This window comes from Strix uralensis, chromosome 3 (genome assembly GCF_047716275.1).
Source record: "Strix uralensis isolate ZFMK-TIS-50842 chromosome 3, bStrUra1, whole genome shotgun sequence".
Taxonomy (NCBI): Eukaryota; Metazoa; Chordata; class Aves; order Strigiformes; family Strigidae; genus Strix; species Strix uralensis.
Window position 1 is genome coordinate 51,246,161 of NC_133974.1, and position 288,358 is coordinate 51,534,518.

The 288,358-nt window shown below is 44.0% G+C and overlaps 5 protein-coding genes across 9 annotated transcripts; 1 reads left to right on the plus strand and 4 right to left on the minus strand.

The window, feature by feature from the left end:
* Positions 1–5,768: 5,768 nt before the first annotated feature.
* SCML4 (Scm polycomb group protein like 4) lies at positions 5,769–78,376 on the minus strand. 3 transcript variants are annotated; one of them, XM_074864742.1, is made up of 10 exons: positions 78,215–78,376; positions 77,851–78,116; positions 77,394–77,561; positions 51,922–52,133; positions 43,946–44,075; positions 41,203–41,403; positions 38,095–38,289; positions 19,827–20,093; positions 11,055–11,200; positions 5,769–5,980 (listed from the first exon to the last, which is right to left on the minus strand). In XM_074864742.1, exons 4-10 carry the CDS (start codon positions 52,120–52,122, stop codon positions 5,855–5,857), a joined length of 1,266 nt encoding a protein of 421 aa, XP_074720843.1. In that variant the 5' UTR covers positions 52,123–52,133; positions 77,394–77,561; positions 77,851–78,116; positions 78,215–78,376; the 3' UTR covers positions 5,769–5,854. The 3 variants fall into 3 exon arrangements, with proteins under 3 accessions (XP_074720843.1, XP_074720844.1, XP_074720845.1); XM_074864743.1 differs by lacking the exon at positions 77,851–78,116; XM_074864744.1 differs by lacking the exons at positions 77,394–77,561; positions 77,851–78,116; positions 78,215–78,376 and adding an exon at positions 58,324–58,372.
* Positions 78,377–93,899: 15,523 nt separating this feature from the next.
* On the minus strand, positions 93,900–158,997 carry SEC63 (SEC63 homolog, protein translocation regulator). 2 transcript variants are annotated; one of them, XM_074862230.1, is made up of 21 exons: positions 158,671–158,995; positions 140,669–140,768; positions 139,729–139,843; positions 135,931–136,043; positions 129,858–129,919; positions 126,253–126,311; positions 125,471–125,521; positions 122,854–122,962; positions 120,219–120,313; positions 116,987–117,119; positions 115,763–115,855; positions 109,113–109,267; positions 107,220–107,367; positions 105,369–105,451; positions 103,607–103,666; positions 103,222–103,380; positions 102,327–102,485; positions 101,274–101,375; positions 96,510–96,608; positions 95,552–95,656; positions 93,900–95,035 (listed from the first exon to the last, which is right to left on the minus strand). In XM_074862230.1, exons 1-21 carry the CDS (start codon positions 158,792–158,794, stop codon positions 94,892–94,894), a joined length of 2,268 nt encoding a protein of 755 aa, XP_074718331.1. In that variant the 5' UTR covers positions 158,795–158,995; the 3' UTR covers positions 93,900–94,891. The 2 variants fall into 2 exon arrangements, 1 of the variants encoding a protein (XP_074718331.1); XR_012628104.1 differs by lacking the exon at positions 93,900–95,035 and adding an exon at positions 96,219–96,402 and having other exon boundaries at positions 158,671–158,997.
* A 27,790-nt stretch (positions 158,998–186,787) lies between these two features.
* Positions 186,788–197,485, minus strand: OSTM1 (osteoclastogenesis associated transmembrane protein 1). Its single transcript, XM_074862232.1, has 6 exons — positions 197,147–197,485; positions 193,850–193,964; positions 192,278–192,375; positions 190,785–190,949; positions 189,834–189,999; positions 186,788–189,526 (listed from the first exon to the last, which is right to left on the minus strand). The coding sequence occupies exons 1-6, from the start codon at positions 197,474–197,476 to the stop codon at positions 189,471–189,473; spliced, it is 930 nt and encodes a 309-aa protein (XP_074718333.1). The 5' UTR covers positions 197,477–197,485; the 3' UTR covers positions 186,788–189,470.
* A 6,625-nt stretch (positions 197,486–204,110) lies between these two features.
* Positions 204,111–265,883, plus strand: NR2E1 (nuclear receptor subfamily 2 group E member 1). Its single transcript, XM_074864585.1, has 12 exons — positions 204,111–204,272; positions 205,288–205,637; positions 246,950–247,190; positions 247,463–247,565; positions 252,250–252,446; positions 253,274–253,361; positions 253,645–253,880; positions 255,186–255,332; positions 260,059–260,155; positions 260,542–260,691; positions 260,961–261,066; positions 263,722–265,883. Exons 1-12 carry the CDS (start codon positions 204,111–204,113, stop codon positions 263,882–263,884), a joined length of 2,040 nt encoding a protein of 679 aa, XP_074720686.1. The 3' UTR covers positions 263,885–265,883.
* Positions 265,884–268,118: 2,235 nt separating this feature from the next.
* SNX3 (sorting nexin 3) lies at positions 268,119–287,408 on the minus strand. Of its 2 annotated transcripts, XM_074862233.1 has the most exons (5): positions 287,109–287,408; positions 272,753–272,848; positions 272,261–272,385; positions 271,826–271,910; positions 268,119–268,800 (listed from the first exon to the last, which is right to left on the minus strand). In XM_074862233.1, the coding sequence occupies exons 1-5, from the start codon at positions 287,268–287,270 to the stop codon at positions 268,741–268,743; spliced, it is 528 nt and encodes a 175-aa protein (XP_074718334.1). In that variant the 5' UTR covers positions 287,271–287,408; the 3' UTR covers positions 268,119–268,740. The 2 variants fall into 2 exon arrangements, with proteins under 2 accessions (XP_074718334.1, XP_074718335.1); XM_074862234.1 differs by lacking the exon at positions 271,826–271,910.
* Positions 287,409–288,358: the final 950 nt, after the last annotated feature.

Below are 288,358 nucleotides of genomic sequence, written 5' to 3' on the forward strand. Positions count from 1 at the left end.
AGAGCTCTCTACCAGGAAGTTAGCAGCTCTCCTGGGAGCAGGGGAGAGGGGGCTGGCCAGTGGTGGCTGTCTTCGCTCTTTATATGGGACGATGAAATAGCTTTTTAGACTCTAGTTGCTGTGGGACAAGGCTGAAGCTTGACCTGGTTTATGAGCCAAGCCTGGGTCTTATGAATTCAATAGAAAAAATTACGCGGACCTCAGTGGGACCTGGGTTTGGTCTAATATGCTTTATTTAGCGTCTTGAGTGAGGGAAACATTTTTCTTTAGATTACAGTTGAAAGATTCTTGGGTTTCAGCTTAAGTCTTATGGTGGCAGTGTATTGCACACTCCTATTTCTTTCTTTTTCTTTAATAAATCACATTTCTCCTGCACTTAGCCTCTGACCAAAACCTGTCTACTTGAACTGCAATAAACCTGGCCAGTCAGTGACGTCTCTGCTGAAAGCAATCCCCACCAACCACACCATGCATGTACTGGCTGACCACCGGGCTACCACATCCCCACCACCCCTCTAGCTCTAGGCACCTGGTGGGGAGCGGAGACTCTGGGAGCAAAGGGAGACAAAGACTGTAAATTCATGTTTGCATAGCTGTACTTCTGAAGCATGGGGATTTGCTGGAGCTGGGGCCAGAATGAGCAAGTTGTGCTAGAGTCTATCAGATTTGTGAAGTACAGATGTGATAATACCACTGCAACCACAAAAGAATTTACAACAGGAAGTGCTGCAGCTGTTGCTTATTAGCATTAGTACAAATTACACAAAGCAAATTGTTAGCAGACATGTTTCCATAATATTTAACTCATGGCAGTGAATAAAAGTGATTCTTTTTCAAGGAAAATTTTAGATTTCCAAGGGAATCAGTTTCCAATTGTCCATGAAGGGAGCATGGATTAGAGAGCGGCACCCAACTATGGCAAGGCATCCGAGGCAATGTCTACAGCAACTTGCCTGCTTTCTCTGTTGAAAGTGTGTGAATTTGGGACCATATTTCTTGGTGAGAGAAGGAAAATCTGTATGGCTCCATATGACCCAATTGCCAGCAACAGGGAGCAATGGTGTGTGGACTCCATCCTGGAGCTGCCACAGTAAGGTTCTGTGCACAGAAGTGCTTGGAAAGGGAGGGAGACTTTTGATGACCTGCCATTTCTCTGAATTTTTTGCCCCCCAAAAGTGCTTATTATGACTTATTTCCCTAGCAACCCCAAGCCTGTTGATGTGAAAGCAGCCTGTGCCAGCAGAGCAATCCCCTAACACAAGCTCAAGAGGGTGGATGTAGAGACAAAATCCACACAGCAACAGACTGAGCGTGCAGACTGAAATGCTGGGGTGCAGCCTGTGAACAACTGACAGCAAAATCCCCCAGACCGAAACGCTGGGCATGACACCTCTCTCCAGCCAACCTGTTTCAAACCAAGGTAGCGGGTGGTTTTAGTCCTGCCATGCCTGCCACTCTGCTGGGCCAGCAATCAGCAGGCAGCCCATTTGGGCACCGCCTCTGCCTCCCTCCTTGCCGCATGGGGAAGAGCCAAGCAACCAGCCCTCAGGAAGGAGGCTGCAGTTCTAAGAGGGGGAGTGCCCAAGAAGCATTTTATTTTAATTAATAAAAAGGGGACATTTAATTCTTGCCTCCCTCCCCAGTGCCAAGGCAGGACCAGTTGCATTCTGGTGGATGTCTGACCCCAGAGATGCTCCTCCATGGGATGAGCTGGGGGGACACCAAGGGGTTCCTGGAGGGGCCTGAGGTCTTCCCCTCCTGATGTCTTTCTCCAAATAGAAGCCATTCAAAGGAAAAGAGAGAGAGAGAGGGGAGGAAGAAAAAAAATAAGGCACTAGCTAATTAACTGAAGGTTTGGAGGTATGTTCTGGGGAGGTAAGAGCTGATAAACTCCTCCTTGAGCTTGCTCAGCCCCCAGACAGTGCAGCCAGGAAGGGGAAGGTGCTGCATGCTGTGGGTGGGAAGGGGCCATGGGGTGGCTGTGCCAGGGCGAGAGAAAAGGCCATCTGTGGCTTCAGAGTCACAGCCAGGCTTCAGAGCTGCTCCCTCTCCAAAAAAACCTGTACCCCTGCTCCTGCTCTGTCCTTTCATCCTGCCTTGCCCAAGTGGCATTGGTTGAACCGGAGGATCGTTTGTGCTCCTGCCACTAATGCAAAAGAGGCATCTTTTCACACCAGAACTTCATTAGCCATTTTCTTACTGTCTTGCTGATTATTGCTGGTTTTGCTAATAATGTTCTACTTAATCTCTCACAGTCATCCTTTCCTTAAGAAGGAAAAAAGTGTAACTCATGAAGACTGCTGACAACATATAGAAATACAGTGATCGGTTTAAGGGCTAGAGTGATGCTTTACATGCCAGTCCTAAGGGTGCCTGCCTGCATTAATCACATTGAGCGAAGCTGCTAATACTGCAAAGGCCGCCGCGCTCCTCAGCCTGCCAAGCAAGACAGTGGGCTCAGAGAGGTGGAGGCATTCCCACAGGCATTCCTTGAAACTCAGTTATGTCTGGCCGAGGAAGGAGGCATTTGTCAGTGCGAGAGAAGAGGCCGTGACAGCAGGTGGGTGGGAAGGCAGCATGGCTGACCTGTGTCGCAGCAGAGGCTGAGCTGGTAGGCCATGCTAGATGCAAGAAGCCTGGGACCACTGGCTCTGTGCTTCTAATGCCTGGCACTTGAGCAAGGGAAGAACTCTCCCCAAATCCTTAGACTTTGCCTGCTTGCTTTTTTTGTGAATATTCACAAAGTATTGAAATTGCTTGAAGCAACCAAGGTGCCTTTTGATCCATCTATGAATGCTTAGAAGTAGAAAAGAGGCTTTGAAGGGTATGCACATCCACCCACCTGTTGGGAACAGTTCAAAAATGGAACTGGGTTGGCTGCAGTCTGAACCCAGAGCTGCAAACAGAATAGCAAGAAAAGTGTTTTGTACAAGCAATGTCTAAAGCAGCAGCTAATGGAGAAGTGGCTGACATGCATGTTCTGGCTCTTTAGTGCTTGTTCTGAGGAAATGGCCTTGCACCCTTGGCACAGCAGATCTGCTTAACTACCCTCACCGACAAGACTTGAAAGAGAAAAATTAGTTATAACTGTAATATTACTGCAGTAATGTTTGCCTCCTAATTGCCTTTCAGTGAAAAAAAAACCATGCAGTGAGGAACTGTTGTTATAAGTATTACTTACATGTAAAATGAATCCACTAACTGCCTCCCCTGTGAAAAACAGAATGTTAAATATCATGGCCTGGACAGTCCTGTTGTACCTACAAGTGTCATATCAAATGAGATAGCACCACCGACTGTATACATCAGATACATACATGAAAACTATTTCAGCATATTAAATGTGGAAGCATCATTGCCACTAAGGAGTCTATAAATACTGTGTTGGTATTAACAACCTCTGAGCTGTAATGTCTGGAGTAGGGCAGGTGGAGGGAAAGGGTGGGACACAGAGCTGAATGGGAAGGATTCTTGCTCAGGAAAGTCTGTAATTGTAGGGGTTTTTTCCCACTCTCAGAACAAAATGTGAAGTTACAGATTCTCCAGGAAAATACAATAAAATGCAAAAATCTTCTTGGAACAAAAATGTTCCATTTCCAAAATGTCAAAATTGTGTTTTGACATTACAAAAAGCTGTAGTTTCAGTTAAATAGAATTTTACATTAGAAAGTGACATGCTTCCATGAAGAGTTTTGATTTTGACAAAGTGGGATTTTCCAGCATTGAAGCCATCTGATAAATTCTAACCAGCTCTGACTGCTGATATACTGCAGCCAGGTGAGTTTCTAAGTGAAGGAATTAAAATCACCTTTTGAAAAAAAGCAGTTTTTTTGAGGACTCTCTGAAGGTGACATTACTAATATAGCAAGATTTTTACATATTTTGGGGATCTTTGTGGGGAAAAGATTAATTAGATTCATTTTTTTTAAAGATGTAAGAGTGAAAAATGAACTATACAGGTTTCATGTTGATGTGAAGTCATCTCTGCATCAACCAGACAGCTGGCTGAACAGCTTTCCATTCTCTACACCATGGACACAAAGTGATGCGGGTGGGTGTTACCTTCCAAGCACCTGCACGTTTAGGGTTCAGTATATTACATCACTGGATAGTATACGACTTTTCATTTAACACACTTGTTCGGCTATTCCTATTAAAGTTGTTTCAGCATTCAGACAGGATTTGCTGAAAGCTGGTCAGTCCTGTAAAGATCCATTCCTGGAAACATATGCAGACAACTCTTTTAATCTGGGGGAGTAGTCCCCAAGAATTTAGTGAAAATCTTGTAGGATATGGTTTCTCATATTGTCAAGGATTTTCAGGATTAGGTCTTGAACCAGCATCTTTTTGTAGGAGTTCTAGTCTAGCAACATGCATCAAGTTGAATTTTATTCCATGAGGTATTTTTGGTAATATTCTGTTCTGCATAAACAGGGTCGGACAGTATGACGTCTTGCATATTATTAGGACCCCGTTTCTCAATTCAGTTGAGGCTAGCTCTAAAATAACCTGCATGACTTACAAACATTTGCTACCACTCCTTGTCACGCACTAAGAGTTTAAACTGTATAAATGTGTCCCTTCATCATCCCTTTGTGAGGAGAGCCTGAGACCTGTCCTCTCCTGCCTGGCTACGTAGAATATCAATGAGCACCTTTTGTATTTGTGTAAGAGGCAGAAGAGCATTATTTTTAATCCACTTGAGATGGAGAGCCCGGCACATCTCCTACGTGCTGAAAGCCAGAGCATAATCAGGAACCGACACTACAGCGTCCAGCCTGAACCTGACCGTCACTGCAAAGTGCAGAGATATGCCCTGCATTGTCAGCTCCACCTGGGGAAAGCTCCCGCCCTGCTCCTTTGCTTTTTAAAAACTCAAACAAAGCCAAAACCAGAAATTCTGCTTTTTCTTAGAGTGCCACTAACTGTACGCCAGACAGAAATGGCTCATGGAAGGGAGCCGACAGCTGAGCATGCCAGACACCGTGGGAGCCATCCACCCCCTCTTCGGCGTAACGGGAAACATCCTGTCAGAAACACTCTCTGCATTTGGGCTTTGCTTGAATTAATTATCTGTAAACGGTGACGGGCTTATCCTGCTGGGAGCCTGCGATTCCTTGTCGGTGTTTATAGATGTGCTCGATAGGAGAGTCGTGATGGTCAAAGCTCATCAGACAGAAAGCACCATGGCATCAGAGCTCCAGCCTCAAATATATTAGGGCTGCTCCCTCTAGTGGGAAAAAGTACTTTAGCTGCAAAAAAAACCCTTTCCCCCCCTATTTTCTTTTTTTAAAAAAACTTCCTTTTTTCTTTTTTTTTCCTTTTTTTTTTTTTTTTTTTAAACTAAAGAATTCAAGTTTTCCAGATAGTGCAAGACATGAGACATCAGACAACAGGTGGCCAAACGCTGCATTTTTCCAGCCCTTGAGCGTCGTTGGTGGAGCTGGAGCCCAGCCGACGCAGGTCAGCGGTTACTCCTCCGAGGCAGACCCGTGGCAAGTGAGGAGCTCTTGATTAGTCTTCCAGCAGTCCTCAGCATATAGCCTAGCTGTGTTTGGTTTTGATTTCCCACTTCTGATTACAAAAATAGGACTTACTATAATCATAATAATATTAATGATACAAAATAATTATTGTAATTATATACTTTTTGGCAAATCATTAACACAAAGCAGCCCAAAAGAGCCCATTGGATTAAAAAAAGGTGACGATGCAGAAATGTTAAAAAAGACAAAGTCTTTGTTAAAAAAGAAGGAAAAACAATCTGCAAATGAATGCATTTCTGTAAGGCAACATATTACCTTTAGTTTTCCGTCTAGATTTAGGTCAGGTTCTGTTGTTGTTCAATAAATTGTTAGAACTTGGATTGCTTGAGCTTATCAATGTGGTAACACAGTTTCAGCGCAGGTCCCAGTTTCAGCCCCAGGTATTTCATGATCATGTCACTTTTCAGCAGCAACAAAGCATTGCCATCAATCTCCTGATTTCAAAAGAGAGAAAGAGAATAAAAATGTATTAACCCCCTTCCAGTGCTGCGTCCTGACACATTAAACAAGGTGAATCAGAAATAGCATGTCTGTTAGAGTAGAGCTAGCTGAAATGTCATGCATTTTGAAATTTCATTTAAGAAATTGAAATCTGCAGTTTGATAGAAGGAAACTCTAAAGGAGGGGTTAATCAAATAGTACGTCTTATTCTTCAAGGCATTATAAGGTTTGTCTAGGTTTTCAATTATTTTGCAATTAAAACATGAGGATTATTTTAAAAATCAGAGTTACTCTAAGCTCAATTCTGAGAAAAGCTATTCAGCCTTGAAAGAAAGGAGTGAGTGATAGAGTGAGGAGAGGGATGTGGCCTCATGAACTGCTAATAGTGCACCTCTGAATCTCAGTTTCAGCTTTATCCCTGGTTATCTTCATGTTTCACATATCTCTACTACACTTATATCCAGTGATATATATCTCTCTGTTTCTTTTTCTTAAATTGAAGATAATAGTAACTTACTTCATTGCATTTATTAATAAAATTTGTTCAAATTTAATTTAACCCTCATTTAAGTGGAGGAAATTGTCACCAACTTCAGTTGTTTATCCCAGACCCATTGGCTTGAAAACCTTTGGAAATTACAGAGTTCTGTACTGAGCACAGAGTAGCTTGTGTGCACAGAGAAACAGACTCTGTTTTACTATGGACTGTAAAACACAGAAGATTTCAGCTGTCCTTCCTTGGATCCTGAGCTTGTCTGTTTTTTCCTGACTATTCTATTGCAACTGCTAAAAAAATACTACCCCTCCCCACAGTCTCCACCACACTTACACAATCAGAGCTAAAACACAACTAGTGCTATGGGTGTATGCATACTTACACACGTGCACTAATGCTGTATATATTGTATTCTATGATTTTGATGGTCAGGTCTTTCCTCTGTGATCCATTACCTACTAATTAAGCAATACTATGGATCCTAATTTGCCCTGATCATTATTATTCCATTCAGTAGGTGATTTAGCTGATGAGCAGTTAAGGTCACTTTCTGATTAACTCAATCAATTAATGCTCTTCATTTTGCAACCCCCACTCTATCCATAATAGAAACTCTCTTCACCCTCCCCCCCTCCTTCCCATTATTTTAAGGAAGCTAAGGGAAAGTAAGAATAAGTATTAAATTAATATTTGCATAAGAAAGAAAAACAAACTCCTGGAACTGTGATGCCATAGGGTAAAAACACTGTCAAGGGTTTGGTGCGGAGGCAGCTGTTTCTAAATGTTGAGCTCAGCATTTTATTATTCCTTTATTATTACTGCGTAGGGGTCAAAATTAAACTCCATGACAAGAGTATGCCAGAGGGAGCATTCATATCCAATTAAATATCCCATATTAGCCATGTCCCTGTGCAGATTGTTGGCTTGACTTCTCTACAGTACTACTGTGTCAGCCCTTTTAAAAAATAATTTTAAAAAGAAGGATTCTGCAGCATGGTCCCCAAGTCTGCAATAGTCCCACCAGAAGATCTTGATCCAGATCTGGAGCTGGTAAAATTCAGTGCTATCAACACAATTTGCTTGTTTCACATGAGTTGAGATCTGGCCCACTGCAAGTTAGAATATTGCAGGAGAACATTGCCGTGTTCCTCCAAGGGAATGGGAGCAGCAAATGTATGAGCTGCAAGGTCATGATACAGGGGGTATAAATATACAGCTTTCACCTGCAGGAATGAAGGTGATTTCACCTGCAAGAACGAATGTGTTTGTGCTGGCTTCTTGCAGCACTTTTTCTGAGGATACTGTCCAAAAAGCAGAGTAGCCCCTAAACAAACCGTGTGCCATGCAAACAGGAATTGCACCTGGTGGTGGATGTCCTCCAGGATGAGGCTTTTAATGAGAAAGATGAAAGTCCCTATCTTCGTAGGTGTTTAAGCACCTAGTTCTGAGTAAAATCAACGACTTCAGGACCTATATCCTACTTGGGATATAAATATATATCGCTTCTTTTGTATTCTGCAATCTCATGAACAGACACCAACGCTGGTAAGGCCACCACCTGTGACAGGAGTGCAGTGAGTGGCAGGTCAGTGGTCAGTGTTCAAATACTCGAGATGAAGGTCTAGAGAAAGATGCATGGTGTCTAGCACTGGCAGAGACAGGTTGCTATTTGAATAAATTGGATTAATTACATTAAACTCAAAGGTTTTTGTCTCCTTTATACATGCATTTGCCAATCACTGGCCGTAAGTAAACTCTCAGACCATAACATTGCTTTGATCCCTCCCAGCTTGAGTCTTCTACCTGCTAATTCCCCATGTAACTCTTTCCCCTCCTCCGTTTACCTTCCCCCAGTCTTTCTACCAAGTCTTTCTACCAAGTCTTTCTTGCTGAGAGAGCCCTGCATGGAGCTCTCATGCAGTTCCACTATGAGGTCCCTGCCAGGCTGACAGCTCCTTTGCATGAGGCCAAAAGATCTATCAGCTACGGGCTCAGCTCTCCTTGGCACACAGCCCTGGTGAGAGAGCAGGGAACAGCAGAGGGAAGGAAGCAGGCAGTTTCACGGTCTTTGGTGGACATTCTCAGGAGCTGCCTCTGACAAAGCTCCTTGGGTGTCTTGGCAAGAGGAAAAGCTTCTGCTCCTGGTGGGAAGAGCAGAGACAGAGCCAGGTCATCCTGCAACACCTATTGCAGTAGTGGAGGGTGTGGGATGCACCTCCTTACTGCACGCTGGGACAGCCAGCTGCAGGGGCTGTGGTCAACATCTAAATGGCTTAGTATAGCAGTGAGAACGAGCACTGCCTGCATGCAGGGTACCTCCCCCAGCCTCCTCTGCCTGGTGGTCCCACCACCCTCTCCCTCCCAGTGTCATAGCTCAGATGAGCTGATTGCCAGTGCAACGATTTCAGGTGATAGCTGGGCCTTGTCAATGACAGTAAGTGCTTCTAAGTAAATTATGCACCTGCTTCATAGAAAGATTGAACATAGAGGAAGATACGGCTAAGGTTAATGGACTAATCACTTGTCTCTCACCCTTGGGGTCTCCATGCTAATCCAGATGAGATTTGAAGGCTGAAAAATTGCAGGGACATACATAACTCGAAGGCGTAATTGAATTGAGTTGTGTGGTAATCTTACCCAGGTTCTCACACCTATGGCATATGTTACAAGGAAACCAATGACAAGTAGAGCCCATGGGTTCTGGGTGTTCAACAAAGGATGACAGGAACAGTCTTTAGGGGCAATTTAACCTGATCTCTTGGTCACAGAGCAGCTGGCCCATGACTGCCTGGAGCGTGTCATTGCCCTGTTGCTAGATAAAAGCACGTTGTGCCATCCTTCGCTATAAGTAGAAACTAGACAAAAATGGTGCTTTTGCAATGTCCATATTTACAAGATGAACTTTAAATGTTGCTTTTCCTTGGGATGTACCTGTATACCTCAGGCCATGGCAATTCTCTCCCTTGCATGAAGAGTTTTCTCTTGATGCACAGCCCCTTCTGATAGTCTCAAAAACTCATCTTAAAGCAAGTTCTTTTAAATCTGAAGGTGACTTGTTTATCTGCCTGGTTACCTACATGGCCAACAGGTTTTCATTATCAGTTTATAAGGCATATCTGACTTCTTTGCAGAAGGCAGGGAAAGTAGGCTGGTACCTGACCTGTAATTGCAGATTTGGTCCTAAAACCACTGTGTCTGCTCTGTTGTTCTCATCCCACTGACCTGTTTGCAAAAAGGCAGATGGCCTCAGTACCTGCTTAGGGTGAGCAGACACCAAGGCCTGTGTTCTTCATTTTCATCTGCTCCTCAGCCACCTCCTCTCCTCAGTATCTGGAAACTCTGCATCCAGGGTGTAGCTGGAAGTGCATCAGTTTTCTCCCTCAGCTCTTGTCCACAGCCCCGCATTCCCACTCATCCCTGCTGTCACATGGGCAAGGAGTGGGACCTGGTGATCAAAAGCCCTTTCTCTTGCTTTGCAACCTGAGGTGCTGTTCAGGAGTCAGAGCTGGGGAGTTCTTCTTGTTTAGATCTAGGTCCAGGCACTTATATCCAAAGCTATGACCTCCAGCTGAACTCAGGCAAGTCATGTTTAGGGTAAAATCCATTTTCATAGCCAGGCTGAAATGATCAAGGAGAGATGGAGGAGGAGGAGGAGGCTGAAGATGCTGTTAGATGCATTGATGCCAACTCCATATATAGCAGCAGAATAAGAAACTCCAGATCAGATGTGTGTTTACAGTCTTACCCTTTACTAATTAAAGATAATATAATTTTCACTACTGGAGATTGCCTAGCAAAAGCAACTATCATATTCTCCAGTGAGTCAGCAGGTCTTAAATTTGGTTATGTAGCTACATAATACTGAGGGGAAAAAGATTAAAAGTTTAGCTGTTTTGGGTTTCTACTGCTAAATATCTAGAGGCACATAAAAAATGCTCTTCAGAGAAGAATCATAGGTATCCTGGGAAGAAATTGTCATTGAGACGAGGCTTTTTTGTGCCAATCTGACAATGAAAAATGAGCACCAGATCCTCAGTGCTTTCTCTTAGGCTTGGCATAGAAACAATTTACACTGGTGTAGTGGGGAGCAAATAGTGAGCATTTTCTAAAGACATTGTTAGAGTCTCCCCATTGAAGGATGAATAGAATAGAGTAGAGTAGAATAGAATAGAATAGAATAGAAATTTCAGTTGGAAGGGAGCTACAATGATCATCTAGTCCAACTACCTGACCACTTCAGGGCTGACCAAAAGTTAAAGCATGTTATTAAAGCCATTACCCAAATGCCTCTTAAACACTGACGGGAGTGGGGCATTGACCACCTCTCGAGGAAGTCTGTTCCAGTGTTTGACCACCTTCTTGAGTAATAAGTGAACATTCTTCAGCCCAAACCCCCCAGCGGTGCTGAACTCCTTGCAGGGCCTTGTGTTCAACCTGGCTGAGCACAAACACTGCCTAGAGCAGCCAAAGGCATCTGAGGCGGGTGCATGATGTGTACTGGCTGTCTCTTGGGACTGACCATGCACTTGGCTTGAATTACCCAGGAGTGGTAAGGGCAGCCTTCTACATACATGTTTTCTGAAGAGCTCCACGTGGGGACCTAAAGCGTGAGGGTCTGCATCCTTCACAAACCAAACCACGTCATCCACCGTCCAGGTCAAAGGATTCTTGCTTGATGGCCGAGCCGCATCTTGTTGTTCTGGTGAAGGACTTGAGGCTATTGGTACAAAAAAGCCCACAACAGCGCATTACAATGGCACACAGAGGTTTCCTTCGTTTGTGAGTGTGCAGGGCTATGGCAGCCTCACTGCGACACTGGACGTTGGATCTGTATGTGCAAGTATCAGCCTGAGATGGTGGGGTGGGGAGAGAAGGGGACTTGGAGCAGTTTCCGATCTGACTGCTTATCGGGAGACTTGATCCCAGCTGGTGAATTGCGTTAAAAAACATGAAACCCTCAGGTTCCTGCTGGGGAAGTAAAAATGTGCCAGCTGCCAGGCTCTTAAACCGAGCTGCCCCTGCTGTCTGATCTGCAAGCAGCGGGGATCTTGGCTCAAGAAGACACCACCCTCCCACCTGGAGAGAAGATGCTTCAGCACTAAACAAAGGAGTTTGCCATTGAATGCGAAGGCTAGAGGATAAAATCAGGATTTAGCAAACAGCACTTTTTTCTTTGTGTTCAGATATTCAGACTTATCTTAGAGCTTAAAGGAAGGTTTCTAGTCCATATCCTCCTAATCTTAGGCTCTCACGAAGCTGATGATCCCCAATGAATGCCTATTTGGAAAGCTACTAAAACATGCGAAGATGAACATTGCACATGTGACTTTTTAATGGTATAAACCCTGGATGATTTAAGGTCACTTTGGCTTGCTGTAGCTTTAAATCAAGTGAATAAAGGCACATTGGAATGAAAGTGCATTTATGTTTTTATTCTTAGTCTCTGCAGAATTATAAATCTCAGCCTCCATGTGAATATAATTTGCATCCCCACTTACGCTGCTTCACTATTACAAGAACTATGTTATGCTAGGTTACAGGAAGCTGTTTAAATTTGTTTATATCCACACCAAGCAAACTTTGCATTAGCAAGCAGCAGCACACAGGTGTATAAAATGTTAGCTTGCCCAGACCTGCCCATCTCTTTCTGTTAAGACCCAATTTTTAATGAGAGAGATGCAAATGGTAAGCAAGCAGACACTGCAGAAGACAAAAAAAAAAAAGAAACAGAAGAGGGCAAGTAGAGGGAGACCACAGACACCTAAACTGGGTCCTGGACAAGCCCCAGGTAGCCAAGAGGGCAATCAGAGCTGCTGAGGAGAGAAGGGCTGAGCTCTCCAGAGAAATACTGAGCTTATAGAGACAGGTGAAATGTAAGAGAATTCCCGTGTATAACTCAAAACACGATCCTACTGCGTGTTGAGTAAATGTAGTGTGCTGGGTTTGTGGCTTATGTAGATTGTCATTCCATTGACTTCAATAGAGCTGTGCTGATCAATATTAGATGAGGCTTTGCTCACATATGTCCAATAACACCTTTATGTGTATATTGGTGCTTTTTTCTCTTGCCGCCATGCCCATCTTATGGTATAATGTATTGAGGTATATTTTGCAGTTACAAAGGATGAACTCCAGAAAGCAGCAGAGCTATGAATGTGCAAATCTGGTCAATGGGCTTCATAATGGGATGTGATGTAAATATCATGATAATTACACTCTCATTTGCTAGGTCACTGTTCTGGATAAAAAGGACAAGGAATAGCCGCAGGTCCTCTTAATTAGACAGTGAGGATTGGTGTTCGTGCGGACTCAGGCGACCCTGGGCTCCGCTCACAGAATAAATGCAATACACAATGGTACAGACACCATCTGGAGCCTTTGGCATGAAACGATGAAGACAAAGAGTGCAAAATGAGCAGGGTAATGTTGGACAAACCCTGGATCATCAGTATCATCCAGTAACTTTGTCAGTGACAAGTGAAAGAACTAAGACTTGTCTTGGAGCCAGAGGGGTATTTCTCCCCTACCTGATCTGCTGATGGTCTGGATGCCAGCTGATGTGTGGAGTTATCGGGCACCTCGGCACCTCAAACAAAAGGTCAGGGAGAAAAACAGGCTTTCACACACCGGCCAGAAAATAGAGGGGGGAGAGAAAGGTTTGGCCGTGCCTAAAGGATTGCAGAAGTTTCTATGCTACCATCATAACATAGTTGGGGGAGATGTTGTGCCACTACTGAGGATCACATTTTTTTCCCTTAAATTTGTGTGAATGCAAGGAAAGCCCAGGGGCCTCAGCCTGGGATTCACACCGGGCACAGAGAGAGCAGCCTCTGGCCCAGTGACTCCTGCCTGCAACCCGCTGCTTCCAGAAATGCCAGGAAAGGGCAAAGGGGAACAGAGAGCCCTGAGAGCGGTTGGGAGCCTTCACAGGTATTGGAAATATCTGTAATGAAAGGAAAGTGGAAGAAAAGGTTGAAATGACAAGGGAATTCTATTCACTCCTTCGCAATCTAGCAATCAATAGCATAAATCTGATTTTCTAAAGACAAATGTATAAATGACCTTTCTAAAGAGACTGCACGGCTAGAACTCTTCCAGGCCCTAGCAGGTGCAGATAACCCTTTCAAATCCCTACCTGAGGTATAATACAATAATATAAAAACAAGAATTATGTGTAGATACTAACTCTTCAAAGATTGTTTTGTCTTTATTTACCTGCCTAGAATCAAGTCCTGGATTCTCTGCTGCTTTTTCATTAATTAAGATGTGTTATTTTACTTGTGTGCAAGGGGCTACCTTTAAATATTGTTAGCAAAACTAGGATACCACCACCTCGCAGACAAACAACTGGAACACAGTTAGTAGCTGGTGAGTCTGGTAACAATCTAGTTTTCCATGTCTTTTTAAATGTACTTTGTTGTTTAATTTACTCTGGCTTTTTAACATCACAGTTTATACATTTAAGTGTAATCTCTTTATTTATGAAAGAAAATAAATCATTTCATGTCGACACAAAGGCATGGGTTTTGTTTCAATAGCATCACTTTGCTGAAACATTATAGTAAGCACAAAAGTGTTTGATGGCAGAAGGGCAAGTACTATACATTTTTTCTTATCTGAAGGTATTCACACTTAACCTAAGAATTAGATAAATGAGGAAGTCTCGTGTCTCCCGGGTATCCTATGCCATCCTGTCATCAGAATTAATCAAGATGATAATGAATACTCAGATTACAAAGAGATGGGAGTGCTCGCGACCAATAATTATTTTTAGAGATCGTAATCTAGGTCAAATCCAATTTCCTGTTTTTGACAGGTGGCAAAAATTTGTCAAATTAATGGAATGGGATATGGAAATTTAGGTAATCAGAGGGAAGCACTTCCCCCTCCTGCCTGAAGCAGTGTTGGGGAAGGAGAGTGAAGAGGTTCTTCTGCAGGGAAAAGTCTCGGGGCATCCCAGTCGAGACCATTGCCTGTGCAGAAACAGCTAGAGATACCGGGTCAGTGGCCAAAGCCTGACAAAGATAATGGAAAGACATGGTCTGGCCTGGTCTGAGCTCTCACCCCATGCAATCTTTTCTCTGTCCCCCTGCCTCTGGCCTTGAGACCTTACTGAGAAGGAGGATGGAGAAAGCCAACACCCAAATGGCTGCAGAGGCATGACAAGGAAATCCGATGCTAAAATGGAGTTAAACCTGCAAAAGAAGGAAAGATAAATAACAGACTCCCTAAATATGTTCTTGGCAAACAAACAGAGTCCAGAGGGAGTACGGTCATTGATAGATAAGAGTGGAAAGTGAATGACAGATGAACTTTAATATTGCTGCAGGCCTAAATGATTTCTTTGCCTTAGGGGAAGGGGATGGGAATGAAATTTTAAAAGGTTCTCTCTTGATTGCACTGGAGCAGATAATAAGGAGCAGCAAATCTACTGAAACCAAGCAGAAGTAGCAGACCCTCAAAGACACAGAGAAATAAGAATTATTTTTTTTTAAAAAAAACCACCTCCCACTATAAACAAGGACATGAGGAAGGCTTTGTAGAAGACACTTTTCTGAAAGTCTAGGGCACACCAAGCAGGAGAAGAGGAGAGGCATCAGAAAAGCATGTGTGCGGGAGAACACAATTACAGGATATTTATGGGTGAGGAGGGGTTTGATGAGCCACAATCAGCAGAGCTCTGGAAAGAAGATTAGGCTTAGCACATCAATGTGTACTGGCAAGCACTTGCAGGAGATGCTGTGCACCACCCAGCTGGTGGTCTCAGCCCCGTGGCACAGCAGAGCAGGGCAGAGTCCCTGTCCCACCAGCGTGGCGGCTGCTCCCGCTCCCGGCACAGCATGCACTGCCTGGGCATGCACCATCGCAGGTGCTCCTCCGCCCACTGCAAGAGCAGCCCAGCATCCAGTTGCATGAGATGTGGCCCTGGGCTGGCATTAAATATTTTTTTCTTTCTTTCTTTGCCTCTCTTTTGCATGGGAAAAAGAAAAAAAAAAGGCAGCTCACTGAAAGCATCAAAACTTTCAGGCTGTTAATGTCCTCAAAAATTAACAGGCAGGCTGTGTTTGCCGAAGAAGTGGTACCCAGCACTGAGCCCCGCAATGCCATCAGCAGCTCTGCTGCCACTGCCTTGGGGAGGTGCTGGATCTGGCCCCCGCGTGGTGCTTGCAGCATTATTCTGGAAAAAGAGAAACTTCAAACCCTGCGCCCCCAAATGTTTTCAGGAAATAAATGTATTAGTAAGCAGGATTGCCTCTTTAACAAAAGCCCTCAGGTGATAATAATTAACTGCTAATATTGGATAATAAAATCTACATAAAAATAATAAGCTACAGGACAAGGTTAAGGTTATTATATTGTGGTTGAACATGCAATTCTTCATATTTGGAATAAAGGCTTTGTTTGTTATGTAAGCAGGCTTGGAAAGGTTTATGATGTCCTTGACTATTCCTTCCCTGATTTAAGAGGTTCAATTTGGCAAATGATGACAGGAAAGTACATGTTTATCTGTTAGCAGCTCCAACTGGCTTTCTGAAATTAGATTTTTTTTTGTTTATTTGTTTGGAATTTTTTAGCATAATCATGGAGAATTAGGCATCAAGCTTCCAATCGCATTAATGAGAGCTTTGAGGTTTAATCTCATCCATTCCGCTTGAAAGACATGTTCTGCTATGCACGGAGATATGTTTTATGGTTATGGTTTTTTCCATGATATTTGCCCACCATGACAAATAAGGCAAGCTATTTTTCAAAACTATCCATAAATAAAGAGGATTGGTTTGAGGTTTCAGAGAGAAATTATTCCTCTTTTTAATGAGTCCTGCCCATCCCTGCCTTGTAAGTATGCAAACTGAGGAGGATAAGAACAGAAACTGGCATGCACCACTTACTCATCTTTGCTCACTTATGATTCAGCAGCATATAAATTATCCCTAGAAAGAAGAAAAAACCACGCAGAAGCATCATAGTGAAAGTGCAGATTCAAAAGACCTTTGCAAGAGAGATTTTGCAAAGACAGTAATCAAACTCCAGTGTGACTGCACTAAGGCAATTGCAGAAAGATGTGTATTTTAAAAGACTGGGATTGCCAGTAAAAGTGGAAACAGCATGGTGTGTGAAAGTATGGTAGCTGCGAAGAAATACAGTCCCTAATTTTAAGGAGGAGCAGGCAGTGCTTTGTAGGACTCTATGGTGGGAATTCCAGTGTTACAGAGCTGACGCTGCCACAGAGTAGGAGACGAAGCCGGTCTGTGACTGGAAACAGCAGTTTCTTTAATGGTAGAATTGATATTGTAATGAATCTGTGGGCACCTTGACTTCATGGATGCCACTATGTTGCACATCACAGCCACCGAAAACTGCCTGGCTGTGTTTGAGAGCAAACACCTCTCCATTGCCTCAGAGGACCCAGCTCCTGTCATGGACTGTGGGAGACTCTCTGCTGAAGGCTCCGGAAAGCAGCTGAGTGGATCAGAATAAATATGATGGATGGTGGTGGCAAAAACATGCACTAGCCATTTGTGCTGATGTAGTCGTGCATATTGGTAGAGGACAGGGAAATGCTATTCCTCCTGTTGGAGACCTTGACAGCAAACCCATCTCCATTTGCACCTTTATGGCAAACCCTAATCTACAATGGATGATAATGGGACTAATAAATTGTTAATAATTATAAATCATCAATATCAACAAATTAATAACTGTTTTCATGATGTTCACTGCATAACTGTCAGTTTTAGGGAGCCTTTACTGTTGAGCTGGCCAAATATTCCAGAGGTCCCAGATGAGCTAGTCTTTGCAAGTGTCAAATGCATGACACATAGAACATGCTAAGTGGTTTTGGGATGAGTCCTGTTACCCCAAAGTGTCATATGTAGCAGCTTAAAGTCACCTGTAACTGCTTCAAAGACAACCAAGTATCACAGGTGCCAGTCCAAAAGCAATCTCTTCCGCTTTGCTCCTCAAAGTGGTTTAATATGTTTCAAGCTAGACAAATATAGGAATCTGCAAAGCCTATTGCATGACCACTGCATGACTTTTCTAAGACAGGGAAACAGTGGCATTCACAGTCAGAAACAAGAAAGGAAAGTAATTCAGATAAGCAAGCCTAAGGACCTCTGATTTTACACTTCAGTCCCTTGAATATAGATTCAAACCCCTGATACCAAGGCTTTTCTCCACACAAACAAATTTTTAAGCACAGGAACTCTACCACGGTATTTTGTGGATGCTGAAAATGCACAAAGTATTCAATAAGCCATTGGGTGATTCCAGGAAGAAAAATCTATGAAGGCTTACTAAATATGAATCCACCATTTCTGGTTCAGGAAACCCTTCAGCCACAAATTTCTGAAGGTGGAGAGGGTAGTGGGGAGGCACCACCATCTCTGCACTGATCTCTTTCCTGGGGGTGTGCTGCTGTCTCATGCTGGAGACAGGTTGCGCTAGGCAGACCTTTGCTCTGAACTGCTCTGACCCCTATACAAAGAGATAATGACTGATCCCAAGCAGAATGATAAAGATTTTCAAAGCAAGCAACAACATTGTTAAATCTTGGCTTCTCACAGCTGCCAACTAAAAAGCTTGACGAAAGGGTCCCAGTTCTGCTAGGAGGCTCTAGGGAAGCAGTGGGAGAGAGGAAAATGATTCCTGTGCACAGTAAGCCTCTTGTCCTCCCAGCACCTGATTATGTCAACCCGAGAGGCACTGAACAAGATCTGAAAGAAAGGGCTTTTCATTTCCTTTTCTTTGTAACTGAGGCCCCCAGTTCTTAGTGACAACCTTTTACAAGTTGTTTGCAGTAGTACATTTCTATACTATCCACTTTGCTTTGAGTAAAGTTAACTCTGTAAGTAAAGAAAAAATAGTGATGAGAACTGAACACATATGTGTGGTCTGTATAATAGAGTAACACAAGGGTAAACTAGGTAAACAAGTGTGTGAAAATAATAGCAAAAAGTGAGTGATGGTTTTGGGTAGGTACTGAACACTATAGAAAGCAAACTTAGATAAAGAAATACAAGTATAAATACTGGTAATACATATTTGGGAAGAATAATATTCTAAAATATTAAATAGTGAAATGACAAGAAATAATACAGGCATTGGGGAGGTGAGGGATGTGAAGGAATTATGCAAAGATCTGCAGCTACAAGAAGGAGGTCCTGGGGTGGCTACTGAGCAAGAATATGCAGAATCACTTGCAGCTTCCAGGAGAAATGCAGGGGCAGAAAGACAGTGTAAAGAGCTAACGGTAGACAAAGGGGCTAGGGGAACCAGCAAGACTTCTGCAAATATATCAAGATTTTTTAAAAAATAATAGTAGAATGACAGTAGATTCCATTAATAAATGAGGAAGGGAAAGAAATTAATGGCTTAAAAATGGCTGAGACACTCAACTCCTTTGTTAGATCTATCTTCAAGATGAAAAATGCATAAATGAAGTTTGAATAATTAGTAAAGGGTGAAGACACCGTTGGAATCACTACTGATAAAGACCTCTTAATGGAGAACTTGGAAAATGCAAACAAAGACAAAGTTAACGGAAGTTCAGGGAATTATCTAACCCTTTTGATGAACCCAGGTCATTTCTAGAGAAAAAAAAGTGTCATGGCTAATAGGGAATATAGCTAATGGGCAGAGTGACCGACCCAGCAAACATAAATCCTAGCAGGGTAACTGGACAAAATTACAAAGAGAGAGAAGAAGAAGCATTATTGAAAGCAATGATTCCCATGGCATCCCTTGAATTTGCAGATAAACTTCTTGTCACTTCGCTTCCTGAAGGATAAAAGAGGCTTGAGCAGCAAGCTGGATGATTTCTAAAAATATATGTTTTGCTGGGCAACCTTTTTCAAGTAAAATTGGTCTTTGTTCATAATTAAAGGGGCAGGATGGATCACACAACTAGAAAGCAAAACCTTTTGCTAACATGCTTTGGATTTGCTCTGCATCATATCTTGTACATAGCTGGTGTCGCACAAATAACAGGTACCTGCCTGTAGGCAGTATCAATCTTTGGGAGGAATGCCTTATATATTAATATTTATATGTGTAAGTCGATAATAGCAGTTGTGATTGCTACACAATTATACATAATACATATGTTTACATAATTAATAACAGCATTAGAAAACATTCACCTTTTTACTTAATGATTAACAGATTGATTTTGTGTTTACATAGGTTATTATTTCTCCTTCTAAATGGAAGAGTGAGTGGTCTGGATGGATGTGAACCTAGACCCACCTCACTAATTTTCCTGGGAATTTGGGAGTGAGGTAAGACTCCAGCATGGCACCAGCATAGCAACACACATTGCTAAATGGAAGATGTTATATTACCACTTCTGTTTCCTTCAAGATAGGTCCCGTTCCTCGTTGGGCTGGAATTCTGTTGCCGCAGAGCAGTAGACGAGGACCCCCCTGAAGACATCGGTGCAGGACGATGGCTACAGGAGGAAGAGGAGCCTCCAGCAGGACGTCCGTCTGCAGGACTCTGCCGCGTGGCATACATGGAGCCCATGCAACCAAAGGCAGAATCTGCAGGATCCATGCTGTATCGCTTCATGTTCACAGGATCAGCCAGGTAGTCCTCAGGTATGACCGTTTCTGCTCAGGAAGCCAAGACACAAAAGAAACATCAGTAAAACATAACCATTTTTAATTTAGCCCTTGAAAAAAATTATATATATATTTTCGCTAAAATTCCCTTTTTTTGGCAAAAAGTTTAACCCCATTTTCAACTTTCTGTACAGACAACTGGCTCCAGGAGGGATCCTTGCTGGGAATTAATAAATAATGAAGGGAAGCACAACCACTCAGAAGTCTGCAGAGTCACAGCAGGGAAACTATGGCTTGATGTGACTCATCCACATCAGCTTACAGCAATATTCTTCATAAAGTCCTGGGCCATTGACTGGTGGGTCCCATTTGTCTCATGGCGTTCCCCATATACCACCAAGACTGGAGGATTGTGCAGCTATTGTTTGCTCTGTCTTTCATTGAAAAATGTGAAAGTTGAAGAAGGCAGAGGAGGACAACAGGACAGAAGTTTGTTGGGTTCATAACACCTGGGAGCCAGTAGAAGGAAGTGAAGGTAATAAACCAAAGCGTTCTGGCTGCAATTACCAAAATTAATCAGAAAATATCCTCAGCTGCAGACATCCATCAGGCCTGGTATCCAGCAAGGAGAAGAGGTTTGATGGCTGACAAGCACACCCATGGTTTATCACAGGCAGAGATGTGTGAGTGAGTCACCCAGACCTGGCTCAGGTTCAGACACATGTGCCAGCATCACGGATGACTGCAAACCATTGCTCTGGTTCCTCTCCTCTGCGTTGTACTTTGCACACCGTGTAGGAGATAAATACCTTGCTTTTCAGACTTTTCCCATTAAACCAAATTTTGCACTTACAGACCTATTTTAGATACTTATATTCCACTTTGCTTGGGGGTCTAATGCACGAGGCAGGTCTAGCCCCATATTTTGCAGTACACAGACTTTTTTGCCAGTTCCCCTCAGACCTAGGTCCAGGTCCACCTTGCTTCACTGTCTGGACTGCAACCTCCGTGTCTGTGTCATTGTCCTCCTCCAGCCAGTCCCAGTCTCCTCCCAACAGGTCTTAATAGCCCAGCTCCTTCCTACTTGCCTTTTTTGTCTTCACAAAACATAGTCAAAGCTCTTCCTCCTCCTCATTCCCACTGCTGTGCTTCCTGCAAAACCAGCAGTCCCTTTACCCAGCCCCAGGATCCTCTTCTCCACCACCATGACCACCACCACTAGGATACAAGCAGAGCCCCTGGAAACATCTCTGACAACCAAACCTTCACATAACCCCTACAAATACTGGCAACCCGTGCTTCAGAGATTCCCACTCTCACTGTGTGAAACTAGGTGTTCACATCTGGCACGCAGGGAGACCCTAGATTAGGAAAGTGCCTCCCATTGCCCCATGATGTTTCTTTGAGCTGTTGAAAATGCCACTTTCCTCATCATGCGTAGTCTCCTCCACAGACATCTGAGCAGGGTGAAATTACCCCCGTGGTGTTGGACATCTCCTTCCCTGCCTGAGCAACACTCTCCCCCTGATGTGTTGTGTAGTCTTACTGAGTAACAGGGAGAATTTATGCTGTAAGTTATGCTACAAGACTCAAATCCCATTGCTAATAGATGTTGAGGCTGTATATAATAGTTTTCCTTTTAATTTACATTTTTACTCTTTTCCTTTGAAAAAAAAACAACCTTGGCAGCTGTGTACAGTAGTTGATGTTAAACAAACATGATTTAGTTTGACAACTCAAATACTCAAGAGTTGTGTCATGCCAGCTTCCTGGTTCGTGTGTCAAGCCACAGCACAGATTTTTGTTACATGATTGACTGGCTTTTCATTTGCTTGCTGCTGTCTTTTAAAACTTTGTCCCATTCTGGGCCGAGGCTGGACTCACCATAAGGCAAACATCAGCTCTGAAGGACAGTTGTAAATGTGAAGTTTCTTTGCTTTTGGGCCCTTGCTTTTGCAACTGCAAGTAATGTTCCTTTAGCAAGGCTTTTTTTCCTTTAGATAATTTGGATTCTTAGAGCATGCATTCAGGTATCCTGCTGTTTTCTGCCAGGGATTTCTGCGCTTGATTCTCACGCAAATACAGATAGGGTGTAATTCAATTGAATTCAACAGAGTTCAGCTAATGTAACACTAGCATAAGAGAAATGGGAATCAGGCACTCTGAACCTTTCTCCCTAACCTTCAACAGATGCCAAAATTGTATAGCAATTGAGCTAAATACCTTGCTTTTCAGACTCCTCCCAATAAACCAAAGAAAATCCAATCAAGCCTCCTCATTCAAAGGAATTTAATTACTGTGTAGAACACTTGCAATAAAAGCCTCTTATGCATAAAGAAGACAGCTCTTTCTGCAGCATCCTGCCTGCACTGCATGGAATAATTATGCCTCTTGTGAATCATTACCTCTTTATTCCAGGAAAAGAACTCTCTTTTAATATGATTACAATGTGAAGAAGACACAGACTATCAAAACAACAAACAGCACATTAAAAGAGCCCTGCTAAATAAACAGCATACAACTTTTATTACTATGGATATAAATGACTCCAAAATTTGTGATCAGACATCAGGGATTTTTTGACTAATGTCAGACTCTCGCAGTAGTCTTTGTGAAATAAGACATGTGTGGCTGAAATCTCCCCGTGGAAGGACACCCATGAGTTGTATACGAGACTATGTCGAGGAGCCAGACACTGTCAGTTCTGTTCCTGACCCTGCCTAAGACTCTTTTCTTGATCTAGATCAATTTATTCCATATGTCTCTACTTTGGGCTCCAAAATGGGAGTAATGATGTCTATTGCCACAGACCAAGCAAGAGCCTTCATTCATTACTGTTTGAAACATGCCCCGGTGACAGGTGCTCTGGGAATTTTAAAAGTCATATTCATGTCTTCATTGGACAGGGGAGAGCAGGGATCATCTCAAGCAACCAGGTTTCTAAGCAGCTTTTCAGAGCTCCTGATCTTCAAGTTGACATGAGCAGTCAGTAGATTACAAGAGCAACTCATCAGAGTCACCTCCTCCTGACCAAAAGAAACTCATGATGAAATGCAGGTCACAGTTAGATTAGGAAAAAGAAGACTGTGCATTCAAGTATGTGTGGTTACAGGTTTTAAATTACACAGTTTTAAAAAGGACTGATCAGCTTCTGTGCTCCCTGCTGACTGCAGGCTGCTTTGTAAAACTTCAGGAGCTGATGCATGTTGAGCACCATGTCTCTGTGAGCCCATGCCCTACAACAAGCTACCCACCCTCAGGAGAGATCCACATGTGGGAAGAAAGAGGCAGGCAGGCACAGGGGACTTTCAGAGAGATCCATTATGCCCCTGAGGGGTGACACAGTCCCCAGTGACACTTTAGGGCAGGAGAAGACATCTGCAGGAGAAGACATCATGATCCCTCTCCCAGCAGCAGAGAAGGAGGTGAAGGTGATGGGGGACTGTATGGGTTCATCCAGGATCAGTCACACCTGATCAACCTGATTGCCTTCTATCATGAAACAACTGGATTTGTGTCTCCCACAATATTCTTGCAACTAAGTTAGAACATTATGGTTGGGATGTGTGAGAAACTAGTTGGATGATCAGGCTTAGCGGGTGACAGTTAATGGCGGCCAGTAAAAAGTGTAATACTGCAGGGGTCTAACCTGGCATCCAGATTTAGTCTCTGCTATACAAGACAGATACTGACAAATGCATGAGTTCATCAGAGGGCCATAAAGATACCTGGCGCTTGGAGCACTTGCCCTGAGAGGAGGGGCTGGGGGACAGGGCTTGTTCAGGTTGGGGGAGAGGCAGCTTGGGGGTAGGAACCTACCAGCAGCCCCACAGAACCCACGGGGAGGTCACCAAGAAGATGGAGCCAGGCTATTCACAGTGGTGCACAGCAGGAGCACAAGAGACAACAGGCAAAAATTGAAACGAAATCTTCAGACTGGGTGCAAGGAGAAACCTTTTCCTCTTGAGGACAGCAGGGCAGTGGCAGAAGTTGCCTGGAGAGACTGTGCAGGCTCTGGCACTGGAGATTTTCCAGACCCAACTGGACAAAGCCTGGTGTGACCACATAGCTGACCCTGCTTTGGGTAAGGGGTTGGACCAGAGACTTCCTGGGGTCCCTTCCCACATGAATTGTCCTCTGATACTATGACTGATGTCTTCTTCACTCCAAAAAGCAGACATAGAGGGTGGGAAAGGACTGTGGCAAAGGCTCGTGTGAGGGGTCCAGGGCCCCTTACAGCGGCACAAGAGGCAGTGGGAGGGACAGGATCCACTGTACAAAAATTACAAATGACTGTGGAAGCTCTTTGTGGTCATATTTCTTCAGCTCCTTGTTAGTTTGCACCACAGAGAAGCTGCATGGGTTGGGGCACCACCAATGCATGAAAATATCTGCATTTTGTAACCTCCCAGAAGGCCTTGTAAAGTGTACAGCTTTCACAGCTCCTAATCCCACTTTGGCCAATTAGGGAAAAACATGTTTTCTAAGATGATAGAAGAAAATATAACTCTCTATTGAGGTTTAAAATGCAACAGTTTCATAAATCTGTAGCTTAGCCCTTCTGTATTCTGTCACACTTCTGTATTTTATTTTCTAGGTAGTCAGCAGAAGGGCACACACTAGTGAGAAATTAGTACACAATGTTTTAAAGCAGGATTTATGAGAAAGCTGCTTCGAGCCTTTCCTTTGAGCACAGTAGTCTCTGTTACAACTCTTCACCACCCTGAGATGCTCAGGTAATTTTGGCATAGTTTTCCTTTCCGTGAATGGTCTACACGCATCTGGATTGAAAAGCCCAAGGCTGTTACATCCAGCACACGTTTAAATGCAGCAAAAGAGAGGAGAAAAAAAAAAAAAAACCAAACCAACAAACAACTGCTTTCCCAATTTAAAAATGCACATTTCTTTAACTGAGTTTCTTTAAAGTAGTAACCTGTATGGTTCCTAGCCAAATTCCTGAAGATGCATCAGCTGAGAGTTAAAACAGCATGAGAATCTGCATCTCACATCCGAGCTGTGCTGCAGAGCTCTGGAGTGACCTTGGTCAGGGTCTCAGTCATCTCTGGACCCCAGTTCTCCATTAGGATGAAGAAAAATACTTGTCTCACCTCTGTAACATACTAAAACCTTTGCCTCAGCTGTATCTGTATGCCACTACAGCATGCCACATGGATGCACACTGCATGTGTGAATGCAGAACACCTACAGTGGACCTTTGGTAATGTCTGGGAATAGAGACACTCCAGAAAGACAAAAAAATTATGCCTCCCATTGTGCATTAGGAAAGCAAATGAAAATCAATTTCAAGTCAAGCAGGAAATGAAGAGTGTATACCCAGGAAACATGATCCTTAGCTGACGTTTTCCTGAGCAGATCTAATCTCTCACTTTTTTTCTTTACCTTAAAAATAATCAAACAAACTTATTCTGCTAAAATCTCTCCTATAGGTAAAAGCTCTTTTTGCACTCCAGAGACACTCTCTAGTCTGCCTTCTCTCCTCTCCTCCCAGGCCAAGCACGTCTTGTGCTGCTTTCCTCACCTGCTGCTGCTCCCACATCACTTCTTGTGTTATATCCCTCTCTCCCTTTACCTGTCTCAGGCTTCTTTGCCTTATATCCCCTACCTGCTCCTCCCTCTGTTCTTCCACATCATGTCTTCCTACTGCTTCTTTCATCATATTCCCACCATCTTGACCTCACTCTAATGCTGCTTTCCCACATCAGCAGCATCACCCTTTTCCCATTTTGTCAGCTCTTTTCCTATCTCCCTTTTCTATTTTCCCTTCTCCTGCACTGCTGACCTACGTAGCCATTTCTTCCGCAGGCTGTTCCCCTTCTATCCATATCACACTTTCATTCATTCAGCTTTCCCTTCCCTGATACCTCATGCTTTTCTCTGGGTTTCTCCCCAGATTGCTGCTTGGACAGCACAACCTGAGGTCAAGGCAGTGAACAGGGACTAGGGTCCCCATTCCCTGCACAGCCATGGAATGGCTGCATCCGGGCAAAGGTTGCACAGGGTACCGATGAAAACGAGCATCCCCACCTCTGAGCACACCAGACACTGATCCCCAAACCAGGGAGGTCCTCTTTTACACACCAGTAGCTTCCCGGGACAACTGCCCCTCCTTCTGGGCCAATACTTTCATGTCATTTCATAACCTTTTACTCCATCACCTGTGATGCTCGATCCCCATTAACTTCTTTTCCTCACAGTCAATATAGATTTCTTTCTTTCTCTTTCTTTCTTTCTTTCTGTCTGTCTTTCTGTCTTTCTGTCTTTCTTTTTCTCCTCCCTCATTCTTCCTTTTTTGTGTTGTCTCCTATTCCTCATATTGTTTAGTGATGGGCTTTTCCCTCTGACCCTTCCCTGTACCTTTTTAAGTGCTACCATATATTTTCTATAATGGGTTGACCAGATGTGAACTCCATATTTTAAGCAGCATGATATCATAGCTTCCTCAGACCTCTCCTTTCCTCCAGCCAGGACCAGCCCTTTCTCATCTCCCAGTCATTTTGAGAGGAGCCAGCCACACTGTCAAAATCATATTGAGAGAGTCCTTGTATGGTTTATCTTTGCCTGTATTTTATAGTTGCTGAGCTTGGCTCCAGCTCCTCGCACAAGGATGGCATTTGCCCTGACTGTGAGACAGTGAGGGCGAGTGAGAAGAGACAGTCCTAAGCAGCTGTGGAGGTTAGAAACCCTGCATCTCAGCCTTCATGGAAGGAAAAATAAAAGTGAGGAACAAAAAAAGCAAACGCAAAAATGCAGAAGGGAATACTTCAGGTGAGTTTAGCTATCAGATCACTTTAGTATAAGCCAGAGAGTGAGAGAGCAGAGAGATCTAAACAGTATTTAAGAGTGTGAAAGATGCCTTGGTTCTGAATGGCTATCTTCTGTTTTAACATCAGCTCTTAAAAGATTAAAAATAACTTTTTTCTGTGTCTGCCAAACAGCCTCACACATTTCTGTCCAGTCAGAAATGGACCATGGACCTTATCTTCCTTGTAGCTTGAGACTGCATGCATCCGTCTAAAGATAAGAGTTTCCTATGATGGATTAAGATTTACCAGCTCTGCCTGCTGTGATTTACTCTGGGATTACAGCACCAAACCATTCCTTTTAGCTCCATCCCCTGTCCAGACATGGAGCACAATGAAAATATGATGTTACCCATTAGCAGGTATTTCTACACCATGTCAACACCACTCTGTGGTGCGTGCATCTGCACCCCGCACGACTGGGCAAGGACTAGACCTTTTCCACACCAGACTATGGCTGCCACAGTTTTGCCAGACAAGGAAAACATTACAGGGAGCAACACCTGGTTCGTGGCAGCAGAGCCGAGCTGCTCGCAGCTCGCCAAGACAGAGTGGCATGGAGACATGTCCCTGAGGAGCCACAGCATCCGTGAGGCTGCTGCAGAGAGGCAGCGAGTGAGCAGGCAGCCCAGGGCATCGACTGACAGTGGTTCAGGGCTGTCATGCCTGTGTTTTTCAGATAACTTTTGCATTTGGGTTATAGGAATACACAGTTGCATCCACAGAGGAGAAAAAGCAGGGGTACTAGTCAGTCAGAACAGGAAAATGTAAATAAGCCTCATCCAGTTGTGAATGTAGGTATTATGAACACTGAAACTATGGTCACACTGTGGAGATAAAACCTGAAGTGAATTCTCCAGGGTTTAGTCTGAGACTTTACTGCACCATGTATCATCTCGCTGTGTCCTAGCTACAAAAAATTATTTTGCAGTAACTGAAATGCCGAATCCCCTGAGGAGAAGCTGCCAGTCAGTTAGCATCAAGAATCTAAATTTCTTAGAGAATTTTCCAAATCCAGTGTTGTCCTGATTACAAGGACTTCAGCATAGGCATTTTTTTTTTCATTATTTAAACGATTTCCCTTGAGTGTTTGCAGCCCAGACAACAGCCACATTGTGTTTAATGCAGTAGAACCAAGGAATGAAACCAGCTGGGAACAGATCAACACAGTTTTATTGTCCAAACTGAGTAAAAAGGTAGAGTAAATTCACAAGCTAGCTGCTGACAAATATATTAGATTGAATAATAAAAGGTGCTCGTGTGTATAAATAACGCATGGAGGATTTTTTTTAAAGTGCTTGGGGATGATTGAGTAAATGTCTTGTGTTGCAATGGAGAGGTTTTAGTCCTATCTTACAGCGTAGCCAAATTGTTTGGGCACTGCATACCCACAAGTGAAGGCAAAGGGATTTCAGTGACATAGGGATCTGGCCTTTACAAAAAGTCTTCCTTTGGTCTCTTCCTCCTGATTTCAGACCTACTCCTCCATTCTCTTCTCCCTTGCCTTTATGTTACACCAAAGTGTACATCATGAAAAGGAGACTTATTGGGCTTGTATAGTTTTGTGTCTTAGCACAGCAATAGTTCTGCACTAACAGAGGGAGATGGGTGAAGCTGTGATCAACCTTTTCTGTCTACAGCTTCTAGCAGTATCTAGAAGGGCTTTCCTGTCCACGTATTTTATAATGTACTCTGTATGCTTATAAATCAGTGTTGATAAAGGTTACAAAAACCTGTATATAGAATAGGCTAGATGAAAATGACCGTGTTATTTCAAAATTTCAAGGTGTTATACACTGGGATTCTCAGCAGCTGAAGTACTTAGTGCATTTCTGTTCTGCTACCACCACGATGAATCTCCCTGAATTATATTGCTTAGTAGTGGCTTAAAATATTTAATAGCAATTTTTTGTTTAAAAACAAATAATTTGAGACACAAGAAGTGAGATGTCTGGAGAAAAGTGCAGTAACTGCAAAATAAGCTGCATTTGCCCGTTAATAACTAATAATCTTATCCAGAAATCGGGTAGAGTACATATAAATCATGAGCCTGTGAACGTGTTAATACATAGACATAAGATCTTTTATAAAGTCTTTGTTTCATTTCTTCTTGTCCAGTGCTGCAGCTCAGCTGGACTTTCTGATATTTCTTCTGGGGTTTCTTTTGCCATATAAATACAAAACAGCTGGTCCCTCAAGCCTTAATTCCCCTTCCCAAATCCTTTCTTTTCCTGCCTTCTCCAGTGCTGCTTCTGACATCCCTGGCCGATCTCAGTCCCAGAGATAGGAACTCATCAATTCCCCTTTCCTCAGGTCTTTTTATCCCCTCCTCTCCCCATGATCCCACAGAGCCAGTTTCCCTTCACACCTGTATGCTGCACTGTACTGTGCCACCAGGAAGCTGGGCTTGCCCCGGAACCTCATCCCAGGACTCACCCCCCGGCCTCACATCTTCCTTAACTTTGGCTTCTCTGATGAAGTCTAGCAAGCCACTGCCGCCTTTTTGTTTAAATCAGTTCTGTAACCTTACCTCTTCCATGAAGAAACTCACCATAAAGTAACTGATTCCCCAAACCTCCATTTGCAGCTTATTTTCAGTGAGAGTTGGGGGCATATTTCTCTTGCCCAGCTGCTGGTGGTGCAGATCCTTACCTTTCTCATTGTTGCCCGTGGCCAGCACCATCCCAGCACAAACACCACACTGCACATCACCACCAACAGTTCGCTTCTGTTACTCTCTTAATTGCTTTAATCTCCTGCTCTGCACTCATTTTGCCAACAGATGAATGTTCTTCAGGCAGATGCTGTGCGTTACTACTTTCTGAAAGGCACTTTGATATACTCTCTATAATTACCACAAACAAATACATCCTAAGGATCTGGGGAGCCCTGTTGATTAAACAAGGGCCAAGACTTTTCAGGAAAAAAATTGAAGTTTTATTTCCATGGAACTGGAAATGCCATTGTGTGTGTGTTTCCATTTATTTTGTAGTGAACTGGAAAATGATAGAGAGAAACAGAAGGTAGATAAAGACAGATAAAGGAGGGAGACCCTTTTAATCTTTTAATCTAGAAGGCTAAAAAAGAGATCAACATGGGGGGAGGAGAAAAACTGAAGAATATCCAAGTAAAAATCAGTAACATCCCCTGAAAAAAATTCTGAATCTGCTTTGAAACCTGTTAAATGGAAATAGTTCAAACACAAGACTCCCTTTTGCCTCCTTTCAGCTGGCTCTTCTGCCTCCCATGGAGGCGCAAGCTCAGGCCCTGCCGTAGGTGCCATGTACCAGGCAGTCCCAGAAGAAAGGGCCCTCTCATCTGGGTTCACAAAACAAGAGCAAGTGTTCATCTCTCTTCCGAAACATTTCTTCTTTTGCCTTTTACTTAGTAAGTGCTGGCTTTGCTAACTCTCACAGCCCCCTCCACTGCCCTCACCAATCTTTCTATTATCCTGACTGGGACAGCACTTGCTATTACACTGAACTGGGACTATTACCCTGACTGGGACAACCCAACAACAAGGAGCTACGCATCTAATTGCCCACAGTTTTCATGGGCTATCAGAGCATACACTGACACATTGCATGCGGCTCCCCAGTGATGCTATCTAATGTGGCTTGAACTGGCACAAGGTAAGGAACTTGGGGATCACGTATTTTCTGCCCTCACATCTATGAAAAATCTGGTGGGTCATGTTGGCTAATGCACATGGCACTTGGATGGATGTAGGTTTTTCATCATCAGGTCTGGCCTGTGGCCTGCTGATCTGACTGCTTGAAATATGGGTATATTGGATCACAGGTATTTGTATCAATATTTTAAAAATGTAGGAATGGACATTCCTGTTTCAACTTCAAACTATTTAAAATCAAAGCCTGGACTCCTAACTTCAGACATCTCCTAAAGGAATCATATAGCTCTGTGGAAAAGTCTTAACCAGATAAAGCAAAGTTAAAACTGAAGCTAAAACAGAGTTACAATCACATGATTTACCTGACCAGGGCACTAAAAGAGTCCATGCTTCCTCCATGTGACTGCACATGTAAAGCTTGAATTAAATGCTTATACCCTGGGGTATTTTTTTCTGTAGTGGATATGATCTCATCCATCACGCTTCATTCATTTATGCCCATCATTTTATTCACTTTCCTTATGCATACCCTTTGATATGGAAAAATAAAGCATCTTTTTTCCCTTCTTTAAACTCCATTTCATAGCTTAGCTCTCTCTTCTAACCTCCATGGCTGCAGTCCAGGCAATCTCCAGCCCTGCCAGTGACTGTGCCATGGGTCTGAGCACATCTTGGGCTGAAGGACAGAAGGGCCTTTGGGTTTTGTCTCATCCACCACTGGGAGCAGAATGCCTAGCCTCTTGGGGTGTAGTTTTTCAAAAGGGATGGATTTTCTTGCACCCCCTCAAGACCATGGAGGTAAAACAGCCCAGCAGAAGGTGTAAAGGAGGATTTCCCTTGGGCTGACTGCTGGAGGAATATCTACTTATAACTTCATTGCTTAGCATCCACAAGGAGATACAATTTCATAAACTTAAAGGAACAGAAAGGGTCTCTTTCTTCATCTGGGAGTTAGCAAACAGTAATCACACCACTTAGAGGTCAGAGGGTCAATTTATCCAATTCTGCCAATTCTATAGAATCCAGGCAAATTATATCACAGGTGACTTTCATCTTTTTTTTTTTTTTTTTTTCTGCCAGGATTTGGCCCTTAGTATACATTTCGTTAGTTTCTTCTGGTCTAGGTTTAAAGGGCCTGAGTGCTAAAGCCTCTACTACCACCCTCATGAAACCTCTGCACAGGAGCATTACCTGACTGTCTCTTCTTTCACCTTTCTGTTTTTACTTCCTACCTCTTGTATCGTCCTAAACTGTTCCTGTCCCTTCCCAGGTTTCTGAATGACAACATGCAACTCCAGCTGCAGTTGCCTCCCTTTCTGCTCTGCCACAGAGTTACCACCCTGGGCACTTCATTTCAGGAAGCCAGTCCTGGGGATGGTGCTCCAGCTGCAGACAGGACCTCAGTGTGGGAGTCCTCGGTGGGACGCCCTGCCCTGGGGCTGGCTGGGTCGGGTCTGGAGGAGGAGGAGGCACTCAGACTGATGATGGATACACAGACTCACGCATGCATGAAGGGAAGGAAGGAAAGGAAGGAAGGAAAGGAAGGAAGGAAGGAAGGAAGGAAGGAAGGAAGGAAGGAAGGAAGGAAGGAAGGAAGGAAGGAAGGAAGGAAGGAAGGAAGGAAGGAAGGAAGGAAGGAAGGAAGGAAGGAAGGAAGGAAGGAAGGAAGGAAGGGAGGGAGGAAGGGAGGAAGGGAGGAAGGGAGGAAGGAAGGAAGGAAGGAAGGAAGGAAGGAAGGAAGGAAGGAAGGAAGGAAGGAAGGAAGGAAGGAAGGAAGGAAGGAAGGAAGGAAGGAAGGAAGGAAGGGAGGAAGGGAGGAAGGGAGGGAGGGAGGGAGGAAGGGAGGGAGGGAGGGAGGGAGGAAGGGAGGAAGGAAGGAAGGAAGGAAGGAAGGAAGGAAGGAAGGAAGGAAGGAAGGAAGGAAGGAAGGAAGGAAGGGAGGAAGGAAGGAAGGAAGGAAGGAAGGAAGGAAGGAAGGAAGGAAGGAAGGAAGGAAGGAAGGAAGGAAGGAATGCCTGCAGCCATCCCACACTTTCTCTGCTCTACTTCAGGCTCTGCCATCAATTCAAATGCCCCAAAGACCAGACAAACTTTTTATATTAGACTTTGCTGTGGTTGGATGGCTTGTGCAGTTCCTCTGCTCCCTCTTTAAGAGTGACCTTAATATTTTATTTATTGTTTAAAGGATAATGTTCATGGTAGAGGAATATATGAGGCAATAAATGGCCTTTGCAGGTAATTAAATGCTAAAGAGAGCTGAGGCTATTGATAGCTGTAAAAGCCATTTATTCTGAGTGTGCTTAGAAGCCAGGAGCACTGTTCCTCACAGCATGCAACAAGACAAGATTAAACAAGCCACAGTACTAGAAAGGAGAAAGACAACATTTTTCTTGCCCTCTCAGGGCTTGAAATTTCTGAGCTGCTGTTTATTTGGTGCTTGGAACAGAAAATATTGATTGTAATAATATGTGGTTTTCTATCCTGTTATTCTTTTTTTTCCTAGCTGTTTTAGAAGGGTTTTGCACATGTGGCAAGAATTATTGCCCTCCTTGGACAGATGCTCAAATAAAGGCACAGCAGGGAAGGTTGACTTGCCCACACAATCAATGGGAAAGTCTCTGGCAAAATCCAGCTCCCAGCCTAGTGTCTTGCATACTAGTCACACTCTCATAGTGCATTGCTATAGCACTTCTCATACCAGCTTTTCAAGTGCTTGTAGATAGGAAGAGCTCACCTTCCTATATATAGAAGCACTGATGTAGCATAGGGGTATCTCTACATACTACTGTGCTTCTGCTCCATATGGGGCCCTACCTCAAGTCACTGCCATGAGAAGAGGTGCTGTTCTCCTGTGGACAGTGGTAGGGGACACCATATGGAATCTATGCATACAAATTTGACTTGGCTGTGAGGAGAGGAATAAGGCTGGGGACCTTATTCACAGACCTTCCTGTCTTCCCCCTGATGAGGACAAGGATACAGGGTAGCCGCAGGAGTCCTTGCATAAAGATTTGCTGCAGCTACGTGCAGCTGTGCTCTGCATGGAGCACAGCAATTGTCTAATAACCAAACCCCAAGGTTCAGGATAGAAAGAGCAAGGAAAGGATTGACTGAAAGGGGAAAGAAGATGCTTATCAAGTTTGATGCTTCCCACATAAGAGAAACTACTTCAATTTCTGTGCCCACCATCAAGTTGGGAAGAAGTTTTATAGAAAACATGCTTTCCTCTGAAAAATAACAGTTTAACATTGCATAGGTGCATGTCAACACTATGTAGGTGTTCCAGAAATGTCCCTTTCCCATGTTCACATCCAAGCCTACTTTAACTCAGCATGGGAGGACTAATGGAAGTTGAACACAGAAGGTGTGGAGGGAGACACTTCACAGGATCTCTGTTGGCTTCCCATCCTTGTAGCTTCTGGCACACTTCACAGTATTTTCTGCAGAATTCACCCAGATCTTGTCATCATTTTAGTTCAAACTGCACTACCACTTTCATGGAAAATTCTGGGGTACGGGTTCAAAGATGCTTTGAAGCCAGGTGCTGTGGGGGCAGGTAACATCTCAGGATTCGTTGTGATGCAGACCTGAAGCCAGGCACTTCCTGGATGAAGTGCTGGAAGTCATCCCACAGCTGCTCCACGGAAATTGCTCTCATCATCCAGAAAGTCCCCTCACAGCTGAGAAAAAGCCATGGGGTATATCCCCAAATGTGCCAAGACAAGGCAGTGAAGCCACTGATATTGGGGGAGGGCTGGAGAGGGACCCTTGCTCCATGTGCGGGGCCACTGTATGCTGGTGAGAGGTGTTGGCAGGACAGGCAAAGCGCAGGGGCTCAGGTGCAGGGAGGGTAATGCATAGCCATCAGGGGTCATTGCAGAGGCCGGTGCTGTGTACAGCCCAGTGAGTGCATACTTAGACATGTAAAACATCGTTGTAAGTGATATATGTATATATCAACAAATCCCACCTGGCCTGTACCATTAGCATCTGGCAGTTTGCTGTGAGCACAGGTGAATAATGGCTTAGGGGCATGTGCTTCGGGGCAAGGTTAAAAGGTGACTCCTGTATGGTGTAAGTGGATTAATATGACTGGACACGATGCCGGCTTCTTCTCTCACTTCTGCCAGTGTAAATCAAGAGTAACTGCGCCGAAGTCAATACATGCATTAAATTCATTGATGCACAAGGGCTGAAAAGCACATGATTTTAAAAGAAAGAACATCTCGATTACAAGCTGGAGAACAGAAACAGTGAAAAATGTGGCTGCTTTGCATGGCTACCTGTGGTGCTTTATTATGGCCCTGCTCTTTCCATGCGAGCTCTATCTCACCAGGCACCCTCGCAGACTCATCTGTGAGAAGAGCTCCTACTGTCCTCCTTATTATTGCCACTACAGGGAAACCCCGTCTCTGTTCTGTGTAGCGGAGGTCCCCCCTGTGCTGACCTTACTGCAGAGAAATTGTGGCTTCTGGGGAGATGGAAGGGGATTTAGGTAATGCAGCATTAAACATAGACTCAGTGGCTCAAGCCCCAGTGCCTAAAACTGGAGTTATTCCACTAGTGCCAACAGAGCTGTTGAATACAGCCTGACATGATGAACAGGAACATTATGTATCTGCCTGACTCCAGCTGAGTGCAGCATGAAGGGTGTGAGGCCATCACTCCAGTTCCTCTGCCACACAGCCACAGACAGACAGCTCCTGAGCTGGGCATGACTTGCCCTGGCGAAGAGGCAGCTTTTCCCCTGTCCAAAATTCCCCATTTCAAGGGCTTTATGTGGCTTCATGTGTGTTCCGGTGCCAAGCAGTAATCTTGTAGGTGGGTTTTCCAAACAACTACCTGGCTGCACTGAAACCAGTCCCATCTCTCCAGCCTGCATCCTGGAGACAGTGGGTTAACTGGTGAGGCTGATGAGCTTCCCCCCAGCCACCCCCAGACACATGGACAGGCTTTGGCAGAGCAACCTGGGTTCACCAAATCTGGTACAGCAGGTCAGTGGTCAGCAGAGTGCTGAAAGTGTCCTCAAATACTGTCTCACCACATTTCTGTTCATCTTTGGTGGAAGGAGCCTCCCCTTTTGGGGCTGCCAGCTCAGAGACCCACCTGAGCACCCAGCTGCTCTGGAAATGGCACTGCTCATCTCAACCTCCCTTACTGCAAGACCAGGTGGCTCCTCCATCACCTCTCCCACATCCCCACTTTGACAGGGAAGCACCCAAATCTCTGCAGGTCATGCTGACGCAGGCTATGGCTCTCTGCCTAGCAGGTCAGTGGCTATCAGATCCCAGGGTTAGCAAGCTGGACCCTGATGCAGGAGTTTTAACTCTGTGTATAACTGCTGCCCTCAGCTATTTCACAGCTCGCATTCTCCACTGTACCACAGCACTGCTGGTGATGGAGATATAAAAGCCCCAAGAGCCACTGTGTCTTCCCCCATCACACTCCCAGGCAGAGGGGAGGAGAGCCCAGGCCAGTACTAGCCCTGACTAGCCCAGGCTGCCCAGCCCATGCTGCCTCCAGGAGGGGCAATTAATAGCTGGCCCTAAGCAGTAGGAGAGCCAGGGAAGAGAAGCCTTCCCTACATCCACATCTCCTGCCTGGTCTGGGGCAAAAATAGTATGTTGCCCTTTCCACAGTGGCTGGTCAGAGCCAGTGGGAATGGTGTCAGGGACATCTACATTGAAATTATGTAGGGAAGGAGATGCTCAGAGTGTAACAGCCACTGTAAAAACTCTTGTTGTGGAGTTGCCTTCTATCACACACAGCCTTGCTGTGCAAAAGTAAATGCAAATGTACGTGCAAATTAAAATGCAAATTAAAATGCAAATGCCAGGCCTCCTGGGCTGCACTCAGTGCTACAGAAATCCCTTGACCTCTCAGAAACATTCAGGTTGCTGCAAATGTCCTAGTCCAAATGAAAAAAAATATTGCTTTTCAATCTGGGTTCCTGCCTTTCCTACCCTATGTCTAAGAGTGGCAGCAGGATTTCTTTGCACAAAAAGGCAATTTCTGCACTGTGTACACAACCCACTCCCAGCTTTGGTGTGAAAAGCACATACTCAGGGTCTTCCTGGCAAACCAGCAATTCATGGATCATAATTGTGGACACTAAAACACCTTTCTCAGCTGCCAGCATGTATCTGCCATTAAACTGGATGCATGAGAGGCAGCGTGCTCCCCAAACACCCAAGTGTTGTTAATAAAAGAGAAGGAAAGTAATTTAAGTCAGGAGGAAGCCTGCAGGTGCAACAGAGATTTGGGGCCATAACTTTGCATCTTTCTTTTTTTCTAAACTAACTTTTGCAATGTCCATAGTAGGGCCCCAGGGCAGCTTTCCAGCCACTTACTGCAGATTGAGGCTGCAGGCATGTCCCAGCTCCATGGGGGCTGCAGGGGGCCAGCACCCCATCCCAATACACTGGAGGGTGGGCAGGAAGGAAGCTCAGGCATGCCACCCACCTGGGAGCCTTGTGCTGCTTGGGGCAGGTGCCTCTCCAGACCACCACCATCCTCAGGTTCATCTGCCCCACGTCACAGCCCCCCCAGGCTTCACCCCATGCAGTCAGGCACTAAGGCAGGGACCTTGCTGGTGCCCACAGGCATTTTAAGCTAGGACAAGTGTTCCTGCAAGCAGCAAAGCAAACCCCTTAGCAGTCACAACTCTCATTTAGGTTTATGCTCATGCGTGGAGGTGACAGATCGGGATCCAGGCTGATTGCGCTACAGCTAATAACGTTAACTTAGATTTATGCTAACGGCACTGACCCCAAACTGCATTGCTGTGAGCAGCTCTCTCCCCTCACCCAGTAAGAGGTCCCCTTGAGTGAAGGCAGACCATGCTGCTTTGCAGGTGATCCTTAAAATGAGCGGCGTCCAAGCCAGGAAGAACACAGGTAATGAAGTGCTGGGGCAGTGCCAGGTCAGAGCATACCCGTTACGGCAGTGATTTCCTATTCATGCCGCAGTGACACTAAAGTGTGGGCTGGGGTCCATGCGCTCACCCGGCCTCCCACCTCTCGTTGCAGCCAGTGAGCCAAGGCAGTGCACGAGCAGAGGGGTCTGGGGAGCTGGGACAGACAACGCTCTGCAGTGGGTCTGCAAGCAGAGGAGGCTTAGTAGTCAGTGGGGATCCCTCAGTGTCTAATATGGAGGTTGAGTTGGATAGAGAGAGAAATTCCTCCTCTACCTTCCTGCCTGCCTGAAACTCGAAGGAACGTAGTCCCTTTGAGGCTTCTACTCCGGGACCAGGTATGCTTGTGGAAGCCAGAAGTTATGAGACAGAATTGACAGAAACAAGGACAATGGGATCATACGAGCCTTGTTTCCTTAGGAAAAGAGATAAAAGAAACAAAGAGATATAAAATAATAAAAAAATTATCCCTATCGCTGCTGGGGCTCCTCAACACAGTGGTTCTCACCCAAAAACCTCCTCTATAGCCACTGGGAAAAATACTGCAAATGAGCCCACTGCCTCCCTCTGGAAAGGTCCTACAGAGATCTGCAGTTTGTTAGCATATACGATACAGGACCAAAAAGAGACAGTCATTTCTTCAGCCCTATTAAATCTTGAACCCAAGCTGATCAAGCAGCCTACCTGCCTCCATCCGTCTGTTTTCATACACTTCTGGGCTTTCTGACACGGCGTTGTACTGCTGGAAAGGCTGGTTGCTGAAGAGATTGTCACACAAGAGACTGCGACAGAGCTTCTTCAGGAAGCGCAGGACATACCCAATGCTGTTCACTACCAGCAGGTTCAGGAGATGCTGCTTCCCCTCAAAAGAAGCTGAAACTGGAAAACAAGCAGGAGCAATTCAATACTTGGGGATGCATGGCAGGGGGGAAAATGAGAGCAGGGGAGAAGATTTCGCACAAGTATTTGTATGTCTTAAAATATTTTACATAATTACCTCACCAGAAGTACAAAACAAACTGGAGGAACTTAAAGAGCTGAGTTTGTGTGACCCAGATCACCTTCCCCCTGGAGTGCCAAAAGATGCCAGCTGGCATGGCCAGCAGTGCAAGGATTTCTAATATATGCATCCAACTGAAAACTGTATTGTATGATTTGAAGGAGGCAATTATGATACCCTGGTCTAAGAAGGGGAAAGAAAGTGATCTGCCAGTGATGGGCTATTAGGCTGACTCCAGCAATACCCAAAGTTTTAAAAGATAATGGGGAGACAAGAATTAAAGACATGTCTGTGAATGAATAAAAGGTACCAGGGTTGTACTGAAGGAGAGCTACAAGCTTCATCATAGATCTTTATTTACTGATTTAATTGCATTTATAAGCAAGGGAAGGTTGGCAGTCGTGATCTATCTGGAATTCAGTAAAATATGAGAAATCTTTCATTAAACTGGAAATGATTGCCTATGAAGGGTGGGTCAGGAGACAACAACAGGCTCTGCTGACTGGAGACCCCACGCACTGCAGAGGAACCAGCAGTGGTCCATGCTGGCATTACCAGTGCAGAAGAGGACTGGGAGATTGCACAGAAAGGGTTGGCTGGTCTTGAGATCTGCAATAATAAAAAAGGGTGGAAGAAATACTAGAAAGTACATAGTAATCCATAATTTTTTTGAGGAGGCTCAACATGACCTGATGGGAGGAGAAATGATAGGACAGACTCACTAGATGCCCATGAGCCACTAAGGTGACACAGCAATGAAAAAGTCAGATATATTTCAAGGAGGTATTGAACAAATCATTTCCAGGAGAGGCAAGGGAGTGTCAATTCCACTGTATAAAGTCCTGGTGAAATCTGAGCTGCACTGATGGGCACCATTCAGGTCATGCAGGCTCAAGAAGGATGAATTCACACTTGAAGAGGTGCACAGGCAGGCGACAGCAATGCTCAGGGAGCAGAAACTTTCCCTGTAGCACTGCAGCCATCACCATCTCTGCTACATGGGGCTGTGGGAAGACACTTGCACTTCTTCCACTAATCCAGTAATCTTCCTCACAATGCAGAGAGGGACTGAAAGAAACTGTGTATTTCAGCCTAGCAGGATGAGGACTGCTCTCTAGAAATACACCTAAGATTGAACTCAAGAGTGAGAGCAGAGCAAGTAAAATTCCTGGACAAAGCTGTCAGGGAATATGTTTAGCCAGGGATCAAAAAGGGCATAAGGCCAAGCCATGAGGGAGGTGGAGGGGTCACAACAGACCCACCAGGATCAATTGTAACAGGTCACATTCAGGTGTCAACAGGTTTGCAGGGAGGACTACATGATATGGCTGCCTGAACTCTACCGCCTGGAAGGCTTTTTCCAGTCCTACAGCCTCCAGTCACTACTAACAAGTATAAATTGCAATGGTAGGCTTATAATCTTTGGGACAACTTCAGAGATTTCCTGCTGGCCTGAGCTGCTGTAATGGATCATGCTCCACAGCCAGTTGAACATCTGTGAGACAAGCCATGGGAAGATTGGAAAGCACATGACAAAATTTGTCTGTGCTGCTGCTGGGCTGGGAGTCAGCTGCAATGTCTGAGCCACACCATGACTAGCAGGGCATTCACCCCTCCTCAATGATTAGAAGAGGCATGAAGTTGGAGCAATGTTGACCAGGTGCTTTTAGCTCAGGTACCTGAAGCTGAGCCAGCTCAAAGGAACTGAGACTGAGGGGTTTGGCAGTCTTGGTGCACAACATGACTCTCCTGCTTGTAAAGAAAATCATATATGCAGTACAGAACCAGGCAAAAATGAAGCTTTGCACTAAAATGCTTCAGTTTTGTGTTTCTGTGAACAAATCTGGATCATTCTTAGAGTAGTTTTTATGGGAAGGCACACCTATGGTTAGAGAGAACCAGAGGAGAGGGAGAAAGCAGGATTTATATGCTGCACAGAGGGCCAGAGCCTGGGCTCCTACACAGGAGAGTTCCAATGGCACAGCTGAGCTGCCATGGTCCCTGCTAAACTGACTGGACTTGAGGTCCTTGGCTTCGTGGTCATGCCTGACTCATCCGTGGCAACTCATTGGAGAGTGTTGTTCCCATATTTCCATAATTGTTTCGTTCTCACTGCATCCCCATGTACTAAAACAATGTTATGACATAAAACTCTTGCTGTTCATGTTCAGTCTGAGAGCCGGGCCAGGGGTTTCAGCATGGGACACGGGAGACTCATCAGGACACAGCAAGAAGTGTCACTGCAGGAAGATGAGGAGCCCCTGGGAAGTTCTCTCTGATCTCTGATTCTCTCTGATATATTTGTATAGACCTGCTGTATGGGGAATTGCCGTGGGACTTTTGCAGTTCCTAAGCTGAGAGCAGATTTGGCTCATGAACTGCAGGTGGAGGACACACCAGCAGCTGAACTCTGTGCGAGTTTTCCTTCAGAGCAACACATGGCAGCAACATGTGTCATGAAGCAGGCTTGTGGTGCTGCTCATCCTTGTACAACTGCATGAAAAACTCAGCTCACAGGCCTGTTCTCAGCACTGTTTCAAAGAGCAGTGAGTGCAGCACTCTGGAGCTAGGCCTTTTCCTCCTCTGAATCACCGCTGCAATACTCTTTTACCAATATCTGACACCAAGGCAATTCCTGCAGCAGCTCATTTTACAAAGGCGTAAGTCATGTTCAAAGGTGGTTGCCAGCCCACTGATGTGAACAGGACAGCTAGGACAGTCGGGACTGGGGATCAGGTTAGGATTTCAAGCACTTCCCCGTTGGCCACAAACCCTTTACAGAAATGCTTTACCTGACACCATCTCGCCTCCGTAGCCCTGCTTGATGAGTGAGAAGACTGCCTTTTGCTGGAGCGCGCAGTCAATGCAGGCCTGAACAGCCTGCTGCAGGGCTGCCGACGGTCTCTCCGGCCCAAAGTGCTCTGGGAGCTGCTGCACTTTTTTTCTGTCAAGGTACGGCCCCAGATTTGCTTGTTTGTTGACGTAAATGCAGACTGTAGACACAAAATCCCAAGAAGGTTATTACAAAATGGCCCTGAGAGCATCCTAGCAAATGCTAGCTTTATACATTTCTATTTACGTCACAAGCTCTTCTATTCACCAGTGAATTGCTGCTATTTGAGATGGCACAGCCAGTCTTCCTTGCACTGATCACCCATTGCCTAAGTGAAGCGAGCTGAGTTTAGGCCTTGCTCAGTGTCACAGGTGAGGATAAGCTACATGAAACTAAAGAAGCTCCTGTGTGTGCCTAGGGTCTGCTGTCTTGCAGACTACCTTGTCTGTGAAGCTGGAGACCAGAAAAAATGCCCAGGGATTGCAGGACAGTGACTAGCAGGGGTGACCTTACAGCAATGGGTAAACTCCAGTCTGAGGTGTGTTTTGTGTTTGGATTTTTTCTCTATGTGTTTTTAGACTGGTTCATTGAGAGGCCCTCTGAGAAGCACTGCTCTGAGATGAGTTTTGGGAGTCTTTGATTCCTTCCTGCTTCTGACCTTAATGCAGCTGTGATTTCTGGAGGGTTATGCTGCACTGAGCTGCACACTGCAATGGCAAAGACTCTGGTCTTTGGGAGCTTTCTGACCCTCCATGTCCAACCCAGCATCACCTCAAGGGAAACTGTACATCACGAGTAGTGCTAAATCCCCATTTGGGACCACAGCCATGTGACTGTGCCACAAAGGGAGTCTGTGAGGGGTGCCCCAGCCTCTCTGCAGCCAAGCCCTGCATGCCTCCTCTCATATGCCATTGCCTGCGAAGGCAGTTTTTCTACATGCCATCAGGCCTGCCGGCAATAGCCAAAAAAATCAGTGTTCTCCTCTCGCTAGCATAAACTTATTTTAAGCTTGGCTGAGACTAACTGCGTCTTGGAGGAAGTGGAGATAACGCTGTGGTAACTAAGGGTGACTAAGACACAGCCTAAAGTCAGGCTAAAGTGAGACATATTATAATAGCTGGCTGAGTGTGCTCAAGCTGTCATCTTTCAGACAATATAACATTATCCTCTGACAGAAATCAGATATGTGACAAAAAAAACATCAAGCAGAGTGGAGGACATGATGACAGCTGTGTAAAGTTGGAAATAATTTACAGTTATCACTGTAATGAAAATCTAGTGCGACTGTCACAGTGCACTCTGCTACCCCATCCCTCACTGAACAGCAGAAGGGGCTCAAGCAGTTTATCCTGGGTAAACAGGAGGATAATAGAGATCATACTTATCATTACATAGCACTTTACACCTTCCAAGTGCCAAACAAACAAAGGGATAATGCACTGAAAGACAGCAGCAGCATGCATGAATTGCAGGGGGCTGTCAGGGTGCATCTTTCCTGACGTGCCACCATGCCAAACCTTGCCAAATCTGCAGGATGTGGCTTCTGCCGTGACAACCCACCGGTTTTATCCAGGGCTCAGCTGCAGGAGGGACTCTGCAGCCTGCAGGCAGCGTGCTGTCTCCTTCACTGGGGAGCAGGGGGCCCTATGGATCTTTTCAGTGCAGATAGGGAGGTAAAAGTTGGCTTAAGCCTGCCTCCACCTCCTGCAAACCCTGCTCTGGTGAGAGCCTACACACACCATTGGGAAGGTGCTGGGAGAAAAGGTGCCGGTGGCACGGGGACAGGCAGGTGGAGGGGCGGGGTGTCACACCTGCAGAGCCTGAAATGGCCCACAGACCTCTGCCTCTGTGGCCACCCCAGTGACGTAGTGGGGCTGGTGGACTGTGCCTCTCTGTCCCCCTCCGAAAGCAGCACTGGGAACACCTCTCAGGGCAGTGCTATGAAACACCATTTGGCTGATGCTTGCCAAGCGCTTTGCAGTCTTCGCATGTGAAGGGATAAATGAGAATAAAATATATTATTGTCACCATCATCACTACATTTAGTATCATTCTGCTACCAGAGCAGATGGAAAACTTCTCCTCTGTGCATCCCAGCTAAGAAATAATGGGATTTATGTGTTGTGTTTAGATTCTAATGTTATCTAATCCATTTCTCTGCTGAAATCTCAGGGTAAATCAACTGTCTTGTTGATTTTCTTCTCATTTACATCAGTTTAAAAACATTGACCTATGTTACTTCTGGTAATATAAGCAAAAAAAGAATAAGGCTGTGTTTTCCCTCACTAGTCAAAAATGACCAGGTCTGCTGCTGTGATAAGGCATTGGGGTTTATGTGCTGGTAACCCTGACTACAGACAGACCATGGCTTCTCTGTCCTTCTCCCCACAGCTGGAACAGATGCTTCATGTTCACACCGGGGTTTAGTCTGGTCATTGCAACACATTTGATGGGGTGAGTGTTGGGTATAAAATGGTAGCATTCATGGGATGTTGATGGCTGCATTTCAAAAGGAATGGATCTGACATCTTCACTAAACTTGACACATGGCAGTCAAAATATAGTCTTGCAGGACATCTCTGTTCTTTGTCACTGGTCTCCAGTCTAATCTACAAACACCCCCATTTTCATGAGCTCTGCCTATTCTGGAAAGCACAGCATCCTGCTCATCCCCTGGCCAAGGAGCACGTGAGGCTGGGTACCTGTGAGAGCCTGTGGGGTGGCCGAGTTGGGTATCATAGCCGCATCCTGAGGGATTGAACTAATATCCGGCTCTGGTGTGCTTCTCGGTGGAGAGATTGCTAAGGGAGTCATCAGTACGCGAGACTTCAGCTGCAAAAAATAACCAGTTGGGTAATGAAAGTATACACAAGATATTCCAATTTTATTCCATGTACGTCATGCCCCATGAACTCCCACTCATTAGCAATCTGCTATTGCATCACTTTCTCCAGGCCAGGAGCATCCGTTCTGCTCCCGGGAGGATACTGGAGCCTGAAGCCTGACTGATTTGCCGCAGACAGCAACGCCTTAAGTTACAGGATGCAAATATTATGCCACCCACCGGATAGTTATTTACACCTGAGCAAATTGGGTCTAACACTCTAACAAATCAGCGCAATGGCATTTTACGACCCATTTCATGTGGGTGTAAACAATTCTCCACAACTTGGAAACATGGGGTCTTTAACTACATCATAATTTAGGGTCAAATTCTGCTCTTGGTTACAGGGGTGTAAATCTTGTGTAAATCCAGTGGCACCAAGAGGCTACTTCGGGCAGACACCCATGTAAATAAGATCAGACCGTGGTTCATAGTGTGTTATTGCCAGGTAGTAAATACAAACGGCTGCACTGTTGCACCCAGTAATCTTCATTGACCTGCAAAGCAGCTTGGAGAAGTGAAACACGATGGGAATTTACGGTGCAATATCACTATGTCTTTACGCTTCCAGTACCTGGCAGCATCTCACCAGTCAAGCAATGATCAGGCCCTCATAATTATAAAGAGCTGACATGATTGATGTGACCTGAAGGTACCACTCTTGCTTTTCCTTTTGCTACGAAGGGAAGCAGGGTGAAAGCAGAGAGCCAAGCACACAGCTGGATGGTTTATATATTTACATATATATATATATGGTCTTCTGGCAGGTGATCTTTCTGTTGTTGTTTTTCAATGGCCAAATATAAAAATGCTATAAGTGACAAGTGTAAGAATGAAAAGAAATATTTAGCCCTGCTAAATTTGCAGAGTATCACTTCTCTCAAAGCTTACGCCTAAGCTGGCAATAATGTACAAAGTTCATTTGAGGTAGAAATGAAGCCAGACCACTACCTACAAACCAAACCTTGAGCAAGTCCTGGTGGAGAGAAGTAATTTTGGATATTCATGTTGTCCATGATTATGATTACAACTGTCTAAGATAATGATCACTGTTTCAGTGTAATGGTAAAAACAGAAAGCTGCAGAACAGAGAGGGAAGACTTTGGACTTAGTGCCATTCAAGTGAGGTTTTAATTATTAAATCTTTAGGAGTTTGTATCTTTCCTCAGTTACAGGCTCATCCCAACGAGGGCTTCACTAAAAGAGAATTCAGGGTCTCTCTCGCTTTCAGTAGCATGGTAGCCTGTACTGGGATGGTACCTATCAAAATTAACAAAAAGGCCATCTTTGTGGAGATGGGTGTAATTTTTGTCTGCCTGACCTCCACCAAGCACTTCCTGAACTTGCTCCTAGAGTTTTCCTCAGAGCAGACTCTGTGGAAAGATGGTCACAATAAGCCTAAATGGAAATAAAAGCTGGCTCCTCATCCAGGCACCATCCCCTGTAGGACACTGTTCCATGCCTGGGGCAGAGGCTGTATCCCACCTGCTTCAGAAGTGCCAGGCACCACCTCCATCCACATGGTGCCACTGCATCCCTCCCCTGGGGCGGGTTAAATCCCTTTGGATTTAGTCTGAACGAGGGAGAAAACATTCAATAAGTGAATCTAAGACAAACTATGGATTTGACCTCCTGCTGTATGGCAGCCATAGGGTACTAGGGACCCTGAGCTGGCCCCTGCCTAGTGTCAGTCCTCACCTGCCTGTGTTGTCCTGTTTTTGTAGGGTTGTCTTGCCTTCAGATTGGGATCAGTAAAGGCCAGCAGCAAAGTGCTGTTGGTTTGTTTTCCAAGCAATTAAAATAAACCAGAGGAAAACAGGGATTCAAAAATCAACATCCCCATCCAGTTTGGGGTTTATCCCATGTGAAATGGCAAGAAGCAACATGATTTGTTATTTTCTGTAGCAACATGTCGATGACTCGCTTTTCTACAGTGAAGTGTGCTGGCACTGTGAAACTTTGGGTAGCCCCTGTGGTAGGCTTCTGAGCTTGCTTTTGATCACACGCATATATATATATATAAAAAAATATGTATACATATAAATATATGTATAAATGCATATATACATATGCGTGTTTGTGCATAGTATATATACAGAAATAAAAGTATATACATTTATAGAGATGTACATACATACTTGTATATATATTTACATATACATATATATACACTCACACATGCACACATCTACATAGATACTATTTTGGAGACAGCACACCTAATAACTTCTGTTTAACTTGCATGTTGGCTCCTTAATGTCCTTATTGGCTCACAGCCCTGTGTCCCCAAACACGGGCATACAAGTCCCCTCTCCAGCCCTTGAGCCTCACGCACCATCTGAGTGTGCACCAGCGCCATCAACCTGGTGGAGGTGGGCTAGTACCCAGTAGACCTTTTTCTCTGCCTGTTCCTTGGCTCTTGAAGGCCCAGGAAGGCTTATGTTCAAGAGTAAATAAACAGAGGGCAAGACTTATGTAAATTCTCTAGTTTGGAAACCCCTTCTTGACAGTTTGTTGTTTTAGCGAACAGTTTACTGCAAACTTAATTGCAACAGTATGTGCTCTACAGCCTCTGGATACAGATAAATGCCATTTTATTAGGGGCAGCAGAGAATGTGCCTTCATTAGATCCAAATAAAACAATGCCTGATTACAAGAGACAGTACACTAGCAAACACGGCTTAAATACCTCCTGGCCACTGAAACCCTGAGTAGTCCCTGAATATCACTAAGTGTAAATCTCAAACTATTTCATTTAAAGATGTCTTTTCTTGGACTGATTCTTCTCTATGAAAAAGCCAACCCAACCAACCAGCTGACTGACTGAGAGCTTGGCAGTAGAGAGCACATATGCATGAAAGTGAAGAAAAGCAGTGAAGAAGAGAGAAAGAGAGAGAGAAAAGGAGACAGAGAAAATCTGTCAGAGCACTTTGGGAGATCCTTGTGGTAAGGCATTCAAATCAGCTTTTGAATATCAAGTGTCATAAGTTTTAATATGCACAGCATGAGATATAAAAGGCAATGGTTGCTTTAAAGCAAGATGTACAACCAACCCCTTCACTCTTATGGACCTTCTACCATGGAAAAGAGCTCAGAGAAAGCTGATCAGGGATTTAGGGTAGGAAATAAGTGTGTCTACTTCACCAAAGTCACAGTGCATTAGACACAGAGAGAGCATGGGCTTTTGTGTCAGCTGCAGGCTTGCCTGAGTATGCAGTGGCTGAAGATGAGGAGGACCCTGTTGAGTCCTGGAGCTTCTGTTAGGATCTACACACCCCTTCAGAGTAGTCAGGATTCATCTAGCTGGTATTTCTGTCATCCCACACCAAAAAAAGTGGAAGAGGGGGAAGAACATTTCCCAGATAGCTATTTGTTTTCTTCTGAACAACTTCTCTGCCAGCTTGTATAATAAAATACACTGGAAAGAAACAGGATGAACCACAATGCAAACTTTCCCTATACTTTTTTTAAACCCCTTAGATCACAGGTCCTCATCTTTATGGATCCTAGTTCCCCTGTACTGGTTGTTCCTTGCCTTGACAAAACATTTGCTAGAAAAGTCTGATGTTCACCCCATCCCTGTGGGTCTGTGTTCTTCCAACCAGAAAGGCAGAGGCACCTCCTGGCCATGGGACCTTTTGCTGCTGGAGAGAAAATCACCTCCAGCCCCTGCAGATGTGCACACGGATGTGCACCAAGGTGAGTGCCTGGGTCAGCCAGGTCCTGCTGTGTGGGCTTCCAATGACTGGGCAGAAAGGTGCCATTAAACCTGCACCAGGGAGGCACAGAGCTTCTGAGTATGTATTTTGGTGTCCTTGGCTATACCTCACAGTTTCTGTGCATTAGGCTGCGGGTGAGGAGGCTCATCATGAGACAAGTCAGGGTTCAGCTCAGTTGCCAGAGCAGAGAGGGGTCAGCTCTGTGCTGGTAAAGGCAAAACACACTCCCACCTTTACTTCTTGTGTCATGCAATAACTTTCTTCCACACAGCAAATGATGCAGGGGAGTCTGCACTCAGCCTTCTACATCCCCTAAGTGTTTTGCAGTGAATGAGGCAGGTAACCTTAAGAGGAGCATATGCAACCTTGAAATCCAAAGCTATATCACAGGACTGGTGAATAATCAGGGCATTTTAAGGTTGTCTGTGCAATCTCAGTCCCAGTGTGTCCAAATCCTGACTGCTTATTTGTCATCATTAATAGTGACTTCTATGGCAGCGGGGGAACCCTATGCACTGTAATGGAAATTGTCACTCTACACACCATCCTGTGCAAGGGTGACTCTCGCTGCCCACTCCACCTGGCAAGAGCTTGCAAAGTCCTGGCCAAGTGCTCTCCCTGGGCTGTGGCCACCTCCCCAGGCAGAAGCTGCTGCGGCAGCACAAAGGGACAAACTACCCTTGGGCTGCTCAGATGGGGTCATCGCTTTGTTGCCCTCTTGGGAGGGGTGTGGTGGTCTTTGCTGCAGCACTGCCCCATGCACGTGTTGCTCCGATGTCTTCTAACACCGCAAATCCCCTCACGATGCTAACAAAGCCTTCTCTCATACAGGCTTTCTAGGCAGCTATTTGGGGCTGCCTCTCACTTACAGCCAGAGAATTAAAACAGATCCATCTACTAACCTCCCCGCTGGCTGCCAGAATAGGCTTTTTCCTAGAGATTTAGACAGTCAGGAAGAATATTGTGTTTAGGGAAAATGTAATATTTTATGGCAAATAGCTCCACATCAGGTACAAAACAGTTTTTGGAAAAACAGCTGATGAAATTTTATAACCAAAGCTGTGAAAAAATAAACAGGATAGCGAGGAAAAGGACTTTGCTTGGTGGTGAAGCGTGATGAAATGTCATCTTAGGAAGACACAGATATTTGCTTTAATATCAATGAAAACAGGCAATGGGTCATCTGGCTATAAAGAGCATGTGATTAAAAATGTCTGTTATTCACATCTCGGTCAAAATAAATTTAAATCTAGGCTGTAAATTCCTAGTTTGCTAAAAATTCAGAAGTATTTTTCCATCTGTTCTGTAATAATTCAGCTATCTGGTTGCTATAAAGAATTTGGTCGTCTGCCATTTGGGCAGGGAGTCATTTTTTAAAATGTGTTTAAGTCTCATGGTATCTGAAAGTCATACAATTAGCAAGCTAATTAAATCAAGCTAGAGTTCCCCATCAAAAAAATGCAATCTTTGACTCACGCTGGGGAAGTATTTTTGATGGAAAGGGGTTCACTTCAGCTGAGCACACAGCGTACAAAGGCGCCTCACAGAAAACATCACTTCAGTGTACAAATCCTATAGCGCAAATAAACAGCACCAGGCCAGATGCCACGGATGCTACAGCTCACAAGTGTCAGCTCCAGAAACTTAAGCCATCAGTTATAAAGGGATGCCTTTTTACTTGCTGTCACTCACGAAGAAATAACATCATCCCAGATTCACTGCCAAAGGAGGGACGGCATCGTCTCCCCGCGAAGTCCCTGGGGACAGGGAGGAGGCATGTGTGGTACCCAGCCAGGGGAAAAGCTTCCCCTTGGAAGAAGAAGGGACAATAGCAGTCAAATGCTCAGTCACCTAGGTCTGAAGTGCAATGTTAATGCAGTATTTTAGGAAATCTAAGTCTCCCTTTTCGCTTCTCCCACTTACAAATATGTGGTGGTTGGTGAAAGGCTTTTTCACAGATGGATGGGTGCATTTTGGGTGGAACAGAACATACTCCCCAGCATTATTTTTTTTATCAAATTAAAAATTAAATGTAAATGCAGGAGTAAGAAATGGTGGTCATAAGACAAGTAGGGGCAGAAGGGACAGGGCCTGCTGAAACTCTGCATACAAGGTCATTGTGGTATTTGGGAAATCACTTAATCATTTCAGGGACTCAATTTAACCATATCTCCAAAGTATTAACCCAGATTTGAATGGTTTTGATCAAAAGAGCCTACAAGTGACCCAGATTTACTGATAGTAATTTAAATTTTTACTTGTAATAAATAAATATAATAAATAATAAACTTGCAATAACAAGTACCTCAAGTAAAACAATTCAGATGTTTCTGTCCCAGAATTTTAACCTAATACTGAAGTGAAAAATAGTAAGTATTTCCATATCCCATATTTTACAAAATACTAGAGTATTTGCCCCACTCTTAGCTTGGACATGCAGTTCTATTTTGGCCTACCACTATAAAATTCTGAGGTATTCCCAAGAGGGACACCTGAGCCTGCTGTCAGGTTGGCTCTGCTTGGCCGCTGCTGTTATATCATTCACGTTACCAAAGTTAAGGCTTTTCAGAAGAAATGGGAAACTGTGGCTGGAAGTGTTTGTTAGCCATGCAAGGTCTGTTTTCAGCACACACTAAAACACTTCAGAATGTGCCCCCATAGCAGAGAGGGGTATGGATGAAGTAGGGAGAGCATGAAGAAACAGGGGAGAAGGCAGAAGATGAGAAAAAAGCATTAAGGGCTGGGGTACTGATGTCTTCTGCAGTAGGTGTTGCACAGGGGGTTGCAGACGAGTAGGGGATTCTGGAAATGGGATGCAGAGAGGTGGTGAGGAGGGCTTGCCTGGAAGAGAGAGGAGGAAGGATGGAGGTAGGAGGGTGGGAGAAAGAAGGTCTGGCAGAGGGTGAAAAGGAGAGAAGGGCAACAATAAGGGTAGCCTGCTCTAGATAAAGCCCAAACCCAAGTTCCTGTGCCTGAGGCTCAGCCAGCAGCACTGCGCGTGGGGCCTTGCTGCTTCCCTGTGAACCAGGAGACACCCAGGGCAACACCCGGGGCCAAGACCTTCTCCAGGGAAGGCTGGGGCAGGCCCTGTGCCTGCACCACTTCTGTTACTCGCTTTTCTGTTTTGACATCAGGAACTTAAGCAGCTATTATTTTCTAACAGTGAGCAATTTGCCCTCCTTGTGTGACAGACTGCGTGTCTGTACCTGTTCCCATTAAAAACAAGGAACAGGCACAGCAAAAATGTACGGTGCCCCTAGCTGGCTGCGGACAGAGATGGAGAGAATTACAGAGCAATCTACTGACAACAAGACCCCTCACTACAGTGTAGCTCACTTTCACTCTCCAGAATAAAGTCCCCTCCCCTCAGCTTCGTGGTCCTGTTCTTGCCTGGCCTGAAGCATACCAGTGGCCCCACTCCTGCCGGTGCTGAGCCCACCAGGCGGTGGGGAGTGGTGTATGGTGGGAGAGCCCCAGCCTGCCGGCAGCATGTAAAGGGCTTAAGGCGCTCGGGGTTTCTTTCTTTAGCCCTGCCTCCCCACCAGGACCACACTGAGACTTGGGCATGATTTTCCCCCAAAGTGAGCAAGAAAAATAACCAAAACTACCTTCCCCTCAGTAAGTGAAATGTCATTACTTTCTAAAATGTTCCTTTTTTTTCCTTTCAAAACTAGCTTTTTTTTTTCTCCTTTTACTCCCACTCCTCCGTATTCCTTTCCTTTTTCTTTGATTTTGTTTCATTTCTAATCACTGTTAGTGAGAGAGAAGAAAAAAGTGACAAATGAGAGAGAAACACTTCCCACAAGGTGCACAGCCATCTCACACAACATTGTGGGAGGCAAGTTATTTTCAAACAACTCAAACTAAAATAACTGTAAACTTTACAAAAAATAGATTCCCTCTATTTTTCACCAGCTCGGATAGAAGAGAAACAGTCTTCTCTTACTTTTTTTGCATTGCTCTGCCCCACGCTTGCACAAATTTGCTTCTGTTCCTGTTATTTCACCTGAAATTCTAGGAGAAAATGTATTAAACACCAGGAGGTGGAGAAGGAGTGTGAAAATCACATATCTACCTTGTACCCAGGTTTTCTCCCTCTCTTCTTTGGGATCTTCACGACTGGCAAAGCGCCAGCCGGTGCCGAGTAGAGGTTGTGAACAGCCATTTTGATGGGTGCCGGCTGGAGCGGGGGCCGCCCTCGCTTCCTCCCCGCCATTCTGGGGGACTGCATCTCCCCAGGGGCCAGGCTGGTGGGCAGGCACGGCAGGTGGCTCATCTGCCCCGGGGCTGCCGATCAACCAAAAGGGAAAGAAAAAAAAGAAAAAAAAAGCACTTTTTATTTATTTTTCATTTTAGGTTTTTCATCTGAAGGCAGTTTTCTTATGCTGTCATTTTCCCTGTTACTGTCGACCATAAAGAAGCAAGAAGTATGCCACAGGTGTGCACTCCTTGGTGGGATTCACCTGACCACAGCTTGCTCATCTTCTCCAAAGTGGGACAAAACCCCTGTCATGCCCGTTTCTCTCCACTGATGGTGAATACAGTACAGAGAGCTGGCTGAGGTGACAAGGCCTCTATTGCAGATGTCTAATAGGTGGATCCCACAACACGGTGAATCCACCTTAACCCTACATTCTGCAGATAAGTGTGATGAAGGCATGAGCTCAGACCCATCAGTCAATGCCTGCTTTCAGAGGGGATTTGGAGTAGATGACCTCCTGAGGTCCCTGCTGACCTGGTGTTCTTCCTGAATTCTGTGGTTCTGCAAATCCTCTCTCCCTCACCTTGGAAGTGCTACCAATTCCACAGCAGACTTCCTTCCACTTCATACACAGCACTCATTAGTGGGGAGGCTGAACTGAACCGTGAGGCTGCCGACACAAGGTAGCCACGTTAGAGCAGAATTGCCAAACGTTTACTCTCTGCAATTTTATAGCATCTGTTACCATGCATGTTAGTAGTGGGCTTTTGGACGTACTCCATCAAAAGCTGTTATTTCACTGCAACTCCATGCAGCTGATGAAGTTGAGCAGGGGTAATGGACTGAAATCTGGTCCATTTTCCTCTGTCCATGTTTTAATAAAGAAAACAAATATACAACCATACACAGAGTACCAAGGGAATATGCAGCATTCTTCACAGCTTCTGGCAAGGGTCATGTGCTAACAAAGGTCAATAAAAAAACCACTGCAGAAATACATTTTCAAATGTTGGTTTGTCCAGGCATATGCTTTCCTGTGCGTGGGCAGAATACTAGTCCCATACATTGCTAGACATAAGGGTCTAAGCAATTCTCATGCTTTTATGATAAACCTTGCGATGGCTGACGTTTTCAATTTCATGCTCCCTCAAGCCAGTGATAATGGAAGACTCCTTGCTATCCGTTTTTATAGAGCAGATTCATAGTCCTCTCAGCTACAGAGAAAAGACTAAAGATGTGGTCCAAGAGCATCCTCTAAGCTCAAAAAACTTCAAGTAAAGGTTTGTTTATTACCACAAACAACTACAAATTTTTACAAAATCTACAAACTATAAAATCTACAAATTTCTCACTACACTTCAAATCTCACACTTTCAGAACCCAGTGTGATCAGACTGATCAGAGCTGACATTGCTGGGAATGAAATCGGAGTTGCTCACCCACAGAGTGGGAAGGGTACCACTTGATAGGGGCCTCTGGTGACAAGTGTCTGCAGCTGGCGACTTCTCTGCTTCCAAGGCAAGTATGTTTTGTCTAGTTAAGACTTTGTAAGCATGACTGGCTAACAAGCAACTCACTTCTTATCCAGTCAGTAGTTTACACAGTCTGCTGTAGAATAAGAAGAATAGAGAGCTCCCAGCCCTGCCTTCCAGAAAATGCATTTATTTGCAATATATTAAAAATTGGGATTTTTAAATAACAGTAGGGCTATCTGCTCAGTTCAGACTAATCCATTATATATGACAGGACTTATAGACTGACTATAAAATTTACAGTCTTCAACATCAACTGTCTAAAACTCTCATGAAAACACTGAATGTCTAACATAAGATCAAAGCAAACCTGCAGTGCCTAATTTACTGTATTGACCAGGGCCACTGTGCTTACACTCTCCAGGCATGCTCAGCCAGCTTGGGAACCACCTGAAATCCTGCCATGGGGCTCTGATTTTTACCAAATACAAGTCTCGTGTGACTGCAGAGAGTATACTTTCAGGGTTTAAAGCATCAGGCTTGCCACAGCAGGAGTCAAATGGAAAGCCTCTGTCTATCCTAAGCACCACTGCTTTCCTTCTGTCTTCAAGGTCAGTGTGCACTGTCCTCCCCATAGTGCTTTCTGAGGGACACCCTTGGTGTCTCTTCCACCTCCCAGAACAAAATGTTCCTGGGACTTTACGTTACAGGCTGGGTACAGGCAGGGAGTTCAGCAGAGAAGGGAAATGCAAGGATTACACTGGATTTGGCACAAAACCCCACTATGAAACCCCAGTGCTTCAGGCTTTGCATTTTGGTCTGCTTTAATCAAAGCCTGGCAACACAAAATTTCGTGGAGGAGCTTGGCAGAGGCCAAGGAAGTCAAGCCCAGTCCAGGTTTGCTCCTGCCTGGGAAAGAGCAGTGGTTCCTATAGTGGGGGACCACTGGTGGCCATGAGGCTGTGAAACAGAGGTTATGTACCTGCACTGAACACCACACTGCATTGCTTTTGTCATATTCTCCTTTGATGGTAAAGGTAGCTGGTGGCACCTCAGAAACTCCAAGAGTTAACAGCTCCCAAAGTGCTGACCTAGAGTACTTCTTTGACTGAAACGTTGCTTTCTTTTGCAACTGGTGAAGTATTAAACACATGATGGGCAGGAAACACACTAAATATTAGCAATCACAATTTTTTTATCCTCTCTGCTCTCAACACTTGGGACATTTTGCTTTGGCAAAACCTCTTAAAACTCCTTGCCACACGTGCTGACACACAAGACCCAACTGGACTGTGCACAAAATGATCTCAATGTAACATATTTGAATTGATACAGCAAAGACAAGAAGTCTACTGCAGTATACAAGCTGTTGTTATTACACTTAATTACAAGCACAACTGTGACTTGATTCTCCTTTCTTGTATGCTAAGGGAAATGGAGAGCACCTTTGGTGACATTTACTGTGTTACGCTGTTGCAGATCCTGGAAGGCAAGTGTGCTCCCCAGCAGTGGAGGAAGACAGCAGACAAGAAAATTTGCCTCTGTCTGATGGTGTGGGGTGACAGCACGACCTTCTCTTACAGCCAGGAAAAAGCTCTTGGGCAGGCTGGAAAAACATGCAGTCAAATTGCAGGTTTGCCAGAGAGGCAAGAGGGACGCAGGGCATGTCTGACTGCCTCCTGACAAAGTCAGGGTGTTACCTCGGAAGGACTTTCCTGGGGCACCTCCAACTGCTGCCATGGCCTGTGCTTGACCCATGGCTCAGCCACTGGAAAGCTTGGTGGTTTCAAGGCAAGTTAAGAGAACTTGATGCAATTTAAGGGCAGATTCAAGGAAGCAAATTACAGGCTACTAACAAAGGCACCGCCTCAGTTCAGGAAATGACTGTAGTACAAATAGCCTGGAAGAGTATTTTGGGAGGGAAATTAGTATACATTTGCCCTGTCCTTGTACTTTTCCTAAGGCGCTAGCTTTGGACAGCCGAGGATGGTGCAGCTTCAGTCTGACCTGGGTCTATCACTTTCCTACTCTTAGTTTAAAAATAACAGCAGGAAACTGCTTTACATTTATGGGTTCTCATCACTTAATGCAGGGCAAGCCACAGGATAACCTTCCCTTACTTGTCTCACAAACATTGCCATCTGAAAATTTAATTTCCAGCCCTGCCTTCCACATTGCCCCATCAGATCCCAGAGAGGAGGCAGCAGGGAAACATCTCTCCTCACCCCAATGCCTGGGTGAGTGCTGCAGGAAAGGTGAAGTCTTGTCTCCTCTGGGGAGCAGAAGTTCTGCCATGACTTCAGAGGATCCTAAGGAGCACCCGGTGGACAGCAGACTGGCCCCGTGGAAATCCAGGCGTGGAGAGAAAAACATGCCCTTTAGGATGTTCCTAACAGTCCATGCTTTGCACTGTGCTTGCCCTGCATCATGTGTTGGTGTATGTGCTCTATGATTAGCAACTATAGCTGATAGTGGAGGGAGCTACAGTGCATTTCCTCCCAAGATGAGTATTTTTGATGGACTGCAAAGATCCATTCTTAATAAAAGTAAATGCCTGCAATAAATGCAGCTTTTAACCTGCGCTCCAGTAACTGCAAGGGCTGAAGGTAAAAATATCACATTAAATTTTATATCAGTAATTCCAGAGGATGATCATTTAAACTTGGTTTACACCAGGTCTCACACAAACCCGTGCCTGGACTGGCACGGGGATGATGCCTAGGGAAGGAATAAGCTATTCATGCCTCAAGCCAAAGGAAGGTGCAAAAGTGCAGCTGAAGGAGAATCCCTTCACTCCCAGTACAGCCACTGGTCCCAGCTGCAGAAGGACTCTGACCCAGGAGTCCCTGCCAGCTCTTGCAGCCCTGCCTCCAACTCTTGACTGCTGCAGAGCTTCATATCTGCTAGATCTACATACTCAACAGCCAAATGTGGAAAAGATATAAACTTCTTGTAATCTTGCCTGTCTTTCTTTCAGCTGTTGTTCAGGAAAGCACACTCTGCAGGGGAATATCATGTTATTAAATGGGAGTGAAGGGATACTTTTCAGGCAGTAACAGGACCATTTTCCCCTCCTTCTCTGTGCACTGCAGGGTAGCCCTTTGACTGTGACCTCTTTGAGATGATGGCCTGCGGAGTAGATGAGCAAGATGAGAAGCATTGCGTGATCTGGAAGCAAAGTTTTATACCTGTGTGCTCCTCTTGGGTAGTATTCAGGGATGTGAGGTGTTACACATCTCTTCATCATGAATACCAAAGCAACACTGCATACTACATGAAAGGCAAGTGTTTAGTGAAGCAGACAGTAGGAATTTTTGCTAATAAAAGCATTGAACCAATATTCTCTGCATTTCTGGATGTGATTGTTTAATTGCATGGAGAGCACCCATCTCACCATTGCTTAAAGAAAGGTTAGTATAATTTTTCAGCCATAGCATGAAGTTCTTCTGCAAAGCCCTTCTCTTTTCTTGCCTATTGCCTTAGGGATTGAAGTGAGAAGAAGCTTCATCTCTGAGGGACTTTCTTGCCCATTTTGACCCCAGGAAGAGAATTTCTACATAAAACCCTTGGACTGTCCAGCCAATGGGATCTGAGTAGAAAGGTCCATTTTCCCAATCAGTAAAGAAACAAACAACAGAAATATCTGTGCTGGCTGTGGGAACCAAGAATGGGATTCACCTCACCTAATTTCAAACCCCAGTTTGTCCGTCACCTCAGTATAGGTGCCTCCAGTCATTTCAGATGTGATCTCCCTTACACCTCGTGTCACATCTGCTAAAATGTCTTGGGCACCTCAGGTCATCTCAAGTGGCATTAGATGACTGTTTTAGGCAAACAGACTTAGCTATAGGCAATATTCAATAACAGATTAAGACACCTAAATGCCTACAGCTAGAGCCTTATACAGAGGTGTCTCTGTGTGTGCTGGGTGTGTGACCTTCTATGGGATCAGTGGAGATCTAGCCAATACGGTTGAAGGTGTGCAGTCATTCAGCTGACAAGATATAGATGTAGTTTGTGGTGGGCTCAGTGGATCTAGGGTCCACTGACCAGGTGTAATTTGATGGTCATGGGAACTTTGTCACTTCCTTGTAGACACCTGTATTTAGGTGTCTTAATCCAGAACTAATCTCATTTCTAAAAGTTGGGTTTGACTTGTCTATTTTGTAACCAACATAAGGGTGGGGTTAATCATGTCCTATGTATATATGTTTCTTCTGTTTATAAAATGAGCCAAGGATAACAAGCTCATATCTAGATATCTACAATGCCCAGGTGAATCCCACCATTGGTTACTCATGCTTACCCTCAGTGGCCAGTTCTGTCTTATCCTGTCTTCTGGATATTTCTGGCTAATAGTGGAAATGCATTGCCGAAGAACGCATTGTATTTTTGGAAGTGGAAATTCAAGCTTCACAAGTAAGAAAGATTTGAGATTCCTGGGCTTGTTCCAGCCTCCCTTGAGGTCTCAAGTGAGGAACTTCCTACCCTTTCAGTGTTGCTTCTCCCACATGTCCTACAGCATCCCCTCCAGGAGCCAGGAAGACAACCATACATGCAAAGCAACTCGCTCAGGACAAGGCCAGCTGATGGTAGGCTCCAGGCTCCTCAAGCTCCCCATACCCTAACCACTGCCACATGTTGATTCTCAAGGAAAAGTGGGCAAAATGTTTCAGTGCCTCTCATTTGGACAAAATAATGTGTTACCCCTCTTAGTTCCTAGAGTAGTTGAATTTTGCCAGCTATCCCATGTTTTAAACGTTCTCACAAGCAGTTTAGAAAAGGCCGGAGAAAATACAAATACCTTTTCTTCTGCTTGGAGACACTCCCAAGGAGATTGATCCTTAAGTATGCAAGAGAGGTATTTGTGAGTTTTCACACATGAAGCAGTGTTACAGCAAAGCCTGTAAGGAGATACAAGGAGGAGTGAATGTGGTTTTTTTGTTCTGGGCTGTAAAAACATGGATTTCTAATGAGCTGTAATCTTCTGTTAGAGCTGGTAGCCATATATCATTATCTCCCTGCAGCACAGCAGAGATTTAACTCTCCTTGATAGAACTGAAAGTAGTAGCAGTATCCAAAACAACATATACCAGCATCAGTCACTGCGTAGACTCTGTCTACCTTGCCTTGGAGCCATTGTGTCAGCCAGAGAGACTTGGGAGATGGCAGCACCAGTGAGGGCGAGATGGGCAAATTTTCCTTCAGTGACATTGTTCTCTGCCTGAGACATGCATGTCAAAAAGGTGGTAGATTTTTGTAGTCTACTTTCCTGCAGAATAAGAGTTCATGTATTCACAAACTCATGCTCTCCTTCACTCCTCATATGACTTTCGGGCTTGTTCACTTATTTCAAACAAACCTGATGGGGCACAAAAGCAAGGGGTGCAAAAGTTTGCAGGTGTAGTGGAAATGTGTAAAAGACAGAGATGTGAGACCCCAGTTGTGCCCCCACATTTTTGGCCACCTGTTTTATGAGACAGTGAGAGCAGAAGACAGAATATAAAAGCTTCTATGCTGGGAAAAGCTCTTATCAGACCTGACACCCTCTCAGACACCAGAATCAGGCAGTTACAAGGCACAAATCTATAGAAAACCAAACATCTTTCTTTCCTCTGCTCAGGAAACTACCTAGGGCTGTTCTTTTAATTGCTCCATGTTTGAGTTTGTCCTCTGCTTCATGGATACTGAAAGAGGTGCAGCAGCCAGTCTGGACATGGCTGGCACACTGCTGCTCAGCTATTTGCATCTCGGGAAAGCGTATTTCTCTTTGCAGCTAGTTTCAGCCCCTTTTACCTGCATGTCTCCAGCTGCAAAATGCACTGAATGTTACATTACAATACCAGTTGCATGGCTCTTTATTAAATAATTTGCCAGAGGATCCAAATCATACTGAATTCAAACAAGAAAACATCTATTTACTCTCGCAAACATGTCCCAGTACAGCAGAAACCCAGCAAGCGTTTCTGCCATGGGTGCTCAGCTGGCTGCTTCAGGCTCACCAGTGGCAGAGCCCCTTCAGAAGGGGCCCTGCAGCAGGCTTGCTCTTCAGCTGCTGAGAGCAGGTCCTGCAGATCTGTGATTGGTATTTTCACAGTCATTGCGTTGGCGTGATAAAGGACCAGGCATCATGCAAGCAGCATCCAGTGCCGTACCCTGCCCTCTTTTCCCTTTCACCATCTGGGTGCCTTAATGAAGGGGCAGAGAGCTGGTAGGAAATAGCACAGTATTCTTCAAAATCCAGACAAAGAGTATTGATGGTGTCTGCTCCTTTCCTTATTTCTAAGAGCAAAAGAAAGGAAAAATGGTTCCCGGTGTCATCTCACAGCCTGATTTTTTTTTTTTTTTAAGTTAAATTCAGCAGCAGTGACAGTGCTGTCCTTGAGGAGGTGTTCTTTTGAAGGATAGCACCCTGGTGACAGCAGGTAGAGAAGTAGCTGCGTGCCCCTTCTCACTCAGGGTTGCTTAATGAGCCAGAAGAACTTGAAAACCCTGGCGAGAATGGGACCCCCAGGAGCAGCTGAGGCCAGCCTCGCCTCCTGATCTTACCTTTCTTCATTTGGCCTGACATTTTTGTTGCAGACAAGTAGCCTGTGGCGGGGAGTTGAGGAAATGAAACGTTACGGAGAGCGAGCGAGTGCAGGCAGAGCACCAAAAGAAAGATGTGAAAAATGGATGCGATGGGGCCATGTGAGTGGCAAGGGTCGCTCTGCTGAGGTGGTCAAGCCAAATGCGCACAAAAAAGGGAGAAAATAAAGGCAATTCCTTCCTTCTCTCTCTCTCATATGTGGAGCTAATAGCACCACTTCTGATATTGCAGAGAAACAAGAAGAAAAACAGTGCATGGACTCAGTCTCCCACCTCGATGAGCTGCAGGAGAGGGTGGAGTTCCTCTTGCAGGTCTTTGCCTCAGACTGTGGTTTCCCATTTGCAAGACAAAGTCCCAGCAAAACAACTTGAGTCCCTCCCCTCACTACCCTGAAACCTCCTGCTTCAGCATCTGGGTGTGCATAGGTGACATTTTGGTTTGCTAAAAAGAGCATCTTAACATCCCCTGTCCTGAAGTCCTGAGGATGGTAAAATGTAGTGGACTGCTGGTGAAGCCGTCCAGGAGATGTGCAAAACTCCCTCTGCAAGCTCAGAGAGGCAGGATGGAGAGCTGAGGCTGGGGGTTGAGTATTACAAGTTTGGTATTTATTATATAAGTAGTTACTCCTGCAGCCTTGCAGTCTTTTTTTGCCAAGCCTTCCTATCAGCCTACCTCCACTTCATCTCCTCACCTTCCCCACCACATCTGAGAGTCCTCCCCTTGGCACTGACAAGCTTCCAGAGGAGGTAGATCCTCTCCCCCATTGCCTCCACAGGCCATTACACTCCTGCTCAGGAGGCAGATGGGGAGCTGCATCCCGCACCAGCATCTCTTTGGGTGTAGGGAGGTGTAATGGAGGGCTGCTACCTTTCCAGACTGCAGTCAGCTGAAGATACGTCCCACAAGACCTCCACTCGCTTCCCCGCTGACCTGCCTCTGGCCATCTGCAGTCCAGGACCAAATGACTTTTCCAGCTACCAGGAGGACTGTAATGTAGAGCACATTGCTCTTTTCTCCCTGAACTACCGGACATGATTTCCAACACCAAGATTCCTCAGCTCTAGTTTCCCCAGCTCAAACCCCGAATGCTGGAGATGCAAAGATGTCCAGGATGTCTGTCATTAATTAATTAGATGACACCGGAAAAAATCTTTCCCTAAATACATGAATGTTTGTAGCACTGATAGGGCTCCAGCCCGTAAAACTCAGGCTGTGATTCTGAACCAGCAATTAAATTTAAATTGTGCTTTGTATTGTAGCAGGTCCCGTTTCACATATTCAGCCAAGCGATTGCTAGTTGAGACGCCCTTGTTTCTGATTACACACTTTGTCAGTGTAATTTACAGGTTGCTTTCCAGAAGTCCCCTCCTGCCATTAGCTTTGTTACCAGGGAACTTGTGCGGTTAACAAGCTAACCCTCCTTGAACTACAGACGCACAAAGCAGTATCTTATTTATCTACAACCTTCAGACCAGCGAAGAAAGCACTAACTTCTCTTTTGAATGCAGTTACTTTCTTTCTCATCTTCTGCGTCTTGCACAGAAACCAGATGCTTTCATCACCCATAAGCCACAGATCCTTCCTGCTCTCTGTTAAATTTTCAGGGGCAAAGATTTGGAACAAATGAATGTGAAATGAGCAACATTTATATTATGGCCATTTTAGTTCTCCAGCTGAGTCTGTAATTGGCTAATACTCGTATTTTTTCCCTCTCACTTGTCTGGCAGTACTCTGGCCTTTTCTTTTATAACTGCTTGCCTTTTCCCTCCTGCGCCCCCATCCCCACCCCCACCCCATTTTCTATAGTTTTTACATTTATGGGACATCTTCAACCAGTGTTTTCCATAAATGGATAAACCTCACAAATCTGCTAGCTCACTTCAAAGAAGGATGCCCCATCCCTGGAAACATTCATGGTCAAGTTGGACAGGGCTTTGAGCAACCTGATCTAGTTGAAGATGTCCCTGCTCACTGCAGGGTAGTTGGATTAGATGACCTTTAAAGGTACCTTCCAACCCAAACTATTCTATGATTCTAAGGATCCAAATATCTAGATAATTCCCTGAACTGCTTCCAGTGTTTTCTTGAACCAGCGATGTATTGCCCTTCCTGCAGGAAAAAAAAGAGTTTGACATTTATATGTAGCAGGAAGAAGGAGCAGGTACCTAACTCAGAGAAGGTCAATGTATTCAAGTCAGATGGTGGGAGATGGGCAGGGAGAAGAGGCAATTATCCCACACTTCTCATTTTTCTAGATCCTATGTGCCCTCTCACCACACAGAATCACTCTGGGATGCATTTGGGACAGGAGAAGTTGAGAAGGGATTTTGTACACATTTCTATAGAGGTGATGGACGAGAGCAAATAGAAATAGCGGAGACAGTCTCATCAATGTGACACAAACAAGCAGATGTGCAAGGGTTTGGGATGCTTATCCCACTTGCATGCTGCAATGAGAGCTGGCTGGGAAGTTTTGGAAAACACAATGTATAAAAATTCCTTTTTAAGGTGAACACTTTGCACTAAAGAGCAAGGCGCAACAAAACTTTTGTTGGAAAGCAGCAAAAGAGGTTGCATCAGGGTGAAAGAGCTGGAAAGCAGCAAAAGAGGCAAACTTACCCCAGCCCCATTCACCCCCTGCCTAGGCACTCCCCAGCACATGGGAGCATGAAACTCTGGTCCCTGTAACACTCAGGACCAAACAGGATTCTCTCTAACTACCGCTATACTACTAAATAGAAGAGGAGCAGGACTAATGTCCATCTCCAGGGCTCAGGGGCACAGCATAGCTTGCATCCACATAGCTAAGGTTGGCCTGAGCTGCAGATTTGTCTTGGGATAGTTGGACGGAGCAGCCCTGATGAGAGCCATGGAGGATGCTAATATCAAGCAGAGCAGAGAAGGTTGAGAGCTGTCCCTCTTTTCTATTTGTAAAACGAGGTTCTCGGTTATGATGAGATAGCCCCTTGATGTCAGACTGTTACCCAGTGTGAGGTCCTAGCCTCTCATTGTCTTCTGTCATGGCTCTCCCATGTTGTGTGTGTTCATCACAGGACAACTCCATCCTGACCTCACGCGTTGGATATGAGGGCACTGGTTCGGTGATTTTCTGCCCTGCACATTGAAATGGCTGTGATTTAAACCCAGTGTGGGATGAGAAAGAACTTTCCACCCCCAAAACGCTGGCAGGACAGCAATCTGCTTGACCCCAGCCCCAGCCTTTCCCAATGCCTGCTGCACCGGGGCCAACCTGGGCAGCACGACCTGGGCTGATCCCTGAAACCATCTGGAGTTAGCAGAAAGAGTCACTAGCACAGAAACTGGAGTCAAGTTGAAAAAACCCCTGTCTTCCCCAGATCCAGTGGACCTCCACTGGTTTAATAAGAAATACGTGCAAACTTTATAATGGAAAAGAGAAAATTGTCGTGATAAGCAGCTTGTGGTGGTCTGGAAACATTTTGCTGGCATTTATTGCCTCCTGTGCTACTCTAGGCATTTTGTTATGGCTTACATACTATCATCCTCAATTACTTTGCCAAGTAAATACATTTTTAACACAGAGACAGCCTCTGTCCTGGTTATAGCCACCATCATTCCCTATCTTTCTTGAGCCCACAATATGGAATAAAACTTCTGTGCTTCCTTCCTTGCCAAATTATGTCTACTGCATGAAATCACCAGGGCTAATGTGCCCGTTTTGGAAAAAGAGGTGGGACACTCCCTTTTCCCATTAAAATGTGCTCTCCAGGCAGTTTGAGCACCAAAGAAGCAGTCCACTACTTCTTCTATCCCACACAAATCATATCCCAGCAGTGTGCTGGTGACCCCCGGGGGGCTTGGCAACTGTGTCCGGTCCCCCTTCTCCTGCATCACCCCATGCTATGCCTCCCTTTCTGTCACCAGTAATAGCCAGCCACTGACTCTGGGATGATTTCTCTCCAACACCAACACACTTGAACTGGATCGTGCATACCAGCTGATACGCCTACCACAGATATCTGTCCCAGGAAATAAATGAACCCCCTAAATCTGAGGAAGTGATATTACAAATGTCAATAGGGAAATATCTTTTCTTAGACAGAGGGCAGGAATTTCACACATTTCTCACATAAAGTTATCCTTATTCCTTAGGGACCTGCTGCACTTTTATATTACATTTTGAGAAATAATACTTATAAAAGATTCATCCTTTTCTGGCATATAGAGTAGCTCTTATGTTTCTGTCTTTAGAGACTTAAGGGACCACAGCTTCTGCAAATGCTCAAAGCTTTCACTTCCATGCATGAGAGATATGTTTATATTCAAACCACATTTTAACATTATAATTGGACAGCATAAATAAAAGGATATTCATTTAATCATTAAGTTCAGGAACAAGAAAAACATGTACATCACTTGCTAGAGCCTGTCATGTTACCCAGGACTGCCTGGGAACTAGACAGTCACCCCACTGCTACTCCTTCCCGCTCCAGAAGAAAAACTCTGGTGCCTACATGACCACTGGATAGGCTGACAGAGGTTGTTGATGGTGTTTCAGGCCATCAGCTGTGATTTTGCCCTGGCACACCCCTCTTTGGGAAGGTGAGCTCTGGCTGCTCACAGGCTTGCTGTCTGCCTGGACACTGGATCTGTCTTCGGGGGAGGCTGCAGGTGGCTCTCAACATGCAGAGTGGACACATCTGGAATAAAAACATGCTGGGAAACTGTAGAATATCCCAGACCTAAGACTGAACGATGGGAACACCATGTGGCAAGTTAGCAAGGTTTGACTCACTGTGACTAGGGAGCAAAACTTTGCTAACTGGTGCTGGTTACTAAAGCATGCAGCAGCCAAGAGTAAAGTTTGCCCCCATTTGATTATATCTGTAATTCATTTTCTAAATAAACATAACCTTCACTTTTCAGAGCTGTTTTGATCCATTTCCCCCTCCAACGAACCACCGTTTCCTGTTTTCTAGATGATTTTTAAATTGTGTTTGGCAACAACCCTGTTTTCATCACCTGGAAACTCAATATCCAGCTGGCTTGTGTGTCATCGTCTGCATACCTTGGGCTATATATTTTGCAAAATTGTATTGATTAAATGTCTGCTTTCACTGTTCTTTAAAAAAACACACCCCAGATAAAAGGTCCCATTGAATGAATTTTCAGTTGGTTTGTGTTTGCAGGTGCCTGTCAGTAGAAGGCACACTTCCAAACCAGCTCTGAGGGCAACTAACAGAAGGCTTTCAGGCATGTTATAGAAACTAATCACAGAGTTTGGCCCCCCATGTAATTCCAACACTAATTGGGAGAGCAACACGGAACACTAGAAGAAGGCATATACATTCTTGCAGTCCAGCTTAAATCTCCAAAACAACACTCTCTGGGACCAGAGAAGAGCTCGTATTGTGTACCCATCCCCTGCACATGGTGATTTTTTTCCCCACAACGCATTGAATTGTTCACTGGTTCTCAAGATGTCATTATTTTCATATTTTCTGTATCTGTATCACGAAATTGGCAAGAGATTTCTAGCAGAGAATGGCAACATCTTCCACTCCTGGCTACATTTCTCTTAACTAATTGGGACAACAATTTGAGTAGCAAAGACAACTCATCACAGCTCTATGGAAATACCTGAGGCTGCCAAGGAAGAAATGTCTCCATGCACAGACTGGGGGGCACACAGCAGCCTGAGCCTGACAACAGCCATCCTCTGTGTCATATTCTGATTTAGCACAGAGGTTTTCAGGCTTGGTGGCAGTGGCAGCTCCAGGAGCCACTTGTGTCTGAGGACTGTCCCAGTACATGAATCACTAGAGAAGCAACACACAGTCATGACTGGTGGCACCCACTTTCCCTCGGGAAGGGAGACCTCCACCACCTCCTGAGCACAGTGGGTGCTCAGTGAGAAGTGCTCAGGGTGCCTGCGTGAGCCCTGGTCAGGAGGGTGGTCTGCTCTGCTCCCCCATCCCCCAAATCTCCTGAACCTAGAAGCCTTCATAAGCACCTCCAGGTCCCAGGCATGTCTCTCCCCTGCGGAATCATTTCAAAATTGTTCAATAAAGTGTTTCAGCTTTTAATCCCTTTCTTCTGCCAGTGAGAAAGCACAAGTGATTATGAGACAGATAAAATATCTGCAGGTCACAGTTCACTCTGCCTGCTCCTGCATAGGGGATGGGGATATCGGACAGAGGTAAGTCATCTTTTTTTTCGTTTTTGTGTCTGACCACATCACTCAGGAACACATTATAAGCTCTTTGGGGCAATATGGTGTTTGAGACAATTAGTATATATCGCTTCATTAAATCTCTGTGAAACTGCAAAGGAAAGAAAATGTCAGGTTGAAATGCTCCTTGTAACTCTCTTGGAAATCCAAGGCAGTCTCTAAATACCAGTGCATCAGGTGTGCTTCAGATGCCCACAGTAGAACAGGCAAAGTGCCACACTGCAAACTCCTCCCTCTGCAACTTAAAGCCCAAAGTCAGATTTACTTTCTTGTATTGTAATTCATACGGGATCCAACACCACCAATGTCATCGTTATGCCCAAAATTCTTTGTCTGAAGCCATTTTCTCCACTCAGAGTTTATCCTATTTTTCCCCTCAAGCTTTCTTAGCTCCTTTATCATCTCTGAGAAGAGATGATTTTAACATACTTCATTCAGAGAGATCTTCCACGCTTGCAAGGAGCCTGCGAGAGCCTTTGGCATGGTGCCATCCACACCACATGATGAATGGAGCCTCCTGAGTACCTGGAGGGATTTCAGACTTTATTTATTTCATTTTCCTTCTGCTTTCCTCTAATTTTGTGTTCCCTTATGGAGCACGCTCTTCTGGCCTTCCCAGCACATCATTTCTCGCCTGATGCTTTAATACCCCTGTGTTGACCAGCCTGAGCTGCCCTCTCTAGCAATCACCAGGCAGCAGGGCCATAGTGTCAAGCTTTTCACTGTCCCAGAATTAGCATAAGAAACTGGCACATTGGCTGTGGCTGTAGACAAATGTGACCTTTTCAGAGGCTGACTTTATTTATATATTCTATTGCCATTTATTTCTCTGTCACAAAAAAAAATCATAAAAAAGTAGCGCACTGTCTCCCAGACTTACTAACAGTAATCATTAAAATATCTCTGACTAGCAACACTTCTTAATCAAACAGTAATTAAGGCTGCAGTCGCAGCCTGGGACACAGGCTGAGCATACGGCAAGACCATCATTTCCATTCCAGTTCCTCTGCACTTTCACTTAGGTGTTAAAGTGCCAGACACGCATGCCCCCACAGATATACATGTATCCACGTGCTGGCACTGATGGTAGAAATAACTCAGGGGCAAGCGCAGTCCTGTTCACCGTTGGACCTATAGATCATGTGTTTCTATAATCTCACACGATGGTTGGGAAAACCAGCTCATGTGATGTCCTAAAGCACACAGCTGGGCATGCACAGCAATTTTTGCCTGCTCTGGCAAGCTGTCCCCCTCTTTGTCCCTGGGGACCATTTTCCTTGGCACATCCTCTCGCGGGGCTCACTGTCAGCTGCACTTGCCAATCCATGCCCCGAGTCCCCAAGGGCACTTGAGAGGGGCTGGAGCCTCATGTCTTTCCCCTCCCAGTTCCCTGCTTGCTCTGAAGCTTTCACCCAGGCAGGACGCTGGGCTCCTGTGTGCTCATCACCCTCTCCCATATGTCCCGATGCATGAGACCTCTGCTCTGCAGAGCTAGACATTAATGAGTTTGGGAGAACTCCCCAGCTTTCAAATTAATTAGAATTAATCACCCACCAGAAGCGTCTATCAGTCCTGCTATCCCCATTTTGCAGAGACAGATGTTCCTGCGTGCCTCCCTCCAGACTGCACATCCCGACCACCCTTTGTTTTCTTCTCAGCATGAGGCAGCCTCCTGCCCACCCAGGTAAATAAAAACCTGCATCATAGAAACAAAGAATCATAGAATCCTTTAGGTTGGAAAAGACCTTTAAGATCATCAAGTCCAACCATTAACCTAACACTGCCAAGTCCACCACTGAACATCAGCCCTTCCCTGGACAGACCCTGTTGCTTCACATGATCTGAGCTGACGGAAAGTCAAAAGCCTTAGCACAAGGTTAATGGTAGCTCACCTGAGCAGATCTTTCTTTTCAGCAGTGACAAGTAATTGAGTTTCTTTGCCAGCTCAGCACCAGTCCCTGTTGTCGACAGAGACTGCCACTGCTAAGTGTGTAAAAATAATGGGTAAGGATAAAAGATCAATCATAATTTTTGCAATATTGTCTCCCAGCTTAACAACCTCATTTAATTAGAAATCATAGATAGCAACCATGGCAGGTAAATTTAATATAAATTCTGAAACACCTGAGATTGCAGGAATTTTACCATCTCTAATATTCTTGTTAATAAAAATGTCTCTGAAGTTGAAGGTTTCTCCCAGGAGTCTCCCCCCATACCACACAGCTCAAAACCAACCAACCCAGAGGACCTGCACGGGCCACTGGCACATCTTTGTGTCTGCTGCAGGGTCCCATGCCATGCATGAGCTCCTGAGTGCTTGTGTAGCAAACACACAAACCTGTGACCATGCAGGAATGGGGTGAGATGTCACTACTCACTCAGCTGAGCTATGTGGAGAAAATGTCCTGGCACATAAGCACCTTGTGGCAGCAAATCTGCATTTTTGCTGGTGTAGGTTTTCTCAGCTGGATCTGGGATGAGGGATGATTTTGCTGCCCAGCACTGAGTCCAGGATGAGGGGTGTTGGGTACCCTGCCAGGCTGGCAAGGACATGAGACTGCCTAATGTAATGCTGGGTAATGAGCCCACCTCCAGCATCAGATGGGGATTTGGAGCGATAGCTGTGACTGCATGGAAAGCAGGCTGAAATACTAACACTGTGATCAGTCCCATTAGCTTAATCACTTGCTTTTTTGTTTCAGAGCAAATTTACCTTCATCTAGTCAGCTGTAAAAAACAGAAGAGCTATGTTTTCTGTTTTTACTTTAGCATCACCCAGAAAGCCCATGTTCTGGGGGAAAAGGGTATTTGCACAGGCTTAACTTCAGTGGCCTAATACAACTACAGCAATCACATGAGGAAAAAACACATTAATGTGTGTCCAATAAACATAGTCAAGAAAAAAGCAACAAGTGATAAATATCCCTGGACTATTAGACCTGCAAGGTGCCTCCTGAGCAGCAGGACAGCAGTGCCATGTGCACCCATACGAGGGTCAAGATGACCCCAGAGCTTGTCCTTTGACCATGAGGTTTTGTTGTTCTCCTGCCTGGCTTCTGTCTCCTCTGGCCAATAGGAAAAAGAAGATGCTCAGCACTGGAGAGGGGGTTGTGGCTGAGGGGGAGGGCCGGCAAGGAGGATAGAATGGCCAGAAACCCAAGAACATCTTTTTCAGCTCACTGCTTTCCTGCAGCCAAGACAGACAAGGGGACAGCAACTGCAGCTGAAGTTTGGTCACCCAGTCCCAGTTCCGGTCCCAGCCCTCACTGGCAAGCCAAGAGTGGGGCTTCCCATCCTGGCCCTGGGGCAATACATGCACCCATGTTAATGGAGCAGAGGTCCACAGGAGGCAAGCTGGGCCCAGGGAGCTGTAGAAAGGGCAAGTTCAGATTAAAACATGCTTCTGAGGCGCAGCACAGCTCCACCTCACTGAGACTTGGAGGTTTTCTGTATCAGCACCATGGGCTCCCTCTAACATTCACTGTGAAACTCCATCAAAGCCACCATCCTTCATTTTGGTGTTGCTGGGAAGCCAGAGAGAAGCCCCAGTTCCCAGCCCAAAATCAGACACACAATTGCAAATAAGTAAATCAAATAGCTGCTCTGCTCAACTCAGCCACCCTGGGGAGCAGGCAGGGCTGAGTGGCAGGTTGGTAACAAAAAGGCTCTTGCCCCAAGCAGGCTGAAGGCACCCAGCTTCAGCCTTCACCATGGACCCTTCCTGCCCTGGTTGTGGAAAAGGTTTTAAGCTGAGCTGAAGGCGCAACAGGACTTGCACCCCTCAGACACACCATTGCCTTTCACCCAGACGGGAAAGACAAAAAATAGACATGCAGAGGGAGAGCAAATCTGGTTTCTCCCCAGAGCACATCTTGCCCATGTCTGCAGCCTCCATAGCAAGGCAGGGCCAGTCCAGCAGCTCCCAGGGGCTCCAGGCAGCCGGCAGCAAAGATCCCAGTGTTGCAGGGGGTACATCCTTTTTTTGGGAAGGGACATATAATACACCACATGCATGGGTAGAGCCCAGCCACTTTGCTCACTGACCCACACAAATGTGGCCTCCTAGGCAAGAGAGTAAACAGCAGGAGATCCAAGCCTGACAAAACCAGAAGGGTCACTGCAACTCCTCCTGAAAGGCAGCAGTATTGGTATGCGCAGCAGGGAGGGTGGGAAACCAGGAATTCCTTACCCAGCCCCACTGGGAGCTCATGAGGGACAGAGAAACCCATCTTCTCCCACCTCTTGCATCCCACCCAGCAGAGTTGCCACCGCTCCCACATGGGACACTGGTTCAGCAAAGACTCAACCCTGTAAAACTTTTCTCCTCCATGTCCCACAGAAGCCTGAGGAACCACAGCCACCTCCAAGTGTGTGCCAGCTCAGATGTGACACGACACCCTACAGAGGCAGCACCCTCCCTTCCCACATTTTAAGGAAAAACGGATTGAGTATCAACACCAGAGCGGTGTTTTAGACTGCTAAGCATCCTCTTGAATGACTAAACGGCAGTGAGTAATCTGTATTTACATACATTATGGTCTATTCCCCCATTGTAAGGCGATTTGTATAGATAACTTCCATTAATGATAAAGGGAGTCATTCACATAATTCCTCGGCACATTAATGGCCATCTAGTCTCCTCTGTGTAGTATTTCGTGTTGCTGCATTTAGCGAGCGCAATATAAACGTGGCCGACTTAATATGCAAATAAATTCAAGTATTTACTGAGCCATAAGAGACAGTTACTAGGCACATCTCTCATTCATCGTTTATGGGGAAATAGATGGAGGCTGCCAGATGAAATCGGGAGATAAATGCTATAAACATTTTTTAAGGCAGCAGGGGAAAGGGTACTGAGTCTTCTCACATACATAAATAATGGTCATAAACAGTTTCTTGAAGACATCCTCTCTTCTATTTATTTTTACTCTGTGTGTGTCTTTAGTACACATCCGCACTGAAGCTCTATTTGTTGCACTGCTGGTGGCACTGGAGTCCCTCCCATCCCCTGGGGACAGAGCAGAGCCCTGCAGCATCCCCAGTCACTCGCTTACCACCTCCTTGGCAGCTGCCCAAGCTGCAGGAAGGGAACATGCTCACCTTAAAAAGATGGGCCACCCCCTCCAGCTCCCTCTTTTCCTGACAGCAAAATGTGAATCCTTTAGCAGCACCTGGTGCAGAAAAGGGTTGGGAAACCTTTCGTGCCATTTCTTTTCATGGATATTCTCTTGAGAAGCTGAACTGGGCGTTTGTAAAACAAGAGCCCTCACCAGGTCTGTTTTTTCTGAGGCAGAGGAAAGACATCTATGGACAAACAGATCTTAAAAATGCATCAGATATGGTGTTACTGAAGTCCTCCTTCAGTTCCCCGTGTAAGATTTTTAGATGTCATGCCAAATGGATGTGTCCTCTACAAGACTTTTCTTTCTAGTCGTAATAAATTAACACTGATTCACTTTCTTATTCTTTCAGATGGAAAACAAGGAAAAATTCTCTATCTCTATTACACAGTTCAATAGGATGGTTCCTGTGCACATACATACTCATGGAAAAATGTAGATACATATATTAAAAGGCCTTATCTACCATTAGATTCCCCAGCACTCTGGTGGGCTGCATCCCTATGGGATGCTGTGGGGCTTTTCCATAGGAGTGACCAACAAACCCCAGAGTTCTTTCCAGCATCCCCGTGTCAGCTCTGGGCTGGTGCATCTGTCCAAGCTTGCGGGCGCAGCAGCGAGGGTGTGCAGGCATCAAACTGCACAGCCGGGTGCAAGCCAAGCCAAAGTGTCCAGCACCACCACCATGCTTGCCTGGCTGCCTGGCAGGACAGCCCACAACGGCCAGTCATGGCGGCAGCTCAGCCCCAAACAAAAATAATAGCAGAGACGAAAAATACCAAGCAATCTCTGTCCTTAATAGGGAAGCCCCTCTTGTAACATTGCCCTTTGGGTTTGTCCTCAGCTAAGACCCCAGAGCTCCCCTTTCCCCTGTTCTGTGACTACCTCTCCTTTCCAAATCTCTTTTGTCTGAGTACTGTCTCTGGCCAGGTTTGAAGGTCCCTCCCGAATCTTTGCTCTCTCCTCTGACACACATTTCTCTCCCCACAGTGTCCACAGGTGCAGATGGCTGTATACATTTTGGAAATCAGATCATTTTACACACCGACTCTATAAAACAGAGCCCCCACCCCAAACCTGCTTGTGCCCATCCCGGCATTGCTGTGCCCCTCTGCTGCACCGCCAGGAGAGTCTTCACCATCCCTTGCAGGGTACAATGCTGGCCTCACAGTTCAGGTGTGGCTGCTCTGCCCCAAATCCAGGCTGTGTTGGGGGCCAGGGAGCAGTGGGAGGCACTTGGGGAGCAGGAGGGTACGTGAGAGACTGATTTTGTGGCAAGGCAACAGGACACCCAGCAAACAGGACCAGTGGTGGTCCCACACTCGCACCTTTCCCCTCTCCTGCCTTGATAGACTTTCAGTGTTTGAGTGACACTTTCCCTCTGACCGTGAGTTTATGGAGTGCCTAAACATACACTGGGGCATCTCAGGGTGACAATGACTATAATTCTCAATAAATCTCCCTGTGTCACAAGACAAGGTCTTGGGTTAAAAACTTACCTGCCTGTGGTGTCCTCCCTGGCAGGCAGGCAGGAAGAAATCATTGGGGACCAATGCTGCTCAGAGGCTTTCAGGTTACCAAGAATTTCTCCTGCATTACGGGGACATGACAGCTTCTTCCTGCTAGTGGGAGGAGGCTAATGCACATCGCCTCCAAGAGCCCCTCACACGAACAGCTGCCGGCCAGCCAGACTGCTCAGCTTGGACATATCTCAGGGCGGCATCTTCCTCTGGGAAGCTGTTTTGGGAGGACTTCCCTTGTAGGAAATGCTCATTGCAGCCCTCAAGTAGTCTTGTCGGCTCTGGGGAAACTGGCTCTCGGGAGTCCGCCTTGCAAGGCTTGGGGTGTGGGGATAGCATGTCCTCACCTGCCATTAAATCTAAATCAGTTTTGAAAGCAAAAGCACTCACAGTTAGCTTCTGTATTGAAACCTCAGGTGCATGACACCTTCAGGAAGATGGGATGAAAGAAGAAAGCATCTCATGCCTCCCCTGCACCTCCCACCAAGTAAAACACGCCACATTTTGTGGTACCTCCTTCACACCATTGACACACAAGCGGAAGCATGGAGAGATGGAAGCAATCATCATACCTAAAAAAAGATATTTACAAAACAGAGAGGTAGAGCAGCTCTCGGAGTCCAGTCCCTCAGCAAAAGGCACATGCACACACACTGCTCATGTCCAAGGAGCACATCAAAGAGAAATATAACTGATATTTTACAAATTACTTTTACTGCTTGAGATCACAGAGGAAGTTGTGAGTAAGATGTTGTGAGGAATTGTCTATTGCTGCATGTGTTGCAGTATTAACCCTTTGCAGCTCTCCCTGGGAAAGCAAGGCTTGCACAGGTGCTGGCAGAGCTCCAACAGCTGAACTGCCACTGCTCCCCAACACCCTGTGCCAAGGGGGGGAGCTGGTGTATGGAGCTGGGCACCACTTTGGGTGCAGCCCCAGTTCCAGATGTGGAGAAACACATGTCTCCACTGGCATGCATTTGGGGTAGGGTTAATGGAAGAGTGCAACCTTGGGCTTTCCCCTGCCATGAGCCAAGTGCAGTCCCCTTCTCTCCTGCCCTCAGCTGCAGAAGCGCTTCGTGGGCACCCAGGGTCCATGTGTGCCACGATAGCAGATCCACTGCGAGGAGTATGGTAACCAAAGCACCAAAAGCAATTTAGGACTCAACCCTAAACACTCAAATTCAGTCACACCTCTTGTAAATCAAGAAAATGCTGGGGAATACTCTTGGGAGTCCCACACATATAAAAATTTGAAGCAACAAGAGCAACAGCTGGCAAAAGCTGCAAAAGCTTTTGTTGGTCTGACATGTCTAATGCCAAGCACGCCAGCATCTGCGCACGTGCCAGGTAAGAGAAGCAGGAAACCAGAGACATATTCCTGGCCCTGCTGCCAATGGGGGATGGAAAGGAAATCCCATCCTTTGCATCCCACCCCTGAACTGAACAGAGCAACAAATTTAAACAAGTGGAGAGCAAAAGGCTGTCATTTATAGCACCATTTCTACCATACGATGAGAATCACCTTTAATGATGGGGTCAGGATAAACTGCAGGGCAACAGCAAAGTGTTCAGTTCAAGAGGAATTATTCATCCTTCAGTGGAACATAATTACACATCCAGACTCTCTCTGGGCAACTCTTTATTCGGGCCAAATTTACACTAGTTCCTAAAGGGAGCAGTCAATCTTAATGAACAACTTACAGTTTCATCATCTTTATAAGGCTTTATTAAAAAAAAGAATATCAGAAGTTTAGATCTTTAATTAGTAAATTTTAACTCCACCTTCACTGCACTGCACATCACCCTTTCTTTTGTCTATTCCTTCATTCTCATCAATAGGAAAACTTGGTACAAAGATGTTGCTTAGATTATAAATTATTTTCAATTTTATTAGTCAATAGCAAATTTAGCCAGTACCTTTAAAGCACCCATATATCATGATTCTGTTTGGCAGAGCAGTATGTAATCCCCTGACACACGATTTTGAATTAGGTATTTTTTAATATACAGCAAAATAAAGAGAAAATTTTTATTCCTTTGCACAGGAAACCAATTCCTCATGAGGTAACTTGTTATGACAAAATTAATACACATAATTTTTCCCATTAAGGTGAGCCTGGAATATTTTTCTTTGCATAAGTAAACCAATTATTGTTCATTCTCACTGCAGGGAGCCTGGCAGTGACCGTCACCTGTTAAATGCTGTAGCTGCTCTTAATGGTCAGCTGGAGAACTCAGATGGGAGTGTTTTATGTAAATAAAACTGACTCCTCCTTTGCACCATTTTAAAGCTGTAGGGAGAGAAGTAGGGCAGGATTTTAGGGAATTGGGGTATTCGTTCTCATCGTTATATTTTTCTTTTAAAAAACACCATGATGTCACTGAGTATACTTCATGAAAGTGAACCAAAATCCCCTGAAGATAACAGGGCTTTGCTAACTTCAGTGTTATCAAATATAAACATTTTTGCCTCATTCAATTTTTAACAGAAATCATTGCTGTCTTACTCTCACCAACTATTTGCTGAGGGTCTTCTTTACCCAATCTGTGCTTTTATACCTTGTATTTATTTGCTAGGCTTGCGTGGGTTCCCTGCCACTTGCAGGAGGACACTGTGCCTCAGTCTCTGGTTTGAAGTACTCCGGATGTTCTAAAACTAATGCTAGGGATATTGGCTAGATTTAGTGATGTGATTTCAGTCTGCTGTAGGAAAGGAGCCCCTGGATACCTCTGGTCAGAGCCCAGCGAGAAGTGGTGATGCTGGGGAATAGGTTAAATCATCCCCTTTTCTACTGGTGGCGTTTGGGTCAGCTCCCACCAGAGCTGGGTGCTGGGGCAGCCTGCGAGGGTGCCAAAAGGTCCCGGCATGGCCAGGGTCAAGGAGGATGGACATGTCCCCACTGAGGGCAGCCCACATCCCAGCAACAAGCCCCTTGCTCAGCTGTCTCGTCCCAGTGGGACTGGGGGAGGGAGCGGGCAGGAGCCCAGCTGGCAGGGCTTGCCTGTCTCCTGTTCCCAGGCTCTGAATGGCCAAGCATCCCACACCCCGCTTCCTCGCTTCACCCTATAACCTGTGCCCTCTCTCACTTTTTACCTTTGCTTAATGTTACCTTAAATTTGAGGGAGGGAAGGTGTCAGGGAGACATCTGTGTAAGGTCACATCTCAGCCTCCAGAAGCTTGGAGTTTCACCCACATACCATGATGGGGTGCTCTATGCTGTTTCCCTCTTAAACTTTTTTTTTTTTTAAATATGTATCAAAACCACAAATTCTTGTGTCAAGTACAGAGCTAAGGGAATGGCTGAGGGAAAAGCATACTACTGCAATTTCTTCTTTCTAGGCACCGTAGCCACCATCAAGCACCTGTACAGTCATGTGTTCCCAGCAGGTGAGAAACCTCAGGGCAAGGTGCTGGTTGCCCAAGAAGGAAAATTGCCTCTTTCTACCCACTCTTTTCCACAAAATATAGGAAAGTACTGATTAAACATTTCCAATATACAAAATGCAATATACAATATGCAAAATAACAGAAATATCAGAGATACTATGCTACATCAGCAAAGCATTTATCAAGGTATACCCTCTGTGGAGTTTCTGACCTGATTCAGCACATGTACTTTTTCTGTTGGTAGATTTTTTTTCTGTTCCTCTTCCACACTCCATCATTAAAAAGCTCGTGCCCCTGCCAGCCTTTCTAATCTGAAGAACACGTGCATCGGCTAAATAACTTTAATGATGGGGCAGAGAGGCTCTGCCTTATTGGGAAAATTAGTGTGACATATGAATTAAAAGAAAAAGTCACCTGCAGCTGGAGAGGACTGGGAGACACCTCATCTAAATAAGATCACAAAACCTGAACTTGGAAATCTCCAAGCCATATCCTTAGCTGGTGTCAGATGAGGCTGGAGCCAAGGAAGTTTCGCTGATTTACACCCCCAGCTGACTGAGCCCAGTGTGCTTAGTTGGATCTGGGACTGGCAGCACAGTGTGGTGGAGGATGCTGTAAGTACTCCTGTAGCACAAAGACACTTTTTAGACTCCAGCCCTGCTCCCACAAATAACAACATCCCCATGCTTTCCAAGTATTTGGTATTTAACCCCCCTTTACATGCTTTCCATTGTGCCTTTTTTCAATCTGAAAAGCCCTTGGTTTATCCTTGAGCAAAGTGTCTTCAGAAGCCTCTTGAAATAAACCCAAGATTAAACAGAAATCCCCCACCAAGCAGAGAATTCAAACAACTCTCCTTCTGCAGCTCACCAGATTAACTTTGCACTCCTGCCACAACCCTTGCATGCACCAAAACCAAAAGCAACTTCTTTCCGCCAAACTGCTGCCAGCAGATGAACCCGGGGCAAAGAAACCCAACGCCCACAGCCATTCACCAGCTGTGGAAAGGGAAACAGTGCCTGGATCTCAAAGGCTGAGTTACTCACTGAACCACGCCGGGCTTCACCCTCTGGCAGTGAGTGGTGGGCTGCGGGCTGGGGCTGGTGTGGCGGCAGAGCCTCGGGGAGCTAGGCAGGGACCGGCAGGGCTAGACAGGTGCCCGCATGCATTTCATCCCCATGCTCAGTCCTCTCGCAAAGTTACCTTTAAAAGACCTAGAAAGACAAACATAAACAACTCTGCTAAAGTATGCTCCTCAGCATCTCTCATAACCTAGGTGCCTGTTAGCCTCGAAGGAAAAACCCAGCGTATAAACAGTATCGCTCCCTTAGGTTTTCATTTAAGGATAAAAATTCAACTTAGCATCTGGTTTGAAGATACGAGATTATAATTAAACTCATTGCTCTATGAACTATACTAAACCTCAAAATCTGTGATATAAATACTGCCTGCAATACCGTATATTGCAAAATAAGTTGCTTTTAAAATGGAAGAGGCATTTACCTGGCAGCAAAAAAACCACGCTTAGATTCAGGTTTGGAAAAGCCCGAAGCCGCTCTGCATGCCGAGTGCTCTGTAGTCAGAAGTCTTCATCAACTAGTGCACGGCGCGCACACACACACACACACACACGCACACACACACACAGGCTCCCTCCGCCACACAGCACAAGTCGTCGGCACACGCTGATCTGCTGCCCCTCTCCTCACACAAACTGCTTCCAGGGCTAAGTAAGAGTGTGCTTTGGTGAAGAGTCTCCAACTGAGGAGCTGTAAAGTTATCATACAGACAAGCAGAATGAGAACTGCTCCAACAAGGCTCAATGACAAACATCAGGCAGAGAAGAAGAAGCATGCTTTCCCCTTACCTATTGCTTAGGTTATAACACTGAGCAGTGTCTTTAGAGAGCCCAGGCATTGGGACCCAAAGGGCAGAGGACTTTCAGCACAGTCACACAGACCCCAGCAAAAGCCATCTTCTCCCTGTCTCTTAGCACAGTGTAAGTCTCCAGCAGCTCAGCTCTCCAGCTGCAAACATCTCATTAGACTAATGCATTCAGCACAGGCAGAAAACTCGATTTACCATAGCTACAGCAATGAATTTCCATTACGATGACAGCTTCAACCACATCATGTCCGGAAAAGCAGCCAACCACTGCCTTTTAAAGAACACACACATTTTTACACGCAGAAAACGAGGCCTGTGCATCGGGTTTCCTTTCTCTTCGCAGCTACACTGAGAAAAAAAATTGTCATTTCTTTTTATTTCAGAAACTCTGCAAGCTGAAAGGTAAAGGCATTTGGGCTCTTATTCCCCACCCCCACCCCTCCAATAGCAGTATCTTTTGCAATACCATGCATTGGGCTGCGATGAGCAGAAGGGGTGTTTGCAACATTTCTGGTTTCACTACCCCTCCTCTGTTGCCATGGAAACCGGACTGTAGCATCAGCCCTTTGTCCCACTCCTGCAGCAGCCCGGCCCGATGCTGAGCTTACGTGATGCCACAGACGGGAAGGACCAGTCACTTCAGTTTGGATAATTTACGTGGAAATCAGGGGAGTAGCGCTTGGGATCTTTTTGCCGGCAACACTAGGTGTGCTTTTACAGCATTGCTCAAGCACACGCACACACACTTGTACACAAACACACAGAGTTGGCTGTGTAGATAATTCTGCAGGTATGCCCAGGCAATGATATCCATAATATGTAGAAGTATCAGTTATCGCAGCCATGCCATGGCATTTTGGCAGGATGCAGGTGTGGCTTTTCACTACATTTCCAGTCACTCCTCACAGAAGGCACCAGGTCTTCCCTTATTATAGCACAGCAATAGCAGCCCTTACCAACAAAAAAGAAAATATCTGTAATGCATATAATAAATAACCATCATAATAATCCTGCTATGCTCCATTGACTGTGCTAGATCAAATTATCCCAGCAAAGGGGTTTGTCACAGTTGTTTGAGAGTGTTGCACAGCTCCCCACTGCCCACTTCACATGCTCACATATATTGTTACTTGGTATTTATCGCAAGCCAAAATGTGCTCCTCACCTCTCTTTCTTTCCAGTCCTGTGAATGCCTCATCAGACGGGCTTGCATCCGCAGTCGCTGGTTTCGTGGTTCTTGCACACCGGTTTTGTGCTAGCCTGGTTTTACAGGGTTTAGGGGAGTTACTTTCAACTTGTCACCACAGAAGATGAGATGAGCATTAAGCCTGTTATATTTACTGAGGAAGAAGAGGAAAAGCAAGAAACCTCAGATCCCGGATCATTCGTACCAGTAAGAGCTGGGGCTTTGCCGGTGCCCTTCCCTGGCAGCGGGAAGGAGGGCAAGCACCTGCCCACCAGCAACTGTGAGCAAGGTGAGATGCTTGAGCTCACACCACCGGTCTTTTGCAAGAAGAATATGGGCAGGAGGATGGCTGGGGTGTTTATTTCTTTCTTAAAATCATGGCTAGAGAAAAAATTTGTACCTTCAAAGAAAATAAAAATAAAGTTTGGTAGATCCAGGAGAAAGAAGACTTTTTTTTTTTTTTTGCTTGCATTGCTATAAACTTGACAGACATAGTAGATGTGAAAAAATGTATTATCAGCACAGAATTGGAAAAACTGTTTTCAATCTTCTTCTACTGGTATATGAAACCCGTGGCACTCACAAACACACTGGGTAAGGAAGCACCCAAGCACTCTTCAGCCCAGCCTTCATCCTGGCAAAGATCTGTAATTCCCCTTTTTCCATCTTTTCTTTTTTTTGTTTTTTTGACAAAAATCAAGGTCAGTGGGCCAGCACTTATGGATTCCCATACCAGAGTGAAATGGAGGGAACTGGAGCACAATGCAAATTCCTGTTTATGTTCCATAATAGCATAGATAGGGAAAAGTATTAGTGATTAAGAAAAATCATGACAGAATCTTTTAAAAAGCCTGTCTTCTCTTTTAAGCTGTTTGAAATTTTGAGCATGAGGCTTAGCCATCCCTGTCATCTCACATTGCCTGAGCAGATGCGTTGCTGTGGTGGCTTGTCAGACCCAGTGCTGTTGGTTGTGTCATACCACGTTTCTGATGTAATGGGTTGGCACAACAGCACAGCACTGAGGCATCAGCTGCAACTTCTTTCAAAAAAATATGATATTAATACAATGCAGCACAATAGCAAAGTGCTGGGGAGGGAATTGGAAATTTTTCTTTTTGTCGCTGTTATTAATGCCATGCATAATTGTGAAGGTCTCAAACCAGCCAAATCCCCACTGCTTTCAGGGCAAGTTTTGTTCAGTTAAGGATTGTAGAGTTCTTTGGACTATGCTCTTCGCAGGGCTTGTCTGACAGCCTTGAATTTAAAATTTAATTTAAAGAGTCTTGAGTTTTGGTTTAACACATACAGCTGGTCTGTAGGGCAGCTTAACTTATGACCAAAAGCAAGGGTGGATGAGATAGTGTTGGAGGAATGGTTCAAAGCGTTTACATCTGCTATTAAGACAAATGCAGGGCTCATTTCCCGATCTTGGGCACGCCAGGATGGGGGTGAGGGGCAAAGGGAGATGAGCCAGAGGTGGGGCCAAGGGGAAGGTTTTGCCCAGGGCAGTTCAGGGGAAGGGTCTCTTTGCATGTTCATGGCATGCTCGCAAAAGCACCGGGGCCCACATGAGCAGCCATAGTCACCTGTTGGTGGCTTTAACCCAAAGCTGGCCCTTCCAGCATGAGGCTTGCCCACACCACTCTCCCACATGCAGAAAGATGTGCCTGACTACAGGGCAAGGGGGGAGAGGGAGGAGGTGGAGAACTTTAAATCACTGCCTGGGTAAATCTGTCCACCAAACAATATAAACATGGTTGAGGGATTGTAATCACTTGCTTCTTTTCCTAATAGAAATGAAAAAAAGTGATACAGTGGGGAAAAAGAAAGAAAATGCCTTGTTTACCTGAGGCTCTGGTTGTCAGCTAGCCTCAAAAATGCTCAGACACTTTCCTCTGTAGCATAGGGTTTGCAAATGAAGACAATACTGCAAAGAAATATTAAGGATCTCTGCACAGAGAGTCAGGCAATAGCAGAGCAAGGAGCATGACTGAAGTCTCCTGCCTCCTGTTGCTGCTTATCCAACTGTTTCAACCACGAGTCACCATCAGTCTCCAAAATTATTTTTTTAAAACACAAATCTTTTCAACTGTGTCCTCCATGCCCCTCCGCACCCTTTTCATCAGTGTCATGGTGTTTGTCTTTCACCTATTTTCTACTGATTATTTTTCAACCCTTTCCTCCACTGCTTGTCCTCACAGTCTCCTCTGAGCAGGAACAGATCCCAGATGCAGGAGTGAAGCTTTTGGGGCAGGCAATGACAAGGCAAGGGGTGCAGGACCAGGGCTTTAATGACCAGCTGGGAGGCAGCCTGATGCGCAGGGTTTGGACATGGGTTTTTCAGTGCTGGACTAGCCCCTAGCTCGCCTGGTCTCTTGGGTGCAAGGGTTTTGCTTGCCTGCTTCCAGACTAGCTGGGTATTTTTCTGTGCCACATACATAAATTTTACCCTTGGTCACCTAAAGTCACATCTGAAACACCAACAGCCACACCAAAGCCCTGCCCCGCTGTCTGCTGTGGGCTCCTCTTTTGCTAGAGACATCAGTTGGGGTCGCAGAAGCCCATCGCTATCCATGTGGCAATGGAGACCAGGTAGGACAACAGCCCTGATCCCCACAGTAATCTCTGTCCCCCCCATAGATGCCCTGAAACACCCTCAAAGAGGGAGTGACCCACCAGCTCTTGCTGAACTGCCCAGGCCATTTGATGGCTTGGGCTCTCCCAGAGAGGGATGAGCATCCCGGAGGGTTTCCACCCACACAGGAGTGTACCAGATCCTGAGCTCATGCCATCGTCCCTCCCCAGCCGCTGACTCCTGGCACGCCCAGCCCTGCAGCCTCACGTCAGGCAGGATGGCAACACAGCACTCCACTGCTCTTCATCCACCACCAGCATTAATAAACTGCCACAGATTGTCATTTTATTTCAAGCATTACCCTATAATTTAAATAATTCAATTCTTTAAACAATTACATTCAATTACCTTCAGATTTCCATGAAATCAGAAAGCATTCAGGGTAAGTGAGAAAGGAAATTAAATATCCCAAAACAGCCTAAGCGTGTGCAGCCCTACTTGCTATTTGGGCAGAAGATGTGCAGGGCTGGGGGGGATTAGAGCACTTCTTTCTGCCACCAGCAAATGCCTAGCTGTGGGGGTGACCTTCACCCCCTCAGTCACTGCTGCACAAAAGGCAGCAGTGGGTCTTTCAGGGCAGCTGCCTGCCTGGGTTATGCCCTGCATGCAAGTTTTTCCTTCATCTTTATTAGGCATTTCAGTTTAACAAGATTTTTACCTATAAATCTTTCCAGATGCTGAATCAATCTTGTGACACCTGCCCTGACCCTCTTCAACCCCCCCATGCTTGCATAGATACAGTTGGTTAAATTATGATGGGGTCCAGTTTAAGGGAATGAATTTAAACAATTACCTCAATTACAAGAGTGCTATCATCTTTCAAGAAACTGGGTCTCCAGGGAGGACAGCTGCTGAGAAGTCATTTAGACGTGTGAACCTTTGAAAACAGTGGTGAGAGGGGCTGTGACTCCAGCCCTGGCTGCCACTGCTCCCTGCTCGCACCCCAGCTCCTTCCCGCTTGCCCGGCCGAGGAGATGAGGTTGAATGGCAGCACCTGGGCAGGTTAAGAAATCCCCAGGCTGGCAGGACCCCACACTGCCTGCCAGTCACCCCCTGCACAGCCCAGCCCTGAAGGTCACCTTTCGTTTAGGCACGTTGTTAAATTCTAGTAAAGCTGCAGAGACTTACTGGTGTGCACCAGCAATTTGCTCAGGAGGCTGAGCTGAAAATTAAGCCCATGCCTGAGGCAAAGGGAAACTCCCAAATCAAAGCCTGGCAGCAGCCTGGATGGGCAAGGGGTGGCAGGGCAGGGTTCTGATCCCACTCAGACCCTCTCCCCAGCCCAGCCTGCACCCACCAGCCACCCCACAGGCCCCTTTGCCCCTGGGACAGGCTCTGGACCAGCTCTGCCTCCTCTATCCCACAGCACAGCAGCCCCTGCAAGGTCACCCAGCCACCTACCTCCCCACCCCAACTCACTGCTCGCTTGAGGACATGATTATTTCCCAAATCACTAAACATCAGGAGCAGCTTTGTAATTTGCTTGGTTCTTTATTACATTTATTGATTTTAAAATATTTTAACGGCTCATTTATTGCTGTGTTAAAGAGCTCAGAAAGGCAATAAAGTCACGCAGCATCCTTAGTGATAAAAGAAATAATCCTTTGAGCTGCAGAAATCGTGCCTTCTCCCTTCCCTTCTGAGATTCTTTCAAGCAAAACACCAAGAGCAACTGCACCCAAAACGCCAAGTGCCTGGGCAAAGTTCCACACACCCAAAGCAGGCAGGTAGAATAAGGTGTAATAAGCCCTAGCCAAAACTCTGGAGCACCAAAGTAACCTGCTACAGCTAAGAAAGAAACCTTCTTTGTCCCCTAGGTTAAGGTGCTTGACACACATGGTCATTTTTTATACTTTTGTTTATACAGCTGAGGTGACTGCCCATGGACCAACTCTGTCTGTCCAGCATCAGCAGTGATGCTAAAACAGTGATGCGCCTCCAGGTCCAGCACAAGGAGGTGGGGTGTAATGCACTAACTTGCTTATCTGCAAACATTTTCTAATGAGGCTCCCTTGAGACCCAGCGTACAGCAATCTGCTGGAACAGAGCTGAAGCGGCCAGGCTGCCGGCCTTCTGCACCTGGCGCACTGCTCCAGACACGTGGTGCTGCCCTGGTGCAGCATCTGCATCCCTTGAGTCTGGTGCTGGCACAGGGAAAAGCTGTGGGGTGCAGGAGAAAGAGACCCGCTCTCTGCTCCAGCCCCTGGCCCCGCTTCCAGCTGTGTGCATGTCACCCTGCGGGATAACAGCCTCACTGTTCAGCACCTGGGTGCAGCTGGAGGCTTCACCTGTGCTGTCAGCAACGCTGTAAACCCTCCTGTGAAGGGGGAGAAGTGGCAGAGGGACGGCCCCACAGGGACATGATGGCAGCTTTGGGCCTCTGCGATGGCAAACTTTGCTGTACAGCTGACAGGGTTTCTGCTGACTCCCAAATTGGTGTCTCTGGAGACTTTTCCCAGGAGAACAGACACACTGCTACGGCATGGCACAGCCCTGCGTCTTCGTTCAGCACTAACTCAGCAGATGCTGAGCAGAGGGGCTTGCTCTAGGAATGCTGAGATGGATAGCAATTACAGCATCTCATTCCACGGAAAGATGAAGGAAGATGAAGGATTAGTTTTTTGCATGACTTTCTGCTGCTAATTGCATGAGAAGTGCCTGACAAGGGTAAGGCATTGAAAGGCTGAATTAGAAACTCTCTGCTGAGTACACACCAGAACTGTTATTTGTGAAGCAACACACTGAAACATTAGCTTTTCTTGTAAGAACCGCAATAATACAGACAGAGAGTTTTCATGCAGCTGGTGTATTTTCCCCCACCGCAGATACTGCAACTGCCACCAGGCATAACCAGCCCTGTGTTCCTCTCGGGCCAGACAGGGCAGACCCAGGAGTGACCTTGCAGCAGACACAGCCTATTTCCCTCCCATGTCCAGAGCACAGGGCATGGCACAAAGCGTACTTCCATCTGACAAATAAAGGGAATCTATTTTAACAAATATAATATCATAGTACAATAATAAATTCAATTAATAGCTCAATGAGATTATAACAGAAGCAGCGATCTAAACATTTCCTATTTTGAGCATCTTTCTCAAATAACTTGGCTCAAATAACTTTCTGCAGTAGAGATAACTGGTTGTGGGCAGTAATTAAAGAAAAAATCTTCCAGGTGAGGGCTTTTGTCCTTGGATTATCTGCTGCTTTTACAGTCCTTTCCATCCCAGAGCTTCCCCAGGCACTTAACCAATTGAACACCTACAGCCCAGCAGCAGCAGGCAGCTCCCCACTGGGCAGCAGGAGACCTGGGCCAGCAAACCCCATTCCTGTGCGAGGTACCACTGGATTTTGTTAACTGGCCCCCATTCAGCACGCGGGTGGTGCAGATGCCTGTGCTCCGCTTCCCAGCCTGTCTGTACCTGCCTTACAGACACAAAGCCTGAGCTGCTGGGCTTGTTGCATGGATGCAATTAAAAGAGAAACAATGGCAAGCTGTTGTGGGCAGACGGGGGTATCAAACAGGGCTCTTCTCACTCCCCAGCAGCTGCCACAGTGTATGCCATGTCCTTGTGTGGGCCCTTTCCCCTTGGACCAGGGCAGGATCGCACCCTCTGCAGCTTCCCTCGCTCCTCCCTCAGGCTTGGAAAACTGCTCTGGCACTAGGATAGCAGATGTTTTTCCCACCCCAAAAAATACAACGCTCTTGAGAGCATGTTAGCACAGAAACCCTGGAGGAAGCAGTGCTGAAGATGCTAGAAAGAGTGGTGATAATGGTTGATGCATGTCACACCAGAGAAAGATGAAGGCCAAGAAACCCATTACTAGCCAAGGGTTCCGTCCCAAAAATCTGGTCTCTGAACATTAATGACAACAGCAGGGAGGAAACTACGCTTCCACCGCAGGTCCTCCCCAGCAGCCGCTGCACGGCCCTGTCACACGGAAAGCATCTCTTCCCCAGACTGAACGCTTGCTCGCACACCAGAAACAAGGGGAAGATGAGGTGCGATGGTGCCATCTCCTGACTCCTGTGAGAGGAGCACTGCATCTCACTAGCTGAGGCAGGCTCGGCTGCCACCCTCAAGCAAAACTCGTCAGAGAGAAAGCTGTTTTCTTTTAATTAATTGCATATAATAAAATTTTATATAAACGTCCAAGTCCAGTAGATTTGATTTTTCTCCATAGCTAAAAGAGCAGTAAAGATATATGTCTCTGTATAAGCTATGTTTGCATACCCCTTTTCCTTAATTTAATAAAAAAAATAAAATCTGTCACTATCCAAATTCCCTGTAATTATCTCCTTTTTCTCTTGGCAAGTCCTATTTTTAGTCAATACGCATGCATAGTCATACTATAGCATAACTATTTTTTAAAATACATCTGCCAGCATAGTTTATAGATTTTAATTAGCCGAGGAGTTGGATAGCCATCAGCAGTCAGGAGCTGTATGTTGTTTGCATACAAACTCAGTCAAGAAACTTCCCCACGCAACATCTGCTTGTACAACAGAGGAGGGGCAGACCCTCCCTGGCAGCCAAACCCTGGTACAGTTTAGAGCCTGTTGAACAGTAATTGTGATCCAAGGACTCAAATGCCACAGCTCTTCACTTGGAGGAGAGAAGGGGGGCCTGGGTAGAAGAAGGTATTCCAGTGATGAGTGTGGATTTAGGGACATAAATGCAGCGCTCCACTTCCCAAAAACCTGACAGATGAGCACATGGGACAGGCATCCCTCATCTGCCAGTACATCAAAATGCTATGTCCAACACTGGTTGCAAAGGCCAGTTCCTGCCCAGAGTACATTATGCATATCCCCAAGCTGGAGGCAATATAGAGACTCCTCTCCATAAACACATCAGAGGTCAGTGATGTCTGCAAGAGACGCAGGGAGCCCCAGCATGCTGCCGAGGGGTGTGATGTGCGTGAGTAGAGCTGGAGAGCAGGGCTGTCCTACTGCCGACGTGAAATGCAGCTGTGCAGCTGTGGTGCCTACGCACACGTTTGCCTTGCTAACAAAACTGACACCAGCTATATTTCTTGGCCATACATCATTTTTCTTTTAAAAAAACCCAACTAGCAGAGATCAGAAATATATCAAAGTTTCATCATTCAGTTAACTTCTGAGGATGATCTGTATCTGGATTTTATTTTACAGGGGAGTGGAGGAAGTACTTTAGTGTAGTTTAGCCCCAAAGCACCCCAAACTCATCTGAAATCCAGAATCCCAGGACAGGCTCTGTTGTCCTTCATCCACATGTAACTCAGCAGAGACTTGTTGGATCCTGTCACAGGCAAGCAATAAGTTGAACTAGCAAAGGAGGTTTAAACTTTGCAAGTGGCCTCTGCTGTATGCCAGAGATGGGACAAATTTTCTTTCCAGCTGTGGAATAGCTGCTAACAGAAAAAAGGAAAAAAAAAACCCAGATCCAAAACGTACTTCCCAGTCATTATCTGAGCTAGTTGATGAATTGCTCACATGCTAAACTTCAGAAATCATATTGTGGTTATAATAAAACTAATCTAATTTTAGTGGTGATATTTTTTAAATAAAAGGCTTTATTTTAGAGTTTTCCTTATATTTTTCCTCCTCTGCTCTTTCGACACTTTCATCGTTTTTGAGGCTGGCATGATGAGCATACCAAAAAGCCTTGCCTGTGTCTAACAGGCTGAATTATTTTATTATTGCCTAGCCTACAACCTCACATCTACAGAGACCTGGATTACAAAGGCTGGTGTCAGCCTGCGCATTGCTGTCGTCGTAATATTTAATACTGAGCACTTACATAAAGATTCAAAGCAGCGTGGCGATTAATTGCTGTCACTCCTGTGAGTCTCCCTAGCTCACATTTGACCGAGAGGGCCATGCTTCCCTTTTAAGAGACACCGGGGTTTGAACAATAACGCTCTATTTTTTGTCTTAATTGGCTTTTAGCAGTGAGTGTGGAAGGTGCTGCGCTGGGCAGGGCTGGCTGGGCAGTGTGCGGGCAGCTCACGCTGACCTGCGGCTGCTGCCTGGCACTGACGTCCCGGTGACATCTCGTAGGCACCACTCAAGGCATCTCCATCAATGGCCTTCTGGAGGAAAAGGTTAGAGGCATGCCAGGCAGGGATAGCTTCGGCGTTGATGTTGCAAGGAGGCAATGGACTGAACAAACTATGTTGCTTTCATACTGATTGTCTGTCTTTTAAGCTTTCTGCTACAACTGAGCTCACAATGAAGATGATCTCCCTGGCCTCGCCACCCATCCCTCTCTTCCCTTTAATGCTCATCTTGTCTCATTGCTTCCATTGTTCAATGCAGCACCCTGTCTGTTGCTGTGTGCCTGGCAGAGCCAGCTCTGGTGTCACCCCAGGGGGGACACTGTCAGTGTGCAAGGAGCAGCAGCATCCAACCATCCGTCACCAACACCCTCGTTCCAAACAAGACAGTCCTTCAGGTCATCATCCTGACTTCCACAGCTACCAGGCAGAAACACCAACAAGAGTGTTCACTTGTCTAAAACAGCCCAACCCCCCTCACTGGGACCAAGGGGCAGAGGGTCTCGGGGAGCAATGGGGTGAGGAATAAGCAGGTGACACAGGCCACCAGCCCCAGCTGCCCTGCCTGATCGTCTCTGAGTCTTGTAAGGTTGCTGAGAGATAGGCCAGGCAGTTTTAAGGCAGTTTTTGCCAAGAAATGAAGAACCTGTGTATAGAAGTCTCCATATTTTAAATCACCAGTAACTTTTAGCGTACATACTATATATTAAATATGAATTTGAATGTAAAATGTAATGGGGCAGCTTTTAATCATCTGAATGAACTATTCAGCCCCGATCGCAATGAAGGAGGGAAAAAAAAAAAAGGGATCAAATACACCTAACAAATCTACATCAGGAGGGAACCATAAAAAGATACAACCGAGATAAAACCTTATGTGAGGAAGTTAACTGAGAAGAGTAAATCCTCATAACTTTAGGAAGAAGTACCTGTACGCAGCAGTCCCTTCTGCCACATGATCTTTAAGAGAAGCTAATGATGTAAACGAGGTTGCACAAACTGCGTCGCAATGGGAAGCTGCCACCCATGCCTTGTACATTGGACCAAAAGAGCAACAGGCTCTCCTGCATCTAAGTTGGTTTGGAGGAACCTGCACAGCTGGGTGACGTGGGTGCATGGACAGCTGGGTAATAAATGAAGCAAGAACTATCACATTTCATCTGTTCATTTCAAGCAACCAAAGTGATTGTCACCTGGGCCTCCAAATCTTGTCACCCTGTCGTGGACACTGTCTATTTCACAGCCATTATAACCTAATCTCAGCTAATGTGATTTACACATAGTAATTAATGGAGCTTCAGCTGTAAGGAAATTGGTCATTCAATTTGAGTTTAATTTACAGCACACGCATACATTAGAAAGCACAAATTCCATAGCTGTGATCTGGGCATGGAGAAAGGATTGTGTACTGGGAAGGAAAAAATAAAACACCCAATAAACAATATGCTGCTGGCCTTCCACACCTCACACTCCTGAAGTTTCTCCTTGATAGGAGGATGGCACACAAATAAATCCAGGCATCTCAGTACAGATGCTTGGAGATAGGAAGGTAAAGTCCCCGCTGCCACTGCTATCCAATTTCCCAGCTGCAGGAAACACAAGCCTGGTGTGCTAGTGTGCATGGTCTCATTCTGATCCCTGCATATGTTTGGGGTGTGTATCCATCGGAGAGAGCAGGGTGGGTTCATGGGCTATGATGGTACAGGCTACACCAGCTACAAAAGATGCTGTGTCTGTGGCATACACGTGAACAACTCCAGCAATGGAAAACCATGCCTAAAAGCCAGGACAAGCTTTCACAGCAAGAACAGCATTTCATTTTCAGCCACCATAAGTTAAAGATGGCCTCATACAAGCCTAGACTTTGGAGAATCTAATAACCATGCCCAAGCAAAGCCAAAAGCAACGCCTGGGTGATCCTCACTGGCCCGTGTGGGACCAGGAATGCCCCAGTGGCGCTGGCACTCTCCCAGCTCGGGGACTAACCTGCAGGAGATACCCACAAGATGTTCAGCTTTTCTAGGGTTTCTCCCCAGAACGCCTCCAGCTTTGTGCCATGAAGCATCTAGCTATGTTGCTTGCATAAAAAGGAAAGCACTCACACCTTATTTTAAAATAGAGGTGGACTAATTAAAAACAATTGCTCAAGGTGGTCCATGCAGTCTTTTTTGTGCCATTAAATTCCACACCTGCAACATAACTGTAACATCTTTCCTGTTTAATTATTAGAGCATATACCTGTGGAAGGCTAACACACAGTGAAAGGTTGAAAGCGCTTTCTGGTTCAGCACACATTTGAAATTAAATTCTAGATAGAGTGTATGCAATTTGGTGTAAAAATATTATCATTAGCTTTACAATCTATTGTGCTAGATTTAATAATAGGTTTCATTGCTGATAACAGTTCTATTATTTAACTGAATGATAAATATAAGCAATTTTATCAGAAAATTATTTCTACCAGCTAAATAACGTCTGTGTGGCTCAAACTGCATCTTCAAACAAAACATTGACATGAAAGAAATAAAGTGCAGGCCATGAACATTACCCAGATGTACAGCATGTACAAATTTGCTATCCCATCTAGAGTTCAATACTGAACACAAGTCACCCAAAGTTCTCTCTTCTATCTGTTCCCCAACTTGCTAAGGGGCCAGCATATCACAGCCAACAAAGCACCTACTTACCTTACTGAATAGAAACGAGTTTAAGCACACACTTAACCTCTAATCCAGCACTTGGGTGCTCTGTCAAGTCTTCAACAAACCCTAAAAAAAAAAAAGAGACCATCATGGCCCTGCACTGATTTTAAAGACAGTACTTGCAGGGGCATTTTTAAATGTGTCTCTGCACAGAATGTAAAATTCGAGTGACCACGGCACACTGTAGATGCCCACAAGGCACCCCAGGCACCCCGTAAATCAGCTTTTCGAGGTATTGGTATCCTCACAGTAGAACCACCTAACATATCTCACTTAGCAGAGCTTAAAATACAGCTGAATTGGAGATACCTTCACGATGTCCACCTTACACAAATACTTTTCCAAAAACCGATGCATAGCAATATTTAAGGTTCAAAATGGACTCACAGACAACCCAATTCCTTCTACACAAAGAAGCTCTGCCTTTCTTTGTCAGTTTTTTTTTAAAATAGTTAAATAATAATTTAAATAATAAATAATCCCAATCTTAAAATAGGTTTCATTCAGCAGTTTTTAAATTAAGAGTCAGCAAGGAGTTTAGGGAAAAAAAAGAACAGATAAAGAGATATAAAGATAGGGGGAATACATATGTAACAGTAGAGCTTCTTCAAAAGAAAAAAAATAGACAAAAGAAACCCCCACCTACGCCTTTCCCCTCCAGAAAGGGGAAAAACAAAACCAAACCTACAGCTCAAACTACACTAGGTATCCCCGGGAAGAACCCCAGGATTTCCTGAAGAAATCCATGCCCCTGCCTCCCTCTGCTGGAGCTCGGCCTGGAACTACAGCTGCTCGTTTGAAAAAGCACCTTCTCTTCCTCTATAGCTTAAGGGTTTTCCCACTCACAAGACAAGACAGTTTAGAGAGGGTTTATCAGTTTTTTGCAAAAATGTAACTTCCAGGTCACCCAGCATCATACTAGAAAAGAAGTGACATTTCCTTTAATATTAATCAACCATTTTGGGGCAGGGGGGCAGAAGGTTAAATCATTTTATACAAACAAACAAACAAATCCTGTTTTTATAATTTCTTCCTTTCACCTACATATATCTACTTCAAATTCATCCCGTATTTCACCAAGCAGTGTTTATCCAGCCTAAATCTAATTCATGGTGCTTCCCTCTACTAATTGCGAGTTACAGCTCCCCGCATCCATACACAAGCTGGGCCAGTTGCGCTGCATCACCCTCCTGCCTATTCTAGCAAAGTCCAGTTTTTTCCCCTTGGAAGCAGCTTCTGCAAACCCTGAAGGTATTTGCAGCATCTCTGCTTAGATGGACAGCCCAGCTGTGTACATGCCTACTCTGATCTAGGACAAGAGGCTATGAAAAGGAGTGTGACAACAGAAGGGCAGAAATTAATCTATTCACACTGAAACACTACTAGGTGTTTCCAAATTATGCTTAGGCCACTATTGCGCAGGGGGTGCAGCAAAGCAGATTTTATTTCTAGAACTTCTTTACTCTTCAGTTCCTAGTCCAGAGTTTCAGAATAGTTCAGTGTAAAATTGGCTGAATTCATTCCTAAATCCTATCAAAAAGGCATATACAAGAGTGAGCACAAAATGCTGCTTCTTCCTGTAAAGTTTTATGAAAGACTTGCCAGGATGGATGAGACAATCCATCTTTAAATGACAATTCAAATTCTTATTAAAAAATGGTTATTAACGGACACACCACACAACAGACCAACCAACAATTTGATAATGTAGTAACACTCATGAGAGTTGTGTATCTGCAGTTGGTATTTTTAACTGTGTGAATCTCCTTGACCACATATTTGCATGTGTCTTGGAAGGTGTTGTAAAACGATGCACAACTATATAACTGATATTTTTTAGGAGAGAAAATATCAACATGCCTTCTCACATCATGAAGATTTCCAGTACCACTGCAGTTCTTTTTCTTACATCTTCTATAAAGTTACCTTGACTATAGAGGAGACCCACATTTGAAGAAGTATTAGATTTAGCCTCTGTGAGCTCAATAGAATTATCCTTGGTTTGCAGACTTTCAGCGTAATCCCAGCTGTCAGCTTCAATCTTTGAGGAAATACTTCAGGGCCATAATTCATTCTTTTTTTTTGAAATCACTTCAACACATTCACATCTTGCAAGTATATACCTTGACTTTTAGTAGTAAAATTCAGGAATCAGTAGTCAGAGTACTCCCCCCCCACCCCACACTCCTATTATTAATTATATCTCCTAACTATAATCACTTCCCAACTTTTAACACCACAGAAGTTCACTATGAATTGTTCTGGTAGAACCATGCAAGTTTAGCACTCATTTTGCCTACTTGATAATGAGAAGTCTCGTGACTCTTCTCAAGCATTTCTCTCATGAGTGCAGTATTTGGCTTGAAAGCCTATGGAATGCAACTAGTGCTTTGTTATTGTTATTTCTCTACTGTATCTTGCAAATAAAAACTGGAGTTAAAAGGCATTAAGTGTACAAGTTATTTAATTTAAACCTAGTCTTCATTCTCGAGTTTGAATACCTGACACTGCTTATGCTTTACAAGAGTTTTTCCTGCATGATATGCACTTCAGAAGTACTTTGAAAGATACCATAATCTCACTTAGAACATTTTCAAATTTTATTTGCAACTACTGCAATTACAAAGAATATAACAATGTAAATTTGCATTTAAAGTGACAACCCTTTCTAATAAACAAACACGGTCACAAATTAGTTTGCACCTATTCTGGCTTTGGGCAATTTTCATAGGATGGAAATTTTCCTGCATGACAGCTTGTCATGTCTTACCGCATTGCATTTTCATAGTTCAATATATAGGAACAGAAATACATCTGTTCCTACTTGCAGAACACTCATAGGTATTTCTGAAATACAGAAATACAACTTTTAATTAATGACTTCCATTTGTTCTGTTGAGAGGAAGAAAAAGAAGAATCTATCTGTGGCTTTTGTCAAGTCATACAACACACTAACAGCCCTGATTCTTTCCTCCCTGAATTTATTCTCTAATTATGACTTCTTTGGTTTTTTTAAAACAGGAGTTGGGATAGAATCACTGGCTTGTTTACAGCTCTGCAGGAGACTGAGGTAAAATAAAAAAATCAGACAAAGAGATACACACTATTACAAATGCAAACAGCCATCAAATTGTCCAGTTTATTGATGGGAATCCAAAATTGATACAAAACATGCCTTCTTTGCATGTTGTATTTTACCCTTAAAATGTTTCCAACAGTGTCAGGTAGGTTCAGAGTTAAGAATATGCTTCAGCTTTCAGCATGTACCTTTTATAAAGGTATTACACAAAAGCCACCAACTTCCGTAACACGTGGTCCCAAAATTGCTTTCAGACATTTTGTTTATCAAAAGACTCAGATCTTCTGCTGATCTGATGAAATTAAAGGCTTAAAAATGTTTTAAGCCATTAATAAGTATCCTATGGCAGGGTCAAGAAAGTTTATGATTTCCATTATAATCTTGGGCATAAAAAGGCAACAATCCTAGAAAAGCAGCCCTCCAGAATATATGGAATGTGGTAATGGGTATGATGCCAATTTATAATGATCAAGTTAAGTAAAACAGACTTTTAAAGCTATGAATGATGTGAGCAGTATCACAGCAAAATATTTAATGAGTACCACAGAACCAATCAAGTTTGAAATTTGAGCAGATGTTGTTTCAATCAACAGATTTGTAATGTCAAATATACCAAAATGTTTTCTAAAATAAATTCCTAATGCAGAAAAATTGATTTAAAGTTTGCTCCTAACTAATAGTACCTCTTATTTAAATTTGACCCTAAACTGATCAGACAATACATAGCCCACACTTTTGGACATTTATAATAAAAAAGCTTTTATTTTCAATTGAAACAAATGCACCATCCTGCACTTGAAGGCTATAATGAGCCATAAGCATATTCCAAGGTGTATCAATGGCAACAGATTTGTTTCACCTCCACTGAGAAGTTACATAATGCACTCTTAATTGGTAAAGAAAAATTAAACTCAGCCTTCTCAAAGCTTCTGTATTGTTTTTCTTGGTTATTGTACAGTTCCACAGTCAGACCAAGAGTTTGCAGTGTGTGCAGATATTGTAGTCAATCATAGTATTGTTTAATCATCATCTTCCTCTTCTTCTTCCTCCTCCTCAAAACTGTCTTCAAAGCCCTCGCTGTCTTCCTGGTCCTCATCACCTTCTATTGCTGTATCCCACTGTGGATGATTTTCTGGCACTGGTTTTGCTTCATGAACTTCCAGCTGTAATTTGATAAAGAAAGAAAAGACAAGGGAAAAAGGATTACAAGCAGTACACACTAATTGGTTTAACACCTCCCCCTCCACCACCACCCCCACACACCACACCCCACCCCACCCCCCCCAAAAAAAAAAAAAAAACCACACAAAACAAAACAAAACCAACAACTGCTTCCAGAAATAAGGCACATCAGATTTTTCTCATTAACTGGACTAAGGGTAGGGAAATGACATGGTGTAAAGTCAGAGACAACCATACTGCAGAAACCGAATAAATGTGAGAAAACGTGTATTAAAATATGCAGGCACTGGAAAGCATCACAAACTTTAGTCTCGTTTAATTCATCATAAAATTGCCACTACTGGCATCAGGCAGAAACCGCTTGTAAATCCCTCCTTGCCACTGTTTGAAAATTAGGACAGCTTGAATTATTAAAGATAACAGGACTCTGGGGTGTTTGATAGCCCTATGAAATAGCTTTCAATATAATACAAATATGTAAGAAAATTAATCATCACCTTCAATGGTTTAATCTGGTCCAATCCCATATATGAATCCGATCTTAAATAAACTGTGTACTGATAGTTTCCAGGCTTGCCTGGTGCTGGGAACTTCAGCTCTACCTACAAAACAGAATCCATGCCATAAGTTCTTAGTGCTTTCAAGTGGCACATTAGAACAAGTACCCGAGTACTCTAATAAGCAATAAATACTACTACAGAATAACATTTTTTCTTAAAAAGTTTGTTTCTTACAAGTGACACTTCTTTGAAAATCTCTACATAACAAAATACCCGCAGAAAAGAGACAGAATACCCAAGCACAATACCTTCTAAGAAAGCTGAATAATCGAGTCGCATTTTTTTTCTGAATTGGACCAAGTAATTCTACCTTAAGTACACAATTTCAGCGTTGTATGCTCCCTAAATCTCAAACCCCAAACAGGTTTAAATACTTAGTCTGCTGAAACTATTAGCTTCACGCTACAGCTATTTGAAATTGAACATAAAATCTAGTTTGAAAGAACAAAATACATCAAATCTCCATTTTTCAGAAAAGTAAAGAACACATCCAAAGGTTATAGTCTGAGAAAGGTTCATATGAACCGAGGCTAATTAATTTGTCATAGCCTCTGCTTTACAGGAAAAGAACACTTAGTACTTCTCACACATTTGAATAACTTGCTTTAAGAATGATCATTGTGTATGAATACTGGTTTTCATCAGCTTTTGATATCAGGAAAAAAAAAAAACATTCTGCAAAGAAACTTGAAAGTCTTCATAAATTATCTTTTCTTTCTCCATTATCCATTTTCACAGTTAAAAGGCTCTTCTCTACTTTTATCAGGAGAGTAAAATTTGTCTTCCATCTTAAGAGATAAGTATGAAAAAATTAAAATTAAATTTATTTGCATACCAGAAGACACTTCAGTACATTTTTGTAATATCCCAAAAGAAAATTCTTCAAATACTTTACCTCTTCTTTATCTTTTAGTGTACAAACGTGATATGGCATACATATTAGCATCTGCTCCTTCCGATCTGCAATATATAGCCACCACCATTCTTGTTTTTCCTTTCATAAAACAAACAACAAAAAAACCAACATCATCACCACAGGATTATCGAAGTCGTATAAAATGATGCCCCTACACTTTATAACAAGTAATTATGGTTTGCTGGTCCTTATAATACAGAAAGAAAGGAGGTGGTTTACGTTTGGTGGGGGTTTTTTGGGGTTTTTTTTAAACTCTTGGATGTGTATGAATAAAATATATAGTATATACTGCACACTGCAAGTAAACAGGTTCTCATAAGTAACTGCTGGTCTCCAAAGCCTTCATTCCATATATTCAGCCTAAGCTACCATGTGAGACATGGAATCATTCTGAAGAATTGTGTCCACTGATGATTAACAAGCAACTTCATGCAATATAGTACTACCTTAGGTCCTTCAACAGAAATCCAGCCTGGATAAAAAGGTCAGCATATAAAGCAAGGCATGCCAAAAGACTGATAAAGTACTTGCCCCAGTAAACAATCTTTTTTAAGAAAGTATCCTTTGCCCCACTACTTCTCTCCCACTCCAAAAAGTGGGAATGTGCTGAAAGTTGGAATTTGGACATACCAAGATTTCACTACAAGGAAGTATGAACTGCAGGCAATATTGATATTTGTAAAGGACACCCAACAACTGCTGCTACCACACACAGCTTTCAAAATAACTACAGGTCTCAAAGGTCTTGCCACTGCAGGCACTAAAGCAGAGCTCCCAAACTAAATGAAATTAAAGGAGTGCAGTGCTTCATAAAAGACAGCAACACTGCACAAAAAACACAGTTTAACCCTCAATTGGAGTCAGATTTTTAAGACTGTGGTGCATCTTATGACAGCTACAAGTCAAGCTCCAAACCAGGAGGCCAATTTTTATGTATTTCCACCAACAACCAGGTAGTTGCTTCAGTGCCATATGAAAGTGGTTCTTTTGTTTTGTTTCATTTTTTAACAGCATTAGGAGGACTGAATGAAAAGATACAGTGGACTTTAGCACCACCACAGAGCCCCTTCCAAATTCCACAGGTGGAAAGCAAATGCTGATAATATGTAGAATTTGAAGATTTTCTGTCTCTACTGAAAGAGTCAGAAGTTCAGGAGTTTTGGTGCGTGGTTTGTGTTTTTTTATTATTTTTAAAACATTTCAGAAGCAATGTTTGGCAATCTGAAATTTAAATAATGCAGGTTGAAAAATTACAGAAGCTAAATTAACCCCTTTTCTCTTTTGAAATGCCTAATTGTTATGCTAGTAATAATTATCACCATCTCACTAAAATATTCAACTAGCAAACTACAGATTTACAACAAGACACTCACACCAGCAACCAAACACCCTGATTAGCACTGTTGAGTCCCAGAGCAGAGGAATGTAAAATTAACTCAATATGCTAATGGCCATTTTACAGTGTATAAAAGTAAAAGCAACTGCATCACAGTAAAGCAACAGTATTCCTTCATGTATTTAGAACACCAGGCACTGAGAACACGACAAAAACCTATTCAATACACTATTTAAGACCAGACTTTGTAGAACTATAAGAAGTCCTTTCTAAAACTATTCCAAGTGACTTTCTTTATGAAAAACCATCCCATGTGATTACAAGGCATAAGTTATTTTATCTGCAAGTTTCAACAATAAATATATTGTCAATCTGCTTGACAGCTGTAGCAAAGAAGAATCTTATGTAGTCTAAGTGTTTATTTCCTAGCCAAGGAGCCTCTAGGAATAGAAGGATAAACAGTATAAATAGTACAGATGAACAAGAACTACAGAAGCTAGATTCTTTACAGAAATGGCTACTTGCCATTTTGGGCCTATAAGGACTCTGACCACAGAAAAAAGGGATCTGTGTTTGTATCAATATGTTATTTTTGATGTTAGCAAAATACTGTGCTGACTTACTCTACACTGTGTATGTTTCCATCACTCAATGGCAAGGAATTTTTTTTTTTTTTTAGACCAAAGATCAAAACTATCAAGTGGATTTTCACAAAAACTGGTAAAAATAACAGCCAAGCGGAGAAAGAAATACCAGAACAAATAACATTCATTGATCTAATGCTCAAAGGAATCTATAAAAGTAAACTCTTTGGAAGTAAAGCTCCTGACCCCGAAGTGCCACTGCTTTTTTTTTATAGAAAGGACAACTGTGCAGGAGTGTCATTTTCCCCTCTCTTATTGGGTGGAATTTAAAGTTTATGCCTGTGAGAATCTGGCAAGCTAACAGGCAAGCGGGCAAAATGCCCTTTAACAGATGGGTGCAAGCTTTGGCATGCCAGGGAACCAGTATGTTCATGAAATTGGAACACCAGGGCCAGTTTCTACCTAAAAATGTCAAAACTACAATCTGTGCAGTTTCTGGATCCATGGATGCAGGAGCAGAAGATAATTATTTAGGAACCTGCATAGATTAAAGATGCATCTCTGGCAGAGTAATCAACTGCCCAAAAACTTAGATGAGACAGTGTTAAGGCTACCTACTGAGAACAAGTATATTAGTCTCAGCTACACTCAAACATCCATAAATTCTGGAAATACAGAGATTAACACAACTACAGCATTTTATCCTTCACTCTGCATCTCTGCACTGGCCATGACCACAATACACCTAAATCACAGATGAAAACACCACCCAGAGAGTACGATGGATTTTGTTCTTCAGAAGTTGGAGCCTGTTCAGATAGAGTTGATTTACAACTGCAGCTACAGCACCAAGTACAGCTGCATTCAACTTTCAGGAAATCAGTGAAGAGAGGTTGGAAAATTTACAACTGCAGTACCATGACAGAATACATGTGTATCTTTTCAAGTTCAAGCATTCAGCTCAGCCCTAGATTATTTCTTTTTAGCACAGTACTGTATTTAGGTTTTATCATAAAAACCCATCAGCAGCTTAAGCAGCTCTGTACAGACTAAGTATAAGCAAAGTCTCTGAAGGAACCTTCAGCACAGTAAAAAAAGAACAAATAGTTAGCGCCCCTGTGGCACTGGGCATAGCACATACTCACTGTTTGAGCTTAGACTGATGACCAAAGCCAGCTGCCTTTGCAGCAAGACGGTATTAAGACTCTGCTGCATATTTGACATGATCTAAGGCAGCTGGAAGAGCAGAATGCCAGTACACCTTTTTCTATTACACTGGTGTACTGCTGGAAGCTGTAATGAGAGATGGGAGGGTACCTAACAGTGTCAGGAAAACACAACAAGATCAGCCATTGCAAAACTAGATGTCATGAGGCCACAAAATTCTCAGCTCAGGCCTTCAGGAAAACAATTTCTTTGGTTTACTTGTGTATCTTGTCTGGGTCCTTAGCAACAGGTCTTGCTTCCCACACTTTGCTTTCTAATGATGGCAGAATTAGGTAAAAACAGCAGGAACAGTATGATGACAAGCACGGGAACAACAGAGTATATTTTGCACACACTCTAAAGGCATAGACATAACAGGGCATAGACATAAAGAGCCTTGGGAACTGAAAAGAGATAGCAAATATACAGTGTCTTCCTTTTTTCTCATGTTTTCCTGTTGTTCCTTGTCTCAGTTGTCTCCTTTAAACCACAAGAGGAAGCATAAGCCTTGCATCCCACCTCCCTGTTATTGGAGATAGCACGACAAGAGAGAAGAGATCCTTGATTAGTTCCCTCATCAGACAGCAGGGAAGCAAAGGAAACCCTCTGAACCACTGGCCTGGGAAGAAAGTGTGGCCAAATATTCCTTCCTCCTGGTTCCAATGTGGTTGCCTCCCACAGACCCAACTTACTTGCTCAGAACACAACACACACACACACTTTGAGAAATCCCATCTTTTTCAAGGTTTCACTGCTGTAACAGGTTTTCAGACACCTGTTGAGTGGTTAGCTGTTTGTGTAACAACTGATATACTGGAACATACTTTCAACACCAAAGGCTGCTGTAGAGACACCTCAGCCTATCTACTATACCGAGCCACCATTCAAATACATCCCTTTCTCTGATACCCATCCACAGCTGATCTTCTATTTTTGAGCTCTATAGGAAAAACTGTTCCACAATTGGCTTCCGCCACTTCCAGACTACACTGTGGTAGAAAGACAACTTTGCCAACCCTCTCCATCTTCCACAGCTGCACACTGTGTTGCCACTACACTGTTGCATTGAGACTTGAAGTCAAGCAGCAAGCCAAAACAATCAGCTGATCCAAATGACCCCCAAACTCTCCTGTCATTACTGTTAACACAAGAGGGATCAGGACCTCCCCTGCTCACAGGCACTTGCAGTTAGATAAAAAGCAAGTAATATTCTACCCTTAAGTCTAATTTAGAGCCACTGATGTGCTTTCACATTCGGTAGCAAAAAAAAAAACCCAACAAGAAAAGGACTATAAATTAGATCCCTATATAGCTGAAAGGTTTCATTCGGAATCTATATGTAGCAGATCAGCAGAAAAAAACTTCAGCATTATTGCCATCAAAAAGGAACCTTAAATTCTATACAGTTTCCAAGTCAGAATAATACATTAAAAGTTTTTAGGAAAGTATCTGAAGGAGTTTAAGAGGATTTTATAAATTAAGACTTTTTTAAATGAACATTAACAATTTTTTAATGTATTAGACTTTTTTATAAACCCAGTAAAAATACAAATAAGCAATTAATTTGAATTATATTAATTCTCATGTTTCACAACTGTAATGTTTTCTATTACTGACCTCAGGAAAAAAAAGACTGTAAACAGGATGTGTTATCTTTGACTTCGTTTCAAGAAGGGCTCGTTCCTTTCTCTGTATACTTTGCTGTAATTCTTGCCACTCCTGCCAAAGAGAAGTTTAAAGAGGTAAAGAGTTACTGTACATTAGCCATCTTTTGCAATTAAAAAAAAGCGCTGTTTTAGCCCATGGAAATGATACATATGACAAGTTCTTGTGCTACACTACACATTATAGAAGGGAAAGGCAGTAGAGATTAAGTTATACAATATGATTAAAAGCAAAAAAAAAAAATCAAGCAACAGTAAAACTAAAGAGACCATTCATGTAAATATTAAAAAAAACACAAAAAACCCAACACAGATCTGTGGGGCTTGCACACATTCTTCAAAATTCCCTTCTACAGCACTGCCTATAAACACTCACTAACTGAGCTGTAAGAGTCCTGATTACAAGCTTGATGATTCATTTCCCATCAGAAGCTTATTCTCACCCTGTAAAGGACTTCCAGCTGACACTCTCAAGTCTTCCACTATAAGACCTGTGGTGCAGAAATCTACCACCACAAGGCCTCATTCTCAATTACAATTACAGTTTCAAGCAACTAACTTAATAATTAAGTTACTAGAGTTTAGTAAGCATGTGTACAAGTTCATTCAACTACTGCATGCTTATAGTATGCATTATGCAGTATGCAACAGCTGCTGCATGTAAAGAACAAAGTTCAAAGGAGAGACTTTGTCTCACAAAATCTGCAGCAGCTAGTAATCAAATTCAGCTGAAAGAAACATTACAATCTTTCCCTGAAGTTAAGCTGTTTTTCTCATGTCATTTTTGAGTTTTCTGTCTATGCTGCAAAGATCCTTCACTGCTCTCTCTGAAACAGACTTGCAGTGACAAAGATCTTATGCTGGAACTAGGACTGAAAACCCCTGGAGAACTGATATTACTCCTTCATCCTAGTGTTGCCTAGCCTGAGGGGATGCTAGAAGATTAAAATGCATTTTCTCTCAACCCCAGAGGCAACGTTACCCTTCAAGAAAGAGTAAGGCTTACAGCTTCATCATCTTTGTTTTGCTTCTCATCTTGTTCTCTGTCAGAGTCTCTGTCACTTCCATCATCTTTTTCACTCTGAGAGTCCCTGTTTGTTTCTTCTTCTTCAGATTCACTTCCTTTATCAGAGATGTCCTCCTCTTCTTCCTTCGCAACTACTTCCTAATGGGAAAGAAAAAAAAACACACCCAAAAACTTCTAACTTAGTTTGTCTGCATTATTCTAGTATGCAGCATCCACAGCACCTGCCTTAAGGTCATAGCCCTTATTTCCTATTTTGATCTACACTCTTCTTGTGTCACACAGTATACCTACAGTGAAGATGAATCCTTTTCACCTCATGTGCTAAGAGGAGCAAGGAAGCAATTTTCCTTCTCCGTATGACACCCATAACATCAATAGGAGAAAACAGTATTTGATTCTGGGGTCACATTTCAAAAAGTCATAAGAAAATTAGAGGAAATATAAAAAAGTACCTACAACATAGCCCATGAGGTGGAGAAAACACCATGCAGTGGGAGCATAAAGGTAGTAAAGCTACTTAATTTACCAGAAGAAAGACTCATTTCAGTTTTTTTTCCTTTAAAGGAAAAGTAGAAGGTACAGAACAATTCACCTCCCAGAAGGCAACATAACAAGAACTAATAAGAAGGGACTATGAAGCCAGACTTCTAAAGCAGTTTGGGCACAACTTTCAGCAGGCCACTGTGGAAACGTTACTATGGTGGTTCCCTGATTATTTTACCAGTAATTTTTAAATGTAAAGAAAAAACCCTGTTTCAGGAGATAGGTTTTACAAAAGCATAGAATGAATGCAACAGACAGATACAAAAACCCCATCAGATTAGGAGTGATAAGCTGAACAAAATACTAAAATATCAATGAATCTATGAGCTACCCCATTAGCTTGTTTTTGCTTCTGCTGTTTTGGTGGCTGCAATGAAGGTGGCACAGGTTTTTTTTTCAGTGGCTTCTTTTTCTTTGATTTTGAAGCTTTCTTGGTTCCTTTATTCTTTTGCTGCCATCCTTTGCTCTTAACTTTGTTGACATCTCCTTGCTGTAAGAAAGCAGTATTTAAAAATATTTATTCTGTTCATTAAATTTCAGGCATTCACTGTACATTAAGTGTTTTCAGCAGAGACCCAAAGTTAGAAAGCATAGCTCAAAAGACACTTCAGTAGGCATTTCTGAAAAAAAATGCTTGAGAAGCACACAATTAGCAACTCAAGATCTGAAAGAAAGTTCTCTTTAGCTAACAAGAGGAACAGTCATTCTTCACTTACCCCATCTTCTGTTGGTTGCTCTTCTGCTGCACATATAGACTGTTCCTTTTCAAACACTTCCTGGTTAGAGAAAGATATGAAAACTATTAACGCCTCTCTGTACCGAAAGAGCAAATCATTATTTTATATTTGAACTTAAACTAAATCACCTTAATCAGGTCTGAAGGTTTTACTCATTATGGCAAATTCTTTTATCAGTGACAAACATGACAGGGGATTAACAGATCAAAATTAAACACAATTTCAAACATTTGGTCTAGTATTTTTCCATCACTAGCATTATAAAGAAATTTAGTAACAACATGTCATCTTGTTCCAAAGAATCCACTTCTTTTATAAAGCATAGAAATCCTGTACCACAAAAGCAAGCAGTAGTAAAATACAAATTCTGCTCCAGTTGCCAGAGCATTAAAAACTTCAACAGCTGCACTGCTACTCAGGGACACAGGACAACAAATCAAACCAGAAATATGAAACGTTAAGACAAAACACAATGTTAGTATTATGTAGACTAGAACATCTCTATGCAGATGGGATTTTTTCATGCATTTCTTTCTTCAAAACATACTGTAAGCCATTTAAAAATCAGTCATAAGGAGCTGTCTTTATATAAAGATGGCAAATACGAGATACTGCCACAAAAAAGGCATCATATAAAAGGCCAGCTCTAGTTTTTAGGTCATGTATTTCAATGCCAGACTGCCTAGTGGAGTTCACACAGAAAACATCTTAAATGAATTTTCTATATGCTGTCAGATGTTTTAATTTCCAAGTACAGTTCAATATACTCACAATTTTCAGTTTGCTTCATTTTTAAGATCCAGCATAGTGATACAGTGCTTTTACTTTCTACCTACTACAGCCTCAGCTATTGAGATGATGCATTCTGAAATTCCATAGCATGAACACACAGTACTTATATATACAGACTGGTTTCTGCTGAACTGCTACATATACAGACTGCTTTCTGCTGAACTGGCCTCAATGGCTACTCTGATCCTCAGCTGTAGTACTCATGCTTGTATGCCTTGCCTTAGAGGCATAACTCAGACGTTCTGTTTACATAGACAATTACCTGAATAATACAGATGCAAAAGTTAACACCGTAGACTTTCTCAGGTTTAGTTTGTTTAGTTTCTGTACCTTAAGTTTTTTGTTCAAAGAAAGTCACTACTGGTTTTCAAGCTAAAAAACAAGCACAAGTCAGAAGTTTAACTACTAGGGTATAGTATTATTTTGGTTATGCCACATTGCTACCCATTCAGCAGTCCATTTTCTTCATGTGCCACTGGTCTACTTCCTTTATATTAAGTTATGTATATTCTGCATTCTGTTGGACTGAGTTTCTTTCATAAAAGCATCTAAAACACCCAAGAGATTTGTAACATTATGAGCCCACATAAAGTGAAATCAAACACTGTCCCAAGGACTTGAGTGAATACTTTATTCTAGTTCAAGAACTAAGTTTCTGAATGTGTCTTTTCCTGACGTACAAACCTCAGGGCAGTATCGCTTGCCATATTCTTTTACTGTTCCCTAGACAACTGTAATGGGTCAGACTGAACTTTGGTTTGATTCCAGGAAAACTTTCTCATTCAGAAACAAAAACATAAGGGAGGATTAAGAGCACAAGTTCTCAATTTCAAATCTTAATTTTACAGATATATTTACAATATACTATGTTAGCTTGCAAAGAAGAAATGCCTGTTTATTAGCACATACTTGCAGTTACCCTGAAAGAACAAGTATTCTTAATACTTACTGCCATGGTCTGTCTTGTTAGTGTAACCAGAACAGTGACAAGAGAACCTACTGTAATATTGTTGCTGTCTTCGTCATCCAAAACTAGTGTAAAAAGAAAAGCAACACATTTATTAAACTTCTTTAAAGCCTTTGTTTCCATTAAACATTGTTTCTCCTATGTCTAAATATAAGCATACAATTCCAGAATTTTTAACAAAAAATAATTTCAAAATTTTATTAAATAAGTCTCTTACAACCTCAAATATACTTTCACGATCAGGGCTGGTAATTCAGCAAACTATAAAACAGCAACATTGAGTTTGAAATTTTAATTGCATGAAAGTTAGAAAATTCAAAGTTATAACTGCTGTGGGAACCATAACTCTGTAATATTGTGCATTATATATTAAAGAATAAAACTTCAGAAACATGAAATACCACACATGACCAAAGGGACCCTGTTATATTTGTTCTGGGAATCATAACTTTGATTTTCCTGACTTTCATATGATTAACAACTGAATTTCAATGCCACATTAACAATCATGCATTTAATTCTTTTTTTTTAAGTAGAAGGCAAAGGAAAATAAAAGAACAGCAATGATTATTTTAACTAAAACATCAAACATAAAACCCATAGGAAAGCCACTGAGGAGTTTATATCTCCAATCTATGAACTGGCAAATGTCCCAGGTTGGGGAGGAATAGAGTTATCCCAGAGTAGAAAGTTTATGGTTTCTCCCACCACCCCCCAAAAAAACAGTTTTACTATTTTACTATTCACTAGTTTTACATATATATAATGGTAATACTGAGCTAAACAGAAAAGCATATGCATTGTTTAATCCTCCATACCACACCGGAGTACAGTTGTGTGACAAATGAAACTACAGGCAGAAAAAGGTTGCTTGCCAAAATACAGGAAGATACTCCAAGACTGAATCTTAAACAGATTAACAGGACTGTGTACAATCCTGTGCTACAAGTCTTTTGTTTGTTTCTTTTTAAAAAAATGCATAAACAACATTTAGAAATACCAAGATTAACAGACATTTGCTTCCTTAACAGGTACCATTAAATATTTGCTTCTCTCAGAGGACTATGCATAGCCAAATTACAAATTAGGCTACCCAAACAGAACACACCACATTCTGAATTTGATCACTGTAACCACAGTAACTAACAATATAAATTAGAAACAAGTATTAGAATAACCTTTCAAATATCTCACATTTACTAGCACAGATTTTTCTACAAAGGAAAGGAGACCACAGAACCAATTCACTTTCCACTGACAGGCTGCCTAACAGGAACTGCTTAACAATATACCTAATCTTCAGAGAGGAAGAGCATTATACATTCATTGAAACAGTACACACAAAAGGTAGCTAAGCATAGCATGGACAAATTCTGCCAGATATAAAAACTATACAAGGATTATCACAAAGGAACCCATGAATATTTAGTCATCAGGGTCTCCAATTCAAAATCTCACAAAGGACTCTCCATGCTGAAGTAAGTCAAACATAAATTCTGGAATAAGCACAACTTTTTAAGATAGCTAATAAAAGTGGTATTTCACCAGAATTCCACATTGCTCATGAAATATTAAATCAACAGATGAAATATCAGATAAATTCTTGTAGGAGAAACTACTGCTGGCTTGGGAATCTGTGAAATGTTTCAATGTACTTTATCTCCTCAGACTATAAATCTCACGTACAAGAGCCCGCCACTCAAAAAAGTATGTAATTTCCAGGCCACATAAATAACAGAGTCATTTTTCAGCGTCCTCCAAAATCTTACTGCCAACAGACTATCAAAATGTCAGAAGAGTGACATATACAGAACAAAAGGACCTCCCACTCACCCTGTGGTTTTATATCCATAGTGACATGCGGAAAGCTGCCAAGGACAGCCATAACTTCATCATATTTCTTATCTTCTAGGAAGTGCAGTAAATTGCGACGATCAGAACCTTTCAAACTCACCAAATCCTGAATACTTTTGATTTTATACTGAATTTAAAAAAAATTAAAAAATTAAGTCACATGGTAGCAGTCCACAAATTCTTGATAATAGAATAGATACACACCATTTGATTTGTTCTTTTTCAAAAAAAGCATACTTTAGGAAACTAGCAAGTATATGTTTTGAGAAACAATAAAACAAAGATGTTGCATTCAAACCTACTAAATAGTACTGCTTTGACCATTGGTGTGTTCCCTAGTATGTCACCACTGGATACATTTCTTATAAAACTATTATTTCATCCACCTTTTTCAGAAAGCTGAGCCAAGAAATCTTACTAATCGAGTTCTTTACTTAGATAAGAGTACTTCCGTGCTTTGACATTTATATTAGCAGGAACAATTAAGTACAAGTTACTTTTTTTTTTCCATACTGAACTGCAAACAAATCTAAAACCACTCCTTTTAAGATTTGCAGAGCAGAGCTAAAAGGATAAAACACACACACAGATTTGTCTGAATACCCGATTACCTCACTATTATAAATGTACATATTTTATTAAAACCAGTTTCATGTATCCAGGTAGAGCCATCATACCTCCAATCTAGGGGACTGTATTTTTCAAGTGCTCAATGCATAGGAATCCTGTACAAACAAGCCTGATAAACTGGTCTCTTCCCTCTTTCGGAAGAGGGACAGGCGGGACTATGACATAGCCAAATTCTTGATTTTTGTACTCAGTTACACTGCACATGTCAAAAAATACATCTAAAACTGTGTACTTTTTTGTAGCTCCCTGTAGTTTAGGCCTGGATTAAGAAAAGGAAGTGTTTGATGATACCTGTAAGAGAATGATTCTTTTACTTCATCCAAAGGAAAAGACTATTTGACTATTTGATAAACAAGCATCTTCAAAGGGGATTAAAAAAAATGCAGTACTTAAGAATTCTTTATCTTCAAACTAACACAGAAGCATTTAAACACCCCCTAAAGCTGTAGTTAAAGCTAAACAAAACTTCCACTAAATAAACAGGATATTTTTAAGATTGATCTAAATTAACCATTGTAATAAGACTATCAGAAAAGTCAACAGCTTCTACTGGAAGATAACTGCTTGTTTCTAACCAGGCATTCCCAGAAGATATACTACAGTCAAACAAGCAAGCAGGTTTGAATACAGAGACTACAGAGACAGCGAGTGAAACAGAGTGAAGAAACGTATGCAGGTATTCAGAAAAGACTATTCTTTTTTGTCCTTAAACTCTACAAACACCAACACTTATCCAACTACAACTACATACCAAGAGCTTTTACATAAGGGATCACAAAACCTGAAATACCTCCCACAGTAATCGATTTTTGTTTCCTTTTATCAACTCCTCTATGCTACCTTCCAAATATATTTTCTATCAAACTAGATTGATAGAAAGTCAAATAAGCCAAAAAAAAGTCCCAGCAGGATATTCCAGCCACATTCTGAAAATATATTAAATAGGAGAGAATACTCTGTAATAAGCAAGAAATTGTTTCTTCCATATGTGAGGTCAACGTAGACTGATCTTTTATACTCTTTTACACTTACCAGATCTCTGATCTTAATTCCCACCTCCTAACTGAGATGGACTTTAAAGAAACAAAAAGCACACAGATCATCTAGGAAGTATTGTACTGAATTCCAGATATTTTTATTCAATTAGTTAATTCATAACCTTGCCTCCTTGTAGGCAAATAGGTGAAAGCAGTAACAGAAAGTGTTTTAAGAAGTTACCAAGTACCATTTGTAGTTTTATACCTTTTTATGATTGGAGACTCGCCTAAGATTGTCCTCTTCGATGTGAGGCAGCTGCAAAAGGGGAGACTTGAACTGCTGAAGTCCCTGGACAGTCATCTGGGAAAGCTTCATGCAATTTTCCAAAGATCCCAAAGATGGAGCACGGAACTCCCTTTCTTGGGGAGAATGTAACAGATGACATAATCTTTAATTTCTTTCCTTCTTACACTTTTACAATGCATACTTGTATTACAGACTACAGAAAACCTTGTTTTCAGCCAACCAAGCAAAAGAAAGAGGCATCTTAAAATATTCAGCATAATTAACCAAGCAGCCTTTTTACTCTCACTGCAGTCACATAGCTCAGCAGACATTTTCTTCCCTCTGTTCAGGCTACCACAGCTGAACACTAAGAAAGGGAAAGACTTCCATCTAACACTGTCTCAGGGAATAACAGCACAACGTATCTTTGCAATTATTACAGACAAAAACTCCACCATTTAAGTTTTTTTAAAAAGCAACATCAAAACCAACTTGTTTAAATTTGTATATTTTATGTGTCTGTGTATAACGTGTTTACTTTGTAAGAGTATCATTAAATATAGTTTATCATTAAACATTAATCTTTTACAACACATTATTTATAAGATTTTCACCTTCAGAGATGAACATAAAGATAGCCTATTACATCCAAGAAAAAACTGTAGGCATAACTGAAGCTAAGCAGAGTATGTATATTATGTTAGAAGGCAGTAAGAATAGCTCTAAAAATATCAAAGGCATGGCTTTTGTAAGTAAACCTAAAGGTTAAAAGGGGTGTCTAGGCAAACACCTATTTGACTTTTTTTTTTAGAAATTACCTATAATTTCTTTAATATTTTAAAGTACAAAAAGGTATACATTCTACATAATTAAAACAATTATAAGATAGACAAGGAGACAGTCTTAACCACAACAGAGCAATTTTTTTTAAAAAAAAAGAAATAGTTATTTAATACTCTTCATCACGTCTGCAAAGAATGAAAAAGCAAAGCAGACAGGTTTCCACATATTGCGGTTTAACTTTGTTAGACAACCATCCATTCATAAATAAGACTTCTGAAAACTGTGTTTAGAAAACTCATTTCAGAAATCCCCTGCAGCTCAAGTGTTGCTGCAAGTCCAGAATTGGCAATGTTTGGGTCGTTCTATATATACTTTACCGTGAAACAGAAAAATAAGTTAGAATCTCTTCAGAGAGCCAAGAGGAATTTAAGCTGCTCAAATCTTTTTCTAAACTCACATGTGGCATATGAAAGAACGGAAGGCAATTTTAAAGATGTGTTACAGAAGGCACCTGTAATTTATGCTGCCTGTCATTTTATTTAAGAATCAGTATATGTATTTTCCTAGACTTTAAAACCTTCTGAGAAACAATCAACCTTTGATTACCTTAACTGTTACAGGTATATTCTACATATAAACATAAAAATAAGTGTGAATACAAATATCTCTGTGTGTATATACACAAATACATATGTATACAAATGCATGTATTTGGTGTGGACACATTCAGCTGGTATTGGTATATTTGGGACACTACAACAGGGGCACAGAGGCATCTTCCAGACTGATTAGACAGATGGCCAGAAGGAATATGCCCACTCTGCTAGGGCTCTGACCAAGTTTATCACACTATCAAGGCAGTTACAGATCTGGATAAAAGCAGCTTTACTTACACCTGTCTGAGAAGGCAGAAAGGCTGTAACCTGCACCCGACCAAAAGGGTACTAAAGCCAATATTGCTGATGTTTATTTTAAGTGTCAATGGCCACATATTTTGATAAAAAGCAAGTTTAATTTAATTTTAAAACCTTTTACAGAGGAAATATGAAAAGGTAATAAATCTGACCCAAAAAAACCCAAATTTGGTGTCTTCAGTATGTTTTCTCCTTTCTTTATGCCATTACCTTGCTGCAAATTTATAAGCAGCTACTACGGCATGTTAAATGCACATGAAAGATCACTGTCACCTCTGCTCCACCTGCCCCTTCCCTTCAAATGGCCTGTTTCTTCACTAATTACATCAAGCTATAAACATAATCTACTATTAAATCAAATTACATGGCAGGACTTTTTTTTTAGGCCAGTATATTAATAAATACTGTGAAGATTATACACAATGCAAAGAGAAAAACACAACATGAATGGAACTATACAGCTAGATATACTGATAAGTAACAAAGATGTAACTTCTACCTTTCAAAAAAATAAAAAGAATGGAAAGACTAAATCTCCCAACTAAGTAGCATAAAATTTACTTTTCATCTTACCCATCTCCCACCTCCCCTTTCAATTTTTCTGGCTGCTGCTAAAGAAAGTCAAAGAATTTTTTAAATTAAAAAAAACCACACCGCAAACCAAGTTAATAAAAGAATCCTAAATATTCTCTGACAAACCGGCTTTTGCAGGAAATTCACCTAGAGTTTCAAGACCATGGGGTACTAGTCAGAATAGAAATTCTTCTCTTCCTTAAAGCATTGACTCATCAACCATATGACAGTAGAAAAGTATTTTAACAAAGTCAGAGAATATTATTTTGGTTTCCTGACAATAACACAGGACTTTCTATTCCCCAAGAGTAGATTTGAGAAGAGGCAGTAAAGTTTTCAACACCACCCAACTGCCCTCGCCATAAAATGAATGTCATTACTGCACATATTTTGACAGCTTCTGCTTGTCAAAGTGCACAAGACAAGACGACCTTTAATCTAAGGTCATAAAGTCATTCAAAACATATGACATTAAAGTAGTCAATCACACATTTAAATGCAAATCATTGTTGCTTGTGAAGGAATGGTATACACCTGGGTCAAACCACAACTTCTACATTACACTGCAGCTTCCAACCTGAATTAAGAAATGCCCTTTGACTGGACAGCTGAACTGATGCCTAACCTTTCTGCAGACAGTTACAAGAGCACATTCCATGTTTTTGGCAGCAAGCATTCCTACTTGGCAGGGCAGCTATCTACTTATGATACTTAAGGATGATGTCAAAGAAGCTATCAAGATAGTTTAGACCCGCTGATTACCAGCTACCAGTTAATAGTCACAAAATAATGTATTCAAGCAAGGGATGCCACAGAGCAAAGCGTATTTTCAAAAAGCTGCTTGTAAAAAGAAAGTCTCCTTCCACAGACTATGTGGAAATCAGGCAAGAGAATAAATCTTCAAGAGAATATTTTATCCAAAGATAGCTCACAATTGCCACATTTTCCACCAGGCTGGAAAAAGCTTAGCAGTAACTAAAAACTGACTGGATCAAAATTAATAGTATCAATTTTGCTTTTATGAAAGCAAATTAAAACTGTTCCTTGCAAATAACAAATCCAAGCAGTAACAAATCTAAACTCATCTGCAAAGAATGATAGCTCTGTTAAAAATTAAGAAGCAACCACGATTAAACGATTTTTATGCCAAACCTACGCGCATTCCTTCACAACATCCTGTTTCTAATGGGGCTTGATAAGAAAGACAGTGTCCATGGCTTCTATGGCGATACATAAGCAGCCGGAGGTACCACTTTCTGCTGTCTGGGAAGGCAGGATGCTTGTCCCTGCAAAGGCTCAGACAGCAGAACTTCATAAATCTCATTCTGTGATGTGCTGTCCTTAGTGTTTCTCAGTCTTTCCTGCATCTCCTTCAAGGACAGCTGATACTGGACCAATACTTGAATGCTATATGGGCATTTTTTAAATTAAATAGGAAAACAAAGTGCCAAGATTCTGAAGATTCATCTACAAAGTATGCATAAATGGTTACAGATATTTTTAAGCTAATAATAATTTGTGATATTTGAAAGATATAAATGAGTGCAGTGCAAAATGAGACTCCTCATCCCACCATCAATTTAGGTTTCACAAAATAAGATTCGTCACCAAAATACTTCTTTAGATAATATTAACACATGCCATCATCACTGTGTTTTCACAGATCAGGACTGCTGAACATCTATGGCTAATCATAGCATGTGGTAATTTTATGTACCATGCCAAGGCTGATTTGAGCAAAAATTACAACTATCCCCAGAAACATCTGTAGTTAAGTTTTAAGCTACTTAAAATTATGTTATGATGGCAAATACTCAAACAAAACAGTCTCAAAAATGTCAGTATCTTACTTCAATTTTACACATGTCAAAAAAACCCCAAACAAAAAACAATGACACCTTTTCAGTTTCCAGTTGTTTCCCAACAATAATCAGTAGGGGGGCAAAACTGTCTCTATATATACGGTCATCAAAAATAGGGCAAATTTTGAAGTTGCTAAATGATAAATAGCAAAAATGGTGATTTTCCTTCAGATCAAAGACCAAAATTCTGAAATGGTTTACTTTCAACTCCTCAAACTCATTATTGTTGGCTTGATGGGCAGCTGTTCAGTATTACCTTCCCTTTAATGCGTGTGCTGAGAGCACTGGCATGGAAGTGAGAGGAAATGTTTGGTACAAATTTCTGAATACTGATATTTTAAAACTTTGGAAATAATTTTGAGAAAACCTGCTAAAGAAATACCAAACAAATCCTGAACTATACCTGTGATACACTTCTACTTTATGAGTTTTTCTAAATCTATGAAGTAACTTCTATCATACATCATGACAACTATAATTTCTCATCCACCTTCACAGACTCATTGAGGTTGGCAGGGATCATGAAAACATCCAGAAATTGTTAGTAGCAGAGGTTATTTAGGTTTGGTTTTTTAATAACCATCACTTCCATTTCACATGCAAATGCAAAATTAGTTAACACTATTGTCTTCCAAAATACTGTTTGTTTTTTTAATTTAAGCTAAAACCTAAATTTTCTGAAACTTCAAAAGCAGTTTAAGTACACTGCAACTTTAAGTAATCATCTTACTGTCAAATTTAAAAAGGTATCTCCATGTACATACAGAATTAGAGGAGAATACAGCTACTTGGAGGTCATTCAAGTTGTAAACTATATCATGTACTTTAAGTATCTTATTTCAGCTTTCACAAGAAGAGCTATAGGTGCTTTTCATTTTTCAAAGAATTTCAGTTCTGTTGCATAAAAAAAGCTTCTGGCTGTATGATTTTGGTTTCATTTTGCACAAGTGAAAACAAGAATTTGCTAGTTGACTAATATATACATAGGTCATCTTAAAGGACATCTTCTAGAGGTCTGAAGTATTTTTATAAAAAAACCTGTGCAGACTAAAAAAATAGACACACCTATATTTGGCATATGCAAGGGCTTATAAACAAGTAAAAAGATGTCTTCACTCAAGCACTTTTCATAATTAGCCATAATATGTGGACTTGGTCCTGCTGAGCCATCAAAACTTCAAAACAAACAAACAAAAAAAAACAAAACAAAAAGAAACAACCCCCCCGCAACACTTCCTAAACTGCTACCTATCTAGTTATGAAATAAATTATTAAACTATTAAAAAGTTTCACAGCATTAGTTTCCTCATCTTAAATCTATACTGGAGATATCTTTGCAATTTAATTACAGTGCTAGTCTGGAGAACATTCACAAAAACTCATCCAGTATCTATCCACAGCTGAGCTCTTAATATGGTACTCATTAATAAATATAATCTAATGTTAGGTGAAGATTACTTCTACAATGAAAAATATGACTACTGTTTCTTTTCAGATTTTAAGTTTTCTTCCCAGCAGTCTTGCAGACTAGTAAAGACAGGGTTTAAAAGAGAAATAGAAGCATACTTAACCAATACACCTTTCTAAAATAGGACATGTAAGCCAGCACGCAACAGCTTTATCTGGTCACATCCCCTTTCTCGTACTTTATTTGGTTATGGAGCACAGTTTCAAGCACCACTTGCAATAGTGCTGGGAAAGCATTCCCTCAAACCACTCCTGTTAGTAGGCTACCACTGCTTGTTAAAGGAGTTTTGGTCTAGTCAAAATGAACCAATGAGTATTATTTGACTGCAAGTAAAATGGTCCCCAGTTTGGCATAAAAAAAAAAATTGCCTTGCCCATTGCCTATATTTGTTGCAATATTTGGTTCTTTACACTGCAAGCAGCCATCTTTGGTGTAATTGCCTTTTTACAGTAAAAATAAAAAAGCTTAAATATTGCATTTCAATTAAATTGTAATTTCTATAGCAATTATGGTAAAGCACCTGCCACTACAAATTCAGGAAAAAACCCCTACATAACAGGCTCAACAGCATAGGAACCAAAACACAGAGAAATACAAGCAACACAAACAAAGAAATGGCAGCAAAGAAATGAGTCAAAACACAAATTACACTCCTAACAGAAGAGGAAGAACTGTGAAAGAGCAAATTAAAAGACAGATATCAATGTGTCTTATATTAAGTGCTTTGCTACCAGAAATGGACCAGAACTTTAAGAAACGATTTTCAATTGCCTTTAAGGAGAAACTTTTATTTGCAAAAATTAAAAGGTGAACACAGACACTCAAGATTTCAGAGTAGGGCTTGGTGGAAGCTGCAGCATTTCAATCTTCAAAACTGAGAGCTCTCTCATTACAGTGAAAAGAGCAAAAGCACGTTTAGGCATTTCTAAATATCACAGGTTAAGTTTCCCACAAGAACCAAAGACTTTATGAAATATTGCAATGAAGAATCATATTTATTAGTTTTAATTATACAGTTTCTTTTCTTACCTTCTCGGCTTCGAGCCATTATTATTAGTTGGCAGATCACATTAATCATTTCTTGAAGTAGCGCAGGACTCTTTTTCAGGATAAACTGCTGATCTGCAAGATATAACTGGCTGTAATTATGCTGCTAGAAAAAAAAAGGGACAGTTTACATGAACTGGACATTTAATGGTGCAGTCTTCATTTCTATTCATTCTTGTATTATTAAAAATACCTCTTTATTCACATTGACACATCCATTCCCTAATAAAACAGGAAAAAGCAAACAGTAAGAGGGAACACAAATTTTGTGTACCAGACAAACAGCTTCCACACCAAATGAAGAGGTACTTCCTAGATCCATCTAAAAAAAGCAACAGGATGGCACAGACTATTTACCAGTCTTATTAAAATAGCATCAATTTTCCAGGTAATAACAGGTTAAAAGAAGGATTTTTAATTTTAAGTGAAACCCCAATTTTGGGAAAAACATTATTTGTAAAGTACTAACTACTTTTGAATACAGATCTGTAAAGTTATAAGTACAAACAGTAACTAAGTGGCAAGGAAGAGGAGTTATTTTTAGTGGCTATTTAAAACTGGTAATTTTTGTTTTGAAACAAACTCAAAAATTTGAACCAGAGCATCTTCATTGTTTGCTTAGCTGGTTCATTTTTTTTTTCATTTGTATTAAAATATAGAACATCTCAAGTTTGCTGGTCAGCCTAAGAAACCATGAGCTTCAAGGCTGCAACTTAAGAACTGCATTTAGAAACATTTCAGTTTGTATATTTACAAGTATGAAAAATTGCAAAACACAATTTTAAAGTTCTAATCTTGTCACCCTTGCTTTACATAGTGGGGGGCAAAAAAACTCCAAAAATAACCATCAATGGAAATGTTAGAGAGAAAAATATTACGCTATCTTGGATTTCTTTACTCTGAAAAGCAAATACACTTCACATGTTTAACTTTATATTCTACAACAAAGAAAAAAATTGATGCAAGTCACATTTGCAGCCAAAGAGCATTGAAAACTAGGATATTAGTATTACAGGGCTATCAAGAGAATGAGAAAATGATAAGTAAATGTTTTAGTTTTTCAACTTTAATGACTCTCTAAGTACACTGCTACTGAGCAGAGATCCATGCAACTCTTTAATGGACAAAAAGTATGTTTATAAGTAGTGTAGCATGCGATATGATGCTCTGTTTCCAACAATACCCAATTAGGGGAGAAGCCATTACCTTCTTCAAGGACCTCAGGAACTTTCATCCTGGCAAGATGAGTCAACAGCAGAACTCTGGCTTTCAGGCTGTAAGGGCAGGTGAGCGGAGGCTCATTCTTCTTCAAATTTATGCCACCAATTTCTCTGATTAGCTAAAATAAAATAGTTAAATTCAAATATCTATTTCGGTGCTAAAGAAAAACAAATACAGAAGCAGAACAGTTTACAAGGAAAAAAGTTACATTCACAAAAGCAAGCTTTTAAGTAACATTTCCCTGTAAAGTTCTGTTCAGATGAACATTAGCCATTTTTATTCATAACCCAGCTCCAAGAATTCAAAAAGTATCTTTAAATGCCTTGTTTCAATGTGGGGGTGAGCGGGGAAAGTAAAGATTTGCACACAAGAAATTTGCCTTGAATAGCATTAGTAAATTTGTATTGATAGATAAATATTAAAAATCTGATTTATGTCCAAGGTTTACTACAATCAAACATATTTCTAAGGTATTTATATTAAGCTCAATATGCACTAACAGCAGCATTATCCTGAGACCTTTCAGCCATCCAAGACCTAGCCAACTTCCTCAGAAATCATCTAAAGTATCACAAGAAGGAGGGTTATAAGCCTGAACTCCCTGGTAGGCTGAAGATTAAATATTACTTATAAAAAGCACCAACTTGAAAAAAGTGTGGTATTCTTTATTCAGAATCACAGAATCATCTAGGTTGGAAAAGACCTTGAAAATCATCTAGTCTAATCATTAATCTAACACTGACCATTCTCAACTATACCATATCCCTAAGAGCTATGTCAACCCGCCTCTTAAACACCTCCAGGGATGGGGACTCCACCACTGCCCTGGGCAGCCCATTCCAACACCTAACAACCCGTTCTGTAAAGAAATGCTTCCTAATATCCAGTCTAAACCTTCCCTGGCGCAGCTTGAGACCATTCCCTCTTGTTCTATCGCTTGTTACTTGGTTAAAGAGACTCATCCCCAGCTCTCTGCAACCTCTTTTCAAATAATTGTAGAGGGCGATGAGGTCTCCCCCTCAGCCTCCTCTTCTCTAGACTAAACAATCCCAGTTCCCTCAGCTGCTCCTCATAAGACATATTCAGGATGACCCATCTTGATCCTGACTAGACCAAGATGCACAATTCAAACAGGTGTCTCTCACCTGAATTTGCTGAAGACCCTGGAGGGAGAGGCTGCAAAGCTGAGTAACAGAAGCTCATAGTTTCTAAGAATCAATACATGGCCCTTTTTAGGTCAACAAGTCACCCGAGGAGCGACTGAGGTTCCGAAATCTCCAGACACAAAGGGAAGTTAGGCTATCAACAGTCAGGCTGCACTGACCTTTGACCAGCCTTTCCCTACACTTTAAAAAAAAGATTTTCTAGCAAGAAGTTCCTTATAAACACATCCTGGTATAACACCAGACCAAGACAACTAAAACTTTGATAAGAGAACTTTTAGAAAAAGTATCAATTCTTTTTATGATAAAACAGTGAAAAATGGGAACAATTATCATGGCTCAAAAAGCAGGAGACACTAACAAAAATTATTAGCAATATCCTGCTGTACCAATGCTTTTGAGACTTATACTGCCATATACTAAGAAAAAAACACAGATGACACTGATGACTGCAGCTTTAGAAATGGAACAAAATCCAGTAGTATGAAATGCAAGGTCATGCACTTGCATACTAACAAGAACTGCAGCTCGAAGATGGGAGCTTGTTAGCTGGAAAACGGGAATACAAGACATGAGAAATCCAGAAAACAGCAATCCCACACTAGTTGTATTAAACCATATGAAACAGCTGTGGAAAACAGTATGCTGAAAGTTATTCCCTGCAGAAATACAGGAATAGCAGTGCCATCAACTAAGTCACTGCTAAGAATTGACATGGAATACTGTGCACAATTCTGAGCAGACAAAAAAAGTAATGTAAAATTTAGAAATACATCAACTGGGGAGAGTACCCTATTCAACACGTAGGATGAGGGGATTAAAAGACAGCAGCTTTTCTAGTTTAGCAAGATGAAGACAAAAAGAGAACAAATGGGCTGTTGCTTCTGTCTATAAATGCATTAAGGATACATGCAGCAAGAATCATTTAGACTCAAGAATAATGATGGCAAAAAACATGGATGTAAGTTGGTCACAAACAAGACTCCTAACCCACTAGAACAGCAAGTTCTGGAACAGCTTCTCAGTAGGATAACGGTTACAGGAGGCTTGACTGCTTTTTAAATAAAGAAGCCAATGTAAACATGAAGGGATTGCACAATGCCAATGCTTGCAACAGCACCAGAGAAGAACTGATGATCAAGGTGATCTTTCCGTGATGTGGTCTCAAGCACAATGCCTGCTGAAAAACATCACCTAACCACAGTTCCAGCTCCTTCACTTCAAAGTCCACAAGTTAATAAAGAATTTGTAAAAGAGACAAAGACAATTAAGTAAAGGGGTATCTCAGTCCATTTTCTTTATATTTTAGGACATGGAAAGTGTGTTTATAACTTGAAAATTCAATTGTGTGCATACAAAGTTCAAATCTGTGAGATTATCCCCCCTCGTTTTGCAAACTCAAAACATTTTCATTGGAGCATTTTGTATACTGTGTTTTAAACTTCTTAAAACCAAAGTGTTAGTTTCTGATAAATAAGACTTCCTAAAACTCTGCTAGCAATAATTATTAGCCACAGTATGCATTATGGCATTTCTGTTGGGAAGACTAAGTGGAAATGAAAATAAAGGCAACCAGAGGGGAACTGACATTCACGGAGGAATCTTTATAATATTTAAAGAGATTATTAATTCAGACATCAGATAATTTTATTTCTGTATTAACATATTTAACCAGATCTCTGTTAATTATTTTAAAGAGCTTTATTCTGTGGCAAACACCTCCTTATATCAATACTCAAAATTTATAAGGACTGACACTCCAATTCCCTATTCAGTTCACTCCCCTTCCCAAAAACCCAACCAAGCCAGTAGGCTATATACTAAACTGATTCCATTTAAGCTAAGTATTATCACCAATTAAGGTTACCTTTTCTTTTGAAAAAAATTAAATCAAGTCTAGCTTCTAATTTCTATTTCTGAAGAGAGACAGTTGCATCTCAACAAAAGTAATGCCTTGAGAACTTGAATTCTATCAGCTGGTCACCTAGAAGCACCATTGACCTCTTTTCTCGAAGGGGTCAGTTATTTATAAAACAACTCTTGATATAACTAACCTGTGGTATCTGAATGTTGTCTGCTGGTCTGCTCGTAGCATCTTTATTGTACTGAGGATCAAATTCAGATGCCCCTGCTAAAACCATGATAAGCCCTGCAAAGACAATTGGAGGCAGACAGACAAAATGTCAACAACATCTTATTCCACTGAGTGATTTCTTCAGAACCCTCAGCCATAAAACTTATTCCCACTCTTCTCCCAACAACCATGAATATCCATGTTCTCTATTTAGTGGATCAGTTACTACTGCCACAGGGCAAAGGAGGCAAGAACCAATGCCTGGCCCGAAATAGATCACTCAGTGCTCCATTTTGCATGGCATCAAGTCCAGCATCAGACTCAGTGTCTTCACAGAAACATAGTTAGGCTTCTTTAGGACTGGCAGACATCACTCCACAGCAGTTTGACTACTTCTGCATGCTCACAAAAACATTCCTCTCAGCAATTCATGTGCCTGCAGTGGCACCACAATGTGTGTACTGGTGGGGGAGGCAGGAAGGATAAAATTTCAACTCAATTTTCTATTCAATCAGCATTGAAAATTCACCCCAAAAACATTCTTTTAATTATCAGAAAAGCAGCTCAGTAAATACCCCTGCAAACAAATCCCATGAAGATGATGGGCTGCTCTTTTCCTAATGTGATTAAGAAAATCCATACTACCTCAAAATATCCTGTTGTGTAGTTAAGAAGAGAGGTACACATCACAGTATTTCAGCCCCATTATGAGCTTTCTGCTCATGAACATAACAGACCCCTCAGCCACAGACAATAAAAGAAAGCTCACCCCATCATTTGCTCCAGTTAAAAATAACTTTCAGCAATAGTTACTCAAGCTTCATTCTTAAGTTTTGAGCAAGTTCTCTTCTGAGCAAGTCAAAGTTATTTTTGCCTACTTGCAGTGCTCAATGAACTCCACCTACTAACAATTAGTCAAGTTCCCTGAGCATCAATTTTCATTTCCGTTCTTAATTATCTATTTACTTCCTGAGCAGAGGATATCAGTTTCAGACAACTATAAATACTTCCCTATTATTTAAGGCCAACAACTGTGGATCTTCAGGAAAGGAAGTTTAAAAAACCTCATTTGTTCTGAAGCCTAAAAACACATCTAAAACAAGGCAAGTCATGCAGATTTGTCTCACCATTTCCCTAGCCCAGTTTGATTACATTTGCCCAGGTTTAAGCCTTGCGTTTTGGCACTGGTACCTCACCACTGTGGAATTCACAACCAGGCAAAAACCATACATGATCACTGTCTGGTTTGTTTAAGCCACCTCAGCTGCACCTCATTTTTCATTCACATTGCACAACATACCTCATTGGAAAAAAATTATCTGCCTCTGACCCCAGGACGGCCTGTGTTAAGTCCTTAAATAAGGCCACTTAAACTTAGGGTTAACTTTTTAACCAATCTGTAGGAGAAGAGACAAAGCAAGTCTCAAAGCTATGGTTCCGAGCAAGGTTCAATGTGAAATCATCTACTGTTGACAAGAAGTTTGGAGAAAGAAGAGACCAGGTTTGCAGTGGTCTCCCTGAACTTCTAAAGAAGTCGTACCTACGCTCCCATTCCTCCTTTCTCACCTACCTCTTGAGAAAGGGGAAAAAGCATATGAGAATGACAACATAGAAAGCACAAACTGGTCTGAATCAATCCCGCACACATAAATCCATGTGTGTTGTGACTAGAAAGTGAATGTATTTCCATACTCTTATCTCCTCGACCTCTTGGATTATCTGCAAAGGATTTCTGTTCAGTAGGAAAGGGATGTATCGAGAGCAGATACTTCCAGCAATCTTCCAGCAAATCTAAATCTGAACAGTGCAGTTCAAAGGAGGAAGAGAATATAATTATGAATCTTTTTCAGAGGTTTTTTTTTTTTTTCCATTTATTCTGCTTTTCAATCACTCTGAGCATGCAATCTAGTAAAATCCAGTCTAGAATTCTTCAGGCCCATACCAGCCTCTAAACTGAAAAACCCAATTCTGCACCAAGATAATGCATCTACAGATTTCCCCAGAAAAAAGGGGGTTTAAAAGTAAGCACTAGAAAATAAGTACATTAAAATATAAACTAGTAACAAAGTAACATCAAATTGATAGGGAGCAAAATTTTTAAACAGAAATCTAGCTATAACATAACTATACATAAGTTATAGCTATAACAAATTTAGCAAATTTAGCTCTAACATAACAGAAGTAAGAATAGAGAACCAGAAATACTATTTCATTCTTCAGTGATATAAAAATTTTATAACAGCCCCTAGAAAATTCCCAAAGCCTACTTTGTTACACTAACAGAAGAAAACACACAGATAGAGGCTGTGCTCCTAGTGGCCACAGGGTAACTCAGGACTAGAGGCAGGTCAGCATGTTTTTCCCAACATGCAATATATATTTTTTTTAATGTATAGACAGACAAATTTAGATCTGTATAACACCCTCTCCCAAATACTTAAATCTTCTTACAGAGTACTCTCCACCTGCAACAAAATGTAGTTTTTAAAAACACTCTAAAGGAACAGAAATGTTATTTTAACCTAACAAAGGCTTATAAAGCAGAAGCGTTTTAACATCAGTAGATTGACATTTCCAGATGAACACATTAACATTTCAAGATGCCTTTTACTTACGTTTCATGTCCATGTTCCGTGTTTTATAGACAAAATATGTATATATTTGAGTTGTCCGAATGAGAATCTGATCTCCGCTGTATCGTATTGATCGGTACCACCAGGAACCCTGAGACATTTAACAAGAACAAACTGACATCAGCTATGATGAAGCACCGCAAGAGCTATGCTGGATCACCTCATGACTGTTCACAACCAAGTAACTCAGCGCAACTGATTTTACCTATTGTTGAAGTCAACCGAATTTCAGAAAGGAGAGGGAAACAAAAAATATTTGCTGACAAATTTTAAAAGCACACCAATATATTCATCTGAGACAATCTGATGCTAAAAGTTTTTAAATGATCTCTAGTCTAGAGAATTCCCCCCAACACAAGCACATATACACTGCTTCATCCACTAAACAGTAAATCTACTGGATTTACCACTTCCTATATACATGGTTACTCCTTACTGTGCAACACAGCATTCAAATCAAATTCAGTTTAGGCAAACCAAGAACAAAATAAGAGATTTCCTTCATTATAAATTATCTTCTGCAAATTTTCTTAAGTCACCTAATCAGAAACCGCTTTTCAGAAGGGGAACCTGGAGATGATCCAGCACCCTTGCTGCAAATTTTCAGAATTAAGTCATATGCCTTAAGGTTGACAGAAAAAGTTTTCAAAACCTTCAGAAACACTCCACTAATTCCCTCATTAGCATTACACCAGTGACTTCAAATTATGAAACTCACTGTACAGTGATTGTACTGTATAACATATTTTAAGAAAAATGGTGTGCTGGGTTATAAACTGCAGTCTGTTCATTAAATTCCTCCTTGTAAGCAAAGTTCACTAACATGAGATAAAAGCCATCCAAGATAATCTCAATTTATTGGAAAGTTTATCACAAATGAAAAGTAACAAGCAGTAAAGTAGTAAGTGATGCTTACTACTATTAATTTCATGGGCAACAGTGTAAATTCCCCTACTACAGCAAGAACTCTGCAATTTACTTAATTATTTGGGAAATGCTCTAGGACTGGCTCCCCAAAACTATTTTTTTAAAACAAATCAGGTTTGATTCTTCCATGAATAGATGAACCCTGACACAAAACAGTACACAACTTTTTTTCAAGTTTTTCTGCAGAAAAATTTAGAATGTAATCCCATAGCTATCAAATTTTTGTCTAAGTATAGGTACTGGAAGAAAAATATTACTATAGCCAGTCCAAATCTACATGAGAGAGGCCGCCCTAACTGCTTTTGCAGATACAGCTTGTCTCTCTTGCCTCATGTACAGAACATTTAGGTCAGTGGAGGTATGTATCAATATTTTCCTTTTTTGTTGATCTGGATTCAAAGGGTGGAACCAACCTTTATTTTGGATGCCTATCTCAGATATAGGCTGACTACACTGTAGTTAACTTCAGCTTCTTTATTGATTCATAAAAGAGAAACAGACCCATTAAAGGCATGAATCATCTTGTATGTCTACTTTAGAATGAAATGATAAAATAACTTGCTCCATAAAAATTACTATTCCTCTTCACCGACTATAAAAGAAATTTACAGTGACAAGTCTGAGTGCAGAAGTCTACCGCTGGTATAGGGGCAAGAAGAGGCAGATTGGGTTTTTTCTCTGCTCAGGACATTTCTTCCTAACAACAGAAAGGATGTTTACTTTCACTTGAGCTATGATAAACCTGGTATAAATCACTAAAAGTACATGTATACAAAAAAGCATCAACAGACACCAACTAAAACCTAAAAGGAAAGACGGGAAAAATATGTAGATACTGTTCCCTGGATTTTAGACTTCTTATTCAAAAACTTGAAATCGCCACATCTAATTTTCTACACTAAATCTTCAATTATGCAGAAAGACTCTCAAAGAGAAGGGATAATGCTTGGCTAGCCTCTGCACACAGATGCAAGCAGTTGCCAAGACCCCAGGAGACCTTCTCAAATGAAATTCTTCTTCCCAAGAGCATGAAGGTTTCTGGGTGTCAATTTTCTGAGTCTTTCTTCATGCCATACCCCAAATGCACAATCACTGGATAAGGGACATTCTTCAAAAGCAATACTGTAGCGCAAACCTGAGCCCTGAAATACCACTCACCTAGCAACTGATTCCTCACACAAAGAAATCTCAAGGGCAGGCATCTCATGGTGTACAGAAGATCAATAAAAATTGAAGTTATGAAAATAAAGGCAGCCAGGAGAAACCAAACCAACAACCTGTTCCACACACAGTAATCGTTCTAGTACCATCACCTACAGACATCTCAGTCTTGGCTCTACAGTAACACCACTAAATATACTCTTGAGTTCAACACATCGTATTGATTTTCATGTGATGAACGACAGAAGCTACAAGACAAATTACATAACTTAGTCTAAGTCTTGTGATATCTAATATTTTCCCTATGGCCCTCTCTCTATCATGGTACTGCATTTTTTTTGAAACCCTGCAGCAGCTACACTTTTTTCCATAATAAAAGAAAACACCCACATTAAAAAAACTCACTTGCTTACTCTCTCCATGAAAGGCAAGAGTGAGCAACTCTATGTCCAAGACAGCTTTGTTTACAGCTTGGTTACAGAGGTTAGAATATTAATTAGATAATACTTACCACAACAACTGGAAGAATAACCATAAATGCTAATCCATATACAAGCAAAACCTAGAGAAAAATTATGAAACGTACAGCATTAAATACTTCAGTTACTTAATACCACTCTTGTTTAATCTTTATTCTAAAATACAGCCAAGTAGTATTACCACAAGCCTACTACAAATTAATGTAAGCTTATTGCATAATATCTGTCATTATTTCTGAACAACTTACAAGTAATATAATCAGTTGGGTAGGGTTTAAATAAGGAGTATCAGTTTAGTGTAAGTAATCTTTTAAACCATCCACGCATTGTCTCAGGTGGGTTTCTTTAATAATTAAAGAGTTGGCAGATAAACTGTGATGCAGTGGACAGAGATGATTACATTAAAAGAAATCAAGAGGGTAAGCCAAATACCTTGTAGCAACAAATGCAACAAAGAACATTTAGACACTGTACAATTACAGCATCACTAGCAAACCAAACGGAACCACAGAAATCCAGCAAACTATGTGTTCTATGTGTCTCCTTGCAAGAGCAAACACACACTTTGTCGCAGGGGTAACCACAGTACAACCTCATTATCACTGCAATGAGATCCTTCCAAACTTATTAATACTTTACTCTCAAAGGTTAGATTTAAGCTACTCTAACACTTTTGACTCCTGAAGTTTGCTTCAAGATGTGCATTTGGACCAAAGTATTATTAACTATGTGTTTTGACTAAAATGCAGTATTAAGCACAAACGTTTTAAGGTGAACACTTGAAAGTTCATCTTAAAATCTTGAGCTGACTCACCAAAATTGAATTTTTCTGATCCACAATCCAAGCTGGCAAAGCTATACCAAAGCTTGTAGCTGTGGGATGAAAGAAAAGAAATTCACTATAAAATATTAAAGAATCATTTTAAAGTCACATTAAGTCTAACAAACAAAAAAAACCCCAAAAACACCAACCCACAAAAAATCCTCATGTTTATCACTTCAATAAGCAAAATTCTAAAAAATTTAGCAAAACCAAAAAACAAATTAGAAATACACTCAAGTATGCAATAAAATAACAAGGCTTAAATGCAACATCTGAAATACCAAAGATTTTAGCTTAACATATTGCAGTGAAATAGACACACAAGATTTATTAATATACAAAAAGAGAGAAAGATTTCACAGATGGAGAGATTTATAAGCTTTGCCTTGCAGAGTTTTCAGCAGTTTAAATACATATAGTTCAGTGAATACATGAACTGCAAGAAAACTGTTTGAGCAAATGAATTCTATGGGAAAAGTTTTATTAGTTTGTAATGTTAGGAAAAGTGTTCTAAGCTGTAAATTGTAAAAACAAAACCCTCTGCCAGTTCAAATTTCTATGTGATTGGTAAGAAACAGAAAGGAACACTTTACAATTCAAAAGGAGTTAGGCTGCAGAAAATAGAAGACACAATTCTCTAACAGTAACATCTACAATACACAGACTGGAATTCAGAATAGCATAAAATAGCTTGTCTTCGGATGTTTTAGTGGTAATAAATTGAACTTCGCAAACACTACCTATCCCAACACTAAAAGTACTAGGAAACCAAGAAAAAAGCGACTTTACAAATTTCTAGAGCCTGCTTGAAAAAAACCAAAAACACACAAAAAACATTGTTTCCTCAGTACTAGCAGGTATCAATGAGGAGTACTGCCTTAAATAAGGCCACACTAGGATCCCCTAAGTACTTACAATACTATTCTGATACTGTCTCCAACAGACTGTGACAGCCATCAATTCAGACAACCAGCTGTTATGCACAAGCCTAATGTGACTCCTATGTAGTTAAGTTCAAAACTACTATTTGTTGAAACTCAAATTGAACATCTGACCACACTTCAAGTTTAGGAGTTCAACATAATAACACCCAGTGAATTTACCACATTAAGTTATAGTAAATGCCCTGCTATGGAGAAGGGTCTGGAGACACTTCCCTATATGTTAATAGTTACAGATTTTAAAAGAATCTACTAAAAATGTGATGCGTCTTTTACTGGTGGTATCAATTTCAGTTTCCCACAATATTTTTGACCTTTAGGATTGTAGCTTCAAATTGTTCCAGAACAGAAGTAGTTCAGTACAAAGCTCTTTCTCCTCTGGTATGAGAGTCTCCTTGTCCTCATCCATGCTTGGTGAGCTGAAGCACTAGCAAATACCAAGGGAAAATAGTCTATTGAAACTGCCTTACATTATTAAAAGCATATCTTTTTACTCTCCAGGTCCCTCACCTGCTTTTAAAAACACTTCAAATGATTTTGCACATTCAGTAATTTACTTTTAGTGAAGGACCAAGTCATGCCAGAGACAGGAAAACCTTGTCTCCCTGCCTCTAACCTCCATGATGCTTCAACTGGACAGAGAGGAATACTGCTTGCTGTTCCTTTGTGCTGGGCACAGAGAGCAGGATGTACCTCATCTAACTTGGTTAGACATGTCTAATACCAGATGTGCTTCATCTCATTTCAGAATATACCTCTGTAAGGGACTGTCTCCATTCTTTACACAGAACAAAAAATTAGAGTAAATAGCCTGGATACAAATTTTTACACTACAGGTGTATAAATGAAGAGAAGATTAATTTCACTAAATTAGAAAGCTCCTCAGACTTCAATGTGGAATAAGGTTACAGACTATAGGATGGAAGAGGGAAAGTTTCGGGCTTCTTCCCACCCTTCAGATAAAGCAACAATGAGAGAACTAGAAGCAAAGCAAGGAACTCCAATTCCACCATAGTCTGAGTTAGGGTTTCAGAAGAGCAGGAAGCTTTGCATTTACAGTACTAACTGCTTGCCCTACCAAAGAATCATTTCATTTTGCCCTTCGGGAATCCAGAGTCCCTTAAGTTTGTGAAAGTGGTCTCTGAGCCAACTGCACAAGGATCTCCATGCCTTTAAATTCTCAGCTTTTGGCTGAACTTTCTTTTTAAGTCACAGCTTCAGGTCTGTTCAAGGACACTGACATACAGCCTAACTTGAAATCCTATGCCTTGGCAACACTACATTAGTAGCTTGTGGATGCAAAAAACAGTTTAGCATCAGCAAAGGTCCTAGGAAAGCTATTTGTACATATATCAGACTAAGATTTACAGTACCATTTTGCTGATATTGTGACAGCATTTCTGAAGCAAGATGTTATTTGTACTTTGCAGCAAGAGGGACAGAGTCCTCCTACTTGCCCAGCTAGGAAACCAAGAGAAGCTAGGAGCTGAAAGAAATTTGCTACGCTATAAAAGACAGTGGTTAAAGAGACTGAACCTTAGTCTATCAGAAATGCCTTTGTCAGACTATGATTCAGTTGGCACAGATGGTTTTTTTTGAATGGAGAGGGAAGATTGTTTCTTTGAAAGACTGGTTTGGGGGCTGGGTGGGTTTTTTTTTTCCCCTTTTAAATTAATTTCCCGTATTGGATGGATATAATTCAGAGGAAGAATTTCCAGCACAGACTTCCCTCACATCATCCTGTAACTTCATAACCAAGTTAAAAATTCCATTTATTACTTCCAAGCTAGCCTTAACTAATTCCATGTAGATATGTAGTATAACTTAGTCCCTCAAACTGCAGGGCATCAACAAGCAGAGATCTAGGGAGGCCTGTCCTAACAGAGGGCAGGTTTCCTTTTTGCTTGTAATGAATATCAGAAGCAACTACAAATATACAATATGCTTCCCCACAAATGGTCACAAAGATGTTTTACAAGCAAGTCATGCAACTGCAAATGGCGGGGGTGGGGGTGGGGAATCTATTAACTTTCAGTCTTTATTTTGGATCACCTACTGTAAAACTTTAATACACCATCATCAGGAGTATTTTCATGTAGTTACCTGCTCAGGAACAATCTACCAGCACAAGGATAATCACCAGGACTCCACAAGATGAAGGTGGCATAGAGCTACACTCAAACAGTACTGCTTCCAGCAAATGTAAGGCAGATGTATATACAGTATTTATTTAAATATATACATACCCTCATGTACATACCTTCGAAGTGAGTGTATTTCATTATGGCTAGTTGTTAATTTTTCGATATACATTTATAGTACCTTTCTGATGATTATTCTATTTTTTGTTTGTATCTCCTTTTAATATTGGCAAGTCTCCCTAGATACTTACTGAAGCTGACTAATTAAAAAAATACCCTTCTCTTTTTGCCCTAATAAGAACTTTGAGAAATACAAAAGCAAACTCTCTCCTGCCCTTCACTCCCACCACCACCCCAAAGCCAGTTTCACAAAGAATTATTGGATGCATTGCTTCAAATCATACAAAAAAGTTATTTTATATATACATATTAAGACCTGAGTGCTTCCCAAATAATCAGATATTACATAGCTCAATGTACAGAAATCCCAGGACTTGTCATTTATAATTGTTACCTTGTGGTCCATCTGGATTACCAAATTCTTCCCAATTTTTTCGTGATTCTTCATCAGTTAGGCTAGTTTCAAGAAGAGATATTAAGTTAATACAGAAGTAAAGAAATTTAAATCATCAACATACACAAACTTTAAAATGTGGCATTTATACTATCCTTCAGAGATGATCTGGCAAGCTAAACACCTTCTGCTATTGTTTGTATGAAATCTGATATGAAACAATACTGCTGTATTCCTTCATGATAGACAGGCAAATTCTTTTAGCACTCTAACAGCAAAAGAAATCAGACGCAGAATGTGCACCCTCTTATGAGAGATGGAACAATCACATCTCCCTTTCATGAGAGTGACTGCCTACCCATCAGCAAAGAGCACTTTTCAATGCCAGGTTACAGTACAGCAAATTTTGAAAGACAGAAAAGGTTGAAAACATTATCTTTTTTTTGGAAGGAAGGTGAATACGCAAGATGAGTTGATACAGAAGTTATCCATATGGGTTTTCAATTCTTTTGTTCAAGACTTTTAGCCTTTGATGGCATGTGGTTGGTTGGTTGTTTTTTTCTTCTTGGAACTCCCCAGTTTCATATTTAAGAGAGAAATAAATCATGACACAATCTCCTAAATCTTACAGTTTCTCTGCCTGTTCTGTAATGACAGTTTCACGACAATAATATACCACCTCAAACAGAATCTCTGTAACTAGAAAAAAAGAATACTGCTTTAGGAAACAGACCACCAGGCATTCACTATACAGATTTTGTCGCACAAAAGAAACTCTGTGAATGAGTCAGACATCTCCTGATCATTTTTAAGTCACAGAGTGGTTTGGGTTGGAAAGGACCTTAAAGATCATCTAGTTCCAACCCCCCTGCCATAGGCCAGAACACCTTCCACTCAAGGTTGCTCAAAGCCCCGTCCAACCTGGTCTTGAACATTTCCAAGGAGAGGGCATCCACAACTTCTCTGGGCAACCTGTTCCAGTGTCTCACCACCCTCACAGTAAAGAATTTCTTCCTAACATCTAATCTGAATCTACCTACATGTACCCTTTTTCAGTTTAAAGCCATTACCCCTCATCCTACCACTACACTCCTTGAGAAAACGTACCTCCCCACCTTTCCTGTAGGCTCCCTTGAAGTACTGGAAGGCCACTATAAGGTCTCCCCGGAACCTCCTCTTCTCCAGGCTGAACAACCCCAACTCTCTCAGCCTGTCCTCACAGAGGGGGTGCTCCAGCCCCCCTGATCATCCTTGTGGCCCTCCTCTGGACTCACTCTAACAGGTCCATGTCCTTCTTATGATGGGGGCCCCAGAGCTAGACAGAGAACTCCTGGTGGGGTCTCATAAGAGTGGAGTAGAGGGGGAAAATCACCTCCCTCAAACTGCTGGCTATGCTTCTCTTGATGCAGCTCAGGATACAGTTGGCTTTCTGGGCTGCGAGTGCACATTGCTGGCTCGTAGTCAGTCTTCCATCCACTAATACCCCCAAGTCCTTCTCCTCAGGGCTGCTCTCAATCCACTCACCGCCCAGCCTCTATCTGTGCATGGGACTGCCCTGACCTGTGTGCAGGACCTTGCACTTGGCCTTGTTGAACTTCATGAGGTTTGCATGGGCCCACCTCTCCAGATCCCTCTGGATGGCATTCCTTTCCTCCAGTGTGTCAATTGCACCACACAGCTTGGTGTTGTTGGCAAACTTGCTGAGGGTGCACTCAATCCCACTGTCCATGTCACCAACAAAGATGTTAAACAGCTCCAGTCCCAACACTGACCCCTGAGGAATGCCACTCATCACTGCTCTCCACTTGGACATCGAGATGTTAACTGCAACTCTTTGAGTGCAACCATCCACCAATTCTTTATCCACCCAGTGGTCCATCTGTCAAATCCATGTTTCTCCAATTCGGAGACAAGGATGTCATGCAGGACAGTGTCAAATGCTTTGCACAAGTCCAGGTAGATGACATCAGTTGCTCTTCCCTTATCCACCAACGCCCTTAACTCCATCATAGAAAACCACCAAATTCATCAGGCACAATTTGTCCCTAGTGAAGCCATGCTGGCTGTCACCAATCACCTACTTATTTTCCATGTTTCCGGAAAGATCCACTTCATGATCTTGCCAGGCACAGAGGTAAGACTGACTCGCCTGTAGTTCCTTAAATCTTTTTTCGCTTAAAAATGGGGGTTATGCTTCCCCTTTTCCAGTCAGCACGAACTTCGCCAGACTGCCACAGCTTCTCAGATATGATGGACAGTGGCTTAGCCACTTCATCTGACAGTTCCCGCAGATGCATCTTATCAGGTCCCATGGACTTGTGCTCCCTCAGGTTCCTTAGATGGTCTTGAACCTGATCTTATCCTACAGTTCTTCATTCTCCCAGTCCCCACCTTTGTCTGCTGCATCTTGGGCAGTGTGGCTGGAGCCCTTGCTGGTGAAGACTGAGGCAAAACAGTTGTTGAGTACCTCAGCCTCCCCATAAGGTCTCCCGTTTCCTTACGGAGGGGGCCCACATGTTCCCTATTCCTCCTTTTATCACCAGCATACCTATAGAAGCTTTTCTTGTTGCCCTTGATGTCCCTGGCCAGATTTAATTCTATCAGGGCTTTGGCCTTCCTAAGCTGATCCCTGGTTGCTCAGTTTCTATGTATTCATCTCAGGCTACCTGTCCTTGTTTCCACCCTCTGTAGGCTTCCTTTTTGTGTTTGAGCTTGTCCAGGAGTTCCCTGTTCATCCATGCAGGACTCCTGGTGTTTTTACATCACTTCCTCTTTGTCAGGACGCATCACTCCTGAGCTTGGAGGAGGTGATCCTTGAATATTAACCAGCTTTCTTGGGACCCTCTTCCCTCCAGGGCTTTATCCCATGCTACTCTGCCAAGCGGATCCCTGAAGAGGCCCAAGTCTGCTCTCCTGAAGTCCAGGGTAGTGAGCTTGCTGTGTGCCCTCTTTGCTGCCCTAAGGATCTCAAACTCCACCATTTCATGGTTACTGCAGCCAAGGCTGCCCTTGAGCACCACACTCCCCACCAGCCCATCCTTGTTGGTGAGAACAAGGTCTAGCATAGCACCTCTCCTCATTGGCTCCTCTATCACTTGTAGAAGGAAGTTATCATCAACACCTTCCAGAACCTCATGGATTGCTTATGCCCTACTGTGTTGTCCCTCCAACAGATATCAGTATGGTTAAGTCCTGCCTGAGGACCAGGTCTTGTGAACGTGAGGCTGCTCCTATCTGTCTATAGAGGGACTCATCCACTCGGTCTTCCAGGTTGGGTGGCCTGTAGCAGACCCCCACTATAACATCTCCTGTCCCTGCCTTCCCTTTAATCCCAAACCATAAGCTCTCAGTCAGCTACCCATCCACCCCCAGGCAGAGCTCCATGCACTCTAGTTGGTCACTGACAGAGGGCAACACCCCCTCCTCATCTCCCCTGCCTGTCCTTCCTAAAGAGCCTGTATCCTTCCATTCCAACACTCCAGTCATAGGAGTCATCCCACCATGTCTCTGTGATACCAAGAAGATCGTAGCCCTGCAGGCATGCACACGTCTCTAGCAACTCTTGTTTATTCCCCATGCTGCATGTGTTTGCATAGAGGCATTAAAGGCCCCTGATGAACTTGACTTACTGGCTGGAATTCCTTTGTGCTGCTCTTCAGGTGCTCTCCTGCTGACCTGTGATCCCTCTCCAGGCTCTGGACATCTATTACTGGCACTGGCATCAGGCTGGTAGGAGTGGAATGGATTGAGTCTCTTCCTCCATCAACTTTAGTTTAAAGCCCTCTTCACCAGCTTGACAAGCCTATGACCAAAGATGCTCTCCCCCTTCTCTGAAAGATGGATTCCATCAGCTCCCAGTAGATCAGGTTTCTCAAAACAATTCCCATGGTATAAGTAGCTGAACTGGCACTAGTCCTGTAAGCAACTGTTGATCTGCCAGATTCAACAGGCCCTTTCAAACCCCTTCCCTTTGGCCAGGACGATTGATGTATAAACCACCTGTGCTCCAGAGTCCCATACCACCACTCCCAGGCCTCTGTAACCCTTCTTGATACTCCTCAGACTGCTCCTGGCTGTATCGTTGGTGCACACATGAAACAACAGCAGCAGATAATAGTCAGCAGACTGTCTCTCAGCAACATCCCTGATATGAGTCCCCACTAAGCAGCACACCTCTCAAGAGTGCATCAAGTCAGCAGATGGGTGCCGCCCTACCCCTCAGAAGTCTCATATTTGTTAACAAGCAGACTCACTGAATGGATGGCTTTTATATTCTTCCAAGACAGCATAGCTAAGGAACTTCACCATCATTTACTTCAGGATATGCCTCTGCCACAGACCTTGCACTAGCATTTGGAGTATCAAACTGTATCATCAAGCATTTGAGTGCTAGCTTGCAAGTGAAGAAGTGAGAGGTTTCAGGAGTTCAGAAAGCAATACTAAAATGTCTTAATGAAGAGACTTCCACAGTGATACAGTGATGCAAGTTTAAGCATAAAGTACAATTTCAAAACTGCTCAAGTGAGCATGGAGATGGTTCTCCTTCTCACCTCACCCCAAACAGGACTCTCAGCCAGTAAGGTCAACCACAGAGGCAATTGACTTAAAAGCAGAAATCACCAACTTGCTAGGTTCTCTGATGATGTAACTGACCCAAATAAATCCCAACAACGGAAGAAGGCTCAGAGGGGATGGGCAAGGGCCATGTGCTATGAGGCTCAGACTGACCACAGTGACTCAGCCCAGCTGCTGCAAAGAAGCTGACTCTGTCTTTGCTTTAGATAAACACCTATCAACAGTTGAGCAGATCAACTGGTGGTGTAAGCAGCTTACCCTCAAGTGCATTAAAAAAGTATGAATGTCTCAAGTTTGCGAGACCAGCATGGGGGAAGTGGATACCTGGCTCAGCCCAACACACAGTATAAGAACTAGACAACTAACAAAAGAATTTGGAAGAGCACAATGGGCCTGAGCCGGCTCAACACACGCATGCCTTTCCAGCGCCTGGGGACATCCAGCGCCATGACAGTGAGTGTATTAGAGACCAGTAATGGGAATCACATCAGTATTAGTGATTGAACTGTGTATTGAAATTCCTGTATTTTTCTAAGTCTAACTTACATTTGTATTGTGTTTTTAGTATATTTTGTATCCTTCCACTAAATCAGAAATCATGTGTAACATCAGCTGTTTTCAGATAAGCAAATTTTATATTAAACATTACATCCTCCACACGTGGAATATCTTAAAGAACCTAGTCAGAAAGTACCAGACTCTGAAAGATGATCATTTAGAGTAGAAAAGAATATAAAGCTGTATTAACATTCTGTGTACGCACAGCATTACAAAACCCAAACCCCCATCTTGATTATGGGAAAATTCAATAAAAAGGGATTTCCTTTATACCGAATCGTAGTATTAGACATCATCTCTCAGATCAAAGAAGGTAATTATAAGCAGAGGTAAGGCCAAAAAATACTCTGAAGGAAAGAGGATTCAAGGATTCAGCTTTTAAGAACTACATAGATAATATGAAACAGTCACCAAGTAAAGAGTCAGGACTGCAAGGCAAGCGCAAATGAAAAGGGACATTGGGGAGCCAAGAGAAAACTGAGTCAGAACCAGACTGAAATATCTTTGTCACTAGATGGGAACAGAGTTAAAATACTGTCTCTTTGGCTTTATCACCAGGTGAAACAAATAGTGTATTTATTTTCTAAGCAACGCTTCAGAATTGCCGTGACAGGGTTGGCTGGTTAAAAACCACAACATCCATTTTGTTCTTTGTCACCTTTAAGATTTAATATGTATCATACTGGAAACACTTTTCCTAGCTGATATGGAAGTTTAATACAAAGACCTAACACCTTAAAGTATTCTGAAAGCTGCTAAACAATTAGATTATACTTCCTAACTTGCACAGAGCAAATATACACTGAACCAAGACATGTTTTGACTTTCATTACATATCCAAACACAGTTTCCTGGCTGATTAGGTCATCCCTATTACCTTAAAGGTTTCCCTCCCCATAATATCAAGTTCCCATTTTTTATAGGCAAAAAAGAAACTTACGCTGCATAAGCCTTAGCAATCCTCATGAACATAACTTCATCTCCTCCTTTATCTGGATGGTATTTTAGCGATAGTGCACGGTACTGTTTCTTAATTTCCGATATACTTGCTCCCTTAGAAAGAAAAGTTTTGAGTTTATTAATAAATACCTTAAATCAGATCCAATCTTCTATATATATTCTAAAGTACACTGTGCAATATTTCTCTGAACCATTCACTGAAGTAAAGAATTATGTTCTAATATATAATCATGACATTACATATGTATTTCTATACATATGGAAACATGATTATATTATTTTTCTAATAACATTTTTATAACCATTATATTTTTAAATCAAGTTAGAAGTCATAGTCTAACAAAAAGACATTCAGATGACTCGGTATTGCTTTTTTGTGGATTACTTTGTTAATCCATCCATAGAAAAGAAAAAGTAAGGCCTTCTTATCTTACAAATCTTATCTTTTCCTAAACATATTCATGAATACGAAGAATTCTCACTTGCAGTAGTCTTCTATTTAAGCAAGAGTTCATACATCAAGTATGATGGTTCACTTGCAGCTTGTAGGCAGAAATAAATCTGTCAGTCAATGGGAACAGTGAATTTGCCCTGCTGCTTAAGAATGCCTTTGACTAGAATCATTCTACCCATAAATTATTTCAAACTTCTTGAACAAAGGGAATACATTACCACTATCTGAGAAAGAGATCCATTTTTATTCTACTATAGCATGTCATGAAATGCCACCAACCCCCTGTGCATTAACTTTCAGGTTGGACTGTGAACTTCGCTACCCAAGAAAACCCACAAAACTTTATAGTAAGTGCAAATAAAGTTTTTCTAGTAAGCTATCTGCTAAGTTTCACAGAACCATTACCACAGGACTTTTCATCATTTTGTGATAGAGAGGTCTAGCATGCTGACTTGTTAAAGTCAGTTGTGTAAGTCAGAAGTTATATAAGTCAGTATAGCAAGCACACAAGAAGTTATTTAAAGATTATGGTACTGTTTCAACAAATTTAAACCAGAAATTGAACTACCCTGAGGCCTCATTTGCTGTTACTTTATCTCTCTTTATACAATGTGTCTATCATTTTCCAACACTATTTTTCAACAGCATGCCTGCCTCATTTAATGCACAGGATGAATTTACTCCATAATAAATTAGACTTCAATTAAAAACAGCCATTTCAAGACTAGATGAAGAATGCCAGATGAGTGGCAGAAGCTGGAAAGGGGGTGGGGAGAAAGGAAAAAAAAATCAGGTTGCTGGAGAAGAGATGGGTTTTCATAGCTCACATGAATGCTGCCCATAAAAAAAATACTAGTTTTTTCTCTCTGCCATAAAGGGTGCATGCAATCCCTGACAAGCTGATGACAAACTTTCTATCTATCATTAATTGCTTGCTCCTCATTTTCAAAAGTTAGGCTACAGAGGTTAGGTCTGACTTACAGAAATGCTTAGTAGCCTAGTGTGTGGCGTCACTTAGCACTAATTGGAACACAAAGCTTCCTTACATTAAGTACTTACAAAAAAAAAAAATTAAGGTCCTGACTGTCTGTCTGAAAGAATCCAAAATTATAATCAGTTTTGAGCTTCATCTTTATGCATTGGATTCCACCTCTAAAATGGCAGTAAGACTACTTATTCAATAAATCAGTAATAATATCCGAGTGCCTTATGCATTAGTGAATTCAAGTCATGTGCTTCAAAAGGAGCTATTCTACATTCAAAACAAAGTGCTGATATTATATATAAAATAAGGTGCATGTACATTATCTGAACTTTGTCCATATTATGGTTCTCCTCTGGAGAAAAAAGCCTCTTGTTATAAATTGATACAATAACGTAAGATGATAAAATAATCTCTGTCACAGTGTGAACGCAAAGAAGCAAATGAATTGTTGTGTACTAAAATTTTCAAGTGCTTGCATCTGTGATTTTTTTTTTTTAAGTTTTGAGGTTTGGGGTTTTTTTTTAACAGCAACAACAGTTCTATTATCTAAGAACGCATCAACATCTGCACCACTTCAACATCAGCAGGGCTGGCAACAATTCTAAAGGTTCCATTTGAATGGTAACAGAAGAAAGCTGTTAACTTTCATGTAGTCTGAACTAGAAGTTTTTCAAGGGAATTTAACACACAATCCAATAGCACAGAAATACCAAACAAACTCTGGAATCTTGGACTCTATTTTGAACCCTACTTCAGTGGATCTACCTTCACACCCATCTTTAACTGCCTTGTAACATCTCTGCTTTAATTCAGCTTGTCCTTATGACAGTATGTTTCATCCCTATATCAGTACTTGGAGCATTTCAGTATTGGTTTCTTTGCCTGGATAAGCTGCACACATCTATACACCCCTTTTTCAGGGTTGTTACTTGTAGAAATTTGCCAAAGATGACAGAAGAAAATCCTTTGATGACCTAATCCCTAAGCCTGATTTGTTTAACCAGATTTGTTTAGCTCAGATATATGAACATTTAAACTGCCCAGTTCCAACAGATACCATTCAATAGTAAAACTTCATCTTGTTCCTGTGCAACAGTGAGAGAATGCAAGTCAGCAATCAGTCATTCACAGAAGAACTAAGCAGAGGTTGAATTTAAATTACTTGTCTCTGCACATGACAGGCAGGTCTTTTTCTACCTGTCTAGCCAGAAACAGGCCAAAGTCTACTTATCTGCTATAATGGCTTTCTTAGCATAGAAAAGCAGTACCAGTGATGCCTACCCTTATGCTGACAAGCCACATCACTAATGGCAAGAAATGTATTTGTTAACATTCACATACATTTTAAGCTCTCCTACACTAACAATATATCTCAAGTTTAATCAAAACAGGTATATTCAAAGTTCTTCCATGTTCTTGTGCTGAGCTGTATCCACAGCGCACATCCTTAGACTGGAGAGTAAAACATACCTCAGACTTCAGAACTGAAAGGATGACACTGCTGTTATTCAAAAGAGGAGCTTTGTATCAGGAAATAATTAACGTAAGCAGAGAGTCTACTTGAGGTATTGTGGTTAAGATGAAGAAGAGAGTTTGACAAGACTAAATAAGAGTTTGAGATGTCCAGAAGGTCCGTTTGTCTCCTTGGGATATATAACGTTTTATATCCATTTTGAATCAGATCTTCAATATAAATAAAGCACTACATCTGTTTTCTAGATGAACACTACAACTTTTTCCCAGTTTAATAAACCAATTGGCTGGTATCACTATTTAGAATTTGTTGTTTGCCTTCACAGACACAACTGCGATCCAAGGTAACCTTTACTACATCAAAATATGCATCACCCACACCCTTTAGTGAAACCTTTCATTTACAAGAGAAATATTGCTGTACCAGAACTGTAAATCAAATGAATCCACATTCTTGTTTATACAGTTTATTCAGCAGCATCCTTAAAAATGGCTATTGAGAAGATTTTCACAGGACATACAAAGCAGGATTACTTTTTTGTTTTCCTGTACCGAGCAAGGAAAACATCATCAGAGTAAGAATCAAAATAGATTAAAAAGCCACATCTCACTGTACTAAGAAAATTGTTAGAATTTTGAAGGAGTTAGATATAAACATTATAAATTAGTACAGATATAGGCAGAGAATATCTAATGACTGACTTTACAATATACAGCAGCAACTTTCAGATGCCAAAAAAGAAAACCACTAAATATATTCACTAAAGTTAACTTATTTGTTTAAAAAACCAAGCCTTAAATTTGACATCTAGACATAGAATATACAGTTATAGTAATACAGACTAGTGAAAGATGCCATTACTTACAGGATCCAAATGTAAAACCTCATAAGGGTTATATTCTTGATACTCTCGGTCTGTTTTGGAAACTTTGTAGGCAAGAAACAAAAATAATGCCCAGCCAGCAAGGAGGACTATTTTCCTGTTTGGAAGAAAGAATTTTTTTAATCCACTAGCTCTAGCATAATTCTACAAATAACATAAGATATTAATATTATTATTAATATCAATATTAAAATAGCGATAAACATTAAAGCCATTTGAAGCAGGTATGAGTATTTCAGTTATAACACCACCTTTGACACAGATGAGACAGCTGTTCTGACTTCTAATTAATTTCTTTTTTTTAACCATCAACAAAGACTCTCTCCACTCTTTAACTGTCTGTCCTCAGCACGTATATAACAGTATTTCCTATTTTTAAAGGATGACTTTAACCTGATCCTAGACAAAGTCCATGTTAATAAAACCCAAAAAGCTGGAACAGATGCATAACAGACAACAAAATATTTTGAGGGTGGGAGTAATAAACAAAAGAACTGAAGGATATAAAACCATCAACTTCGAACATACAAATTATTGTTGTGTATTTGAATATGTATGTGTAAACATTAAATATTTAAATCAAAAGACATCACTAGCACCACTGATTTCAGAGAGGGAGGATTATTTTTTTGGAACAAATAAATGCATTGTTTACTTATTTATTAGTGCTGAGGTTCCCCAGTTTCATTTAGCAGATATCTTATAAAGGACAAACAGGGTCCATCTTGATTTCAAGCCCTACTAGATAATAATGATTAACTATTAATTATTCAAATATAGCATATTGCAAATGTCTCTTCTGTGACACAAAAGCCATTATTACATAACAAATTCTAGACACTTTGATTACAAAAAAATATTTTTTAATAAAAATAAAAATGTAGGAATTGCTTTAATGGAAAGTCATGCAAATGAAACATACTTTACTGTAGGAATTATGTTTTGTTGTGGTTTTAACAGTCGCAAACGATACCACAAGCATCTTCCATATACATTTCTTATATTCTTTAGTCGAATTTGCTCTATAAAAATAAAAAGAAAGATTGTGATTAATCAATCTGACAAAAAACGTAATGACAAACATGCTCATTTCATCCTGAAGTAGGTTGTACAAGGTCAGCTGGAGGACTAACAAAACATCCAGGAACATTGGAGAAAAGAATGCTTTTTACCCATTTATGTGACACTGCACATACATAAACATAAGAATCCATTCTATTTTCCACATGCCACATAGTAACCATCACTTGTGAACTCAGCCTTTGCCTGGCTAATGTGCACCTGTAAATTTTACTTCTGCCATTTTATACTCAAACTCCAAGTCGTCTCCCATTTCAGTATGTCATCTACTGCATGCAGGAAAAACAAACAAACCCCCAAAAAACTAATCCACATACAAACCAGTGTTTGTATACAACTAAAGAGTGCAGCTAGAGCAACAGTTAATTCCTCAACTCAAAACATGATGCATTTTCCTCCTCTTTGTGACATCTGCCTTTTATAAGTTGCCTTCATTTAGGATTTTCCTGTTGAAGGGGAAAAGGAAGGAAGACTAAGTTCATAGTTATTTGTAAGCCATGTAGCTCAGTAGTGTGGACCCCTGGCCAGACAGTATACGCATTAACAACAAACTAGCCAACAAGATTTCGTCCCAAGTCCTTTCAGGACAGGATGGGGCTGGAAAGAAATTGCATTTATACTGTCAACGTCATCACAACAAGGCACAGAAGCTCTCAGAGTTTTAGTTGTACTTCAGAGTTAATCAAGACCAACTTATCCTTGGTCAAAGACGACTTTTATGCTAAGAAAAGTATGGTGGAAAGCAAATAGCTTGTACAGAATTTCTGTATGCGCTGAAATGATGTATTATAAAGTGACTTCAATCCTGTTTATCTTTTAAGTAACTTGCCTATCCATACACCACGCAGTCTGACCCGCAACACTTCTGAAGTGAGGTCACTGTAATTACCTTTCCTGCAAAAGAATAAGGCCACTTGGCCCTTTTCAGACTAACAGAGAAAGAATTAAGACGAAAAAAGTTATCCTGTCTCAACACTTTTAGATGCTGCTCATGAACAAAGTGACTAAACTTGCCAATTTAAAAAGAAGTTTGTGATTTATCTAATTGCAGGAATTATCTTAACTTTTATCCAAAGCACATGTCAATGACATCCTAAAAAGTCTTAAATCTCAACTTTGCACTTCTAACAAGGCGATGCCCTCATCTTAACTAAAATAGCAGTTACAATACATGGAAACAATTTGCTTTAGCAAATTTCCAAAAGGTGATTGTGGAAGACAGTGACAACCTCTGTCTGAAGATATTGGGAGGTAGGGTATGGCACTCAGTGATCTACTTGAATTCCTAGGCAAGCATGCAATTCAGATGAAACATCTAGACCTTCAATTTGCAGTCATCAAACCATCTGAGTCCAGAGAAACATGACCATAAATGTCAATATTGTGCGCCAGATCAACCACGAGTTCAGATTTAACCCAGATCAGACGTGAGCACAGGACGGTATTTTAAATTCTGTCTGATTTGGCAGAAATAGAGTGGGAACACAGATGACACATGGCCACCCACAAACTAGCGGACATACATTAAAGCTTGCAGAGACAATGTATCAGAACCAGAAAAAGTATATTGGCTTATTCTGAAGTACTCAATTCTATAAAGTATATCTTCCCCAAAACTCACCAAACAGCTTGATAGGATTCCTTGAGAAGATTGAATTAGTGTCCCCCCAAAGAGGGAGAGATGGAGATAAGGGAGGACAGTTCCCTTGCATCTGATCCAACTCTTGCAGGGTTTCAAAATAAGTTTCCAAGCTTGTCTCACAATTTTGTGCAACAGAAACTACACAAGTATTTTGCTGTTCTCCTGATCGGCAAAGAGTGTTCATATACTTAAACCAGGCACTAAACAAGCTGACCCAGATCAGCTACCTGATCCAATCTGTATTACACCCCACAGACACCTCTGCAGCACAACCAAGGGGCAGTGCTGTTTGGTAACAACTGTCTTAACTGATACGCTGCTTGCAGAAATACGTAAACTAACATGAAAATGGATTACCAGTGCTCTTGGAGAAACAGAAGGTGACTAAGAGAACTTTGTTGACTTAAGCCTGTAAAACTAAGACTAACAGGATATGACTCCTTTTAGTGTTCTTGCTAGGATGTTTTTAACAAGTTGCTCTGCCTTGTCTTCAAACATCTGTGCCACCCTGTGACACGATGCCCCAGTTCTCAGACCTGCCTACTGTCCAGCCCCACAAGTACCAGACGACCCTCTCCTTTCCCCCCTCTGCATCCTCCCTGCAAGAACAGACTATACCCTTCACTTTACCACACCAAAAAGCTTCCCAAAGGCCCTTAGGGGAAGGCAGTGTGGAGAAAAGAAAAACAGTTGTGCAAGGTAAACTAAAGAGTTGTCAGTTTTTATTTGACCTTATGCCCATAAGGGAAAATGAGGCTAGAAACTAAAGGTGGTTTATAATAACCAGAGAACTGCAGTTTTGGAACAGACCTCCAGTAACAGCTGCAGGAGTCACATTGTGACCAGACAACAAAGGAAAAAAAAACAAAACAAACCAAAAACGACGAGGCAAGTGGTGCAAGCAAAAATTAAGCGCTTTGGATAGGTAAACAGCACACACCTAAATCAGTTAAAGAGTCCCTGACAATGATGTCCTGGAACAGCTATGCTGCACAGGGGGACATCTTCAGACAAATACCAAATTAAGACATCATGCTAAGCAGCCATCACTTTTTTTTTAACACACACATCTGAACTACTCTGGATCAAATCTAATTATAGTTGATTAAGCCATACCAAAGCAAAAGCACCTCATTAATTTATTTCTGATCTTGGGATGGTTAATTTGATTAACAACCCCAAAAGGAAACAAGGCACTAAAGATGAATGATTGTTTATAGTTATCTGTCTGGAACATAAAGAGAGAATCAAATCCTTCCCAAATTGAGGCTAAAGTCCAGACTATTCAAATTATTCAGAGCTATCCTGAGGCACTTCCTCTGTCACATGTTATCATTAACGCATATTAACTTGTGGAATTCAAAAACAGGCAGCTACTTGGGAGAAAGAAGGAGTACAAACAGCATCACTCCCACTTTAGGCAGAAAGCCACTGACAAAATATCACCCTGAGTAAGAAAGATTTATTCCTGCTGTATCCAGGAAAAACAGGCTTCCTGTTTATTTACAGACAATGTATGTGATTGCACCAAAGAAAATACTTATCTTGTTAGAAAGAAATTGGTCTCGGGGCGGGGGAAGGGCTAGCAACAGCCAGAATACCAGATAATTACTGTGCTTAACAAAAGCAGCAATGTATTCCTAATGAGCAAGTTGTGGATAAATCAAGTCCTTTTTTGCTTTGCCTTCCTCTCCCAAGGAGCTTCCTTTCACACAAGTGGATTTGCCATGCCACAGAACTGGCACACTGTCCCTGCAATACCCTGCAGACCCCAGAGCACACATACATTACATGCCTCTCAGGGTAAAGCTTTCCAGTGCAATAGGAATTGTACTTCCGTTTGGTTTTTAGCTCTGGAATCCTTGCTCTATCAGGGAAAGAGGTTCAGAGTCTGAAAATGCATTTAAGAGTTTCTCTGTTTCTTCTCACTCCAGATCATGGTTCCCCATTAAAGCATAAGAGAACTTCAGACACCATCCTTTGATATGGGATTACATGGAGACAAGGGAGGGGGGAAATGCTTTTCCTCTAGTCAAAACGACTTCTCGTTTGATAGGTAAAACCCTCAACAATAGTGAATCTCTCCTATGATTTTTAAAATAGGTATTAAACAGCCTTGAAAAGTAAAGGCGTAATGCATCCATGGGCTTTTGAATTAATCTCACTAAATAATCCATGCATCAAGGTATTGTTAAAGCACCCCTCAGATGAGGATGTAGACTGCCAGTTCATTTCTGTAAATTATCTGGGAAAGCATCCCATGCTTCCTCCATTTCCCCCTGAATTGTTCTGGATGCATCCAAAGTTCCTGAGATTCACAAGCAATCTTTCATCAATACAACTTCTTTACTTTCAGAGGGCTCTCATAAGTGCCTATTATAATATCTTAATAAATGTATGTGAATATCCAGCCAAAACTGCATCTTAATACACTCTTCAAGTTCTCAAGAAATAAAACAATTACTGGTACAAAAGGAAACCTGAGTGCCACCTCTTTCAATTATTTGCAAAGAGCTGGTCAGGTCCTCCAGTGATACTAGTAGGTATTTTAATACACCATTGTCTAGAGCTTTTAGACAAATGAAAACAAAATCAAGACCCTAGCACAGATAGGCTATTAATAACTAAATGAGGGAAAAAAGTTCATCTGCACACTAATCTGCTTACTCCTTTTGGATGAAAATAAAGTAATTAACAAGTATTTCAGACTTTTACTTCCTTAAAAGTAGCTGTTCATTTGGCTACATACCTTAACTAGAGAACTAGAGAATGACTACAGATCACTGATTCATCTGTAAGTTTCAGATACAATCAACTTTATTTTGAATCCAAAGAGGTATGCAACATCAAAATGACAAGCTCAAAGCAATTATTAAAAAAATGAGAAAACAAAAAGACCATCTTTGACCTTTACTTCATTTATTTGGTGACTAAAGGGTTGGTTTTTTTACATTATGCCACTTGAATATCCAGGTCTTTAGAAAGAGTGATTTTAGGGTCACTATGCCAGAAGTGTCTGCTTTGTCTGACTGGGTAACCCAGACCACACAGTTCTTGGGTATTACAGAACAGCTGAACATTTGAGGTTGGAAGAGACCTCTGGAGATCATCTAATCCAACCCTGCTGCTCAGAGGAGCATCAACAAAGCAAGTTGCTCAGGGCTCTGGCTGTAGGACTCTGAATATCTTCACGGACGGAGACCCCAGTCTCTCTGAGCAACCTGTTCTAGCATTTGATGACCCTCACAGGGCAAAAAACTTTTCTCACATCTGTCTCAACATCTGTTCATTCACCCACCACACAATGGGTGAGGAACATAGGGCACACAAACACAGAAGGAAGCTGATCACAGGTTGGATTTGCTTTTCCACACACTACATACAACCTGTGGCCTACAGCTCAGCCATGCCCAAATTAAGTTTGGTTTCCATGTTCACCCATACCTTACTTACTGGTGCACACACACTGCCTGCCTTTCTGCATTTCTCCCCTGTCCCCGCATCATAAGAACACAAAGTCTTTGGCTTCTCATATAAACACTGTCTTCAAAAACCAAGGCCTTTATAAAATGCAGCAACTGCATATTGTTTTACCACACTCTGATCACCATCTCAGCAGTACTACTGATGACTAGTGGAGCAGACATGCTTCTATCAGCGCATGAGGAACACAGGATGCTGGCAATATGGGCACTGCCAGGCAGCTCAGGAACACAAGCATTTCTGTTGCCAGAAGTATCTGAGACACACACGCTGGCACGACTTCACAAAACATGTTAAAAACAGTACCACAGAAAGAATCAACCACTTCTGTGGGCTATGAGAAGGGCACCAGATAACTGGGCTATGCCAAGACATCAAAAGAAAAATCTGGGATACCAGTCACTTTGGGGTGAACACCATAAAGCAATACAAATACGACGGCACTGCATGAGTTTTGTTTCATTTTTAGTAACCTGTGTGGGGTAACCTAACCTAGCTGTTACTTCAGAAATTACTTCTGCCGTACTCCTTTGTGACAGCGAAGCAGACGCAGTCTTCACTGTTCTACTACTGAAAGTGCTTGAGAAGTCTTATATATTTGTTTCTGAAGAAACAGGAGAATCCATTTTATCCCTAGGAATGCTTGACAAATGATCCCTACCTAGACCTAACCTTTTTGTTTCAAGGTTCTAGAGGCTCCAGCAAGTGCTCCAAAAGAAAACCTGAGGGAGATGATTCTCCTTTTTTTATATCCTCCTGAGGAAAGAGACAAGATGACACATTTATTGGAGATGGACAATTCTGAAAGAGGGGGAAGGGAAAGAGGTACACCTGGAATTATATAGAAAAGTTTTAATCACCAGAATCTTGCTTCAGCTGCAAGACACGCAGGGCAGGGGCAGTTTTAGGAAAAAATACCACAAAATAAGACTATTGGCATCAGTACTCGTATCTAAAGCATATAAAAGTTTAAAAATATCATAGAGCCAATTTTTAGGACAACGAAAAATTAACAAAAACCCTCATTTCCAGAATAAATGGAAGCCACTGGTTTTCCATCATTCTACTTCAAACAGTAGGAAAGAACAGAATTAAGTCCTAGCCTCCTGTGTCCTTTCTGCCTTCAGACTGCTAAGAAAAGCAAAGGCAGCAAGTCTAAAGTACAGCTCCAGTGGACTCTGTCAGAAAAAGAAATATGAGGAGGTGCATATGAAACATTCTGCCCACCAGATGTGAACAATTCACCCAAAGGAGAATGCTGCTTGGTTTCAAAAGAAAAGGACTTTTTTCAGCAAGGAACACAGTGACAGTTCTGCAGCCTAGGAAATGCCAAGATCACTTTAAAGACAGACTTTCACAAAACTTCTGTGCAGCACGTCATCCTCTCTCTACCCCTGTCTTGGAAATGTGTTCCTGTGAATGCATCAAGAGATGCAAGTAATACACATAGCACGCAAGTCTTGAGTAAAGGTTATGACTCAAGGGTACCGTGTCTCTAAGCAGTTAAATCTGTTCTGCTAAAACAGGCTCAGCTGAAACACTGCTTTTGAGAGTTCTGATTTTGCTGGATTTTATTGAGTTCTACAGTTTTAATCTTCTAAATTGTGTATTAAATAGGTTCCTGTTTCCTTTCAACAGCTATGTGTATGTGTACACATATGCAATGTATACACATACATATGCAAAAGCTGACTTTTTCCTACTTCAACAATACAGAAATTAAGCAATTTTATAGACAATTTATTTACTGAGGTCTTGAACCGGAGCTCTCTGAACAAATTTACTTTTTTAAAGACAGAACCATTTCTCGGATAACAGGTGATGAACACAAGTATGAAAACACTACCTTATTGACTTACTGCACCATTTTTGCTGAACTCTATTGACGTTTTCCTTGATAATTCTTGTAAAGTAGATTCCATATGGATATAGTATGGTATCCAGGAATAATTTAAAAATCACAGGATAGGAAAAACCCTACACTTACTTCTAGAAGCAGCCACTGACAAACACTGATAATGATGTTTTAAAGCAGTAATCCATCTTCCCCAGCAACTAAGAGGCAGGATTCAAACTCACAGAAACTCAAAGTCAGCATCTCCTCTGAAGTACTAAATCATTTCAAACCTTGTTATAATAGGATTGACTTCTAGTATAAAACCCCAAATTATGAGGCATGAAGCAAACAGAATTGATTTAAAAGCATTCTAAAATGCAGCTGCTTAAATCCAAAAGCCTTCACGTGACCACTACTGTTTAGTTAAGACTACTTTAAAAAACAAAAACAAAAACACTGAAAAGCATGTTTCAGGACTTTGAGCTGACCATATCAGTAAAGAACTAAATGATCTGAATAGATGCTTTCTAATTTTAATGTCTATTATTATAAGAATTGCCCTCATTACCCCAAGTTTATCCATAAAGATGTCATGTCCAAGTCAGTCTCTTGCTAAAATGTTTATAGCTGAATAATCTGACCCTAGTTGTTTTCAAATAGATGTTTTTTTAATATTTCCATGAATATTTACTAGATAGAAAACATCAGGTGTTTTGAGTAACATGTTGTTGTTAACTATTAAAACTCCAAGCATTTCATAAACTACAGAAAGTCCTGTGAAAGACCTTAATAGCAAGGATCTCCTTTCCTAGAGCATGTTTTGCAGCAACTAGATTAAGCAGAAAAGGACAAAAAGTAACCTAACTTTTCATTTACACACTGTTCCACACATTTGCTGACCAAAAGACAGCTTTTGTTTCTAATGACTTTAATAAATAGTAACACAAGATGATTCAACATCTTGGAAGTTAATTTCTTTTCAGAGTTTACTTACTTGGACCTTCTGTTTACAGTCAGCCTTGCTGGTCTCAGGGCACAGTTTCACATTACATTAGTCCTAATCAAGTCCTTCTTCCTATTAGTATACAGTCTCATTTGTGCTGACAAAACTTTCAGTGGGACTAACTATACTAACTTTCAAGCTACATCACCTAAATTATCAACTTTATAGTAGGGCTGGACCTACGAGTACATCAACAAAACTGCAATGGAATCTGAATAGAAAACTGGCCATTTTAACATGGAATGACACCCACATGAGTCAAGGCTAACAATTTTAACCATAGAACGGTTTGGGTTGGAAGGGACCTTAAAGATCACCTAGTTCCAACTCCCCTGCCATGGGCAGGGACACCTTCCACTAGACCAGGTTGCTCAAAGCCTCATCCAACCTGGGCTTGAACACTTCCAGGGAGGGGACATCCACCACTTCTCTGGGAAACCTGTTCCATGTCTCATCACCCTCATCATAAGAAATTTCTTCCTTATATCTAATCTAAATCTTACCTCTTTCAGTTTAAAACCATTACCCCTCTCCTATCCCTACACTCCCTGATAAAGAGTCTCTCCCCATCTTTCCTGTAGGCCCCCCTGAAGTACTGGAAGGCTGCTATAAGGTCTCCCTGGAGCCTTCTCTTTTCCAGGCTGAACAACCCCAGCTCTCTCAGCCTGTCTTCCAGCCCCCTGGTCATCCTCATGGCCCTCCTCTTGACCCACTTGAGAACGGACGTTTACATGAAATCAGTAACAGCGCTGGGCTCCAAGACTTACACATCCTTGATTATTAGCTTTATTTTATCAATTTGGTGTGGGGAGGAAACCAGAACACATTCAGTCCAAAACAAATGTATACAACAGTCACTTAGCATACCACCAATCACTAAAAATGCCTGTATTCAGTATTGTTCTGATGCACACCTTGAAGAAACTATAATAAAGGACAGAATTAGTGGACACAGGGGTAAGTGCCATACATTCATTTATCATCAGTGGGGCTTTTGTAAAGGGAAATTGAACTTTACAAACTTGAGTCCTCTAAAGGAAGTAAATGTATGGAAGAAGAGGTCCTACTGATAGTCTGTGGTTTTCAAAAGGCTTTTGAAAGGTTCCCCTTAAAAGTCTTTCATGACAACCATTTAACTATTGCAAAAATAAATGTGACTAGAAGACAGAGTGAATGGCCAATTCTCACAGCAGAAGGAAATCACCAGGAGTTCTGCAGGAATCGCTGCTGGAACTATGATACTCACATTTCACCAAGTAGCAACCTGGGTAAAGGGGTGACCAGTAAAATAAAGCTTCTGGACAGTATTAACTTATTCTGGGTAGCAAGTGCTTCCTGAAGAATTGTAAAGATCAAGTAAGTGGACTACAGAATGGCACAAGGAATTCAGGGTATGAAAATGTAAAGACCAATAGGGGCTATTCTAATTTTATATATGTAAGGATGACCTTGGGGCTGACCATTACTTCTCAGGAATGTGATCTCTGTGGTGTGAGAAACTGTTCCACAAAAACCTCAGCTGAATGCATATTCGTTTAAAAAGCAAACCAGATGTTTAAAGCATTCCTGTGAGGAAAGGAAGAGAACATTATTCCACCACATAAGCTTAAGGTATGTACAACCTTGAGTATGATGCACAGTCCTAGTCCCCACCTTTCAAAGAGGGCAACTAGAAAACATTCAATTAAGGTGAACAAGGGCCAAACATATGAGAAGATTTATGTCCGAAATATAAGCTGCACATCTTTCATCTAGGAGAGAGAAAAGTGCAAGGAGAGGTAACAGAAGGCTGTAAAAAACCTAAGTGACAGCCAGGATTGAATGTTTACTGCCTCTTTCAGTAGAGCAAATAAGGATTGTCAAATAAAATCAGAAGCAGATGCAAAACAAAGGCAATTATTTGCAGTGTGGGCAGCAGAGCGGGTGAACTCCTTGCCATAGGATGGTATGAACGCTATGCTGAAAGAGTAATTGAACTGAAAACCACTGGAAACTGGGAGAGTATGCAAAGGAAGCACCATTTATGCTTGTCCTGTTATTCCCTAAGGTATACACTTTTGTAATATCATGTAAAGACGACATTTGACCTGACACAGCTTTTGTTTCTGAAAAAAAAACCCAATGGTATTTCAAACTTTATTGGTAAGCTTTTGTAGAAGTCACAATGCTAGCAAATATCCTAGTTTCAAACAGTTCAACAAGCCAAACAAGGAAAAGGCATCTTTTGAATCTAAAATGCATCACCTCCAGCAGACGTATATTTAGAATGCTTATAAGTAATTTTCTGTACAAGGGAAATATTAAGTGAAAATCTGAAAACGCCTCTTCACTCTTCTCAATTGTACACTTATTTAAAAACTGGTGCAGACACAAATCTTTCTGCTCAGGAAAGAAATGAAGTACCTATTTTGGGCTTCTCCCTACTCTTGCTATGGACCAGCCAGCACAACCTCCCTCACCATAAAATGGAGGCACACGTGTGTCAAGTGAGGGAAAAGACTATAAAAAATCCCTCAGTGGGAGAAGGCAGCACCGCAGGGTGAAATGACACAGCAGCAGCCCCACTCTAGACTTGTTTAAATTGCTGCAGATCTGCACCCTTCTTCACAGGTATGAATTTGAAGAAAAAAAAGCCACCCCCCAAAAAACCCACCCCAAAATCCTCACTTTGGAATTGCTGTTGATCTCATTCCTTGTCATTTACCTTGATCCTCTCTCAAATTCCTGCTCCTCCTGCAAGAATGGTTTAGCTGCTCATGAAACCACAACTGAACCATCACACTTTAACCTTGAATATATCAGGTTAAATAGCACTAACTTGAATTCTCTAGTATGTAGCCTGTACATCTTGGTAGTTCAATGTCCTCTACATGAGTAGTCAAAATATCCTTGCAGCAAGTAGAAAATTAACAACAAGGTATATAATAAAACTTTCACAATGCTGTTTTAATAGGCTTCCATAACAAAGGTTGAATTTTTTAAAAACAGAAACAGCTTTATTTTCATGTACATGTAATGAGAGATGAAGTTCTTGTAATAGCTTGATCTTTATCTTGCAACAAAAAGCTTTTCAGAATTAAGTGTTCTGGACAGTCTTGAAGCCACTCAACTAATCTCTAACACAGGATTATTAATTTTATTTTACTGCTAGGAGGCTACAATGCTTATAATAAGATTACAATACTTAACAAAAAAGATCCATGAAAAGACATGCCTTTTTTCCAAATAACAGAGCAGTTTGGATAACTCTGTCCAAATGCTTTGTTTCGAAAAGTATTTTTAGGGATAATTGCTAGGCATTACTAATGACATCTCATGATGTTTGCCCTTTCTTCAAATGTTTCTGCAAAAAAACCCTACTGCTTCAAAACAGCAATATAGTAAAAATTAACAAAATAGTATTAAGTATCACCATTATAGTCTATTCTTCCTTTTAATAGTCACCTAGTAAGCTGTATTTTTCTGAACTTGAAATGGTTTAAGTTAACCATAGTACACTCAATCTCTCAATACCTCAAAAAAATCAATTTAGATATAATAACAGTCCTTAAATGCGTAACAGTTTCACCGACTCTCCTCTCACTTCCTGACACAATGCTCAAAGATTGTATTAACAGGAAAGGATAAGCACTTGCACATATGGGCACAAAATGCTTATATTCACAGATATCAAGTTTTCACACCCATGCTCATCCACCACATTAGCATTAGCAATGAGCATGGCATCCTGTGTTTTTATCCTGTCCTTTTATCCTGTCCTTTAACAGCATCCTGTACTTTTATCCTGTACTACCAAATACCAAAATGCTGTGAAATACTTTTGAGGTAAGGTTAATGAGATTTCAATGAGCTGTCAGCAAGGACAAGGGTCACAGTTAACCCACTCCAACCAATCTTATCTCACCAGAGGATTAGAAGCAGCACAGAAGAATTTTATCCCAGAGTGGGAGCAGCAGTATTAGGTAGTACCAAGACGCCCTTCCTCTTCACCAGCTGCTGTAAGGTACAAGTGCTCATCACTCCACTACAGATAAAACCGAAGAAATGCTGCCTGCGTTCCCTACATTGACTTGAGTCACATCCAAGTTGCAGACTCACTGTTTGTCCTTAAGGAGCCAAGTAAACTTATAGCCTCAGTTCCTCTACTTCCATCTTAAAGCAGAGGATTAATACAGATCTCTTAAGACAGCCTCAAGATCTACAGATGAAAAATGCACAAAAAAAAATTAAAGAAACCTTCCTATTTACACTACTACATAAGGATATCCAGTATAGTGGGCAGATATACATAGAAATACAGTTCCTAATACAGCAAACCTTTACAGAAGGACTTTCTCAGGACTTCTATTCAAGGTTTTGAACATGGGTGCCAAGTACTCCCTATCTATAGTAGTATGCAAAAAATACTACTGCTTCAAAATAACAATACAGTGAAAAAGTAACAAAGTAGTATTAATTACCACCATTATATTCTATTCTCCCTTTTAATTGTCACCTAGTAAGCTATATTTTTTAACTATTTCTGTACTTTGCCCAGTCTCAATGCAAAAAGGCTGGACCAGAACGGGTGTTCTCAAACTGCCTATGCTACTTCCTAGTGGCATAGAATCATCACAGATCAGCAGGGAACTGCCTCCTTTAACCAGATTTTTTTCTTTTAAGTTTTTCTTTCTGTTAGCCTAGTGTTCTTCAAGAAAATTTTATCTACATCTCAGAAACATTTGATAAAGGAGGGTGTAGGGGAAAAAGCTTAGTGAGCAAAAGGACAACATATAGCTGGGGGGAGTGGTGGGAACCGATAACAACAAAAAAAAAACCCACCACACACTTTACATGGATTTCTATCACAATGAAAATAAACTGAACAGCTTTTATCCATTTCGTATGAATAGTTTTTGCTAGATACAAAAATGCAGCAGCTCATCTTTTTTCTTTTTTTTTTTCCATTCCTACAGTAGGTTTTTCTGTTCTTACACTTCAAGAAGGAAGATTTATGTTCCAAGCAGAATAGATCCTACAGCCTCTTTTCTCTCAGAGAAGAGACTGCAAGAAAAAAACTTTCATTAATGTTATCCCTGCATTCACAGCTATTATTCTTTGGGGTTTTTGAACTGTTTTCAACATCTTGTTTTGTTCAAGTTACCGTAAAAGACTCAGGATAGAGACTTTTATTCTTTCCAGCAGCTTTGTAACATGAATACCCAGTTCCCTAAAACAGGATAATTTATTTAATGTAGACCTAAATCAACTCAAAAATTGGACAAAATGACAAGCTTTCACAGATACATGTGCTTAACTACAAAGCATATCACAGTCTATGACCACCTGTTTCAGCACAGCTTTCTAATTATGTGTCTCAAATCAGCAGCACAGGTTTAAGTCAAGAAGTACAAAAACTTCAGCACACACATCAGCATTGTGCAACAACTGGCATATTAACCAACTAAATTAACTCACTTCTTGCTCTCCATTTCCTTTCTAGATGCTGATGTTTAATCCACACAAGCCTACACTGAAACTGGTTCAAAGCAAGTCCAACAACAGGAAGATACTTTCATGGGTACATATCCATCCCTAATGGCTGAGAACAAACACCTTTTCTTCAACTCTTACAATTAACTTTTTTTTAAAAAAACAACTTAAAAATTCTCATTTCAGAAAATACTTTTTAGTTAAGAAATTAATCCACATCAGAGTAACTTTTCAGCAATCATATTTTTTGTTCCAAATCAAGAACAGTCCTTGCAATAGTCTTCCTCACAGTAATTATGTTATACCAATATTTATCCAAAACACCAGTAATCCACAAAAAGTATGAGGGTTTTTTTTTAATAACACACATACACACGTTTTAAAGATACAAGTCAAGGATAAACAACATGGCAGTTTCACCATCACCACCACTGAAAGCATCAGTCTTTCCTCCCAGCTCAGTCACATCCTGCACCATCCCAGACATCCACAAACTGAACCCTACCCAGAAACTAATACACATTAAAAGTAACACACAAAAAAACCCACCAAAAATTAGTTTTAGCTCAAAGGAATTTCTTCTTCCAGTCCCTCACACTGCTCAGGTGCTCCATTTGGTACAAGGGAGGGGGAGAAGTACAAGACTTGCTCTGTTAGAGCACTGCTTCATTGAAGCAGATCTGAAACTGCAGCCCAAGACATAAAGCTGAACAATTAAGCTTTTACAAGAGCCTTATTAGCTCTACAGTGAACACCAAGGAGATAAAGTCATTAGGACAAATTCGTTTTACAAAGTCAATTACCTGTTTGCTTGGTTTACCGAAGCTGAGGTAATGAAATTATAGGACAGTTCACAGGTTGGTTACCACACCACAGCAAAACCCTCCCAAATATATTGATCCCTGCTGCAGGCTGTAACAACACTTCATATGGGCTCCTTCAGGATGCCTGGAGAAAGCAGGTTTGGACACCCAAGAAATAAAAGCAGCTCAAATTTTACTCACAACTTGAGAGACAACAAGTTAAATCATGCTGTTCTTCAAGACAGTAGTACTGAAAAGACCTTTCAAAAGCCTATTTAAAAAAAAAAGGGGGGGGGAAATTTTAGTGGCTTGACAAAAAACTACCCTGCTAGAAATCTGATGTTAGGTAACACATTGAGTTTTTTCTAAGTAGTAAAACAGTATAGATATATTGTTACTTTCCAATCTTCACTACAGCAAAAACAAACACCAATGTTTTATATCCCAGATTTTTGGTGCTAAACCTCACCTGCAGAGAGCCCTGAATGTTTTGCAATCTTGCTTCTCTCCTTCTGCTTGCGCTCTCCACTGTATCAAGTACCAGGAATCCATGGCAGTACATTTGTAGAAGGAAACTGCGGGCACCAAAGGCTCGACCTCCCTGCTATAAGCATTCCACTCTTGCTTCAGACTAGCTCTAGTCCGCTCTCACAAAACAATGTGGCTGAAGCTCATCTTCCAAGCTAGTTTTTACCAAAAAAGGAATCTGCTCTGTGTCTTTTGGGTGCTCTAGTTCACACTGCAAAAGGGTCTTTGAAGTGAGGAGAACAGGCACGCGATCTGCTTCAAAAGTTCACTCTGATCCAGTCTTCTCACTCCCAGCAGGCTGAAACAGCTAGCTAGTCCACCTGTAACTCACCAACTCTACCCAGAGCCACAATGGTTACGCTGGACTCTCTAGCACAGGTAGGACAAAACACAATTCCAGAACAAAAATGTTAGTTGGTCCTACAGAAAGAGAGCAGAGGTCTTGACAGATCCTGTTTGGCCCTGCACTGTGCCTCACTGGTTGGAAAACCTGCTCTAAATCAGTATCAAAATAAACATCTCTTATCAAAGTCTAGATATTCCTGCTCATTACAGGAATCAGAAGCTAGCAGTGCTGGAAAATTTCTCTTCTTAAGATACAGGTCATCTCTTAGCTTCCGAAATCACACACATGTGTTTTGGTTTGGTGGTTTTGAGTGAACTATTCTGAAAACAAGAAGTCATGGCTAAACAATCCGTACTTTGCATCATCACAAGGTTTTAATTTATTCCTGAAACCCAGTTCAAATGCTGGAACAGGTACATCTGAATACATACAAAGTTGTGTGAAGACTATTCAGATGATTTTGCTGGAAACGAGTCACACAAGAGCCATACACTTAAAAAACTAGACCACCACAAAGAAACATGGGAGAGCTCCCGTAGTCCTGAATGGGATCTGCACAACACCTCAACTCTTCAGTCAAAAAGAGCCTGCTGAACAGAACTCAACCAGGAGACTGCAGGCACACTATTAAACCATATGCTAAAGATTGGGCTATACTCAACATTTTAAAATCCATTAAGACAATTATGACAATCATTCTTTCATTTCCATTCATTGCCATGGCTGGCAATTTCTCCTTGGTTGACTCATTTTTGTACCAACAGCGTGATAAAATTTACCTTCTGTTTTAGAAAGAATGGCTTGATACAGCTTTGTAAGAATCTAGCACTAATTGCAGAACAATATGCAGCAGGCCCTCCACACACTTGACAAGGCTGGCTAGAGGGAAAGAAGTGAGTAATGTTTAATGGCAGGCCTATTTGGAAACTGGGTACAATCCATATAGTCATATTCCTAAGACAGGTTTTCATTTTCTGCCATTCTGTAAGACTATCTGAAGATCAAATATAAGGCTAGTAAAGCGTTTCCAATTTTGACAGCATTTCTACAGCCTTTCCTGCTTCTGTCAGTCCCTCAACACTGAAGTTAAGAGCACTGGGTATCACTGCTGGCCGTACCATTCTGCACAGCATCTCAATTAAATCACACCAGTTTTCCCAAGAAGCAGCTGCTAAGAACTACGGAGGAAGTAAAACATTATTCAAGAGAAAGAGCGATTTTCTCCCCCACTGCCTCCCACCCTTCACCAGAGCAAAAATAAAACAAAAATCTTGAGTTTTGGAGAAAGGTTAGAGAAGTAAAGTGATCTTCTCTCTCTGATCCCCCGCTCCTTAAAAACAACCCAAAGATTACAAAATGTCTTCAGCAACAGTAACGCCTCCCTCTTGCAACAGTCAGGACACAGAAAGACAAGGCAGAGAAGCGTTTCTTTCCAACAGAAAGAACTAACTCCTCAGCCATACAACAGGTAGTAAGTAACTGGAGGGCAGAGATCAATCCTCCAAAGAGGTTCTCTAGCCAGTGCCCTGTCAGAAGCCACAGGCATGTTTGTCAGCAACCAAGATCGTAAACAGCTATGATTTAGCACCAAAAGAACATTTGTTCTTTTTTTCTACTTTCTCCTTGCTAGAAGGTATAGGAGTAAGTTTTCATTGCTGAGTATTTCTTTTACATATCAAACTAAGTTAAACAGAACCACACAAGCCATTTAAGATGGCATACAAAACCACTAAATAACCACCAGATACTGAACATAAAAAGATGCAGTGAACAAAAGGGATTCTTCTCAGACTGCAAAGCACAAGTGTTCTTAAAAGGTCAGTAGCTTCAGCAATGGGAATCAGCATCAGGCATCCCTGTTCTACTGAACAGTTAGTATCCTGCGTTTAAACACAATTTCTACAGCCTTTTTCATCTCAAAACTGTAGTTAAAAATGTATTCCTGTGCAGCCTATATACCAAAATGCCTTCTCCTTCTGAGACTAGATGGATGAAGGAAAGACAAAGAGCAAAATGACAGTGGAAATGAAATTTAAAAGTATTCAGAAAAACTTTCTAACACTGCTTGGGGCCACAAAACATCATCCCGAGGGGCAGAAGAGAAATCTAGCACTTCGAACATTTAAACCGTGACTTGCCATGGGGAAAAATTAAAGCCCCATTTTCACACTCCCTGTGACCTTACGGCATATAAAAGCAGAACCTGGTAACTTTTCCTCTTTGGCCTCAACTCAATATTTTTTCTTTTCCCACGATGAAAATTTAGGTCATCCGCCCTGAAACACCCCGGGAAGACAAGAAGAACCAAACCAAAACAAAACAAAGCAAAGCATCAGACCCGGGCGCAGCAATGACTCTGCAGGAGCAGAGGCGCGGAGCAGACCGCTCTTTCGGGGAGGCGGGCTCGGACCTTCCCGTTCGCCGTCTGCCCCGGGCACCGCTAAATGGCTGACGGCGACTACACCACCAGCCCGGTGCCCTCCAGAAGCGGCAGCCCCCGGGCTCTCGCTCCGCCGTGCTCCCCGCAGGGCCGGCCGAGCACCCCAGGCGGGGCGGGGCGGAGCGGCGCCGCTGCGGGCCCGGTACGGCCCGGCCCGGGGGCAGGCCCGGCCCGGCCCCGCTCTGCGGGGGCGCGCGGGGGGCGCGCGCCGCCGCCGCCGCCGAAGGGGGGAGGGGACGCCCGTGGCGGCAGGCGGAGGCGCAGGCCGGGCCCGGGTCAGGGCCGCTTACCGGCGTGCTGGTCCCGCGGCCACAGGTAGTAGGTGGCGGGGATGACGATAAGCCCCACGAAGCTAGTGAGGAAGTAGAAGAACGTGTTGCCGCTGTCGTCGTACTGGAACTGCTGCCCCGCCATGGCCGCTTAGCTCAGCGCCGCACCGACCGACCGACCGCCCCCGCCGCTGGCGTCCCCGCTGGCGGCCCAGTCTCGCCGTCCCGGCTCGCGCGGGGCCGAGCCTGCTGCTCCGGGATCCCGCGAGAACGGGCGCTCCCCCTCCCGGGCGCCGCCGCGGAAGGAGACGTGTCACTGTGCAGCCACCATAGCCATTGTGGCGTCACGGGCGGCGCGCGCGCGCACACCCCCCTACCGCCGCCCGGCCGCTGATTGGCTCGCCGAAAGCCCCGCCCTTCACCTTCCGCCGTGCGAGCCGCCTGAGGAGAGGAGAGGCGGGGCGGGAGTAGGGCGGCGGGCGGTCCCGTCCCCGTCCCCGTCCCCGTCCCCGTCCCGAGGGGCGCCGTGACCCCGCCCGGCTCCCGCGGGCGGGTGGCCCAAAGCGATGGCCTGCGGGGAGCGCGGTGCTGGCCCCCGCCTTGCCCCCGGGCCGCAGCATCTTCCCCACAAGATGGCGCCCCTGCCCCGGGGTAGCGCCCCGGCCGCCTCCTGGTGTCCCCTGCCCCCATCCCCGCGCGAAATAGGTGTCCCCGGGAATTGCTGGGGCCTTGAGGCCGGGGAGGGCGCGAGGGGCGCTGGGCGGCGCGCAGAGGAGCTTGTGGGGGCGGTGCTGATCTTAGCACCAGCGCGGGCGAAGCTGGGATCTGCTCTGCGGGGCGGCGGGGCTTTGCGCTGGCCACGGGGCAGAGAGGTCTGCGACGGGGACGGGAGGGGGGAAGGCTACGAGAGGGGGAGGGGATGAAGGTAGAAGCCGGGAAGCAGCATTCAGGGAGTAAATAAGGGACCAGAAGGCACAGTGTTCTTAAAATGTGTAAGAACCTGGATTAGGAAAGTCGTTCAGACATAGGAAGCCCTCGGGATTTGGAGGGTGGACCCTGACCAGCCATGTGTGGGCAAACACTTAAAATGTGTCTAATTCTGAATTTAGTTCCAGGAATGATCATACTCTGCAAGAGGATGTGACCCCAAAGGTGTGAAATCAAAAGTCAGATGCTGTGTTGGCATTCGTCACACCATTAATGGCAAGTTACCTCTTTGAAGTAGAAGAGGCTGCTGATCATGCCCATTCATGAGAATATGCCCGTCTCTACAGCTTCACAGTCAAGTGTACGGCCACTCATAAATGTGATCTCATAAATTATCTCACAGTTTCAGTACTTGTAAGTTCAGAGTATGACACAGAAGTTGTGATGGCATCACATGCAAGGGAGGCATTAGGCATACCTTAAAAGGGAAGGAAAGAAGTGCTGTCCCAACGTTAAGGAAGACTCTGATATGGAAAGTGGAGAGAAAGGTTGTAAGAGAAAGGTAATAACCAATGAGTGGCACCAGATGTCCTGGTGCCACAATGTAGTAATCCACAGATGGAAGAAATCACTTTAAATTTTCTGGGAAAGGATTTTGTATTCAGTAAAAAGGTTTTTTTTTAAAAAAAAAATATGTTTTTCATTGATACTCTTTGTAATTGTTCCCATTTAGATCCTTGTAGAGTTCATAAGCAAAGTTTAAGATATTTCCTTCTATGTCTTTTGCTGTATCCACTGTCTTTGAGTACTGAACACACTCTGCAGTGATGACAGCTCTTGAAGTAGCTGTTTTGGAAGAGACATTAAACCCGTCTCCCTCTGTGGGTTTCTAGTCCTTTAAAGTTTCACAGTGAGGCAGTGAAAAGCTATACAGTAAAAAAACATGCAAGACAGGTAAAAACCTGCACATGTACTTAGCACAGTTTTGTAAGCAGAGGAAATGCTCTTTCTGCAACTGTGTTCATCTGCTGAGTCTGTTACTTCAGTCAGATAAAGGGGCAGAGCTCCCAAAGGAGATTAAGTTCCTGCAGGTTTTGTGTAAGCAACCTGTTAGATGAGGAAGGCTTGTGGGTGCACCAGCTTGAAGGACCAGCAGTGAGTGAGCTAAGATCTTGCTAGATGGTGTAAAATGCACATGGGAGAGAATGTGGGTAAGTGCCCTGTAGAAAATCTCTGGTCGATGCGTTCAGCCTATCACAGGAGCCAGATCAGGAGGAAAGCAGGCATCGCTCATGTTGCAGGTGATGAGATCGCTTCTTAATGCCATTGTTTTGGAGCCCAGCTGTGGATTTTCTGTCAGTCATCGTGAACGTCGCCCCTTTGCCCTGTTGGCCTGTGAGGGGGTTGCCTGTGGCATTAACTGACCTAGTGAGGGAATCCTCAGGGGCTGCTCTCGGCCTCATCCTGTCTCTGCCTTTCCCCTGCCAGCCTGTTCCAGCTATTAGCCAGGAACCACTGGAAAGGAGGGCCTGAGAAAAATATTTCCTGCTGTCCGGCTGTGGTAGTGCAGGGCTCCCTGGCCAGGAGGTGGGACGCCCAGCAACTGCATAGCAATGAGCAGAGGCCATTCCAGCCTGGACCCCAACGGTCTGTTTGAGTGCCGCTCCTTACATACATGATTTCCCCATAAACAGTGATGGTGATCTGTTGCTTCCCAGGGGAAAGGGAGAAGCAATGTCGCTTTTTCCACTCACAGCCTGTCTGGAAGGTTACCTGGGTGAAAAAACCCAACTATCTGCTTGGATTTCAGGGGCAGCTGGGTCCACTGGAGGTGAAGATGGCATTATGGCAACTCCCTAGTAGATAGTTATTTCTAAACCAGAGGAATTTGATCTTCCCAAAATGCTCTCAAAATGCTTAAAGCACCCATTGTGTCAACTCACAAAAGCACTCTGTTTCACAACACAGCACTGGCATGCTACTAGCGGTTGTAGCAGGCTCTTCCACACGGGCAGGGTCTGTGCCAACGGGTCACTGCAGCCACGGGGGCTGCCTCCAGCATCTCGCAGCACACTCCTGCTGTCTGCCTGCCTCCCCTTCAGCACCCTGCACCAGGTTCAAATTGCCCAGCGTTATGCATGTTGTCATCCACGCGGTGGTTTCACAGTCACCAGCATCTCTTGCACATCCACGGTGATGTTTCCGATCTCGTGGGAGGTCGTCAGCTGCTGACTGCCTCTACCAAGTGTGGACCTTCAGGCTTTTATGGAGGGAATGTTACAAAAATGCAGCCTACTGAGTTCAATCCTACCTTAATTCCTAACCACACAAGCCAGAGACCCAAATTACTGGCAGGAACAAGAGTGCTTTGCCAAGATCTCATAATCTCTGTGGAAGAAAAGCAACAGACCTAGTGAGGTACCAAAGATGACAGTCAGGCTGGTTTAGCAGGTAGGGATGGTGACATTCAGAACATTTCAGCTATAACAGATACATAGTTTCCAAACAGAACGGAAGATTCTATGATTGTGAAATGGAAATTACAATCTAGCAGATATGGCTACAGCTGTGGGAACTTGTGTCCCAGATAGGACCTTGGTGATCTTCTGTGAGGTGGTGGGCTGTCCTCTCACAGCCAACGGAAGCAGGAGAACAGGCATTTCCAGAGATAGTGACTGGCTGGCGGATGGTGTTATGGAAATTACACATGCCAACCACTATAACGGGGTTCATCTCTAGGTTTCCACTGAATCAGTAAGTCAAAAAGAGATTCTTCAATAAAGTTCTTCTTACTAATAGCACTACAGCTTGAGCTGTGTGCCTCCAAACAAAGAAATCCCTGGGCAATTATAATCTCAGTTCCTCACCCTTCACGCAACAGTTCAGACCAATAGTAATAGTAGGGTCTGGGATCATCTTGTTTTTTGTTGGTCTGATTTGCTGCTTTGTTACTAAGTGGTTGCTAAGTGGTCATCTTCTTATACACTATACAGTGGTTCTTTTTGCTGTTTCGCATCCTTTTAGTTCAATTTTGGCCATTTCTGTAGTTAGCTATTCGGCATGTTCTAATACAGTTGTTACAGTTCATATACCACAACCTATAGGCTTTGTCTAGCTATTAATGTTTAAGATACTAGTGCTAAGTTTTGACTAACTTTTTCTACAACAGTCCTCACTTTGTTTTTATTAACATTCCTGTTATCACATGGGAGCAGGATATCTATATTCTCTAAGGTGTGAGCACAGTTGAGTACAGCAAATGTTACAATACTGAATACAAACAGTATTGAAAAGATCATTATAAAAATTACTAACCCATAAAGAATTTGTTTTGACCAAGCTCCTAAATCTGGTGCCTAGGAGGTGAGCCAAGACCATACTTTTTGGAATCCTGCTAAAGTGTTGTCCAGTTGTACTTTTATGCATTAATTTAACTTGTTCCCACAACTTCTGGACATTGGCTGAAATCCTTCCACTCTGGTCAATGTACATGCAACAACTGGTATTAATAATTGTACCTACTCCCCCTTGTGAAGCTAACAAAGTATCTAATGCCATTCTATTTTGCAGTTTAATTTTGGAGAGTTGTGAAACCTCTTCTTGTAACACCGTAATTGCTTCAGCAGTATTATTGCCAAGAATTTCTATTGCCGCTTAAATGTTAACTAAGACCTTTTCTAATTCGCTCACTCCAAACTAGGGAAGAAACCATCTAGCAAAGGGATGGGATGTGGTCGGCCTTTCAATTAGTGGATTACTACATTTGGTCCTATGAACAATTGTTTGTAACCATGGTCCTGATTCAATAGACAAATTTGAGAACAGAAATATTAGGAGTACAAGGTACAACAAGTTCCTGACCTATCTCTCGGTAATTGTGAACTCTCTTACCACATATCCAAAACCCACTCTTTTCCCTCAGGTACAGGCCAGGGTGTATTGGAAAAGTCCCCAAGTATTCCCGCTATATCTATTTTCATTGTTTACAGTCATTAAAGTTGCCCATAAGGTTAGTACCATTGTATAGGAGCTTAAAATGACTGGGAAGAGCCTGATGTTTTACACATGTTGGATATTTGCTCTTTGGTCCTGGGATTACCACTTCCCATTGTTGTGAATCAGTGGGGTCTTGATGGAAAGTAGTTATTTGGTATAGGGATCCCTAACAGGGGAATTCTTGAAGCTGAGTGACCTGGGAGGTGGGTACATACATATCCAACAGTATTCTTGGTAATTGGGACTACGACTTGTGACAAGTTAAAATAGAGGTTTTCTCTCCACTCATAATGGGGCTGTACGGACTTAGATATTCCCTTTACCTGTGTAATAAGCACAGCAAATGTTAGTAACTTTACTTATAAAGTCTCCATAATCTCTTCTATAAGGGTGCTATATATACCAAGACAGGTAAAGACCCTTATTAACACTCAGATGGTCCACTTGACCAGGTGTCTGGGGAGTCCCATGTCCGAGTAGCTCTGGAAAAGAACCAAAAATGACATGAATTCTGAACTCCTTCATCCTTTGGAAATTCAAATGGTTTCAGTCTCCAAAGTAGCAATCATGATAGATTCCTCCATTGCTGGTCATTGTTCATTTACTAAATGATCCTCAGGGAGCAGTTTAACATGTGAGTGGTGCATCCAGGCTTCCTTCCCTGGAACCTTTACAGCAAAGTAAGAACTTAATAAGACAGTATGTGCCCTCCCACCCTGCCCCAATTGGGTTCCAGTTTAGACTTATGGGAAAATACTTTTATTAAAAATTTACCCCCAGGCTGCAAATCATGTACCTATATCTCTGGAGGGGTGAGTTGGTTCCACTAAGCATGCTCCCCTTTAATTTTGAAACTTTCTTGTAAATTTAGAACATAATGTGTTAAAATCTCATCTCCATTCAAAAGGCTGGTTTTGGTTGGGATGTAAGTTCCTGGTATAGCTGAATGTCTCCCAAAAAGAACTTTGGCTGGTGATAGTCCTAAGGGTTGCTTTGGGGCATTCCAAATGTCCAATAAAGTTCAATTTAATGCTTCTGGCCATTTTAACCCATATGTGTGCAAATTTTAGCTATTCTCTCCTTGGTAGTTGCCTAGCCAGTCTTTCATTGCCCACGTAAGTAGTAGGACAATGCATCTGTGAATAAAACAAGATCTGGGTTTTATAAGGGGAGATCCGTGAGATCTGCTCATGGTCTACTAATAGTCTGGATTACCACATCACATCGGTGATGCGCCTCCCCTTCTCCAGGTATTGTTAGTAGTGTTGCTGGGTTCAACGTATTACAGCTCTTTAGAGTCACATTATTATTTATTTAAAATATGTATTTAAAAGAGTTAGTTTGTATTTATGTGCACTTTGTGGAGACAAGGCTTGTGCCGTGTATTGCTTGAGAAGTAATTCAACTTCATGTGGCACACAGATCGTAATAGGTGCCCTAATGCTAAAGATTGACTTCTCCACTATTGTAGCTGCAGCTGCCACTGGTCTAATCCATGTTGGAGCTCCAGCTGCCACTGGATCCAGTTGAACAGAATAATATGCCATAAGTCTTTGATAAGGTCCCGATTTCTGCATTAACACTCCACTAGCCACCCCTTTTCATTCATGTATATACAGATCAAAAGGTTTTGTGTAGTCTAGAAGTCCTAAAGCTGGAGCCAAAGCCTAGGCCCCTTTTACAGCTCTAAAGGCATTTTCCTGTTCTGCTCCCCATGTAATGGGTTCTATTTCTTCATTTTTTGTGGCCTCTGTCAGAGGTTTGGTTAATTCCCCTAATCCTGGTATCCACAGTTGGCAAAATCCAACTGCACCTAAAAACCCTCATAGCTATTTTTTCGTAACTGGCAGAGGAATTTCAATTACAGCTTTTACTCTTTCTAGATCTATTACCCACTGTCCTTCCTTTATAATGAATCCCAGATATTTTACTTCCTTTTGACACAGCTTGAGCTTGAATGGAGATGTGCGATGTCCCTTGGTTGCTAAGGCAGTACGTAAGTGTATAGTATCTTTTAGACAGTCATTGCAATTTCTACTAGCTATTAGTAAATCATCTACATATTGCACTAAAACTGATCCACCAGGTAACTCAATATCCTTTCAATCTTCTTTTAACATCCACAAAAATATGGTGGGAGACCCAGTAAATCACTGTGGAAGGCGAGTCCATGTCAACCGTTGTCCCTTCCAAGTGAACGCAAGCAGGGTTGGCTTTCTTCAGCTACAGGAATACTGAAGAATGCTGCGGTCAAATCAGTCACAGTAGAACACTTAGCCCAATGCAGTATTTGCAAGTGTACAGTAGAGGGATCTGGCGCTACAGGGTGTGGGACAGTAACATACTGGTTAATTGCTCTTGAAGCTTGAACAAATCGAAACTCAGGATCCCCATGTTTATCCAATCTGGGTTTTTTTACTGGTAACATTGGGGTATTATATGGGGATTCACACACTTTCAAGATTCCTCGGGCAAGGTACTGATACTCAAGGTATTTGAATATTTTCCTCTGCTTCCCGGGGATAGGATACTGCTTTACAGCAGAGGGCGCGCCTCCCTTGGTTTTTACGGGTATCGGTTGTGCCGATTTCAGCAGTCCCACGTCAGCTCCCGATTTATTCCACAATTCCCTGGGCACTGCTTCCAGGGTTTTTGGTATCTCTAGGTGGGGATCCTGGACTTCAGATATTACGCGTACCTCTGCGATTGTCAAATTGGTGCCCCTGGGTGATAGATGTAATTGTACATCCAGGGTTTGGAGGAGATCCTTTCCTAATAAACAGTCTGGGGATTCTTGTGCTCTTACAAATCCTCCACACACACCTTTATTTCCTATTGTTAATAGACACTGCTTACTTAAAACATGTTCTCCTTTTCCCGTTACCCCTTGAATTAATACCTTGTCCTGTGATACAGATCCCTTCAGTACAAGATTTAAGTGTTGCTCCTGTGTCAACTGAAAATTCAACTTCCTTTCCTTCTATTTTCCCAATTATATGTCTCTTATGATTCAGCCAAGCTTTCCACATCCCACAGACTCCAATTTCCACAGAATTTTCTGAGTCCCCTGCCTCCAGTCATTGTGGATTACTTCGTGATTTCTGTCTTACACCTCCCATGTCCAGTTCCCTTTGAGGCCCCCTCGGATGAAGCAGACATTCTCTTTGCCAGTGACCAAGTTTACCACAGTAATAACACTTTTCCTCCCAGTTATTTCCAAGTTTTCTCATTCCTTTTTCAAAACTCTGGTCTGACCTACCTCTTCCCCTGTTTTGTTCTTTTCAAGGGGGAAATCCCCTGCCTCACCACCTTAGTTGTAAACCCTGTGCCAGTGTTGCCACTAAAAGACTAGCTTCTTGTTGCTTGTCCTGTTTCTTTTCCTTTGCAAGTTCAGTTCTATGTTTTTCCTTCCACCCATCAAACATAAACACTGCCACACTTTTGTAATGTCTCCCCTTGCCACCCAGGCATATGTTCTTTAAAATATTTCCATCTGTCTGGGACAGCTTGATCAATAAATGCACTTGCCGCTAGCTTATTAAAGTTCTGCGTGGTCATTCCTCCGTATTTTAATAAAGCTCACCATAATCATCCCCAGTAGTCACTAGGTTGTTCATCTGCCCTCTGCCTACATTCCTGTACTTTCGTCCAGTTCACTCCCAATTCTCCACAAGCTCTAATAGCTTTCACTAAATCCCGAATCGCTGTCTGACAGTTGGCTCTGTCTCCTGCATTATTATAATCCCAATTTGGATCATTTGCTGGCCAAGGATACATATTTGCCCCAGCCCATCACGTCAATTCTTCATCCTTTTCAATTATTTTATCCCTTTCATCAGATCAAAATAATTCCTTCAATAATATTTGAGTATCCCCTCATGATGGGTTATATACAGTACAAACGTTTGAAAATAATTGGGCACAACAATCTGCATCTTCCCTCGATCTAGGCACTTTACTCCCCCACACAGCTAAATCTTCTGCATTCCAGGGTTGATTAGTAAATACATGCAATACTGGAGGAAGAGCATTATCTCTCCCTGCTGCAGGCTGCATCACAGCTGGATTTGGAAGAACATTAGCAGAAGCAGTAGCTGGAGGAGTGGCAGAAGCAGTAGCAAAAGATGGGTTAGAAGAAAGCGGAGAGAGGGGTGCATAGGGTGGAACAGATTCCACAAGTATATCTGTCAGATCACTTACTACTGCTGCAGCTAGGGTTGTAACCTGGGTTCTCTGTGAACTTTTCTGACCACCTTCTTTATGGTGGTCATATGCCCAGTTGTCCCATACATACCAAAAATCTATTTGATAAGGTTTTTCATCTTCCAGAATATGTTGTAGTAAAGTTCATTTCCTTTGGTCAAAGGATCCTTCACAGGGCCAGCCCCCTCGCCTTCAGTCCAGTCATCACTGGTCATTCCTCCTGGCACAATGCTATTGCTCAGGTTTTTCTATAGGCTTGCAATGCCATCTATTTTCCTCCAATTTTCTAGTACCTCGACTAAGGGTGTCCCCTTCTCTATGCTGGGCATGTTCCCCATATCTCTATGCCAGATTCATACGCCTTATGCTGATCAGGCTGCACACACCTCTCCTAGCACGCTTCTGAGCTGGGACTTGAACCCACTCAAACCCAGAATATTCAGAATTTTAATACTCACTAGGCAGTGCCTTGCATCCCCAGAGTTCCCAGGTGAACTCACCCAGTGTCAGCAGCTGGACATTTGAAGACAAGAGGGTCCGATGTCCAACAGTGGTTGCCTAGAATCCATCTGGGTCACCAAACTGTTATGGAAATTACGCATGCCAGCCACCATAGCAGGGTTTGGCTCTAGTTTTCCACTGAATCAATAAGTCAAAAAGAGATTCTTCTATAAAGTCCTTCTTATTAATAGCGCTACAGCTCGAGCTGGGTGCCTCCAAACAAAGAAATCCCTGGGCAATTATACCCTTACAATCTACGTTCCCCACCCCTTACGTGACAGTTCAGACCAATAGTAATAGTAAGGTCTGGGGTCTTCTTACTTTTTATTGGCTTGGTTTACTTGCTGTTTTGTTACTAAGTGGTTGCTAAGTGGTCATCTTCTTACACACTATACAGTGCTTCTATATGCTGTTTCACATCCTTTTAGTTCAATTTTGACTGGTTCTGTAGTTAGCTATTCGACATGTTCTAATACAGTTGTTACAGTCTGTATACCACAATCTGTAGGTTTTGTCTACTCTAGCTATTAATGTTTAAGTTGCTAGTGCTAAGTTTTGACTCACTTTTTCTACGACAATGGCAATCCAACACAGCACTGGGATGTTCTCCAGCTCACACCGTTGCCAAACAAGTCTTATAAGAAGGTGATGGATTTCCAAAGATTTGCCAGTTTTATAGGTACCTTAGTTTCCAGGAAAATACAGTGTGGCATTATGTAAGTCTTGCATAGCTGGGTCATTAAACCAACAAAGGAAGAAGGCTCTTAGTGTGTGTAGGTGAGAAAGAGAGAAGATAACAGGTTTGCATGGCATATTTTATTGAAATAGACATTACTAAAAAAAGTAGCTCTTTGTAAGAGCTTCAGAAGCACCTGTAGCCATGGAAAAGCTACAGGCATGAGCAAGGCAGCAGGATCTGCATTGCGTGTGTAGCTGGGACCCACCTCAGGCTGCCCAGCGGTGTTGGGTGGCCAGGCAGATCCCTGCCTTTGTTCTGCTCCTGGTCCATTCTGCAGGCAGGGTCACGCAGGAGCCTTTGTGTTTGACCCAGCTATTTTAGAAATGTTCTTCCTTTGTGTCTGTCTTGTGACACAAGATGGTCCATTCAATTAGTTCCGGTCAGCCAAAGTTGCATGTGATCAACGTGAAGAACCATGAACCAAAAAAAGACTCTCATGAAGAGAAACACACTATGGGAGGGAAGGTGCCTGCGGCTAGTTCCACTAGGGCACCTGCACCCACTTCCCTGCAAACACCACTGCCCTTCTCACTGGCACTTTTTATTGCTGCTCTTTTATTTCTTTCTGGCAGAGAAGCCAAATTCAAACTGATGGCTCAGTGATCTACCCTGGCACCACAGTGGATCTGTCTTCGTCAGATTTTCATATTGGTTTTGATGGGAATAAAACTAACAGTTGCCCAGGACCATAGAGGAGTTGAGCTGTACAACACATCTAATATGACTATACAAGGCAGAAATGTTTTAACCTCTTCTTGGGGTGCCCACAAGAGTGTATGTCCCTCTGGTTGGGATTACCACGTTGTTGCATCCCCCGATGTCCTATTTGCTTCCAAACAGGGGTGAGAAAAGATACGTATCATATTCTCCTTGGCATGCTTCCTAACATTTTGGTGTGATTTCCACAAAAACTTCCCTAGATCCACTCCTGACTAGGCACAAGGATTGGGCCAGACCGATAGCAATGGGATGCAGGAGGTGGAGGCTTTGCCTCAGGGCTTCGCAGCCATCAGAACAGGGCACTAAGGTTGGGAATACTAACAATGAAAGCTGGAGCGCGGCTGTTGCTTCTCTAGAAATTAGTAAGTGTTGCAGTTAAATCCAGCAACTGGGACTCAGGGGTATTATGAGGATAGGCACAACAAAGATGCAGTAAGTGGATTATCTGAAAAGTCCTCACCCCCGCTTTTTCCTCCGAGTTTCCCATTTTTGTTTAAATTAACTATTTTATGCCATATTTTTAAATGTGGCCTAAAAATGATGCAATAGCACTGCCTTTAGAAAGGGGAAATAACCTGTAAATTATGCTCACTACTTGGCATTCAGAGCTTTTCAAACAATACCTGTTTTGATAGTTGACCTTGCAAACTGGGGAAGACAGAAGTAAGTCACAAAGATTCCTGTGGGTTAAACTATTTTCCAAGCTGATTATGAAGCTTAGAGCTCAAATGGTCTTTATACAGAAACTCACAAAATACCTTTTCTTTTTGAAGGGTTATCACCACCTAATTCGTTTTACCTCTGATTTCGCATTAGAGGTGTTTTTTACTCCTCTGCTGCTCAGAAAATGCTCAGGAAGTGTGATATTATGGTCCACCCCACAAGCTCCAAGATACAGCAGCTTAGCACAGCATAACACTGCCATCTGTTCACCACGGCTGGGCTTTGTTAACGAATGTTGTTTGAATGTTTAAGAAGGGCTTTCCCTGACATTTTATTTATTCCTCAATAATCTCAATCATACTGCCAGTGATCGGGTGAAATTCTCATTGACACCGTTGCCTGGCTGCTACCGATGCAAGATTTGCCCAAGAAATAGTTGCAAAACCATGAATGCAATGTTAGGCACAGGGGCTTGTGCCGGCTTCCAGAGCCTTTTTATGAGCTTTCGTGAACAATTGATAATTAATTACAGTTCCCTGGTTTACTTTGCCCTCTGCTTATTTTTCAGGGGCGAGAGCATCTGTGTTTAGATTAAAGTGTCGGAAGGCAATGGATAAAAAATGTTTTTCATTAAGATTAAAAAGCAAATATCAAAGAGAAGTCATGGCAAAAATAAAAGGGACTCTAAAAACAGTACCTACTGGCTTAACTGATCTACACCTCACATTTGAGGCTGAAGCAGACGCTTGTTGGTATATACCCTTGATATGGAGAGCAGAGCTAGAGGAAGCACAGGGAAGGGCAACTGAAATGATCAAGGGGATCGTCTTAAGGTCATCTTACAGGAAGCAATGAGCGAGGCTGGGACTCTGCAGAGGAGGTGGCCAAGAAAGGACGTGTTGGAGATTTACAAAGCTTTGGCAACAACATCCAAGCAGAAGAGCTGTTTGCAAGTATTGCAACATCAGCATGGGAGAAACTGGAGGAAACTAGTAGGCGATTGGTTTAAAACAGACATTCTTTATACAGACAGTCATGAACTTCTGTTGCTGGCAACTACACAAGGCTGGGGGAGTCAGACAGTATCAGCAGGTTGAAAAGGGGTTAGATGGACAATAGGTCCGTGGATGAATACTAGAAGGACTAGACCAGGACACACCCCTGAACATCTCCAGCACAGCAGTGCTAGATACAGCAGAGAAAGGGGGCAACTGGCTACAGGAGGTGGCTAGGCTCATCTGCTCTCTCTTACTAGCCTCTCCTGTTGCCTCTGCCCAGTCAAAGCCGCTACATGTGTTCATGCATACCCACTGACTTCAGCCCACTTCTTCTGATAGAGAGGTTTCTTTGCTTCAAAAAACTACTTTTTTTTCATGAACAGCCTTCTTGTCTACAGTGTAATCAACAATCTCTTGAAGACACTGACTTCTCTGCTTCTGCATCAGAAATGTCCAGCCCAAATTCATCTTCCTCAGCCAAGGTGATTTCCCAACCATCCCAGATGAGATCTTTCATGCAACAAGCACTGGCTGTGGGATCAGTCTGGCCACACAACTCTATGACATGTACTTCAATGCTGCCCATGGTGAGAGATGGGAAGTCTGCAATAAACAAAGACAGGGCTGAAGCCTCTTTTGTAAGCGGTGGAGCCAGGGAGTGATCTGAAACTGTCCTGGTGCATCACAGCAGCAGCCCAGCCTGTGACACTCCCAAGGATGGGGCAGCTGCAGCAGTGAGATTTACTGGTGAGGAGCTGGGACAGCTCGTGACAGAACAGAACATCAGCAACTTATAGCTGCACGCCTCTGGGCACGCTGAGTGCCTGCCTGAATTGTGTGCCCAGGGTGTCAGGAGTAAGATGGCCTTTGGTGCCAGACCCTCATCTTCTGCTCGGTGAGCTGAAATAATGATCATGGGAGATTCAGGCACAGAAGGAAGGGAGTGCAGGTAAACGTTTGAGTCAGAGGAATTTAGCCTAACCTAGGGGGCATGGGGACATGCACATCTTTGCTATGGATAGGGCCAGGCCACCACTCCAGGAGGTCCTGACCACCTAGTGATTCACACCAGGCCAGCAAATACACAATAGCTTCAGTCCAGCTAAACACAACTGTCACAGCTACAATGGGGATGGCATGCCCAGACAACGGGCAGCTTTGCTGCTCAGTAGAGGTGTATTTTAAAGCTTTTTTTTTTTAACCTTGATATCTGCCAATCTATATGAAGTAAAGATCTGTAAGAACACTATTATGTGTTTTCATATTTATTTTTCCTTCACCAATTTCCAGTTTGCCTTTTTATTTTTTTCTCTTTACCTATCAGGCTGACAAACCCAAAGCTGTATTGTATTCTCCATCTTATATGTCAGGCACCAGGTGATAAAGATCTGTACACCAAATACAGAGGCTGTGCAAGCATAATGAAGGGAATAATGTAATTCTGTAGAGCTTTTATTATCATTTCTCATGAAAGCACTGTACTTCGTGACACATGGGCTACCTTAGAGTTATTACTTAGGTGAGGTGAGCATGTAAGATTGATTTGTACAATGTCATCATACTGTGATGACATTGATTCCATTACCAGTATTTATTTTCTAAGCTTTTCCATATACAGGTCATTTACCTTTTTAAACTACCATAGCAAATGGAAGGGCTGTGTTCAGTGCCACATCCGCAGCTGTACTTGGGCTCCCCCTTCTCCCTGACAGAGCATACACCCCCTGCCTGAACTCCACCAAGTGTTTCACATATTCTTTCAGATGTGTAATGCTCTGCATTTTGCTACAATGAGATCATTTTCTGAATTAGTAAGGGAAAAGGAAAATGTACCAACATATGTTTTTGTGTGCTCCTAAATCCTACTTAAAATTGATTGAGCAGACATTTAAAGACAAATGCAAGGACCTTTAGCACTCTTCTCCAACTCTGTCAAAGGATTAACAGAGACCGCCACTAGGCTGAGACTTTGTATGATGTTATATTGATTTTTTTCACAGCTGAGCTATATATTTCCAAACACCAGGGTTTCTAATGCAAATGCTACAGCCTTTCACCGTAGCAACTTAGAGGAGCAATGCTATGATTTTAATAAAGCTGTCAGATTAAGTGACTGCGTGGTTACACCATGATATTAATACACGCTCTTAACTGTCAATTAGTTAACTGGCTAATAAAAAGAGCCTAGCTTATAGGATTTTACTAATGAATATAATGCTTTGTTTCTGGGCAAAACATATGCTTTGGATATATAATTAGAAAAAGCCCCCCTCTCTCTCCCCCATCGAGAGAGCATGTGCAGCTGAATAAAGGAGCTCATTATACCTGTGAGGGGTCAAAGTCTGTGGATCTGTAGCTTATGGTATTATGACAGATTACAAAATCATTCTATTATGTTAGTCAATCTGTTTCCAAGCACAAGCTAGCAGGGAGCAGGGCACTAGAACCTCCCAAGCAGGGCGCCCATTGGCTTTCCCCAGCGGTCTTATGATGGGTCAGCTGGCGGTGACACCACCCCAGACAACTCACATGTCAGACCTTCCCTGCCTGACTTCTGCCTTTGTTATCGCAGAGCCTCTTCACCGACAATCAATCCCTGCTTCAGGTTGCAAAGAACTCCCAGTAAGAGCTGAAACAAATTTGAAATCTGTGGGTAGCCATCACTTGTGCTAATGAAAGGGAAAAGCAAAGCACTTATGCTCCAGCTGACCTCTCTCAGGCTCTTGCCTTTGAGAAAAAAAAAATTAAAAAGTTTTTAAGTAGAGAGGGGAGCAGCTAAACAGCAACAGCTGAGAGGAAAAGCAATGGTTTCAGCTTTAGTGTGTGTGTTGGTTTAAAAGGAAAAAAGTAATTCATATGCAGGATAAAGAGATTTCAGACATGATAGAGATCCTAAGAAATATTTGACTTTCCTAATCTTTCAGGGAAATGATTCTGCTGGAAAGTCTTATTCAGTCAACTCAGCATAAAACTCCTTGGTACCGAGGGGAAAGAAAATCCTCTTGTAGTCGAAAAACCCAACAGTAGTCAACACTGTGGGCACATACATTTCTGACAGACTACACCTTTCCGAGATCTGACTGAAGATGGGTGGTTCCACCACTGCCTTGGGCTGGTTGTTTCACCCTTGCACCAGTCTGGCAGCTGCACCAGGGCCAGGAGGGTCCCAGCGCTGCCAGTGTGGCACAGAAAGTCCAGGGGGGTAAACCAGAACCAACAGGCTGGCCTAGGTAGCCCCCGAGGACTGGAACTAACAAAGCCACATTTGTGCACCCTGATCTCTTGATTGTGGTGCCCCAGAAGATGCAAAGTCTGACCAAATCTTTCGCTGCAACTGGGACTTGTACAGGCTCTGTCATGTGGGATTTTGTCATGTATAATGATGAGGTCAGGCTGCAACTTTTCTGACAGGTAATTTCTTTCCTCTTCTCAGCTGCCCTTATCATGAAACTTGGAACTCATCTCTCTCTGCATCTTCTCCTTTGAGTCCAGTTTAAGTTTGCCAAGAGATTCAAAAGCTAGGAGGGCATAATCTGCATTCACACCCCGTAAGCACGCAAGCTTGCTTTCCCCAGTAAGCCAAGCTCAGAAATGTGCTTGCCCTGTTATTCACTGAGGACTTTTTTTGTTGAAATACCATGTTGAGAACACACTTTTAACCATTCCATGTTTACACTGAGACACTGAGTGTCACACAGCAGCAGCAGCAGCAGCAATAGCAACAGCAGCAATAGCAGCAGTTTCTCTCATGGTTAAAAAGGGACCTGTGTTAGGGCTGGCCCCAAAATGGAGGAGTGCTGCCATGCAGATACCTCCATGCTCACGCTGGATTGGGGTCAGCAAGCATTTAAGGAGTGTTTTAGCTCTCCCTGAAGCAGACACAGGGCTCCCAGCCGCTGTGCAGTGGACTGCCCAGACCTCCAGGGACCACAGCAGGAGCTTCGACACCAAACCCACACAATGTCCCTCCTGGAGCCAGGTGCCACTAGAAGTACAGCACAGGACAGACACAGCATCAGGAGGAGCCACAGCCCCTGGAGGACACAGGGTGGCCAAAAAGATATTTTTGTAGGATGATGTTGGACACCATCCTGCCCCAGCAAGGAGCTGGGCACAGGGTCTGACACCCAGCAGTCCCTTCTCAGCACCTTCCTGGAGGTGCAGGGTTCACTTTCAGGGGTGGCCCTGCAAAAGCAGGTAACTGAGAAGTTCAGCATAGACTCACCTTGAGGCAACTGTCTCTAGATGGCCCTGCTTGAGCAGGGGGAGTGGACCAGATGACCTCCAGAGGTCCCTTCTGCCCTCAACTATTCTGTGGTACTGTGAGGAGGACCAGCACATATTTGATGTATATAACAACACTGAGATGTGGATTCATTTCATAGCTTGTATGAAGTAAATGCCACAATTCTGGAATCAAACCACCGTTGGAGTGATGATGGATGAATCTTCAAAGCCATCCTGTGGGCTCACATAGCAGCAAGAAATGGAGGGCTGAATGGCTGAAATGCTGCAAGAAAGCACTTGAGGGAAGAGCCAAGGACTTGGGTGAAAAGCAGGCAGAAGCAGTCGCTCACAGCACACAGTGAAGAGTTTCTTCCACCATGCAGACTCCAGGAGCTGTGCCAGCTCTCCTGCCATGGGCATACATCTGTGAAGAGGTGGACCACTGCTGGGACACCCAACCCTGAGCAACCCATGCACTGTTCTGAGCTTCTGCTCTCCCTCCGTGTGCCTGTCTGTTTCGGCAGAGATTTCCTCAGCATCGCAGCTCCCTGGGCTCTCCTGGTTCCTGGTCAGTGAGCCCCCAGGCTAGTGGCACATGGCCATGGTAAGTGGCTGTGGTTGTTCCAGGACCTGTAAAACCACCAACATTAACCTCTCCCACCAGCTCCTCCTGGATGCATCCCAGAGCTTCCTTAACTTGCTTGGTGTTCACCAAGCATTCGTGCTGGCTCTGCTTCTGGTAATAAACTTCACGGCCACTGCAAAGCACCCTCATATTTTTAACTTTGACACTTTCAATATCCCTCCAAATCAGCTAGAAAAGCTCTGAAGTAAAATATGGGGTGAAAAATTAAAGTAGGAAACCTCTTCCTTTCTCTTTGTACCATTGGCTCAGGCAAGGAGAGGGAGAATTTCCTATAATCAAGCTTTGATTTTATTATAACAAGACCTGAAGGGAATTTCTCCTTTATCAGGGAGCAGCCTTCCCTGGCAAAACCAGAAAGTCAAAATTGGAGTATTCAGAACAAAGAGAGGTTTTGAATAAAAATTCCCAAATTTTTAGAAAAGATATGGGGGGGGAGGGGGGGGTGTCCTATTAATCATCTCAAAGATCATCTGTCAGTCTCTTTCTCTTGGAGAGAGTATCTGTTGTATTTCAGGAGCTAGCTTTTCTTCTCAAATACATTCATAGCTTTTCAAACACATTTATCCTATTTCTTTGCAGAATGTACAACATTACCAGTCATACAAACATCTTGTTAATCCCCAGAGGCTGAATCCAAGCATGGCGAAAGTCAGTTCACTTCCCTGGAAATCAGCAGAGCGACATTAGCTTACACTGGGCCACACTTTGGCCCATATGCTCTGATGCATTTGGCTAGAAGCCGAGGAGTTCATGACTTTTATATGTTTCAACAAAGGGCGTTGAAAAGAGCTTTTGATATGGTTATTTGGTGAAAGAGATCAAACGTTTCCCCTTTGCATTAATCCTTTTCATGTTTTCAGTATATAAACTAATTTTAAAAAAACCTCATCCTGCAGGTGTTCAGGCACATGCTTTGAGAAATAGTTATTCGGGGCATATGTGCTACTGGGGCAACTGCAGAGGAGAAATGGCAAAGGTTTAGGAAATCAAGAAGAATATGAACCAAAAATTATGAGTCCTATCCATCATGCCAGAACTGGCAGGCACAGTGGAGATGGGCTCCTGGACTAGAGATGACCCACAGGGCAGCTCTTATGCTCCTCAGTCGGCATTGCTCTTATGCAGTTGCCACCCCAAAGCTCATCCCTGTGAAGCTACAAACACCCAGGGCACGTGTATCAACAACACAAGAGATGTATCAAAGCAGCCCCATTTCACTAGTGTATGAGCAGTGCCAGGCTCCTCTGCCCGTCTGGGACTCAGCCTGCCTGCTCCTGGGCGCGGGCAGGCGTGGGTTTGCCGGTGCGCGCAGGAAGCCAGCAGCTTTCCCCCCCCCGCCAGAGCATCCCTCCCAGAGGGGACGAGGGCAGAAAGGCTTCTGCTTCCACGGGGGCAAATCTTGGGTGGGTCTCTCTGAAACTGGTGGGCGCAGGAGGGTTTGCCGCAGGGTCAGGAGAGGCCGAATTCACTTACCTACCACTCAGCACTCGTTTTCAGACCTCTGCGGCCCCTTTGTGAGCCTTGGATGGCACTTGTTTGTACGAGCACGGCTATTGTACGTGTGTGCCAGGCTTTACTGGTGTTCTTGAAAGCTGCCCCCAAAATGAGATTTACTTCTAAGAAATAATAAAACCCAGGCAGGCAATCATACTCTCTTCATCTTTCCTGGGTTTTTGATTTCTTTTTAAATGACCTCTGAAATATTTTCCCATTAAAGCAAGGTCTATTTTTAAGCTACCAATGTCATTTAATTAGTCATTTTTCACAAGAGGCACATCTGACTGGAATTTATGCTCTTTTTATTCCCTTTTAGCAGCATACACATTTTTTTCTATCAGTGAGTAAGATGGAGTCTCTTAGTCCTAGGTCTAGCAATCTCTACTTTTTTATCGCTTTTCCCTCATCTTCCCCCTCAGATGCTAGAAACGAGTACAGTAGACAGTCTGTGCACCCCCATTTCACAGATCATCTGACTGGAGCATACAGGAACTAAGACATAATGTGCTCTGAAATCAAGAAGATGCACTTAGCAGAAAAAGAAATGCATATATATATATTTAAAAATCTATTTTAGGCATTTTTATCTGTCACTTCTGTACGTGTGCATGTTGTCTTATGCCTATTGTCCCTTTGGAATGAGTTTCCAGTGTAAAAGATTAGACTTTTGTAGTATCAGACCATTAAGAGAACATGCAGCTTAATTTCTGCCTCAGTCACATAAAGGATGGTGCTGTTCCTTTACTCAGCACTCGCACCCCAACAAATTTTGGGGAAAAAAACGTGCAGATCTTGAATTGAAATGTTCATAAATACAGACTGTAGCAGAGAAGAAAACATGGGTTTGCCCAGCGTAAGTGCCTTCAAGAGCTTATACTGATTCAGAATAGTTAGTTCAAATGCAGAGCATGTGGGTCACATCCTGGCATCCTCATGCAGAATGACCATGCATCTGAATCCCCGTGACATGGCCATTTTGCTTACAGACTTCTAGGTAACAGCAAAAACCTTGAGAAGGCAAGAGCTCAGGCAGAGGCAGGTACATCTGTATATGCTTTGCTTTTTTCTTGAGGTTACCTACCTATACGCAAAACCGCTGGCTGCTGTACAGCAAGGTTCTGCGGAGTGGTCACCCTGCCTGGGGATAAACCCCGAGTCCAAGAGAGAAGCCTGGTCCCTGTCCCAGAGCTGTAGTCCCTCTGCATCATCATGAAGAACTTGTGGTTTTACTTCTTACCTCTTATTATGGAGGCTGCTTTCACTTGAACTAAAGTAAGTGGACATCTGTGTGCACAAGAAGCAGAAATTTACTCCTGTTACCAGTCACTGGGGGCCAGCTTTCATACAACCTGCCACGGAAAGCAAGAGAGAAGCTGTTGTAACGGAACTGGGCATGGAAAGCCCCTTCACTGGTTTCATTTTTGGAGTGGTTCCTCGCTATCCAGCTGTTGTATGAGACAGCTGTGCACTCCCCAGCAAGTCTGGCGCACGCAGGGCACTGGGTCAAAGCAGTCCCTGCTACACAGCTCTCTGTGCATGCTGATGGCATTGCTTCTCAGGACTCTCTAAGCCTCTACTCAGAGACGTAAAGCCAATGATTACTGTTATCATTAGTGCCCTGGATGTCTACTTACACAGCAGAACCTCATTATGCTATGTGCTGCACAACCCACGACAAATACCTGGTGCCTGTGACCCTCCCTCACGGACAGGCAGCAGGAGCGTTTCTAGCAGCCCCAACAGCAGCGAGGCTGCAGGCCCCTGACAGCAGCCATACGGGGAGAGGAGCCTATGGACGAGCAAACTGCAAAGGGGGGCCGGGTGCTTCTGCAGAGCAAATCAAACCTGTCAGTACTTCTTCAACCTCTAAACTGACACCAGGTGGGAGAGAAGAGACACGCTGAAGTTTGCTTACTAGCTTTGTGGGCAGCTTTTGCTTCAGCCCCGTGTCCCACAGGTGTGTAGGACCAGCCTCTGCTCGCTAATGGCTCCAGTACCCTTCAGCCCTCTGCAAAGCTCAAGGAGGAATGTTACTGGGAAGAAAATCTCAGTGTTTTTAGGTATAAAACTCTTTTTGGAGCATCTGGGTACCAGTGAGAGATAAGCAATGCTTCCTAATAAAAAGCCACAATCTGCTTGTGCTGCAAAATAGCAAGTGTTAAAGTGATTCTGCTGCAAGATTGTCTTTGCTCAGCACTTTGGGAGACAGTCTATGTAAACCTGCTTTCATCTCCAACAGTCTCTTTTGTCCTCTAAGGCTATGGACTTCTCTTTGCTTTCTGACACTAATGATCATGAATCTCTGCTGTTCCTCACAGTCAGCTGAATAACGCTTCCTCAGGGAAAGCTGCCATAGACATTTGCATTATCATGAGAACCCATCTCTCTCATCTGGTGAAACTGCAGAAAGCTGCACCCACCCTGCTTGAATCAGGATTGTGAGTATTAAAGATAGAGCAGCAACCACAGGGTATAGAAACCATTTCTGAGATGGCAAATGTTACTCCATCACATTGCAGTAGTACAGAGCCAGAAGAACCAGTAAACATCACAGACTCTAGAGCTGGGAGACATGACACCAAGGCCTGGGAGAACAGGAGAACCTGAAAGGTGTTGACTGTAGATTTTAGAGCCCAAAGAAACAGTCAGAGAAGCTGAGGATGGTCTGGTGCAGAGCACCAGTCAGGGATGTCAGGATGCTCACCCTTGTGTTGACCCTAACAGCCTGTGGTTGAGTTGGAGCTGTGGTTTTCAACCTCAGGGGTGCCACACATTGCACTCAAGGGGTCCATGAGAGGTGACCAGGAAAAGCAAGTTCACATACCCTGTACAGCACACCTCAAATAAAGCAAGTTCAAAGCCTCACTAGTGAAAAAAAGGAGACTATCAACTGAAATAAGGTTGACAAACATGAACTAAAGACCATCTGGATGCTGAACTTGACCAAGTATTTTCAAAAATACCTTACAGTTGAAAAAGAAGGAATATTATTCAGAAATAATAAGTCTCACAGGAGCCCAAGTCCTGCATTCAAAGTAGCTTGGCTATTGGGATGCTACACTGTACTGTGGGCCAGTGGGTTTGACCACACTTCTGAAGGCTGGATTTGGACTCCCAAGTCACTAATGGGGACTCAGACATCCTAGCTGTTGCCTCGTGGATGCAATAGATGTGGGAAGAGCTGTCACAGGGTAAGATGCTTTGAAGTTGCAAGTGTAAAACCAGGCTGCTGGGCTTTGGCATGGCCCATCAGCAAGTCAGAGTCCAGCAGCTGCCCAGTGTGCGAAGATGCAGCAGCACTGCTGACAGCAGGCTGAAGCCAGAGGCTCCAGTCCCTCATGTTACCATGAATAAAAATCCAAAAGGCAGGAAGACCCATGCCTCCCAGAGAAACTACGCTCTGGCAGGTCCTGTAGCCTTTCAAGCAGTGAAAGACCCATTTTATTTAGAGAGCTTATAGCTGCTTTGCTAAACCGAAGGGTGTTGTTATATTTACTACATTTTTCATTCCTTCTCCTAACAGCACTGTTACCAGCAGATAACAGACACCATTTCTGGTGGGTAGTGAACCTCCTGCCAATGTCCTCTGGTAAGATGCTGCTGTAGAACTACACAGGGGAAGCTGGGTGCATGCCTTTTGTAGAGTGCAGCTGGCTAATATCATAAACAGGCGAGGTTGCCTTGGCCATGCCAGCCAACAGGCAAGCTAAAAGCCAAGGAAATTGTTCCAGGAACAAGAAAGAAAATAAAAGCTTAATCTTAGTAAAAATATAGTCCCTGAGCACTGGCAGGGTCAGGGTCAGATTGGGTTACGTGTTGTATAAGCCCCCGTTATACAAGCCAAGGCAGGGCAGGAGGCTTTCCCAGGACTATTCAATCCTGCTTTAACTTGCTCGGTTTCACTGTTGCTCCCTCATTCCTTCCTTCTCACTGTCCCTTCTCCTGATGCTTGCTTGGACATCAAACAGGTCAGTCCAAGTGCTTCCATGGTCATGATTTAGGAGAACACGCAAATCATTCGGTCTTTAAATAAAATATGAGTCTGGGAGCTTATGAGTGGACCTAAAGTAACTCATATGAGTGACCACAAAAGGCAGCTCCTTACACGCTGCTTATCTGTGTAACTAACAAAAACCCCGTATTAGGCACTAGGGACAGAGCCTGCTACAATGCAGAGCCATCAGACCCAGGGGCTGGATGCAAGCATCGCTTAGACCTGTGCAGTCTGGACAACAACAGCAAACAGTGCTGAGGGGACTCCTGATAATTGAGAAAAACATGTACAGTTTCATAGAAATAACATGACTGTTACTATTCATCCCCTGATCAACTTTAAACCAGCTGTTGAGGACACTCTTTTCCTCTTGAAGTATGCATGCTCCTCTCAGGGCACTCTATCCCATTCACCTTGAGATTCTGCTTTTCCATGAAGAAGTGTCATATCAGTGGTGAACTAATATCTTTGCCAACACTCACCAGCCCTGTCTTTGCATCCCAGTGCTCACCCTTCAGGCAGATGAAAGCATCTTCAGGCTATTTTTTCTTTTTTTTTTTCAGTGCAGCAATGCAAAAGCAAGGCTGATCCTTCTAACAGACTTCCAGAGTGCATTTCCTCCTCCAGAAATAGCTGCCTTCAATCCTTCAACTTTCCCTTTACCAGATCACTTTTGAGTCTCTGTTCTATCACCGGGAGAAAAGCACCATTCATCAGAAGAAATGATGCACTTTCCAGAGTCAGAACCACAACCTCCATTGGAAAATCTACTCCAGAACAGTGCAAACACTACTTTTGACATTTTTTCTCATTTCTACAGGTTTGAGTAATTGCTCTCAATTCAGCCCACTTCTGTAATACTATGAAGCTCATCTCTCTGGTTTTACTATTCTAAGTTTGACTCCAAGACCCTAAAAAACTGCTGAAATATATACTGGCAGCTCATCATAGTCTTCAAAAGAAATACAGCATTGCACTGCAAACAGAAAATTCACTGCAGTTTTTAGAACTATGGAGAATATATGGATGCCCTAACAAATACAACTTGCTTCTTAATGAACAAGAAGGGAAGGTAATTATCTAAGGCAGTCTTTTCATGACAGAGGGAAAGAACAAAACAGTAACCAAAACCCACTGACTTTAGAGACTCCCAGTTGAGGCTTGCCCCTGTAGTAGGAAGAGCACACAGTTTTACCTGGAGACTGAAGAGCTTAAACTTTTCAGACCTGTCCAGTATTACACAATAGAACAGACTTTCTATTATACATTATACAATACCAGACAGGTATAAAATACCTGTATCACTCTCATTTCCCTGACCCCTCCTAGAGACTCTTTTGATCTTCAGTCTTTACCACATCTATCTTAGGACTCTTGCTTGCAAAACCAAGACACCTGCTCCTTGCAGTCTGTTTCTCTTCCAGCACAGTAAACTGCTACTGTTTCAAATGCTTGGAAAAAAATTTTGATTTAAGTCCAAAGGAATATTCTGATTGCCAGTGGCTGTTCTCTCTGTCTTAACCTAGATCAGTTTGACATAAGCCATTTACTTCATGGTTAACCCCGGAAAAATCCTGCAGGGAATATAAATTCATGCATTAATCCTGCTCACCAGTTTGGTTCCACTTAGGTTTGGATGAAGGAGGTGCCGCATTGCAAACCCGACTCAAATTTACTGCTTCGAATGCTTTAACAAAACACCACTCTGGAGCCCTTTGTGATCCTCACACAAACTCTTTATTGCAGAGGAGAGAAAGAGACACCACTGTAAGTGCTGAGCATTACAATGAAACATAAAGCAGCATTAAAGTTGCTCCGTGCTTAATGCTGCAGTTTAAGCAGCTAATCTTGTTTCGGTTGAATGGCATGTTCATTACAGCAAATAAATCAGTAATGTGTAGGATTATTGAAGAGGAAAGACATATTAAACCAGTTTAGGGCATCATATTGATTTTTTTTAATTTTTTTTTTAGCGTCCAATTTAGCTTGGCGTTTTTCAACAGTCAGTTCTAATAAACACTTGTACAGCACAGATTAAGCAAGTGGGAATGCTGCCCAGAAAGAGTATTATGAATAACTTAAGGCACTGGTTTAATTGCAGCAATCCATGATACTTACTGTGCTGGCACCAGAGGGGGATTTTCAGTATTGAAAGTTAAAATTTCAACCAAGCTACTAGCGAGTTCAAAGAGCTTTCCAAAATTTTCACCTCAGATGGGAGTAAGGGAAGATTTCAGAATTCATTTCACTATTTAACTTATTTCCACAACTCATTATTTTTAAAAAAGAATTAGCAGTTTACTTGACACAACATTGTGTCCCTGCCGTCCTGCCACCCAGTTGGCCCTATTCTGCCTAGTCCCGTTTGCAAGGAAGATACACAGAAGTGAAAAAGCCCAAACCCAGTTCTCGCTTCAAGCAGCAGGCTCCTTTCAAAGCTATACTATTACTATCCTATAGAGTATTCCCATATTCCTTCCCCATAGCACCAGTTCCCTGGCACTATCCTTGCCACAGCTCAGAGAAAGGAGTAGGAGCAACTTGATCCAACTTTGCAGGTGGCCCTGCTTGAGCAGGGACTTGGACTAGATGACCTCCAAAGTTCTCAAAGTAGGAGTGACAGGAGAAACACAGTTAAAGCTTAGGTGAAAGAGCAAAGTGCTCCCCCATGTCAAATGGCCTCCCCTCAGCAACTCGTCTATGTCCATGTCCACTGATGACATTTGCAGTAAGCAAGCTCCCATCCCGCACACCATACACCAACACATCGAAGTAAGGATTCAGCAGGAAACAGGGGTGGCTAACTTGGTTTTTTTGGGGGAAAAAATGCAGCTTTTTCTTCTGTGTATAAGGCTGAAAGTAACAAAATCTCCCTGCAAAACAAAAACCTCCCTCTTCCCTCACCTCTAATCTATGCAAGGTATGAAGGTCCGTCTTCGCCCACTGCGCCTCTGGAGAAGCATGCGTGTTCATCAGTGCTCCCACACGCTCACTTTAGCCACCACAAGTCAGAAGCACCCCAGGCAGCTCCTCTGGCCCCAGAGCAGATGCTGGGGGCAACCAGTTTGGACCAGCACCATCTTTCAAGCAGAGCAGATGCAAAGAGCTGAAGCTGTGTGCCGTAGCAGAAGACACTGGTCTGACAGCTCCCTAAGCTCACACCCAATCCCAGGCACAAATCATTGCAGAAACCCTCCTGATGGCCAGCAGAGATGCTGGTATCTCTGTATTGAACACCTGTGCTTGGAAAAGGTTATCACACAACCACATCACCTCCTGTTTTCGTCCTTTACATGTTATTTCTGCCTTAGATTAGACCAGGGTCTCGAAGATAGCAACCGCATTTCAACTCTCAGCACAACACAAGGCTACTAGTTGCACAGGTAGCAAGAGACACTAGTCACAATGCTAGGGGAAGCAAGTTCCCAACTGCAGAATTTACTGGCTCCACTCTTTCAATGTATAACTTTTTACACTGGGAAAAATACAGAAAGTGCATCAAGATCAAGTTAAAACTGCTTACACCAGTCCCAGAAGGAAAATTCACAATAAAATATGAACAAAAATTGGTAAGTTACCCATACATTCTGATTAGGATCCTGTGCAGTGACTTCGCTAATCACACAGCTTATCATTCCAGAGAAACTCTACATTCAGGGCATGAAAACTAATGTATAAATTAGCAGAACTGCAAGAAGATTTGATGGTACTTGATTAACTGGACAGTAAGCACCAGAAACAAAACATTAGGAAACTGAAGCCATTTTGTGATTGTAGCAGGCATTTAATAAAGATGGAAAAAAGTAGCCATTGCACGAAAAACCCTATTTTTGGTTTGTTTTAAAGAAAAAGTACCCTGTTTAGTGCTAAACAGGAGTCCTCACTCAGGTTGGAATAGAACAGGAGTTTTGTAAAGAGCCTCTGAACCAGGATTACTTCAACACCACCCACAGCATCACACAATTCAGGTACCCTCCCAGAAGAAAGCAGTTGCTTTTAAGTAACTTGGAAGCAAGTCCCTGTTGCCATCCCACTACTTGCTCTCATTCCCAACCTGCACAGTCAGCCCACGTGAGTCCCATCACACACCAGTGGGGGACCTAGGCTCAGCTGCTCCATCTCCCTGCTACCAGTCCCCAACCTCACCTCCACCAAGGAGCCAGAGTCTCCCTTTCCCAGCTCAGCTGCAATCAAGGCCCCAGTTGAACCCCCTTTTACTCACAGTCTTTCAATCACCTGCGAACTTTAGCAGCCTCTCCCTCCAAAACACTTTGTTCCCAGTGTGCTTACAGACCCCCATTTCCACCCTCAATTACTCTCTGAGCCTCTGCTCCACTCACTGGGTAAATCCCCTGCTCTCCCCACTTGCCTTTCTCCTGTGCTTATTCCCTTTCAAGTCCCTCTCCCACACACTCAGGCAAGCAGAACCATTCCCAGTTTCCCAGCTGAAGCCGCACCTCACGCAGTGGCATTACAACTCTCCCAGCCTTCCTGGAAGCCCCTTGCAAGTGATGTCCTGAGATTTAAACTCACCATCGAGATATCCACATCCAACCACTAGTGCACAAGGCTACCACCATCAGGTGAGACACCCAGCTCTCTCCATGGTGAGGCACCACACTGCCATTTTTAAAGAAATCTTCCAGCTCAACAGCAATCCAACACCCTGCCTGCTGAAGCTGAAAGAGTGGCCAGTGCAGGCAACCAAAAGCCTCCCCACAAAGACCGCAGCTTATTCCCCACTAGCCTTACTCTCGCACACCCATCCAAGAAACTCCATTGCAACTAAACAGGAGCCTCTGCATATACTTCAGTAGGCTCTGAGTGAGCTAAAACTCCACCTTCTCTCAGCAGTTGCAGTTCATTTGTTCTGTAATTCAGTACAGCACTGCTCTGAAAACATCTTTCCAATGCTGTTTTCCTGCAAATGGCATAATGAGGAATAATAAGCAGGTGCTTCTGAATATAAACCTAGAACAGCAGGAGTATAAAACTACTACAAATGAAGCAATTAAGTCACCACACTGTTCATTGTTTATTGACAATCTTTATTAGAGCTGACTTTCCGTGTTTAGAGGTTTCCTAGTTAAGTATAAACATGAATCAAAGTGCTACCCCACAGTAAGAAATCTTTATTTGCACAAAAAGATACAAACAACTAGTATTTCAAAGTTCATCCTGTTTAGTACATATAATACCAAAAAGGCAAAAAATAAATCAAGATGAAAGACTAGCAGCAAAAGAATTCTAGTTCTCCTTCAACACAGTCTGTGTGCTTCCACATTTCTCTAGGAAATAGAGTATAAAGAGAATTCAATCAATTTATATATGAAATATCCTACCAAAAATATAACACTGTGTAAAGAAAGTTAGTAGTACAAAGTTTGGTGGGAAAAAAAAGGAGAAAATAGTAGATGCAATATTAAAAATCTCAAGTGTAAACTTTACTGCTGCTTTAAAATAAAAACCAACAAAAGTCACATGAGTATTTCCATTTGGCTTAGCAGGCAGGAAAATAAGAAAAGCTGATTTTTTTTTTTTTTTAATTTTTTTTAAAGTGCTTAACCACCATATCCAAAAGTAATGACTTTCAGACCTACTTAACATGAATGTGCTCAAAAAGCCACTGCTTACAGTATAAAAGCTGTCCTTCTGAAATGCTGCACATACAAACTGGCTTTATCTGCACGAATGAAAGATTGCTTTGAACAGCTCTCAATCATATGATGTCCCAAATCAATGTAATGCTATTAGAGTAGGCAGCTGAATAAGTCCCAGAAAGTTGAAGTTTAAGAATAATAGATATAAAAAAATAATCTTTTTTTTTTAAAGGCAGCATGCCTTTCCCAGCCGCAAAAAGGTAACTTTATGTAATAAGCAAGAGAAACAGAGTTTTACGTTATTGTTGTAAACTATCTAGAACAAACTGTTGACCTAGTAACTCACATGTTTAACAGAGGGAGATAAATACTTCTTACTGATAAAATACAAAAAGGCAATCATATGGGTGGGACTAACTGCTAACAGTATTTTACTTAGTATTAAACATACTGTCAACTTGACTTTAGAACCAACAGTATGTCCCAACTCAAAAAAAAACCCACAAAAAAAACCCCAAGAAAACCAATGACTTGAAGAGCTTTAAGACTGTTTTGTTACACTGTGATATATTTATTTGAGCCTTAGTGCAAAGGGAAAATTTAACATTGTAGGCTCCAAAGCAAGTCGAATACATAAAACTGCTTCATGGAGTTTTTTGACAGACATCAAGACACACAGATTGCAAGAGAAATTTCATTTTTTAGCTGTAATGGCCATTCATTTTCATCTCAAGGTTAGAAAACAAATTTTAAAATGGGAGCAAAGACTCTAGCATTCATTAACCTCAAGTACAGCTATAAATCATTTCAACCCCACCAGTCTCCTGAATCAGGACTAGCAAAACCAAACTGAACTGTTGGTATCGCCGCAGCCGTTGAATTGTGCCCACAGCCTGACAGTAGCGTTATCCATCCCCACAGTTATTGTATTAACTTATCCATCAGCTTTGGAATCCTGCAAGCTTGAATTTGTTTACATTCATCTATTTCACAGGCCCAATTTTTTTATACTATTTCTTGAAAGTCATCAATTCCAAACACAGTATCTTCACTGTCCTTCAGGACAGTTTTTAAGTTAGAGAACCCTCTGGTTCATTTACCAGTAAAACACATTATCTAGAAAAGGTAACTTTTCCCCTACAAAATTCCTCCGTATTAAGCCATAGCAAGCTCTAGACCAGGAAATTCAGCATCTCCAGTGACTGGACTTTACCGCACTTGTCCACAAAAAACAAAAAAACAACCATCTTCATAATTAAAGCGGAAAGGAAATAACACAACAAACAGACAAACAGTGAAGCATCCAGTTACCTAAGCAGACATCTAAAATAAGCCTCTGAAAATGTAACATTTGAAAAGCAATTATTTTAGTGGTTAAAGTGTGCAAATGACTAAATATGTTGCCTGTTTCTGAGAACTGAATACTGTAGTCATCAATGATTACTGTTCAAGTCTAGCACTGGCAGTTCTGTTGCTTTTGTTGCTGGCTTTGGACATTATATATTAGCACTTTCTCTGAATATTTCATGCTCTTTGCCTTATTTTTTTTTTTTTTTCCAACAGATATCCTGACTTTGGAGTAGCATAGGAAAGATGGGAATGTTTTCTTTTTTATAGGTCTTCTGTCCATCTCAAGGATGGTGAGACTGAGTATTAGGTGGAATTAAACATAACGTTTCAAGCAGGAACATCAAATATTATTTCAAGTTTTGTCTATGAAAACCACCTCAAAAAGATTTAGAATCTCAGGTTTCTATGAAACAAATACGATAAATATGGAAAAATACCATGCAAGGAAAGTGTAGTTATTCTATGAGAAGTACAAAAGCTTAGAAACAGAAAAACACCAGCTTTAGCTCGAGATTATAAAAAAAAAAAAAAAAAAAACACCACAGATTTTTCAAAACCAGAGTCCATACAGTGTCACACAGCCCTGCCTTGTCATGTTTGTTAATATCCTCGCTTAGAAGTCAGACAGCATTTTGTTTAACTTGTGTTGCTCTGTATCATTACACTAAACCATAATTAACTCCTCTTTTGTGCCGGCCTCATTCCAACACAATTGTACCCACTGTATACCAGCAGCAGTTCTCAGGTTTTGTTTTGCAGCTCAGCTGTATTTTTCTTGGATGTTCACAAGACTGGCATTTGACTGGATGCGCTTGGCTAGAAAGGGAAAAATTATATGAAAATTAAACACAAAGAATTCCACAAAACTAGTCTCTCCACTCCCTCTATTTATCCGACACAGACTTGCAAACAGCTTTCTGTTCACGTCCAGAAACTTTAATGAAAAGATATGGCTGAAGCTCTTTACTACCCTTCTTGAGGGGACAGCAGCAAACTAATAGTCGCTATTAGTGCCGTCAGCACAGCTGCAGGCAGATCTGGCTGGGCCCCTTCTCCCACAAGAGCCAAGCGAGTCCCTGGCACCACCCAACTCTAACAGTGAAATGCCAGCACCATCACTTACGCAAAATGAGTATCCGTTTCTTCTGCTTTGAGTGAAGGAAGCTACTAAGATAAAAAACAATAGGTAGGAAGAGAATAAAGGATGAAACTGCAATCACTGGGACTGTATCACTGCAGGGAACTGAGCAGTTGAAAGTCCTGCTCCAAAGCTTCCGAGTGATGTTCATCTAAAAGAGAAACATAAGCAAGCCATGAAAGTGAGCACATCCATTTCTGCTGTGCAGCATGGCAAACACTCAGGCCTCAAGACATTCAAGTGTTCAAACATGACCTCAGAAAACTACACTTTAACAGATCTCCCCGAAAAAGCCAGCAAATCCCTGGAAATATACAAATAGACAATTTAAACAGAGCCAAGATTTCACATCAAAACTTTCACAAGTTTCAAAAACATACTCAGATACACTGTAGACATTGCCACATGCCTATTTCCCAGAGAACTCGCTGACAGCCTGTGGGGACAGGGCTAATCCCATACTTTCAACAGCACTCCTTCTGCCCAACCACTTAAAAACCCACAATATAACAAAGCTTTTTCCAATCATATGTCACCAATGCTGAGGACCCCTAGAAACAGCTGCTGTAATAAGGAATCAATTATTACACCAGCTAGAACAATAGCAGTGAAGCTTCACATTAAAAGCCAGAAAATTAAGAGTTGGCTTTGGTTTTTTTTTAAATCCATCCCCTTCACAGGAACAAGAAATTAAAGTGCAGCTACTCAAACTGGAATGCACTCAGGTGATCAGGAGCTTCAGTCACGCTCCTATTGCACTGACTGAGGAGAGGACAGCCCCACCAAGCTAACTTCTCCCCACGGGACATCAGCCTGCCAAAGGCACTGCCACTCGTACTGTCCCACACAGAAAGGGAAAAGGCAATCCCTAGCAAGACTAGTGCAAATAGCTCAGATTAATAAAGACTTCCCTGATGAGTATTAATAAATACTTACTGCATCTTCCACATCGATACACAAGTGGGCCGAGTGCCCAGACTCACCACCTTGCCTGTTCATCCTTTGCAAGTTGTTATACAGGTCATTCAACTTTTTGTAGGTTTCGTTGCAGTTTTTACATACTTCTGTGTAGTTATTTGGTGACAAATAGATGGTTTGTCCCTAGGGTTATAAAAGAGCATTCACACAGAGTTTTAGGGCATTATAAAAAAAACTTGAAAACTAGAGTCAAGTTTGAGCCAAAACCCAGATTTCTAGCATCCTAGATTGAGTAGAGGCCTAGACAGACAACTCACATGAGAATGCAGGGGGAAAAGGGACCAATTCTAATTCACTAAGGACAGGATTTGTTTCCCGCAGATTACGTACCTCAAACTGCTCCCTGAACTAGCAGCTTTTTTTTTAAAAAAAAAACCACTTATTTTTAAAGTACCAGTTGCCAGAAGGAGAAAAAGAAATTACTAGTAATTAACTGTTATTCTGGAGCCAGAGATCAAGTTCCTTAATGCTGTGTTTTGGTGTTCGTTTGCCCGTACCTAACACATAACTGTTGTTACTGCTGAGCTGTACTGACAGGGACAGACTTTGCCATAGTAAGTAATCATTTTCATTTGTGGCCTTCACCACCCCTGAATGCAATACAACACACTTGAAAGCAAAAGTACAATCTCTAAAGATATTCCAACCCAGTAATGGTTGTATCAGCTACCACTGACCACAGGGTTAAGTTCTAGCTCAGACACTTGAACTGATCAATAGGCCAGTCCACACTGCTCCCAGCCAAGGCCTATAAAGGCACATTTCCTAGTAATCATTAATAATAATTTAAAAAAGCAGGCAGTTTCCTCAGATATTGTCTCATACCTAACATTTCCCATTTTTACCACTGAATGATCCCAGAACTCGGTCAGTTTCTGATTAAAATTGAACACATGCAGTTTCTTAGGTTATTTAGGGCATTTTCTTTGAAGACAATTACCACATTTATTTCACTATGTGAATTACATTGCCTTTTCAATACAGACAAACTGTGTCTACCCACAATTTTACTAGTCAAAACAACTGTTACAATGATTTAAGGTACGGGTTCTTCTAAACTAGTCTATATTATCAAAAGGGTGTTTAAAGATTGAATTGTTAAGTCAAAAGACAACAGTTCTCCAAAGAGGCAGAAAAAGAGACTTGCAGCATGCAGACATGCTGTTTCTTACTATATAATTATCAACTATTGTGAATTCAGAAATTTTGATGTGAAGTAGCACTGCAATTACATACAAAATGAAGTCAAGGTGACTATCAATTAGAATTAATTTTAGGCTCTCAATTTGTAAATATCTGCATTTTACAGATCATTGCTTTATCTGCCTAAAATTCACAAACTCACCAGCAGTTTATTTGCCTAATACGTATCTGCGGTTTATTCAGCATAAATAAGATTTTGCTAGCAATTAGAGGATTTAGTGCTTCTCTTAAACACACAGCATAAATACCTGAAGGTTATGTTCAAAACATGTCAGAGATTTATTGAATAAATCCAGGAACTCTACAGTTGAATTTGATAATCCCTCACTGCTGTTCTTTAAACAATCTGTCAAAGAGAAAGAAAAGCATCAGGATATTGTAATTTCTAACATCTCAATAGCCAACAAGCCCCCCAGACACTCCACTCCTGCAAAAAGAGCTCTCGACTATAAAAGACAGGTCTAGTCAACACTGTGGTTTCCTTATCTGCCTGCCATTGATGTCTTAGACCTGCTGACCTAACTCTTCATCGAGAACATATTTCAGAATTAATTGTCCTTGATTAAGTGAAAGATGAAGACTATCATCAAGAGCTTTCTGAAGAGGGGGTCTGAATTATCTTTGGACTTTAAGATAAAACAAGACATTACTTTTATTTCCTACCCTGCAAATCTGGCTTTGCCCAGCAACAGTAACAGCCATTATGGGAAAGCAGAAGCACCAGCAGTGGAGATGAAACAGAGAGCATCCAGGAAACAGCTCGACCATGAACACAACAGCAGAATCAGAGTGTAGGTTATTACTGTTTAAGAAAAGAGCTGACCATTTCGCCAGCTTTGAGGGGACATCTGGGACTTTCTTCCCAGTCATAGGCTTAACCCTACCATGTTACAGCTTCCATCCATTCCACCCCACTTCAGGTGCTCTAACCAGACAGACCCTGGAAAACAACAGTGGTTTGGGAAATTAGATGTTCACCAATAGCACCGTGAGAGCAAGCCAACATCCTAGAAGAATCTCCTGAAAGAAGGAAGCACTGTCAGCGTTGAGGGTGAGCATTCAGATAGACACTGGGCAGGCAGCACACAGGTTACAAGCTAAGCATGGCAGGACAACACAGTCCAGCCCTCACAAATGAAAACAAACTCTTCCGGGCTCTCAAGGGGCTCTGCAGCAAACCCAGCATCTTTAATACTCAACTCCATGGTGCTATTCCCACTGTTTGTAGTGCACCTATTAGCGTAGGGTCCCACTTCCCACACCAGGGCAACGGCAAAAAGCCACAGTTTAGCTGTAAGCATGGCACAGCAGCACAGAGACAGTGAGATACAGAGAGAGAGACTTGGACACCCTCCACCCATAAAGTGAAATCAAAAGCATGGCTGTGGAGGCAGATACTGTTCAACATGTAAGCATCCCAGAGTTACCAACTTCATTAACAAGGAAAAGTTTCTTATGTAAGTTTTTTTTAAAAAATAGGAAGATGAAGAAAAACAGAAGAAACCGCAATGAAGCTAAGGAAAGTCTCCAGCAAGGTCTGTAGAACACAAAGAACACTAGCAAGACTATACTTTGAAAGAATAGTCTAAAAGAAATATTTATACAACAACTAAGTTTTCTGACAAACTAGTGCCCTCAGATTTTGGCAGTATCCCTTACAGAACAAAAAGCTCTTGTATCCTTCAGTGGAGTGGCTCTAATTTAGGATTTTTGTGTTATCTACTGACTGTATTTAAACACACGCATACAGTTCTGATCTGTGCAAATTTTTGGGGCTAAGTCATAGCAGTAGCATGAAAGCTGCAGAACGAGTCACATACTTGCACAGTTGGCTGCCTCCCAGGTTTCGTTAAAGAACTCCGAAAGGGTCACAACTATCTGCAGCCTGTCTGAGGTCAAGATGCTTTTGGCACAATTGTGGCTCTCAGAAGAATTCTAGAAGAAAGAGGAAACAACAAAAAGACCCAATCAAGTGTTAAAAACACAAAGGGAAAATTTTGAAACCTATTTTAGGCAAGCACAGCTAAACAATCACAACACATCACGTCGATACTTCCAGAATAGGCAGAGCAGAATTGACAGAACAATAAAAGTCTTTTGATCTTCCAAATCATACTAGGAGCAACACAGCTTACTGCACATGACCTCTGAAGACCTACTAGGACTGCATGCAAGTCAGTCAAAAATACACGACTGCCAATGAAAAAAAAAAAAAAGGCAAGCAGAGACACAGGGCCCTCTCTGCCAGGTAGCTCATAGTCATCCATTTCTGGGCCGTTGCCCCAGGAGCCAGCACAAGGCATCTGCAGCCAGAGAGGAGGACAGGGTCGTTCTCATTAGATTGAAGGAATATTTGAAGGAACTGAACCAGTGGACTGGCCTCAAAACAAACAGGAGAAAACCTCCAAATGCACTGTACCAACCTACTGTATCAGCAGCAAACTTCTCCCCCTCCCCGATGCAGCAATACCAGGAACACAGTCCTCTGCAAAGTGGTGCCTGCAGCCATTTCCCCAAGCCTACGACCAGGCTGGGCTCTCGTCCCTCCCGGACATAGGTACCAAGCTCATCTATCTTAGCGAGCCACCCAACGCACCCCATCCTCAAAGCAGGCACTGGCACAACTCTTACAGCAGCTTATTCTGTGGACCATGCTCATAAAAAAAAAAAATGCAGAGCAACTACGCAAGCAGTTACAGAATAAACAGGAAGTATCCCTATCAGAATTCAGAATGTTTTTCTCCTTCAAAGCTTTATTTTCTCACTCAAATCACTAATACAAAACCATGACCTCCAGTCAGCTGACTCCTGTGCTCTAGCTCCTGGTTTCTGGCTGCTAAATTGACTTAAGCACTTCTCAAAATTGCCAAAGCTGCCAAAAGCCTCTTTGATAAGTGACGTGGGACATACAAGAAAATAATCTCTTTAATGAGAAACATGTTCCTTAGAGCTTTATGAGAGATTCAGCTTCCACCTCTCTTTTTTTAAAACAGGTTTATTTTTTAAATAAGAAGTTTCCCTTGGAGATTCAACTGCAGAAGTTGAATATTGCCACATCTGGTAACTCCTACATTCACCCACTTTCATTTCTACTAACTTACAAACAGATATGCAAGAAAGTTGTATATGCAGGAAACTCTCTGGTTGCTTCATGATAGCCTTTAACTGTGAAACCTCCTCACCAGCTGGACTCATGAGTGCAAAAAAGCACTTTCAATCCAAAACTGAATCAAGTAAACCCATATCATTCCTTAAATATGTTTGCCTAATTTATTCTTTAATTAGCCGAGTGAGGAGGATTTTACATTTCAGAGATGTCCAAAACTTAACTTGGCTGCTTCTTTCACATGGCACTATAACTATTGTAGGATGGCGAAGATAAAAACATCAGATATCTGATTACTTGTGATCACTGATTGAGGTTGCAAGAGGTCACCTCCTTTATTTATTTGGCTAGATAATCCATGCACAGAAGGAAAGCCAAACACTAATGCAGATGTTTCTTCCAGACCACATAGTGGACCAGTCACCCCAGGCTGCCAGCACACAAGCACAGCAGCTGCAATGAGTTCATACATATTCTAGGTACTGGGATATGTTTGGCAACCTAATCCTAGCCAGAACAACATGCTGAAAACACCCAAGAGAATTACATACACAATTTCTCACTTCCACATTACCTAGTCACTGGCATGAAACAGCTTCCCTATGAGAAACAGACCACAGGTTTGCAAACTAAAACACAAGACCAATGGCCCTGGCAAGGACAAATATCAAATGAACGCCCATGCGCTTTTCCAATACAAGCCCTGGGGTGGTGAGGGGAAACAGGCAGACAACGCAACAAAACCAGAAATACTTCTTCACATGACAGATAACTAAGCTGTGAAGTGGTTTGCAGCAAGACACTGCGGCACCAGAAGTTTACCGGGGCTTCAAGAGCAGCAGATTTTTCTTGTCAATGGCAATTCTAAATAGATTCAGAAATCCCAAAACTAAAGCACAATCCAGGGGACACACTGCTAAAAACTTGCTCTCTGCTTGTACTCTTACCAGGGCACCCACTTCTAGCCATCATCAGAGAACAGACAAAGGTCCTTTGGTCCGATCTGCTATTGCCATCCTCGTATCATCCCAGGGACTTTTACAAACAGATAAACTGGATGAGAACACGCAAAACTAGTCATGAACCACCTCCAACACTACAAAATGAAAAAAAAAAAGATGATCAAGCGTCTGGAGGATGTAAACAGAAGACCCAGCTTCAGTCAAGGTTTCCCACTGGTGGGGTCCAGAGACTCCAGCCAACACTCAGGACTTTAGTTTGCTGCCACACACTCCTATCAGTTTTGGAGCCAAGAACACTGTGACAGGGCTCCCCACAGATGATGTACATCACTTGACACTGCTTCAGAGACCACCAATTTTCCAAGAAGGGCCAGGCGACTAAGCTCTGGCTGTGTTCCTCATTAGTGCTATACAACAATCTGTGAGCCAGAATGCTACTTTAACCATTGCTACATCAGCAAGAACAACTCAAGTTTTTCCACTTGCACTGAGGAGCAAAGCTTTTTCTGCAGGTGGAGCTACTTGCCCCAAACCATGCCAGGAGCTGGCTGCATGGACCACACCACAACACCAGGCAGCCAACAAATGCTCCCAACCTCTGCTGAAACGCCTTACACACCCGGTGGGGCTTACTGCCTGGGAACTGACCTTCGCAGGATTGAGATCCGCTTACCCAAAACATGGGTGCCCCGCTGAGCACGTTAGTGTCACAGGTCACAGCACCAGCCACACCCAGGCCCGGCCTAATAACACACCTCTCCTCACCCTCCACGCAGGACCGGGGTGCAGAGCCGGAAGAGACACCGGCCGTCACGCCGCAGGGAAGGGCGAAACAGGTGAGACCCGCCTGCCTTCCCGAGGACCCCATATCCACTTGCGTACGGCCCAGCTACGCTGGGATACAGAACTTATGTGACTGGAAGCCTCAAGGAAAAAGCCCAGGCCCCCCCAACCCGGCACCAGTGCGGGCAGGGCCGCAGGCTCGCCCCCGCCCCGGGCAGGCTCGCAGCCCCCCTCGCTCGCCCGCCCGCCCGGCCCCGCGGACGCACCCCGACGGCGCGGGCGATGTTGCCGTACTGTGCGAGGAGGTGGCGGTAGTGGCGGTGGCAGGCCTGGCAGAGCCGCACCGGGCGGGCGCGGCGGCCCAGGCAGCCCGTCAGCGCCGCGCTGCCCTCCGCGAAGGCGGCCAGGAGGCGGCGGCACTCGGGCTCCAGCTCGGGCAGGTCGCCGGGCAGCCCCGCGCCCCACAGCTCCTCCGCCAGCGCCTCCGCCTCGCCCAGCGCCTCCAGCGCCAGGGGCCGGTGCGCCTCGCCGGCGGCGGGGCGGAGGGCGAGCGCCAGGGCGGGCAGCAGCTGCAGCAGGCAGCGCAGCGGCGCCATGGCGGCCGCGCCGAGGAACCGGAAGCGCCGCGCTGAGGAACCGGCCCGCCTCCGCCGCGGGGAGCCGTCGCCCATTGGCCGAGAAGGGGAGGGGAGGGGAAAGGGGCGGGGCCTGAGCGCGAGAGGCGGGAGGGGCCGCGACGGCGACGGGGGGGCAGCGATGGCAGCGGGGGCGGCGGCGGGGGTGGCGTGGCCTTTTCCCGGGTCCGGGTGTGGGCAGGGGGCTGTCCTGCCCGGGGGTGTACCTAAGTCGGGACACATTCCGCTCCGCTCCACGAGGAGCGCGGTTTCTGTGCCATGTATTTCAGGTAACACTCTCTTCATCCGGAAAGAGGACTTAAAAGTATCTGTCATATGGAAAGTGACTTTGAAATATGCTGAAAATACAGCAACAATTGGAAAAAAAATCCCCAAACCAGAGAAAAAGTTGATGAGGGAGGAACAAGCCACATCTTTCTGCAAACAAAGTATTTCCCATGTTTCATCTCAAGCTGGAGCCCTTTATTGGTACCTGGCCCCAAACCTTCCCATGGCCACTTCTGCATAAAGCCCCAGTCACCAAAGGAAAACTCTTCCCAGAGTGGGAGGAGTGAGTACAGCAGCAGGTAACCCCCTCAGCAGGGGCTGTAGTGCCAGGCTGTCTAACACCTCCTCTGTCTGGCAGGACCCTGACCCCGTGCCCGTCCCATCTGTCTAAGGCCCTTTCCAGCCATTTCAATGGGCTTTTGACCAAGTCTGGGTGTCTTAGTGCTCTGGTCAGACACACATCAGAGAGACAGAGCAGAGCCCTGCAACTCCCTGCCACGGTGCCTTTGGGAAGAACAGAGCCAAGCGGGAATGGCCCCATCCGCTTCTTGTGGCTGATGTGGTAGCGTGTATGTGGCACTGGTGGCGGGAGGCAGTGCTGGCTGACGGTGGCGTGACGGTTGTGGCTGCTGCCGGGAGTTCAGTGCTGCCCAAAGCAGCTCCCCGTGCACCCAGCTGTACCCAGCTCCACCAGCTCCATGTCACCTGGCCCACCTGGAGTTAGCTGGTGCCACTCGTGCAGTAAATGTCACAGCATGGCAATGTCCAGGATGGATTTGTGCTGTCAGGTGAAAACACAACAGCAAAGGTGATGATAAAGGTGCCATCAGGCAGGCAAAACACGCCCAACAGAGAGCATCTGACTGCTCTGAGTGGGCTGAACACCTCAGCTCTGAAGAAATGGCTTTCAAAACAATGGATGAAAACAAATGAAACCCACGTCACAGGTATGACACAGAGAAATGATAGAGTGTGGTCAAAAATGTACCAGATTGCCTGTACTTGCAAATTGATCAGAGTGAGGGCCCTGGTTTGGGTGCCAGACCTTCCCTGAGCCCTGCTGCCCTGTCTCCAAGCATGCCTCGTCGAGATTTTGGCTGTGGCCCGCCAATACCCACCCCGCACAGCGCCTGCTGGTTCGGGGACCGCGTCTGGCATGGCCACCGCCCTTGGACGCCTGAAGCTGCTTAGCAGGACGCTTGCGGCCGGGTGACTCCAGGGCCAGAGGATGACCCCCTCGGTTAGTTCACTAGCAGGGGTGCAGCCTAAATCCCGAGAAACTTTTGGGCAGCACCACGCCGTCAGCCGCAGCCCCAAGACGGGGACAGGGGCCACTTGCCGCCCTGAAGCGACCCTCGAACGAGGCCATAGAGCCTCGTTTGCCCGGCGCAAGAGCACGGGGGGGCCCCCCACTGCAGCCCCACCCGCCCGGGGCTGGCCGGCGGGCAGGCGGGCGGGCAGGCAGGCAGGGGCGGCACGGCCAGCCTGCCCGCATCCCCCCAGGAGAGGGCAGCAGCGCTCCCGCGCATCGCCCCGCCGAGGGGCGCGGGGGGCTGCAAAGGGCCCTCGGCGTGTCCCACACCGCCCCGACAGCATCTGCATCCCCGGGGAGCGGTGGAATAGACGCCCCAGAGCAGTCGCTCGCCCTCTCCACCGGGCTCTCCCTCCCGTGGGCCTGCACGGGCACCGGGAGGACCGGCTGTGGGGGCAGAGCTGCGTCTTCATCTCCGAGGGTCAAGGGGGACGCGTTTTCCCACGTCTTGAGAGAGTTAAATATGCTCCTGAGAGAGAATGTGTTTTCCTGCGAGTGGAAAACTAGTTTTGGGGCAGGGGGGGAGGGAAAAAACGGGGAGAAAAGGGAAAATTTAAAAAATTAAAGAGAGGGAAGAAAAAATATAAGAAAAAAATGAAAATAAATATAAAAATAAAAAGTTAAAAAAATTAAAATTAAAATTAAAAAAGCATAAGAGTTTCAGATAAAATCTCTGAGGCATAACTGGAATATAAACATTTCTGGCATTAATAATCACATTGCTGCAGACGTCTAAGGAAGATGTCTTGTCATGAAGTACTTCTCCTTTTTATCAATAATAAACAATAATCAAAGCAAAATTAGAAAGTCACTAACTTTTTCAGCTGTAGTTCAGAAACAGGGCCTGAAGAAGGCATGGGCCTCTTCTCTGATAATAGATGAATTTTGTTACTAGGCAGAAACCAGCATTTACCCTAACTGACAACTCAGCTGTCAGGCAAACTTGCTTAGTTTTCTTTATACGAGCGGTGCCATTACCTTTTTTGCTCAACCTCATCAAAGGGGTTGTACTCACGACTAAAGCAAGCAGGATTTGGCCTTGACCAGCAAATCTCAGAAAGAAGTCTTAGAATAGCAGAAGTCTTGTGTGATTATATAGTCCTAATTATTCCTGAAAACACATTCAAGAATTTCAATACCTGCCCTGACTACAGGAAAAAATGTGTATCACTCAGCAGAAGGAAGAGTCTTACCTTAACAGTGTCGAAACAGAACACAGCAAATGAAAATTGATTTCCTCTGCCATCTCGTTGGATTTGTGGAGATGGCAGTACAAACCAGGGAAAATGAGCAGTTTAAAGCTGATTCTCCCCTCTGTTTGTCTCCCTGTTGCCTTTAGTGCTCTTTCTCCTGATTCATACCACTGTGAGCTGAGAACCTAACCCTTTTTCTCAAGTTTGCTTGTTATCTTCCAAGGGTGATGGCTTGGATAAAGTCATCCATTCAGGAGCCAAACCAAAGGGCTGGAAAAGGAGGGACAGAGTGTAAATGTCAAGGCAATGCCAGAAAATGAAGCGATAACCTGAATGTAAGGAATAAAGAGGAAAAGAAGTCAGGGATGTCTGGGAGACTGGATGCTTGGGGAGTGCGATGGCCTCAGGAAGGGAGTCTGGGGCAGACAGCAGCTCAGAGAGAAGGAGGAAAAGGGAGAAGGGGCTCTTCCTCCCAAGCTGAAACTGCTGCCCGGGAGACAGACTGCTCATCATCTGCAATAGGGGCCAGCAGGGGCAGGGAGGTGTGAGGGTTGTCCACGGACAGGTGTCTCTGGGGTTGTGGAAATGGCAATCATTTTTTAATCTTGACTAATTTCATTGCAAAGACGGCAAAAGCTCAACATGAGCAAAGGATCAGCGTATTATGTCTTCCTTGCACAACCATCCCCTGCCTATGGAAAGCTTTTCTTCCCCATCTCCACCAAGTCCTGCGGGTCCCTATTAATTCAAAGGGCCAGTGCTGGCTCCTTCCTGTGCTGTCGTGGCTGATGTCAAAGCCTAACAGTGGGTCACCCAATTCAATGACTGTTTTCCAGACTCCACAGAGCATCAGAAAGCAGTCCAGAAGACAGTTGCACACCAGTAATTAATTAAGGGCATGCACACATCCCCATCATACCCAAGAAAATGAACTTGTGAGGAAATAAATGTTAAATAAATTATCAACATGTTGACGCACTTTTGGTTAGTTGCAAGTGAAATTCATCCCGACAATACTGTACAGCAGTCTGAGCCAATTCTTATTTTCAGAAGATTATGTGAGCTTTGTTTAAAAATGATTGACAAACACTTGTCTAGCTGCACTATTTCTGACCAGCCTGAGCCACTGTGCGTTTTAGCACTGTCCCGTTGCAGCATTATTTTTCTATGTGCATAGTAAAGAATATGAAAGCCTTTTCACTCAGGGCAAGAACATAGAATCACATCTGCAATAAACCACAAAGAATGAGCAAAATAGCAAGTCAGGGGGGAAAAAAAAAAAAAAAAAAAGCAGTTGATTTACAATCATTTCAGTCTTTAATTCAGAAGAACCCCAAGATTTATCAGCGGCTTTGCAAATCAGATGCCAAATCCCATTCTTCAGCCTCAAGCCCTTGGGAGCAATAACGCTGCATTGGCTACTAGGGAATCAAGGAAGGTCAGACACTTGAAATGTGAAGATACACTCATGAACATCATTCTCTGGGTGAGCACAAGAAACTTACTATCACCAACTAAAACTTCTGGAATTTTAGACTAACAGAAAATGGCTGTCAGTGCCTCACACAGAATGCTTTTTAAGAAACACTCTGCAAATTCAGGGTTTATTCCCTGAATTACCAGATGGAATGAGGAAGGACTAATAGCATCAAAGTTTTCCAAAGAGCTGTTGACTGGATTTACTGTGCCTGACTGGCCAACTCGACCAGGATCTGCAATGTGTTCGTCTTGGTCAGTTATGTGGCAAATTGTGAAGCAGACGATTTGTTCATCTAATCCAAACCATCAGGTTCTCATTTTGGAGATTCATGAACCTCCTCCATGTCACAGTAAGGTTTAATCAGAGTTAGATGCCATCTAGTACATCCAGCTCCTCCTTATGACTAGCTGGTTCACTGGAGGGGGGGCTGAACCTCCACCCAACTTCCTCAAGGGATCAAAGGTTACTTTCCTGACCACCACTGTCCCCAGAGACCTAGCCAGGACTCACCTGCATTTTTCCATAGCCACCTGCTCCTACAGCTATTGTAGCCTTTGGTGGATACTCAGGCCACCTTCAGCCAGAAGGAGCTGGGTGGAGGAGTCTTGGATACTGCCCTGTCCCTGGGGCTAAGGTATCAGAAGGAACTAAAGTGACCTGTGATGGTGAGCCAGAAAGCCAGCAATAATTTTCCTGTTTCCAAACAGATATAGAGAGAACACCGAGACAGGCCATCCATCAGCTAGCGCTCTTCTTTATTTAGCACCATTTCACTTCTGAAAAGGGAAAACAACCTCACATCTTCATATACAGGTTTTTATTTTCTGTAAGCATATAACAGTGTAATAGCTTGAGAAATCACAGATAATGCCATATGATCTTTGCTTAGACCTTAAATGTTTGCATATAATACTCCCTATGCATCCAATGCACAGAGAAATGTTATTTCCATGCACCTGTCAGAATTTTTGCTGTGGAAAGGAAAAAAAAAAGTACATTATCTTTTTAGAATCATGACTCGAAAAAATTAATTGACAGCAGGCAATCATGCCAGTCTGAAAAGATCCAGCTTGAGATAAGTTTAGGGGATTTTTTCTGTTTGGTTTTTTTTCAGAATGCTGCATTTGAGCAATTGAATGATACCACATTTAAGGTCCTGGGTGGCATGCCATTTCCTTACTCATATGCATCTAATTAAGTCTTAATTGTGCCATTCGTTATGAAATGAAAGAAGAGCTGTTAAACTGGATATCTTTCATGGCAGTAAAACAGGATGAGACTGATTGAAATAGTTAATGTATAGAAAAAGAACAAAAGTATGCAGTGGGGAAAAAAAAGACTTTTGAAGATAATGATGTTTAAAACACAGCAGAAACATTAAAAGCAGCATAATAGTGAGATTACCACAAATAACTTCTTGGTCAACACAAATAGTATGAAAGGTACATTCTTTTTATAGCTCACTGGAGTGTGGATGACTGTCCATGCTCAGAAATACCCAGCGAGCCAAATTCTGCTTTTAGTTACCCTCGTGTCAGTGTAGTATCGTCCTGGTCTCCTCTTCAGAATGAAGCAACCCAAAACTGTTCTCTTTTGTACAGATTGTTTCTTGCTACTTGTATTGCCACAGAATTTTATCGAGTTCCCAAAGCACAGGCCTAAAACACTGCTCATAAGGGAAGAGAATGGCCAGGCTTCAGCAGACATTGGATCTGCTTGTGCACCACCCATCAAGTTTCACTCCTTGTATTGCAGCCCCCCTCCAGACGGATCAGTGGAGGACACCCCCCCAGCAGTCCCACAGAAGCAGGAATCTTTCCCTCCTGCACACACATGGCTGGGATTGGAATGGTGGTGCAGGAGCTGATGTGAACATCTGAACTAATCACCTGAGCTAAGGGAGAACATTTTGACAGGTGTCTTCGCTTCAAATACATCTGTCCTGGTGAGTTCTTTGCTTTACATCTCTTCTTTGCATTGTACCTAGATACTTCCTTTGACCCTCAGTAGTAGAAAATGATCTATTTACTAATATAATTCCCTAGTAAAAGTTTTTCCTTTCCTCTCTGGACAGAGGATCACAGCAAGATGAGCCATAATAGAAGATAAGATAAACATGACAGGTTATTTCAGTAAAGTTATCAAAATTTAAGGACTGATTATCCTACAGAGTTGCAATCTTACCTGAAGTACTCCCCATCTATGTTGATTCTAGGGAAAAAAAGCAAAAAAGAGTCTTTGGCACAATTTCAGGCTATTATAACAGCAAGGTGCCCGCTGGTGAGGAGTTAGCAGAGACACCACCAGGGGGGACAGCCTGGGGCGTGGCGGGTGAAGTTCACCATGGCTGCTTCTCACCCGGCTTCAGCCAGCCGCAGCCACCGCACCCCAAAATGGGCCAGGGGCTCTGAGCCCCATGCCACAGGAAAGCTGTGGGCTGGCCGGACTGCAGCTGTTGGGAGCTATGAGGGACTTGGGAAGAGCCAAGGGTTGTTACCGCTCAGGGTATGTCACCAGCATTAGTCCATTGCGGCTTCCACAAAGGGCCAGACTTTCTCAGCTGTGAATTTGCAAGTCCACTCCGCGGAGTTCACTGAGGTTGCATGCGTGCAAGAAAGGGAGCACGCTCTGGTCAAGAGGCTATAAACATAATATTGAATACCAGATGGCTTTCCTTATGCTAGCAAGAGCCAACAGCCAAAGGCTACAGGCAGTTGAAGACTGATGAAATTTTGTAAGAAGTTGCCGTCACACCTCACAGTGTTCATTGCCGTGTTTCAGTCCCGGCCTGCTGCTGTGACCTGAAAATCACTTTCCCTCTTCCAAGGGTTCACATGGAATTTATTAAAAAAACCCCTACGAATAGTATCTCTGATGTAAATATCACATGTGGTGAATGCATCTTACTCTGCTGGGATGATATTTACGGATGTTTTCTTTTTAATAGCTTCTTTTTAAAATTCTTTTTCCCATCGCGAGTGTTTTCATTTACAAAAAACATGTTAGTTCCCCCACACACAAAAAACCCCCGAAGCAACAACAGAAAAAAAAAAAAAAAAAGCACATAATCCATTCCCAGTCTTAAAACTGATCTAATACTGTGTACTCGATCTTTCTCTGCTGGGAGGAACTGTACAAGTCTACCTGCAGAGCCAGTGCAGGCAACCTGGCCATCCTGGTCACAGCACGCCCCTGAAATCTCTGGCTAGCAGGATTTAGCCCTATTCCATATTCAGGGGGACAGTCACACTGGTTCCCACAAGCAAATCATCCTCTGAGGAAGGGAAGTTTCAGTGGCAGAGGAGAGGTCAGGCTGTGGGAGTCTAGAAAAGAATAAAATTTGATTTTCCTACTCTTCCTAGACTGCATTAATTGAAGTGTTTGAAAGAGGGGAGTTACTCATTCAACATGAACCTGTGAATTCTTTAGCAACTCGGGCAAGCCTTTCTCAGCACCAAAGTAACGGGTTTGTGATTGTCTTCGACTGTCTGACATGAACTGACGTCCCACCATCTTCCAGCTATTCAGAGCCTGTGTATCTTTGTCCACAAATATAAAAAAGAATAAGAAACGGGTGATTCTGGGCATTTCCCACGGCGTTTTCAACATCTTCGTTCTGGCTGAAAGCTGTGGGGGGGACAGGGATGGGGACCTGGCGAGTCCCCAGCACCGACTGGGGCCAGTCCCCGTCGACAGCCAGACACGAGCAGTAAGAAACCTCCCTCCCGAGTGCCAGGTTGCGAAGCGCCAAGCCCGGGGTCACGCGTGGGGCCCCCCACCCGTGCGAGCTCTCCTCCCGCAGCCCTCCCGCGCACCTGGGGGACGTCGAGCCGGGGTGGGGGAACGGGACAGGCGGAGTGGTGAGGGTGGGTGAGTGCCCGGACGGACGGCCAGATGGACAGACTTCAGGTGTGTCTTTCCCCTCGCTCATAGCTGTATCTCGACGAGGACAGTCCTGGGGCTCACCCCCCCGCAGACCTCTGGAGAGCTGCCGTGATTTTTTTTTTTTTGTCTCGGAGCGCGGAAATCTGGAGACCAGACCTGGGGCTCTTTGGGGTTTTTCCAAGGCAGGTATTCCCCTCCTCGCCGCAAGCCCTGAACTTGTCCCAGGGGAGGCTTAGACAACTCAGAAGAGGACAGGACAAGAGCCGATGAAACCCAGCACCCCACGGGTACACGCGCACTCCCACGCCCCCCCCGCACACCGGGTGGGGAGCTCAGAGCGTCCCGCACACGGGAGCCGGGCACAACTGCCCAAGACACAGGTGAGGTTGGCGCCGAGGGGAGAGGGACTGGAGCCACCGGCAGCCAAAAAATCGAGGCAGCAGCAACCTGCCGGCGCCGGCAGCTGCCCAGGCAGCCTTCCCGAGGCTGGGGAGGGCTTCCCACCCCCCCGCAAAAAAAACCAAACACCCCCTCTCTCTCCTGGGGAGGGCAGGGCCGCAGTCAGGGGCTGGGGAGGGCTCGCTCGGTGCCGTGCAGGGGGTCTTGGATGTGTCCAGGCTGTCCTGCGCCCCTCGGGGAGCGGGGCTGGGGGGGGCCCGGGGGCTGAGAGCCGGGCACAAGCCGTGTCCCACCCGGTCAGCCCCGGGGGGAGGGGGGGGGGCTTTTTGGCATGGGGAGGGGACTTTTTTTTAGGAGCGGCCGCGCTTGCAGCCCCGGCGGTGGCTTTGGGAGCGATGCCGACCTCTCCTCCCCGACCCTCCCCGGCCCCGCCGCCCCCTGCCCGGCCCGCCCCGCCGCCAGGGTCGCCTCCCCTGCCCGGGGCCGCGCTGGGACTCGGCTTTTTGTTATTTTCACCGAGCAGATATTAATTAAAAGAAATACATGATTAAAAAGTAATGAGTTGAATAAAAATTATCTCCGCTCATTTTCTGATTATGTTAATTGTTAAAAACCCTTCAATCACGCTGTTGCAGTCAATGGGTTTTAATGTGAAATTAGTGGGCTCTTGATAACTTACAGTCCAGAATAATCCTGGAGGTTTAGTCATCATTCCTAATAACGAGATGTTACTGAGAACGGAGATTTTACATGATTTTGTCACATTCAGCCCTTCCCCCATGAAAGGGTCTGCCTTTGTGGCACACAACTTCAATTTTCATGCCTACGACTACTTTGTTAGTCTTAGCCTGTATACTGCTCCATTATACGCCAATTACATATTTTATGTGTCTGTGTGTCGTCTGAATATAAAAAACTGCGTGCCCGATACAAGGATAGAAAAACAATTTTGTCCCTCACGGATTTCTAATTTTATTTTTCCCCTCCAATTCATCTTGAATCTTGCGGCTGTTTCTCTGCTCTGATTAATTATCTCCCTAAGAGATAAGCACAGGTTTATACTGAAAGTATTCAAAGTAATTAAACTATTAGGGGGGAAAAAAATGAAAATATTTGGAACAGGAGTTAGGATGCTACGGACAGGCTTAAAGACTACGGGGGGGGAATAAATATGGAGAGTTTTTCCGATGGGTGATGGCAAAGAGCCCGGGATTTGAAAAAACTTCAGCCCCGCGATTCGGAAACGCTGTGAAATTCCCCTCTCACAGAGGGACGAAATGATGGCCCCCAGACCACTGCTATGTTAGCCAACGTGCTTCTCTCCTAGAAATTCGTTTAAGAAAGGTTTCATTTTCATGCAGATAACTAAATGTATCCTTTTCTCTTCGACAGCCTTGAAAATTTGCATCTAAAAACGGCTCCTCGCACCCACCTAACAATTTAGCTAAAATCTCGAGCGCTGCCAGCAAACGGGCTCCTGCCTGGGAGGGAAGGAGCGGGGCGGCCCCGGGGAGCGGCTGCGGGCAGCGGCCCGCGCTGCCAGCCCGGGACCTGCCCCGGCACCGACGAGCACACGGCCGGCCCCTTCAGGGTCACTCTTCTAGGTTAAAAATGAAAAAAAAAAAAAAAAGGAAAAAAAAAAAAAGGGGGGGGGGGGGGAAGGCAGCGGCCAAACTGGCGCTGTTTGTGCGTGTGTGTGCGCGCATAGCCACGTACTCCTTCCCCCCGAGACAAAGTGCTGGTGCTGTGCATCTCTCTGTCACCGCAAGGATATCTAATTACTGCTGACAGATAAGAAAAGACGTTTTCGTGCGGACCGAGGGGGGCTGGAGCGGGGGCGGCAGAGTGCGGGGCGCATTCCCGGCCCGCCCTGCACAGATTTCGGCTGGGGAAAAGTCTCCGCCACGGCGACTTGGGCTGCTGCTGGTTTAATATTGATCCCCTATTGCCGGCGGCGGGGAGCGGGTGTTTGCTTGCCTTGCGGGGGGGGTGGGGGGAAGGTCGGGCCGGATCCCGTACCCCTGGCTCCTTTGGGGTGGGGGGAGCCCGGCCAGGATGGGGCCCTTTGGGTGCTCCCCCCCGCCCCCGGGAAGCAGGCTAGGGGCAGCACCCCCGTTCCTGCCCCCCCTCCCCGGGGCACGTCCCGGGGGCGCCGGACCTCGGGGAGGAGGGGGAAGGTTATGTCCTAATTTGTTGTGAAGTGCTTGGGGGTTCGTTGTTTGGTTTGTTGTTGCTGGGCTGTTTTGTTTTTTTTTTTTAACTCGCGCTCCTCGTAAAAAAGAGCCATTTGTTTACAAAGCCCCACTGCCCCCATCTGAGCCCACCCCCGGCAGGGCTCCCCAAAGGAGGGGAGGCGGGGGGATCCCTCCGTGCCGGGCCCCCTCGCTGGTTCATTTCCCTATTTGCATCCGCTGCTAGCTGAAGATCATTTTAATAAATAACAATGAAAGGGGAGCGCATCTAGAGGGCTTGTCGGCAACATTCAAAAGCCAATAGAGTTTATAATTCTACTCTATCATTTCTTATTGATTAGAGTAATCAAGATAAAAAGCTAGCCGGGCTCCGAGAAGTTCAGCGGCATATCATTAAAGATAAGAGTCAGTTAATTCTGGCGCAGGGGTAATGGTGCCGGCGATGAAGAGTTCATTTGCATGAGATGCTGAGCCCCGTAACAAGAGGACAAAAATCACTAATTAGGACTGCAGAGTGTCTCGAGTTCTTCAAGCACCCTTTCGAGATGAGGGATGATGCAAAGAGACCGCACTTTTATGTAAATCCAGGGCAGGACACCGCGACCGGGGTGCTGCTCCCCGGCAAGGATTGCCGAGAGGGGCCGGGCCGGCTCCCCGGGGCCGCTCCGAGGCTGGCGGCCGGGCCGGGCCGGGCCCCGGTGTGAGGGGCCGCCGCCGCCCCGAGCCCGCGGGACACCGGCTGCCCCGAGCTGCCCGGGCACCCCGGGGGAACGCGGCCGCAGTAGCAAGTGCCGGGCTTGTCCCGAAATCGGCGGGGGGGGGGGGGTACACACGAGAAGAAGCAAAAAAGAAACAACCCCGCAGCTTTGCTCAAAGGTTTATTCATCGGGTTAAAAAAAAAAAAAAAAATAGAGTGAAAAAGAAGCCTCGTACCAATGAAAAATAAAAAGCCTGCACTAAGGTACCCGTGAGCCTGCGGGCAGCTACGAGGTGCTAAAAATTAGGGAAAGCGCTTCTCGACAGCCTGCGAGCAGAGCCCGCACCTCCGCGGGCAGCGGGGAGCCCCCGCCGCCCCCCGCCTCCCGGGACGGCGGCGGGAGCCCGGGGGGCCTCGCCGTGGCGGGACGGGCTTGAGACCCGTCTCTCCCTCCCGCAGCCTGAGGGCCCCCGGACCCCTCCTTCCCCACGGAGCACGAGTGGGGCCAGCGCCCCCTCCTTTCACCGTGGCTACCGTCTTCCCCCTTGTCCCCCCTCTGGCCTTGCCCCCTCTCTGCCTGCACAGAGAGGCCCAAACCCGAGCAAAGCCCCTCGGCTTCTGGCAGCCGTCCGGGGAGGAAGGACATCCGTGGGGCTCTGGGGAAGCTCCCCGCGAAAGCCGGGGGGAGGTGCGGGGGGGCGCAGCAGCGGGCTGGTAGCTATAAAGTTGTTTACTTGCCCGAAAGACACCAGCCGCGGGAGGCTTGGCAGCTGGCTATTAGGGCTAACTTTGCCCCTCGCTTGGCCGGGGAGTAAAGGATTCATGGCCTTCTTTTGGCTAATCGTAGGTGTCAGCGTGGAAAGCGGCAGTGTTCGCCGCCTCTCAAAAGTCTCACTGTCTCCCTCGCCCCCAGCAGCTCCGCGGTCAGCCCCGCCACACACTGCCCTACACGCACACGCAGGACCAGGTGCCCCTGGCTTACACGCACCCTCACAGCCACCTCTCACTTACTCCCGTGTTGTTCGCGCCTTTCTCCCTCCACACGTGTGCTCTCCCACCCGCTGCCTGCGGTGTGCCCGTCTCCTGCCCACACACACGACCCATGCTTGCGGGTTTGCCCTCTCCCCTCCGTTTCTTGCACACTCACCAGTGAGCGCACGCACGCACGCGTGGCAAGGATTCCCCGCACCTGCAAAGCCCCTCGCGTGCCCCTTCTTGCAGGCGTACACCCCTTTGCACGCCCCAGCGCATTCACACCGTCCCTACAAGCTCACCTGCTCACACGCCCTCAGACAGACAGACAGACACCCCACTTCACAAACCCCACCACCCCACCCACGCCCTGACACCACTCGTCCCCCCACGCATCCCTGGAGCCAGGGCCCGGGCCTGGTGTGGAGGAGGGTGGCGGGTCTCCTCCCGCCTCACCACCCCGTCCCTGGCTCTTTGGACTTTTGTCTGGCTATGTGGCTGAAGGCTCCTTTCCCCTTGTTCTTCCCATAGAGAATAAAGTCAGTCTGTATTTAATGGTTATGGCGGATGTGAGGAGGATTTGGCAAATGAAGAGGCCTTTTGCTCTAAAATATTGTTCCTTACGTCGTGTGAGTCTACCAACCCACCACGACCCCATATTCTTCTCTGGGTGTCTGACTCGAATGACAAACGAGCTGATTTTTTCAGTACATCGCTGGGAAATGTAGTGAGTGATAATAGAGATTTCTCTTTCATTTTTTACGCTTGACTTGGTTATTGTTGCTTTTCTTTTCCCGTGATTCCTTCTGAGGATTAGCTCTGACTTCCCCACTATTGGCGGTCAAAGTGGCCCAAACTCTGGATGACAATTGATGGGGATCAGGGGATTGCCCATTCTGTGCCTGTAAGAACTGATTTGTGCCAGAGAAACTCATCAAGTATAGGGGAAGAATAAAAAGCATTTGGGGGTAAATGTATTCATTGAGAAGGGTTCTTCCAAATTGCTTCTAAGTTTTCTTAATGAAAAGTAACGCTTGCAGCAATCAACGGCTTTTTGACGGATTACAAACCTGGGTAGGACTATGGGGCTGCATTTAAAAGTGCCCCAGCCTTAGCATGGGGGCAACTTGCTCACAAAAGTGTAGGAACGAGGGTCAGGCCGCAAAATACAAAGCTGAGGTTTGATGCGTGTAGGAGTAATGAAAGGTGCATTAATTTATTAACATGGTGCGCGCAGGAAAAGTGAAAAAACAGCCCGGTGTAAGAAGAATCATTAACTCTCTACCCCAGGGACCCACCCAAGGCTCGCCATTTACATCAAAATAGTTATTGTATCGAGAGAGAGAGAGAAAAAAAAAATCCCGCAGCAGCAACAGTCCGTTTAAGAGGTGGAGGACAGGAAGGAAGAAAAAGAAAAAGAAAAAGAAAAAGAAAAAGAAAAAGAAAAAGAAAAAGAAAAAGAAAAAGAAAAAGAAAAAGAAAAAGAAAAAGAAAAAGAAAAAGAAAAAGAAAAAGAAAAAGAAAAAGAAAAAGAAAAAGAAAAAGAAAATAAAAGAAACAGAAAAATAAAGGAAGAAAAGAAAAGAAAAGAAAAGAAAAGAAAAGAAAAGAAAAGAAAAGAAAAGAAAAGAAAAGAAAAGAAAAGAAAAGAAAAGAAAAGAAAAGAAAAGAAAAGAAAAGGGAAAAAGACGAAGGGAGGAAGAAGAAGAGAGAGAAGAGAAGGAGGAGGAGGTGTCAGCGGCGGTACAGGGCCGGAGGGAAGGGGCAGGGGCGCGGCGGCCCCATCCCGGCCCCATCCCGGCCCCGCCGAGCGCCGCGGCCGCCGCCGCTGCTGCCGCCGCCGCTCTCCCGGGGCGGGCGGGGCGCGGGGCCGGTCCCGCCGCGGGGCGCTGGGCAGCGGTGGCGGGGCCCGGGGCCCGGCACCGTCGCCGCGCCCTCCCCCCGAAGTGTGGCTTCAGGCGTTTAAACATCGATTTTGTTAATTAGCCTAATCATTAAGGGCCGGGGAGAGCGGCCCGGGGCGGGGGCCGGGCGGGAGGTGGCATTCGGCGGGGAGGGAAGGCTTTGTCCCGGGCTGGGTGAGCGCTCCACCGGCCCGGGCTGGGCCGCACTTCGCCTTTCCTGGGGCTTTTTTGCTTTCTTTTTCTTTTTTTTTTTTTTCCTCTCGTATTTTTCTGAAGCGGTCGAAGGACACAATGAGAACAGCCGCGAAGTGAAAAGGGTTAGACCGGGAAGGGGAGCCGGGAGGAATCTCCAGCCCTTCCCCGCCTTCCCTTCAAACCCGCAAGGCCAGAATATTAACTTTTTTCCCCCTGCATCTTGTCAATGCTATCATGGCTTTGATGGGAGGGTCTTCAAGGTGGCACATTTCTGAACTTAACCCCTTTTCAAACTAACTCCCTACCTCCCTTGTTAGTGCCCAGCTCTGAACTTCTGAAGAGTATTTTTGTGTGAGTCAGGGTTCATTCACTCGGGGGCTTTTGTAGGACTTTCTTCCTTTCAGCCCTCAGTGTGTTACACCAATTAAAGGACGACGTGCTGTAAATGTAATGGGCCGAGCAGTGATTGTTTTTGACAAGCAACAAAACACATAGATCCACCCCTTAGATTAGGCCGTTGAAGGGAGGTTCATGCCGGTCAGTTTACTGAATAGTTCATGAACTGTAATTCTGAGGGCTTGTGTGAAAGAAAATGTCTCTCTCCCTTTCTTTTTTTTTTTTTTTTTTTCCCCCCTCTAAAAAGAAGAAACACCGAGCATCTAGGGGGAAGGGGACGGCTGGGAGGGTGAGGGGAGTTGGAGGAGAGCTAAGGTGGCTTTGTCTTGTCATTTAGAAAGAAAAAAAAGAAGCTAACAGTCAAGCCACTTTATGTCACTAAACATGTCAGCCTCCTTTGCAGAGATGCTCCTCTCCGTACATCTTTATAGGCAGCCTTCAGCTGATAAACTGCTAACTGCTCCCAACCACGCAGTATTTTTATCTGGCCCAGCGCTCCCTCATGGCTGGACCAGAAGCCTTGATAATTCTGACTTCGTTTCACAGGAGGAAGAAAATGTGGATTAGAGTTGAACCTTTGAGGAGCAGAAAGCAAAGAAAAAACATAGTATCGTGGGCCTGTTCTTCTTCAGCTCAGTGGGGGGGGGAAAGGAGGGAAATCCTCTATAACCTGAAGAGGAGCTGAGTCAAAGGGGTTTGGGAACGGAAAATGATCTTTCCCCAAATGTCCAAGGGCCAAAGGGGTGCTCGGCTTGTTGTTCATTTAAGTCAAAGCAACCTGGATATTCCCAGGGAATGGGCAGGCAGTTACAGGCTGTGGAAAGAGCAGGAAGAAAGAGAGGGAGGTTTCTTCTCGAAAAGAAGTGAGTTCCTTCAGCCTTTCCTATGAAGATTATCCTGGGCACGTCACATTCTCTTTAATCCCAGAGGCATCTGCGGTCCTGCAGCTGCACGGGTATCACGTGCGGGTTTCTGAAGGGAACCACAATAGTGCAACTCTGTCATGACAGGGTGGGAGCAGATATGACACCAAAATGCCTTCAGAGCCCTTTGGGAGAGGGGTATGCCTTAGCATGCGACCCCAAAAGCCAGCCTGTGGGGTGATCTCTGGGAAGAAAGCTACCTCTGGAGCTTCTGCTGAAGAAACCCAGTGCGATCTGCTCTCCGCTTTTGCCTGGACATCATTTCACCCTTTAACTGATAAATTAAATAAATAATCTGTCTTGCTTTCAGATGCACTGTTTCTCTAGGGATCTTTTAGCGACTCCCAGGGTTTGCTAAATCCCTGTTAATTCCTGCAGGGCCTCAGCAAACCCTGATGACACTTGCAGAAACGATGGGGCTAGCTCTCTCTCAAAGATCCAGAACTACTGCCGTGCAATAAGCAGATTGCAGCCGTCTGGGCCTAGGCAGCAGCGCATAGCAAATTTTTCTAACTCTTCTTCGCTTCAGTTCAATACAATGGGACCTAATTCCTGCAACACTTTTTTTGGATGCAGCAAGTTATTTACACTGGTAATAAGCGTACTGTATGCGCTGTAAAATTTGTACTTGTTACTGCAGGAGATTAATGAATATGTGAATCACAGCTGAGGAGTTTAACTCTCATTGACTTCATTATGCAGAAGGTATCAGGAAACAAAAAGACACGTGTGCTAACCCATAAACAGAAGTACATCACTAATTCCAGTCTGCAGGCCCCACTAGAGCAGACTTTACATCTGCTCCCCCAAAAGGACTGTGTGCTGCTCATGCTGGCACACAGACCACAGTCATTTGAGGCCGCAAATGCCACAGGAGATGAGGATGCTGCATGGACGACAGGCAGATACCAAAGGGGAGCTGGCTGACTCAGGGATGTGAAACCTGCTCCTGAGGGAGGCAGATCAGCGAGGACCGAGAGATGCCACTCACTGCGTGCCCTTGCAAGGGAAAGATCACCGTCTGATCTGCGTTTGATTAGTAACAATGCAGAAAGCTGCCAAATACTATGGTACACACAGAAATACGTAAAAGAGCCCTCTCCTCTATTTCTCACCCTTCTCAGCAGCGGGGGGGAGAAAGCTCCACCTGGTAAAATGAGGTAGAGGTATTTCCACAGACAGAGGCTTCCTGAAGAATTTCTTCTTGTTGTTCCTTTCCAACTAGAACTTCCCGAAAGACTTAGCCTGGGAAAGCTAAGGAAATCCTCTTTTTCAGCTTGGGAGAGAATATTCAAAACAGCCAAGTAAAACAAGTTATAAATTTGTAAACATTTCTGTCATGCAAACAGCCTGTTCTGGTTCCATAGCGGTAGGGCGATTCTCATTTGGGAGAGAAAGCATAACCCACACAGGGGTTGCCAGTTGTACGTAATGTAGCCGTCCTAAGCCCGTGCCAAACAACCTTTCTGCTATGCCAAACCATCCCAGATTTTGTGTAAATTTATTACACCAAGCACACAGCAGCTGTTTAATTGCAGAGAATTTAGGACAGGAAGTGAAGAATAAATCTGCATCCAATTGAATCCACAGCATGTAATTATCTGGAGCACAAATGGGTAAATAACTAAAACTAATGTGTCTAGGAAAATAAAAGCACACATATAGACACATATTTGTGTGGGGAATGGAAGTGTGTTTCATTCAAGTAAAATGACTCACTCGCAGCATTCCCTTGATCTGGCTCCAAGTGTTTGCAGCGTGCCTTGCGATTCTTGCCTGAAGAGTGCTACATGACTTCAAAGCACGGTAACTTTTTTCCAGGTGTTACAGGATATTTTACAGCAGCAGATCTCCATGACCTGACAACTCAGAATAGTAGGCAGGAGGAAATTAGCCTGTAAATTCATCACAGAAATTAGTGGAGATTTGTGCTGTATCAGACTGGCCGTACTCTCTTGCAAGGGATGTAGAGGAATGAGAAAAGGCATCCGCTTTTACCAGTGAAGAAATTACTGTGTTTGTGGCTTCCACAGAACTGGAGAAAATGAGGACCTGGAAGGATTCATGTTTATGTATCTCCTCTCAGACATGAGTACAGCATTTTTTACACTTCCTTCAATTCTGAACTTTTCCTAAGGAGAACAGAGGAGTGTGGGTGTGCTTTCTCAGAACAGATTTTAATTTTTCCTGATTGCTGTGAAAATTCATCTTTGAAAATGGACCAGCAAAAAAGTATACACTCAATGAAGGCAGACAGGCTGCAGTAAGCTGCCCCCCCAAAAAGTGGGGGGAGTGTTCTGGCTAGTAGGTAGATGATTGGCAAGTAATGTAATCTCCCGGGGAGATGGTTTTCAGATCTCCTCCCCGAATAGATGTCGAAAGCACGGTCCTGCTCACCCAAGTTAATAGGGTATGAATACAGCACTGGGTAGCTGCATGCAGCAGGACAGCTGTAGTCTGAAAAATCTGTAACCGAGATTTAGTCATAAATGCAGTATCCAAAAAGACTACCTACTAATCCGCTCCTTGCGTTTTCCCTCTTGTCCTCTACATAATTTTCCACAGCTTGCATAACCATTTGGACACTCGTGTTAATATGTATACCCATTCCCAAAGCTATGAGCCACTTTTGCAGTCTTCTTAACCCCCAGGATTTCTCAGACAACCCACTGCAGGGGAAAAAAAGTTCTACTGAACTAATCATACACATTCCTTTTGGTGGCAGAGCTTATTAAAGATTTTTAATTTTTATTTTTAATGGAGGTATTTTTTGGAGATGAAGTAAATGGAGGGGATCAAAGCAATTTTTCATTACTGGGTGGCTGAATGATGGTTAGTGAGACTAGAGGAGATTGACTGTTTTGTAGAGAGATTAGCAGAATTCACATCACTGTTGAATGAAAGGTAGAGGAGGCAGAAACCCTAAACAAGTGAATTCAATTACTTCTGAAAGGAATAGGGTAAATGAGGATTCTCTCTTTGGGTTTGCTCCAGCAAATATTTCTGAGAAGTTTGTTGAAGAATACCAGTCATCCAAACCCTAAGTTTGCTATTATGTAAAAACTCCTCACTTTGTGGCAGCTTGTGATTTGGAAATGCTTCCCTTGTTTTGTGTACACCGTTGGCGTGTCACCTCTTCATTTAATTTCGCTCTCAAATTACACCACCCAGCGCAACTTGTTTGGGTTTCAAAAGGAATATAAACCTGATCCCAAGCCCACCGGAGTTAAAGAACAGATCCTCCCCAGCTTCCCTGGATAACGGCCCCGGTGGAGGGAGCGTTGAGCTGCCCATGCGGGCTGCGGGCTCTCGGCGGGGCGGTAGGCTGGGGTGTGATTGCTGGCGCTGGGAGGGATGGCTTTGGTGTGCGCTGGCACAGCCTGTGACAGCCTGGAGTTCACGACCTGGGGAGTTTGGATTTTCAGTTTGTTTGCTTTGTGGTGATTTTGTGGGCAACATGGCACAGTAGGAAGTGACATTTTTTCCACGGACTGTTAGAGTAAGGTCTGTTGATTAAGAAGCGGTATGTTCATTGCCAGCCTGTATCTCTGTTGGAAGAGGAGAGCCCCCCCCAGGCACACAGCACTCTCCCCTCTTTCCTGCTGCATTTGAGGGTGCTAAGCCCAGAAGGCCTCTCAGCAACCATGGGACCTTCAGGCACTGCCAGTGCAAGGACTAGGAGCTGAGACAGTGGCTCCTGCAGGGCTAGGTAAGGAGGGGGTACCCCAGGGACCCCTCCCCCCTCATCCTGATGTGCCAGAAGGCATTGCTGAACAGACACAGAGTGGAGAGAAACTGATTTTCAGATGTTCCTTCCATGCAGAGATTCCTCCTTTCCACATCTGCTGGGCCCCTGCTGTACCCAGCATGGTCTCTTAGCGCTGCAAACCTGACATACCCCCATCTTCTTCATACCTCCCACCGGGCCTCAGTCTGTACCTGCCAAACTCTGTTCCCTCCCCTGTGGGTGCCTCTGCCCCTCCCAGATCCCCCAGCTCATGGGACACATTTTTGGTCCTACCAAAAATCCTCTCCTCAGTTCTGGATGCCATAGAAAAGCCTCACAGTCTCTTGGCAGTCAGAGTTACTGGGTGAGGAGCTGTACAGGAGCAAGGGGAAAACTGGTCTCTGCCCTACTCTGTCTCCTAGGTCATGCCCTCAGTTTATCCTATCCCCTCCCAGTCTTTCCCCTCATCCATTCTCACTGCAGCAGGGGGGGTTACCTTTTATTCACTCTAACATAACTATAACTTTTGGCTGTGTGTTTTGGGGAGGTAGATGGGGATTATGTCGATCAGAACAAGGTAATCTCTGAGGATCCATCTCAGCTTTTTTTTCTTCCTCTCTGGAAAATTAAACAAAATTTTCTTCCCGAAACAGAGTTTAAGGTCTTACACACACCACAGACCTGGCAGGAGTCAGGAAGGCAGCTTCTTCTCTGCATCAGAATATAAGAGAACTGCCCTAACCATGCATGCTGGATTGACCTCAGGTGCAGGAGAAGGTGAGAAAGGGTGGCTGTGTAAGGAGCTGTCTTCCCATTTCCAAGGTCTGCTCCTGGAGAATGTGTCTTGCTCTTCTCCCAACCCCTACAGCAAAAAGTAACACCCAGAAAACCAAGTTGCCAGGAAAAACAGCTCACTTAGCAGAGCAGAAGAGCATAGAGGAGTCAGATCTGCAGCTGGGGGAAAAGGGTGCTGTTCCATGAAAGTAAATGAAGCTGTGCTGCTTTCTCCCAGCTGATGATGTGACCTACAGTCCTTAGCTGTGTAATACATGTATATTTGTGCCATGTACAACCATGTGGCAGACTCCCTCATCGGGTATGTTCCTGGTTGCAGGAGGAGTTCAGAGGACTGAAAGAAAGTCTTGGGCTTCCTTTCTACATCCTTTGTCTAATAAATCCTTAACCAGCTTCTTCCTTACTCCCTGTCTATTCTATCCCAACAGCTTTATTATTGCAGAGAGCTCATATCTTGCCAAATTTCTTACGCTTTTTTCTGGTGCTTTACTCAGCACAAATCCTCTAATAGCTTGCCTAAGATTTTTTGCATTCTCCACATATCTAGCAGTTTCAAAACTCTTGTATAGCTCAGGATTGAGCTATGAGGTATTTAGGATCATCAGCTTGTACCAGAACCATCACTGGATAAGTTTTCCCACATTTTACATAATTTTTTCTTTAATCTCTGTCACAATGACAGTTCTCCAGTACTCATGGATGAGTACATTTGCCAATGGATTTTCTAGTTACCTGACATGCTACATCCAAGGTGGAGTCTTTGGGAAGAATCTACATTTCTCCAGCATATCTGATTCTGTGTCTAGTAGTATTTAGGACATGCACCAGAAACCTTTGAACCTGAACATGTTATGGAAGTGGAGGGACAAACCTTCTCTTCTAGAGGACCTCTCTCGAGCAATCTGGCTCAGGGCAACATTTGCAACTGACTTCCACCAGGCAGCTGGGACAAGGTGTCTGTAGTGCCTTTCTTATTCCAAGATGTGGGTGTGACTACAAAACCCCAGCACTTCTCCCATTTCCAGGCAAACTGCCTCTCTGAACTCCTGTTTACAAAATCTCTGTATTACTTAGACCATTATTGATATTAGATCTTCAACTTTATAAATTAAATATTAAATCTTCAAATTTACATATCCTTTGTGGTTTTGTTTCAGAGCAACCTCCTGTTTGCAGGGACTAGCATCTGGGCCTACAGGGGCTATAAACTCCCTAAACGGTTTTAAAATTGGATCTGCCAAGACAAAAGCAACCATAATTCTGAAAGTGGTTAAGTCTCACATGCCACTGCTGTTGGTGTCTCTTTCTCACCCAGTTTATGTAGCGGCTCTGCAATATTGGCAAATTCACAGATAAGTCCTTCATAGTAAATTCAGAGCCCCACCAAACTCTGCACATCTGTGACTGCCTGGGAAATTGCCCAGTCCTGTGCACAGCCATATTTTTCTTTTTGTTAGAGAAAACTCTCTCTCGTTGGGTTCTGTGTCCATGAGAAGGTGCCTCTTTTCAGAGCAACTCTCATTTCAGGAAGCTCAAGTTCAGTGGCAGCCTTAATCTGATCCCAGGCTGGTTGTAAATGCAGTCTTTCTTACCAGCAGTTTCTGAGTGTGCCCAGAGCCATCTCGGCACAGCAGACAGGCTGAGAGGGACCTATTTTGCAGTGACTGCTTCCAAGATCACTCAGTGTCAGCCAGAAGCCGGCACTTTCAAGTGCTGCTTACTGACACAGTAGAAATGCTGTCTCCTGCCCTTCACTCCTGCTCTTTGCTTCCACTGCCACTTGCCAATTCTTCTTAAAACCAAGTATGAAAACCAGACTGAAACACTGCAATATCCAAGGTGTTATCCCTTCACAACAGCGACCTCACCTACTATGGCATTATTTCTTTCATCATGTTCTACTTTGTACCGAGGCATGCACTGTCATCTCCCTTAACCAGACCTGTGGATGACATCCAAGTTACTGCTGAAGACACCTTTAGGTCTTCAGTGGTCTGTACAATGCCTTCTCCCCAGACAGTATGGGGCAGTTTAATGGGTCAGTGACTCTAAAGATGAGCCTTGAGTCTTCATTGTGAAGTAAAACGAGTGACTTCAGGACTCAGAACCATCCTTGAAGCTTTACCAGAGGCACAGCTTCATAGACTTTTGCATTAACTAGAGCCATTAAAAGATGTCCTGACCCAGCACTCACCCTTTCTCTGTTTGCTACCCATAACTCACAACTGCACAGTTAACATGTCCTCTGTCTGTGTCCGTGTTAGCAAGAACTTTGGCTCAACAGAGAACTGAAACAATTATTGGCCTCCAAATCTACACTGTATGCAGCCTGGGCGGTTTCTTTCATATAACATTTAGTCAGCTTCTCTGGACCAAACACTCCATCACACAAGTGGATGGGATGCTTAAAGCATGTTCAGTGAGCATCTGAGCTTCCCAAGTAGTGTTCTGTGAGAGGAGATGAGCTCATACACACTACAGCTGCTCTGTCACTGAGCCAACCTGCAGCCAGTGCGGGTCATCACAAGATTAGCTTCAAAGCTGCACTGCTGCTCCAAAGCAACCTGCTTATGCAGGTGCCGGCCCTGATGCACAGCAGCATTCACTGCCAAGGTTTCCCAGATCTCAAGGCACATCTTGGATCCTCCTCAGGTTTCTTTTACTAGCAGAGCACACTGTATTATGACACCTTCTTCTCCTACTAGCAAGGTCACTCATGCCCTACAGATCAGATACTTTCAGCTCATCTACTTCATCCATGCAACATCTGCAAGGGTGGCAGTCTAGATCCCACTGTTTGGAGACTGGCCTTTCACACCAATCCATGGAGCAGGCTGCATGGTCCCCGCCATGGTCTCTCTTCACTTCAACCCATGCCCACCCAGTGACCTGTATGCTCAGCTAGTGCCCACTGTCCACAGAGCTGGTAACCCCTCACACATTTGACCACAGCCAATCCACCTGCCTAAGATGCCTAGGTCAGCAGCTCTGACCCTTGTACTTCCACACTTCAACTTTCAGGTCAGTTAGCTCACCTCTTCCCCTTCAAAGCTGAGCAAGAGCTTTCACTGGGTACCATCAGTTACTTCATTTTGGCCACACGCCAGGCTATCCTTAATGTGGTATTTCGCTACCTGCCCCCCTTAAATGAGTAGTTAACAGGGCTGCTTCCCTTAGCAACCATTTTCCTCATCACACAAATTGATTGTATCATTCATTCTAACCACTCAGAAGTGCCATCAGGAGGATTCCCATCCCGTGTTATCAGCCTCTTGCCCATACTCACCGTGTCTGCAGTGCTGAGGTCCTGTCTCTCTCCCACAGTGATGTCCCCTTTCAGCATACAGCTGCACCCAAGCCCCACGGCAAATTCCAGCACCTCTCAGAATGGCTCTGGCCTCCTTTCACTGATCTTTGCAGGCCAGGCCAAGTCCAGCTGAGTCCCTCTAAACTGGTCCATTGCCAAAGCATCTTGGCAGCCCTTGCTGGAGGGGTGCCAGGAGGGAAGGCTCCTCAGGTTCCCCCTCAGCTTAGGTAGATTCTCCCCTTCTCTTCTCCAAGATCCCTGCTGAGCCCCAGCCTACTAGGCTGGTTTCTGGCTTTGTACTGTGTGCCCTGGTTTGGAAATGGAGTGGACAACTGAGTCTTTTTTTGTTGCAGGTAATGTTTCAGACCCATTTAGTTCCTGGGAAACACTGTTGCTGTCTATCTTCTCTGACATAAAGGTTCTGGGCATACCTCCTCAGATCATTCACTGCAATTTTTTTTTGGCAGCTTCTTATATATTGGGACAGGTTGTTTGACTTCTTCCCTTTTGGTTTCTGCAGTTGTGACAGTGTTAGGTAAGGCTAGGCAATAGAAGTCCTTTGACAGCCTTAATTCCACATCAGGTTTCTGACTTTTGCAACTTTCTGATTTCCTTGTGCTGTTGGTATTTTTAGCTTTTATAATCCTCACTGCTGTCCTGCTCAGTTAGTAACCTCCAAGCTTGCCAAAGATTCCTTGGCCTCCTCTGTCCCCGGAAAAGCTGCTGGTCCTCAGCCATCTGGTTACTGGTTCCTTATTCATCTATTTTGAACTTGTTCCAGCTTCTGCTGCCCCCAAAAAATTTTACCTCCAGTCTCAGGCCATCTCCCAAGCCTTTCAGCAAAGCCTTCAGATGTTGCTTTAATCCCTTCTGCAAGGTCTCATGCTCTTTTCTTGGGTCTTTAGACCTCATTTTAGTCACTTGTGATAGCCTCCATTTCTGCAGGTTTTGTTCACAGAATTCCACAGGAAGTCTCAGTGCATGGCAGAGCACAGCATTCCTGTTTTCCTTTCTCTACTGGAAACAGCTCATTTGATATAACCTAGAATTGCATTTGCCTACTTGGCAACTCTATAACTTTAGTGTCTCATGGTCAGAGTATGGTCAGCAATAGAAGGGGGTCTTTTTTTTCCCTTTTGCTTTTCTACGTAATGAACTTCTGGCTTCAAGCAGAAATCCTTCCAATTCATCCTTAAGGGCATTTCACATAATTACAAATCATTTTGATCCTATTTGTAAAGGCCATCAGCTCTTCCTGTTTGATATTCCTGTCTTTCTCTGTATAGTTGATGATGCTGTTTTACACCCAGATATATCTTAAAAATATAAACCTTCTTGAGAAACTCCAGGAGTGATTTTCCATGATCTCATAGCTCCTGTTTCAGTGTAGCCAACTGTCTCCTCTTCTCTAGCCAACTTCTTTTCCACTTCATAGCTCTCCAGTGACTCTTCATTCCACCCACAGGTGTTACATGTTGGAGTCTCTTCACTAGAAAATGCTTCTGATTTAGCTACAGCACTCAGTTTCAAGGTTGAGCTTAACTCAGATGACACTGTTGTCCAGATCACCTTTATACTCCAAGGAGGGGAGTAGGCATGTTGAGGGCACAGTTCCTCTTGTCTTGACACGAGAGTCTGAAAAAGGTCAAAAGAACAAGCTTTACAAGTGTTCCTTTGCCCCCCTTAATTAGTAAAAGACACTTGTGACACTAAAACAGGACCAGATGCCTAAAGTTAGGTGGAATTATCTACTCTCTAGATACCTGAACTTTCCCAGAAATTCCTTCCATGACATTTTTAGAGAAAATGGCAGGGAGAGAAACTGCACAAACAGCCAAAAACAGGTTCCTGGACATTCAGAGAATTCCTGCAGTTTTGTCTGGATTCTTTTGACTTGTCTCCTGTACTGATTCCTTCCTGTGCCATTTTAGGAATTTTTCCCCCTTCTCAGTCCCTTATGAGTGCTGTTACATTGAACATAGTTGAAAAGTTATAGTAGTAGTGCACCTTTTACCAGCCTTCTCAAAGCTGCATTAACTGTGAAATCACTGTAAAATTGTGTTTGCAATGATTTGTGTTTGCTTTGCTCCCAGTCACAGCCACCAAGGGAAAAAAAAAACCCACATGAAAAATCCAGTAAAGTTCCATCACAAGGATACAAATTTGGGCTGCAACTCCAGGAGCATCAGCTGAGAAAAAAGCATCTGTAAGTCCCCTTCTCATCCTTCATATGCTTCTTATAGATACAGCTACAAGAATCTTCTCCCACCCTTGAGATTTCATCCTGTCCATACTCTCAACAACATCTCAATTAGTAATGCACTCCTTACCAGTGGCTTTGTACGAATGCTGTTCAATATTGACAGAAAATTCATTGCAGGAGTGCTGAAGTTAACACTGACACCAGCTCTCCACCGTCACAAGCATTTTCATATGGAAGCTACAGTGTTACAAAAATATGTCTAAGCAACAGAGACCCTGTGTTCACCTTCCCGGAATGACTTCCTAAGCCTCCCAAAGATGCCACCTTAAATTTAGGAACCCTCCTCTAGTCGGAGACCAAAGCTCTCAAAGCCACAGGACTGCTACTAGAAGACAAAAGGCGGTAGGAAAACATATAAAAATCCACAGTAACTCTTGAACAGCCACTACTGCTCCATAATAAAAGAATAATAGTGTGTGGCCCTCTTATAGCACTTTATCTGGAGATCTCAGTGGCTACACAATGGGCGAGTTAGTTTGTCTCTTAGCCTAAAAGAGAAAAAGGTCCAAAACAGAGCTGTGGGAACACAACGCCTCTCCAGGTCAAATCACAATTCTCTAGGAGCTCTTCAAAGCATGGAGAAAGCCTTACTCATGGAGTATACTTTGCTCCATCTCCCTTTTGACATGAGAAGAAGAATGCAGAAAAGCTGAGGATCTCATGGAACATGTTAGAGGCAGCTTGGCATTTCTTTGCTACTGTTTCTGTGATGATACTTGCTTTTAATATGACACATTTTGCATGTTAAAAATGCTAAGTAAACAAATTATTTTATGGGAGAGCTTGAATTATAAACTATATATTTAATAAAGTACTATCTACTGCAGTGTACAGAAAGATATAGGCAATAAGGCAGATGTATGCCCTGCGCTTATTAAAACTTATTTCTAAAATGTAGTAATTTTTTCCTGGTATTTCACATTTGAATTCTTTTTGGTAGAGAAATTCATGCTAATGTGAAGAAGCTTTTTATCAGAATATAAGGTGCAAGAATAAGAACAAGATTTTTTAGTAGCTTGTTGGTCTTTAAGGTCCTGGAACTGTATATAATTTATCCTGATGAAGACCAGTCAATTAAAGTATTATTCATCCAACTGTTTTATTTTTTCAATCATTCTAAGACATTTTGTACCACGTGTTGCATAGGATATAATCCTCTGGATAACCAAACAGCTCTTGATTCCATATTTTTTGAAAACCTCAAATCAATGGCTCTAGGCAATAGGTTCCACAATGTCAGATCTGGGCCAGAATTGCTTTAACATAAACATTCTAGACTGCAGTCACCCTTGTCTTTGCGTGTCTCCCCTGGAAGGTGATGGCTTCCCATGTTCAAACAAAACACTTCTTCAATGCTAGGTCACTTTCTTCATTACAACACTGAACAGGCTGGACTTGCTGTAATCACTGTCCTTGACATAGCGTATTCAACGTGTAGAGAAAAATGTCAAAACTAAACCAGTAAAGACCTCCACACAGCCAATTCTCACATTAGGTTAAAAAATATACATGTTAAAATGCCAGGACTGTCTAACGTTTCACTTGAAATTCTCCATAGCAACACCACTTTGGTACTGTAGTGGGAAAAAAAAGAGTATAAAAAAAACCATCTAAGTCTTCAAAAAGGCCCTTCAACTTTAAAGTGAATGTATTCGTGGAGAAATGAAGGGTCTGTTGTGCAGATGGCTGTTTGCTCTCATTGCTAGAAGCAGACAGTCTTCGGTTAGGAGGGAAGGGGAGTCAGATAGCGTATTACCATGCAAAAGCAGCAAGCTCTGCCTATGATGACTGCAATATTAACTCCCAGGGCTTCCTGCGGCTGAGAGGCAGCAGCGGCAGCAGCAGCAGCAAGTTTCACTTGCCCCCTGCCCCCCACCCCCAAGCTTCCAGGTTCAATAAAGATTACATCATGGAAAAAGTATGCCATGTAAGCCTGAGAATCAAAGCCGTCACAATTGGCGGCTGTTTAACTGTAATGTCGCTGAAACACATACTCCCCCTACACGCACACACACTTTCCCCCTTACCCCTCCCATCCCACCCTGAACCCTCTGCATCTCCTACGATTAAGGGTAGTATTACTGGGGAGAGGAAAATCTGATCAAAACTGTCGACCGCCAACTGCCGATTTTCTATGGATTCAATAAAGGCCACCTTAACGATTTCCCTAATTAATGGATGACATCTTTGGCTGGAGGAGAGGCGCTGTATTCTACTCTGCCTTAGTCTTTGTTAACCTTCTAATTAACTTTCGTAGGTCACCCAGGTCTCCCAAACCTAAAAGTGAAGAGAGCCATTGTGCTAGGAGCAGTAAACTTACTTTTTCTGCCTGGGTACTTAAAAGGGAGAACGATTACAGGCAGGGAAAAATAACTCCATTTAAACTCTTTGTGACTGCAGAGAATGCATAGGTCCCTGCCTTAGAAAATAATTGAAACACCTTTTATACCAATATTTGCATGCATAATAAACCAAATTAGCAAATATGCATCTAAATTCAGCTGCGGTTTCAAATTGATTAGGGATTTGGAGGGTTTTTTGGTCTCTTTTTTTCTTTTTGGAATGTGAACTTCAGTGGGTCAACAAAAGGAATTGGATTTCTTGAGCAAATTGCAACTGCAACAGCTATCAGCTTTTACACGGCATGATCTCCAGCAAAGACTCTGGGCTAATAGTACACACACACGCATTCTAATACTATAATATTAGGCCAGATTAATCCCTGTGGTAAAACCATTGAAGTCAATGGAATTGTATCAGAGATGAATTTGGTTCACTGCCTTTTGTGGAATCCAATATGAATTGACCATTGAGCTGGAGGCATCAAAGATGATAAATGCAGCCCTCTTTCAAACAGTCTGATGCAACCCAAAAAAGGGCAGGCAGAAGGCATTTAGGATGGGTGGCCTTTTCTTCTGTCTACAGCTTTCTCAGGGAAATTCTGCCCTCATTCACGCCCATTGACTGAAGTCAATTAAATTATTTTAATAAATTGTAATTAAAATTCACAGTGTACAATGAAAGATTGAAACTTCATAGCCCAACTTGACTAATAAAGCTGAAGTTAATTGCTTCTTGAAAGTAAAGATTGAGAGTGCTTCTTTGGCTTACGGAAGAGACATGAAATTAATTGTTCCTAGTTTTCACTAGTCAGCAGAGAACAACAGAGCAGAGTAGAAGAGAGTAATAATTGCTCCCCAATATAAACATACAGATGTACATCCCTGCACAAATATCTGACTGTGCAACCCGTATTCCTGGACAGAATGTACTGAGCTTAAGATGTATATTGGAAAAAAAAAAAAAAAAAGAGAAAAAAAATCTAGGACAGAATAGTTTAAGAAATTTTTGGATTAACTGAGGAGGAAGCATGATACGGTCATTAAAAGAGGCCTGATAATCAGGCTATCTCCAGTCTTATCCCTCACTGCCATTGGTTCACAGTGGAAAATGGTCGCTTCGACCTTGATTCATTTTCTCCATCTTTAGAGGAATGATGTTTCACCAAAGCAGCATTTAAAAAAAAAGACCTTGAACTGATCAGGTCTGAAAGCTGTAGACATGCAAAATGCAACATGTCAAACCAAAAGACTGAGTTTTTGAACAGCCAAATTCCTTTTTTAATGGTTTGATTCTTCTACCAGGTACACATTTTCTAATGGAATAATTGACATGTACGGTGGCATCTACTGCTTCTTTGCTCTATTCTCCAGTCAGGTGGTACAAAGTATATTAATCATCCTCCCAATTTTCACTTGTATGTCCTAGGAACAGCCTGGCAGTGGATACATAACTCTGAGGAAATTTGAACCATATCACCTTTCAAAAATATCTTCAGTTAAACACTCCCTCTACATTTCTGCCTGCAAGGTCCCAGAGGAGGTTGGCATCATGTGGGTTTGATTGCTTGTTGTGGTTCAACCCCAGTCAGCAACGAAGTCCCACACAGCCACTCGTTCACTCCCCCCTGGTGGGATGGGGGAGAGAATCAGAAGGGTACTTGTGAGAAAACCCGTGGGTTGAGATAAAGACAGTTTAATAGGTAAAGCAAAAGCCACGCACGCAAGCAAAGCAAAACAAGGAATTCATTCACCACTTCCCATCGGCAGGCAGGTGTTCAGCCATCTCCAGGAAAGTTGGGCTCCATCACGCTTAACAGTGACTTGGGAAGACAAATGCCATCACTCCGAACATCCCCCTCTTCCTTCGTCTTCCCCCAGCTTTATATGCTGAGCATGACATCATGGAATATCCCTTTGGCCAGTTGGGGTCAGCTGTCCCAGCTGTGTCCCCTCCCAACTTCTTGTGCACCCCCAGCCTACTCGCTGGTGGGGTGGGGTGAGAAGCAGCAAAGGCCTTGACTCTGTGTAAGCACTGCTCAGCAATAACGAAAACATCCCTGTTTTATCAACACTGTTTTCAGCACAAATCCAAAACATAGCCCCATAGTAGCTACTATGGAAAAAATTAACTCTATCCCAGTGTTATAGAAGAAATCTGTTTAACTGTATTCTCTCTGAACAGTCTCGTTTAGCAATAGTGGCTTAGCATTAGCAGCTAAAGTAGCTGAAGCCTTAGGCTGCAAGAGTTGACTGAGAGTAAAATTTTTTGAGAAAATGAATGGGCATTTTGTAGACATTTGTGGACATTTTATGGACATTTTACAGGGGTGGTCCAAAGACTAAGGGAATGATATCTGTGTATTATATCAAAGGATGGGAGGGGGTGTGGTTAATGAGGATGTATTGGATAGTGTGGGACCTGAGCATGACATAAATGTATGGAATACGGAGTAGAGAATGTGCTGGTTTTGAGTGGGTTTTATGGATTAACACAAACCTGCCACTGTAACAGGGTCCGCCCCTAGGATCCCACTGAGAATGTCAAGTCCAAGTGAAGGTTTCCAATTAGTCTTTTATTAGTTCTTAGGTTACAGCTCAAGGTGGGTGCCTCTGGAGAGGGAACCCTACCCCAGTTCATGCCTTTCAATTATACATTTTCCACCCATCACCGGATCCCCAACTCCAACCCCAAGTCCAATCACTTAATTCTGGTCAGTGGTCTCTTGATTTCTTATTTATTTTTACTGTCAGTGGGCTGGCCTTCTTCTGAAGTTACTATATTCTCGAAACTGTCTCCTTGGTCTTTATCTTCCTCATTCTGGTTGTATCTGCTAAATTCAACTAGTTCATTGTTAGCAGCATAAATTTTCTCAAAAAAGTTTACTCTCAGTCAACTCTTGCAGCCTAAGGCTTCAGCTACTTTAGCTGCTAATGCTAAGCCACTATTGCTAAACGAGACTGTTCAGAGAGAATACAGTTAAACAGATTTCTTCTATAACACTGGGATAGAGTTAATTTTTTCCATAGTAGCTACTATGGGGCTATGTTTTGGATTTGTGCTGAAAACAGTGTTGATAAAACAGGGATGTTTTCGTTATTGCTGAGCAGTGCTTACACAGAGTCAAGGCCTTTGCTGCTTCTCACCCCACCCCACCAGCGAGTAGGCTGGGGGTGCACAAGAAGCTGGGAGGGGACACAGCTGGGACAGCTGACCCCAACTGGCCAAAGGGATATTCCATGATGTCATGCTCAGCATATAAAGCTGGGGGAAGACGAAGGAAGAGGGGGATGTTCGGAGTGATGGCATTTGTCTTCCCAAGTCACTGTTAAGCGTGATGGAGCCCAACTTCCCTGGAGATGGCTGAACACCTGTCTGCCGATGGGAAGTGGTGAATGAATTCCTTGTTTTGCTTTGCTTGCGTGCGTGGCTTTTGCTTTACCTATTAAACTGTCTTTATCTCAACCCACGGGTTTTCTCACAAGTACCCTTCTGATTCTCTCCCCCATCCCACCAGGGGGGAGTGAACGAGTGGCTGTGTGGGGCTTGGTTGCCGGCTGGGGTTAAACCACGACATTGCTGAGGAAAGACAATTAAATGACATGTACAAGATCAAGATACAGAAAAGTACACCTTCCCTCCCTCTGGGAGTCACTGCCACTGGGCAACTGAAGGATGAATGGAGGCCCAGGGCTCTACTCTGCTCCTACCGAACACTGCAACTGGGCAATGTTTTACCTGACCATTCAGAGGACATACATTTTTGCAGAGAAGTGATCCCACATCAATGGTTAAGTATTGCCCTTTATAACTTAATGAAAGCTTTCAGGGTACCCACTATCAGGCTCTGCCTCAGAAGGAGTATTTGTACTAAAGCAAGAGATCTTCAGAGAAGGACGTCACCGCTAAGGTTCTCAGGAAAACTGGGTTCATTATCAGGCACCAACACAAACCTCCCATGTGACCTGACTTTTAATATCCATGTGAAGATTGAGCCTAGTGAGACTGGGTGCTTTAAGAGTCAGTGGAAGGAAAGATGTCATAACAACTACTAACACAGAAGTGCCTACTTTGGATGTCTGGTACAGGAAGGATGAACCATGCTCCAGAAGAGTTTTCCCCCAATTGACTATGACAAGTCCACATACCAAACATGAACATTTGCAGTTAGTACTGATTTGTGGTCAGATGAATCCCACCTTCAGTCCCTCTGCACTTCTGTTCCCCATTTGTGGGAAGGAGATAATAATATTTCCATTCTTCTATCTTTTGCCCTTTTTGTCTTCTTAAACAGTAAGGTCCTTAAAGACCTGTCTGGGTTTACCTGGCAGGAAGTAGACAGCTACTTTAGGCTGTCTACTAAATTGGTACTTTTACAATGCAATTAACCTCGTCCAAAATTCAAAATCTAAAAAGGATCTGAGGAATGCATCATAAAAATGCCCTTTTCTCAGCTGAAAGGGAGATGGAGATAACCAATTGTGCAATTCAGATTTCTAAAGTCAGGTAAAATTATTCTTCTCTGCTTGTTTATACAATGCCGACCACAGCAGAGGGCTCTGATGAAAATAGTTTGGATGTCTCGTAATACTGTTTTAACTGCCTTTGCATCTTAAATAACCCAATGACTAATTGAAAAAAACTGGTTAACACTAGAATAAATCAAAACACATTTTCCTCAGTAATGAACATAACAGACTCTTTAAATCTTGTTATTTCAAACTAAATAAATTATCTGTGGAAATAGTTCACAGAAACTGAAACATTATCTCCCTTCTTGACACAACTCACAGGGTTGTGTGTACCCAGAACTGGCCTTAACTTTCTGACTCTAACATTAAAGTTGTATTTCACAGCCCGTGAAAGAGGCAGCATCTACAGGGTGATGCCTCCCTCCAGCTCAGCCTAACCTTTTCCAGAGGAAATCAGATATTTTTACCAGATAGCCTTGCAGAACCTGGCAGTGTACAGTTAAATTAAATTATCACAGAATCATAGACTCACAGAATGGTTTGGGTTGGAAGGGACCTTAAAGATCATTTAGTTCCAACCCCCTGCCAGGGGCAGGGACACCTTCCACTAGATCAGATTGCTCAAAGCCCCATCCAGCCTGGCCTTGAACACTTCTAGGGAGGGGGCATCCACCACTTCTCTGGGTAACCTGTTCCAGTGTCTCACCACCCTCACAGTAAAGAATTCCTTCCTTCTATCTAATCTAAATCTACTCTCTTTCAGTTTAAGACTGTTACCCCTTGTCCTATCACTACACTCCCTGACAAAAAGTCCCTCCCCATCTTTCATGTAGGCCCCCTTGAAGTACTGGAAGGCCACTATAAGATCACCCTGGAGCCTTCTCTTTTCCAGGTTGAACAACCCCAACTCTCTCAGCCTGTCCTCGTAGGGAAGGTGCTCCATCCCCCTGATCATCTTCATGGCCTCCTCTGGACCTACTCGAGCACATCCATGTCCTTCTTATGTTGGGGGCCCCAGAGCTGGACACAGGACTCCAGGTGGGGTCTCACAAGGGTGAAGTAGAAGGGGAGAATCACCTCCCTCGACCTGCTGGCCACACTTCTTGATGCAGCTCAGGATACAGTTGGCTTTCTGGGCTGCAAATGCACATTGTTGGCTCATAGTTTTCTATCTACTAACACCCCCAAGTCCTTCTCCACAGGGCTGCTCTCAATCCACTCATTGCCCAGCCTGTATGTGTGCTTGGAACTGCCTCGATCCATGTGCAGGACCTTGCACTTGACCTTGTTCAACTTCATGAGGTTTGTATGGGCCCACCTCTCCAGCCTGTCCAGGTCCCTCTGGATGGCATCTCCCTTCCCTCCAGTGTGTCGACTGCACCACACAGCTTGGTGTTGTTGGCAAACTTGCTGGGGGTGCACTCAATCCCACTGTTCGTGTCTCCAACAAAGATGTTAAACAGTGCTGATCCCAATACCAACCCCCTAAGAATGCCACTTGTCACTGCTCTCCACTCAGACATCGAGCTGTTGACCACAACTCTTTGAGCGGGACCATTGAGCCAATTCCTTATCCACCAAGTGGTCCACCTGTCAAATCCATGTCTCTTCAATTTAGAGACAAAGATGTCATGTGGGTCAGTGTCAAATGCTTTGCACAAGTCCAGACAGATGACATCTGTTGCTCTTCCTTTATCCACCAATGCAGTAACTCTGTCATAGAAGGCCACCAAATTTGTCAGGCATGATTTGCCCATATTGAAGCTATGCTCGGTTATGCTCAGTTGTCATCCAGAAACAACAAAAGTGTCATACAAATAGCCATAAAAAGAATTTACAGGTAGAGAGTGTAAACCAGGGCTCCTGAAATGTATTTAATTTGTCTTCTCACAACACAAAAATGATCTTTTTTAGGTCAAACTAGTAGCAAAGTCCTGGGCACATAGCTTATTGAATCCAGTTGCCTTGGCAAGACTGGAGCTGGACCTCAGGAACTGCAAATGTTCCAACTCCAATATTATTGACTGGACTAGAAATTCTACCTTGACACCTTCTCAGCCCTGAGGGGTGTAATGAGATGGCTTCCCAGACCAGCAGGCTTGTATGGGTTTTCTCTGTCCACTGAACTTTTCTGTGGAGGAGCCCATGGACTCAACAGAAACAGAGATGTCAGCCTTTGTCCTTTGCAACTTTAAGTGAGCTCAGCTCTCAAAAGTCACTCTATACAAAGCAGAGCAAGACTGCACATTTGTTACTTCTTGGTGGTTTCCATACCAGATGTGTTTAATTTACATGAAAAAAAGATAGTGTCTCTTTCCCTGCTTGGCACTCTGGCAGAGGCAGCCTGGGCTCTGAGAAGCAGTAGACTTGATCACCTCTGATCTCCTCTATGCTCTGAAGCAGTCTTGTCTTCACACTCAGCTGTCTCCACACTGATGTTACACATGTTTATGCAATGGGGCTGAGAAGATGGCCCTGCTTGGGGTGAGCACAGTGCAGCCCAGTGCAAATGGTATCCTGGTCCGTACCATAGCATCTGCATGTCTGATAGACATGAAAAATCAACTCTACCCTGTTGCCTAACTTGTGCCAGCAAACATAATGCCCAGTGGAAGGATCACCTCAGTAAAGTTTCGATGCAATAGGCCTGCTTCTCTTGGAAGCCAAAAGCCATCCATACAGTTCTTGTGATATAAAAATACACAACTCATGTTCTTATTTCTCTACAGGCCCCTTTACATTGCCAGAGCTTTTGAGGATGAGCTGGACTAGACTTACAAAGCAGTCTTAGACACAGAGTGACTGAGCTGCTCAGTATTGCCCAGTAGCAGAGATTTAGGGAAAGCAAAGGGTTTATCTTCAAATTCAGGTATTTTAAGTGCCTCCAGGTTGATATAGGCACCTGTATGTTGATCTTGGACACTGAAGAGAAAACCAGGAGTTGAACGGAAAGCACTTTGCTCAGCCCTAGCAGGAGAGCCCATTGCTGAACACTAGACTCTCTAGGTAGGGAGCAACTATGACAGGCTCAGGAGGCAGGTCCATCTGTCCAAGATGTAAATCCTGATACATGAGAAGTTCTGAGGATTTCAAGGAGTTTATATGAATGAAAAAGAAAAGAAGAGAATCAATAGATTCTTCCCTGGCTGTTGTAGTTTTATGTGAAGAGTCTCCTGTATATTTTCCAACTACACCAACTGAGGCAGGACTACGGGATTTAGAAACCCTTATGACCACACCTGAAACCAGATTCATTTGTCAAAATGTTTTGTACATAATGGCACTGCTGTCTCTCCAGTTCTCTTTGCCTCACTGTGAACTCTGTTGTCTGCCAGCTGTGGTGCCAGTCCCTTTCTCCCCTGGTTTCTTAGCTTCTCCTCACTGTTGATTTGGTTTCTCTTATTGATTTTTGCAGCTCGAATCCTATTTTAAGAGCTTCAGGTTTCAGCTGCCAGCTCAACAGAGAGTTACTGACCTCACTGCATAGCTGCTTCTGCCTTTTACACCTTGTGCACTCTCCAGTTACCTTTTGGCTGCTCTGATTTCTTTTTATTTGTCCTCCCTCTAGCCCATCAATCCAGTGATAGTCACTCATAACTCTCCTCTCGGCTTCCCTTGTTGCTCTTCCACACCCACTAACTACTAACTCTGCCAGCCTCTACATTGCCTTATTTCATCCAGGCACATGGTCTGGTGAATGTCTCTGGACCCTTGTGTTCATTCTCTGCGTCTTTGCATTTATCTTTGGAAAAAATATCCTTTCTTCATCCACTCCCTGCTAGGGTCCCTTCAGCCGCCTCCCATCCCTACTCATTCTTTGATTAGCACTTTCCTTCTCCAGACTCACCAGCACACTCTTTCTATATATCGCCCTCTTCATCTGTTTTCAAATAAGCCTCTGAAGTCTCTGCAAAAACAACCGTCCTCTACATACCATTATGCTTTTCTCATCTCCTTTACCTCTTATCCTTTCAAATGACTAGTTTACTCCCATTCTCTTGAACTCACCTCTCTGACACTCAGCAGTCTGGTTTTCAGCCACTTCACTCTGCAGGAATTGCTCTCTCTAAAATCACTAATGATGTCCTTCTAGTCAATTCTAACCGCCTCTTCTCCAGCCTCTTTCCCTTTGATTTTTCCAACACCTTTGACATATCAGACCATTCCTTCCCTGGAGTTCCCCACAACTCAGCTGCTCTGCTGAAAATTGCCATCTTTAGTTTTAGGAGAGCTTGGTAGCTGACAGCCAGAATAGCAAGAATAGGGGCACAATGTAAAGGATAATTCTTTGTATTGTCTTCTGCACACTAATGAAGCTCCTCTTAGGAAACCATGAAAATTTTAATGGCGTACCCAACAGTAATGAAAACCCCAGCACAGGATCTCTATGCTTCCTATAGACCGCTATGCCAGACTTAATGCATAATAGGAGAGATTTCACCTTTCATATATTCATAGTTTTCTTGGTGGATTCTTGTAAGGAAGAAGAAGGAGAATAATGAAACTGATAATTTCAAAACCTTTCTATAGATCTGTTGTTTCAAGGCTCTCTCTGTTTACTAATAAAATCAGATATGGATTAATTCTGAACTATATACAGATACACCATATAGACAGAAAGAGGATCAGCCTGAGAAGGCAGCAGAGTCTTTCCAGTGTCGGGTTAGCCGAAAGCCAAAGTACATTTACAGGGTAAAAGCAAATGCAGTGGCATAGCGAAGGTCACAGTCAAAGGTTCAGGGGAGTGTTAAATCTTACAGCTCAGCAATGAAGCCAGAGGCTCTTCTCAAGTTAGGCTATACTTGCAGAGCTACATGGATAACATGAAAGATGTTCCTACTGTTTGGCTTTCACTTTTCTTTTACAAAGATAGTTCTACTTGAAAAGTGGACAGAATAAAATCCATAACCAATTTATGTGGACCTTAAAAAATCAGAAGTTCGTGCGCAGAGTGCACAGAGATGTGACACATGAGAATTATGAACTTCAAATCAAACTGCCACACCCTGTACCCTTCTACCCTGGTTTCAAGCTTTGTTTGACTGCCATATAGTCTGCAGCAAAGCTGTGGATGACAAAACATGTTGTGTTTCCCATTAAAGCAAAAACAAGATGCAGAAAATGATGTTTAAAAAATCAGGGGAATAAACTTTAACTGTTGGATGCACTACTCCCTCCCCCATGTGTCAAAGCAATTAGTGAGAGTCAGGTCAAAGGATCCGCTCTGCAGAAATGGCAGAAATAGAATCCAGTGCGAAATGTCCCCCTGCAAAGACAAAACATATGCAAACAAATAGCAGGTAACTAGGAGATCTGATACTATACCACCGCCAGGAGGAGAGGGTCAGCAGTTACATCTGGTAATAGCCTCTCTCTTTTGTTTGGGGATCACTATTTTCCAAAAGAAAAGTTAAATATTGATTAAGTGATATCTCAAATATCACAAGATTATCAAACCAATCACAGGGATTAACTTTCCAAAATGCTCCAGTATAACCGCAGCTGCAGAAACTGTGCCAACTTGGTAATGGCTATTAACATCTGTATGCACAAGAATAATCCCTGGTTTTGTTTCATTTTTCCTCTCTCTCTCTCTCTCTGATTGCTCCTATATATTTTATTGGTTTTCTAAGTGTACAGGATGTACCACTTGGGAACTTCATTCTGCATTACCTGGTGGGACCTGCTTAGAGTCAGAGGAAGCCAAAGGTTATTCAAGGAGGACACAAGACATCTAGTTGTGTTGCCCAATTTCACATGAGAAAACCTTCCCTTTAGAAGAGGGCAGGGGACTTTGCCAGTCATGAAGTCCTGTATGGATATGTTGACTTCGATCACACCAGCATAGTCTCATTCCCCGATAGCACTATCTACCTCAGGATTGAATGTGCTGCAGAAACCTTTGAGAACAGCATCAGACAGCTGAGAAGTTTATCTCCACTAAATAAGAGCACCAGCTGAGTCATCCAGCACAGTCACAGAGTCCAGGCTGTTTGGTAGCTTTCTATCCCCAGAGCCCACTCTCACGTTCACACTGATGGGGACGGCTCACTTTAGCTTCCATTTTTCCGCTCTCACTCTTCTCTTAGGGGGAGAAGCAACTTTAAAGCATGGGAGAGACAGACAGAGAGAGCATGACGCCCTATAATCCAACAAGTCAACTTCCCGAGCTCAAACATGAACTGATTTTTTTTTTCTTCCCTCGCCTTATAAAAAAGAAATTGACTTTTGTTTAGAGTTTGTGAAAAGTGGGACTCGGGGCCCAGTCAATGGGGCTCCCCGCAGCGCGGGCTGAGTGGAGCCATCTCGAACCAGTCAGCCGCGGCACCAATTAATCCGCTCTTTGTCACAGCCCCGGCCTCAGCAGCAGCGGCAGCAGTAGCAGCAACACATTTGGCCATTGTTCAGACCTTCATGCAACGGGATTTACCCTTTCAAAGAGGCAGTTTTGTCCCAAAGAGTTCGAGCGGAAGTTTCTCACTGACAATTTGCCCCAAATAGATAGATTTGTCAGCAGCAACTTTTAAAAGCAAAAAGCCATGGAGGAAAAAGGGGAGAAAAAGAAGTGTGGGGGAAAGAGCAAGTGCATCCTTGTCCATCCATCTGTCTGTCTGGGGGTCTGTCCTGAGCAGGTGGGGTGGGCGCAGGGCCTGAGGTACAGAAGGGCGAAATGGCATTGATGGGGGCTCTTGTTCATCTCAAGGCAGATGTAGCAAGGGAGCTAACAAGCTCCCAGGCTGTTGTATAGCTGCTCTGACTTCTGAAAGCCTTTCAGGGAACTTCTTTTACATGGCATTGTCATGCCTGCTACACAGCACTGTGCTAGGCTGGCCAGGGTTTCCCAGCCTCAAATACTCCACCAGCAGCTCAACTCTGAGAGCAGCAGGCCTCATTCTCTGTGGTCTTGCCACCAAAATCTACATTTAAACCAATACAAGCAGGTTTTTGTAAACAGGCTGGTGTAGCTTTTCCTATGCAATGGGGCCCATATCCCAGGCAGAAAAAGGTGAAACAAACCCACAGGTATTTCCTGCCCCCACACTAATGCCGCTGTGCTCCTTAGGGGCACACTCCTCTTTGGACTTCACAACTGTTTGCATGAACGGAGGGTCGAACCTGCTCCGTTGCAAACTGCAGCCATTCACATGCACTGCTGTTGCTCCCACCTTCAGATTGTAGCACTGCCCAATATCCCTGGCTCACACGTGGGACCTGCCCCTCCCCACAACACCTCCCCACACGCTCCAAAACCAGAAAGGGAGAAAGCGCAAGAAACTCTCTCCCCAGCTTGGGCTCCAGCAGATCCAGGTCCATATACACACAGCCTCTCCCAGCAGCATGGAGACAGCCTTACTCTCACATTGGAGAGCAGCAACTGGGAAGTTCCCAACCCTGTCAGACTAATCTCTCTTAATAGCACAAATTTTGGGAAAAATGGAAAATGTATGTCTAAAATCTCACCTGTGACTCCACCTTCTGTTACACCCAGTGGGCGGGTGGCAAGGAGGTGGCTAGCAGGTTTCTGTGAGCACCATGGTGCCTGAAACTAGGCCCCTGCTTTTCCCTAGGAAAGGCTGGAAGAGGTTGTTCAGCCTGACATAGGTTGCCCTTTACATACAAGAAACTATCAACTCATCACCTAGACAGCAAGTATAGCCTGCCCTGCCCCAGAGGCCTTTGACCAGCAAAAAAGCCAAATTCACGGGAGAACAAGTAGTTCTGCTGTAGTCACAGTGCTTATCTACTGCTATGCAGGCAGTTTGGCTTCCCAAACAAAGCTGAAGAAACCCAGTTCGTTGAAGTAGATCTGCTGCAGCTATCTGACCAAAAGGAGATGCATGAGAAATGGAAGCAAGGCAGCTATACAGCCCTAAAACTTTGCAATGAACTCTGGAAAATCCATTGCCGGGTGACAGCCAGTCCAGCTATTCTGTCAGACTACTTTGTCTCGCTGTATCTTAAACGGATTTGATCTACATTACTCAAAGAACCTCATTGTTTGAGTATTGCCCAGCCCACTGGTGTTTATTTGATGGCCTTCCCAAGCCATTTCCTGAAAGACACAAGAAAAATGAAGGCCAAGTTCAAACTGACATCAAAAATGTCACCAGCCTGCTTTATACCCACCAAGTTCCCCTAAGCCTGCTTACACCTGCTCTTGGAAAGGAAGAAGGGTACAAGTGACTGCAACCTAATAATAAACCAGCCAGAAGCAGGGCTTATTTACAATTAGGTTAGGGCTATTCCAGGTGAATTTGTTTACAGCAAAACCAGAACACACTGAGCTAAAACTGAAACATTGGGCTCCAGGCTTGAAGACACCAGTGGATGTCACATGTTCTAGGTAGCTTTCAACACAGCAGACAAAGAGGTCAACAAACAGTTTCAGAGCAGCAGTGTCCTCAGTTGCAGCAGGCAGGTGTAAGACCTAGGACCTTCTCCATCTGCAGAGGAGTTTTAAGAGACCATAAGGGCAGGTAAGTAAGGATGGACACACCTTGCAAGGCACTGAGACAGGCTAAAAGTCAAGTGGTACAATTACAAATATGTTCAAATACAGTTTTCTCCAGGAAGTTCAGGAGAGAGAGATGCCCATGTGGCATCTCTCCGGTGGAGGCCTCACTCATTCAACTCTCCTGGAAATGCACAAGTAAATTAACACTGCTCTTCTCTGGCACGGGAAGAACGCTGCTACCAGGGTCAATGGTATTCCCTAGGAAGCTTAGCTGTCCCACTCTTTATTCCCTTAGCATGACTAGCCCTGGTCACCAAACAAATTGATGGGGTTCCCAAGACCAAAACTCTTCTTCCTCCTCGAGTAATGATTTTGCTTGTGATTTCCAATAGAAGAAAAGTCCAACTACTGGATATGAAGGAAAGTATTCTACCAGCTACCATGTGTTTACCATGTGCACAGAAAAATAAACAGAAGAAGAACCCATTTGCTCTGTTTGTCTGTCAGGTGCTGAATCACATCAACCTCATGCCACCAAAAGTTCTAGGTGGATTTGAGCAGCATCAGCCAACACTGACTGCAATGACGATATATAGAAAATGTCAATAACAATCAAACAAATGCTCCTAATAGCACAAAACTGTTAATCAACCATACAGTAGATTTTAAACAACTTTTCATTGTGTATTTTCAGCCATACTGCAGTATTTGGATCACTCTTGGGATTTCCTAAACATCGTGATTTAATAGTCTCTGCACTTGCAATTGGAATAAAAGCACTGTCGAGCAATAATCTATGCATTGGACTTCTACTGCTTTAACCAAGTGATCTGCCACACAACTTTGCTTACCAGTATCAGCACTACCACATAACAGAGTAATTATGAAAAACAGTTAATGTAAGCATTACTAGTTCTTATTACTCCACATACACCATTCCATGCTGAATTGCCATCCATGTCAATCCTCAGAGTTCTAGATTCAATGCTTCAATACTTTTTGCTCTGTATTGCAGCACAAAGAACTAAGTCACAAGATAAAGCTCTGACCTGCATTTCCCATCACACATTCCCCTGATTTATATTCCTTTACAAGAGCTACTCCTCATGGAAAAGAGGGACATACAGTTACTGGATCACATCTCACCAAAGAGATACCGTCTCCCATATTCAAGCACCTGTGATTCCCTAATATTTATGGTGATACAATGTTCTTGTGACAATTGCAGCAAAACTGCATCTGGCAAAATCACATGAGGACATGAAAATAGCTGAAGTCTCTTTTAAGAGTACTTAGAGCTTGGAATCCCTGGGTCAGAAAGCACTCCAGGCACCAGGGGTTTGTGAACCACCAGAATACATTGCAAGTTCAAGGGCGTGCTTTGTATTTGAACGGTGAAATCTTAGTTGAGGACTGACAGGACTCTTCAGGTCAGATAGGCTGCCTAAGACTTTGATTGTTCTTGCCAGATTCTGCAGATCTTGTGCACACCAGCAGTCCTGTCAAGGCCATTAAACTACTACCTATTTCATATTTACAATGGAAGACCACAAGATCAGAATCTGCCTCAGTGGTGTGTTTTTATTGGACTGCATTTTCTGTTCAGGTAGAACAAGTACAAATAGCTGCAGGAGTTATATCATTTCACAGAGGAACACAGCAGACCTCTGCTTTCCTCTTTTCTTAGAGGTAAGAGTGCTAGATTTTGTTACACAGGCTCAGGCTACGGTTTCTCAAGATCACCATCCTGGGATCATCAATGTCTGAAATCTCAAAAGGCAGAAGACTCCAACCAACCTCATAATACATCTAGCTAGTTGCAGAGTGATGCATACCGTGCTCTTCTTTGCTCGGACTTGCCAGTAATTGCTCTACCTGCAAAGATATTCTGTGACCTATATTTTACAAAGTAAGAGATGAAGCAAGCATGTCTATAAATGTCAGAGACAGTCATAAAACTATCATCTCTTAAAAATCTATCCGCACCAACTGACTCAATACTTTCAAGCAGCACTGAATGAGATATGCTGACTCAATGCTGCATCTGGAAGTATTTATTTTTGTTGGTTCTAAATTTGTTTCCTGAAATAGATACCACAGATCTGGTCTCCAGCCAATATCAAGAGATATAGCTAAATTGAAGTCAATGGAGCTGAGCCATTACATTGCCATCCAGAAGTACGGCCCTTCCTAAGTGCATTCTTTGCTGCCACTACACAGTATTTTGTGCAATTGCCTCAAAGGTCAGCTTGTTAATAGGCTTCTACAGCAAAATTTGGGAGGCCAATCTACCATAGAAATGATTACGCTCGAAGTGCAATCAATCAGGGTCACAGCTGAGGCAACTGTTTCCTACGCACACACAAGTGCTTAGGACAGAACCATAGCTATTCATTTAACGTATCGGTAAAATGATTTTTAAATGTCACAGCATAGCTCCAAGATGTATTTATTCCCTGTAGTCAGCATTCCTTTGTTGGCATTTTAAAACTGTTAAAGTACAGACCAAATCTTATTTTAAGTTTTCTTTTACTGAGATAATAATATATTTGCCCTCGTATTCGGACCTTTCACTAGTTTTATACAGCTGTGTCTCTACCAGCTTCAGTATTGATACTGTCTTTTGTGTTCATGTCAGGAAAACCAAAATGAGGCTGTTTCTCTCTAAATTAGATTGCAGCTGCTGCTACATCATTGGCTTATTACGACACTTTGATTTATATCTAACTAGCAAACTAACAAATAAGTCAAGTTACTAACTGGAGCTGCTTTGTTAAGCGCTTGTCTCGCATTGTCTAGATGGGATCAGGTACCAATGTAGGCGTATAAGCCAAGCCTGACATATCCCTTTCAAAGGCATACGTGATTAATGGGGCATTTCATTGCTGCAAGTGAACTCAGGCTTGTTCCACCCCTGAATACAAGTATTGAGAAGAAGTGCCACAACTTACGGAGATACTCTTTTCTCAGTTATCTTCCTTAGGTATAATTTTCCCTGCTATTCTGCACAAAGTGGCTTTGCTAACACACACTCATCAGATGCATGTGTGGAAATAGAGCTATATGGTCACTGTTTCAATGCAGTCATTAACTTATTTAACCAAGCGTGCACACACACAAGGGAGAAACTTGCCACTTTTTCAGTGGCATCTGTGGGGAACACGGGCCTTCCCCAATTTTCTGCAGGATGGATTACTCAAGGTGGAGGATGGGCTGAGAGATACTCAAGCCCAAAAGCCCCCAGAGGTAACTGATACGTTCACTTGGACACCTCAGCATGCGGAGGTCAAACACAGGGTGCCACCAGCCCAGGAAAGTCATCCCTGGCTGCAGCGGAAAGGTGGCTTTGCTTTACAGATGATACATAAACACGAGGAAATCCCTTTTGTGCCAGGAGAGGGGGAGCATTCACAGGACAGTCTTTTCACTGGGTCATCTTTCTGTGCCTTGGATTTTCACATTTTGGAAAAAGGCCTTTTTTTGCCCCGCCTGGAGAAAACTCACAGCATGAAGCTGTGGTGGTTTGGGGTTTTTTTTAATTAGCCAGGGCTCTCAGCACAGCCCTGCAGCCCTGGAAGGTGCCCAGCCTCAGGACGTCCATGAGATGGCATCAAGATGGCCGCCAGGGCAGTTGACACACAGCGTCCTCAGCCCCTGGTGTCAGCCATGTTGGGTGCGATGGCCGAGGCAGGGCATGGAGAAGGCCAGCGCCACCATCGCTGGGCGTGGGGCCCTCCAGGGAAGGGGTCTGTGAGGCGGGGGCTTCACAGGGAAGGCTCGATACCACAGAAGAGTTCGTTAGGTGCATTTCCACCACCCGCATTGGGAGCAGCCGGAGCTGGGCATCACGCACAGCCATGTCACAGGCCAGGAGCATGACCGGGCAGCCAAAGAGCAGCACGGTCCCTTCAGTGGCCTTTGCGGTGCCGCTGCCCATCCATCTGCCTGCAAGTGGATGCAGAAAGGGATTTGTGGCTGTGCTGCAAAAACACGGACTGTGACCTACAAAGATGTAAAGGTGCCTCAGACTTCAGGGGGGATTTAGCAACCCAAAAGAAGTAAACCAGGCAGGTATTTATGCTGCAAGGGTGCTGCTGTGCTCACCTCCCTGCACGGGGCCACCTGGGGGGCTGAGGGACACCCCCAGCTCTTCCCTGGCACGTGCACCAAAGGAGGGTAGTGGAGATAGCTTCTCGAGCGCCCAAAGCAATAGCAGCTCCCTCTCCCAGGTGAAAATATCTCTATCCTTTCCTTCCTTATTGCCTTTCCAAGAAAATGGGTATGTTAGATTTGCTTGATCTTACCCACCTGCTTCCCATTGAGAGAAATGGGTGAAAACAACACATATTTATATTCTGCTGCTACATCCATAGACCTCTGGCAGCTTAAATTTTTTCCTCACCTGACCTCCTTCACTTTTTTCTTTTTCCTTTTTTTTGTTCAATTAAGATCTTTTGGCTCCCCATCCAAAGAGCAGAGAAGACGAGTGAGGTAAAGGCTGAAGGAGTGGTGTACTTGAAGATGGGTCACACGTTGGATTTTTCTTGCTGCTAAGACTCCTACATAAGAAAAGGTACCTGGCAAGAAACTGTGGCACAAAGCTGAGAAATGTCACTATGTAATTGTAGTCATAGTCCAGAGTCCTGAAGGAGATACGGTGAAAAGGGAACACATGCCAGCTTCTGTAGCAGGATTGATACTATTTTTACTTCCAAGGCATTACAAGAAAACAGTAAATTTCATTACTATATTAGCATCTTCTCTATATCTAAGACTGCCTAATAAACAAAATGCTAAATACAATTGTGGTTTCACCCGGCAGGCAGCTAAAAACCAGAGCTGTTCGCTCACTCCCCCCCAGTGGGACGGCAGAGAGAATCAGAAAAAAAGTAAAGCTCATGACTTCAGATAAAGACAGTTTAACAGGACAGAAAAAGAAGGGAAAATAATAATAATGATAAAAGAACATATGAAACAAGTGGTGCACAATGCAGTTGCTCACCACCTGCTGACTGATGCCCAGCCAGTCCCGAGCAGTGGGACGCTGCTCCCCGGCCAAACCCCCCCGTTTTTTTTGTTCAGCATGACATCATATGCTATGGAATATCCCTTTGGTGAGTTGGGGTCAGCTGTTCTGGCTGTGTCCCCTCACAGCTTCTTGTGCACCCCCAGCCTCCTCGCTGGCAGAGCAGCATGAGAAGCTGAAAAGTCCTTGACTTAGTGTAAGCACTGCTCAGCAACAACTGAAACATCATCATGTTATCAACATTATTCTCATCCTAAATCCAAAACACAGCACTATACCAGCTACTAGGAAGAAAATTAACTTTGCCCCAGCCGAAACCAGGACAATGCTGGTAAATGCTAAATGGTAACAATGGTAATAATGATAAATACTAAATGCTAACTATAATTTCCTGCCTTGTTGGAGCTGGACTACTTTTCCACCAAATGAACATGGAAACAGCTTTGATAGAAGCTGCAGCGAGAAGCTGGAGTGGAGAGAGAGCTCTTCCCTTTACTCTTCGAGGATGCAGCCTGCTTTCACTTTTAAGGACTGAGATATCTCTGTCCATCACAAAAACCCCAGGAAAGGCTCTGCAGAGACAGAGGACAAACCTCAGCTGGTGCAGGATTGCAAAGCAATACCAGGCACAGCCCAGGGGACAGGGAAGGGCTGATGGTTTGCTCCCTCCCTCAGTGCCCCACAGCCCCAGCTGGCACAGAGCCAGCTTTGGGTGTCTGAGTTATGTTAGTGGAGTTTTGGGTGCAGAGGTGGGTAGTTCGAGTTCTTTTTCTCTCTTGGCAAAGCCCGGTGCTGTACGCGGGAGAGAAATCTCTGCTTGCATTTATAGCAGCCTGTCTCAGGTGTGGCTGGAACCTGTGGACACAGTTCGACCAACCTTTGCAGTGTTTTCCAGGTGTCTTTGACTTTACAGGGCAAAGAATTGTGGCTGCTGTAGGGCCAGAGATCTGCCTCGCTAGTGCAGGGGATGCCCAGGGCCAGGTTTGGGCCCTGCTGCCATTTAATCCTCCCTCTCTGCTTTGGCCTCTGGGCCCTGCTAATGTAGCATGGTCATCTCCTTCCCTGTTGCTTTGAATGAACTTTAGCCTGCCTCCCTGGAAGCAGATTTGGAGTGAAAAACTGTCTGCGTTCCCTGATCCACCAGTTTCTTTGCTTTCTGGGATCTCCCTGAGCAACTTCCCAGCCCTCTGGACAATGTCCCTCAGTGTTAGGCAGGACCAGGCTTGTCCTGGTTCAAGGCTTCCTTCTGTGCCATGGATGTGCTGGTCCCATGGGGAGCAAAGAGCAGAAGGTCACTGGGATCCCAGTGCTGCCCAGAGTCATGCAGCCCTGCAGCACAGGTATAGTATAGGCACAGGAGGAATCACCCATGACCTGGGACAGAAGGATGGAAGGACGAACTATGAAGTACAGAAGGACGGGGACAGTGTGTTTGAGGCTGGGCTGAGCACCACATTCCCTCAGGATCACAACCAGCAAGGGGGCAGTCAGTTGTGATGCATTAACACCTCTCACCGGTGGTAGGGATGAGAAAGCAGGGACCGAAGGACATTCGAGCGCTTCACAAGCTCCTCAGCAACTGCCGGTCCTGCCCTCTGGTGCCACTGCCCACCCCAGCTTGCATCCGCAGGAGAGATGCTCTTTCCTCCCTTCCCAGATGCCCACTTCTCCCCCCCCTCCCCGCCCTTAGGCTGCTCGACCAGCTCCCGCCTCACAGACAGTTTCCAACAGGAGCGGGAGAGCCCGGCAGCCTCTCGGTGAAACCAGAGCCTCTGAGTTGGGAGGGGGTCCCCCCTCTGGCCCCTCGCCGCGCCCCTGCACCCCACTGCGGGCTTCGGGCTGCAGAGGCGCGGCGAGGTCGACGGTGCCCGGGGCTCGGAGCAACCCTGCGGGGCAGGCGGGGCCCTCTTCTACCCGCCCGCCGGGCCCGGTGTGGGTGGCAGGAGGAGTGACCCCCGGGCACGGCCGCCGTGCAACAGGTCCCGGTGCCGGGGAGGGGGAGCCGGGAGCCGCCGGCTGCGGGGCTGAGGCGACCCCGGCTCGGGGCACGGGGAGACGAGGACTTTTCCAGGCTGGGGCAGGACAGAGCGCTCCCCGCTTCTTCTGAGGGCGAACACAAATCCTCCCGCCCTGCTCCCCCTGCACCCCCGCCGTGCGCCCCCGGGAGCAGCCCAGCCCCGCTCCCCCGGTGCTAGCTCCCGCGGCAGGAGGGGCGCCCGGCCGCCTGGCGGGTAGGCTGGCATCCCTGCCCGCCCCGGCCCAACCAGGCTCGGCCCGGCTCGGCTCGGCTCGGCCCGGCTCGGCTCGCAGCCCCGGCCCTCTCCCCGCCCGGCCCCGCCGGCCGCCGGCAGAGCCGCTGCCCGGGCCAGGGCAAGGGCAAGGGCAGGGGCGAACCGCAGGCGGGCCCCACCTCGCCACGGGAAAATGCAAAATAAACGGGATCTTGATCCGTTCTTTCTGCTTGTCTTTTGTCTCGTCTTTTTTCTTTTCTTTTCTTTTTTTTTCTTCTTCTTTTTTTTTTGGGGGGGGGGGTGTCCCTTTTTATGACAGCGAGGGCACAAGGCGAGTGAGGAGGCGGAATCATCTCGGCAGCCGCTGCATTTTGTGTGGAAGCCGCTCGGGGGTTCATTAATATCATTAGCATTTAACCCCCTCCCTGCCCCCTCCCCTTCCCAGCGCAGGGTGACGTCACGCGGCGGCAGGAGTTGGGGGGAAAGCAAGGGAAGCTCAGTGGGCAAGGGGCGTCCCTCTCCCCTCCCCGCCGCTGCCTGTCACAGCCTCTCAGCCGATATTATAGGGGCCGAAGCCTGGAGCTCAAAGCGCAAAGTCAGCCAGTGTAATGAACTTCTGGAAACCTTTCCCTTTTTATACCATTCAGTTTCTGAGAGGCAGAGACAGCCTCCTCTGACGCCTTTTCCCCCCTTCCATTATTTTTCCAGGCTCTGATCTCCCTGCTCGCTGCACCGAGGCGCTCGGCGCAGAGCCCCGCTCCCCATCCTACCTTCTCCGAGTCTCATTGTTGTCCTGGCTGCTGTGGCTCTCGCTTGCCTTCCAGGAGCGCGGTGGCGAGCCCACTCGCACCCCCCTGCACCCTCCCGGGGTCCCGAGAGCACCTGCTCGCAGGGGGGCAGCGGGTGGCCGCCGACTTTGGGTCATTTCGTTTCTTTTTTTTTTTTTTCCTCCTTTTTTTTTTCTTTTTTTTTTTTTTTTATTTTCCTTGCCGCTTCCCCGCAGCGTGTCCCCGTCCCTCGGGGAGGACATCGCCGGGGAGCGGGGCAACGGCGAGGATGTGCCGGCCCCCGCGGCGGAGCCAGCACTGAGCGCCCGAGGGAGGCACCTGCCCCGCGGAGCCGCCGCGGGGGGGGGAGGGTGGGGGGGGCAGCGCACCGCCTCGCCCCGGCGCCGACACTTCGCCCCGAGTTTAACGACTCCCGGGGGCTTCGAGCATGAGCAAGCCGGCGGGATCAACAAGTGGGTAATAACGCGGTGGAGGCTTCGAGCAGCCTTTCCGATACGGGCTGCAGCCTGGCCTGGGGGGGCGGGAGGTGGAGGGGAGGGAGAGGAAGGGGTGGGGGGGTTGCGGTTTGGGTTTGCGCACCCACCCCCCACCCCCCCGCAATTAAAAAAGAAGTGTATATTTCCATTCGGAGTGGCAACGAATTTATAGGCTCGGAGTTGCCCCGGTGGAGTTTGGGCCCGGGGCTTACAAAAAGCCGCTTTCCAGCTGCCTACCCCGGGTTTCCGCAGCGGGAACCGGGGGGGCAGGAGCCCGGGGGCAGCGAGCCCCGGGAAAGGCAGCGGGGAGCGGGCTCGTCCCGCCGGGGCGCGGGCAGTTGTCTGCGGGAGTCCGGTACCGGGGCGGAGGGACGAAGGTTTGGGTTTAAAGGGCATTGCGGAGTTGAAACGTGCTGCTTTTCTCACGGACTTTATGCGATCTTCTGCGACATAATCATTTCTTTTTAAGAGTTTGAAACTCCGGTCACTCAATTGCACGGAATCGCGTAAGCAAGTCTGTGAAGGAGGATTTAAATGCAATACTTTGCACACCATTTCCAGTTACAACAAATAATCCTGCAACGAGGAAAGCAGAAACAACTTAAAAGTCACATTTTCCTTAATCCTAAATCCATGCACCTCATAACTGGGGAATTTAAAGCATGACTAACCGCTCGTACAGAACGGCTCAATCCGCATAATCCCAACGGGACTTTCGGAGTTTGTAATATGGATGGAGTCAGTAACAAAGGGGGGAAAAAATACCCAATCCAATTTAATGTCTGACAAGTGATGGATCGGACAGTTATTTCCTCTCCGCTCCGGCGGGCTCCCGGGGTTGCGGAGTGGCGGAAAAAGGGTGGCCGAGCCGGGAGGGACCCGCCACCGGCGGTACCTGCCGCCGGCCGCCCCCCGCCAGCCCCGCGGCCTTCTCCTTGCCGCTGCCCTCCATTATTTTGACCCGGGTCCGCCCTTTGTCCGCGGGGGCCGGGAAGCCGGGGACGGGGACGGGGGATGTTGGGGTGTTGGTGGAAGGGAGGGGGCCGCGGCGGCGGGGCCGGGGGACAGGCGGGGGCCGCGGCGTGGAAGTCGCGCGTGGAGGAGGCGGGCGGCGCGGAGCCCCCGCGCTGCGGCCGAGCTGCCGCCGGTTCGGCGTGGTTTGCCTTCTATTCCCGCGGGGCTGAGCGCGGCATTTTTCGGCGCCAGACACCCCCCCCCCCGAGGGGAAAAAAAACCAAACAAACAGAATAGTAGCGGGGCCGCGGTGGAGGTAATAATCGGGCGGGGGGGAAGGAGGCAGCGTCAAAAAAAAAAAAAAAAAAAAAGTGGCGGCGGCCGGGGCTGCTTCCCGCCGGCTGCGCTGCCCAAACTGCCCGGTAAGTGCGAGGGGAGCCGGAGCGGGATCGGGCCCGTGGGCAGCCGCGCCGGGACGTTGTCGGTGCTCCTGGCAGGTTTCTGAGTGTCGGGGAAGGGTCAGGAAGGGCCGGGGAGCCTCTGCCCAAAAGGCCGGCGGAGCTTCTGCCGGAGACATTTTGCAGAGGAAGAAACCCGCAAGGCGGGACCGCGCCTGCGGCCGCACGGTGCTGGGCGACCCCCGGCCCCCGCCGCCGCGTTCGCTGCTGCCTCCGACCCCCCCAGACCCCCATGCACCGCCCGCAGGGGACCCCCAAGCCCGACCCGGCCAGGCCCCGCGGGGACGGGGACACGCGGGGCTGCGGGGCCCGAGCCCGGCCGGCCTCGGCAACGCATGCGAAAGCCCGACCCGCTGTCCCGGGGCCTGGGCGCCCGTCCCGGGGGTCCCGGGGGGCTCCCGGACAAGGGGTCTCCCGCCTGGCTTGTCTGCCCGCCGGTGGGCGTCTAGCGGTGTCAGCTGCGATGTCTGCCTGGGTGGTAACAAGACCCCATCCCGCCGTCCCCAGAGCCCAGCCTAACTTCTTTCAACAGCCTCTGATGGTAATTACAGTAATCGGGGCTGCCATATATCCTTTAAGCAATTATGACACACAAAATAGCCCCCAAGGACCCCCTGTCGTGGGATGTTCAAAACTGTTTCCCAGCTGAACAGAAATCCCATTTTCTTAGCGCTAAACTTCTGAGACGAAGCGGTACCTCGGGGAACCGGAGCGCTTTTAAACCGCGTTAATCAGTTATCTCATGACCCCGTGTCAAGCTTACATTTTTTTCTTCCCACCCCCCGCCCTGCCTCTTCCCCGTCTACTTATTTCATATTTCGCCCTGCACGAAAGTTTTCTCATAAAAGCCCCCGCGGGGAGGGGATGGGGGGGGTGGGGTTGGGAGGTGGCGGGGGGGCAGAGAGCGGCCGGGATTGCGAGCAGGCGGCGGGACGGAGCGGGGGGCTCCAGCCGCACCCTCCGCCGTGTCCCCCCTCCCCGTCCTCCGCCTCGTCGGGGGTCGCGGAGCTGATCGGGCCGGCCGCGCCGCTCCGACGGCTGGAAACGTGGTTATTTGGGTTTGGCGTGGTGCTCCAGGTGCTCGGGTTTTATAGATGGAGTATGTGGACGCGTAAAGGGTACAGGGAACATATGTTTACATGCAGGGTGTGGGTATGTACGTATATAATTTGTATGATTTTTTTAAAGCGGCTCTCAAACTTAAAATCCGTCTGGGGAAACCTGTTTTGTAAAACTAACCCAAGTTCCTTCCTTCGCTGCTGCCCGCGTTTAGCGCCGACGAAGCCGCAGGCCGGCCGGGGAAGCGGGGACCCCTGGGGCTGCCCGGAGCCCCAGGCGGCAGCTCCACGGCGGGCCCGGGTGCGCGGCCAGGGCTGGGACCTCGCTGCCGAGGGACGGGGGGGCGGGGGGTCCCCCGGCGGCGGGAGCGGCGGCGGGCCGGGGTGCGCGGGGGCAGCGCGGCGGGGCCGGGCTCTGTACCGGGATGCACCACTGCTGCACGTACCGCTTCAGTGTCTCTCCCCCCACCCCCAGTCTGCCCCTCCTCCTCCTCCTCCTCCTCCTTTGTGTGCGTGCGTGTGGACCCTCTCTCTCCCCGTGGATGCGAAGGGCTGGAGAGGGAAGTCGAGCGCTTTCCCCTGTTGGCATTGTGCGATATCCGAATTCCCATGCTACACTTTTTGACGGGTCACTGGTGCCCCAATAGGCAGGTGGCAAGGAGGGCTTGTAATTACACACTCCCAGAAACCGTGCCTTGGCCTCAGCCCTCCTCACGAGCGCCTACCTGCAGCTCCAAAGCCGCGGCTTGCTCGCAGGCAGTGGGGCGGGGAGGGGGGGCTTCCTTTCGCTGCGCTCCTTATTAATTGCGTAAAAGTTTTCTATTCTTTAACCTCTCTCCCTCCCTCCCACCTTCCCTCCCTCCGTCACCCCTCCCTCTCGCCGTCCCGAACCTAATCCCCGTCCCTCTCGCCGTGTTGTGTATAGCAGCTGTCGGGTTTCATTTAGGGGAGAAGCTGGCAGCTTGTGCTCATTGGAGGCAGTCAAACGAGTTTCAATGGGCAAAATCATTAAGTTAACACTTTATCTAATGTCCCCATTGTCTGCCAGCAGTCATTGTCTTAGAGCCTTAGCCTAGACATGTCTGGAAGTATCTCGGACTCCTAAATTCTCTAGGGAGAGAGAGGAGCCCCTGCGACCTGTTTCCATGCCCCCCCCCAGCACCGCTCCGCACGCTGTCGCCTTCCCCCTTCCAGCCCTGTCTCCCCCCAGCCCCCCAGCCGGGGCTCTTCCCTGAGCTACTTCCAAACAAAGATAGCGGCCCCGAGCGCTTTCCGTCGGAGTTTAGAGACCAAGGTTGGGTGAGAGGGACTGAATCTCCAGCTTAAGTTCTGGTAGGAGGGAAGAAGGCTGTTTGAGGCAGAGAAAAAAAAAATAAAAGGAAGGAAAGGAAAGGAAAGGAAAGGAAAGGAAAGGAAAGGAAAGGAAAGGAAAGGAAAGGAAAGGAAAGGAAAGGAAAGGAAAGGAAAGGAAAGGAAAGGAAAGGAAAGGAAAGGAAAGGAAAGGAAAGGAAAGGGAAGGGAAGGGAAGGGAAGGGAAGGAAAAGGGAAGGGAAGGGAAGGGAAGGGAAGGGAAGGGAAAGGGAAAGGGAAAGGGAAAGGGAAGGAAAGGAAAGGAAAGGAAAGGAAAGGAAAGGAAAGGAAAGGAAAGGAAAGGAAAGGAAAGGAAAGGAAAGGAAAGGAAAGGAAAGGAAAGGAAAGGAAAGGAAAGGAAAAAAGGGGGGAAAGGGGAAAGGAAAAGGGAAAAAATAAAAATAAAAAAGGGAAAGAAAAAGAAAAAGGAAAAAGAAAAAAGAAAAAGAGAAAAAGAAAAGAAAAAAGAAAAAGAAAAAAGAGAAAACAGAAGAGGGAAGGCGGAGAAAGGGCAGAAGCCGAGCGGCGTTTTGGCGGGTTTCTTGAACCGGGCGGCAGTAATCTCTGTCCGAGTTTTCACAGCGCCTTCAGAGCATTTGCAACTCTAGGCAAAGTCGGTGCGGCAGCAGCGCCCGGCGGAGCGGTGCGGAGCGGTGCGGAGCGGAGCGGTGCGGAGCGAGGGGCGCTGCCCGCCCCGCGCCCCAGCCGCCCGGAGCTGCCCACAAAGGGGAGGTGGAAAGTTGTGCTGCAGGTTTTGGGGCGAAGAAAATGGCACGCCTCGTCTGCGGCAGGAGCCAGCCCCCTTTCGCTGGGGTTGCTAGGGAGGAGAGGAGGTTACTTGGCTTCCCGGTCGTTTTATTTTGTTTTGGTTTATTCTGTGCCTCGGTCTCCTGACTGCACTCCTGCCCAGGGAAAGTGCCGTCCTCTGTTTGCCGAGCGCCAGAAAGCGAGGGGAACGCCCCCCGTGTCCGTCCCCCCCCCCGCGCCAAGTCTCCCCCCTTCGCATCCCCACTTCTAGCAGGCAAGTCTGCTGCTCCCGCTGCTGTAATCTTCCCTTCCAAAATGGGTCTTGGCGATTATAGGAGATCCAAATAAACGTAGCGGGGCATGAATAATGCTCATTGTAGAAAACTGACACTTGCTCAAGGAAAAGAAAGTTGGCTATAAAATCACTTCATTATTTGCTTGTACTGCGGCTCTGGGGCTAATCCCTCCGGAGGTCAGATTGCTGAGCGCTCGCTCTCTCCCTCTCTCCCTTCTCTGCTTTCAGGTCGCATTTTAGACATCCCTTGCAAAGTGTGTGGGGACCGCAGCTCCGGGAAACACTATGGGGTTTACGCCTGCGATGGGTGCTCGGGATTTTTCAAGCGGAGCATCAGGAGGAATAGGACCTATGTTTGCAAATCGGGAAATCAGGTACCAGCCGCAGCGCGGACCCCTCACCGCCTGCACCTCTTACCCCGCGATTCCCCAGGGCCCCGCGTTGCCCCCCCCCCAGCCAACAGAGACACCTGCGGCAGTAAGATCCAGCGGCCACGCAGCCTCACTCCCACCTCCCCAGGGGGTCCCCGGCCAAGGCCGGGCGGTTCCCCCCCACCCCCACCCCCGCCTCCCCCCGGCACGTCCCCCCGCCCCGGGCCATGCGGCCGCAGCCCACCGGGGGTGGTGGTGGGGATGCGCAAGGGGCGGGGGGGCGTGCAGCCAGCTCACCGGCTAATTACACGAGGAAGCGGGGGACAGCCCCTCGGTAAGCCACAATCCACAGCCGGTCCATGGACAACCGCCCCGCAGCGCGGGAAGAGGCAGCTTCGCTTCTTCCCTTTCCCGCTCCGGCCGCGCTCATTTCCACCCGCGGACCGTCCCCGCGGGGATGCGGGGCCGGGGACGCGACGGGGGGGGGCGGGGGGGGCACCGGGGACCGGGGCGCCCCGAGGGGGCGGTGCCGTCGTCGCTGTCTCGGGTGCTGAAGGCGGCCCGGCCCGCCCCGCCGCGGGACCAAGCGGCGCGGCACGGCACGGCACGGCACGGCACGGCACTGCCCCGCACGGCCCCCCTCGGCCCTCCCCGCCGCGGGGCCAAGCACCCCGGCCCGCCCCGCCCCTGCCCGGCCCGCCCCGCCGCGGCCCCCGCCGTCGCCCCGAGGGGCGGCCCCCTCCGTGCCTCCCGCCGCCGCGGGGAAGGCGCCGGGGTCGGGCGGGGTGAGCGTGCAGCCCCCCCCGGCCCGACGGCTGGCTGTGTTACAGGGAGGCTGCCCGGTGGACAAGACTCACAGGAACCAGTGCCGGGCCTGCCGGCTGAAGAAGTGCTTGGAGGTCAACATGAACAAAGACGGTACCTGCTCCCCCTCTCCCAGGGCCGGGGCGGCAGGGTGGCCCGGGCCTTGCTCTGAACCGGGGAGCGGTGTGTCACAGCAGGGTTCCCCCCCCCCCGGCCCCTAATGACCCCCCCATCCCACGGCAGCCTGGACCATTTCTCCCGAGGCACTCCCTTGGGCGGGAGGCACGGGGCCGGCCCTAAAAAACTGCGTGGAGGGAGGGAAGCCCAGCAGAGCAGCGTGGGGTACCCGTGGCGGGGCCCCGCGGTGACCCCCTGGCCTCTCCTTGGTGCCCCACAGCGGTGCAGCACGAGCGGGGCCCCCGGACGTCGACGATACGGAAGCAGGTGGCCCTCTACTTCCGCGGGCACAAGGAGGAGAGCGGCGGTGCCCCGCACTTCCCCGCCGCCGCCCTGCCGGCACCCGCCTTCTTCACCGCCGTCTCCCAGCTGGAGCCCCACGGCCTGGAGCTGGCCGCCGTCGCCGGCACCCCCGAGAGGCAGGCTCTGGTGGGCCTGGCGCAGCCTACCCCAAAGGTCAGCCACTGCCCCGGCCCCCCGCGGGCCTGCAGACCTCGCTGCTGGGGTGCCTGCAACCCACCAGCTCCTTCCCGCCTCTGGGGTAGAGGTGGCAAAGAGGAAGGCTGGAGGCCTTGTGGGTGGTGGTGGGGACTCTTTTGTTGTGCCCCTAAAAGCTCCGAAGATCCGAGGAGCAAGGGGTAGGAGGCCCTCTGCAGAAGGGATAGGCAGAAGGACCGACTGATAACCTGCTCTGTACAAACCCCGTCTCTCCTACATCCTTACACCCTCATGGTTGCAGAGGGGCTCCTCCTGCCTGGAGCCCATTCACAAGTCATTTTAAAGCTTGTTTCATGAGGATGAGCTGCAATCACTGAGTTTTCTTCAGCAAAATGCCCATCTGTAGTGGTGTAGTCCAGAAAGTACTATCTGTACTGACCAAAGGCTGCAGCTTGTCCACAGAGACACAAACGTGTCTAAGCTGGCTTTGTGCTTCTTGGCTGTGACATTTCCCGAGCAGCCCAGTCGAAGCACTGCTGTGGCCTCAAATGCACAGGAATTAGCCATAAGATGATGTTTTTCATTAACCTGTTTTCAATGACATTTTGCATATTTACAGCACCTAGAAGATCAAAGAAGAGACAACTTAAATAGTTCTCTATTTCCAGAGTTGGTAGCTTGGGAGAATCCATCATGAACACGATCACAACAGACAGTTTTATATTTCAATTTTGGAAAATACTGAATCAGAAATTATTTAGCAAGAAAACATAGCACATGCTTGAAAACATAACTTCATTCCAATCCTGCATACCCTTTAGGTAGTTATTCTTAGCTCTACACATCTGCTTACAGCCTGTTATGATCAGGGAGCTAGATGAAGGTTAAGGCTGAACGAGTACTTACTGCTTTGCTGAGCAAGGCTGGAGTGCTAAATCAGCTTCTGAAGCACAGGTTACAAACCACAAATTCTTAATCAAATTTGTATTCTTCTAACTCTGCTACCTGAGCTGTGCTATTGTGTAACAGGTTAAAGGATGACACTGCATTTTGGTAATATTTTTCCCCTATGTAATAATTTCATTCCCTCTTCAACCTCCTCAGGAGAATGGTTTCGGTAGTTCAGTTCATCCACATGGATGAGCAGCAGAGAGCAATTTGGAGTGAGCCCACTGAAAGCAATGCCCTCTGCTTGCAGAATAAGAGAGCACACTCTGTATTGGGTATGAACGTGATGCACTGAATGGTGGCTGTAGGGGAGAGGAAGACGAGGCTGCCTTGGTGACATTGTATGAAGTTGCTTTATTTTCTTTTTGACATTAGTACCCGCATGAAGTCAACGGTACCCCTATGTATCTCTACGAAGTGGCCACCGAATCCGTCTGTGAGTCAGCAGCCAGACTTCTGTTCATGAGCATCAAGTGGGCCAAGAGTGTCCCAGCCTTCTCCACCTTGTCCTTACAAGACCAGGTAAGGCACCTGCAGTGGGAGTGGCATCAGCCTGGCCTGCCTGTTAAAGAAGGCTCAGAGCTCAGACTGGGTCCTGAACCTTCAGACCTAGACCTTTAAATCCATAATGGACTTCAGCAGTTCTGAAGTTCAGTGCAGTTTTGGTCTGTCCCTGAAAACCAGGCATTGATTTGGAGACTGCTTTCCTGCAACTTTTATTTCACAAAGCAAGTGAAAATCAAGCCAGAAAAAGATCTAATATAAAGTGGAGGATGAGTTCTAGAGGAAAAGTCACCAGACTGCAGACCAAGCTCAGCGTGCCAAAACTGCTTCTCTGCTTGTGGGACAGCTTTCTCCCCATAAAACAGGGAACAGCATCTTACCTTGCTATTTTGGGATGAGAAGTGCTTAGTTAAGCATATAGCCTCAAGATATGACAGAGGTGATTTCTGAAGACCTCCCCTCCCCTCCCCTCCCCTCCCCTCCCCTCCCCTCCCCTCCCCTCCCCTCCCCTCCCCTCCCCTCCCCTCCCCTCCCCTCCCCTCTCCCTCCCCTCCCCTCCCCTCCCCCTCCCCTCCCCCTCCCCTCTCCTCTCTCCTCTCCTCCTCTCTCCTCTCCTCTCCTCTCCTCTCCTCTCCTCTCCTCTCCTCTCCTCTCCTCTCCTCTCCTCTCCTCTCCTCTCCTCTCCTCTCCTCTCCTCTCCTCTCCTCTCCTCTCCTCTCCTCTCCTCTCCTCTCCTCTCCTCTCCTCTCCTCTCCTCTCCTCTCCTCTCCTCTCCTCTCCTCTCCTCTCCTCTCCTCTCCTCTCCTCTCCTCTCCTCTCCTCTCCTCTCCTCTCTTTTTACACAGCCAACATTTTTTCTTTATTCATGTTGACTTCAGTGAACTTACAATTACATCAACATGGTGGAAGCAGAATTTGGCCAGCCCTCAATATTTTTCACCATTAATTAAAATCTACTCTAATTTGTCTTGTTTTCCTCTATGACAATTTGCCTTTGCCTCAAGTAAATCATATGTGAACCATAAGAGCTGAAGCAATTTCTTAATGACTTGATTCTTGATGAAGACTCAGTGTGCTTTGTATAATGCACTAATTTTTAAAAAAATCCTAATCAGATAATTATAAAATGGAAGGGAGGAAATCTATGCAAAGCTCCAATCATAAAAGACATCTAATACTTTGATATGATTGAGCTAATTTCCCCAAATGGTAACTAGAAACGTTGTGCCTTAGATGTTACGTAGCAGTCATCAGAGGAACTAGTTCCTTTCCATGGATGCATGTTGCAAGTGTCGCAGTTGATATGCAAATACATATTTTGAACTGAAAGAAAAGAGCTTCTTAGGAAACTGATAGTGTTTCTACCTAAAGGTAAATCATGACGGTCACAATGTGATATAAAGCTAAGGTACATTGACATGTTCCTTTTCTAGCACCAGACTCATGTTTTCAAATCCTTGCTGTGAAATTAGACTAAGGGGGACACTGCTCAGCTCTGGCTGCAGTACTGCTATGCAGTGAGCATGAGGGGAGCAATGAGATAGGGCCCGGGAGGTTACACATACCGTTAGGAAGACAGCAGTCCCAGTGCAGCATGCTGCTCTCTGATGTCTTCTGCTGCCACTACTCCTGTGGAGCACTGGGTCTGTCATACCAAGCAACCAAAGAAACAGGCCCAAATATCAAGGACAAGCAGCGAGCGTGCCGCTTCAGCAGCAGCCTCAGCGCATGGGAAGAGGCTGGGTCCATCTCTAGACCAGTGATGCTCACAGGACGTTCCTTAGGTGAAAGCTTTTTTTGACATAATACCAATGCATTTCCCACAAGGTCATCTCTGTTAGTGTGCAGAGGTGGAGTCAGCAGGATCTGGGAGCAAGGGAAGTCTCCATTGCACATGACCAACCATGTCTCAAACAGCAAGGCCTGCTTATCTATCATAGATACCAGAGTGTTGCCGTTATCTTTAAATAATCCACTGCATCTTTCACTTTCACATCAGGGACTGATGTTAGTTAATTACATATTAAAATCCCAGCCTTTCCTTAACATCACCTTGAGTTGCTGTACCTCATTGCCAACCAGCTTCCTCAAAAGACAGCTGCTCAGCTCTAAAGCTTGGACCTGGGCCTCTCTCTGCATGATTCCCCTGTCATATTCAGGAGAGCTGGAGAATAAATAACTCTGATTTTCATCACTTTATTTCATAAATAATCAGGCAGTTCATTTTTATAATAGTGCCATTGCGTTATGTAATTTGACAATGGCCTGGCTGTGAATGTCTGCATTTCTCTTTCTTTTTGTATCCCTGACATCTGCCTGAGGAGAGTCAAAAAACCTCTTCCTGGATTTTGCTTTTGTTTGTGCTCTTCCGAAAAGGCAAGTGCATTGTGATTGCAGCACTTTGTGACAGTTTCATTTCGAAGGCAAGGAAATAAGTAGCAACCAATTTGCTGCCAAAACACAAGTCTGAGGATTGCTGTGTCACTAGCCTCAGCAAAACAGAGGCTGTGTCCCTTCCCCAGCTCCATACAGCTAATCCCATTGTGGATTGGAAGCCACACAACAAAAATGCCATGCTTCAAGTTCTGCTGGCCTGCACACTTGCCCAGCTTGTCTGTAAGACAGGTTGGTCCAATGCAGGTCACCAACAAAAGGTTGTACTTACAGGATGGGGTTGATTAAGAAGCAAAAACCAGTCCTTCAGGAAGCCTGGTATTTCTTGTTTCTTTGAAGAAGGAGGGCTGAGCATGACTTCATCATGAATTATTTTAATTGGTGGTTTTACAGACTTATGCATAGGCATGAAGAAAGATTCAGCTATTGGAATAGTCTCTTATTTCTAAAGTCTTCTGACTTTAAAGACTTAGTGGAAAAGAACATATGAAATAGATATCATCCAGGAACCACCGTTCATTACCATTGTATCTGCATGAATGAATGACAAAAAAAGTTTTACAAAAGCAAATGAAAGGCTGGTGAATCATTTCCTATGTCATAAAGAAACCTGCACATCCATCAGGCAGGATTATCTGGAGGAGGGGCTGGGTTCGCAGGCTGCAGCAGTTAGGAGACTTACAAGCAGGTTCAGCAGCTCTCAGAACAGAGCTGAGACAGGCACCGCACCTAGACACCCCCACCCCCCCCCATTTCATACAATAACCTGGGCAGCTTCCAGTACTATAAAATCCAATTTAATTATTTCAAACAGTAATTGTATGCAAACAGAGACAGAAATACTTTTCTGTCAGAATTTCCTTAGGATCTCCTTGTAGAAGTTCTGCAAAGCATATGGCACATAAAGGCACAAAATGGGCATAAGCCTACAGTGCCAAGCTGAGAGCAGAGGTTCAGAGAGCTCTTCCTCCCATTCTGATCAGAACAGGGTGGTTTAAAACTCATAATACTGTTAAGAGTTAGCACATAGATAAAGGATTCAGTTTTACTGTATGCTTTCTGTATCATCTATTACTTTCACATATCTGATTCCAAGGAAATAATAATTCATGTGGTACAACATATTTTTTTGCTTTGTTCTTCCTTACAGACTCTTTATAGACTTAAAATACCCTCCTTCCTATTTTCCTAAGAAGCTAAGCTGCTGATGCTTTCATGGATCACAGCAGTATTAACGCTTGTGGTTTGGTGGTTTTTGCTGCATGCGTTTTGGGCAATCTGTTTTCACTGCATGGAGCCACCAGATGATACCTCCTGAGTCCACTACAGTTCCCACCCCTCCAAATCTCTCCCACTCTACTGAGAGACATGAGGTCCCAGCAATGTGTACACACCACAGCATCTCCTTTAGGCCCTGAACTTCAGCTGAGCTGGGGTCCCGCCAAACCCTCTCTTAAGAGTTGGTCTGGCCCACAGGCCATAGATGCCCTCAAGACTAGATATGTCTGTTCTAGCTTTGCCAGTCTGCATTACCAGGAGTCTTGTTTCCTCTTCAGATGCACCACTGCCTCTCCACGGAAATCAAAGGCATTGCCTCCAAACAGAGAAAAACGCATCCTCCATACAGCCAGGCAACATACAAAAATTGCAGAGAACTAGCAATGCTGTCAGCGTAGGTGCTTGGATACTCAGTTCTCTGAAACAGCTCTTAGGGCCTGGAATTTCTGAGTCATTTTAAGCAAAAAGCAGGAAAACAGTTGACACTGAGAAACCATATGTGTGTCTAGATGCTGTGCTTGAAAGAGCTAAAGACTTGCTTAGTAAGGAAGGAGTTAAAAGATACACATGTGCTCTAAAGCAGCGCTCCCTACAAAGTGATGTAGTTTCAGGACATTGTCCAGGCTTTTCTTCACAAATCCTGCCTTCCCGAGGGAAAGGATGGTAATCCCTAGAGAGCAATAGGAGAGCACTCGTCCAACTTGTCCTAAGACAGCTCTATGTGCCGAGGGGGAGGAAGAGAGAGCCCACCCTGTGCTGAGAAACAGGCGAGTGTTCCTGTGGTGAACAAGCTCTCTGGGGTGGGAGTTCTCACTCTCCTTTCTCTTTCTCCTCCCTTTTGGTCCACAACATGGTGCACAGTGAGTCAACCCTCAGTGCTTTTCTACAATGCATAGACTTATTTCTAGACACCTTCTCAAAAAGCTAAGAGAAGAGCTAACGAATGCTGTGGGAAAAATACCATGACAGGCATTTAAAGTAGTTTTTAAAATAACAGAAATTTACATATTTAAATTGTTTATAAATCTATAAATTATACACTATGTTATATTGTACATCTATTGTATGACAGCTGATGCTTTTGGAAGATGCTTGGAGAGAACTGTTTGTTCTAGGAATAGCACAATGGGCCATTCCAGTTGATGCTAACACTCTACTGGCTGTATCTGGTAAGAATTGCACAATTTAATGACTTTGTTAGAAAAATTACCATAAAAATACATTACTGAAAAAAAGAACAACATGTAAAGAATAACAAATTCCTACTGAACAATAGAGCATACCTGTCATTTATAAATCTATATTTAAATGCAAATAATGTTGTTTTGTTGTATTCATGACTGCTTGCATTGTCATTTAAATGCAAATTACTGTGTTTGTTATCATCCAAGAGAAGATTTTATATTAACTTTCATACAATATAGTCAGTTTACATGGAACCAGATAGACAAGTGTGACAATAGAGTGGATATTGATACAGAGGATTTTGTCAGAAATCAATATAAAATAAAGCAAATGCCTTTAATATTATTTATTTCATCTGTTTCTGTTTTAGGCATGAATGGTGACAATACAGATTCTCAGAAGCTGAATAAAATTATTTCAGAAATACAGGCTTTACAGGAGGTTGTGGCTAGATTTAGACAACTTCGGCTAGATGCTACCGAATTTGCCTGTCTCAAATGCATTGTCACTTTTAAAGCTGGTAAGCAGAAAGAATCTCTTGCTCGTCTCACCTGATAACTATGAGGTTGCTACCTTAAAGCAAAAATTATGTTTTGAACCAGACATAGCTTTGTACCATCCAACAGGTTTCTCAGAATTGAATTCCAATAGTCAGTGTTGCATTTTGAAAGGCTGACAGTGGAGTGCTGGGGAACTAATGGGAATGTTTAATTTCCATTGATAGCAGTAGCTGAACTGTTTTGACCCATCCAAGAGTCAAGCTGAACTAGTAACTGATATGCTTTCCAGTGCCTACACACAGTGGTTCCGAACTGAGGAGTTTCCGAAATGCTGCCGCCATAGCAGCCCTTCAAGATGAAGCCCAGCTCACTCTGAACAGCTACATTCACACCAGGTGAGTGGTGTCTTTGCTCAATACTTCTCGCAGGTGTAGGGGTAAAATCCTGCTCTCACTGTAGTGAAGGTGACATTTCCACTGACTGAAATGGGGACCAGGCTGTTACAGCAAGTATACATTGGCTGTCAGCCTGCTGGGATTTGGCATTCCCTGATGAAACAGAATCATCAAATAGGTTGGAAAAAAACCCTAAAATCATCGAGTCCAACCATTAACCTAACACTGCCAAGTCCACCACTAAACCATGTCCCTAAGTGCCACATCTACCAGTCTTTTAAATAGCTCCAGGGATGGTGACTCAACCACTTCCCGGGGCAGCCTGTTCCAATGCTTGACAGCCCTTTTGGTGAAGAAATTTTTCCTGATATCCCATCGAAACCTCCACTGGCACAACTCGAGGCCATTTCCTCTCATCCTATCACTTGCTACCTGGGAAAAGAGACCGACACCCACCTCGCTACAGCCTCCTTTCCTCGCTACAGCCTCCTTTCAGGCAGCTGTAGAGAGCAATAAGGTCTCCCCTGAGCCTCCTTTTCTCCAGACTAAACAACCCCACTTCCCTCAGCCGCTCCTCACAAGACTTGTGCTCTAGACCCTTCACCAGTTTCGTTGCTTTGGATGTGCTCCAGCACCTCAATTTATTCAGACAAATGGAAAATCACTAAAAGGTGAGATCTTCCCCTGGGAAGTGATACCTGCTGTGGAACACTTTGCAGTTCAGAAGGCTACATTTCCCTCTACATTTTATTCCAGTAAATACTGCTAATAGTGATGCTCAAAACCTCACATCACACAGCTGTATGAGTGCTTTTCACCCAAGATCTCCAATCCCCATATCATTTCCCCCATTTTGCAGACACAGAAACTGGGACTCAAGGAAGTTAAATGGCTCTTCCAAGACGCTACCTTGAGTCTGTTCTCAGGTTGAAATTAAAACCTCAGAACTTGTGAATCCCATTTTGGTGCTGCAGCAGAGTGATGCGAATCATTGTTTGGGAAGAAAATATTCTCCCTTGTCTCATTCAGGATAAGTCCCATGGGATACAGAACTTTTTAAAACCTGCTGTAAAAGCTGTAGCTGTTGTCCCATGAAGTATACAGGGGTGAGCCCAGGAATGCACAAAATGTACTATGCAGAGTACAACCCCACACTCTAGAACTGCTGGCTGTGAACAGATCAGTAGCTGCCTCCTATGGAGCACTTCAGAGTGGTGGGACTGGGGAGAAGCCTGAAGAGTGCACCTAACATCTGCAAGAGCTGCCCTGGTTGGTCCAGGATCAGAGCTGCGTCTTGTAACGTCCATGTCGAAGTCCTTTAGCTGCAGTGGAGATCCATGAGACTAGCACAGTGGGAGATAGAGCAGTGGAAGAGAAACTTTTATACTATTTTCTTCCTTCTGAAACTTTGATCTGTTCTCCTACTAGCTCTGTCTAGCAGAAGTCAGCTCAGTATCAGAGATTAGATGGCAGCAGTCTCTGAAGCACTTCTATTTAGTCTAAAGGGAATGACCTGTCCGGGGGCCAGGAGCAAAAATGCAAATACCATCCAGTTACGGCTAGTTCAGAGCAAAAAGAGTAACAGCTGCATAGCAACTCTTCCTGTTCTTACAGAAGGCCTTTCCCATGAAGATTGTTCCCTGGAGACGGAGTGAGACAAGGCCTGTTAGAGAGAGAAGCCAGGGAGGAATGGTTTTACATAGACACGGTTTCCATTCCAGGCATGGCAACTTTTCCATGGCTTTTCTGCGTTGCTGGAAATATTTAGCTACTGGGCTAAACAGTATCTGTTGTAAGAGATAACCTTTTACAAGGAAAAAAGTGCAGTCCACTGACAGGACTGTCACATTGACTCCAGTGGGATAGGGCTTTCAGCTTGCCTTTCACCCCCAGGCTTGAATTTACCTTCCTGACAGTGTTAACAGCAGTATCAGCCCTTTGATCTCAGTGGAGTCTCTCTCAACAGGACGAAAGGGAGGGCAGACTGGAGAAGCAGAGTATTTCTCCAAACGACCTACTCCTTCTTTTAGGGAGACCACTGTAAGCAGACGTTTGAGAATCATTGGTGTAAAGTCAGTGTAAGCACAGCTACAATACATAGCCTATGTTATGTTGGCTTCAAAAGCTGGGTGAAAGGATGGAAAACATTCCATTACACGAACACATTACCTGGTGATAAAACAGCTGCTTTAACCAAAAAAATTTGTCTCCAAATGTCAATTGGTATTCAATGTGTATGGCAACCAAAAGGGGTCAAAATGATTACCATGACAATCCAGCTAGGATTAAATTTCACTTTAAATGACAGGGTATGTATTGTAGGTCAAGCTCGTCCCTGAACTGCATCTAGAACATAGTTGTTCTATGAGGGACAAGTCAGAGTGGATCCTGTCTCCGTATTGCTACTGCTCTGAGGGAATAAACAAAGGAGCTAACAAAACTCAGAGACATTGGTCTATATTCTGCTAACTTCTATTAAGAGAGTTTTCCTTAGGGTCAACCTTCTTGCTCATGTGAGTACAAAACACAGGGTTTTAACACAGGTAGCACTCATCTGCACAATTTGTTGAATATTGGTGGTTTCTATAAAGTAAAAGACTTTCTTTGAAAAAATACTTAAAAACTTCAGTAACATTTTTTCTCTCTGTCTCCCAGGTATCCCACACAACCCTGTCGTTTTGGAAAACTCTTATTGCTTTTACCAGCTTTACGTTCGATTAGTCCATCTACAATAGAAGAAGTGTTTTTCAAAAAGACCATTGGGAATGTACCAATTACAAGACTGCTTTCAGATATGTACAAATCCAGTGACATATAAATTACCTTAAAATAAACAGTCAGGATGGACAGTTTGAGAAGAACTTTTATCTATGGAGAATAAACCTCAACTAACAAAATCTACAGGAAGCATAAGCCTGGGAATGTTTAGCCTTTAAACCCATTGACAAAAAATACCCCAGTAGATATGATTCTGCTGCTCTGAACAGAGTGATTTAGATCATGGAGAGAATGCTTTGTTCTACAGAAAAAGTGAAAGTGGTTGGAATTTGGCTGCTATTCCTGTTACTACAGGATGAAGGCAATTCAGATGCCAGTCATAGTTAACAAAGACTCTGCTATTCTCTCATTTAACTGGCAGATCTGAGACAAAATGTGAAAGAAGGTACTTTAGTTTGTTCAGTATTTGGAACCGGGTGACCAAACTTGGCTTCTGTTGTAACATGAGATGTGGCCTTCAGAACTGTTTTAAAAGTAGCCTATGTTGGGAAAATGTTTTTAATATGATAGGCAACATTTAAGACCAGGTTACCAAAACATTGCTTCTGCTATAATACATCATGAAGTGGCCTTCAGAACTGATTAAAAAGTAGCTTATGACAGCAGCTCCCTTCTTCCTGCAAAATGAACTGGTGATCCTTGATGCGGATGTCACCACAATTTGTTTGGTTAACATCTCAAAGACAGAAGAGCTTTATACGCTTCCTCCCCGACCTTCCCTCCTTCTTCTTCCACACACACTCACATTCACACACACACCTGAAAAGATGCAAGTCAAGAAAGGAAGACTAAAACAGCAAAACCAAATACAATGGAGATGACCGCTTCAGTGACCTGCTGGCTGTCCCGTTGGCACAGTGCTGAAACCAAAGGCAACGGTGGCCAAACTCTTTGTCAATGAGATGTGCAGAGAAGTGAAATGACTATTAAAAAAAAAAATCAATGGAAGGAATTTTATTTCAAAAAAAGAAAGGTTGTTGACTGATCCAATGCTAACAATTTCCAAAAGTCTCCAATGCCTTTTTAGAAAACTCCAGGTTCTAATTTTGAAGCCTTGTTCGCCTACACCCTCTTACACACAAAACCGTTATAAGCTGCTTATTTGATGTATGAAAAATGTAGAAAAAACATTTAAAGATAGCTGCTGTACTTTTCAAAATTTGATTTGTTATTAGGAACTAGCACTGAGAAAAATCAGCACTTGGACTATCATAGAATGAGTAAAACTTTTCCTGTACAAAGTGGATTAACTGATTTGTGAAGTTAAAAAGTTGTACTCATTGTATTTACAAAGAATAAAAATATATTGAATTTAAATTACTTTCCACTGTTCTTTTAATGCTTGTCCTTCTATTTCTGAATTAGTTTCTTCCACTGTAGCCTACTTACCATGGAACAGAAATGTTCTCTACTAAAATGGATTGCCTTGGATGCTGTGGGATCTCCACCATTAGAGGTTTTAAAAAACAAGTTAGACAAACATTAAAGGAATAGCTTAGGTGATCCTGCCTTTGAGCAAAGGGACTTTGAGGTCCCATCTAAAACTGTTTTCTGTAATTCAAATATACACCTGCTGCAAGGTTTCCTTCTCAAGGAGCTGACACAGAGCTTTTTCTAGGACACAATACTAAACGGATCAGAGGTCCAACCTAGTAGAAGTCTTTTGTTTCACGTTACTACAGTTTTTAATAGCAGTGAATCGTGCAGCTAACAAAGGGTGATGAGTATAAAAACACTGCTTCAATTAAAAAGATTCTGAGGTTTTATTAATGTGTCCAATTGTGTAATCACACCAAAGAAAGAGGTAAGCAACTCCCAACGCACAGAACAAGTGGGCAGTAGGAGAAGGGAAATATACCGTTCATATGCCAATGAGTGACCGAAGAGTCATGCCCGCTAAAACGACAGCTGGAAATGTACCGTGTATATCAATGGCTCATTGGCTTTCAGTGTCAAGGAATACAGATCACAAGGGAAATCCTAGCTCTATTGACTCCAAGCACAAAAATCTCACGCGTTTCAGAGGTCAGAGTTTTCACCCCAACTCTCTTCCATTTGCAGTCTGCTAGGTCTCACATTCTAGCCTTTCCAAGACAGCCAGACCATAACGCAGTCTTTTGACGAGTCAGGTGAAACAAAAGCATGGACTTCAAAACATATTCTATACAAACTAGCATGGAGCACTTGCGAATGCATTTACCACAGGGCATAGTGCATTCTGAGAAAGAAACTTTATGAAGTGTTCCTCCTGTACCTGCAATAACCTTCAACAATTTTCTGCTCTTTATGCTAAAAAGAACTGGGCAGAAAAATCAATTGTGGTTCTTCACTCTGTGACAATTCAGTTTATGAGCTAAAGTTGAACCCAGTGCTGTGCAGAACCCATGACAGAACACTCATGTCAGTAAGATTTATGCTGCTGTCCTGGAACAGCAACAAACATGAAGTGCATCCACGCTGCAAGGCAGCCACACTCCGCAGGGTGCTGAAGTCCCAGTCCCTAGATCACCCAGGCTGGAAGGCGCAACAAGAGAGTACTGACTTTCTCCCTGTTGCAAAGCAGGCAGGCAATGGGTGCACACCCACATCTCATCCTCTTACCTGTGGGACCTAGACCAGTTGCAGAGCAGACTCACAAGCTGGGAACAATGCCCAGATCCCTGTGGTGTAGGCACAGCTAATCTCAGACCACATCTTCCTCCCACTACTGGAGATTGCAGAGAAGCAAAAGCAGCTACACTACACGAGAATTAAGGTCTCTAGTTAGCCTTGAAGGACTGAAGGGGAGGTGAAATCTGAGTGCATCGCAGATGTCCTGTCAAGTTCAGAGGTTAACACCCCCAAGTCCTCAGTTTGGAAATGGGAACACTTTGACATCAAGCATGCAGCTTTTCCCTCTTCAGCTTAATTCTTTTTTTTTTTTTTTCCCCCCATAGCAGATAATACAGATTGTGTCATCATATTTTAGGGATAAGATGGGACATTTACTTTGATTTCTGAAGGAAACTTCTCTCAGAAAAGAACATTTGAGAAAAGAAAAAGAACACTTTCTATGTATCTAAACCTAAATAATAAAACTTCATATACATTTAGCCCTTCTTCCCCCTTTCTAAGAGTAACTCAACTTTTAAGTGTGATACAACAAGCACAGGGAATTTTAGGATTGATTTTACATTGTCAAAAACTTCTTGAAAACCTAGACTGTGTTGAAAAGCTAGACAGCTCTGAGCTGCAAGTGGGCTCTGTCAGTTTTGGTCCCTGGTTTCATGAATAGGACTGCTGAAGAGATTCAGCACAGTCTTTGTTAAGTATGAGGGGGAAAGAGCAATTATTTGAGCACCTAACCATTTGGTGTAGCTAGTCACTGGTACTACATATAATCCAGTCAGCCACCACTGTTTTCTCAGTTCAATCTTTTACATCCAGATTTCCATAAGTGAGGCTAACGGTCTTAGTTAAAGGAAACAAATAGCTTTGCCAGTAAGTTTGTAGGATATTCTCAACAGTGATATAAAATGGAAAAAACAGTGGCATCAAGTCTAAGCCAACATGTACTGTTACCAAATAGCACAAAACACTGGATCAGAGTGTTACTAGTGTTCTTGAATCTGTTTTCAAGAGCATCTGGTTAGGTAACTCCATGTCACATTTGGCAGCACTAAGAAAGCTTCTCCAGCCATAGAAGCATCTAGTGAGAAAGAAGACTTCAAGTGTTGCTTGTGAACTGCAATTCAAGCATCAACCACCTGCATTTTACCAGTGGTCATACAGGCACAACACTACAGCTTCTCCTTCAACATGTCTATGATCTTACAGCCATCTTATATAACTTCATGTCCCTAATTGTATTTGTAGAACAGAGCTACTTTAATCTAGGACTGAAGTTATAATATATTATAGGTTATGTGAACATGCCTTTCTCCATAGGATGGTGTAATTTTCACTTGCTAGTTTGATGCTTCTCATGCCAAGTAGAAAGGTACTCTATTCCCAAACTTATTGAAGCCACAGATCTGTTGACTGCCTACTGTGATTGGGGTTCCAGCTTCAGTTTCACAACACAGGAACAGCCTTCAGTATCTTTATACGTTCTTTAACACTTGAGCAGTGAGTGCCAGCATCTAAGGGTATTTAGTGCTGGCTGTTAGTAACACAAGACTACATTGCAGAAGAGCATCACAGCAAGGCTGAAACACCAGTTCACTTAGTATAGTCAAGTCCCTGCTTCTCAGAAAGCATGAGATACCCCACTCAAGGTCAAGAGTGACACAACATTTGAAGTGCATTTTCACTTTTATTTCAAAACTTTAGACAAGTTACTTTAGTATATAAATTTGATTTTTTCCTCTTACAGAATATAAAGATAATTCCCTCATTACTTCAGTATAAAGTGTTTTACAAGCTTGAAGACAATTGCATAAGTGTATCTCACACAGGGTATCAGAAATAAAGCAGTCTTTCTACAGAAGTTCAGACAGATGACTACCTCAGAAACAGCATAGCAGTTTAGTCAAATACAAGTGAACACGTGACACTACAACTGTGCAAGTTCAAGTAAGGCCAAGTCAGTAAACATTGTTAAGTCATTGCAAATAAGAGTGGAAAGGTTTGTGAGACATTGCAAGGGATGGATGGTCTCATAATATAATACTCTTAAATCAAGGATTCAGAGGGATTTACCTAGAAGACAAGTGAGTTCTTTAATGCTATAAAGCATATGCAAAGACCAAGCAGTGTACTGATGTTAGTGGAGACTTCGTGCCTGTTTATCCTCAGCATGCTAAGACAAACTACAACCTCTTAAAACCAAGCATAAGAAGCACTAATGTTTGAGAAGACAGTTTCAGAACTCAAGTATGCCTTATTTTGGATGGTGTATAGTTTTTGTCTATTACTTCATCTTGTAAGAACATGTGAAGACAGCGTTCGTTCTGTGCCAGTGGGTGGCCTGCAACCCTGGAGAAGAAAAAACATGCATTAGTGCTAAAAAATCGAGTCTACGTGCAGCTAGCCAGCAGAGCAAGGTTTTATACCAATAACCCATGGTTCTGCACTTCAGCATAGATCCCACTTCCAGTTCACTGTTGGTGACTAGAATGATGTCTGGCAGCAAGATTTGTCATTCTCCCCCAGATGAAGTTAGTCCATAGGAAGCCTGAGCTACCTCTGATCATCTGGAAGCATGTTATATCATCTGTCACCTGCAACTGAGGGGACTATCAAAGTGCCCATCCCAGCATTAGGAAATCTAGAGTTAAGCAAACCAAGCGTATTTTTACAGGCCTTGATGCCTTTAACACAGGACACCCTTCCAAAGGCTGCTTAACCCCTGAGTTCTCAGTTTAATTCCACAGCAGTTAGTCCAGACACAGTTAAAGACTTATTCATTCCACCAGGGGGTGTGAAGGTCTTCTGAAAGCTGACACTCCTTAAGAGCAGTGACATACCATGGTCACCATTCCTAGCATGTACAAGCAGCACTGATGCACAGCCAGAGGGTACTGGCCATTCTGTTAATTGCAGATGTCTTTAGATACGAGACACAGGAGACAGAGCTTGTCTGCTCTAGAAGAGACTTAGATTTAATTTTGTTCCACATATAGCCTGAGCCACCATCCTTTTAAGAGTAAAGAATCTGAAATTGAGTTTGAAGACACTCCCAAGCTTGGCAGAAAGCCACAAGATATTGTATTTAAATCCTTAAAATACCATGCAGCCTTTTGGTAAAAATCCAAGAGAATCAGAATCCCTGGAAGCTGATCACTTACAGATATGAAAACCTAAAGCAGTATGGTTTGAAAAGAGTTATATCCAGTTTGGTCAATCAAGACAGGCTTCTTCCTTTAAGAGAGAAAGTTCCCCCATCCTCCCTAGGGCAGCTTATGTCAGCCTTATAGCCTCCATACCTGTCAGAACATTTCTAGTCTAAATGGAAGTTATCTAGTTGAACACGTGTAATACAGTCAACTCCACCAGTACTTCCAAATACTTTTGTGCATCTTCTCCAAATGTATCCATTAGTGCTTATTTCACCACAGGACAGACTCACTTGTTGCTACTCACTTGTCATTGAGGGTGTACTTTAATGATGATTCTGAGCTCTCCTATTCAGCACTGATAGATTATTTCAAGTGCAGTTATAAAACCTATCAATCTTGCCAAGTTCTAGTAAATGGACACCAGTCTCAAACACTAGTTCACAAGGAAAACAGTCTAGGATAACTAGTTTGAGTTTCCTACCCCCATCAGACTGAAGTTGCTGGCCTTGAACTTCAAGAGAAACATATGCAGGACAAGATGACGAGGCAGCAGCATATTCCTTCTCCCTTTCAGGAAAGCTTGCAAATTGGTGACTGAACTGCAAGACTAGATGTGATCTCTCTGATTCAGCTCTTGGTTTCACATGAATACCTCCCTCTGCATTGACTTTTCCTCAATATTCTTCACTAAGGTGACCCTTACACATAGCAGCTGCTACTTCAAGAATTTTCATGTATCCCAAAGTCAGGTTCAGGCAGACAAGAGTACTGCAACATAGCCACCCCTGTGAATGTCACTCTAGTTAATGTTGATGGTGGGGCCAGCAAGTCAGCTCTCTTGGGCCAGCTTAAGTAAGCCACACTGCTGTGTAAGCTTCTCAACAACATCGATCTTAACACTCCTGGTTATCAAGAACTGGCCTCGGTGCACAAAGATCTTTTTTGGATACTGTGATACTGGTTATCTGAGGGACTGTTCTCTAGTTCTAGAAGCAAAGACCAGGTTTGAGAAAAATTACCTTCAGGTCTAAGTTCAATAGTACTCAAAATACTTGGTAGAAGCCTTGAAGCTTCTACCTAGTTCAAAGTACCTTGTTTGATGAGACGGTCATGCCATTAGAATAAATTGATGAGGTTGAACACCTAGTTGTGCCTGAGGAGCCTTGTTCCAGCTGTACTCAAGTCTGCCACTACATGAATATCTACATTAACAGTCTGCTTTTATGTTTCAAAGGAGGAAAAAATTGACCAAGAAGTTTTACACTTCCACAAGATCAACATATTACTTGCTATAGGACTGAACAAGTGATACAAGCAAACTGGCCACTCTGTCAGTTATACTGAATTTTTCAGAGACTCCAGTTAAGATGACTGTTTCACTATGCTTCAGAACATACAGCCCCCTTCCCCCACATATTGCTAGACTCAGCATACAAAACTTTCAGTAAGTGTATGTCTTCTGCATTTAATGTAGAGTCCCAAGCCTGCATGGATAAAAGTTGTACTTTACAGTCATGACTGCCTTGACTGTACAGCCTTAAAAAACCCCCCGCTTTCCATCTTACCATAAGCACATCTGCCTTCATGTAGTGTAAATGCAAAACTAAATGTCTTGGAAATTCATTCCACTTGTCTTGTAACAGAGGAAAGAGCAGTCAAGCATTTTACCTGCTCAGAACCATTAACAATACCTCTAAACTGAGCTAACAAGCAACTATGTGAAGAAAAACTTAAGAGATTTCATGTAGTCACACTTACTTGCACAAAACAGATAGTTTTAGTAAGCTAGTCACTCGCAACTCCAAGACACATGCCTGAAATGACTAACAGTAACTGATGAGCAGATTCTGGTAAGTTCTGGCTTCACTCAGACATCCTCTGTCCCTGTTAAACAGCATTACTATTGAACAAGATTAGAATGCTAGGGCAACTGACAAGCTTGAACTTTCAAAGGGAGCAGTCCCAAATCTAGTTGGTCTGAACAGTGCTGGCTCTAGAGACCAGAGCAGCTGGTTAACTGACAATATTCCTTCTTACCCACCGTCTAGATCGACATTGTTAAAGAGACTAAAGTAGCTCTTTAGGTCAATATACAGAGAGTGATTAGTAGTGTCAGATGGTAGAAAAAGAATCGTAAGATTTTGTTACTATAATTTCTGCTTACTCTTTGAAAGGTAGTGACAAAATCCAAAGTGTCTATTTCAAACTATATATGTGCATACCTCAGGTAGCGTTTTTACATCTTCAGAAAGATTCTCATGATTAGAGAAAACATGCATCATTACACAAGCTGATAATATCTCCCATCTGCAATCAAAGTAAACTGCTGTAAGCCCACTGTAAGCTCCATTGTTCACCCAGAGGAGGTTACCTTTTCAGAAATGAAAAAGTAGAACTATTTTGAACACTATAATTTTAGTAGTAATTTGCATAAATTATCACCACCAACAACATTCATTTCAGTTGTTCAGGTAAGCATTAAGATATCCAAACTAAACACTGGATGAGCAGTGTTAGTATATTCTACTGCAGGATTATGTGAAAGTCATTATTCTGAACCTAATGCAGCTACCATAGTTAGAGGATTAGTAGCTTTAATTCAGTTTTCCAGAGCCGAGTTCTGGGTTTGTCTCCAGATAACTAGACCCAACACTTACTTGTTTATGAATTGTTCGAGAGCCTGCTTCCTTTCCTCTATAAAGGAATCATCAAATATGCCATCATCTCCTCGGAAGGGGAGCTGACGGAGAAGAGCTTTTCCTGGTAGAGGTGGTACCACAACCTGAAAGATTTAGAAAAGTGTCCTTAAGTGCAGCCTGTAAGCAAGTTGATACATGTCCTGTGCCACCTCTTCCTCCTAGAGGACCGAACTCAATCACATCTCTAGTGAAGTAATAAACATGACCAGAGAAGAACAGTATCTGCCCATAGAGGTAAACTGACTACAAGTAGTTTAACTCAAAACCATTAAACAGCCTCTAGCATTGTATAACTGGGGTTTGCTGAAAGACTGACACAGTGGTTTAGTTCTGGACATTTTCAACCACAATATCTGCTCTATATGATATATATGCTTTATAACATAATGATAACATTTCAGCATCACTACTCTTTATGTCTATGAAAACTTTACCTTTCATTTTACCTACCTTGCTTTCCCTTTCTAGTTCATTCCTTAGCCATTCAAAGTCACTGTATCTTCTTCTGACTGTAGATTCTTTCAATTTGAAGATTGGTAGATTTGTCTGAAAACAAGGACATATTGATTAGACAAATTAGAAGTTTTGATAAGCAGAAGCAAGAAACAAACTGTTAAGTTACAAATTAGTTCCACTTAAGCACCAACAACAGTATTGAGAAACTCAAGATACAGAAATACAGATAAAGCTTTGTAAGCTACACAAGTAAGCTGTGCCTCAAACTGCTTAACAGTGGGCCTTATTTATATGGCATCCTAATTACTGGTATTTTGCCACCATATCACCTAGCAGAATAGCAGATTTGCTGGCCACTTAAGCAGATATTCCTAAGGTTGCACAAGCATCTGCTGTTCTTACTGTCTCAGAAGCTGGATTTCCAAAATATATGTACAAAACTGGAGGGGGAGGAAGAAAGGGGGGGGTGGGGGTGGGGTGGAGAAAAAGTCATCTTAATCCACAGGCTCCTTTTATTGCATTCAAGGGAGTGTTTCAGGTACCAGCATAGGACATTAACCAAGCTTCCTGTACTTTTCTGCCACCTGATAAAACATGGCCTCCAATATCTTTAAAAGCAAACCCAGTAAGTCCTACAGAAAATCTATTCAGGACAGACAAAGCTGAAGATTTGAGAGTACAAGCTGCCAAGTTTGGAGAGCTCCAAAGTCAACAAGGCTGAGATGCAACACAACATTCAGTGCTGATGAGATCAGACTGTTTTGCTACAAGTTAAACCAGGCAGAGCTTGATTAGACAGAACTTTCCTGAACAAGGCTAGGAGTCAGCAGGCAACTCTAACACCCTTGAAAGAGACATCAAATGGGAGTCAAGCTATAATGCTGCACAAGACCATGTTAACTACCAAGCACCCTGATACATGTCCTTGCACTAACTTGTGTGAGAGCCAGTACTACTTCTGTACATTCTTGGGGTGCAGTGTTATCCCATTGTTGTAATCCAACTCGCATGTAATTTGAAGACCAGACATTGAGAGAGCACTCTCCTAATGACATCCCCAGAATGGAAAGCTCCAAGACCACAATCTGAAGCTTAAGTGTCATTGAGATGGCAAACTAGGTAGTGTTACAAAAATGTCTGTAGGAGTTATGACCTACTAAAAAGCAAGACAGAGTCTGTAATTGCCATATACAGCCAGCAGTAACAGAATAAAGCTTACTGTTGTCAGATGGAATATTCACTAACTGTCTTAATATACCTTTAAAGACTCTTGAGGAGTACCCTGGAAGCTGATGGTCACATTGGACTGCTGTTATGCCCAGTTTTCCTGTTGGCAGAAGCACAGTAATCATTCTCAGCTAGTGTCTTTGTTGGGTTTTTTTTGTTTGGTTGGTTTGGGCTTTTTTTTTTTTTTTAAGTTGTAAGCCACCTCAGAATCATAGAATGGTTTGGGTTGGAAGGGACCTTAAAGATCACCTAGTTCCAACCCCCTGCCAGAGGCAGGGACACCTTCCACTAGACCAGGTTGCTCAAAGCCCCATCCAACCTGGCCTTGAACACTGCCAGGGAGGGGGCATCCACAACTTCTCTGGGCAACCTGTTCCAGTGTCTCACCACCCTCACAGTAAAGAATTTCCTCCTAACATCTAATCTAAATCTACCCTCTTTCAGTTTAAAACCATTACCCTTCATCCTATCCTTACACGCCCTGATAAAGAGTCCCTCCCCATCTTTCCTGTAGGCCCCCTTGAAGTACTGGAAGGCTGCTATAAGGTCTCCCTGGAGCCTTCTCTTCTCTAGACTGAACAACCCCAGCTATCTCAGCCTGTCCTCATAGGGGAGGTGCTCCATCCCCCTGATCATCTTCATGGCCTCCTCTGGAGTCACTCCAACAGATTCATGTCCTTCTTGTGTTGGGAGCCCCAGAGCTGGACACAGGACTCCAGGTGCGGTCTCACGAGCATGAAGTAGAGGGGAGAATCACCTCCCTCAACCTGCTGGCCACACTTCTCTTGATGCAACCCAGGATACAGTTGGCTTTCTGGGCTGCAAATGCACATTGCTGGCTCACAGTCAGTTTTCCATCCACTACTACTCCCAAGTCCTTCTCCTCAGGGCAGCTCTCAATCCACTCATTGCCCAGCCTGTATTTGTGCTTGGGACTGCCTCGACCTGTATGCAGGACCTTGCACTTGGCCTTGTTCAACTTCATGAGGTTTGCACAGGCCCACCTCTCCAGACTGTCCAGGTCCCTCTGGATGGCATCTCCCTTCCCTCCAGTGTGTTGACTGCACCACACAGCTTGGTGTTGTTTGCAAACTTGCTGAGGCTCAATCCCACTGTCCATGTCTCAATAATTTACAAATTATGAAGTACAAAACAGTATTTTGTTATGAAATCTCTTATTGCTAAATACTTAAAAGTATTCAAGCTCTCCTTCCCAGGTAAAACACTTGATTGTACTAGCAACTACAAATAAAATTGCACTTAAGACTATTATGTCAGAAGTCAGGCTTCATAAACAAACACTCTTGTCTTGAGGATAAGAATACTCTACTCAAGAGTGAATAAAGCTAGGTCCCCTGGAGTGCATGAAGGAGATTCCCAGAAGTACTGGATTATTTTTCTCTGATTTCAGCTATTGGCTTTTTAACCAAGTTCAGCCTTCCACATTACAACATCAACTCTTTGTCAGTGTCTCGGGTAGAAAGTCCTTTACAATATTTAACATATAGGCTCTCACCTGCAGAAAATATTCCATTCTCCTCTCAAGTTACTTACAAGAGGGATTAGAACTGAATAAAAGCAGCTAAAAACCAATGAGTTCCCAGGTCTTCAGGAACTCTTTTCATGCTTCTGGGCATGAAGTCTATAAAGTTAATCTCTAAGCAATTTATCAGGCTTACAGGTACAATGTGAGGGTAGAAGTGCCAATTGAGCTCATTTTACCTTCTACATTCCCTTTTGAACTTTTGACATGCTAGCCTAGCTAGCACATTGAAGAAAAGGACAGTTAGAGTACTTGTTTTCCCTTCAAATTGAAAAAAAGTCTTCTCCAGTTTTGATCATAAGCTCTAGAAATGTTCAAATTGGATTTAATGGGAGCTTTCTAGCATGCTTTTAAGAGGCTTACAAGTCACAACTTGACAACTACATGGTAAAGGAAAGTGTGTGTCCCCTGTCTCTTGGTCTGGATATGAATTAGAGCTACCTGGTGAGATCAACTTCTAAACCTCACGCTTCCTAAAATCCAGAAACAGCAGCAACTCTCCTTCCTCTAGAAATTAGTACTGATAAAGCATCATTCTTTAGATATGCAGCTGTTAGAAAGGATCTTTTTAAATCTAATTAAATTGATCTATTTAAAAAAAGCATTTTGAGAATCCTGTTTTACACTGGTTAATCTATAGGTCCCTATTTTTATATATTCACATCTGAAGTTACTGTATGTGCCTTTCTCATCCTGGTTTCAGCTGGGATAGAGCTAATTTTTTCTTCTTAGTAGCTCAAATAGTGCTGTGTTTTGGATTCAGTATGGGATTTGGTATGAGAAGAATGTTAATAATACACTGATGTTTTCAGTTGTCGCTAAGAAATCAAGGACTTTTCAACTTCTCATGTCCTGCTGGAGTGCAGGTACACAAGAAGCTGGGAGGGAACACAGCCAGAGCAACAGACCCAAGTTGGCCAATGGAATATTCCATATCATACAACATCATGCTCAGTATATAGATGAGGGTTGACTGGGAAGTTTGCTCTCACTTCTGAGATTGCAGTTTTGGGATTTTCTCTCCTCTAGGATCACTAGCCAGGAATGGGCTGGGCATCAGTCAACAGGTGGTGAGCAACCACATTGTGCATTACTCATTTATATCTCATTATTATCATCACTATTATTTTATTATTATTTTATTTCAGTTAAATTGTTTATCTCAACCTACGAGTCTCCTTACCTTTACCCCTCCAATTCTCTCCTCTGTTCCCTGAGGCAGGGGGAGGTGAGCAAGTAGCTGCATGGTGTTTGGCTGCTGGCCAGGCTTAAACCACAGCACTCATTATTACGCTGTCTGGGCAGACCACTTTCCTTCAGTTGAAAGGAGTTTCTGCATGTCCTATCCACGGTAGATGGAGGTAGTAGATGTTTTTCATTAAGCAAGCCAGACAGCTGCTGAAGCATGGGCTATCACTGGGCAAGAATTTGGCAGAAGGAGACAACCCAAAGGTGTCAACAGAAGATTTCAATTTCTATTGGAGCATCAACTTCAAGACCATACAGCATATCAAAAAAGTTATGTTGAGAGTTATCCTTGTTTAATCACTGAGGTGCCAGTAGCTATTCTGAACACTTAGTGCTTTGTTTGCCTACTGGAAGAGAGATAAGAGTAAGGCACAAAACCTGAAGTTAGTCTTGTTTCATTTTTAAACATTTCTTCCCATGTTCATTCAGCATTATAGTGTCAGCTTCCTGGCCTGCTGATCCACAAAGTCTACTGTCATGAAACTCATGACCCAGTTTGGCACAGCCCCTGGAGCATAGCTCATTCCTCCAGCATAATTACTGGCAGCAATTGTTTCTTCTACAGTATAATATTTACTCTCATTTTTATCAAAAACATTTTCAATAACTTCCTAATCCAAAATCATGCCTCTTAGCAGTTTGAATGCAAGCCCTCAGCCAGAAAGCATTATGCATTACGCAAGACATTAGACAACCAAAAGTCAGACTTGCAGATAAAGAATTATTCCAGAAGGATGAATAAACCACATCTGCACAAATCCCACATAGCCCGAAATCCTAAGCATAGGAAGATGCTAAGACAAGACAGATTCTGTCTAGCACCGCTTCTCTATCAGACTATATGTAGACACGCATTAGGCTTTCTCTGGCTACTGTCAAACTGCATCTGTATTCTGCTGGGTGAGTTAATGGCCGAGCCAGTACACTGGAACAAACACTGTCAGAACTGATGACAAGTTAAATTACATAGTTAAACAGCAGATGACAAACCCAGACCCTTAAGTCACTCCTGCATTCCTCCACTCATATGCCAAACAGGTTTCTACAGTCATTTGGCTAGTGGTTCAACAAACTGGAAACGGGAAGCAGTGGTGGCCTGCTAATACATTTCAGGGCAAAACCTGTATTCAGAGTAAGCGTGTTTCTTCAGCTACATTTATGTTATTATAACATATTCAAACTACAAGTCCAACCCCAAGCTCAGGAGGTTCCCAATTCACCTCAGCAGCAAATGACAGTCTTAAGACAGTAGTTTGGATAACCAGGTAACAGTCACAGCTAGAAGACTGTCAGTCCCTGAGCTATGCCCAGTTAGTTCAAAAATTGTTCATGTATAAAAGTGAGGAGATTTTCACAGGCAGAATGCAAGTAGTTTGAGTACTAGTCAATACTGTCCATTCAGCCTGGGATACACAGCCCTCCAATGCAGCTGTTCTGGTATACAAGTTACCTTAAATGCAGGAGGAAAACTACAGTACTTTATTTTAAATACATCAGTTTAGAATTCTAAGTAATTTTAAGAGTTCTGTATCTAGACTAGATTAATTTATCCAGTGAGTGGAAAAAACCTTGTGAATAGCCAGACTTGCTCCTACAAATTTGTTTGCAGGTATAAATTGAATGCAAATAGCAGTTGGGTTCCTTCAAAGAGCACACTGACACTCCACAAGATTGACTCTGAATGTCACTGCAGCCCAGTCCACCCCCACAACTGCAGAAACTCCACAGCTGTAGTTGTCCAGGATAGTTTGAGGTAAATTTGATTCATTTCCTCATCTGTCAATGTAGCACTCAGCAGCAGCACTGCATTGCCCATGTCTCCCACTCCTAAGTGACTGAGAATAAAGCTGCACTGTTGCCATAGCACCTACTTTGATGTTGTCTTTTCAAGTAGGTTATGGTAGCCTTGATACAACTCTATTTCCATTAAAATAGAGTGAAAGAAAGCACTCAGCTCACTTTTGATAGAAGTTTGCGGCCTTGACTCTTAGAAGCTAAATTCAAGCTTCTTACTACCTCTTCATACAAGCTGTAATCTTTGTCAAGAGACTACACCCTTTGGCTACATTTACAGTCAGCCAATGGAAGCTCTGGGGTATTACAGTAAGTAGCATTCAGGGTGGATAAAAAAGTATTACGGTTTTCTTAATGCAAGAGCCTGCTGTCCTTTAGTACAAGAAACTGGCTGCAGCAGTCCACTGTTACTGCATAAACCTTGCCAGTGGTCTGTTTCCTTCCCGACTTGACTTAAGCAGCTACCTCCCCATTTCCTACAATTATAAAAAGCAAGAAGGCAAACATGCTCTAAACTTCAGTTGCCAGAAGTTTAGATTTTTTTCTGAAGGAAAACAAAAACCTCTTTCCCCACTGTAAAAGGTCAGATTAGAGGTTGCTATTTTTCTAAGTTTCAGTCCTTTTGATCAAAGCAGAGCTCCCCTTTTATCACTTGGTATCCAGATCTACTTGAAGATACATTACATGCAAAAATTCTAAAGTTAATAGAACACTGAAAAAGCTGATCATATGTACACACCCAAGCTTTAAACAATGCTGACTTCAGCTGTACCAACTATAGAGCTTCCCACTTCACAGTACTGAGACATGGAGCCAGGATGTTTTCCATCTTAATGACTAAGGCAGTGAAATCCTAACAGCAACACAACAACAAAGACTATCAGTCTTTAGCCAAGAGTTAACCTTTGTCAAGTCCAATGCCTTGATCCCAGAGCTGCTCTATGAAAATTAGTGTAGGGATGTCTGGGTTTTTTGCCAAGCAGCATCTATCATCACCTAATCAAGTTCACCAACATCATGAACACCTGAATTAGTGTGCCATGGTCAAAAGGCTCAAAGTAGGGTAAGTCTAGAAAAACAGATTGTTTAGTAATTCTTTATTCTTCAGGTTCCATGCTCAGAAGCCAAAGGTAAAAACAGGAGCCCACTTTAAGAAGGACACATTCAGGCAAAGGTTTTTACAACACCCAGACAGAATTAGTAACTCTAGATAATTATTTTACGGTTAGCAAGCCAAAGCCTCCTTTGAAATACCAAATAATTTTTGGGAGGAGAAGGGATTGTTACTTTTACACAATTGCAAGGTATAACTGCCATATGCTCTGGTTTGGCCTACTGTAATGTTCATTCCATTCATTCCTCATTGAGAATGACTGAAGAGGGATCACATTAAGTTGATGCTCTAGAATCATTAGCTGACATCTACCAGCTATGGTCAAATGGGGCCAACAAAATTGCAGTGAATTGCTGCAATCAATAGGTTTTAACAAGGAACAAAAGTTTTAATGGGCTTTGCAAGATAGAGACAGTCCAGTATCCCTACAATACACAAACATGCAAGAAACAAGACAGAGAAATAGCTAGAAGTGTACGAAGTAGCAAAAAATTATCTTCAGATCTCCAGTTTTATTGGAACAGCAACATCCACATTCTTAAGTAGCCACCTAACAGCTGCAGAAAGGCTGATAGTGCCTGTTCATTAATTTGTAGCTTAGGCCCACAGAAATAGTCTCTGAAGCTTTATTTCCAGGTATAGAGGTGGCTTTAAACCACTTAAGATACAGCTTCATTTCTTCATTTTCTTCTGGATTTTAGAGTAAACCTGCTATACACTAGCTTATAGTTAAACTTTCAACATTGGCTTCCTGGCCAACACAAACTATACTGTCACATGCCCCAGAAGATCACCCCATGACAGAAGTTTTCAGCTGGATTTTAAAGAAATAGCCACAGAAGGAATACGTTCATGGACCTGTCTTCATTTGGTAAAATATTTGGTTTTTACACTTTGACCAGAAGGTTAGGGCTTCTCCATCCTTCTCGCATCAAAAAAGTTACAGCAGCTACAACAACTTCAGACCCTTCACTTAGTGCTATAGCTTCATAGGGCATTCAGGATTATGTACTTGCTAAAACAGCCTCCAGTAATGCAACTGGCATTGCATTACCAAGTGAAAAAACTTTAAAGAATAGTTCCCCTACAGTTAGAAGCTCATAAATCTACACTGCATTATTTATTTCCCCAGATGAAAAACAGTTGAGACCTGATTGCTCTGAAGTTCAAGCTGACACTTTTTTTGGCAAATCATCTAAAAATAAAGATGTGTCAAAATACTCTGGCATCACATGCCTACCTGGATCACAGCCATCTGTCCTACAAAGATTAGTCATTGTTCCATTTGATTTGGTCTGTTCAGCACTGTACTTAATACATGACAATGAAGGCCTGCATTGTATGCGCAGAAATAAAAAGAGTCCAAGTCACCAGCTAAACTAATATACTAATAAGAAGCACTATTCAGACTTGGTTACTTTATTTACACAGCAACAGACCTCAACGCCAAACTAGTTCAGTACCTTTGGACTAGGTTCTTGAAACTAGTTTAATCAAAAACCTTTACAGAAAAATCAGCCGCTCAGACCAAATACATGTAATAAATTTGTAAATCCACTCCCCTTACTTCAATTATTACTTCAATTATTTTCATCCAAGCCATTCCACTTCTGTCTCCCTAGCCAATTTCCTGGGAAGTTCTTAGCCTTCCAGATGTCCTTTTCTGAATTACTGATCAATGGAACAGTTAATGTTTGTAAAGGTGCAGTACCTGGGCTGTAGAACAGAAAAACAAAAGTCAAAGAATAAAAATTTACTTCAGGTGAAGAGGAGTCTAAAAATATCTAACTGGCAGCAGTGTCTAGAATAGGCTATTAGAAGAGCAATTAACTACAGTTAGAGCATACTTGCAGTGTGATGCAAGATTTGCAGTAGTAGAGAAATAGAGAATTAGTGCTGATTATGCATCCCTAAACACATCCACACTGAGTCAGTGTTTAGTCATTACTCCACCACAAGCTTTACCGACTAGGAAACTGAACAATGCTGAAGTCAACTATGTGTACCAGCAGATTTGATTCTTCTCATAGTGGGAGAAGAGTCTGCAACTTCAAACCCTGCCAAACACAGGAAGAACAGGAAATTTGGTACTGTTGAAGGACAGAACATTTCAAAGACACATTCAACTGATCAAGACTACCACTTTGCAAAACCATAGCATAAGACAAATGCTTTCTGGGCAAGTTATACTTTCCGTTCATTTACCATCTTACTCTGACTTGATCACAGAAGTCAGACTCAAATCAGTCAGTCGCTCAAGTCAGACTACTATAAATATGCTGAAATGCAAATACTGTATCCAAGCTAGGTTTTGAAAAAAATGGATGAAAATGAGAACAGACTTTCAAAAACAGCTGAAGTTTAGCAGGACTTTGATATACTTCCCCAATCCTTTGTAACCAATACTATTCTTAACATTGCAGGCACTTCACAGCCTGTGTCTTCATTTCCTTCCCCACACTGGGCCTATGTAGTCAAGCATCTCTCCTTAGGTCTACAGAAGTCTTTCTGCAGAAGATACAGGAAAGGTGACTGCTGCCTTCAAGAGCACTGGTGTCACCCAAGTGATGCATTTCACAACACCTGGAAGCACAGCAGCAAGGCGTTACCTTTCTACACCACAAGACAAGCCACTGAGCTGTGGAACCTTGAGAAGCTAAGGTGTGCCTTAGTGCTGAGTTTCATCATACTGATTAGAGGCAACAGGCCATTCAACATTAAAGAATAGAATTCAGAAGACAAAGGCTTTTTGTTTAACTTCAGTTTGACTAAAAAGAATTCTTTAACTACTTGGACTAGTAACTCCTGTATCAGGTATTTTATTTTAGTTCTAACTGTCAGTTTGAATATTAATGACTTCTCTGCAAGTTTTCACTAACCATAAACAGATAATTTAACCTTCTACTCTAGGTGACAAACCCAACTAAAACAGGCAGGATAGAAGTCACTTTTACTTCTACAGGAACAGTAACAGATGAAATCGTGTTAACAAAGGGATATTTTCCCAAATGTAGCAAGTTCTTGTGTTCCTCTACACTTTGTTGACAGTATTCTAACCAATGTGCTTATCTCCTATGGCACTGCTTTTGCAGCAGGTGTATGGCTCAGAAGCGTGTCACCAATTGCTGGGATCAAAGTTAGCTTGTAAAGCTTAAGTCTTGTCTCCTTAAAGGATTTAGCAACTGAAGCTGTTGCACAGAATCTATTTGTGCAAAGATGTTCCTGGTGACACACTTGCCAGGAAAACTATTTGTCTCAACTACAGTAAAAGTCTAATGATACCTGGAACTGGATTGAGGCCTGCAGACATGCTGCAGGATAGTAATATGACAACTGTCATTTATTCTACATTTGCTTCCTGGAATTCAGAGAGAGGACTGGCTTACAGCCCATAAATAGTAACAGGTATTCACATGCCCCTGTTGAAGAGTGTTGACATTGCACAAGCCCACCCTGAAAAAGCGTAACAAGTAGAAGAGAATCACCACCCCTCTGGCAGTGGCTCCTAAGTGAACAGCTAGTAGAGACTCCCAAGAAACAGCATATGGCATGCAAGGATATTTACACTGAGAACTTAACTGTTGGCTCACACTTTTCCTCAAGAGGTAAGGGCAGTGAAGCAGTTTGTTGTATTACTTTAGCAGGCATCCTAGTTGATTATGTTAGTTTTAATCACAGCACAGTTGCCATACTGTGAGCATCTATATACCTCTAGATGAGATGACTACTCAATCAAGTCTTATTTCACTAGAAAAAGCACTTGGAGCTTTATACCCTACTGCATTGTTCTCCTTCTTAGCTTACCCTAAGCCTTCACACAAAGGATACCTTATAATGGTACAAACTCACTTCCTGATGCTGCTGATGGAAAGCAAATTTTCAAGTACCTTGTCAAGAACATGACCCACTCAAATTTGCTATTTTAGCACTGCAGGATGGCATTTTCTATCATTTACCACTACTGAACAAGACATTTGACTGTTGTTGCCAAGCTGCACTGTAGTAGCATACCACCACGTTGTGTGCCTTATACTGGTTGCTACAGTGGAAAGCTTCCTGTCATCACCTTGTCCAGTTTGCCAAGAACAGAATGTTATTTAATGCAAGGTCAGGCTCAGAAGGTCAATACTTTGGCCAGCTGGCCATCTGTGAAGTAAGCTGCCCCACTGGAAGTGCTGTATAGGTTGTATCTGCAGCACTCGGAGAGCTTAACTGCTTGTGAAAGTATCATGCATTTACCACAACACACAGCCATCCTACTAGCCTGCCCAGAGACACACACCGTGAAAAACTTTCCCAAGTACTGAAATACAATTGACTTGCTTATCCAGTACTACACTGTTGAGCAGTCTACCCAAAACTTGTGAGTTCCCCATTAGGCTTTCCAACTTCCACCAGAAGTTGATGAGTACAGCAATACAAGAACTAAAGCATGACGTTGTTCCACTTGTTGCTTTCCAAGTAACAGATATGCTTCAGCTGCAGTACCAATAGAAAGCTTGCCAACAGAAGCTTTAGGGGAACTCTGCATATTTCACACAAGTACTTTTTGCAAGATTTTTATCAGACATCAGTTCAGGAGTCTGCTAGCAAGCTCAGTCTTCCCAAAAAAAAGTTCAAACTTTGAGATTCAGACAAAGCAAAGACAGAATTACCCTTGGACTGAGTTTGCAAACCCCATGACAATGATACAAGTTTAATTGCTTCAACACAAACTTGAATCTCAGTGTCCTCTGGCAATGTTTCTGGCTTAGCATGGTCTCCAGTCATAACATGAGGCTATCCGATAGCTTTTACCAGACCTTGACAGCAGTTAAGCCATCCATTTCTGTATCTATTAACATTATAATGTTGTGTTAGTTGAAGACATAGCTTTCCAGGTATGACCCAGGTAACTCACTCCATCTCCTCAGGTTTGTTCAGCTGCCACTGCTGGGGGAAACTGCACATGTTAGCTCCTACTTTCTGTGACCACAAGCAGTTGTCAAACCACAGAGGCTAGCTGATAGCTCCTGTCTGCCACACTCGAAGCAGCAGCTTATACTAGCTTATACTACAAGGACTACCTTTTAGAAATACAATACTACAGCAATTCAAGTTCGAACTCTTCTCCCATGCTGAAACTTGCATATTAGCAACATGGTCTGTATTCTGCTGAGAAGCAGTTAATTGATACAAGTTTAGACAGCAAACATAATTCTGCATGACTTGTATTACCTGCTCTGTAACCTTCTAGCATACAGAGACATAAAACTCAATTTTACAGTTCATCATAGCTATGAATGTATACAGCACGGATGCACTACGGGTACAGTAGTGTGCAAATGGAAAGGCAATGATCATGTATTATAAGAAACAGTCCTGTATACAGGCATGCACAGATGCAAGTTAGGAGGGTAAAGGATGCAATGTTTATATAGTAGTTGGACTGAGAGGAAGAATAGAAGGTAACTACTATCATAGCATATGCTTGCTGAAATCACTTCTACGTCTTCATTACAACAGGAATCCAGAATTTTCTACCCCAAACAGCACATGGGCTAAGAGTAATCCACCTCAAAAGCTGTTTTTCTGCATTCCTTCCTGAAGAAATTCAGTTGGGGATGTAAAAAAAATTATTTTCCAATCTGAGCAAATTTGGTCTAATTCCCAAGGCCATATCATGGCTAAGTCCCTTTTGTATCATCTTCCTTGGTTCCAGCAATTCCAAATGCTCAGTCTCAGAGAAAGAAAAGTCATCAGAAACTTAAGGCACAAACACTTCCCAGCAAGGTAGAGTTACATCTTTCTGCTAGGTGGACAGTTAGGGTCCTGATAAGGGCAGTGTAACACAACGTAAGTTGTCAAGTTCTAGTTTGCCCTCACACAGAGACCAAACACAGGCTACAATTGTTTCAGTTTATTCTGCCTGCCCTGTGGACACATCCTGAAACATGAGAATAGCTACTGGACATGTCAATTTAGGAGCATCAGAACTAAGGAAGTATCCTTCCTAGTAGCTTTAGGTAAGTGTTGATTTTGTTTTTTTAAGTAAAGTTACACTAAGCTGAGAACATAGACCTTTAGTATCAGAAAATCCACACAGGATTTCAGTCTTGTCTGAAGAATTTTAGCAACCAAGGCAGCAGCCCTCAGCTAAAGCCTCTCTTGCCATGAAGGTATGCATGTGCACTCCATGGTGCCCAGTGAAAGAACTCATATTGCAGAGAATGTGTGCAAGGGGTGAATGAGGCTTCTTCCCCCTCTATTACTGCCTGAAATAACTGACCAGGTTTAATCAGCTGTGACAGAGTAAAGCTGTATGAGGTAGTAGACTCAGACACAAGTTATAAAAGAAAAGATAAAATTGTAAGAAGTCATCTTTCTTAACCCAACTTATCCCTGACAGCACAGACTAAAAGGGTGCCCTGCCTCAAGTCCCTACCAGCCACATTCAAGGACGATGCCACAGATACTGCATTTTTCTGTCTACTCCTCCAGGCCCTGTTTATTAAACTAGAAAGATCAGGGAACATCGTAATGATTTCACATAGCTTTCCTGAAGCTTAAGACTACTAGTCTTTGGGTCAAGTCAGTGAAGACAGCCCTTACAGCTAGGAAAGAGTCTAGTGCTACTAAGAAAAAGTATTTAATAGCACACAGCAAGAAACAGGTCTATTTATTAGGCACTCAATTTACATTTCAGGTACAAAAGAGGAAGCCCTCCCCCATATACACTCACCTTATCACTTCAGTTAGCTTTGATCCAGCACATGTGCCCACTAGACTTATTTACACATTCACTACAGGTTTTTGAGGCTGCTAGAATCCTGAACTTGACCTCCTTCTCAGGGCAGATCCACCCATATTACTGTACCTCAGACAGCTGAGTCTGCCCTCTTTTATTTACTTACAGACAGACAAGCAACTGCTCAGAGTACAGCAACATTTCAGTCTTAACAGCAATTGTGCACAGCAGTGCTGAAAGAGCAGTTGCCCTTTGGTTATCTTCACTGAGATGTGTTGTCTCAGCTACCGCTAGACCAGGAGAGTTATCAGCTCCAGTCGGCTGCAGAAGCTGGGCCTGCTCAGGCCGAGGATGAAGTCCACTGCTGCTCAGCCATCGCCGCCCCACCTGCCGAACCGGCCCTGAAGGGCACGGCGGCGGCAGCCCGCCACCGCCACCCCGGCCCGGGGGACACCCCCGCCGCTTACATAAGGGCCGGCCGGAGCCCAACACCGGCACACAGGCTCCGCATTCACCTTCTCCAACCTTATATTTTTGCTCCCGAGGCGCCGGGCCCCGCCGCGGGAGGTGCGGGCACGTCCCCCGCGGAGCTGCCCGCTGGGCGCCACCGGCCCGGGCCAGGGCGGCGGGGCCGGCCCCTCGGCGAGCAGGAGCGGGGCGGGCTCCAGCGCCCGCCGCCGCCGGGCCGAGCCCTCACCTTGACGCGGATCTCGTAGGTGGTGAAGCGGCCGCGGCCCACCCCCACCGTCTGCGGGTTGCCCACGTCGATCTCCAGGAAGTTGCTGGGCGGCCCGTAGGCGTCGTTCAGATTCTGCGGCTTGCTGATCAGCCGCCGGGTGTCCGCGATCGTCTCGGCCATGGCGGAGTGCGGCAGGAGGCGAATGGGTGAGCGAGCGAGCGAACAAGCGAGCGAGCACCGAGCTCCGCCGCCCCGCGCCGCCCGCCCTCTTATCGCCCCGCGGCCAGCTGACTGCCCGGCAACGCGCACCCACGCCGCCGCCGCTGGCGGATGCGCCCGCCGCCCGCGCGCAAGGCATGCTGGGATTTGTAGGCCTGAGGGGCCGCCCGCTCGTTACTCTCGGCGCGGCCGCCTGCCCTCCGAACTACGGATCCCGGTGGGCGCGGGAGGTATGGCGCGGCCGGCCTGGGGACCGCTCTCTGGGGCCCGCCCGCCAGGCGGGCGGTGCGACGGGCCGGGCCGGAGCGGACCGGGCCGGACGCACTCTGTGGGGCTCGGCCCTCCTCCCGCCGGCTGCGCGGGGGCTCCCCGGGGCGGGGAGGGGGTGGCTCGGTGGCTCGGTGCAGGCGCTCCCCGGTGAGGCCGAGGCCTCTGTTGATGCGGTCTCACCGATCAGGAACATAAACAGACAGCGGCGGTGCGATTCAGTCAGCGCAGCAGCAAGCTAGCCGATTTTTTTTAAACTAGAGAACGTTTTAACAACATATGGTAACAACAGGACATAACTCCTGGCTGCGACTTTTCACGTGCAGTCCATAAAAGAGGGTTCTGGTGACGCCACGTTCTATGTCTACACAATACTTTATCCAGGTAGAATGAGACTGTAGGAAAACTCAGTTACATTTTTTTTTCTTAAAAATTTGTGTCTAGGCAGTAGGCAAAATAGCAGGCTGTCCACAAATCACATCCAAGAGGTTCAAAGTTAACATCTGGCAAGTGTGGGTAGCGGTTGTCTATGTTAAAAAGATAATCAGAAAGCAGAGATGAACCCAAGGTACAAAAATAGACCATCCACATAACCAGCATGCTATAGGTGGTTTGCTTCGTAACTTTTCTGTGAATTTTCTGCTCATCACTCCTCCAGTATTATTTCTCCCCCTTACAAGCGCACCTTCCTTACATCCTTTCTTTCTGCTGCTAATAGCCACCAACTATTCACTTTATAAAGAGAAATGAAGCTGACATTTTTACAACGAGGGAGTGAAAGG

Excerpts from the sequence above, each read along its gene's own strand:
- SCML4 (XM_074864743.1), bottom strand. The coding sequence starts at position 52,122 with ATGAGCCACCTGCCGTGCCTGCCCACCAGCCTGGCCCCTGGGGAGATG. Across the intron at positions 20,094-38,094 it reads AAACAGACGGATGGAGGCAG|AAACGGTCATACCTGAGGAC; the intron begins GTAGGCTGCTTG and ends CTTCCTGAGCAG. Across the intron at positions 11,201-19,826 it reads TCTTGAAGGAAACAGAAGTG|CCTCAAGTCCTTCACCAGAA; the intron begins GTAATATAACAT and ends TTGTACCAATAG.
- SEC63 (XM_074862230.1), bottom strand. The coding sequence starts at position 158,794 with ATGGCGGGGCAGCAGTTCCAGTACGACGACAGCGGCAACACGTTCTTC. Across the intron at positions 120,314-122,853 it reads ACGGAACATGGACATGAAAC|GGCTTATCATGGTTTTAGCA; the intron begins GTAAGTAAAAGG and ends TTGTCTTTGCAG. Across the intron at positions 115,856-116,986 it reads TCCTGAGGTCCTTGAAGAAG|ATCAGCAGTTTATCCTGAAA; the intron begins GTAATGGCTTCT and ends TATATCTTGCAG.
- OSTM1 (XM_074862232.1), bottom strand. The coding sequence starts at position 197,476 with ATGGCGCCGCTGCGCTGCCTGCTGCAGCTGCTGCCCGCCCTGGCGCTC. Across the intron at positions 193,965-197,146 it reads ACATCGCCCGCGCCGTCGGG|AATTCTTCTGAGAGCCACAA; the intron begins GTGCGTCCGCGG and ends TCTTTCTTCTAG. Across the intron at positions 189,527-189,833 it reads GAAACGGATACTCATTTTGC|CCAAGCGCATCCAGTCAAAT; the intron begins GTAAGTGATGGT and ends TTCCCTTTCTAG.
- NR2E1 (XM_074864585.1), top strand. The coding sequence starts at position 204,111 with ATGGCTGCTTCTCACCCGGCTTCAGCCAGCCGCAGCCACCGCACCCCA. Across the intron at positions 204,273-205,287 it reads AAGGGTTGTTACCGCTCAGG|CTATTCAGAGCCTGTGTATC; the intron begins GTATGTCACCAG and ends ACCATCTTCCAG. Across the intron at positions 253,881-255,185 it reads TGGCGCAGCCTACCCCAAAG|TACCCGCATGAAGTCAACGG; the intron begins GTCAGCCACTGC and ends TTTTGACATTAG.
- SNX3 (XM_074862233.1), bottom strand. The coding sequence starts at position 287,270 with ATGGCCGAGACGATCGCGGACACCCGGCGGCTGATCAGCAAGCCGCAG. Across the intron at positions 272,849-287,108 it reads CCTACGAGATCCGCGTCAAG|ACAAATCTACCAATCTTCAA; the intron begins GTGAGGGCTCGG and ends CCTTGTTTTCAG. Across the intron at positions 271,911-272,260 it reads CTCGAACAATTCATAAACAA|ATGGGAGATATTATCAGCTT; the intron begins GTAAGTGTTGGG and ends CTTTGATTGCAG.